Raw genomic sequence first — 239,804 nt, 5'->3', positions numbered from 1 at the left:
AAGCCAAGTGTTTGAATAGTTTCTGGTGTGGTAGGAAATGATTTGTGTTTAGTGAAAAATTGTGGACTGTCAACACTAAGAGTTGATGGTGTAACTCATGATGGCGTTTTTAACTCACACCAGCTTCCAGCATCACTCCGGCAGCCTGATACACTCTGTCTTTAGTGTTTCCACAGTGCTGTGCCTGTGTAGTTCCTTAAACATAAAATAATTATCATACAGACTTCCTAATGTACACATAATGTACACAAACTGGCAGGACTCAATTCCGATCCTAAAAAAAGTAAAAGGGGTCATATCATAGATGTTTTTATTTATTTTTTAATACAGTCATAATTTATGTTAGATTGCTTGCTGTAAAAATTCAGCTTGACATCAATGTTTTGGTCCCTCCCCTGCAGCATCACTCATCTACATTCAAGGTGAAGTGTCTGGTGTCTCAAAAGAGAAAGGAGGTCTAAGATATGTGGGGCTGCAAACCCCTTAAGTAAAGAAAACCCTTAGTTATAAATGTATGGGAATTATCACTGAGGGCTTTCTTTACTCAAAGGGATAGTTCACCCCATAAATAAAATAATGACAACATTTACTAACCCTTTAGTTGTTCCAAACCAGCATGACTTACCTGTGTTCAATGGAACACAAAAGGAGATAAAAGAAGTATGTTAGTCTCAGTTACCACTCATTTTCACTTTCATCTATTCATCATCCATTCTGAGATATTTAGACTACTTGTTCCCTATCTGTCACTCACTCGACGTTGTGTCGATGTAGTGACACTAGGGGTCACTCTTGGGAGCCCGAGACACCTCTGGTCTTTGATAAAAGGTCAATGAAAATTGGCAAGTGGTATTTGCATGCCACTCCCCCAGACATACGGGTATAAAAGGAGCTGGTATGCAACCACTCATTCAGATTTTCTCTTCGGAGCCAAACGGTCATGCTCACTGAGCTGTATTCCCATGACTGTTCATTCACCTCTGCTGGATCTAACGACACATTTCAGCGGCTTCTCCCTCCTCTGCACTGGTGCACTGCAGAGAATGCCACTGGGCGCTTCAGCAGAAATAAGAGTATATTTCTCTAAAAGAGTATATTTCTCTAAAAGAGCGGCACACGGAACGTCTTTTTAAAGACGCGTTTTTTTAAAGATGCCTTTCCGATTGTGTGTTATTCCTGGTTGTGCTCGTTATCTCTTGCCTTCTGACGGTCATGATCACTGTCTTTCGTGTCTGGGCACTGCTCACGCGGAGACAGCGTTCGTGGATGGTCATGTACTCATTGCGAGGACATGTCCATGGCAACGATGCGGTCGCAGCTCGCCTTCGTAAGAAAGCAAGCCACCCCAGAGGCTCCCCGCCTCGGTCCTTTTACCCACGGGTATGAGGCCAGTGCGGCTAGCACTGGGGGTGATTTGGGGACCCCAATGGGACCGCCTCCGCCGGGTATCCCTCCGTGGACCTCCCATTTCCCAGCATGCTCGTCTACCCCAATTGGGCTTCCGGATGAGTCTGCTGGCTCATCTCACGGCGAGTTCGACCTCTTATTCGGAGCCCGCGAAAGTGATGAGCTCTCGAGCGCAGCATTGGAGAGCGGGCTCGTCCAGTCGGACGCGGAAGCCTCAGCTGGGCTCCTCCCTTCGGGGACGATTGCCCAGTCACAGGCTGACGCAGAGATGACGACATGCTTTCCCGGGCAGCCGCGCGCGTCGGCTAGAATGGAACCCTCCACTCTTCCCTGAACCCTCGTGGCTCAATGATTGGTTCCTGGGCTCGTGGCGCCGCTCAAAGCCACGCCACGTCCCCGTTCCTTTCTTCCTGGAAGTGCATGAAGAGCTGACAAGGTCGTGGGAGGCACTTTTTTACTGCCCGGTCCCAATCTTTTTCGCTTCCCTGCCCTCACTACCCTCGATGGTGGGGCGGCCAAGGGCTATTCGGCAATCCCCCAGTGGATAAAGGCGCTCGCAGTGCACCTATGCCCGCAGAGCGCCACCACCTGGCGCGGGTGCCCAAAGCCCCCATCCAAGGCCTGTAGGTTTACGTTGTCTCTGACGGCCAAGGCCTACGGTGCCTCTGGACAAGCCGCCTCCATGGCTCTCCTGCAAGTCCGCCAAGGCGCAAAAGGAACTGTACGAGGGTAGTTCCGCCCCGGGATTGATGCAGGAACTGCGCTCGGTGACCAACCTTGCTCTCCGAGGTCACGGCGCAGTCTCTCGGGCGGACGATGTCCACATTAGTGGTCCAGGAGCGCCACCTATGGCTCAACCTGGTCGAGATGGGTGAGGCCGACAGGACATGGTTCCTTGCTGCCCCCATCTCCCAGGCCGGCCTATTCGGCGACACCGTCAAGGACTTTGCCCAGCAGTTCTCGATGGTGGAGCAGTAGACGGAGGTTAGCCGCCAGATCCTGCCCCGGTGCAGCTCAAGATCCTGCACCCCGTCTGCTCATCGCCAAGGGCGTCCCCCTGCGGTGACTGCACCGGCTCCTCCGCAGCCCGACCCTTCGGCCCGGCCCCGGCGTGGAGCCCACCACAGGAAGCAGACGCCACCCGTCTCGTGGCCAACAAGAACCCATGAAAGGCTTCTAAGCACCCTTGAGACGGGCGACCCAGGGACGACGAAACCCGCTGCTCTGGAGCTGGTAAGCAGACCTCTCCATCTTTTTGTTACCTTTGCATTTAATTGCGCTGCATGCCCAAGTGGCTGCAGTACTCAAGAGTTCAGCAAGAGGGGTTTCCTTGTTCACTGGGTCACATATCCGGTGTGCATGGCCGTCATCACGACCACCGTCCACCACTCTATTTGGCAGGTTTGGCGCTCCAGCAGCAGTCTCCCGCCCCTGAGTGCCCAGCTGTGGCACAAATGCGCCCCCGATGTGACAGTCTCCATGGGTCACGAGGACAGGCCTCTTCCTCCCCCATCCCAGGTTGTTCCGGGGGTGTTCACAAGGAGCCAGGTAAGTGCTTCAGTGTCCCTAGACTCAGCACGGACACGACATGGTGTGGCACATCGAGCACCACCCTGCAGCGAGGCCCCACCTGCCAGTACGTCCGACGACATTGTCCCTTTGGTCTCCCTTGCGCAGAACTTGGACGCGTAGCTTGCACTTTCCAATCTGTCACGATGGCTGGTCCGGACCGTCCGACTTGGCTACGCGATTCAGTTTGCCAGGTGTCCGCCCAGGTGCAGCGGTATCAACTTCACCTTGGCGAAGGACGAAAACGCTGCTACCTTACGTGCAGACATCACTACCCTCCTACGGAAGGGCATGATAGAACCTGTCTCTCCGGCCGAGATGAAGAAGGGGTTTTACAGCCCCTACTTCATCGTACCAAAAAAAGGTGGTGGGTTGCGGCCAATCTTGGACCTGCGAGTACTGAACCGGGCTTTACACAGACTCCCGTTCAAGATGTGGATGCAAAAACGCATTCTGGCGAGTGTCCGGCATTAAGATTGGTTCAGGGCGGTAGACCTGAAGGACGCGTCCTTCCACGTCTCGATCCTTCCTCGACACAGACCCTTCCTGCGGTTTGCATTTGAGGATCAGGCATATCAGTACAATGTCCTCCCTTTCGGCCTGTCCCTGTCTCCTCACATCTTCACGAAGGTCACAGAGGCAGCCCTTGCCCTGCTAAGGGAGGTGGGCATTTGCATTCTCAACTATCTCGATGACTGGCTAATCTTAGCTCAATTTCGGGACATGTTGTGCGCACACAGGGACTTGGTGCTCTCACACCTCAGCCGACTAGGGCTCCGGGTCAACTGGGAAAATTGCAAGCTCCTCCCGGTTCAGAGCATCCCTTTTCTCGGTTTGGTGTTGGACTCAGTGTTTTTGACAGCGCGCCTCACGAACGAGCGCGCCCAGTCGGTGTTGGCCTGTTTGAAGGCGTTCAAACAGAAAACAGCGGTTCCACTGAAAATTTTTCAGAGGCTCCTGGGGCATATGGCATCCTCAGTGGTGGCCACCCCACTTGGGTTGATGCATATGAGACTGCTTCAGCACTGGCTTCAGACTCGAGTCCCGAGATGGGTATGGCGCTGTGGGACACATCGTGTGGTCATCACGCCGGTCTGTCAACATCTTTTCAGCCCTTGGACCGACCTCTCGTTTCTATGGGCAGGAGTTCCCCTAGAACTGGTCTCCAGGTGCGTCGTGGTCACGACGGACGCCTCCAAAATCGGCTGGGGTGCTGTTTGCAACGGGCACGCAGCCATCGGCTTGTGGACGGGCCCGCGACTGCATTGGCACATCAACTGCCTCGAGTTCTTGGCAATTCTGCTCACCCTGCGGAGGTTTTGGCCGTTGATCCAGGGCAAGCACGTGTTAGTTCAGGCAGACAACATGGCAACGGTAGCATATGTCAACCGCCGAGGTGGTCTGCGCTCTCGTTGTATGTCACAACTCGCCCGCCGTCTCCTCCTCTGGAGTCAGCAGCACTTCATGTCGCTGCGAGCCACTCACATCCCGGGCAACCTCAACACTACAATGGACACGCTGTCACGACAGGTTACCCTCAGGGGAGAGTGGAGACTCCATCCTCAGGTGGTCCAGCTGATTTGGAGTCAATTCGGACAGGCACAGGTGCACCTGTTCACCTCCCAAGAATCCTCCCCACTGCCCGCTCTGGTACGCCCCGACTGAGGCCCCCCTCGGCATAAATGCGCTGGCACACAGCTGACCCCCTGGCATGCACAAATATGCATTTCCCCCAGTGAGCCTACTTGCACAGTATGAGGGAGGATGAGGAGCAGGTCATCCTGGTAGCACCCTACTGGCCCACCCAGACGTGGTTCTCGGACCTCATGCTCCTCATGACAGCCCCCCCCGGCCTGCGGTGGTAGACACGATCACTCAGGCTAGGGCCCCCTCTACAAGGCACCTGTATGCCTTTTAAGTGGCGTTGGGTGTATCGCTTGCACCTAGCACTTTCTACCTCCTTTTGAGCTGAAGACGTGCGCCATTAATTCCCAGTAGTGTTCACAAACTTTGTTCCCTGGTTGACTTCCTCCGAACCCTGTGGCAGTCGAGTCTTCGGAGAGCCTCGCTGCCGGCCCAGTACGCATGCTAACTAAGAGTCCTGTTCTGGGGTAGGTGCCCGCATGTGGCAGTTCCCTGTAAGGCTAACCCCATATGATATATATCTTCCGCTAATTCATTTCCCTGTTGGCAAACTGCGTCTTCCTTGGGCAGAGCCCCTCTGCCCCAGTCTCCATGTTTGTAGTAACTTCTCCCCCGTTGGGTAGGATCTACCTTGAAGACTCTCCACATGGTTGGAAAGACCATGTGATGTATTTTTCCACTTAAATATCCCCCCCTCTCTTTGGGCGAGGTTTGGTCTCCACGGTGTCTTCCCCTTGGGAGGGACACCCCCCGACTAGACCTGGCGGCCCAGTCGGATAATCTCCCTTCTTTTTTAGGGAGTGGAAAAAAAGAAGGGGAAAAGAGGCCATGACTGGGTTAGCCTGTCTCTATCTTTTGGGTAGTTGACTTGTCCCTAAAGGGCCATTCGACACATAACTATGTTGGGGGAGGTTATGTGTCAACCTGGTGTGCTGGCTATGAGGCACACAGTAGTCTGCCCACCACACACCGCCAGTTCACGTAACACAGTTCAGCCAGTTGTGGCGTTTCATATAGGGACCCCCTAGTGTCACTACATCGACACAACGTCGAGTGAGTGACAGACAGGTAACGTCATAGTTACTTGTGTAACCTCCATTCCCTGATGGAGGGAACGAGACGTTGTGTCCCTCCTGCCACAATGCTGAACTACCCGCTGAAATGGCCGGACCTTATATAAATATATATATATATATATTTATCCTCAGCATAAAACCTGAATGAGTGGTTGCGTACCAGCTCCTTTTATACCCGTATATCCGGGGGAGTGGCATGCAAATACCACTCGCCAATTTTCATTAGCCTTTCATCAAAGACCAGAGGTGTCTCGGGCTCCCAAGAGTGACCCCTAGTGTCACTACATCGACACAATGTCTCGTTCCCTCCATTAGGGAATGGAGGTTACATAAGTAATCATGACAATCTACATACATCCTTAAACTTAACTTTCAAACATTAAGCTTTTAAAAATATTAGCCAGGCTTTCTCAAGCCAACATAATGTTTGTCTTGACAAACTTTTTTATCTAGTTTTTTATTTTATTTTATTTTTTTTCTGTTTTTAATATTATTTTATTGTCCTCTCTAACATATTTTGTAACAATTTAGTAACTGTAGATTTTATCACAACAGGTGCAGGTCCAAGACTGTGTGTGAACTATTGATATCACTACTATAATATTTACAACATTAGCTTTCTGCTTGTTTTAGAAAATTCAGTCACAGACTCATCCATGTCCAATTTATGTGTTCATGTGTTATTGATTGATTTCATGAGCTAAAAGTACTATATTTTTTTCCTCTCATGAAGCAGTGTGCGGCAAAATGGTGTAAAAATTATTTTTAGTTATTTTTAGTGGAGAATGAGCTCTCACATGAAGCAGTAGAAACACCCATGACCAGGGCAGACACATACAGTTTATGAAGACCTGGAAATGCATCTTTGTATTGCTGCAAGAGTTTGCAAACAGCCGAACAGTCAGCATCATTTGGAAGCTTTTTGGTCAGCATTGGTCTGACAACAAGTATTTCACTATTCAGCTCACTTTTTGCAACCCCTGCAAGACTACAGAAAGGCTCAAGCAGCTGAATGTCAAGAAAAGTGTTGGATTTTGGCATCAAACATGAGAGGGTTTGCATCAGCTCTAAATTCTTTGTGGAAAACCTGTTTTCCATCTCTGATACAGCTGTATCAACAATGTTTAACATCTGTCACCTTAGAGCTTCAGAGGAGCATTCAGAGCCTGACTGCCCTTCTTGCCCTATAGGTGATAAAATGACAGAGTCAGCATAGAAGGAATTAATAGTCCTTAGAAGTTTTGGTGAGGGCTCATCAGTAGACATGCCATGCAGTACTGCTGTCATTTTCTCTGAGATTTCTCAGTGCACTAAGAGATACCTGCAGTACTTCAGCTGCACTGCACAAATCAACATGGAGAGACTGTAGCATTGGCTGGTTTCAAAATGGCAAGAAGATGAATCAGAAATTTGCCAACTTCAGCTGAGAGAGAAGTCCAGAAGCTTCTTTTGCAAGGTCAACCGAGGCATTGTCATCATCGGAAACCTTGGAAAGAATGTCAAGAATGACTTCCTCATTCTCCACAACACATTTGGTAACTTCAAAATGACTTGTCCAGCGGATTTCTAACAACCTCTTGAGATTTTGGCAACTGTACCTCTGACAGACAAAATGATGCCTGAAAAAAGTACAGGGAGTCTGACAAGTCAAAGAATCTTTTGGCACAAGGTTCACTTTGAATTGCATGTATGATGGAGAGGTGAAGCTGGTGGTTATAGCAGCGGATGTAGGGATATGCCTGCCCAACCTTTTTTGAAATAAAGCCTGAACACCGCCTCACACCCCACTCATCACTGATGCTCCATCAGAACACTGGTTCAGTATATTGTCAGAACTGATCCTGTATGACACAAATGTCTTAATATTTCGGTGGTGATGTAATCTGCATCAAGCTGCTGTAGTTCTAACAAGTCAAAGAGATGTTCCTCTGGCACACCATTGCACACAAAGTGGATTACTACAGACAAATGTTCAATGTTGCACCGATCCCTTGTGCCATCACTTTTTAAACAGAATGCAGCTGAATCAGCAGTGTCATATTTCAGTTTTATTTTTTTCAGAACCATGGATGCCAAAATTTCAATTACTTCATTCTGGATGGTTTTGGAAGGGTAGTTTGCATTTTCTGGGTTACTTGACGTAATCTCAGCAAGGTATTTATCTTTTTCCAACGTGTATTTAAACAGCTTTGCAAAAAGCCCCGCAGCTATGCAATCCTCCTCATTGTCAAAAGTTTCCCGATCTCCACGTAGTGGAAGCTCATTGACTGCTAAAAATTGCACAACACCTGCCATGCTTTTTATGTAATATCGATTCTTTTCTATCTGTTGGGGGCCGAGTAAACATGCTATGGTCTCCCCTGACACCTGTCAGCGAAGTTCTGCCCACGTGGTTGAGGCTTGTAAATGAGCCTGGCTACAAGCATGTTTTTAAAGACTGTGGTCACGTTCTAATGCTGCTTTCCAGTTTCTAAAAGCCGTCGAAATGAAAGTATCCTTCTTGGAGAAAGCAACAGTAAATACTCGACATGGAAAACAAAAGCATGCGTCACGCTCTACAGAATATTCAAGCCACGGCCGTGACTGATACCAAGCAGCCGAAAAACATCTCTCCCTCCCTCCAAGAAGAGTTCAGAGGTATGATTTCAGAACCTGCTGATGAGGATTTGCCTTGTTTAAATCATTTGGGACAGAATTGCTGCATTTTTGTGTAAGTGTAATTGTGTTTTTGACACCATCCAAAGATGCTGTTGAACTTGACCCAACTATTTCTCCAACCTCATTGCTGCAGATGGAAGAGATGGTAGTTGCGTCATGGTGAGCAAAAGTGCTTTTCTTTTGTCCTTTCGGAATAAGAAATCTGTGCATGTTGTGCTTTGTTTAATGTACAAGTGTTGAGTAATATGTTCACTGACTGTTAAAATGACAGTATCGTTATTAATATTGCTTCGTCATTCAGCACGTTTGTTAACAGCAAAGGTAGCGAGGTGAATGAAGCTAAGGCTATTGTTTCGACAGCCTACACTTAAAAAAAAAGGAAAAGAAAATCTGGAGCTGAATTGAACATTGCACCAATTATGTGATTGGTTGTTATGGGGGGTGGGGCCAAGGTGGGCCAAGCTCCTGATTAGGTGGGCCAGGCCCACCCTGTCCCCCCCATGGAGCCGGGCCTGATATGTACTCTGAGATAATGAAGTTTCCCTTACTACTCAGTCCACTTGACATTGCATGGTTATGCATATGGGGAATGCCTTCATACACAACCTATATGAAACCTCTCTACAATAACGCCAATATTCTAATATTGGCTATGGTGTTTGAGCCCCACCTGTTTTGGCACGAAACTGACCACTATAAAAACAGGTGCACAGACTCCATTTTTCTCCGAATTTCTTCCTTCAAGACAGCGATTCAACTCTCATCTGGAAGCCCCCTACCTTTCGCCGTCGATACTCATGAGTCAGCAGACGGAATCTTCAGAGCAGCGAGAAGACTCTCCGCTCCCCTGCAATGCTCCGGCGAACATTTCTCTGCCTCGCCGCTTGACGCTTCACTGGTGAACGGGTCTCAGCATCCTGATTCTCCGCAGTGCGTCGGCAGGTGTAGAGTATCCTTTTAAAGCAATTATAAATTGTGTGATATAAATATGAATTATATAAAATATAAATATATATTCACTTATATATATTTATATATATCTAAAAGAGTCACTTACGTGTTCGCGTCTTTTTCAAGATGTCGTTCCGTAAGTGTTCATTATGCGAGAGACACTTCCCGCCATCAGACAAGCACGAGAGCTGCATTTTCTGTCTGGGCCGCACCCACGCAGAATCAGCTCTCATGGAGATAGACTGTACTCACTGTGAGGACATGAGTCTCAAGACGCTTCGCTCACGAATTGCCCTCGTTCTGAGGAACGATTCAGCCTCTCATGCCCTCCCACCTGCCTCTTCTGTGATACCCGAGGATTCACACGAGGAGGCACAGCGGGGCCGCGAGGTCGAGCAGGATGAATTTGAGGTGGATACGCCCCACGAGCTCAGTCTCCACGAAGTGCAGGTTTCCCAATATGCTATATGTGAGACGTGCTCCGGCCCTCCGAATGAGCGTGTGACCTCATCTCGTTTGGCAGTTCTGACGCTGGGGATGATAATAATGATGTCATGTCTCTCGCTGCATCAGGCGAGTGGTCAGTGGATGATGCTACCGCCCCTCCCCCCAGCAAGGGCGAGGACCATGTATGCACAACTGACAGGAAGATGCTTCGCGTCCTTCGAGGGCGGTCGAAGAACTCAACCTCGAGTGGTCTCCCCCAGAAGAACCTGGGCAGTCTCACCTTGATGAGTGGTTCTTGCAGTCCGGACGTCGTCAAACAGCTGTGTCCCACAGATCTGCCCCAGATTTTTCCCCAAAGTTCACAGCGAACTATCTAAGTCCTGGCACGCACCCCTCTCAGCGCGCATGCGCAGTGACGCCGTTCTCACGAACGTGGACCACAGGGAAAAGAACGACTATGCCCAACTACCCCCTGTGGAGGAGGCGGTAGCGGTACATCTCTGTCCTATGAGTAACAGGGCGTGGAAATCTCACCCATACATCCTTCTAAGCCGTGTAGACAAACGTCCACATTGGCGGGAAAAGCCTATTCGGCGGCAGGACAAGCTGGATCAGCACTCCATGCAATGGCAGTGCTCCAGGTATTCCCTCAGACAAATGGACGAGCAAGGCTTTGATCCGGAGACCTTCAAAGAGCTACAGACCACTACAGACTTAGCGCTGCGCACAACGAAGTCACGGCGCAGGCCATCGGCAAGTCCATGAGCAATCTGGTCGTTCTGGACTGGCATATATGGCTGACCCTCACAGAGATGAGTGACAGGGAGAAAACATCTCTGTTGGATGCTCCAGTGTCCCCAGCCGACCTCTTTGGCGGCGCAGTGAGTAAGTTTGCTGAGCGTCACGACTCAGCAGCAATCACAAGCTATAAGACACTTTATGCCCAAATGGAGCATAGCGCAGACAGCTCGCACCCGCTCTGTCTCAAGCCAGTGCCCGGCTAAAAGACCCATGCTCGCTAACTCAGCGCCAGCTCCTCCCCCCGTCGAGCCACCAGTGAGGCCATGCAAGCCGTGGCCCAGACGGAAGCAGCCGTAATAGCGCCCACATTGCACCGATGGGAGGAACTCCCCCACGCAGCGGAAGTGCTCCTGATGGGCGCAATGCTTTGAAGCGGAAAACGGAGCCTGTGGTTCCCTCCGGTGCTCCAAAGAAGGCTCGTTTGGAGACACCTAACACTGTTCCCCATCTCCCCACTGCTGTTCGTCGGGAGAAGAATATTGTTATTCACAATGTTTTGCAAAATGTTGTTTCTGCGTCCGATGCAATAAAAAAATGCAAAAAAGAATACAGCACTTGTTGCAAATGCACAAGATGCTCATACATTCTCAATAAAGAGCCTTTTCCTCTTCAAAGCACACACATTATGCGCAACCGCTTCCCTATGGTGAGCGACACATTATATCATACGGTGAGCAAACCAAATTGCCCTCTGTCCCATTACGCGGACACGTGGCGAGCCCTAACGGGCATTTCAGAATGGGTGCAGAAAACGATCGAACATGGTTATACGATCCAATTTGCATGCCGGCCACCTCGTTTCAATGGTGTTCTGTCTTCCACAGTTTCGTCCGAAGATGTGCCCATGTTACAAGCCGAAATACACAGTCTCATCGTGAAAAACGTGATTGTACCAAATTGTTAAGCACAAAAGGGGTTTTACAGCTGTTATTTTCTTGTTCGAAAGAAAGACGGCGGACTTCGGCCCATCCTGGATCTGAGACATTTAAATTGCGCACTTATAAAGCGCCCATTCAAAATGATTACTCAGAAACGGATCTTATCACATGTATGCCCACATGATTGGTTTGCGTCGATAGATCTGAAGGATGCGTACTTTCATATCCAAATTGTACGACATCACAGGATGTTTTTGAGATTCGCGTTTGAGGGAACAGCGTATCAATTCAAAGTCCTGCCCTTCGGACTGTCTCTGGCTCCTCGCACATTCACGAAGTGCATTGATGTGGTTCTCGCCCCTCTGAGACTAAGCGGCGTATGAATCTTGAACTACCTCGACGATTGGTTGTTACTGGCGCAATCAGAGGCTCTGTTATGCCAGCACAGAGACTTACTGCTTCAGCATCTAAACAGCTTGGGCCTCAATGTAAACTGGGCGAAGAGCGCACTCTCCCTGCGTGCGTGTTCAGGCCATTCTACAGTGTCTGTCTCAGTTCAAACTGGGGAGAACACTTCCTCTGAAGCTGTTTCAGAAAGCATTAGGACTTCATCCGTCATCCCATTAGGTCTCTTACACATGAGATCTCTTCAGTGCTGGCTGAATTGCCGTGTACCACAACATGCTTGGCGCCAAGGGCGCATGCGCATCACTATATCCCGCCGCTGTATAGCTGCTTTAGTACCATGGACAGCTCCTGCGTTTTACAAGTGAGGTGTCACGCTGGGGCAAGTTGTCAGGCGGAAAGTGGTGACTACGGATGCTTCCAACACAGGTTGGGGGGCAGAGTGCGATGGACGCCTGACTTTCGGCACCTGGACAGATGCGAGGTGGGCATGGCATATCAACCGCCTAGAGCTGTCAGCTGTAATTCTAGCCTTAAAGGCTTTTCAGTCAGAAATAGCGAACTGTCATGTCCTGGTTCGCTCAGACAACATGACAGTTGTGGCGTATATAAACTGCCATGGTGGAATTCATTCACCGCCACTATTGAGACTGACGCATCACCTCCTCCTTTGGAGCGAGCATCATCTCCTCTCCCTGAGAGCGACATATATCCCAGGCCGCCTGAATTACGGTGCGGACCTACTGTCACGCCAAGGGGTGATACTGGGCGAATGGAGACTTCATTCTCAAACTGTGTTGAGGATTTGGGAAATATTCGGCAAAGCAGAAATCGATCTATTTGCCTCAGTGGAGAATACCCACTGTCCCCTCTGGTATTCGAAGTCCCAAGCCCCACTAGGAACGGATGCAATGGCACACAAATGGCCGGCGAAACGCAAATTTGCGTTTCCCCCGGTATGCTTTATTCACTCTGTCATATGCAAAGTCCGAGAGGATAAGGAAATGGTTCTATAAGTTACGCCGAAATGGCCCAACCAGCCATGGTTTCTGGAAATAATGGAGATGCTGTACAGCTCACCATGGGAAATACCACTGAGGAGGAATCTCCTCTCTCAGGCACAAGGCACAATCTGGCATCCCCAGCCCCAGTTATGGAACCTGCATGTGTGGCCCCTGAACGGGACGCACTACACATGCCAGAACTGACACGTTCAGTCATGAACACCATTTTACAGGCCAGAGCACCGTCCACGAGACGCCTCTACGCACTAAAATGGATGGTGTTCACTGATTGGTGTCTCTCACATAGCAAGGATCCAGTAAACTGCCCCATACATGAAATTCTAATATTTCTTCAAAAGCGATTAGATGCAGGGCTCACTCCGTCAATGCTCAAAGTGTATGTGGCAACTATATCTGCGTATCACGCACATGAAGCTGGTGCCTCTATAGGCAAACATGATTTAATCATAAAGTTCCTTAAAGGAGCAAGACGATTAAACCCACCTCGGCCGGTTACGTCCCAACTTGGGATTTAACTTTAGTCCTAAAAGCTCTCACAGGGCCCCCCTTCGAGCCTTTGGACTCTGTCGATTTGCGTATGCTCTCCGTTAAGACCGCACTACTGCTGGCTCTGGCTTCAGTAAAGCGGGTCAGTGACCTGCATGCACTATCAGTCGACAATTCATGTCTGGAGTTTGGCCCAGGTCTTTCAAGAGCCACTGTCAAACCCAGGAAAGGCTATATGCCCAAGGTCCTGACCACACCCTTCAAAGTGCAAGTGGTTCACATTCAGGCCTTCTTCCCTCCTCCATTTTATTCGGATGAGGAACAATCATTGCATTTTTTATGCCCTGTGCGGGCGCTACAAGAATATGTTGAGCGTACCCACCAGTTCAGACTGTCTGATCAGCTCTTTATATGCTATGGAGGACACACAAATGAATGTCCGTTTCCAAGCAAAGACTTTCTCACTGGATTGTCGATGCAATTACCCTGGCTTATGAGTCGCGGGGTCAGACCTGCCCAATTGGTGTTAAAGCACACTCAAAGAGAGGCATGGCCTTCTCATGGGCATGGACGAATGGTGTGTCCTTACAAGACCTATGTTTTGCAGCAGGATGGTCCTCTCAAAACACATTCACAAGGTTTTACAACCTAGACGTAACGTCTCTTTCTTCACAAGTCCTCTCTGTTTAGAGCACTTGCCATTCATATATACTTATGTCCTTCCCTTTAAGTACGGATTCCCATAATTTACACAATCGCCTGCATTCAGGCTGTTATAATTTACCATAAGTCACAAGCACTTTCATTATAAATAAACTCCCTTCCCGGCTGGGTTCATAAGGAGTTAATTCATACTATATGACTATAGTTCATATATTCGTTATGAATGCTCTCCTCCTGACCATCACGAGGATCACTCATTGCAGCATGCTCATGTCGGTCGCCGTCCCACAAGACTGCGCTGCCATGTTTCCTTTCTGGGAGGTTATGTCGTGTTGTGCAGCGTGATGGGATTCTGTTCCCCATATGCGTAACTACGCAATATGAAGTGGACTGAGTTGTAAGGGAACGTCTCGGTTACGTATGTAACCTTGGTTCCCTGAGACGAAGGGAACGAGACATTGCGAACGCTAGCCGCACTACCAAAACAGGCGGGGCTCAAACACCATAGCCAATATTAGAATATTGGCGTTATTGTAGAGAGGTTTCAAATAGGTCGTGTATGAAGGCATTCCCCATATGCATAACTACGCAATGTCTCGTTCCCTTCGTCTTAGGGAACTGAGGTTACGTACGTAACCGAGACGTTTTCTGATTTATATGTTGTTTCCTGGAGCTAACTAACCAAACATTGACCTCCTGCATAAAAATTCTCTTCTTATTAACTCACTGTAACTGAGCTGGGCAAGTTTTTTGAATACTGAATAGCTGTTATGGTCTTGTGGTGGTGTATTGTGAGGTGGACAGTCATATGTGCATGTGAACATATTTGTCATGGAACGAGATGTTTTTTTGCATCTTAGTGTCAATAAATTTTATTTTTTTCCACTGGGGAGATGTATGTTTTCATAACACGTTGAATTTGTTTTATTTTTTTTTTTTTATCTCAGAAGATTAACGTCACACAGCACAGAAAGTAAACCGAACACATCTGTGATGTCTTGTTCAACATTAGGCCTGCTTCATTTTGTTTGCTTTGTAAGTTACTTTAGTTTGACATGAATATTTTGTGCAATTAAAATAGCGGAAAGTCATGAATCACTGTTTGTTTTGTGATTATTATTATGTGACAACACTGAGGCTTCCCGTTATGGCTGACTTTCATGCCCTGCACTAAGTCACACACATACAAGGCTGTTGCATTGATTTGATTTTAAAGTAATCGCAAAAGTGAAAATGTGATCTTTGTGGTCCTGAGGTGCCAGTTTGATGTAAAGTTTATTAGAGCACAGTTAATGCAATTAGTTAATTAGAGGTAGAACATATCACTCATACTGTATGTGTTGTCTGGGTGCTAATCAGTAGCGGTTTTTTTAACCACCATGCAAACCACGCAACTGCGTGGGGCGCCGGACGTCAAGCGGGCCCCCACCCCGGTAGGAAAGCTCAGCAAAAACCGCTTGAAGTGACATGTTGTTCTGGGTACACGCTCGAACACGGCGTTGTCAGCGCTCTCAGAGCGGTTCACGTTAGAAGCTGCCAGGTTCAGGTCAGTAGGACTTTGGGTTTGTAATTTATGAAAAAATATATAGAACGAGACTCAAAGATTCAAGTCAGTAAAATGATCCGATCTTCCCATCACTACGAGACACCTGTGTTCTGTTTCATTCGTTGTGCTGCATCTAGACTGTTTTTAGTGCATGTGTCACAAAGATTTAATGTTCAGGTTGCAAAGAGGTGACTGTTACAATGTTTAACATTATTCCAGATTGTTCTGCACCACACAAAGTTTCAGCATTTGATAAACGGCAATGTTTTTCTCCCCCCTTCTCTAGTGTACTGAGGGGCCGCCATGCTTGTGTGTTTACTGTTACTGTTATGAATGTTGCCTACAATGCTAACACAAAATACAGCCTTTTGCATCATGGTGAACAATACACTGCAGCATCAGTATATAAGATCCAGGAGAAAGTAAAGTAAATAAGACAGGAATATAATACTAATGTATAAATCCTCAAAATAATAATAATAATACTGTATCATGTTATAATGACAAACTGGACAACAGTAAAGACTGTAATTGATGGGTTATAAAATTAATAAATACCAACTAAATTCCAAAATGTTACTGGGCGAAGTAGTAGGTTTTTGCACACCCTGTTCACAAAATATATGTAGGTAAATATTGCTTTTTTTTACCTGTGGAAAAACTGGAAAACATGCATTCGTTATAGTTAACTAGATTTTTATTTCATTAAACATTTTGAATGTACTTGGCTACAACAGCTGATAGGATGAATTAAAAATTATTATTTAAAATAAATTCGATGTAATTTTTTAAGCAAAAATTGTCAAAATGGGGCCACGGGTTAGTCAGTTGCTTGGGGACTCAGAAATCGTAAACCCACCCCTGGTGCTAATTAAAGTACTATTGCCATACCATTTTGCATCAATAGTCGAATAGTCGCTTCACAATGCTATTGTTCAAAACACTGAGTAATACCTCTCTCTTTTTCTTTTTCCCTCCATCGAAACCTACTATTCCATAGCTCCATTTGTCCTGGACTGCCGCCACTCTTGCACACACCTTGGGTAAACTCATCTGATATTCCTTCCTGTGTGCTTTTAGCTAAACCACTGCTTAAATAGAGATTTAGAGATTCAGCATTTAAAACTGTATGTGATTTGTGATGTGTGCCCTTGGACTAAACAGATAAAACAATGCCAGTACTTTGGCTGTTTAGAAACCATGTGACGCCATGCATTCTTCTCTTGCAGAATTAGATGGAAAGTCAAAATGTCAAAATGCATCAGTGAAAGGGACATGACTGCATAAAATGCACATACAAACATTGAAAACAAAGGTTTTCACAGTTAGTTAATTAGTTAGTTAATTTTGCTTTAACTTAACTAAGCAGTAATGTCTAGTAGCCTAGTCTGCCTGTTTTGTAACCTGTCCATGGATGAAAAATGGTATGGAATGGGTGCTGTCCCCTGATTGTGTGGGAACCAAGCAAACCTACTAAAGTGAAATCTAAAGAGCAACACACATACACACATTTGGTGGACCAGCTTAACCTAATGCACAGCATTGTCAGGATTTTTTTTTTGTTGTTGTCTGCTTGTGTTTGCTTTCACATTGCAAGACTTCACAGACACAAAGGTCATGGTATTTCAAATGTAATGCTCATTAAACGTTAAAAGGTTTGCTCCCATTTGTACATCAACAACAGGATACGTATTATAGTAATTTAGAGTAAAGGTAAATTATTGAAAGCTGAATGTAAGTTCAATTCAACAACAGTGCAAAATACTGGTGAATACTGTGTACTGTACTTTCTGGTGTATAATCTGTGGTAAACAAATCTGAGGTTACAAACAATGCATTTCACAGCAGCACCAGTGGTGCAGGACCATAACCACTAAAGACACATAGAGGGGGACATGCATTGACAGATTCTAAAACTTTTACATCTTGAAAATTTGGTTACATCCTTGACCAGGTATACTTTATAATATTTGTAGTCATAAAATGAGTTGGGGATTGCCAAATATGATTCATTATTATTATCAAAGTTATCATTTGGAGTCACCGGAGCCAGAACAGGAAACTGTTCAATATCAATAGCGCCCTCTCAAGATCAAACGCATTATGGCATACACACTGGACTGATCATAGGCGAGCAAATGTTTTCTTTTCTTTTTTGTACATAACATTTTGGTGGAATTATTACATTAGGTAGTATTAGATAAACTTTAAAAGAAAAACAATATGACAAAAACGGCTTGTTACATTTCTGCTAAACAAATAAAATGTAGCTATTTCGCTACTTAAACAAAAGGTGGCAGCAGTTTTCTGTGAATGTGTCCAAATCATCTTGGCCTGCAGTCAATACCTATCACAGTTACAGTTTTGGAGACCTGTGTAAGCTGGCCTACTCCCTATTTCAAAGCTAAACAAGTATAAATATGGGTGTAAGGGATGCTGATCTAAGAAAATTATGTTTCACACTCTGAATGTAAAGAATTTGTTACATCTAAAATGTTGTCTTTATTCTTAAAACACTTTGACACACTGTTGTCTTTTAAGCCAAAATTGTCATAATATTCTAGTATATGTGCATCCACATCTTCCATATTTCATGGAGACTATTTTGTAATGACAATCTTCCATTAGGCCAGTCAACTAACTCCCTGTCCTATAAGGCAGTTTGCTTCTCTGGAACACAATTATCACCATTTTGGTCATCTATATCTCTGTTTCATGTAATGAACATTTATACAGTAGTTAAGTTCAGTATAACATGTATGCAATAAATTAAGAAAAGGTAAAGAATGCTGTTAGCTGTTCTGAACATGTTCTATCAGGGTAATAGACTGGATTAAGTAAATGTTATTTTCACACTCTTATCAGACAAAATAAGAGTAAAAAACAACACGGAAGTCATTGCACCTGCATGTCAACATTTCGATTGATCAGATATTATAAAGTTTAACAATATAGTATGTAGTATTCAGACATGGCCTATTCTCTCACATACTGAGTTTAATTATCTGTAGCTGCAACAGCTCAGTCATCACAACTCTCCCTTACTCCAGGAAGAATTCAGCTGAACACAGTCCAAAGTGAAAAGTTACTTCAGATTTTATTATGCCTATGTGATTTTAGAGCCACTATCAGGTTATGTTGAGTTAATACTGTAAATAAATTACTGTTTATGGTTTCACATAATATTTTTGGTCATATTTTCATGACTATCATGATTAATGTCTTTGAAATGCATTTTTACATAAGAAGGGTGCTACAAAAAAAAAAAAAAAAAAAAAATGAGTTTATCTTTGTTGAATAATTCATAGCATGGCAAGTAATTCATGGAAAGTATTGAATGCTTCACACTAAAGCAGCAATGAAGATCAAAAGAACTGAAACACAAGTATATATTGAACAGTAACACACCATGATTTTGTCTTACACTGTTTATCTTATGAGGATCATAAAAAAAAGATTAATCTTGCATATAATGAGTCTATGAACATGTTTAAAGGTCACTCAATTCTATCAACATTTATGAGGAAGACCATGTATATATTGCTATGATACAGCACTTTCAAAGTTAAAGTTTAACTCAACACACTTGTCTCTATAAATGCTAAATCAGAGCGTATAGTGTCATAACACCAGGAATAAAAGACAAAGCTAGAAAACAGAACCAGAAGGTGAAATGTGCAAGAAATTAAGCTTTTTATTTTACAATGGAAAAGAACCTTAATCTGACAATCACATTAAAAGAGACAATGAATAATGAAAATAAAAAATTGGGTAATTTAGGAAACAGTACATATTGCAATATTGCTCAGATATATTCACATAACATTTATATAATAAACAGTACGGCTTCACAAATGTTATTAAATAATAAATGTAATCTGCTTATCAAAACAACCAAGACAAAACATATCAAAGCCACTTCCTCATTTAACGTCCCTGAGTAAAGCTGAGCAAAGTGCTGTGGCAGGGGTTAATGTTTTAAGGTAAATTTGGCAATAAATGCAACATTTGTGCTTTATTTCCTAATGATCACATATTTATTGAATTTTTATCAGCCTGGTGCAATTAAGAAACAATGCAGAAGTATAAGTCATATGATTTCTGAGAAATTGATGTGTGATGCAAATAAAAACAAAATCTTGCAAATAAAAAACTTCATTTTGGCACAATCATGGACTGCAAAGAATATTACAGACAATAAGTTACATGTTGCACTAGAATCTGTACATTTCTTTTTCACATTTTGTCCTGATTTGGGGGGAAATTCTGAGGAAATCCAGGAAATGGATTGGAAAACAACATGGTAAAATGTCTTGAATAGAGCTTAGAATGCAACACTCTTATTAGTTGCTGAAACCATAATAAAATTTCTGAAAGTATTAGTATAAACAAACACACAAGGGGCAGTGAATGTATAGAACAAGCATCCCAATGTGAAAGCAGACACAGTGGGTCTGTACATATTTACCAAACATTTTAATACCAATCATCTTTTCTTCTCTTTTCTGATATGAATCTTTGTACTATAATATACCTGTCTTCATGTTTAAGGCATGAACATTTCTGTCAGTCTACAAGTAACATTTAACTTCTTAAGATGGGCCAAAATATTGTTGACGATGGCTCTGATCCTCTCTCTTGAGTTGGTACAGAAAGGCGTATGTTATTTGTGACTGTGAAATGAGGGGAAAAACTGTGCTCTTCTAATTACATTATCCACAACATTATACAACAAGTATAGTTAAAAGTCATGGTGGTGCATATGAAAGATACAGTGGATATTAGGACATTGGATATACAATTAAAATATTTCTGTAATATGCATATACACATGTTGTTTCTTGAAATTTTAGAAAAACTTTCATCTTGTAGATCTTGTATTTAACCCAAAATCATTATAAAAGTTCAACACTGTTTTTCACAACAATAATACCATGGAAATAAAAACTCGATAGTGCAGAAATATTAAAAAATTTGAAAGTGTAATATGCATTCACGCTCAGTGTAATAAATGTGTTTCAGTTGGGTAATGCTGTGCCTTCACTTCCTCACCTGTGCATAGGTGGTTTCCTCTGGTCAAGAAGAGGGTTTTGGTACCTGAATGCAGATGTTACACAAGCATGTTATAAAAGAAACTAACAAAGATATTTCCTTATTTTTTTATTGCAATCATACAGGGCAGAGTAAACACTAGTTTGTGTGATGCAGTAAAATTGTATTGCAGCCAAAGCACACATATGGAACTGCTCACCTGACTTCCATAGGGAGGTGGGGGTGCCCTTGGCTTGTTTGAACCATGTTTTATTTCTGCATACTCCACACTAGATTCACTCATGTTACCCAGAATCACTCTCTCTCCATTCTCTCTCTTTTGGAAAATACTCATATCTGCATAGTTCATCTCCTAGGGGTGAAAAACAACAATTACCATTTAAATTTGCAACATCAAACACAACGATGCCAATTATGTTGAAAGAGTGATAGAATTGTTTTGCTGATGATATTCAGTGGTGGAACAATTAAATAGTGGTAATGGCCATTATAATTATTGGACATTTTTCAATATCAATAGCTATCCTAGCCATAGCATTTTAAACTGTAATATGTAAATGATTATAGTCCCATTGATCTTGCTGTAAAAATAGTCATCCCTCTTGCTCTCTTTTTAACACTTTTTATTACCTTTATAACATAAAAGGGCCAAGAGACAGAAGGCTCTGAATAGCACATTATTCTCAATTTACAAATACAAACATGTAAGACCCTTTCCTATATACTTTGGAATGTGGAATATGCCTTCAGATTTACAAATTCAGCTCTGGTATTCATAAGATAAAAGTTAAATATGGTTTGCAGGAGAAAACAAAAAATGGAAGTCACTCACAGGCTCCTGTCTGCTTTGTGATTCTGTTAGAAAATAAATAAATAATAATACGTTGAGTTTTTCTTTTATAACTATTATGCATGCAGCTTTTATGACCTCATATTAATTGAAAGACTATTTGGAATATTTGTATTATTTAATGTAATTGTTTTGTCACGCCACAGGACCATTAAAAAATTTACTAGTAAAGGCAAAAAAGGTAACATGTTGAAAAACTGAAACGAAGTGCTGACCAACCACTTTAAAGCAATGTATATACACTTTCCCTTATACAGTATATTCATATACATATTAAAACCTTAATGTTGAAAAAAAAAAAAAAAATCTATGGACATGGACATGTTATGCATCAAATACCCAAACCACAAACATACCTCCACTGGGTGGTCCACTTCGTCCTAGACTGAGTTTTGGGCTACAGTTTAAAAACAAACAATCTGTGTTACAAGTGGTCATTTATTTTTTTTAACCATTATTTTTTGTCAGATTATGGTCACTTAAATTTTGTGATATTGTATGGAATATTACCTAAATATTAACAGGTTTTCATGGAAAGTCATTGGACACAATTAGGTTCCAAGGTTGAAAGGTCATGTACAGTATATTTTGACAAAATTATTACAGACATTTTGGAACCTGATACTAGCTTTGACAAATACACTCACTGACAAATTAACTTTGTGATAAAATCTATGCTAAATCAAAACTTTGAAACACATGACACTTTCAAAGCACATGACACAGTGAAGTTTAAACTTGCTCACATTTTCTCAGTTTTTGTCAAATAGACAGTCAAACCACAAATACATGCAAATGCCACTAAAACTCCAATGACAATTCCAATTATCTCTCCTGTTGTCATCCCGCCTCCTCCACCACCAACTATAGAAAAAATACAGAAAACAACAGACCATGGTCATGTACAGTAACAATACTAATCGTAATGCACTTTTAAATTATATCTGAACTTTATGAAAATAAAATAAAATTTTTAAACCACACATTATGAAGGTCACATACACACTACAAAGTTTTGAGTGTGGCAACCTAAATCGCCTAAATTGTCGTTCCATGTGTGTATAGAATAGACTTTATTCACACTAGTGCCATCTTTGATTTTTAATGGGAATGACAATGAGGCTGTGAGAGACATAAGGCCTCGATATACTTCTGTAGAGGTTCTTATTCATTCTTCGTTAAAGGGTAAAAAGAAGTTCTAAACAGTTGAGCAACGGTATACTGTTTCTGAACATTCAGACACCTGCCACACTGCTATGGGATGGTGTTTAGAGGTACATTTAAATATGAGAACGCTCAGTAAAACCTAACTAATGTGACAATAAAATGTGTAATCAATGACTTTATGCCTCATTTTATGAATAGAATTCACATGAGGTCAGTAAAAGAAGTTGTCTTAACCACTCAATGATGATTTAAAGTAATATATAAATGCAGTAAAAAAAATTATTTGTCATGTTTAGACTCTGAATTCATGGAGCTATTGAGCTAACAACATGCTATACGGCCATAATATGCACTGATTACACTCTGTTATTGTAATTTATGATGATACTACTGCAAAGTGGGTGTATAGAAGAGTGTTAATGGGGAAAAACAGCTGAAAGAATGATGATAAGAGAGGCATATATTACTTTGGGCAGGTGTGTGAATAGCTTTCGCTGCAGATGGCACATGAGTGAATGGGCACTTGAGAGTAATTGAGTAGATTTTATTCCTTTTGTAGACTAAATAATAAAAAAACACATTGCATGACATGAAGGATCGTACAGATGTAGGTAAATTTGCGCCAGCTCGCTAATAACTCTACATGCCGATGTGTTCATGGTGACTGATTTTGACTGAATGAAGAACGTAAACAGAATTAGCTGTCGGCCTCAAGGTAAGTGGAGCTCTTGGTCACACCTAAAGATGACATGGACCAATGAGAGTAAGAAGGTGTTTAGCAGCCAGTCAGAAGTTTTCCTAAAAGTTCACCCCGGCAGCTGTTATGAACCACCAAAATGATTTTGTTCTAAATGACGGCACACCCATTCGTTCTTCGATTTCTTATGAAGTACATCGAGGCCTTTACAGTCTCTTCAATGGGCTGCACTGCAGTTTAAAGTGTTTTTGGATCGTTCTGCAGACAAAACATTGATAAAATATCTGTCCAAGAACAATCAGTATACAAAGAACTCCAGACAACATGGAAAATCAGATGTAATTTTATACAGCTTTATACCATTTAGCATTTATACTTCAGCCTCATTGTCAAAGATGGCGGTAGCGTGAATAAGGCCAAGTCTTTCTAGTAAGTCAGTCCACTGTCGGCCATCTTTGGAACGCTCACGGGAGACTATTTCCAGTCATGCCTGAGCAGCTCCTATAGCCAATTCCCTATCTGTCACTCACTCGACATTATGTTGATGTAGTGACACTAGGGGTCACTCTTGGGAGCCCGAGACACCTCTGGTCTTTGATAAAAGTGGTATATGCATGCCACTCCCCCGGACATACGGGTATAAAAGGAGCTGGTATGCAACCACTCATTCAGATTTTCTCTTTGAAGCCGAACGGTCATGCTCATTGAGCTGAATACTACTGTTCATTCACCAATGCTGGATCTGACGGCGCATTTCAGCGGCTTCTCCCTCCTCTGCACTGGTGCACTGCAGAGAATGCCCCTGGGCGCTTCGGCAGAAAAACAAGAGAGTATATTTTCTGAAAGAGCTTTTCCTCCTCTAAAAGAGTATATATTTCTCTAAAAGAGCGGCACACACGGAACGTCTTTTTAAAGACGCGTCTTTTTAAAGATGCCTTTCCGATTGTGTGTTATTCCTGGTTGCGGTCGTTATCTCTCAACTTCGGATGGTCATGATCGCTGTCTTTCGTGTCTGGGCGCGACCCTCACTGCGAGAACATGACCATGGCAACGTTGCGAAGATTTGGCACTGGGGGCGCACTGGGGCGATTTGGGGACCCCAATGGGATCGTCTCCGCCGGGTCTCCCCCCACGGACCTCCCATTCCCCAGCACGCTCGTCTGCCCCAATCGGGCTTCCGGATGAGTTCGCCGGCTTGTCTCACAGTGAGTCTGGCTTCTTGTTCGGAGCCCGCGAAGATGATGAGCTCTCGAGCGCAGCATCGGAGAGCGGGCTTGTCCAGTTGGACGCAGAAGCCTCAGCTGGGCTTCCCCCTTCGGGGACGATTGCCCAGTCACAGGCCGATGCTGAAATGACGGACATGCTTTCCTGGGCGGCCGCGAGCGTCGGGTTAGAGTGGAACCCTCCGCTCTCCCCTGAACCCTCGCAGCTTGATGATTGGTTCCTGGGCTCGAGGCGCCGCTTAAAGCAGCCACACTCCGCTCCAGTGCCATTCTTCCCGGAAGTGCATGAGGAGCTGATGAAGTCACGGGAGGCACCTTTTACTGCCCGGCCCAATTCCACAGTTCCCCCGCTCTCACTACCCTCGATGGCGGGGTGGCCAGGGGCTATACGGCGATTCCCCCGGTGGATAAGGCACTCGCGGTGCACCTATGCCCGCAGAGCACTGCCACCTGGCGCGGACGCCCTAAGCTTCCGTCCAAGTCCTGTAGGCTCATGTCGTCCCTGACGGCTAAAGCCTTCAGCGCTGCTGGACAAGCTGCCTCTGCCCTGCACGCCATGGCTCTCCTGTAGGTCCTCCAAGCCAAGGCGTTGAAAGAACTGCACGAGGGTAGTTCTGCCCCAGATTTGATGCAGGAACTGCGCTCGGCGACCGACCTCGCTGCGCTCTCCTTGTATGTCACAACTCGCCCGCCGTCTCCTCCTCTGGAGTCAGCAGCACTTCAAGTCGCTGCGAGCCACTCACATCCCAGGCAACCTCAACACTACAGCGGACGCGCTGTCGTGGCAGGTTGCCCTCAGGGGAGAGTGGAGACTCCACCCTCAGGTGGTCCAGCTGATTTGGAGTCGATTCGAACGGGCACAGGTGGACCTGTTCACCTCTCAAGAATCTTCAGGGTTTACAGAGAGCCCCCTTTGAGCCTTTGCAGTCAGCCGAGCTTAAGGCACTCTCCTTGAAGACTGCCCTCCTGACTGCGCTCACTTCCATCAAGAGGGTAGGCGACCTGCAATCATTCTCTGTCAGCGAAATGTGCCTGGAGTTCGGTCCGGGTTACTCTCACGTGATCCTGAGACCCCGACCGGGCTATGTGCCCAAGGTTCCCACCACCCCTTTTAGGGACCAGGTGGTGAACCTGCAAGCACTGCCCCAGGAGGAGGCAGACCCAGCCCTGTCGTCGCTGTGTCTGGTGCGTGCTTTACACATCTATTTGGATCGCACGCAGAGCTTTAGAATCTCTGAGCAGCTCTTTATCTGCTTTGGTGCACAGCGGAAAGGAAGCGCTGTCTCCAAGCAGAGGATCACCCACTGGCTCATTGACGCCATAACTATGGCATATGTCGCCCAGAACATGCTGCCCCCGGTAGGGCTACAAGCCCATTCTACCAGGGGTGTAGCGGCTTCCTGGGCCCTGGCCAGGGGTGCCTCTCTAACAGACATTTGCAGAGCAGCGAGCTGGGAAACACCCAACACCTTTGCAAGGTTCTACAACCTCCGGGTGGAACCGGTTTTGTCCCAGGTAGTGGCACGCAATACAAGCGGATAAGCCCAGGATAGCCAGCTGGGTGTATCGCTTGCACATAGCACCTTCCACCTCCTTTTGAGCTGAAGACGTGCACCATTAATTCCCAGTAGTGTTCACAAGTTTGTTCCCTGGTTGACTTCCTCCGAACCCTGTGGCAGTCGAGTTTTCGGAGAGATTTGCTGCCGGCCCAGTACACGCGCTAAGAGTCCTGTTCTGGGGTAGGTGCTCCGCATGTGGCGGTTTCCTGTAAGGCTAACCCCATGCGATATATATCTTCTGCTAATTCGTTTCCCTGTTGGCAAACTGCATCTTCCTTGGGCAGAGCCCCTCTGCCCCAGTCTCCATGTTTGTAGTAACTCCTCCCCCATTGTGCAGGATCTACCTTGAAGACTCTCCACATGGTTGGAAAGACCATGTGACATATCCTTCCACTTAAATATCCCCCCTCTCTTTGGGCGAGGTGTGGTCTCCGCTTAGTCTTCCCCTTGGGAGGGACACTCCCCGACTAGACCTGGCGGCCCAGTCGGATAAGCCCCCTTCATTTTTAGGGAGTGGAAAAAAGAGAAGGGGAAAAGAGGCCACGACTGGGTTAAGCCTGTCTCTGTCTTTTGGGTAGTAGACTTGTCTCCAAAACGGGCCGTTCAACACTCATAACTATATTGGGGGAGGTTACGTGTTGACCTGGTGTGCTGGCTATGAGGCACACAAAGTCTGTCCACCACACACCGCCAGTTCACGTAACACAGTTCAGCCAATTGTGGCGTTTCATATAGGGACACCTAGTGTCACTACATCGACACAACGTCGAGTGAGTGACAGATAGGGAATGTCATGGTTACTTGTGTAACCTCCGTTCCCTGATGGAGGGAACGAGATGTTGTGTCCCTCCTGCCACAATGCTGAACTACCCCCTGAAATGGCCGGACCTTATATCGGCTCCTCAGCATAAAACCTGAATGAGTGGTTGCATACCAGCTCCTTTTATACCAGTATGTCCGGGGGAGTGGCATGCAAATACCACTCGCCAATTTTCATTGGCCTTTTATCAAAGACCAGAGGTGTCTTGGACTCCCAAGAGTGATCCCTAATGTCACTACATCGACACAACGTCTCGTTCCCTCCGTCAGGGAACGGAGGTTACACAAGTAACCATGAGGTTTTGCAACTTCGTTACCATGATGATGTTATGTCAACAAACCCTAAAATGACTGTAAAAATTATGATTTAAACAACTTTACAGCTCTAATAACACAATGTTTTAACAGAAGAATTAATGCAAGTGCTTTTTTAAAATTATAAGCTTCAAATTTCTGTGTTTAAACCCTCCAAATATTGGCCACATTCACTGTCCACATTCACTTCCATTGTAAGTGCCTAACTGTAACCTATTTTTTTGTTGTTGTTGTTTTTTAAAGAAAAGGAGGAACCAGTCGAAATACATTTTTGTGGTAATCAACATTATGCCACAAATGCTGTTGATTGAGCTTAACTTGATGAACATTCCTTTAATGTACGTGTTACCCCGAGACCGCAGGGCTGATGAGAGAAACTACAGTAGAGAGGCAGACTGTAATATATGAATGAATGAAGACATACTGTATTTATGTAAGTGTGATTTACACCAGGAGAAGATGCTCACATCTCACACGCTCCATTAATCACGTTATTAACAACTAGTTGTTCAGTTCGGTTCCTTACAAACAGCATGGAATTTTTGAAAATGCGGTTGTCACTACCTGAATTTTTCAGAACTTATTTTGGTTGTAGAATGCGGTTGTCACTACTCTATTTTAATGAAACTGTGCGTGTACAAAACAGGATTAAGCACTAAAAGGTGAACTGACAACCACATTTATATGCAGTGTGTACGTGCCGAAGGCAAGTCACTCCAATTCAGATTCTTTTATACTGCGATACTCACCTCCACGGCTCTACCATAGGAGAGAGCGTAAATGGTCAACTAATATGTTATGGCAGTACATCACCGTTTGCGGCCTCGATACAAATGAGAGGGAAGAGCAGTAAACTAACACCCACCTGTTGCAAAATTGTCTGCGACTTCTGTTTTAAAACTTATAAAACTCCACACATAGTTTGCTCCAAAAGGATTGTTTAGTGCAAAACATGTTGAAGATTAACGGACAGGCAGTCAATCCATTAAGTGATGAGCTGTTTCCTCACAAAAGCAGCTTATTCGGCATACTGATGCATCTCCTCCATTAACATCCATTTAAAAAGAACAGCCTTTGGTCTCCTCGCCATAGTACAGCCGCATATGCTAACCGTGAAGGTTCAACATTGGCGCAGGGGTTTTGAGCGAACTGCGAGATTTCTTCGCATGAGCTTGAGGTCTCCCACGTTCGGTGGGTGAATGGGAGTGAATGGAGCGTGAAGTGTTGAGTGATTTCCCCGATAATGTTTCAACGTATGCATAATATCATCTTAAGTAACACTATTTGCTTTATTGCAATGGGGTAAAGCCTCTTTCCCAAGTTTGCATGTTCATCGCTGGTTATTAAAGGAATATTATAAAACTTTTGTATTATTTGAGCTGTAAAGTTGTTAAAATCGTTGTTTTTACAGTCATTATAGGGTTTACAGCATTACGTCGTCATGGCACCAAAGTTGTAAAATTGGATAGAACTTCACACAGAAAAGATTAGTAAGCGATTTTATCACACTAAACTCATGTTAACCCAAATTGTTTCTGTAGCATTTATTATGCAAATTGTAGCTTTAAAAATGCTAATGCAAATTTCAAGCTATACTTGAAAGGGTTAGTAGTATTTTAATGTTTACATGTTGGCCCCATTCACTTCCATTGTAAGTGCCTCACTGTAGTCCAGATTTTTTCTTTTTTTAAGAAAAGGAGGAACAAGATGAAATTAATATGAAATCAACATTATGCCACAAATGCTGTTGACTGATATTAACTTGTGTTGAACCCGAAATATTCTTTTAAGTACAACTTAAAGGTGCTGTAAGCAATTTTAACTGTTTTGGAACTTCCGCAATTTGAGGGGTTGCATTAGACAAACCCCCATTTCAGTGATATCTTTCAGCGAGAAGGAACATTTTCTGCATACCATTCCATGCTTACTGCACATTTAATTGCTTTGTTATGGGAGCTGTCCAGTCAAAGGTGCTGAACTACAGCCAAAACATTCGCCAGTATGTCCAGGAGTTTGTCTTCTCAATATGAAAATAGTATGAAAATACTGCCAAACGTGGAAATTGTATGTAATATTGCTGAGGTGCTGAAAGTTATTAAAGCAATATCACACGCGCAAGAGTGCTGTATGGCCCTATCAGCACAGCTGTGATTCGGCCGCAGGCATGAGGCTTCATGTCATGGCCACACTACCATCTCGGGGTGTGCATTATTTTTCAATAATTCAATTATTCCTTACATAACACTATGATTTATTTAATGTCCCTTTGTCTCTGATAAACTGTGAATAACATGAGAAAAATATGCTTTAGTTGCATGTAATGAATTTACGAGTGTCCCCATTCACTTCCATTGCTTTTTTTATTTTAAGAAAAGGAGGGACAGATTAAATCAATATTTGTGGTAATCAGCATTATGCCACAAATGCTGTTAATTGATCTTAACTTGTATTGGACCCGGAATATTCCTTTAAGTGTAACTTAAAGGTGCTGTAATTAACGTTCTGGGTTTCCTGAAGCACTAAGTAGAACGTTTGTAGCACTTACGTAGTACTTAATCTCTATCTTTACGACGTGTTTCCCAAAAGCATCGTTATTTGAATAGTACATAAAAATGTAAATTAAAGAGCACAGTTTATCAGAGACAAAGAGACATTTAATAAATTGTATTAATATATTTTTTGATAATTGGAAAGCCATAGTAGAGCCTAAACTATTGCAGAAGATAAAAAGTGTCGAAAAAAGATTTAAATCAAAAGGCAGTTTCTGCAGTTTGCATAGGCCTATATGCGACACAATATTATGTTCTTGTTAAACAGATTTCGTTAGACATATGTGAATAGAGTGACCCTGCAATTTAAAACTGAAATAAACATACATAAATAAATGATTTAAATATAGTTAACAAAGGAGATCAGAGTGAGTGTGTGTGAGATCAGAGTGTGCAAAAGGCGATAGAGAGAGTGTCAGAGCGCTGTCGTGCTAGCCAGTATGGGGACTTTTATCATGAAACGCGCTTATCGCGGATAGCCGGAAGAAACGCTGTTCATTACTCGGAGATCGGCAGACTGCCTCCGGCACTGCTCGCGATCGGGTTTTCTGCTTAAACTAGTGTTGGAGACGTGCATCGTCATTAATATCAGCCACAGTTTGGATGTAATTTGTGTTGTGTGCGTCCTATAAGAGTGAGTACATATAAACCTGCAATGTTAACTGATTGATGCTTGGCTTTATCAGTGATGACGCAGGTATTAGCAGTTCAATGTTGCGTGATAATTCTATTATCTACATGCTATTCTTGTAACACACCTGTTGATTTACAATGTTCTGAGTTATAATGTTTATAATGCTATAAGTCGTTTGGATAATTAATAATAGTGGATGCACTGGTATATTAAGTGTTTATACATCATTATGTTACTGTAAGAGGGGAGCAGCCTATAGTTGTGTATGCATAATAATACTTGTAATGGTGGTTTTATTAGAATATTGCTCTTTGTTTCTGGCAGGAGAAACCACACCGTCCACCACAATCATACATCTCATGCTTCTACTGATATGTACCCAGCCCTCTCAAGAAGACAAGATCTGTGAAAGACAGTACTTAAGTTCTCCCTCTAACTGGCTCACGCCTCCCATCATTCTCAGCAACCCGTGTATGCTTATTAGCAGTGGTCCCAGAGCCTATACTGAGCAGAGAGTATTCATTCCTCTGGATGTTTCCAAGGAGGCCTCCTTGTCTCTATCACATACACCACTTTGGGCCCACTGCAGTCCTCAAGTCTATCTGTCCACATCCTGTTAGTAGGAACTGACTGATGTGCATGTAAAGGCTGACTCCCCTCTCTGATTTGATTATACCGCATCTGTGAAAATAAACCTGTTCAAACTGCTACTTCCCTCTGTGGTGTTCTGACCGACACACCTGGTTCACTGTGATTCAAGCTAGCCCTAACAGTATAAGGTAGCCCTTCGATACACAGAGTGTGCAATGAGCAACACCCTCTCTTGCTCTTCATCCTCCTCCTCCTCTTCTTCCTTCTTCCAATAACCAAAGTAGCTTGTTTACATGGCAGTCACAAATTGCATGTTGCGTAATGGCAAGTACACAGTGCCTAGAACTCTAACCAGACTATTTTTTTAATATTTAGATAGGTCTATGAGTATTTCAGTACTGATGTCTGTAATTTTCATCCTTTTCTGTGTGCATCTTTTCAGCTTCCAGCCAAAGAAACAAAACTTTAGGCAATGTGAGAGTCCTTAATTATGATTCACATTGTGTGCATTTACATTACATGCATTTTTTGTCACTTTCATTAAAGCTGATATAACTTTTTTAGTGTTAAAATACTTCCTTATATCACAGCTTAATATGCAGAGAAAACTAAGTAAGCCATTCATAGGTTAATTTTCTCTAAAATTGTAAACACTGTCTTTGTGTTTGTTTTGAGTGACCCGTTAGACCACACCCAACAACGTTACTCAACCAATGGCATGAGTTGGGGCCTATCTGACTGTATGAACAACAGCAGAGGAGGGGTGTATTTGGAAAGCTGTTATGAAAACATTGTTTATTTTTGCAATTCTGTTCAGTGGCACAAGTGTCATAGAAATTCCATACTTCAGCTTTAATTAGTCTTACCAAAGCTATCATTATTTCTGTAAGTTAATTCATAGTTAAGTATTTATAATTAAATTTTTCAAGTTAACTTTTGGTGCATCGAAAAGGTTATATACAATTTCCATATTTGTAAGTGTTTCCGCATTTTCATGTTAAGAAGACAAACTCCTGGACATATTGGCTAAAGTTTCTGCAACTTTGGACCGGACAGCTCCCATAACGAAGCACTTAAGTTCTACTTTATAATGAGCGATCAACGTGCTGGTTTGGGAAACAGGTGTTACTCCATCGTAAAATAACGGGCAACATTAGTCAAGCTCAAGTTGCAACGTTATTGGGAAACCCAGCCTACTTAGTACTTGGGGTACTAAACTTTTTTTTTTTTTTACCAAAATTTTTACACCAGGCCCCAGTGCGGCTGCACACCCTGCACTGCTTGTAGTTACGCCACCGGACAGCATATTGGTTAGCTGTGCAGTTTTTTTGTTGCATATGGGAGTAGTATGTAGTGCCAGCCTGGGCTGCGTTCCCCAAAAGTATCGCAAGCTTAAACTGATTGTAGAAACCACTGGAACCAATGGCTTCTATGATCTACTTAGGCTTACAATGCTTTTGGGGAATGCATCCCTGATATCATGAACATTTGGTGACCATGGCAACATTTTTGTAAAACGAAATTATGTACCTTATTACACTTTTCGCTGCAGTTTCCCAGTGAAATTTTCAGCGGGGGCCACGAAAAGTGAAATGGTAATGTAATCAGACAAGGATTTTAAGGCAAATATTAGATGGAGGTTATAATGAGTATAACATCTCCAGCATGATTAATAATCTTTCTTAAATGTTATCACAGTAGACTTTTTTCTTTTTTTTAAATACAAAGTTGGCTTGATATAAGTGGGTGATGGTCAAAGCAGTTGATATGTAAAAAGATGAAAACACACTTAGGGTTAGTTTTCCATGAATGCAAGGTAATCCTTACCTTTAACTATTAAATGATGGATCTGTGAGACATGTCTATTTGTAACATAATTCCAGGCTGTGCATATGTACTCCCCACTGTGTGTGAAGTCAGTCTCATTAATATTATATTTGTCTGTTGTCACAGTGGTGTTTGTCCCATTAAACTTCCAGGTGAATGAGGCAGGAGGTGCAGAATTTCCAGAGCAAAACAGCGACATAGGATCCCCTAAACCCACCTCATTTTGACCATTAATATGAACATCATCTGGTCCATCTATGACACAGACATGACACATTTTAGAGGGAAAACAGAAATTTGAGGGACATAAACTTCATGCAGTTAAAGCATAAATCATCTTCATCTTTAAACACTCACAGTTGATGATAAGGCTGAGTTTTGCAGTCTCAGAGCTGGCGGGGTTTCTTAATGTACACTGATATTCTCCACTGTCTGATCTTCTCACTGGATTGATCAACATTGATCTGTTATCAGATGAGAAGTTGATGTTGTTGCTAGGAGACAGAGGATTGTTATCTTTCATCCACAGCACAGAGGTGATGGTACCAGTTCCCTCAGAGATCACATTAGCAGATGATTCACCCTCAATTAACAACTCTGTTGGACCAATAAGTCTAGCACCAGATACTCTTTCTGTATGAGCAAGAGAGAAACAATAAAGGCAGTGGATCTAAAAAAATGAGTCTTAATTTAATAGGCACTGAATGGAATAGTAATAAAGACTCTTGTTTTATCATGTTACAAACTCATGTTTGAAAACAACAAAAAAACTGTGCTGTTGCATGACCTTGTCAGTGATTTCTGATTCCAACAGGTATTTGTCATGAAATTTACATGAGCATTGCAACATTTTTGCAAAATTTAAATTACGTTCTTCATAACACGTTTGGCTGCAGATTTCAAGTGAAATGTCCAGCGAGGGGCACCAAAACTGAGCGAAATGAGGTTGTTGTCAGACGAGGTTTTTAAGGTGAATTTTAGATGGAGGTTTTAATGAGTAAAACGTTCCTCCCTAACCTAAAACTTTACCCTAAACCTAACCAATAGTGTCCTAAAAGATAAATGAGAGTTTAACTTTAACAGACATCCTTACCCTTAACCAACACCTAACCCTAACACTAATAGTGTTTTAAATGCCAATTCACAATGAAAAGCACATTTTCTGAAGCAACCATGTCATTTTGTGTCGCTACTGTGGCACTTTAACTTTAGTGTGTCTTCGGTTGGACTCGCACCATGGTCCAACCACGAGTCCAAAGTCCAACATTCTTATCAGGTGAGCTACCAAACAAAGTATTCATTCTGGAATAAGTGTGTAGCTATATGTAGGTAGGTCTGTAATACAAATGTTATCGTTCATTCTATGAGACCAGGTTAAAATTGACAGCTAAAATTTGCCTTGTGTGTCTGGCTACGAACATCAAGGAATATTCCAGATTAAAATCATTTATAATACATAAATAAAAACTTGGTGTAAAAATGCTATTCTAAAAACACATTAGAAAGAGGGAACCAATGGCGAATTAGCCTTCCAAGTCAGCATACAAATTGATGTCATGATGATTGAACATGCTATATATTGGCTATTTAAAGAAAAAAGGGATAATCCCTTTGATCACACTCACCAAACACATTTAGTGAAGTTTCTCCATTAGCATTCTCTGAATTTGTAAATACACTCAATTTGTATTGTCCAGAATCATTCAGTGTCAGGTTCCTGAGCTCCAGAGCCAAAGTGGTTTGATTCAGACTGACTCTGTCTTTATAACCTTCTCCTGGTTTAAGTTCACCATTAGGAAAACCAGTTATTATATTACCTACTGATTCAAATAACCACTGAATTGTCACAAATGGTGGAGAGGGTGGGTTGACAGGAGCGAGCAGTACTTTTCCACCAACTGCTCCAGCAGCCAGCCCAGGAAACTCCAGCTTTTGACATAAATACTGTCCTAAAAAATTTTAGGTATTAAACAGGTTAGAAGGGGAAATATTGAAAAATGATACTTGAGGTTAGTATTATTATTATTATTATTTAAATACAGAAAATCAACCTTCCTGAAACTCGCCCTAACAAAGTCAATTTCAGTTCTGTCGAAAAAGAAGAAAAAAAAAAGTTTCATAAAAATGTTTTGTTAATATATTTGTTGTAGGCCTATAGGTTATATGCTTATTATTGTCCTCAGTTTTAAACTCTAGATATGCTACTGCGGTAAAGATAATTTGCAGTTTGAAATTCAGACTTTGGCTATAAACCCACTATGAACTGTCGTAGACATGTAAATAATGTTGCATTTTATTCTTCATGATTTGTGAATTCAGATGACTTCATCCTCTGCTCTGCAATTTGTCATTTAAATTGTAATACTCTTGAACACCAAATGTTGAACACCTAGAAAACTAAAACCACTCTCACCTTGACCAGACTGATATGTGATTTTTTTTCACAGCAGTTTGTTTTCCCGTCAGCCTGTTTTAAGTCCATGAGTCAGGATGGTGACAAATAAGCGCTCTTCACTTTTCACTCTTCACTTCACATTTCTAGCAAACATGCAGTCTGGGTTCATGCAAATGTACTTGTTTTAGATATAGCATGATTTTTGAAAACTTTCACAATAACATTTGGTCGTTTTTTTTAAAAATTTGCTCTACTCCCATTGCCTTGAGTAGTAATAGGAAATCAACTTATAATTCTAAAAACTGACCATCTTCACAGGTCACAGTAGGCTCAAAAAGACCTTCATGATTTGTGAATTTTTTCACAGATCAGTTTTTGTCTCTTAACCATTTTTTGAGTTCTGGAGTCAACAGTTTTCCTGAAAAATCAGTGTTATAGGCTTAGTGTTATAATTGCTCCGTACTTAAGTCTTTCTCATTCATTTCCTATGGTGGGTCAAAAATGACCTGGAACACCACCAGTGTTACTTTTTTGTCATGTGGTCTAAGCTCACTGAATACATACCAATTTTTTTGTGTGTTCAGATGGCAAATGTAGGAAAAGCAACCAAGCCTTGGCCCACCGAGATGAAGGATATCATTTTTATTAAATAAACTAAATCAAAATGGGTCAAAAATGACCCGAACACCGCACAAGGGTTAAACAAAATGACTAGCTAGTTGACGTATCATCCATATCAACATTTATTTTTTTCAACAACAAACCAAAGCCATCAAACTGAGTAAAATCAATCTGTGAAAGTTTTCACAAATCCAGTTTTGTGTGAAACATCATAAATCATAATCATTTCCATCATAATTATCATTATCAAGAATGTGACCTCTCAAAGCCTATAACACTTATTTTTCAGGAAAGCTGTTGACCAAAGAACTAAAAAATGGGTTAAATGACAAAAACTGATCTGTGAAAAAATTCACATCATGAAGGTCAATTAAACTCTAGAGTGACATGTCTACATGCTCAGTTTTTAGAGTTTTAGGCCTTTTATTACTCAACATCCTTAATTTTTCACAATGCCAATATGCATGAAGCCATTAAATGGACTACAATCAATCTGTGAAAGTTTTCACAAATCTAGTTTTGTGTGAAACTATAATGTTTTTCCACCATAATTATCATATTTTAAGAATGAGACCTCTCAAATCCTATAACACAGATTTTTCTGGTAAATTGTTGACTCAAGCACTCAAACAAGGGCAAAGAGACGAAAACTTATCTGTGAAAAAAATTCACAAATCAAGATAGTCTATTTAAGCCTAGTGTGACCCGTCCAGATGGTCATTTTGTAGAATTCTAAGAAGTTGGTTTTATGGCTTATTTTATTCATATGCCATCAAAATGAGTAAAATAGATCTGTGAAAGATTTCACAAATCCAGTTTTGTCTGAAACAAGTGTTTTCCCCTGATTATAAGCAGTGTACTTTATAAAATGGCCTCCCAAGGCCTAAATAATAATTGTTCTGATGAATTGTTGATGCAGAAACTTAAACAATTAGTTAACTGATATTAACTGAACTGTGAAAAAAAAATCACATTATAAAGGTAATTTTGAGCCAACTATGACCCATCCAGATTTTCACTTTTTAAAATGATAAGCCTTTTATTACTTTTTTGGCTTACACCTTTAATTTTTCACAATGCCAATATGCATGAAGCCATTAAAATGACTAAAATCAATCTGTGAAAGTTTTCAGAAATCCAGTTCTGTATGAAACTACTGCTTTTCCACCATAATTATTATGTTTCAAGAATGAGACCTCTCAAATCCTATAACAGATATTTTAGGTAAACTGTTGACTCCAGAGAAAATGGTTGAGACAAAAACTGATCTGTGAAAAAATTCAGTCTTTTTGAGCCTACTGTGACCTGTGAATATGGTCAGTTTTTAGAATTATAAGCTGATTTCCTAATCAACTACCTTTACCGCGGTAGATATGCTTAGTACAAAAATAAATAAATAAATAAATAAATAAATAAAAAAGGGGAAGAAAGAAACACGATTGATTGCTGAACTGACAGGCTGACTGTAACAAAAATGGCAAGTTTGCGACGTTTGCCGTCTGTCGATTCTCAAAAAGATTCCTGACGGTTGGGACACGGTCACAATAAACAGCATAACATTGTTAAAAAGGCTTACCAATAGTAAATAAGAAGCACAGCGTCCAACACAAACCGTGAGAAGCCATCTGGAACAAGCAATCATTAGGCAAGAGTTGAACCTCAAATACTGTATAAACGTCCATAAAGAAATGGAGAGAGAGCTCACTGTGCCACCTAGTGCTGTCTGTTGTTGTATTTTCTTGTTTACTCCGGGAAACTTACAGACTCTCGCCATATAGCACATTCATATTGAAATGCCTATTGCATTGACAGATGCGTTTATCCAAAGCGGCGAACAGTGCACTGAGTTATAGCCTACATTTGAGAATAAAACCCATGGCGTTGATACTGCAACAACATCATATAGAGGGTATTTACACTTGGCCACTTCATGCCTTTTCACATGAAAAGACCAGGTGTAAATGCCCTCTGAAACGCATTCGAGACGGATTGCAATCCGATTCCTCAAACCACTTCAGAGACTGCGGTAAATTGTTTAACGTTTGACATTCGGGTTAATACACATTAAACTCCTAGACCGCTTGACCTAAAGATGTCAAACCAACTGGATATTACTCAGAATATTATTCTCTATAATGCACAAGGCTTATTTTTGGTATTTTTATTATAATTATTTTTTTGGTAGTTTTTAAATAGAATATTTAATCCCTGTTTTTATATAGAACATTTGGTCCCTTTAAATCCATTAAACTCCAAGACCATTTGACCTAAAGATGTCAAACCAACTGCAAATTACTCAGAATATTATTCCCTATATTGCACAAAGCTTATTTTTGGGAGTTTTTCTTTGGTAATTTTTATTTAGAATATTTGATCCCTTTAAATCCATTAAACTACAAGACCGCTTGACCTAAAGATGTCAAACCAACTGCAAATTACTCACAATATTCAGAATGAGCTTTATTGCCAAGTATGCTTACACATACAAGGAATTTGTCTTGGTGACAGGAGCTTCCAGTGCACAACAATACAAAACAGCAACAAGACTTTTAAAAAAATAATTAAAAATTGAATGAAAAATAAATAAATACTGAAAAAAAAGTATATATAGAATACACAATAGACTATATATATATATATACATACACACACACACACACACACACACACACATATATATATATATATATATATATATATATATATATATATATATATATACATACATACACACACACACACACACACATATATATATATATATATATATATATATTTTCCCTATATTGCACAAGGCTTATTTTTGGGCTTCACACACAGTGGGGAGTACATCTGCACAGCCTGGAATTATGTTACAAATGTCTCACAAATCCATAATTTAATGGTTGTAGGTAAGGGTTACCTTGCATTCATGGAAAACTAACCCTAAACAGTGGGCCCAAAAAGTATTTGGAAACTTACACCACACTTAATATACAGTACATTGTCTTTGCATAAGTTACACAATATTAAACCAAGTTGCAATTATTTTAAAGAAATGTATCACAAACATATCTTTCAAATAAAATATTTCACAAATGTATTTGTTTATTTGCACAAATGACAAACCAATCAGATTTCTGTTAAAAATGAAGACAAAAAGAATGAGACACTCTGCCATTGTCAAACGCTAGTGGAACATGTCCTTATTAATGTGATGAATTACACCTGTGGTTTCTCTGCTTCGACACCTGTGTGAACTTGAGAGGAATTTATTTCAGACATCCACTAAAAATCACCTTTAAGTTGAGACCAATTGCTTAAATGTCAATTCAAGACTTGTTCAGTTCTGCTAAAAACTCTAGTACTTGCTTTGATGTTCTGTTTTTATAATGCAATGATTTATTTGTGCAAAAGTGTCAAATAATTTTGGGGGCCAGTGTATCTTTGTATGTTGTCGAACTGTTGACATCAGAAGTTTAAGGTACTTGTTTTCTCTGATCTGTGACGGTCATACAATTACAATGTCTTCATTTTGCAAAACTGAGTCTAATTTCTTCATCTGTTCTGACTTCTCCATGGCCATCAGGAGGAGCAGGGCTGTCAGGAAGTGGAGGGCTGTCTTTTGGAGCCATGGCTGGGATTATCATTAGACTTCTAGTGGGGTTAGCAAGGAAACCTGGTTTGCCACAGACCCCAATGAAAACTGGAGAATTGTAACAACAGAAGACTCCGTTTGGTCCATCCAGAGCCTGTGGTAAGAACTATTTTTTTTATGCAACAGCAGATAAGCATGAACAGAAGAAATACAAGAAAAAAATTTCAGAATATTTCTCAAAAGTGAGAAAACAAGAGGGAAAAAACATTACATACAGCAAATTGTGTTCAAACTAAATTTGACTAGGTACACTCGCAAGCAACAATTTCACATAATTGTTTTAAGATCATTTGAATAAACTTATTTTGACTTGACATACTTCATCTAATTGTTTTTGTGACTGTTTATTGTGTTGATATTGTAAAGCATCCTTGAGCTCTGGAAAGGTGCTATATAAATTAAACATCATTATATTATTCATCACCTTAATTCCTTATGGGAATAATCATTGTTTAATGGCATATTCATGACATGTGCTTTTGGTACATTAATGAACTTGGATAATAAAGTTTCAACGTGTCAAAAGCTTTAAAAGTATACTGCTTATAAACAAATGTTTTAGTTTGAATAAATAAAATAAAGGAAGATCCAAAAAAATATTTGTCATCTTGAATACACTCCTTAGTTCAGTTCATAGCATCATCATTATTTAAATATGATTTAAGAATGGCAATGATATTAATCATATAATTAATATATTTTAAAATAATTCTGTCATGAGTGACATATGTTTCAAGACATGAGTTTTTAATTTTATTTGGATCACTGAATAAAACAATCTTTAATAAAATAACTAACTTTTTGGGCAAGAGCAATCTTTATACTTTGCAAAGGGAGCTTGCATGCAGTGACAAGTGAACTCGCAATAGAACCATTTGATGCAAGATAGACTGTCCATCACAGACATGGTTCTGAAAAAGTAACACAAGCAAATCTATGATTACAATAACATTAGCTTTCAGAAAGAATTTTTTTTTTTCTTTTTTCCCCCAATTTGGAATGCCCAATTCCCAACATGCTTTTAAGTCCTCATGGTCACAGTGATTTGCCTCAATCTGGGTGGTGGAGGATGAATCCCAGCTGCCTCTGTGTCTGAGACTGTCAACCTGCGCATCTTATCAGGTGGCTTGGTGAGCACATTGCCATGGAGACGTGTGTGTGGAGGCTTCATGCCATCCACTGTGGTATCCACGCTCAACTCACCACGTGCCCCACCAAGAACGAACCACATTATGGTGACCATGAGGAGGTTACCCCATGTGACTCTACCCTCCCTAGCAACCGGGCCAATTTGGTTGCTTAGGAGACCTGGCTAGAGTCACTCAGCATGCCCTGGGATTTGAACTAGCAAACTCCAGTGGTAGTAGCCAGTGTCTTTACCACTGAACTATCCAGGCCCCCCAAGTATTGCAAGTTTCCTTAATGTATGTTGGCCAATACCAGTCAGTATATTATTTAATAATCTAAAAGTGTGGGAAAATATATATATATTTTTTTGTATTTTAATTTATTTTTAAAATGTAATTCATGTTCATATTAATTAAAAAATTAGTTTGTTCAATGTGGGACTTTTATTTTGAAAAATGTTGACAACAGATGTCCAAAAGTGCTTGTCCAAAAAAACAAATGAAGGTCACAGGGTATGTTGAAAGAAACAAAGCCATATAGTTTCACTAACATTGTACATGGCACTAACTGCTGAACAACTTGCTTTCGTCGAGCCGTGCACTGCTCCTTTCGTGAGTCCCACCTTCTTTGATTTGATTGGTCATTTTAAACAACATTGACGAGCGGTTTTAAAATCACCAATCATGTTAAAAATTAGCTGAATTAAGATGCACGGAATGTTTAACCATTGTTATCCCTGCAACACACACACACACACACACATATATATATACACATACATACATCTACACTGGCAGCCAAAAGTTTGGAATAATGTACAGATTTTGCTGTTATAGAAAGAAATTGGTCCTTTTATTCACCGAAGTGGCATTCAACTGATCACAATGTATATTCAAGACATTACTAACGTGAAAAATTACTATTACAATTTGGAGAAAAAAAATTCAGAACTTCTAAAACTACAAAGAGTTCTCATCAAAAAATCCTCCATGTGCAGCAAGGAGCTTAGCAGATCCTTGGCATTCTAGCTGTCAGTTTGTTCAGATACTCAGATGACATTTCACCCCACACTACCTGTAGCACTTGCCATAGATGTGGCTGTCTTGTCAGGCACTTCTCACACACCTTACAGTCTAGCTGATCCCACAAAAGCTCAATGGGGTTAAGATCCATAACACTCTTTTCCAATTATCTGTTGTCCAATGTCTGTGTTTCTTTGCCCACTCTAACCTTTTCTTTTTGTTTTCTGTTTCAAAAGTGGCTTTTTCTTTGCAATTCTTCCCATAAGGCCTGCACCCCTGAGTCTTCTCTTTACTGTTGTACATGAAACTGGTGTTGAGCTGGTAGAATTCAATGAAGCTGTCAGCTGAGGACTTGTGAGGCATCTATTTCTCAAACTAGAGACTCTGATGTATGTATCCTCTTGTTTAGTTTTACATCTGGCCTTCCACATCTCAATCTGTCCTTGTTAGAGCCAGTTGTCCTTCATCTTTGAAGACTGAAGTGGACACCTTTGTATGAAATCTTCAGTTTTTTTTTGGCAATTTCATGCACTGCATAGCCTTCATTCCTCAAAACAATGATTGACTGACAAGTTTCTAGAGAAAGCTGTTTCTTTTTTGCCATTTTTTACCTAATACTAACCTTAAGACATGCCAGTCTATTGCATACTGTGACAACTCAAAAACACACAAAGACAATGTTAAGTTTCAATTAACGAACCAAATAGCTTTCAGCAGTGTTTGATATAATGACAAGTGATTTTCTAGTACCAAATTAGCAATTTAGCATGATTACTCAAGGATAAGGTGTTGGAGTGATGGCTGCTGGAAATGGGGCCTGTCTAGATTTGATCAAAAATGATTTTTTCAAATAGTGATGGTGCTGTTTTTTTTACATTAGTAATGTCCTTTGTGATCAGCTGAATGCCACTTTGGTGAATTAAAGTACCAATTTCCTTCCGAAACAGCAAAATCTGTACATTATTCCAAACTTTTGGCCGTCAGTATATATATTAAAGATAGATAATAGGATTATGTTTTAAAGATGTACATATATTATTAATATATTTATATTATGTAAATCAGTACATATGCCTACTTATATTATTCGAAAGGATGAAACAAACACCTCTATATGTCAGATGGAGCTCTACAGAGATGGAGATGAGAGATGTAACAAGTGTTTAAGGATGTAGTTGTCTGTTTTAAGCGTTTCTCTTCACCCAGCAGCTGAGTACTTCACAAAGCATTATTTTGTTGTTGATATTTCTGCCTCTAGTGAAAGGTCCTGTAATATGAGCCTCGCGATGTGATGAGGCAAAATCAGATCCCTCCAATATCACATGTAGCACTAGTGTGCTTCGTTGTTCAAAAACAGGAGCGAAAGCACAATCACGTCGCTTGTTTGCATAGATTGCTCTTTTTATATGGGGTATTGACATTATTACAAATTAACAGGTTGAAGTTCAGCAAAAATGCGGCAGCGTGCTGCTCACTGCGCGCTCACTCTTAAGGCCGAAACATACTTCACGCAAGTATACAACAGGAACGAAGTGTCGTAAATATGTTTGTATAACTAGTTCGGCAAGACTCTTCTCAAATTGCTGCTCCGCCATGACAGTTGTTGACTGCAAACAGAAAATCCGATCTAGCGCCCCTTGCGGCAACGCAGAGAATGCAGCGCGTACTTGCGTTGGGCAAGTGAGCGCTGGCGCCTTTCACTATGCAACGACGCGTGGACTCGAGCTTGCGTAGCAAGGTGCGTCTGTGTTCGCGTACTTGCGTGAAGTATGTTTGGGCCTTTAAACTCCACACTTGTCCATTGAGCCTTGGACTGCTGCGAGAGAAGCTGTAGCACTGATGACCTAAGGCTACCTGCACACTGCAGCTGAATATGGCCCAGATCTGATTTTTATATGTAGCCCATATCAGACACTGGTCTGAGCAGCCGACACTCTTAAACTGACCCATATGCGTTTAACACACCTTGAGCATGCGTAAGCTATAACAAACTCCGGCATGTTCATCATTATAGTATGAATAATTAAATTATGATTAAAAAAATTTCCGTTTTTAACGCGGATAGGACACATGCCTATTTGACAATATGTCCGCGAGTGACCGTTCATGGATAAAGTATTTTTATGTAGATAATTTGCCTTCGTATGGTGGAATTTAAATAATCATCAAAGTTCAAGTGTAATATTACATAAGAGCGAAACACCATAAAATGGAAAGACTGCAGGAAAAACGGCATTACATATATGTTAGGTAAGAAGACTTATCTTTATTTCATATTTCCATTGACTGGCTTGCATTCTTCTTTTGATACAGTTTGAGGAATACAGAAACTGAGCGACTGACAAGTAAATAGCGCCGTTATATAAATCTATATCTTTTCATACGCATATTTAACGTGCAAGCCAAACGAATCACTAAACCCAACTGTTGAAGCCTGTTGTCTCATTTTATTTCCTTAAAAAGAAACTGAATGCATTAACTAGACAGATATGACTCGCACTTAAAAGTTTATAAATATAACAGGCGTATATACGCTGGAAATCAAGTGTGCAAATGACGAATGTTGAATGTAAAAGTCACATTAAATATAACCTTGCTGTTCACACCGAAGACACATTGGAAAAAATCTGATACGTTTCCGATTGTGTGTCACATGCAAGTGAAAAATCTACAATCGCAAAATTAACATATTAAATTGTATTCGAAGAAGAAGAAGAAGCAACAACTATGAACTGACTTTGGTCATATGGATACAACCAGTTTTGAATAATGACGCAGAGAGCCCGACTCGAATCTTACGTTTGTTCATGGAGTGAACTCCGCAGCATAAATTGCGTCTTACATTTTCTGGCGTCTTGTTAACAACAGGCTTTTTACCAACGTGTAAATTCGCAGGCTATTAATATAACCAAAGCATATTATTACAGGGCGTTATAGTAGATAAAACACGCTGTATTTATTTTTTTTTAACCAGTGCAGGAACATGCACACCGTAAAAAGTCTAAATAAAATTAGTGACATGACAAGGAATTAAAATTGCTGAAGCTCTGGTAATTGACAAATAAGAACAACAAAACTATTCTTCCAAAGGATAAATTAAGAAAAACAAATTAACAATTTATTTATCTGATTCACTAGGAGTGGCTGAATGGCAGAATATATCTGTCTGTCTTTGAAGACATTTCTTGTCATGTGGCTTCCTCTGGTGGACAAACAGTAAAACCGCCTGTTTTATCTCCATATTTCTAATAGGAATTTATTTTTATTTTTATAAATAGCTATTATTTGTTATAGCTGTAGCCAAATTTATGTAATTTTGCAGGTGGCCTCAGAATGTTCCATTTCCCATGTTTTTTTTTTTTCGTTTTTTTTTTCTTCAGTTTTGCTAAGTTTTAAAATTGTGCTAATAAGATGCAGGCCAATTAGTTATTATTGCACACAGCCCAAAACATATTTGATTATATCTTCAGAACGATTTGAAATATCAAAATTCTTTTGATAACTTTTTTTCTGGAGGGTCTGTAGATGTATAAAAAAAAATTGTGCGAATTGAAAAAACGGCCTAGGACGAGTTCAAAAAGTAGGTTTTCAAAAAACATTTTGTGAAAGATTTCTTGCAGGAATGGAAATCCTTGTGGCCATATCATTGGGGGCACTGGTGGATTCAGAGAAGCTACAAATTTGTATTGTAGCCTATACGGTTCCGGAGTTATGAGCAAAAACGCGAATTAGCTAAATATGCCGCTACCATGTTGCCGATTGTCACAAAATTTTATATGCGGCTTCGAGTTGATAACCCTGCTTGTGTATAGTAATTTCAATAACCATAGGCCATTCCCAATATGAGTTATAAGGTGCTGAAATTTGATTGGCCTTTTGGCAGCCATTTTTGTTAATGTCGAATCGATTTTTTTTTTAAAGAAGATGTTAGCATTTGAACCAAAGAAGATGCATATTTAATTTGAACTTTGTCGCTAAAATGGCTGCGAAGTCATGACAGTTTTTTGTTGTAGCGCCCCCTAGGGGTGAAATTGTACGAAACTCTGCCGACGTCTTTTAAACGCCCTGTTGACTGTGTACTTTTTGTTTGGAGTATGGTTACTTTGAGTTTGCGTTGAGTAGATATTCATCAATTACTCAAATTGCATTAAACTGAAAGAATTGTATTGTTAATATCTTCTGAACACGTATCAAACTTCTTTTGATAACTTATTGTCAGGAGGGCCTGTAGATGATGTATACCAAATTGCATGCCGATCGGATTAACTGTCTAGGAGGAGTTTGAAAAAGTAGGTTTTTCAAAAAATTAAAAATGGTGGGAAGAAATTGTAGACGGAAATTAAATAGGAAATATACATTTTGTAGGGCTTACGGAAAAAATAATTTCGATTCTAGCCCTTACGGTTGCAGAGATCAAAGCCTAAACGTAAAAGTGTTTATTATAGCACCACCTAGGGTCAGATGGGTGTGCGTTTGTGCGCCTGGGTAGTGAGGGGGATTTGGGATCATCCTGCCACGTTTGGTGTCTCCACGACTTATGGTCTCTGACGCCCAGACACTTTTATGGCAGAAAAAAGAATAAAAAAGAAGAACCCTGAATTTTTAAACATTATATCTATATCAGTTGAGTGACACATTCATATATAACCTAAAATTTCTAAATATGCATTTAAAATTTTTTTTTTTTTTAAATACAGCTAAGTCATAGTTATTCAACCCCTATTGCATAGCTGTTTCTTAAATATGTAAGGCTACACAAGTAATTGTTTTAAAACAAAATCAAGCCATTACTCTACAATGGCAATTATTTAAGTTAAATTATTTAAGTTAAGAGTCTTAAAATTATTTAAGACTCGCTGGGGCGAGCCTTCGACCTCTGTTCCGATCACGCTCCTCTGCAGTGGCTCCACCGCATAAAGGATACTAACACACAGGTCATCTGTTGGTATCTGGCTCTCCAGCCCTTTAAATTCTAGGTGGTCCACAGATGGTTGTGGCTGACTTTCTCTCCAGAAATGGGGGGGGGTCTGGCAGGCCGGATGTTGCCCCGGCCTGAGTCAGCGGTGGGGGCATGTGTAGGTCTGCAGGAGAGAGAGAGCGGTAAGGCACGTCACCTGGTTCATAATTATCCCTAACACATGTCTCTCATTATAGTGATGGTGGAGGTTGACTTAAAAGGCATGCCAGAGCATCAGAGAGGAAGAGAGCAAACCGACACCAAGCATAGTGTCTTTCCCCATTACTTTGTGTTTGATTTATTTTGTATTGACGGTTACCGTCAGGTGTCTGAAAAATTATACATTTAAAGAGACTGACCTTGAATCTGCTTCTTTGTCTCCTGACTCCTCCATTGCCCGAACTAAGAGATCTGCTACAGTTGGGTTTTGTCTGACGAGGACCATGATATCATCATCCCCCATCTGTCTTGTGTTTCGTGTACATGCTTTGTATGGGCGCACGGGTCCGGTAGTTGGTTACTGCCATGCGCAAGTTACTGCCGTGCACCCTTTGGTGATGTCACGGTCTTGTCACCTTGCCAGGTTGAGTGTTTGTCTGACGAGGACCATGGCATCATCGTTCCCTGTCTGTTTTGGTCAAAGCGTGTTTACGTTTTGCCCTTATGTGTTTCAGGTGCCGCTGGCATGTGGAATCAGCGTTTCCATGGGAACCCTGATTGACAATCATGACAACCTTCAGCTGCGAGTGGCACCTGCCCCTTGTTTGTTTCCCACTTATTTAAATCCCCTCGTGTGTCATGTCCAATGTTGGATCATACTATGTAGTTGTTCTATGTGATAGTCAGTGTTTAATGTCTGTTTATCTTTCAGTTCACCTTACGCCTCTACCCGCGTGTCGGGAAATGCCAGCCCTCCATTGCCTGGTCTTTGTTCAGTTTAAAAGATTCATTTTCTGTTATTAATAAATACTTAAACTGTTTTCCTGAACATCTATTGGGTACTCTGTCTCATGTTTCTGACATGATTGAATGAATGAAATTAAAATGCTTTGTTGTGCACTGCTCAACTCCCCTTTACCTGTATTATGAGATCACATATACTGATGTCACAATCCTCAAACCAGGCAGCATCAATAAAACCTTGCTAAAGGCTGATGTTGAATATGCAGCAATTTTCTCTGGAGAAGCTGCATTATGTCATAATTCAACAATTAACTGCTTACCCTGACAGCATTATCATAGTTGCTGGGGACTTTAACCATGCAAACCTGAGGACAGTTTTGCCTAAATTCTATCATAAAGTGAATTTTGCTACAAGAAGGGAAAACATCTTGGATCAAGTATATACCAATATACCAAATGCTTACAAAGCTTTACCATCTCCACATCTTGGACTGTCAGACCATCTTTCACTATTCTTTTCTTATACCAGCCTACAAACCATTGATCATCAGAGCTAAGCTAGATATAAGGACAATACAAGTATGGAATGAGGGAAGCATTTCAGCTTTACAAAACTGCTTTGAAAACACAAACTGACATTTTTGCGCAGACAGTGTGGACCTGGAAGAATATGAATGCCTTGTCAGTTCTGGCATATATAAACTTTTTTTTTACCGATATAGTGACAAAAAAAAAGACAGTTAAAGTGTTCTCCAATCAGAAACCTTGGTTTAACAATGAGGTCAGAACCCTCCTCAAGGCTCAAGATTCAGCGATTTGTTTTTACAAACAATGACTCTCATTGTATCTCACACAGCTCTTACTCTTCTGGAACATCAAAACACATACGTAAGGATACTTACTCCACCTTCAACACCATTATACCCCATAAACTGGTTGGAAAGCTCAGCAATTTTGGTTTGGTCTCATCACTCTGTGCTTGGATAATGGACTTTTAAACAAATAGACCCCAGAATGTTAAGATTGGAGATCACATTTCCTCCACCTTAATTCTGAATACAGGAGTCCCACAGGGCTGCGTCCTAAGTCCAGCCCTTTACTCCCTCTTCACATATGATTGCACACCCATCCAATAATCAAATTTGCAGACGACACCACCCTGGTGGGGTTAATAACAGACAATGACGATGCAGCCTATAGGGAGGAGGTGTGCCGAGTGGTTGACCCTCAATATCTCAAAAACCAGAGAGATCATTGTGGACTTCAGGAAGACTAAGAAAGCAGAACACTCTGCCCTCTACATACGTGGTAAGGGCATAGAATATCAAGTTCCTGGGAGTTTATATTACATGCAATCTCACTTGGTCCATGCACATATCCCATTTGGTGAAGAAAGCACAACAGAGACTGTTCTGCTTACTACCTCAACAACTACTCATTCAACTTTTACCACTGTACTATGGAAAGTATACTCTCCTACTGTGCCACAGCATGGTGTGCCAGCTGCATGGCTGCTGACCGGAGAGATCTTCACTATGTGGTGAATGTGGCACAGCAGGTGATCGGATCAGAGCTCCCTAACCTGGGTGAGGTCTATGTTAACAGGCTTCAGAACAAAGCCAGAAACATTGCCAGGGACCAGTGGTGAAAAGAGTACTGATTTTTTTTACTTTTACTTTCAGTACTGCTACTGAATAAATACAAGTAGAAGTAAAAGTACTAAGAAATATTATGACTCAAGTAAGAGTAAATAAGTAGTTTGCCAAAAAAGTAACTGTAACAAGTTTCTATATGAAAATTATATAGTATGTTCGCTTCCATTTTTAGAACACAAAGACAGTTTTGTTCTTGAAAAACTTATGCTTCCTTTCAAAAAATACTGTCAAAATCATTACTTGCCAATATTATTATGGTTTGAAATAATTGTTTTACATTTATATTAATTCAAATTTACCCATGATGGCAAACATTTACTGTGTCACCTATTCCTTACAAAATCATTCTAAAGTGCTAATTTGGTACTCAAGAAAATGTTCTTATTATTAGAACAATTGAAAATGGTTGCTCTACCATGTGGAAATCACAATACAGTGGGTTTGTTCCCCATTTTTTTGAGGTATTGCTTTACACTTGCAAGTCAAATTTTTGTTTTAAAAATAGGCAAAATGAAATACATTTCTCCTGATATTCTATTTTCTCCTAAAGTCTATTGTTTTAGAGAGATGAAGGCTATTCCATGCATTACTGTTTAAAAAAAAAAACTCTAACCAGGATAGAGAGGGAAGTGGGTGGCCAGATGCACAACAAAAAGACAAGTAAATCACAGTCTCTAGTTTGAGAAACAGACTCCTCACAGGTCCTAAACTAGCAGCTTCTAAATGCCAACAACCTGCATTGCTGCAAGAGGATTCTTGGACAAACAGAAAATTAAGAATACAACAATTATTTAAATAGAAATAGCCATTTATAACATTTAAATGTCTCTAAATCATCTCTTAACTACATAATGTGCATTGTGACTGAAACAAATTCCTATTTCAGGTTTATTCTCGTTCACGTTTGTCCAAGTATTTTGGCTAGTAAGTTAACATACTGTACAAAACTAATATATTGCAATATCATAGAGGAGGAAATTTATCCTCTATGATATTGCAGCAATTATCCAGATATGGAATGAGATTATTAAGAAAACAGTTATCACAGTGGCAAATTCTCAGAGCCAGCAAAGCCTTCTCTGCTGGCCTAACATGCCAAATAAATAAATATCTTTCATCCTTTTATTCTCAATCACCTTTTTGCCTATGTATTTTTAATCGCTTTCAACTCTTAATTAATCTACAAACAAATAGAGAAAAATGAAAAGTTTATCCAATCAGAATTTATTCCTTGATGCTTACAAGCGAAGAGTGACAACTGTTTCACAAATCACATGCCCAAAGTCGAGCTCGTTAGCTGAAGCAGCACGTGAGTCTGAGCTCCACCCCCTCAAGCCTTCAGAATTTCCACAGAATCCCTCAACAGTGCAAATGAATGTGCATCTAATGTCAGATTGTCAGATTCTTCAGCCAATCAGATTGATTTATTTGTTCTTGGTGGGTGTGATCTTTAGGATATGTCCCGGTTGAAGCCTTCTAGCTGGCTTTGAGTGACGCAATCACGCTTTAAGTGATGTAATTTGAAAGTGAAGAGCGCGAGATCGTCATCACTGTCGCTATCGCCATTGAGAAAGAGATCCTTATGGATTTAAAAACACGAGATGTTCTGCATGACTGTGTGATTGCTTAATTTATTAAACAGGAAAGGAGGGCTGGTTTTCACTTCAAGTAAATTGGTAAGTGCTTTTTGCATTGTTATAGCAACATCAGAAGTTTTCTAAGTGTAAATTAGGCTGCTGGAGCATTCAGTTTCGGATCAAGTTTTGAAAAGTAGTGCTGCTTTCCATTCAACTCGGAAAGTCGGATTTTACAACTTCTTTCTAGTAAATGTGCAATGGAATGCATCTTGAAGTCAGAATTACAACTTATAGACTTGTGCAGAAATTCTCAACTCCGATTTCACCGAGATGCTGGTGCATGATGTCACACAAACATGTCGACACTCAGGGAGATATACAAAGTAAGTGATAAACATCTACTTTATTAAGTAATATCGATAAATGAGTTTGTTTCCACATTACATGATATTAAAGCTTGTTTAACAAATGCCTGCAGAAACAGGTGTATTAAACATTATAATCTCTTTTGATAATCATACACCTGTAGCACAAATGCTAGCACTGCAGCTCTAATGAGAGTCAATTTCACAAAACAGTCATGCTGCAGTTAAAATTAGGCTTGTTTGAGCATTAAGTGTCGTTTCAAGTTCTGGCTTTCGTTCGTGGATGTGTTTTTAAAATGTCAATTGGTATTATTAGTTGACTGCCACGTAATGTATGATAGGTATAGCGTCTTATTCATTGTGAAACTGTTTTCTTGTCAATATCGGTGGCATTTTTGCCCCGAGTCCCCGTTAATTTCCGACACTATTGGCATTGTATCTTTCTAAGGTATATAACAAGTTTGTTTTAGACATATAGTAGCAAGTAAACAAGATATCCCTACATATATGTCAGATGTACATTATGTTAATGTTTGACACAATTAAAACTTTGCCTACCTTAAAAACAAGTGTAGATTGATCAGTGGTTAAACGTGTTCAGACAGCTCCTTTCCAGAATAAAATGAAATATGCAGAAATTCACAGTATAACAGTTCTTGTATACTGACAGGGCAGAAAGTCTTGGAGAAGCTAGAGAAGAGAGGACACCAGCAGCAGTTTATGAGAGCTGCTGTGCCCTGCAGGCTTCCGTCGTGCTGCGCACGGTACATTTTAGTTTATAAACAGATTTAGGGCTTAATATTTCTGACTTTTTGGAAGAAGAAAGCTATAAGTATTTCTTTGTACTTTGTAATTGTGGTGAAAAATAATTGTAGTGAAGTTGAATACTTCATATTTAATCAACTCAAGTAAAAGTACTATTATTTATTTATACTTACAAAAGTTGAAAAAGTTGGAAAAATGTACTCAAGTACTGTAATGAGTAGTTGTAATTCATTACTTTCCACCTCTGCCAGGGACCCAACCCACCCTGTCTGGAACATGTTATAGGACACTACACGCACGAACAAACAGATTGAGGAATATTTTTTTTTTTTTTTTTTTTTCCAAGAACTATAGCCTCCCTCAACTCAATTACATAAAGAAAATGTACATGTATACATGAGTGAAAATATGTATGTGGGTGAATGTATGTATGTGAGGGTATGTCTATATAATGGATGTATGTGTGTATATACAGTAGGCTATACACAGGGTTGGGGAGTAACGGAATACATGTAACGGGATTATGTATTTAAAATACAAAATATAAGTAACTGTATTACACTACAGTTACAATTTAAATCATTGGTAATTAAAATACAGTTACATTCAAAAAGTATTTTGATTACTGATGAGATTACTTTGCATTTTATTGTCATTTGTTTCATTTAATATTTAGTCCTTTCAGATGGAAAACATATATACATATAAATGATGCGATTCAAAGTGCATCTGAACAGTGGAGAAACACTTTCTTATGATGTGTTACATTCATATGAGCAGACAGAGAAGTAAGTTTGAAGTAAGTTTGGAGCAGAAGAAATAGAAATAAACCTTGTGTAAATTGTCAGCTTTACGCTAAGCTAAAATGCTATTTCTAGCCATTTTACATGCACGTTACCAGGCACGATCATATTTTTTTATCAAGAAAATTCACATTGGATAATAATTTCTTTTTTCTAGTAAGACCTTTGATATTAGGGCAAAAATCATAATCTTGATAATAATTTCTGTATTGTTTTCCTGTAAAAATATCTAAAAATCCTTAAGATAAATTTAATTGATCTTGTTTTAGAAACAACACTGCATAAGATATTTAGGTTTTTCGGAGAATGTATTTTTAACATGTGTATTTTGTCTTACTGTACTGGCAGAGTTTTTATAGTCAAAACAAGTGGAAAAAATCTACCAGTGCTGAAGAAGTAATCCAAAGTATTTAGAATACGTTACTGACCTTGAGTAATCTAACGGAATATGTTGCAAATTACATTTTACAGCATGTATTCTGTAATCTGTAGTGGTATACATTTCAAAAGTAACCCTCCCAACCATGGCTATACTGTATGTGTATAAGTGCTGTATGTGTATATGTATGTACTTGAATATACTGTATATGTATACATAGGTGCATCTGTATATTTATTGTGTATTTATTTTACTTAAATGTATTTATAGTGCTTGAATGGCACATTTTCTATGTATATTTTGTTCTTAAACTACTGTTTGGATTGAGCCACACAAAATTTCATTGTACATGTTACAATGACAATAAAGGAATCGAATCAAATTTTCTTCAGTGATCATTTAGGATCATCATCTCTGTGAGGCTCAGCTAATCTACATGGTGCCCACACAGCAGAACAGGAGTCTGTGTATGCACAGGTGAAAAAAGACACATATATTTGTATAGAAATAAAAGAAGTTATGGTGACTTCTGAAACATCTGCAACTCTGTATTGAGTGTGAGTGTATAAATAAATTCTGTATTCTGAACCATGACAGCAGATGTCTTAATTTCTAGTTCTAAAAACACTGATCTCTGGAGGATGTACCTAGATATGAAGAAATACAGTATATCTATGTGTGGGGGGGTTTATGTATAGTGTACAGCGCTGATTAAAGACAGTTCTATGAAATGGCAGTTTGATTTAGACAGATCAAAGTCCAAGTTTTATTGAATACACAGCTCCTCCTTACCAATAACATACAATTCAGTCAGAGTTCATCTCCCCAGTATCAATAAAGTAGCTCTATTTTTAATTTCCAAATCAGTCAACACAACCCCGGAATTAAATTACACAGACAGTGAGTTTAAAAATAAGTATAGTACAGAAAAGTAAGAATATCTGTTTAGAATATCTTTTTAATTAACAAGTATATTTCACATTGCTTCGTTGTCCTCCATTACAGTGTGTGCTCTCGTTCTGTTGCAGTCTGGCTCTGATATTTCTGGTATCATTAAGAGAATTACATCCAAAAGAGAGCATCTCTGTGCTACTTCCTGTGTGTATGTGACCATAGAGAGAGTACAGTCTGAGAGGGGAAAATCTGCGCCACATTTTGACTCTGATCAGAGACAGAATGCAGCCAATGCAAGAGAGAGAGCCTCTGTGCTGCCTTTAGACCAGAATCAGGAGGAAGTTAAATATCCCTGTGCGATCTGTTGAGATTCACAGTGGTAGAACTTCTAAATCTTTAGTTGTGGGCTGGCAAAGGCAGATATTTTTTCTTAGACCTACTATCGCATTTTTCAAGGTTATTTTTACAGGAGTGTTATAATGCCATGCAAAGGCAAAATGCAGTAACTACACATTTTTATCAAAACTGAGTTATGAATGAAATCAGGTCTCTTAAACTATGATCTATCATGTTACAGATGGGTTTGGCTCAACTATGATTCAGAGAAAACTGGATTTTTGCATTTGAAGTCATTTTCTGCTTCAGTGTTGGTGTAGCTACTGCACTTTACCTTTGTAGTATAGTATAGCACATAGTTTAATAGTACCAAAAGAAATCTTCTGAAATGTGATTCATAAATATGATGCATGGTTACCCAAAAGAAAAGGAGGATTCTCTTGCACCAAGGAAAAGATTGAAATCCATGATTAAGGGCAAACATTGCAAAAAAATGTCACATTCTCTCTCCCCTTTGCACTCCATCCTTCATCACTCTCTCTCTCTCTCTCTCTTTCAATCTCTCTTCTCCTTTTACTCTCAAAGACTCATTTCTGCTCTCCCAGTAGCTCTGTGTGGATGCTAGACTGAAGTGGGGCTAAAGTGCAGCCTTTTGCTGGTGGGGAGTGGCCTATCCGGCACGGGCTGTGCCCCCCGCCCCCTTCGCTGTCTGTGTTGGAGGATGAGTGTGAAGGGGGCGGGGCCAGGCGCGGCAGAGGGGCTGAGGAGGGAGGGATGCGTGTGCAGGAAGTTGTGCGGAGACTCTGGATACGCCGGCACTCCTGGCAGATGCGCACGTGAGTGCAGCCCCGTGGCAGAGGCACTGTCACTGCGGGTGGACCCAGGGCCACTGCAGGGGTGCTGTTGGCACCTAAAGGGTCCTCCAGGAGTCGTTGAGGCCCGGGGCCCATGTCAGGGGGGGCTCCTCCAGCCTCTGAACCTCCGGTTAGGGGTCCAGTACCACTATAGAGCTTTCCATTGCTAAGCCGCATCTCTCTGACAAGGCGCAGTGGCCGCGGGGCCCCTAGGGTGATACGGGTGGGGTGATGAAGGGCCAAAGAGCTGGAAAGGGGTCGACGGCGGCGCAGACGAGAACTCTTCCTGCAAGAGACAGCGTTCCGGAACTCTGTCAACATCTCTTGACACACCGACACCTAAATAGAAAAAATAACTAAATGAAAGGTGTCAACAAATTCAAGAATGAGGTGAAGACATGTATACAAGTAGACATGCACACTGTAGGACAATCATTTCAACTTCACTACGACACATAGTCGGCGGGTTGCTTTGGTAACCTACTGTATTGTGACTGTGATATTGGTGGTCACAGGAGAGAGGCCGTACCTCGTCTGTTTCAGCTGATCGACGTGTGGACCACACAAACTCCATCACAGCCACAAACACGGCTATAATCAGCCCACAGATTAACACCACAAATATACCACCAATATTCTCCATCCCAAGACCTGCAACAGTTCATTAAACATGCACATTAACACAGTCTCTACATATGGAATCACATCTGCTTTGCTAAATGGGAGCGTGCATTTGGACTTGTTGAAACACATACACAAACTTGTTTTTCTATTATGATGGGGGGACATTTCATTGATGTTGTTTTTATACTGAGCTAATTATATTTTCTATGCTTTGGCCCTACACCTACTTCCCTAAACCTCACATAAACCTTTCTGCATTTTTACATTTTCATTAAGGCATTATTAGTATGTTTATTAATCCTTATAATCTTAATTTAGTTTTCCTTGTGGGGAAATTGGCTGGTTCCCACAATGTAGGTGATATAAGATTTTACTATCCTTTGGCTTTGACATTTGGTCCCAACAAATTACAAATATGCCCTTATATCTTCACCCACGATAGACTTTCCTTACACATATAGATGATATCAAATATACATTTTCTAAAACACACACACACAACTGCACACATGTTTGCACTGGCTCTCATTACAGAAGAAGTGTGTGAAATGTGTCTGGGAGTTTGGTGCAGATGGAATTCATTTCATACCTTTGGCACGGTGGTCCTCCTCTTTGGGACACTGCCCACCCTCCCACCACCTTCTCTTCAGGATCTCCAACCTGTTATTCTCCTGCAGCTGCAACACTGCCAGACTAATCTCATCTCTGAATGGGGAACCTGGGGGAAGAGAGAGAGTGATGTACTTGTACTGTATGCATTTTGTGATTTAGCATGAGGAAGTGTCAGTGATTTGTGCACATCATGAGACATCTACTACTGTAATACCCTTCTGTTAAAACCGATAATTGAACAAAATGCTGTAAATCATTCCCACTAGTTCCTCAGTTTGTGTAAAAGAATGGTAAACATGTTTGTAGTAATCCAATAAAAGATTTAACATTAGAAAATCTTTTAAAATCTTCAGTAAAAACAAGTTTGTTTTTTGAGCTATAATGTTGGGACTACATTTTAGGTGGATGAACATCTGGTTATGTGTTAAATAGTGCTTTACAGTTCCACCACGTCCCTTCCAAGTCCTTTCGGGTATCCTCACACAAATATGTAGCAAATTTGGTTTATTGCTTATCAGAGTTGAAAGACTGGACATAAATTTGAACATTTAAAATAAAAATAGGTGTTATAAAACTTTATAAATAGGTTTTACTTTCAAAAACCTATTTATTAATTTTACTTTCAAAACTGTGTAATTTGCAGCACTGCCTTTACTGTATAATGTGTTACTGTATTCACGTTTTTAAGTAATTATTACAAACCAAGGGATGAGTCTACTTTTTTTTTTTTTTTTACTTTACCTTGGGAGATTCCTTTAATGTCCTTAGATTTCTTAAGAGTAGAATAAAAAGAGTTTTAACACTGGTTCAACCAATGGAGTGTTTTAAATTTGTTTGAAAACAATCATTATTTTTGCTATTCTGTTTGGTGCTGATAGTTTTCTGCTTCTTCTTTTGCATTTTTCCTTGTCTTTGCAAGATTAGAATATTATATGCACATTCTTTTATCATGGGTAAAGCACCCTAAATATTAATCTCTTATTCTATTAAGTCCCATATATTCTCCTCTTTGTCTCATTCTGTCTCCTATTCCCTCTCTCTCACCCAGTGGCATGCCGATGCCATAACCCTTGGTGTCCAGCAAGCCTCCGATCTGGGTTAGATTGCAGTTGAGACTGCGGTGGTACTCGTTCATGGTGCTCTCCAGGAGAAAAGCATACTTAGAGTTTAAGACTCTTGCGATGCCTTCCTCTGTGCTCTTCACAAATACACTGGGCTGCTTAGAGTACATGTAGTTCCACATCCTCTGATACGTTTGATAACGAGAGTTCTGAGGAGGGAAGAATTAAAAAAACAACAGAAAATATAAAAAGTAATGCACACAAATGGTATGAGACACCTACATGAGCAAAATAGAAACCTGTTAGCAAACTAAGGCTACTCTATACGGAAAAAAACAAAAAATAAATATAACACACCATACAGTACATGCAAACCAATAAAAATATGGCGAGTCTTTCAAATGCTGGGGGATGGATAAAAAATGTAGTCGTAAATTTTAGCAGCAACCCTGGGTTGTAGGGAGAGTTTGTTGGATTCTTACTCGCCTATCTCAGAGCAGGATCTATATAAAATTGTACATCAGTTGAAACCATCTAGTTGCCATACAGATGTTGTTCCTTTAAGACTTTTCAAGGAAGTTATTGGGACTACTATGTTGTCTATAGTAAATAGCTTGCTTGTGTCCTAGAGGAGTTAAAGACTGCGATAGTTCAACCACTTCTGAAGAAGTCCTTGTTAGATCCTTCGGTTGCAAATAACTATAGACCAATCTCAAAATGACCTTTCATGTCTAAAATAATAGAGAAAGTGGCAGCTAAACAACTGTTTGAGAGTAAAGGATAACAATATTTTTGAGAAATTTCAGTCAGATTCTTAAGAAAACTACGGTACAGAAATTACCCTTCTTAGGGTGACAAATTATTTATTGATGGTGGAGGATGCTGGAGAGTGCTCCATTTTAGTGTTGCTTGATTTAACTGCAGTGTTTGATACAGTTGATCATTCAGTTTTAATTGATACATTGAAGAGATGGGTGGGAATATCTGGGGTGGCTTTAGACTGGTTTGTTTCCTATTTGTCAAATGGAAATTTGTAGTGTCTGTTGGAGTTGAGCTGTCCTCCTCTTCAACAATAAATTGTGGTGTTCCGCAAGGATCCCTATTAGGGCCAATTTTGTTTTCTTTATATATGTTATCGCTTGGTTCTGTGATTCGAAAATACAACATAAATTATCATTGCTATGCAGTTGGACTGCAGTTGTATTTGTCGTTATATCACAATGATCTGACTAATTTAAATATTCTTCAAGGGTGTATAGCAGATATAAATATCTGGACGGCATTTAATTTTCTACAATTAAATATTAATACAATAGAGGTAGTTATAATTAGTCATGGTTTTAAAAAAAGTCAAATTGAGTCAGCACTTGGTCAAGTGGTCCCTCATGTTCAGCAGGTGGTGAGAAATCTGGGTGTCTATTTTGATACCAAGTTAAAAATTTAATAGTACGTCAAGGGGTTAGTTCAATCTTGTTTTTATCAGTTAAGGAACTTTTCCAAAGTGAGACATGTTTTGAGTTTTAGGTATACAGAGAAGATTATTCATGCTTTTATTTCATCTCACCTTGATTATTGTAATGCCCTGTTTTCAACTTTAAATCAACACACTACAATCAGCATGACTACAATTAGTATGACTACAATCAGTGCAAAATGTTGCAGCTAGACCTTTGACACGAACTAGGTCTTTTAATCATATTACTCGAGTTTTAGCTTCTTTGCATTTGTTACCAATTAATTAGTTTTAGGGTTGATTTTAATATTTTATTAATGATCAATGGTTTGGCTTCAGATTATTTATCGGAAATGTTAGGACCTTAGGAAACAGTCAGATCTCTTAGATCTTCTTGTCATGAACTGTTGGCTGTTCCAAGATCCAGATGCAAAACTAAAGGTGATAGAGCATTTGTAGTGAGGTCCCAACGATTATGGAACAGCCTGCCCTGGGATAACAGATCAGCTGAATATGTGTCTGTTTTTAAGTTTAGTTTAAAAACTCATTTGTAAAGACTTGCCTTTATTACTTTGTGAATTTTTGTTTTTACCTTGTGTTTTACTGAGAGTGTTTTGATTTAATGTTTTGAGAAGGACTTTTTGCAAAATTGCTAAAAGGTGCTATAAAGTTATTATTAGTATTAGTATTATAATAACCCTGCATGTTTTCTTGTGTGCACGTCTATGTATAAACTTTGTATTAACTGAATATTACATGAATTGTACCATAAAAAAGGTCATGGTGCTTCCTCCATGAATGGTGCCATACTGGATGTTGGTTTGATCAGCAAGGTCATCAGGTGATTCGATTGGTGCTTCCATTCTCTGCACTGTCAGAAATGCAGCTAGATTGGCAGTGTATGAGGAGATTATTATAAGAGTGAATGCCCACCTACAAGAGAGAAACAGAGAGAGTGAGACAAACAGGACACAAATGATGGAAAGCAGAGAGCAAAAAGCCTATAGCTATTCAAAGTATATTGACTCCACTGGAATGAACATCAACACATATGGACCCCAGCACACGCTCATACTCACCAGACCCCACTAACGCAGCGTGTGGAGAGAGCTCGGGGCATGATCTCAGATCCCTGCTGCATGAAGCCACCTACAGGAAACCACAGGCTGTTTCCTAGAGTATACTGGTTCACCAGCAGGTCTCTGCGCTCTCGCAGACACGGGTGAGGGTTATACCATTCATACGGACTTAACCTGAAACAAGTACAAAGAGAGAGAGAGATTTAGAATAATAATCGTAGTGCATGTGACTTTTTATTTTTGTACATGTATGAGTGTGTGTTGTTGATGTGTGTTTGTGTATACCTAGCAGAAAGGAAAAGCACACAGCTGACAGCAAGGTAAGCCAGCAGCATGAAGAGCCAAACAGCCGGTGAGAAGGGATCCAGGAAGGAGAAATAGCCTGGCTTCCTGCCCTGAGAGACAGCAAGAAAAAAGAGGTAATTGATGAAACTGATGGAAGGGAGGTGGTATACTGTGAATATTCAGTAGCATGTAGTAATACATGTAAATTTAGTATTGTAAAATAAAGTCTTATAAACTTTTAATATATATTTCTGAATTATGCATATATTTAGGCATTATCATATATTGTCTTTAATACAATATTTCAGGCCTTTGAATCTGATTAGGTAAGCGATGTTCCAAGAGCGCTGATATTTGTTTTTCGGCAACATGCAAAGGTTGATTTTCATTCGCAGAGCAAAAATAAATAAAATATTGTATCTACAATGTAAGTAACTTTATATTTATATTAACTTAATTTTTAAAGAACTGTTGTATAAAAGCAATAAGGCTTGTATTATATTGCATAATTTTACATATAAAATTTTATATAATGTGTATCTGTTTATTGTTAATATTACTTTATTATTATGATCTTCACTACCTGTTATCATGCAGGAGAGGACAAAGAGAGAATACCATACCAATATCTTGGCATTTGCACCCAACTTATATATAATATTCTCTCTGTTCATTCAAATCTGTTTCAGTCCTGCACGCTTTACTCACACCACAAGAGGGAGCAATTGACCAAAGTGCAACACACCACTCAGTCACCAAATATGGATTATTAAAGCTGTGTATTTTTAATGTTAAAATACTTTCTCCTACTCATTAATTTTTTTCATCATCAAAAAATTAATTGCAATTTTGAAACATGTTTAAAATCATGACATGAGCACTCGCATGGAATGAAGACTCCAGTTTTATCAGTAACTTTATAAAGCTGTTTTATTCTAAATGAAGAGGGTCCCCTCATGGGGGCTGGCATGTTGTGATCACATGACCAGCTGTATACTACTCCCTTAATCTCAGTATCCACCCTTTTATCATGGCTGACTGTGAATAATCTACAATGACATTGTTAACTGAAATCTATTGCATTTGAATGATGCTACATCTAGGTGTCAGTGTAAATCCAAGATGACATAAGCCAAAAACGTAAATATGTAAAGATAACTAAAAACAAATCATTAGTGGGCTGATTTCCCTGAAAAGTGTAAATACTATGCCTCTATAGTGCTTTCCAAAAAAAATGTTTTACAATTTTTTTTGAGCGGGTGTCCAGTCTGACACAGCAACATTGCCATAACCAGTTGTGTAAGTTTGGGGCGGGACTATCTGTTTTTTGCCCAATGGCAAACGGAGGGTGTATTAAGAAATATGTTTGAAAACAATGTTTACTTTTGCTATTTTCTTTTTGGTAATGCTACTGTTGCTGAAATTACACACTTCAACTTTAATACAGTTCCAACAGAAGCAGAATTCGCTGTTAGTGTTTACTGAGCAAAGGTACAACAACCTATATTACACTTACCAGTTTTCAGTTTAAGTGTGTGTACAGTATGTGAGTGTGACTTACTATATGGACCCTGTAGAGAATACTGATGCCCAAGGTCATAAAGGGCTTTGAGAAGTCAATGACTTTCTCTCTCTCCGACGTAATGGTAAAAGCAGCTACCGCCAAATCAGCTTTCTGCTCCAGTGTATGAAGAAAGAGGAAATGAGAGTGAGACAAACATCAAAAAGTAGAACAGAAACACCCACAACTTGGAAAGACATATTTAGACACAATAATGAAATTGAATAGAATTGAGCTGAATGCAACTGAATGATTTCCATAATTCATTCAGAAGGGAAAGAGGTGATGAGGACTAGTGCATACTCTGTTGATCAGCTCTCCCACCATGCCCGTCCATGAGCCGTTGGGTTCAGGAGCTCCGTACAGTCCATCATCCACCAGTTTGATGCGGTAGTTGAACTTGAGAATATCAGCCAGTTCTCTCAACATGTCTACACAAAATCCCTCATACTGCTCGTTCCCCTCAAACTCCTGGTAATTCACTTTTCTCATCACATACGGGTTCTCCTGTACATTAACACACACATCATGCAGATGATTAACGTGTGTAAACAGAAGTTGGCGACATAGGCAGGAAGTTTCTGAGGTGCAGTTGCTCCTCACCAGTATGGTGGTGATGATGAGGCTCTTGTTGGCCAGAGTTTCAGAGAAGTTGATGTCCAGACTGGTGGAGTTCATCAGCAGAGTGTTATTGGAGTACCAAATCCCAATCTAACACAGAGATGGATGAGAATTAAAGGGATCAAAATAAAAAACTTCTTGAATATATTCAAACATAGTGTGTGTGTGGGTCAGGTTTTGCCTACAGTGATAGCAAAACCTGAAATCACCTCCAGGGGAGACATCAATTGTACCCAGAGAAAATTAATTAATTTAAAGTTGAAGAATGTAACTCTTTCTGTTTTAAAATATTTCTCCTATCCAAGCTTAAGATGCAGAGACAACTATAAGTAAGCCATTCATAGGTTAATTTTCTCTGTCTTTCTGTGGCTCTTTGAAAATTGCTCTGTTTATTTGAGCAACCCGCAGTGTGTATGTGTGTGTGTGTGTGTGTGTTTATGTATATAACCTCTTTGTGGCCTCCCCTGTGCTTCTCCAGGATGTGGAGGGTGTAATTGGTCCTCTGGCCTTTGCTGTTGAACTCAACTCGACCTGTCAGTCCATCATACTCCACCTGATCAAAATCATGAGAACAGAGACAGAAAGGCAGACAGAGAAGAATCGAAAAGAAAACAATTGTTACTTCATAACAAAAAGGAATATCAAAGTTAACGTGTTAACGTAGGCAAGTTAACATATTAAACATATTAACAAACATTATAACTGTTTATTTCTGTTCTGTGTGATTTCTGAAAACTGATCAAAAAGAAACAGATTGGAACTAATTGGAGCACACACAGTCATTTGCAGACTTTGTATGCTAGAATTTAATCATCATTGAAGCACAACAAGTAAAATGTCACCAACGAGTTAAACACTTTCATCTTTGTTACCTAATTATTACACATAGGCCTTGGAACTGAACGTGTTCATGTATTAACTATGAATAAATTACAATCTTAATCAGCATTAGATTTTTAAAAATAAAGTAATATTTCAACCAAAAGTTGTAATTCTGTTCCCTGTCTGTCACTCACTCAACATTGTGTCAATGTAGTGACACTAGGGATTCGCTCTTGAGAGCCCCAATCACCTTTGCTTTATTCAGAAAAGGCAAATGAAAATTGGTGAGTGGAATTTGCATGCCAATCTCCGCCCCGGACATAAGGGTATAAAAGGAGATGGCGTGTACCACTCATTCAGATTTGTTCTTCGGAGCCGAGCGCATTCGTCCCGTCACTTTATTCCTTGCTGCTGGAATTTACGGCGCATATCAGTGGTCGCCCTCGCACGGTCGAGTGTTGTGTTTCCCCTGGGAAATAGAGTATATCCCAAAAGAGTATATTTTCTCTAAAAGAGCTCGCACAAACGATTGCCATCATTTTAAAGATGTCCTTTCGCCTTTGTGCTACTGGGTGCGGATGTTATCTCTCCCCACCGGATGGCCATGAGATCTGTCTCGAGTGCTGGGGTTGCCAGCATGCCGAGGAAGCTTTCATGGAGGGGTCATGTTCTCACTGCGAGAACTTGCCCATGAGAACATGCAGTCGCGGCTCTCTTCCTTCTTTGTGAAGCAGAGGCTGAGACGGACGACCCAGGGATGAGGCAGCGCTCATTGACTACTCTGACCCAGGTGTGCGCACAGGCCCCACTCCCGCCCCTGGGTCAGCATGAGGTGGGTATGCCTTCTTGGCTCCAGCACCCAAATTGTCAATAAAAGAGCAGTTTCCTCATTCCCTGGGTCATTCTCCAATGCTCAGCCCCTCCAGCCCTCGCACACGTGACAGCCAGGCGCTGAAAGTCTTTCCGGTCAGAGAGCGGGATGCGAATATCTTGCGTTCCCTTGTTTTCCGTCGAAAGAAAGCCGGCAAACAGGTAAGTACGATGGTTCTTGGGGCTGCTCGCCCACCCCAGCCACCGGTCACTGTTGCGGGCTCGCAGAGCAGCACGCCTCCCCTGGATGATCCTCCCAGTGGGGCATCTGCCCTGCCCTGCCGCGAACCACCCACCCCGGGCGTGATAAATCCAATATGTCCCCCTGGTGCCTGGTTAGCGCTTTCCAGCCCATCGCAATGGCCCATCAGGACGATCCGGCTCGGCTACATGATCCAGTTCGCCAGACGGCCGCCCAGGTTCAGTGGAGTCCTCTCCACCGCTGTGCGAGGCGAGGATGCCTCGATCCTTCAGGCGGAGGTCGCCACCCTTCTGGCGAAGGGAGCGATAGAACCTGTCCCCTTAGCCGAGTCGCACAAGGGCTTTTACAGCCCTTATTTTATCGTGCCCAAGAGAGGGGGGGTTGCGCCAAATCCTGGATCTGCGTGCCTTGAACAGAGCCTTACACAGGCTTCCGTTCAAGATGCTGATGTCTGTACGACATCAGGATTGGTTCGTGGCCATCGTCCTGAAGGACGTGTACTTTCACTTATCGATCCTCGACACAGTCCCTTTCTTCGGTTTTCCTTCGAGGGACGAGCATACCAGTACAAGGTCCTCCCTTTCGGTCTGTCCCTGTCTCCTCGCATCTTTACCAAGGTTGCAGAGGCTGCCCTGGCCCCGCTGAGGGAGAAGGGCATTTGCATTCTCAATTATCTTGACGACTTATCCTAGCTCACTCGCGAGATATATTGTGTGTGCACAGAGACCTTGTGCTTCGGCACCTCGACCGACTGGGGCTTCAGGTCGACTGGGAAAAGAGCAAGCTCTGCCCGGCACAGAGCATCTCTTTTCTCGGTATGGAGTTGGACTCGGTCACCCTGATGGCACGCCTTACGAATGAGTGTGCACAGTCAGTGCTGCCTGAAAACCTTCACAAAGAAGGTAGCGGTCGCGGTGAAACAATTTCAGAGGCTCCTGGGGCATATGGCATCCTTGGCAGCGGAACTCCCCCTCGGGTTGATGCATATGAGACCACTCCAGAACTGGCTACAGACTCGAGTCCCGAGGTGGGCATGGCGCCACGGCACACAGCACATGACTATCACGCCTCGGTGCTGTCAATCTTTCAGTCCTTGGTCAGACCTGCCATTTCTACAGGCAGGGGGCAGGTCTCGAGGTGCGTCATGGTCATGACAGATGCCTCGAATTGCTGGCCCTGCGGAGGCTTCGGCCATTGATTCAGGGCAAGCATGTGTGAGGACAACACAGCGACTGTGGCGTACATAATCCGCCAGGGCGGGGTACGCTTACATCGCATGTCGCAACTCACCCGCCGCCTCCTCCTTTGGAGTCAGCAGATGTTGAAGTCTCTGTGAGCCACTCACCTCACGGCAGGTAACGCTCTGCAGAGAGTGGAGACTCCACCCCCACGCAGTCCAGCTGATTGGTACCCCCTTTTGGTACTTCCTGTCCGAGGCTCCCCTCGGCACGGATGCCTTGGTGCACAGCTGGCCTTGGGGGCTGCGCAATTACATGTTTCTCCCAGTGAGCCTGATTGCACAGATGTTGTGCAAAGTCAGGGAGGACGCTGATGTTTGCGCCATATTGGCTCGACTTTGACACGAATTGGTGTTCTTCCCATGGGGAAGATCCACGGAGATGCGCAGTCAGGTCTGTGTTGTCCTTTCTACAAGAGGGACTGGAGAGATGGCTGTCTCCCTCTACCCTGAAGGTGTATGTGGCTGCTATTGCAGCATATCACGATACACTGGATGGGAGACCCTCTCGACAGCACGACCTGATCACCAGGTTCCTCAAAGGTGCAAGGAGATTGAATACCCCTAGACCGTGCCTGATTTCCTCTTGGGATCTCTCTGTGGTCCTACCTGCCTTACAGAGAGCCCCCTTTGAGCCCCTGGAGCAGGCCGAGCTCAGCACTTTGTCCTTGAAGACAGCCTCCTTGTGGTGTTCACTTCTATCAAGAAGGTGGGGGACCTGCAGGTGCTCTCTGTCACCAGCAAATGCCTGGAGTTCGGGCCGGCACACTCTCATGTGATCTTGAGACCCCGGCCCGGTTACATGCCCACAGTTCCCACCAGTCCCTTCTGGGATCAGGTGGTAAACCTGCAAGCGCTCCCTTCAGAGGAGGAAGACCCAGCACGCAGAGCTTTAGATGCTCGGAGCAGCTCTTTGTCTGCTTTGGAGGGCAGCAGAAGAGGAAAGCTGTCTCCAAACAGAGGTTATTCCATTGGATTGTGGATGACATTTCTCTGGCTTACCAATCACAAGAACTGCCGTGCCCTTTGGGAGTCCAGGCGCACTCCACCAGAGGTATTGCATCCTCCTGGGCACTGGCAAGGGGTGCCTCTCTAGCAGACATATGCAGAGCAGCGGGTTGGGCTAAACCCAATACCTTTGCGAGGTTCTACAACCTGCACATAGAACAGGTTTCAACGCGAGTGTTACAGGGTAACAACAGGTAGGCCAGGCGGCCAGTTGGGTGTATCGCTTGCATTGCGCCTTTCCCCTCTTGAGGTGATAATGTGCGCTATCTTGTCCACAACAGATCCCCATAACTGGTGAACACTGGATGCCTCTAATTCCTTAAGCACTATTCGGTGGCGAACTTGGCAGAGGTGTGACGCCACCAGGCCCGGTACTCGTGGTATGCCCCTTTTCAGGTGAGCCCGTGAGCCTTGGGCTCAGTGCTCCATACGTGGTGATTCCCCCCTCGGTAATCCCGTATGATGCGTTTCCACTGTTCGGTTTCCCCTCAGGTGAACCCTGTGTCTCCCCTCATCAGAGCTCTGCTCTGCCTCAGCCACTGTTGCTGTGTACCCTCTCTGTAGATGGGGTCCTCTCCAGTGGCATCATTCCATATGTGAACTTCCCCGTAGGTAAGTCCATGTGAGGTATTCTCCACATGTTAACCTCCCTCCAGTGGGATATGGTCTCCGTAGTACTCTCCCTCTTGGAAAGGGAAGAGCACTTCCCCAGCGCTATTCTAGCAGGTGCTTGGTGGAAAAATTACTAATACAAAAATCAGGCAAGGCCACCGCCTGTAGCTTCCTCGGGTAAGTGCCTTCTCCCACCCTTGTTGGGACCCAGGAGACACCTTACCTAACACAATGTGGTCGAGCGCTCACTGCGAGGCACGCAGCAGCCTGCCTGCGTCCGCTCCTCTATACCTTGCGACATGGTTCAGCGCCTGCGGCATTTCGTATAGGAACCCCTAGTGACACTACATTGATACAATGTCGAGTGAGTGACAGACAGGGAATGTCTTGGTTACTGGTGTAACCTCTGTTCCCTGATGGAGAACGAGACATTGTGTCCCTCCTGCCGCTGCGCTGAACTGACCGCTGACATGGCCGGGACTCTCTCTCTGCTCCTCAGCACTACTCTGAATGAGTGGTGCACGCCCATCTCCTTTTATACCTGTATGTCCGGGGCGGAGAGTGGCATGCAAATTCCACTTGCCAATTTTCATTGTCCTTTTCTGAATAAAGCAAAGGTGATTGGGGCTCTCAAGAGCAAACCCCTAGTGTCACTACATCGACACAACATCTCATTCCCTCCATCAGGGAACAGAGGTTACAACAGTAACCAAGATGTTATTCTAATAATTTACTTAATGTCATAATGTTCCAACCCTGTATGACTTTATTTCTTATGTGGAACAAAAGGAGATGTTTTAATAAAGATAGACCGCCAGTGGACAGCACCTCACTTTATTGAATAAAAAAGGACCTTAATGTATCATAAACATAGTCCATTTAACTCATACATCATATTCCAAGGCTTCTGAAGACATATGATAGGTTTTGGCATCCTTGCCAACACTCCTGATTTTACCGTGTTTCTCCCAATTTTCCACCCCTCCTCTCGCTGTATTCCCGATGTACAGTTTCTCCTGATAAACTCACAATTTTCTGCATCCACACTTCACTCACACAGGATCATCCCTTATTTAAATATGAAGTTATGCATCCCATATCGAATCAATACAGGATGCGATTTGTCCATTAAGCTGATCAGATGGCGTCATGGCGAAATCGTTCCAGACTGTTAATTTAACATGGATATAAATTGGACATTTTTTATACGGTGGGTAAGGGGTCATCTGAAAAGTCCACACATTGTGCTGAAACATGCTAATACTGTGGAGGCCGTAGTAAGAGACCATCTGAAAAGTCCACATATTGTGCTAAAACTGTGGATGTTTTTATTGAAAAACAGAAGGTTCAATAAAAATGTTCAATAAGATGTACAAAATTACACAGATCCAGCAATGTATGAATACAATCACTGAGTCATAAAGATGAGAAGTACAGTTGAAGGACAAAAAAATAAAGTAAATAAATAAAAATAAAAAAACAACTAAAACATTACATATAAACCAAAGCAGATGTATACATAAATATTATAAAGAAGATAAATAATCAAAGAAAATATTTTTTAGAAGTCATGGGTCAGAAAAGTTCTCAGCATCTAGGCAGACACCAAAAACTCCACTCCAACAGCTACCGTTCCTAGCACCATGATCCCCATATGCGCCGGCCCGTCCTGCTGGATTTTTTCCGCATAACAGCGGAAACAATTAAAATACTCCATCATTTTTGGGCATACAGATAAGTGTAAGACATCATTGGAAACTATAAAGTGTCTACTTTTATTTGTGTACACTCACAATAATAACAAAACCTTGTGCTTTTGTAAAATAAAGAAAATAAACAGGGTGCGCTTTCAGCCATCTCTGTCTCTGTCTGCGAGCATCTTTCTGAAACACGTCATAAAAATGAAATGAAACTCCGCGAATACTGATCACACAAACATGAAACATATGTCTAAAGAAAGCTTAAAATGTCTACTTTTAAATAAAACAATTCAAATTTAAAACAAATATTCTCCTTCAATGTAATATGTATGAAACAAAGCGATGTACAGTTTCTCCTGGCTCAGCTCATTATCGCTAATGAGATCACACCCACCAGAAGAGCGTGCTATTCATATGGTAATGTGCTGAGGCGATCAATGCAAATGGTAAACGCCCCCAACAGTGCCTTAAAAAACATCAAGTTCATCATCCGATTCATTCACTTTCCTGCGCGTTTGGAAGATGGCACGCTACACAGGTGAGGAAGCTCTACAGATGGTCCTGGATAGTGAGGAAGAGTTCACATTTTCCTCCGAAGAAGAGCGGGACTCCAACGATGAACGTTTACATTTTGAAGAGCGACTTGATCTAGCCGAGGATACAATTTCGGATGAGTAAGTCATTTAGTTTTACTTACATTAGTTGACATGCTATTTTATATAAACATGGACATATTTTACTAGTTGGACTATTTCCAGACTTGCCAGCCAGTATTCAGAGTATTGAAATTTGAAATATGTCCTAATAGGCAAGTTTTAGTTACATTTAAATGTTGTTTTGGCTAAAGCAGGTATTTAAATTGTATGATATCAATATGATATGTAATATGATATAAAAATAATATGAATGTTTAGATTATATTTTAACTAGTGTTTATGCTGCTTCATTATCATCAATGAAGCTTGTGCTTGCAAATATCTGTTCGGGTGTAAATGTGTAAAATGTGTTGCAAATATGCCCAAATTAGAAAATCAGCATATTAGAATGATTTCTGAAGCATCATGTGACACTGAAGACTACAGTAATGATGCTGAATTTTCAGCTTTGATCACAGGAATAAATTACATTTGACAATATATTCAAATAGAAAACAGTTATTTTAAATTGTTAAATTGTTTCCCTATCTGTCACTCACTCGACGTTGTGTCGATGTAGTGACACTAGGGGTCACTCTTGGGAGCCCGAGACACCTCTGGTCTTTGATAAAAGGCCAATGAAAATTGGTGAGTGGTATTTACATGCCACTCCCCCGGACATACGGGTATAAAAGGAGCTGGTATGCATCCACTCATTCAGATTTTCTCTTCGGAGCTGAACGTTCATGCTCATTGAGCTGAATTCCCACGACTGTTCATTCACCTCTGCTGTATCTGACGGCGCATTTCAGCGGCTTCTCCCCCCTCTGCACTGGTGCACTGTAGAGAATGCCCCTGGGCGCTTCGGCAGAAATAAAAGAGTATATTTCTCTAAAAGAGTATATTTCTCTAAAAGAGTGGCATACGGAACGTCTTTTTAAAGACGCATCTTTTTAAAGATGACTTTCCGATTGTGTGTTATTTCTGGTTGCGCTCGTTATCTCTCGCTTTCTGATGGTCACGATTACTGTCTTTCGTGTCTGGGCACTGCTTACGCGGAGACAGTGTTCGTGGATGGTCATGTTCTCATTTTGAGGACATGTCCATGGCAACGATGCGGTCGTGGCTCGCCTTCGTAAGAAAGCAAGCCACCCCAGAGGCTCCCCGCCTCGGTCCTTTTACCCACAAGTATGAGGCCAGCTCGGCTAGCACTGGGGGCGATTTGGGGACCCCAATGGGACTGCCTCTGCCGGGTATCCCCCCGCGACCTCCCATTCCCCAGCACACATCTGCACCGATCGGGCTTCCGGATGAGTCCGCCGGCTTGTCTCACGGCAAGTTCGACCTCTTATTCGGAGCCCGCGAAAGTGATGAGCTCTCGAGCGCAGCATCGGAGAGCAGGCTCGTCCAGTCAGACGCGGAAGCCTCAGCTGGGCTCCTCCCTTCGGGGACAATTGCCCAGTCACAGGCTGACGCGGAGATGACGACATGCTTTCCCGGGCAGCCGCGCGCGTCGGCTAGAGTGGAACCCTCCGCTCTTCCCTGAAACCTTGCGGCTCGATGATTGGTTCCTGGGCTCGCGGCGCCGCTCAAAGCCACGCCCCACCCCCGTTCCTTTCTTTCCGGAAGTGCATGAAGAGCTGACAAGGTTGTGTGAGGCACTTATTTACTGCCCGGTCCCGATCTTTTCAGCTTCCCCGCCCTCACTACCCTCGATGGTGGGGCGGCCAAGGGCTATTCGGCAATCCCTCGGTGGATAAATGCGCTCACGGTGCACCTATGCCCGCAGAGAGCTGCCACCTGGCACAGGTGCCCAAAGCCCCTGTCCAAGGCCTGTAGATTTACATTGTCTCTGACAGCCAAGGCCTACGGTGCTGCTGGACAAGCCACCTCCGCCCTGCATGTCATGGCTCTCCTGCAAGCCCGCCAAGGCGCTAAAGGAACTGCACGAGGGTAGTTCTGCCCCGGGATTGATGCAGGAGCTGCGCTCTCTGAGCGACGGAGGTCACGGCGCGGTCTCTCGGGCGGACAATGTCCACATTAGTGGTCCAGGAGCGCCACCTTTGGCTCAACCTTGTCGAGATGGGTGAGGCCGACAAGACATGATTCCTTGCTGTCCCCATCTCCCAGGCTGGCCTATTCAGTGACACCATCTAGGACTTTGCCCAGCGGTTCTCGACGGTGGAACAGTAGACGGAGGCTATCCGGCATATCCTGCCCCAGTGCGGCTCAAGATCCCGCACCCCGTCTGCTCGTCACCAAGGGCATCCCCCTGCGGTGACTGCACTGGTTCTGCCGCAGCCCGCCCCTTCGGCCTGGCCCCGGCGTGGAGCCCACCACAGGAAGCAGACGTCTCATGGCTGCCCAGAACCCATGAAAGGATTCAAAGCGCCCTTGAGACGGGCGACCCAGGGACGACAAAACTCGTTGCTCTGGAGCTGGTAAGCAGACCTCTCAATCTTTTTGTAACCTTTGCATTTAATTGCGCTGCATGCCCAAGTGGCTGCAGTACAGCAAGAGTTCAGCAAGAGCGGTTTCCCTGTTCCCTGGGTCACGTATCCGGTGCGCACGGCTGTCATCACGACCACCGTCCCCCACTCTATTTGGCAGGTTTGGTGCTCCAGCGGCGGTCTCCGCCTCTGAGTGCCCAGCTGTGGCACAATTCCGCCCCCGATGTGACAGTCTCCACGGGTCACAAGGACAGGCCTCTTCCTTCCCCGTCCCAGGCTGTTCAAAAGGAGCCAGGTAAGTGCTTCGATGTCCCTAGACTCAGCACGGACACGACATGGTGTGGCACCTCAAGCTCCGCGCTGCCGCAAGGCCCCACCTGCCGATTTGTCCAACGATGTTGTCCCTTTGGTCCCCCGTGCGCAGAACTTGGACGCGTGGCTTGTGCTTCCCAATCCGTCGCGTTGGCTGGTCCGGACCGTCCGACTCAGCTACACGACTCAGTTCGCCAGGTGTCCGCCCAGGTTCAGCAGCATTAACTTCACCTTGGTGAAGGACGAAAATGCTGCTACCTTCGCGGAGATCGCTACCCTCCTACGGAAGGGCGTGACAGAACCTGTCCCTCTGGCCGAGATGAAGAAGGGGTTTTACAGCCCCTACTTCATCGTACCGAAAAAAGGTGGTGAGCTGCGGCCAATCTTGGACCTGCGAGTACTGAACCAGGCTTTACACAGACTCCCGTTCAAGATGCGGACGCAAAAACGCATTCTGGTGAGTGTCCAGCATCAAGATTGGTTTGCGGCGGTAGACCTGAAGGACACGTACTTCCACATCTCGATCCTTCCTCGACACAGACCCTTCCTGCTGTTTGCATTCGAGGGTCAGGCATATCAGTACAAGGTCCTCCCTTTCAGCCGGTCCCTGTCTCCTCGCATCTTTACGAAGGTCGCAGAGGCATTCTCAACTATCTCGACGACTGGCTAATCTTAGCTCACTCTTGGGACATGTTGTGTGCACACAGGGACTTGGTGCTCTCACACCTCAGCCGACTAGGGCTTTGGGTCAACAGGGAAAAGAGCAAGCTCCTCCGGTTCAGAGCATCTCTTTTCTCGGTTTGGAGTTGGACTCAGTCTCATTGACAGCGCGCCTCACGAACAAGCACGCCCAGTCAGTGTTGGTCTGTTCGAAAAAGGCATTCAAACAGAAAACAGCGGTTCCACTGAAACTTTTTCAGAGGCTCCTGGGGCATATGGCACCTGTTGGGCCTCATGTAGTCAGATAGAAGACAAAGGCAGGCCTAACACAGTCATAAAACCTAACTCAGGCCCCCACATAACAAGTCGTAAATCTTACTGATACAAATCACGCCAAAATCAAACAAAGGGAGTCCAAAACAGACTACAAATCCCATGTAGCCTTGCTCACAAAAGGATCGAACTCTCAACTCCTATTGGATGAGGCACACAACAGAACATCCCTCAACCATGACACGATCAGGAGTAGAAATACCTCTGAAATGCTTACGGGATTTGCTTCCAGCAACTTTGCTCGCCGTGTGTAGACTCAGCTGCTCTCAGGTGCAGCCTCGTGGCACAAGGAAGTAACGTCCGACTTGAAACTGTGGCCATACAATCTCCATCTCGCTGGACGAGTTGAGATTACTCTGTATTTCACCAAACACTCTAACGGATCCGAAGGAGACCACCGAGCAATCCGCATCTTCATCCGTTTGCCTGCAGAAGTGAAGAGATAAAAGATTTCTCTTCTATCTTCAATCAAGTCGATGTTGCTGATTTCTCCGCCAGCCCGCCGAGAATCAGCAGCCGTACCGCCCACCGACAGAGCGAGGAAACAGCCTCCCGTCATCACCCGAGCCTCGAGGAACCTAGTCTGAGTTAAAGGATGGATGAACACACATTCTGCATCCTCATGCGATTCAAGTAAGAGGTTTACGTCTGGGCAGAGATAGAATATTATAGTGTGTTATTCTTGTGTATCAAGGTTTTTGCTTGTACAGTTTACGGACCGCCATGTCCGGTCATTATTAATACTCAGGGTAATATTTATCATGAATTTGACTTGCTGTATTGTGGTCCAACCACATTGGACTGTTGTGCATTTCCGCCATCGCGGGTGAGACCGGCAAACTGAGTTTATCCATTAAAGAATCAAAGACCGGAACGGTTTACGAGCCGTCCACCGCGTTTCTGAGTGATAAACTAACAGCTGCTTTTCTCCCACGATCGCGAAACCGGCTTTGGGGCCGTCACTTTATTCTCTCTCTCTCTCGTACTAACCACACACACACGCGACCCCTCACAAACATTCTGGCACATATTTTTGGCTAGTAGATAGCTTTGTGATAAAGCTCAGCTTTGTCCCTAAGCTACCATTGACTGGTTTCTCTCCGCCCACATTCGCGGCCATATTCCCTGGCCGGAAGTCTCACGTGACATACTCTCCACGAGAGTCACGTCCGCCATTTTGTGCACGTCCCTCCTTACACACACACACACACACACACACACACACACACACACACACACACACACACACACACCCTCATGTGTTATAGGATTATTTTGATTTCCATATCTAATCATATCACTGTTTAGTTTGTAGTTGTAAGTCGGAAGTTTATTGACTGCATTGTATTAATTATTAATTGATATTACTGCATAAATAAACTTTGTTATATTACAAAGAGAAGTGTTTTGGTTTGTTTTGCATACACCTGTGTCATGCTGACAGGATGTCAATGCTCGGATTCAAGCCTTCATTCATTGTTTTTTTCCCGAACAACGATATTCTTTGGATGTCGATTTTCCTAAGAAAACAATCTAACATTGAGACTGTTATACTATCTGGTTATTAGTCCCTGATTCCAGGGTGGTGCCCCGTCAATGTTAATCCTTATTAATATTCTATTGATTTTTGATAATTGATAATTATCTTTGATGATTGTTGAATTTGAATGATCAATAAGCTAGTGTTAATTTTAATTAATGTTTCATCAATGTTAATGATTAGTGATTATCTTTGATAATTGTTGATTTAAAGGATTAAAAAAATCTAACATTGATTCTCATCAATGTTCTATTGATTTTAATAATTAATAATTATCTTTGATAATTATTAATTATTGCTAATAACCAAACCCGCTCCTAAACGTAGCGCACTACATTTACTGGAGCCCCATATGAGATTTTAATGAGTTAGATTCAATTAATTAATTTAAATTAAAATTACATCACTCAGCGGTGGCCACCCCGCTCGGGTTGATGCATATGAGACCGCTTCAGCACTGGCTTCAGACTCGAGTCCTGAGATGGGCATGGCGCCGTGGGACACATCGCGTGGTCATCACGCCGGTCTATCACCGTCTTTTCAGCCCTTGGACCGACCTCTCGTTTCTATGGGCAGGTGTTCCCCTAGAACTGGTCTCCAGGCATGTCGTGGTCACGACGGACGCCTCCAAAACGGGCTGGGGCACTGTTTGCAACAGGCACGCAGCCGCCGGCTTGTGAACAGGCCCGCGACTTTATTGGCACATCAACTGCCTCGAGTTGTTGACAATTTTGCTCACCCTGAGGAGGTTTCGGCCGTTGATCCAGGGCAAGCACGTGTTAGTTCAGACAGACAACACGGCAACGGTAGCATATGTCAACCGCCAAGGCGGTCTGCGCTCTCGTTGTATGTCACAACTCGCCCGCCGTCTCCTCCTCTGGAGTCAGCAGCACTTCAAGTCGCTGCGAGCCACTCACATCCTGGGCAACCTCAACACTACAGCGGACACGCTGTCACGACAGGTTACCCTCAGGGGAGAGTGCAGGCTCCACCCTCAGGTGGTCCAGCTGATTTGGAGTCGATTCGGAGAGGCACAGGTGCACCTGTTCGCCTCCCAAGAATCCTCCCCACTGCCCGCTCTGGTATGCCCTCACCGAGGCCCCCCTCGGCATAAACGCGCTGGCGCACAGCTGGCCCCCTGGTATGCGCAAATATGCATTTCCCCCAGTAAGCCTACTTGCACAGACCCTGTGCAAGGTCTGGGAGGACGAGGAGCAGGTCGTCCTGGTAGCACCCTACTGGCCCACCCAGACGTGGTTCTCGGACCTCACGCTCCTCGTGACAGCCCCCCCTGGCGAATTCCCCTGAGGAAGGACCTTCTTTCTCAGGGATGGGTCACCATCTGGCACCCGCAACCAGACCTCTGGAATCTCCATGTCTGGCTCCTGGACAGGACGTGGAAGACCTAAGCGGTCTACCACCTGTGGTGGTAGACACAATCACTCAGGCTCGGGCCCCCTCAGAGATGCACAGTCGGATCAGTGCTTTCCTTCCTGCAGGAGAGGTTGGAAGGGAGACTGTCCCCTTCCACCTTGAAGGTGTACGTTGCCGCCATAGCAGCACACCACAACGCAGTCAATGGTAAGTCCTTAGGGAAGCACGACCTGATCATCAGGTTCCTATGAGGTGCCAGGAGGCTGAATCCTTCCAGACTGCACCTCGTTCCCTCATGGGACCTCTCTGTAGTTCTTCAGGGTCTACAGAGAGACCCCTTTGATCCTTTTCAGTCAGCCGAGCTTAAGGCACTCTCCTTGAAGACTGCCCTCCTCACTGTGCTCACTTCCATCAAGAGGGTAGGTGACCTGCAAGCATTCTCTGTCAGCAAAACGTGCCTGGAGTTTGGTCCGAGTTTTGGTGCACAGCAGAAAGGAAGCGCTGTCTCCAAGCAGAGGATCGCCCACTGGCTCATTGATGCCATAACTATGGCATATCTCGCCCAGGACATGCTGCCCCCGGTAGGGCTATGAGCCCATTCTACCAGGGTTGAAGCGGCTTCCTGGGCCCTGGCCAGAGGTGCCTCTCTAACAGACATTTGCAGAGCAGCGGGCTGGGCAACACCCAACACCTTTGCAAGGTTCTACAACCTCCGGGTGGAACCAGTTTCGTCCCAAGTAGTGGCATGCAACACAAGCGGATGAGCCCGGGATAGCCCGCCGGGTGTATTGCTTGCACATAGCGCCTTCCACCTCCTTTTGAGCTGAAGACGTGTGCCATTAATTCCCAGTAGTGTTCAAAAGTTTGTTCCCTGGTTGACTTCCTCCGAGCCCTGTGGCAGTCGAGTTTTTGGAGAGATTCGCCCTGTTCTGGGGTAGGTGCTCCACATGTGGCGGTTCCCTGTAAGGCTAACCCCATGCAATTATATATCTTCCGCTAATTAATTTCTCTGTTGGCAAACTGCGTCTTCCAGTCTCCATGTTTGTAGTAACTCCTCCCCCATTGGGTAGGATCTACCTTGAAGACTCTCCACATGGTCGGAAAGACCATGTGACGTATTCTTCCACTTAAATATCCCCCCCTCTCTTTGGGCGAGGTGTGGTCTCCGCGGTGTCTTCCCCTTGGGAGGAACACCCCCAACTAGACCTGGTGGCCCAGTTGGATAATCCCCCTTCTTTTTAAGGAGTGGAAAAAGAGAAGGGGAAAAGAAGCCACGACTGTCTCTATTTCTTGAGTAGTCAACTTGTCCCCAAAAGGCCGTTTGATATTCATAACTATGTTGGGGGAGATTATGTGAGATTATGATTAACGCTGAACTACCCGCTGAAATGGCCGGACCTTATATCGGCTCCTCAGCATAAAACCTGAATGAGTGGTTGCATACCAACTCCTTTTATACCCGTATGTCCGGGGGAGTGGCATGCAAATACCACTCGCCAATTTTCATTGGCCTTTTATCCAAGACCAGAGGTGTCTCGGGCTCCCAAGAGTGACCCCTAGTGTCACTACATCGACACAACGTCTCGTTCCCTCCATCAGGGAACGGAGGTTACACAAGTAACCATGACGTTTTGCTATATTTTGGATCAAATAAATGCAGCCTTGGTGAGCAGAAGAGACTTCTTTTAAAAACATAAAAAAATCTTACAGATCTATAAACTTTTAAACGTTAGTGTAGGTCTAAAATTTTAAAGTAAAGTCTTTATGTAAAGAAAATGTATAGTCAGATAATTCATTCAATCATTAAGTCTCCTCACATTCATTCTCTCTTGGGGGAGGGGTCTTTGTCTCCTCAGGTGTGAATCACATCAATATTCATGATCATCCACGCCTCCTCGCATATGGCCTTTCTAACACTAAAAGTGTCTTACAAAAGTTAAATGACTATATTGTTTTGTATGAATGAGTGATCAGGATTACATCATTTTTGTAGCAAAATCTCTAGGCTACAAGATCCAGTTCTCAAAAGTCTTTTGAACAAATATTTAGTATGTGTTATATGGCCTTATTTCAGTGACTTACAATTTTTGTTTTTTCAAAAACCATGCATAAACATTATTTTCTCAAAAATACAAACATGTACATACATGTTGTTAACATATTATTGTAGCCCAGTTTGAGCTGAATACAGTGTTATCAGACTTTAGCCATTAATATGTTTTTAAGCAACTGAAAAAAGCACAAATGTCAAGACATGTCAAAGCTTCTCCAGGGCCCAAAACACCCTCAGACCCCAGAGGGTTAAGTGCTATGAGGGAAACTTTCATGCAAGAACTTGTGTTGTTTAGTGCTAAAAAAAATGACAAATCACATAGACTGCTTTCATGATACTTTTGGCTCCTTTTTAAAGGTTTAAAGTGAGGCACTATCCACTGCCATTGGATTGGAAAAGACAGCGGGCTATCTTCATAAAAATATATTCTCTTGTGTTCCACATAAGAGAGAAAGTCAAATAGGTTTGGAACAACATGAGGATGATTAAATTATGACAGAATTGTCATTCTGAGGTGAACTATCCTTTTAAAATACACACACTGACCATTCGCAGATAGTTCATGAGGCTGGTTCCGTGTTGCCAGATCTGAGGAGACGTGCAGCTGAGAGGTTTGACACCAATCTCCTGACTGCGGTTCAGTTCCTGCACTGCACTCACCACCACATGAACCGCATCAAACAGTAGTGCTGACGACAGCTATTATCACACACATACAGTTTTGAATGTGAGCAGTGTGTGTGTAAGAAACATTCATAGGCTTTTCTGCCCTTTCTTGTGTTTGTGGTTGTCTCACCGCTGGTCCGGGGTACGGGTTAATGTCACAGCCCTCTCTCCAGGACAGGTTAAGGCTCCTGATAAACTCCAGGTAAAATGGGTGGGAGGTGTTGAACATTGAAAAGCCCACAATATTGGACTGATCATCCACTATATCTTCTAACCACAGCAAAGGGAAGTCCTACACCCATCCACACAAACACATACACCCACAAACGAATGACATCAAACAGCAGCAAAGACACACATATTGTTGTTGTGATTATAAAAGGGGGGAAATTGAACATTACTGTGTTTATATATTATATAATACCAGATATGTTTGTATGGAACAAGTAGGGTTGGTGTGTAAACTATGAATAGTGTGTGTGTTTTTAGTACGTGCATAAGTATAAGTTTCAGTATAATGTGTTAAAGGGACAGTTCACCCAAAAATAACATTTCTCTCGTTATTAACTCCCCTTCAAGATATCCCAGGTGTGTATGTCTTTCTTTCTTCACCAGAACTCATTTGAAGAAAAATATCTTAGCTCAGTAGGTCCTTAAAATGCAAGTAAATGGAGATTTCTTTTGAAGCTCCAAAAATCACAGACAGTCAGCATAAACGTCATCAATACGACTCCAGCGGTTAAATTAATGTCTTTCAAAGGGATACGATCACTTTTGGTGTGAAAAATGTCAGTATTTAAGTACTTTTTAACTATAATCCAACGTGAGGGTAAGCTTCATGAGAGGGTGGAGACGAAACGGTCTCTCGTGTGACGTATTCGCGTTGCCATGATAAAGACGAAATCTCACATTCTCCGCTCGGTTGAGACATCCAGGATAAGCACACAAACACACCACTGTGGGTAAAGAAACAGATAAAAATAGATCTAAACCAAAACCAACGAAGCTACTGTACAGCATTCCTCCTCCTCACTTGTAAACAGAGCTGCTCTTCTGGCTGTGACGCACATGCGTCAGTTCTCGCGTGTTTCAAATGCCAATGCGATTATGTAACGTGTGTACCGCTGCAGAACAGAAGTATGATTTAAGAGTTAAAAAGTACTTAAATATTGACCAAAAGTGATCTTATTGCTTTGGAAGACATTAATTTAACTGCTGGTGTCGTATCGATGACGTTTATGCTGACTGTCTTTGATTTTTGGAGCTTCAAAGGAAATCTCCATTCACTTGCATTTAAAGGACCTGCTGAGCAAAGATATTTTTCTGTTTTTCTTCAAATGTGTTCTGGTGAAGAAAGAAAGTCATGCACACCTGGGATATCATGAGAGTGAGTAAATAATGAGAGAATTTTCATTTTTGGGTGAACTATCCCTTTAAGTAAAGTAGCGACTAGATTCAGTAGAGCATGTAAAGTGTGATTAACACATTAGGCTAGTGACAAAAGGTCTCTTTAGAGTGCATACAGTTTATGTTAGGTTAGGCTAGTGACTAAAGGTTTCAACAGTGTGCATGATGCTTCAGTAAAGTGTCAGTTTAGACAAGTGACAAGAGATTTTAGTAGTGTACATAAGATTTGTTTAACATGCTAGGTTAGACTAGTTACTAAAGGTTTCTATAGAGTGCATACAGTTAATGTAACATGTTAGGTTAGACTAGAGACTAAAGGTTTCAGTACTGTGTGTTGGGTTTGAGTAAATTGATGGGTTAGAATAATGACTAGTGTGTGTACGGTGTGTGTACTCTTTTGTAGGTTATGGTAATGTGTAGATTTTGAGCTGTGAGGAGGGGGGGAAGGGGGTGTTGAGTTGAGAAGTCTGAGCGGGGTTTGCATAGTAAAGATAAATTGTTAATACAGTAGTTGGGGTTCCAGGCATGAATATATATTGGCAGGAAAATAGGCCAAGAGCTCATCCGCTCCCTTACCATAGTGGTGAGAATGTACTTGTAAAATGCTGACGTCATTCCCAACTCTGATGCCTAAAAAGAAAAGCAAGAAGAGAGCATGAAAATATGTGTTTGTGTAAATGAGAGAGAGATGTGTTTGTTAATAATGTTTTAGTGTTCATTGTGGAGTCCTTGAACAGTAATTTGATATTTATGGTCACTATGAATTATATTGAACAAAGCTGAATTACTCTTGTATAATAAGTCAAATTGAGGTATGAGAAAGGAAGCGAGAGAGAGAGAGAGAGAGAGAGAGAGGAAAAGCGAGACTGAGTTGGGGGAGGAAGAGAGAAAGGTGAAAGAGAAAACCTGACATGAACAGGAATCAGAAATAAGTCTATAAGCTTGACTGAAAATCTTATTGCACTTTCTATGAATATAAGTAAAACAAAAAATAAAATAAAAAATTAAATCGACAAATGTTCAGTGAAAACAGGTGTATATAAATAGTAAAATGGCGGTCAAAATAAATAGGCTACTATATTAACTTAATACAGTATTATTTTCATTTTATTTTATATGAAGTTCTGAATTTTTGCAACTCTGTTACACCAGTCAACATGATCACATAGGAAATCAGCATGTTAGTTCTGAATGATTTTCCACAAGTTGGACCCAATGTGCTGAATTCCAGACTGTTACTTTAGGGTTAAAAGTATTTTAATGTAATTGCTACTTAAATGTTTTTGAAAATCAGACACACCGAGTCTTTCATGTCTCATTGATTCAATGTACTATAAGTGAAATAATGCTGTTTTAGTCTCAGTAATGTTAGAGATAGGTTTAGGGTGTATTTTAATGTAATTACTGCTCAAATGCTTACAAAAATCAGACATGCTGTGCCTTACACTTTTGCTGTGGGGCACTTCAGAAATCAGACTGATTTTAGCTAAAAAAACATTTGACCACGAAGCTCCAATTTTCCTATAAGATCAGTCTGACAAGTTTTGTGTGATTTGTTTATTTTCCAGCAATAAATGTTAAACATTGAAATTAAGTAGACAAACTGTATGGAACTTTAAAAAAACAAAAAACCTTTAAAAAGCGGTGCCAGAGCGGGCAATAGGGTTGCAAGTAAGGGTTAGCGTTAACCCTAACACTTACCCTACAAACCCTAACCCTACCTAACCCTACCAGGTTTGCAAATTTATCCTAAATTAAGCTACCACTATAGTTGATACTTATATTTCTCATAAATTAATGAAAAATATTTAATTGAACATTTTTCTTACAATAACTTGGGTAACAGGTTTTATATAACAAAATATTATATAATTTGTACTGGGGTAAAATCATGCATTAACAGGGTTGCGCAATCTAAGGCACTGCTTTATTTTATAACATTTGGTAATTAAAATAGTTTTAAAAAAATATTTACTTCGATTAATTGAATATCAAATTAACACATTACATCAAAATTATGATATAATATGATGATACTTTTCATGCTAAGTTAATTTTATATTAGATAATAGTTTGTGTAACATAACTAATACTTTTCATTGCAAAAACATAGAGTTTGTGCCTCTAATTTTAACAAAGTAAAGGGGACACCTTGATGAACTCTATTAGTGGAAATTGCCATTAGGTTTTACTATATATATATATATTTTTTTATTTTTTTACACCAACATCAAATTCAAACCACAGAACAATTATTGAATGTGAAACAAGCCAGTCAAACATCATTCAGAAAATACGACTGTGTGTTGTGGATACCTTTTTCAGTATAAGGTAAGATATTGATGCGTTAGCATCAATAATAATTGTAGCTATTTTGTCGTCACGAATCTCCTTCAGTAAAGGCGTGGGGTCAAGGTTATCATCCAGCATCCTGATGGACAGCGTCTCACGAGAGATCAGAAAACGCCTTATCAGCTCCTCTAGTCTCAGCAGACCTGTGGACAACAACAGGAGGAGCTGAAGATGTAAGGTACTGTACACTCTGCCATAATGGAAAAGAGACTTATAATAAATCAAATCAAATCAAATCAAATCACTTTATTGTCACACAGCCATATACACAAGTGCAATGGTGTGTGAAATTCTTGGGTGCAGTTCCGATCAACATAGCAGTCGTGACAGTGATGAGACAGTACCAATTTACAATAACATCAAATTAACATAACACAATTTAAACATCTGTTATACACATAATTACACTCAACAGTATACAAATAATAACATACACTGTACAGTATACAATACGCACTATATAGATACACATTACTCAATAAAAATAAAAAATAAAAATATATAAAAAAGTATATATAGTATATATAGAATGTACAGTATTGTACTGTATTGACATTCAGGCTGTCGGTTGATAGTCAGTTGTTAAGAGAGAATATATATAATAATAATATAATTTATGACAGTCCGGTGTGAGATATAAGAGTAAGAGTAATAAAGTGCAGTGCTGATGTATTTTGATCGTGAGAGATCAAGAGTTCAGAAGTCTGATTGCTTGGGGGAAGAAGCTATCATGGAGTCGGCTGGTGCGGGTCCTGATGCTGCGATACCGCCTACCTGATGGTAGCAGTGAGAACAGCCCATGGCTCGGGTGGCTGGAGTCTCTGATGATCCTCCGAGCTTTTTTCACACACCGCCTTGTATATATTTCCTGGAGGGAGGGAAGCTCACCTCCGATGATGTGTCTGGCAGTTCGCACCACCCTTTGCAGTGCTTTGCGGTTGTGGCCGGTGCTATTGCCGTAACAGGCGGAGATGCAGCCAGTCAGGATGCTCTCTACAGTGCAGGTGTAGAACCGTGTGAGGATGTGGCGGTTTATTCCAAACTTCCCCAGCCATCTCAGGAAGAAGAGGCGCTGATGAGCCTTCTTCACAACGACTTCAGTGTGGATGGACCATGTGAGTTCCTCAGTGATGTGGACACCCAGGAACTTGAAGCTGCTGACTCTCTCCACCGGTGCTCCATTGATGGTGATGGGACTGTGTTCTCTGTCTTTTCTTCTGAAGTCCACCACAAGCTCCTTTGTCTTACTGACGTTGAGGGAGAGGTTGTGCTCCTGACACCAGTGTGTCAGGGTGTGCACCTCCTCTCTGTAGGCTGTTTCATCATTGTCAGTGATCAGACCTACCACCGTCGTGTCATCAGCAAACTTAATGATGGCATTGGAGCTATGTGTTGCCACACAGTCATGTGTGTACAAGGAATACAGTAGTGGGCTGAGAACACAGCCCTGCGGGGCTCCAGTGTTGAGGGTCAGTGATGAGGAGATGTTGCTGCCTATTCTAACCACCTGGCGTCTGCTTGACAGGAATTCCAGGATCCAGCTGCACGGCGAGCTGTTTAAGCCCAGAGCCCGGAGTTTCTCATCTAGCTTGGAGGGCACTATGGTGTTGAATGCTGAGCTGTAGTCTACAAACAGCATTCTCACATAAGTGTTCTTTTTTTCCAGGTGGGAGAGAGCAGTGTGTATTGTAGATGCAATGGCATCATCAGTGGAGCGGTTGTTGCGGTAAGCAAACTGCAGCGGGTCAAGAGAGAGAGGCAGCACAGAGCAGATGTAATCTCTGATTAGTCTCTCAAAGCATTTGCTGATGATGGGGGTCAGAGCAACAGGACGGCATTCATTTAAGAAAGTTATTTTTGTTTGTTTTGGAACAGGCACAGTGGTGGATGTTTTAAAGCATGTGGGGACTACAGACAAAGAGAGGGAAAGGTTGAAAATGTCTGTAAAAACACCAGCCAGCTGGTTCGCGCACGCTCTGATGACACGGCCCGGAATGCCGTCTGGGCCCACGGCTTTGCGGATATTCACCCGTCGGAAGGATCGGGTTACATCCGCTACAGAGACGGAGAGTGAACTAACCTCTGTAGCTTCAGCCACGAGAGCTCTCTCCGCAAGGGCGGTGTTATTTCCCTCGAAACGAGCATAAAAAGTATTTAGCTCATCCGGGAGAGAGGCAGTGGTGTTCATGGCAGAGTTTTTATTCTCTTTAAAGTCCGTGATGATGTTAGTTCCCTGCCACATGCTTCTAGAGTTGGTGGTGTTAAACTGTCCTTCAATCTTGCTCCTGTACTGGGGTTTTGCTGTTCTTTTCAGAGGGCATAACTGGCTTGTTTATGCTCCTCCACGTTCCCGGAATTAAAAGCGGAGGTCCGCACATTAAGTGCCGCGCGAACATCGTTATTTATCCATTGTTTCTGATTCGGATAGATCCGTATTGTTCTGGTCGGAACCATGTCCTCTACGCACGTTCTGATGAAACACATTACGCTATCAGCGTCAAGCTCAATGTCATCATCAGAGGCGGACCGGAACATCTCCCAGTCCGTGTGATCAAAACAGTCTTGTAATGTAGAATCTGATTGGTCCGACCAGCACTGGATCGTTCTGAGGGTGGGTGCTTCCTGTTTCAGTTTCTGCCTGTAAGCGGGCAGAAGCAGAATGGAAGAGTGGTCCGATTTGCCAAATGGTGGGCGGGGGAGGGATTTGTAGCCATCCCGGAAGGTAGAGTAGCAATGGTCCAAAACTCGGTCCCCTCGTGTGTTGAAACTAATGTGCTGGTGGTATTTTGGTGCGACTGATTTTAAACTGGCTTTATTAAAGTCCCCGGTCACAATGAACGCGGCCTCAGGGTGCACGGTTTCCTGCTCACTTATACTCCCATAAAGTTCCTTGAGTGCCCGGTCTGTGTCGGCTTGTGGCGGGATGTACACAGCAGTGATAATGACCGCTGTGAATTCCCTCGGTAGCTAGAATGGTCGACACAGAAGCATAAGAAATTCCAGATCAGGAGAGCATAAAGACTTGATAGAATGTACATTCCTCTGATCACACCAGGATTTGTTGATCATAAAACATACACCACCTCCTCTGCTTTTACCTGAGTGGTCTTTCGCTCTGTCCGCTCGGTGCACGGAGAACCCCACGGGTTCAATGGCTGAGTCTGGAATCTCCGCAGACATCCAAGTTTCCGTAAGGCAGATAATGCAGCAGTCCCTTGTATCTCGTTGGAAAGAGATCCGCGCTTTCAGCTCGCAGAGCTTGTTATCCAGAGACTGAACATTTGCCAGTAGAATAGTGGGTAGCGGAGGTCAATTTGCGCAGCGTCTTACTCTGATGAGAACGCCGGCTCTGTTTCCCCTTTTCCTTTTGCGTTTCCGCGGCCGTGCTGCCCAGACAAAGGGCTCCGCTGGTGTGTTTGTAAACACCAGGTCGGCATTGAGAAATCTGAAGTCCGGTTTACGGTGTGAAATTGCTGAACCAATGTCCAAAAGTGTTTGTCTGTCGTAGACAATAAGGCAGACAGCATCCAAGACAAAAAACATAAGAATTGTTAACAAAACAAACAAAACACTGTAAACAAACTATGTTGTGTCGGAGCTCGCAACGCAGCAGCCATACTCGGCGCCATCTTGAGTTCCGGAGACGGTCTCTGTTTGTATGTTTTTTAAAAGGCATGTGTCAATCCGTACAATGCTGCTTTGAAGACAGTGTGAGTCTATAGCAATACAAAAGCCCAGTAAAATGTAAATAACTAGCTGTGTTCTCAAGGGAGCCTGCATGCACAGAAAGAGGCAGTAAAGCCAGTGCCAAACTTTAATTAGCTCGAGGGAGGAGAGAAATCAATGCTCTCCACACACTCATTCTCTCTTGCTCTCACTACCTCCTCTTCTGCTCTTTCTTTCACCAGTTTCACTTTTTCATTCTGATTTTCACTTTCCTTTCACTTCATTCCTCACAGCTTGCTAAATTGGTCTCTTTCTCAGTATCTCACGCCCTTCTTCCCATAATAAAATTAGTGCATTATGAAGTGAATTTAGCTGTTAAACACACTGAAATAAACATGATCAAACCCAGACCAGCCTTACGGTTAATGACTCATGTGTGACAGTGACTATTGCTCTTTTCCAAAACCAAGTGAGCTGCCTACAGAGGCAGTATTTTAAGGCACCATAGGAATAGTCTTAATGCACCCGGATGAGGCAAGAAATGTTGCTTATAAATATATATAGATTTGTCTAAATACTGAAAAGCATAGCTAAAAAAAGTTCAGTGTAATATAATGTAGCCAAGAGGAGAAATTTCAAGAAATTCAACTTTAGACATAAATTGGACGTGGACCCTTTAAGAACCGGTGTTTTGCGACACCTCTTTTCCAGCACTCTCTGGTGTTGCGCATGTATGCTGGTAAACGTGAGAACATGTATTGTACAAGAGAGCTCCCAGTTTTGTTCATCAGTTGAGAATTCTTGGGATGCATATGGATTGCATGTGTGGAGTCTGACTACGTTTTGTTCACATGCGAGGACTGGCCTCTACCGCATTTCATTTTTAGAATTTCATTTCTGTTTTTCATTTGACTGTTTTTCGTTCTACTGTGTTTCATTGTGCTGAAATTCATCATCATTCTTTTTTTTATTTTTATTTATGTATATGGCCCCATCGACCGTTTTTTTGTGTGTCTCTGTGTGTGTGTGTGTGTGTGTGTGTGTTTTGTTTTTTAAACAGCCGTCAGATAAAACCCCTCAAAAATAGTTTTGTATCCTGTGTTGATTATTTACAACCCACCGGCTACATTTTTAACCCACTGGCTATAATAAAATAGATTATTTTATCCAATATGTGTGTGTGTTATATATTTTTTATGCTTATTAGATTATTGCCATTAGCTTAGCAGCATGCTAATTTTGGGCCTCATGTGCTCAGATAGGAGACGAAGGCAGGCCTACACACAGTCAAAGCCTGATAACACATAAACAGCACCAAAATGAAACAAAGGGAGTCCAAACAGACTACAGATCCCATCAAGCCTTGCTCACTTTACACCTAGGTGTGAAATTCTGAAGGATCGGATTCTCAACTCCTATTGGATTAAACGCACAACAGAACGCGTCCCTCAACCATGATGTCATTGAGAGTATAAAACCCCGGAGAGTCCTCCTAAGCTTGCATCCAACAACAGTATGCGCCACATCTAGTTGCAGCCTCATTGCCCAAGGAAGTATGGTACGCACCTGAACTTTGGCCATACATTCTCCATCTCACTGGACGAGCCGAGATCCGAAGGAGACCGCCGAGCAATCCGCATCTCACCCTTTTGCCTGCAGAAGTGAAGAAAGAAGATTTCTCTTCCTTCTTCAGCCGAGTCAAATTCGCTGATATCTCCACCAACCTGCGGAGAATCAGCCATTGTACCGCCCACCGACAGAGCGAGGAAATGGCCTCCCGTCATCACCCGAGCTTCGAGGAACCGAGTCGGAGTCAAATGACGGACGAACACACATTCTATCTGCGTCCTGACGCGACTTTTGTCAGAGGTTTACATCTGGGCAGAGATAGATTATTATAGTGCGTTATTCTTGTGAATCAAGGTTATTGATTGTACAGTTTATGGACCGCTGAGTCCGCTCATTTCTGCTAATAATACTCAAAGTATTATTGTAAATTACTGTCACCACAAATGAGATTAGCTGTGTTGTTGTTCAACCACGTCCGGCTGTTTGTGCATTTCCGCCATCATGGGTGAGTCCGGCACACTGAGTTTATCCATTAAAGAACCAATGACCACGGCGGACGGATTACATACTGTTCATCGCGTCTCTGAGTGATAAAACTAACGGTTGCCATCACTCCCACAATCGCTAAACCAGCTTCAGTGCCGTTACCCTGTTCTCTCTCTCTCCTACAAACCGCACATGCACACGACCCATCACAAACATGCCCGCAGACACATTTGGCGAACAGATAACATGGCGATAGAGCCCAGCTTTGTCCCTAAGTTATTATACCATTGGAGACATGTGTTAATTGGGCAGACGTCATTAACCAGTCTCTCCGCCCACATTCGTGGCCAAATTTTCTGGCCGGAAACCTCCACGAGAGCCACGCCCGCCATTTTGTGCACTCCTCCTCTCCTTACACAGATGCACACACACACACACACACCTACCCTCCTCTCGTGTAGTACAGGCTTATCTGTTACCATATCTAATCATGTTACTGTTTAGTTTGTAGTTGGAAGTCGGAAGTTTATCGACTGCATTGTATTGATTATTAATTGATATTACTGCATCAATAAACTTTGTTATACTTTAAAGAGAAGTGTTTTGGTATTGTTCTGCATACACCTGTGCCAAGGGCTGGCAGGGGATAAATCAAGCCTTCATTGTTTTCCTTTTGAATGAATTCTCAGGACATCAACTTTCCTAAGAGAACAGTCCTATATTGAGACTAGTGGTTACTAGTCCCTGATTCCAGGGTGGTGCCCCAGCGATATTAATCCTTATTAATATTCTATTGATTTTGATAATTGATAGTTATCTTTGATGATTGCTGATTCGAAGGATTAATACGCTAATGTTGATTCTAATCAATGTTCTATTGATTTTAATAATTCATAATTATTCATTATTGCTAATAACCAAACCCGCTCCTGAACAAAGCCCCAACATTAACGTCAACTGCCATTCAAAACATTCTTCCTTGCTGAGCGCTATTACATGATTGCACACTATGCAGAGCTTTCCAAATGCACTTATGAGGTTTCATGATGGTTGTGATGCTGCTTTAGATGGCAGCTGCCTATGTAGGCAGAATAGACAGTGTGGCAGCTCACTAGGTTTTGAGCAGAGCTTATGTTTGCAGGAGACAAAAAAATTTTGTCAAAGGCTTCTAATGTGTTTAAGCAATTGTGAAGTCCTTCTTTCGATGTTTGTTTACTTTGACAGACAAGGACTAATAGACAAGAGGTCACCAGTGAAGAGGACAACCAGCTGAAGCTAACAGGAATTGTGTGGCATCAGTGTTTCATAAATTAATGGCAATAAGAACTGCTGGAATATGAACACACAGAGACTAGAAGCCGACCAATTTTTCACTTTTGCTAAACATTTAAAAACAACCACTGACTCCTCAAAGGGATTTGCATGCTTTGCACAGAGCTGATTGTGATAAAATGTATGCTGATTATTAACATATATAACATTTCTGATTAACGTTTATACATTTGGTAAATTGTGTCTTTAAATGTATACTTAGATTATGAAAAAGTAGAGAAATATACAGTATTGGCATATCAATAGATTCACATTTATCTGGCATTTTTATAGATGTTAGTTCAGTAGGCTAAAACACCACAGCATTTAGTCTTGCTGGGTGGGTTGCATCTTTCTGATTTGTGGGGATATTAAGGTATAGTATAGGATATAACATTTTAACATTTTTATTATGCTGTAGTTACAATGCACTTTTTGTTTCCTGCAAGTTCAAGTGAATGCAAACATAAAATAAATTGATCATTATTCCATATTTATACAGTATGTCACCTGTCATCATTGTTCCATATTTTTTCCTGAATTTAATGCATATTTTTTTATTTTGATTAGATAATCATCAAGTGCTCTAAAGTAAAGTGAGAGCATGCCAATAAAAATGTGAGAATATAAAACACACACATCACATGTGAAACAGTCAGGTCATAACAGGCATGCAGAATTGCTTTCAATATGTTTAACGAGAAGCTTTGGCGCAGCAGCAAGCCCTCCTCTATCCATATCTTGCTACCATTTTAAATGAGCATGATGAGTGGCAAGTTGCACCTACTCTGCTGCCATAGCAACCATAGTGCAGCCAACTGGGTCAGAGCTGAGCAGTATGTAGCGATGCCCTCTCTAACACACATAAACATCCAAGCGAACACACACAATCTGCATACGTGGCAGAGTCTCACATATTAACACGCGCTGTAGGGTGGAGATTTAGTCTCACGTGAGGTGAACGTTATGTCGTCCAGTTACATGCAGTGTAATTGCCTAGTAGTACGTGTTATTGGCACAGCTACCTATTACACTATAGAGCAAAGTAATTGTTTGTGCTTGCAGTAAGGAAGCACTGCAGTGTCATTATCAGAGCATGTATTCGAGAACTTTTTGTAATTACATCTTTCTCATCAGCCTTTAATGCATATTCCAACAGTCTGACACTGATTCAGCATTGATCTCACATTGAAGGTGCTTTTAAGAAATTTTTTTATGGAACAGCTAGCAGACATTTCCCTATTACCTGACAGATATCATTGAATTAGGTGTCCTTACTTGTCTCTATGATAGCGCTAGACTCTGTAAACGGCACAAAAATGTGACAGGATGTGGTCAGATTGTTTGTCAATCAGAAGGCATTGAGGCGCTTTCTGCCTGTCAATCATTTTGTGCATTTAAAGAGCAGCCCATATATGAGAAGCAGGGAGCTGAGAGTGCCATAGCAGAAGCAGATAAATGCCATTTTCAGCTTCATAAGCAGTTGTTAGTTGTCAGTTTGCTATAGAACACTGAAGGGATGAATATTCAATTCCCTTTTACTCTTACAAGTTATCTCATCTTTTATCATCCTCATTTATTCTTATTATATTAATCAATGTCCTATTTTCCTTTTACAATAAGGTGCAAGTAACATGTATGTAATCTGAGGGGTGACTGAGGGTCTGACTCTTGATGCCAGGAATGCAATAACAGTGATTATTAATTTAGCCCAGCTCCCGGAAAATAAGAATTTATATTGTACTGCATTTATTCACAAAAATATATATCTGTTATAATTACTACATAAACAATCATTAGTAATTGAATGAGAGAGAGATTTTAGTTATGATCTTATTATTATCCATGTTTTTATATGGTTTGTAAAAGCAACCACTGCATACAACATATCTACCTCATGTAATCATTGAACTGAAACATCGAATTTCTTTATGATTTTAATGTCATATTAGGTGACTATGTGACTTATTAGGCCTTGACTATGTGTGTGTTCTCTTTCTCTATGCTCTGTCCTAATTTCCCGCAGATGGTGAGGAGGCTGCATTCCACCCAGATTAGGGAGAAGGCCTCCCGTCCTAGAGGAGGTAGCGTCTACCCATTGTAATGTAATACTCATTCAGTGTTTGGATTGCTTATGGTGCCCTATAATGTGACTTTGCCATAGTCAAAAACCTCAAGGATTTTAATTGCTCTCCTTGGTACCTTCATGATGGAGAAGAGTAGTCATAACTGATAACTAACCCATGACATCTGCACATAAGTTCTGTAAAACCAATGATGGGAACTTGATTAATGTTATGGCTAACTAATTATTGTTGTACGAAGGTGGAAACAGACCATACTTGTACTGTGACAACTATAATTAAATTTGCATATGACTGTAATTTCTTGAATGTTTTTGAATGGGTACTTTTTTCTTTCTCTTTTTGCTTCTTCTCCTTCTGTCTTTCTGAATTACTGGATCTCATTGACTTGATGCTTATTGGAACTGCAGAGAACAATAAGTAAACTCTCTCTCAATTGAATGCAAACCTGACAGAGTTTTTATTCCTCAAAATTCATATTGGGGACCCAGCTGTTACCCCCAACAGCACTCTTTTGCTGCTGTTGCTTTTGACAACACTGCCAACACTGAGATGATGTGCTGCTGCTCTTCTGCTCCCATGTTGGTTTATAGTAGTCTCAATGGTACAACAGTATTTTTTTAGGGTTATTCAGTGGCTAGGTCTGGCTTTCAGCACCTTTAAATGTCTGCAGAGAGAAGAAGCTTGAATGGGAAATTGGTGTTGAGGAAACATTGATTTAAGTATTTATATATATATATATATATATATATATATATATATATATATATATATATATATATATATATATATATATATATATATATATATATATATACATATATTTTTAATTTTTTTTTTGGATGCACTTGTAAAATGTTTTAAATGATCTGTTTCCTGTTTAAATAGGGTGACCATATGTCCTCTTTTTCCCGCACATGTCCTCTTTTTCGGACCTTAAAAAAGCATCCGTCCAGGATTTCTAAATTTGCGAAAATGTCCGGGATTTGGCTTTAGTTGCATTATGCATCAAATTGCAAGTTACATTAAATATTTTATTTTAGTACATGGACATTCAAAAGAATGTTGGAAATTTGTATTTATTTATATATATTTGTTATGCTAATAGAGTGTCTTTTTCACTGTATTAAAATGTGCATTCATAGTAGCACTGTTTTGAAACCTATTATTCCACCCACCCCACACCCCCCCCCCACCCCCCGCACAAAAAAAAAGGTGTCCTCTTTTTGGAAAACCAGAATATGGTCACCCTAGTTTAAAGTAACACTTTCTCTGAAGACTCCACTACTATAATTCTAAGTAATCTATGCAAAAAAATCATGTGCTCTTCATGTGAAATAAATTTACATATTCAAGCTTGAGGGAAGACCAGACCAACTGATGGTTAGGGCAGAGATCTTGGACTCACATTCAGCCTTAGCGCAGACCAGACTAGCTGATGGGTAGCTGAAAGAGCGTAGGATGGCTCCAATGGCCAGGCTTAGGTCTTCGTTGCTAGGATACAGAGTTACAGATGCAAAGCGCAGGTAAGGAAGTCGTGGAGTCTCCTCTGGACCAATTTTAATATGTGGGATCTGAGAAAGAGCAAATTGTAGAGATGAAAGAGTAAAAGGATGATCAAAGAAGTGAGAGAGAGAAACATTTAGTAATACTGGTGTATTAACACAAAACCAAACATCAATAGAATATGCAAATGAAGCTCACCTCCTTTTCCCCACATATGTGACTGACTATGGAACCAGAGGCAGGGCTGGATGCGGGGCCAATTACAGAGACAACACCCTTTGGCAAAATTTGGCACACTATGGCAAGAAATAATAGAGCATTTCAGTCCTCTTTATCAAATTTCCTCTGTATTTCTGAGTCACAGTACACATACTGCATCTCCTTAAAATCTCTTAACCCTTTCTGTTCAGTGTGCAGCAATGTGGTTGTGTGTGTGTGCATTTTAAAGTTTGACTCACTGGTATCTGTAGTCTCATACTGCGAGTCTTTCTGGAGTTCAAAGATGTCGACCTCCACACGAGCACGAGCTGGGCCCTCCATTACACTGTTAATGCTTTCACGTGCTAACGCTAAAGCTAAACGCTCCCCACGGCCACAGACAGAACTGTCATCCAGAATTGCAGCTAACGAGAGAAAGAAAATAAAGACAGAGAGAGAGAGAAAGACAGATAGAGAGGCAGACCAATAAAGAAATCATCACAAGCATAGGTAAAAGTGTGGGGCAGTGGTAGCTCAGTGGTTAAGGCTCTGGGTTACTGATCAGAAGGTTGGTGGTTCAAGCCCCAGCACTGCCAAGATGCCACTGTTGGGCCCTTGAGCAAGGCCCTTGACCCTATCTGCTCCAGGGGTGCCATATCATGGCTGACCCTGCACTCTGACCCCAGCCTAGCTGGGATATGTGAAAAAAAAGAATTTCACTGTATATGTGCAAATGCATAATGTGTGATAAATAAAATTATAAAAAAATTATTATTAATTATAAATTATAAGAAATCATCACAAGCATAGGTAAAAGTGTTATAAAGGAACTGACCTTTAAACACTTATACATGAGGTATCCAATAAAATTTATAATTTAAAAGAACTCTCTCCCATGTCCAATAATAAATCAGTTTGTGTACAATGATCCTGAATACCCGTACATAGCATTTCTAATATGATCGACTGAACTTGATTAAACTTTAGAGCTTATTACATTTTTAAAAAATACTACAAAATTGTTTTATTTTATTTTGTTAAAGATTACTCAATTCATTTGAATTTTAAATTGAAATGCGTAAATCATAAACTCATTTTTGAGTGTATTTATGAAAATAAAAAGTGCTTTAACTATAATACTATAAACGGGGCTTAAGACATTTTGATATAACAATGTAATAAAACAGTAATAATAATGTAATAAGCAAGACTAGGGAGAGCATTTAAAGACTGATAGAAGGTCTGTCCACCATATATTGCAATTAAGGCAATTATGGCTGATTTAATGTGTTAATCCAGAGTTATTAATTATATAAAAAAATAACACGTTACAAAAATAACACAATCACGCCACGTTAATATGGAATTTTCCTACCAACGGATTAATTAAAGCTTGAAATGCCACATCCATGTTTTTGTGAGTCTCAATCAGCAGGGGGCAGTCTGTGCAACTTGAGCTGTACAGGCAATGTGCAGCTATTGTCAACAAACAAATAGCTCATCCAAGACAGCTTTTTAAGTTTCAAATTACCTTTAACTTGATACAGCATCCTTAATATGCTGCAATTATGACTAGAGACACTGAAAACTAGTGAAACATGACTCAACTACAGTGAGATGCTTCAGAAGTGTCCGTCTGATACATGTGTGAATTTTTTGAATAAAAAATATCAACTATTTTTTATTTGTTTATTTCTGTCTTGCAAATTGCACTGTGGACTGTACCATTGGCCTGGGGTTGTGAGTTGGGGAAAGGACTGCTTACTACATGGACGTTAAGGAGAGGTTGAAGAGGCTAACCCAGCCCCCACCACTGGCACGCGGAGGACTAATTATTGGCAAACGGGCAATAGCAAGAGGGAGTGGGCAAACCATTTGCACGATCCACAGAGCACCAAGCACATCTAATTTTCGTTGGTGACACAAGTATAAAAAATTCCGCTTCGCATCATTCACGGCGTGCAGTTGAGTAGATGATAAGGGCCCAACCTCTTGCTGGCTTGCAGAAGCCACATCGGACATATCACATGTGTCAGTCCCAGTGGCGTTGCCACAGGTGTGCATATGCCAACGAAAACGTTTGCCTACATATGTGCTTTCACAAGGTATGCTTCTCCAAAGCATACTCATAATAAGTGATGGTGATCTCTCCTGAACTGCTATTCATTTTCCTTTTACACTGTTTAAACCTTCATGACGAAACTAAAAAAATTTAAGTTTCAAACTGTTTTTCTATTTTTGCATTTGGATTGGTACGTTCTGAAATCTAAAATGCGAAGTGTTACACGGACCATTGTTTCTTTGAATTATCTAATATATAATATAATTATTAAATTATTATAAATGAATATTATCTTTTGTATTTATTATATTCATTTAAAAAATATTAAATTAAACAATTATTTTGATAATTATATATTGAATTATATTTATTTGGGTGCCTTTTTCAATTAATATTGATATATGTATTTCATTGTGGTTAATTTGATTAATTAATCATCATGCAATTAATTGGATTACATTTTTTTAATTAATTGACAGCCCTAATTACAATATGAGGGTAATGTCCATATGTGTGTAACTTACCCATCCGAACGGATGACAGAACAGGGGTCTGGCTCAGGGAAGAAGGCGGCATTGTAACCACAGTAACTAACAGGAAGCGGAAGTAAATCGACAGCAGGAGCGCTGGCAGTTCCGGCATCTTCTACTGCTCCTCATGGAGATGCCTTCTGTTGCCTGTAGCACCCCCTAGATGAACAGAACAGAGAATTCAGTAGTTTATTATACAACAGTTAGTTCCGGGTCATATAACTGATTGGTCAAGCAGCGTTCCAAGAGTGTATAACTGCACTGGGATGCATCAATGTTTGGCTTTGATTGAAACTATTTTTGTTAACGCAGCAAAAACAGTCAAAATAACTGGTCATGTTGTGCCTGAAATGTAATGTGAAAGTTATTCAGTATTAACTTCTTGTTTATAGAACTGTTGCATAAAAGCAATATCAAACTCGCAATTGCACTGTTGTACTGAATATCAGCTCAGTTTTGATTACCTGTGAAACAACAACACTCTTGCTCATGTGACATTGCTTAATTATACATGAACACATACAGATATACCCACACCTCTCTCAAAGATTAAAAAAAGTTGAACAAATACAGATACTTCCATGCACATGTTGGTGTTATAATGGACTAAACAGTAACATCATCATGAATTATAGATGACAGTTTGCTGATGCAGGTCATGATTGTTTCACGTTCGTTTAACAGAAGCACAGGGAAATCACATTAACATACAAACATCTGATGTCTCTGATGCATTCTCACTCTTTCTAATACATACAACACAATACAATCTATGTGAACTCTGACCTTTAAAGATCTAACAAGATTTATTGGACCCCAGGGAGGAAAGGATGGATATACTTCTTCCATTTTCTTTGTTCATCTCTCCTCCCCCTCTTGCTTTCTCTCAGTCACTTTGAATGTGTCATCATGGATAATTGAGAGAGGAAATTAGAGGAAATTGTGTTTTTGTCCATATGTGTGTAGCATTAGGGATGCCATTATTGTCCTGCCATAATTATTACAAACCATTATTCAGCCATTCTCAAATACTAATGACCAGTGTTGCAATTATAAATCTTACTGAATAAAGTTCACGCCCACTGTTTTGCATATGTGAATGTGTGAATAAAAGGATACTTGGCAGTTTGCAAGCAAACTGTAAAATCTTAATTAATTAGGGTAGAGTGGGAGCAAAAAGAGTGAGAGGGAGAGCGCAAGAGAAAGAGACGGATAGAAATGTGAGAGACAGAAATAAAAATTAGGATAATGAGAGGAGAACAGAAAATGAGAGAAAGAAAGACTGAAGGAATAAGAAAAATGAGAAAGAGTGAGATACGGAGAGAGAATATGCTTGAAGTGGGGACCCTCAGGGAAAGGGAGGAGCAGATAGCAGGCGCTTCATTTGTTTCTCTTTGTCTTTGTAAGTAAGAAGTGAATCTGACAGTTATAATAATAGCATAGTGATTCATTATCCTTAATTGATTTGGCTTGTGAAATGAGAATGTTGGATGCCAGCATTGCCAGTACCAGCTGATACACACATATTAAGATGACACCAAGCTTCTCTGAAGCACTAAGGAAGCCTTTTCCCTTCTTTTCTTTTCCTTTTCCACTTTCATGCATGTAACCAGTATGGAAAGATTCCAGAGTGGAGGCAGGAAAAGGCACCCATCATGTGTTCCTCCTGGCATTCCACAGGCTGAAACCACAAGAGCTTAAAGGGAAAGTTCACCCAAAAAATAAAATTCTGTGATCATTTAGGGACAATGTTGGGTGTAATCTGATTACATATTTAATTGGTGACTGTGATAGTACTTTTTATTCAAAAAGTAGTGTAACAAATTACTTTTTATATTCATGTAATCAGATTACAGTTACTAACTTTCAAGAAAGATAATTCCTTTTAAATACATTACTTGGGTTACACATATTTCTAAAATAATTAGGGCTGTCAATTGATTAATTTTTTTAATTGAATTAATAGCAAATATTTGCTGAGAAAGACTCTCAAATAAAATTAATTAAATATATAATGATTAAATAATTATAAAAAATTGTTTAAATAATTATAAATTTTATATATTTATTCTCTCTCTCTCTCTCTCTCTCTCTCTCTCTATATATATATATATATATATACACACACACACTGTATATACACAATATATTTACTATATATATATATATATAGAGAGAGAGAGAGAGAGATAATAATTCAGATAATTAAAATGCATTATAGTATTGTGACAGATAAGTAAAGCATTGATAAGACAAATCAAAAATTGGCTTTAGAATCCATTATATTGATTATTTCCATATTATTGAACATAAGCCAATCATCGGCCTAAGCTATGTTGAATGCAAGAACGTGTTCTCATCTTGTGCAGTCTGCTGTCGGTAAGTGTGGTTTGTTCTATGTACAGTAAACTATGCGTTGCCTATACAGCTGGAGTTTTGCTTACTGCTCCCTACAGAAAACAGGTGGTAGGCTACTTGCTCTGACGGTAGCAATATTCCTTATTAAGGTCCGGGACATGATTATTTGCGGTAATATTTTAATGCCTTATTTTTAACATAATTAATTGCACTGAATTAACGTGTTAAACAGACAGCCCTAAAAATAATATTATTGATGTAGAATACATACTGAATGTACAGTATGTCTGTTTGTTTTTCTGTGACAGCTGAATGGTGTGCACCCCTAATGAGCCCCTAAACGTGTGGAGCTGAGTATATCACGTGCATGTGACAACGAACAGAGGAAATATAGACATAATTTTGAATTTGTTGAGCAGGAAAAAAAATTTCAGTGAAAAGTGTTTTAGAAAGTAACTTAAAATTAAAGTAATTAAAGATACGATTACTTCTTTAATAAAGTAATTAGTAAAGTAATTTGAGAACAATTTTAGAGAAGTAATTTGCAGTGGATTTTTATTTTTATAATTTACCCAAAACTGTTTATTCTCAACAATGTTGTTCCAAACCAGTATGATTTCTAGTTTCAGTTTTATTTCTAATGTGGAACACAAAAGGAGATGTTAGGTGGAATGTTGAGAACTGACAACCTCAGTTGTTACCATTCACTTTCATTGTATGGAAAAAAGAAGCATTCAAATGGTGTCTGAGGTTGTCAGTTTTTTTCTGCCTAATATCGTGTTCCACGGAACATAAAAGGTCATCGTGACTGAGCCTTAAGACTTACATTTTCATTTTGTGTGAACTATCCTTTAAATAAACCCATCAAAATCTCTCTCCATCAAAGGTCTTAACTCAACAGCAAACACACACACACACACACACACACAAATTGGATTGCTGAGTCTTCTCACTACACGCAAACCAGTCAGAAACACCATGTCTCTCCCTAATTCTCTCCATGTCTTCTTCTGTCAGTTGAGTATGTCTGCTTTAGCTCTACTCAGTGCCACTGTCCTTTGAGCCTCCTACTCTGTCCTTATCCCACCCTGCAACATACACACAAATGCGCCTGTTCACTCTTACAAAGAGAAAATCTACCTGCTTGACAGCATATCCTTCTTTTTTCTTGCTCCTTCTTATCCTACATGTCTCTTTGCATGTCCACCAAACGCTTTCACTCTGTAACGCACACACACATTTCAAAGCTGCATGAAAGGGGCCATTTCCACTAGCTGTCCTTTTTGAAATCATGGGTCATTGATGCATTTCACACATATAACCCTCATACACACACGCCAGACCGTGTGTGTTTTGACAGATCTGCTCTCAGACATTGACAAGGCCTGCCCTGTGGTGCAACACAAACATCAGTGTCAAATCTAGATTTGTCACACACGCATGGATGATGCATGGATGAACGGATGGACGAATGATAAGTACAGGCCTTGATCTGTGTTCACAGGATGCTGACTTACCTCACAGCAGAATGCAATTCATTATCTGCCCACTCACACATAAACATCATGCAATTAAGACTCCAGAGATGCCGTCATCCAACAGTCATGATTGTGCCAATAACAGACCAAGACATTTTGGCAGGATTTAAAAGACAAATGCAGGAGTGGTCAATTGTTGCTGAATATTTGATGGCGTTTTAACACTTTTGGGCTGGTACATTGTAAATATATGATAAGATATGAAGATGAAAGGCTTATACCAGTGTGAAATCTTGTTCTTTGTATCAGATGAATGATTTAACTTATCCTGCTGTGCCAACAGATTTAAAGGAGAGCATTTCAGCTGTATGGCTTTTTCAGCATTCCCTTTAGAAGAGTAAACAAACATGATTCCTCATGCATGACTCCTGTGGAGGCTCTCTAGAGCCATGCTTCTTTGAAATTTGTGAGTGAAAACAGCAAGGTGCAAACAGATGTAAACACATGTAAAGAACATCACAAATATATAAATGTAACGGTAGCCAGCTGGTACGTGATAGCTGTGCATTGTGTAAACCTCACTCTCCTGGCCTTAATAGACGCACTAGTGACCGAGGCTAGAGGCCATGGCTTCATAGCCTCCTTGTTAGTGCATTCAATTTCCATGTCAGGGATCGCCAGCTTGGAGTGGGTCGAGTAGAACTGGTGACATAAACACAAACATAAACACCTCTAAGACTGCTGATCTGCACACTGCAAAATGCAGTTAGACAATCTGCTGAAGAATATGCACACATGCTGAAGAAACTTCCAAAACAGTACATATCCAGTATGTAAGAAAACAGTAACTGTCACTGTGTTTCAATGGATTACACTCAACCTTTACTAACACTAGCAATAAAGTAATACAAATTAAGTAATTTCACACTAGCAAGAGTCTTGTTTTAGGCTACTAAAAGCCAAAATATACTCTACACAAGTACATCTATGCAGACGCTTCTAGCTTCGCAAGCTTGATTTTGTGCATTGTTGTGTTGAAGTCAATATATTTATAGCAACTTATCTGAATAATAGCACAACCAGTTTAATGACATAAACTTTTAAAGGTAACTCTGTCACCCCCTTGAGTACTGGAGTTCGTTTCTGCCACAGTAACGCAAGAATGTGTGTTAAGAATGTTCAACTGGACCACACGTTGGCAATGCTTTGGCCAAGCACTCGCTCCATATCTCCATATGCATACATGCATAAAGTACTGGCTTAAATATGGGCACACTGTTGTTGAATCAGTTTAGAGGGCTGATACTAACTGATGCTGAATGCTTCTTTTCTAAATAAAAATATACTGTGGAAACATCAGTAGACAAGTAAACAAGATCAGTAACTGTCACTGTGTTGCAATGGATTACACTCAACCTTTACTAACACTAGCAATATTCATTGCTATTAACCTTTTTTTTTAGCATTAGTCCTCACAGAAAAGGCCATTTATTGCTTGCTCAAGATGAAGTTAAGTCATAGATCAACCAATGGTTTTTGATACTTTGTGACATAAATTATTTCTCTTCTGCTCTCTCTATCATTCATGCACTCACACATATTTTGACACAAATATTAAATGATTCAGATGACATTTGCTCTATCCATCCCTTTCTCTTATAGCCAGATTATGCTGCCGTGGCAACAGGGTAAGATGGGAAGGGAGAGAGAAACAGGGAGACAGAATGCATCTGATATTGGAGCAAGTAAATGTAGGTTTTTCATTTTCTCTCTGTCTGCTGTTACCTTTAAAGTTCATCAGTATGGAAATAGCACACAGTTAATTTAGATTTTTTTTTTCTTGGCATAAAACTGAATATAATTATAGGGTTCTTCACCATAGGGATAATTGTTTGTGTTGTTACTACTTCTTATTCTATGCAACTCGACTGAAAGGCCCCTCAACAGACAACAGAGAGTATTAAAATATTAATCAACACAATCATCTTATAATCTCTACTAAATAGAGTACAATCAGGGATGAAAAAAACCCACGCTTTTTGCTACACCTGCCAATGGTGAGTAAACAGCGCAACAGTGCTTTTTTTTCAGCAGTCCTGTTTCTGGAAAAGTTTTTCCCATTCATTTCTTAAACAGGGTTTTCATCAAATTCTTCATAAAAGATTTCTAAGTTATTACCCAAACCAACCAGCTTCGAGGTGAATCAAAACACTGCAAACTTTGATTTGAAGGACAAAAAGACAGGTACAAAAAGGTACAAAACTGTGTACTTACCATCTTGAATTGACTACATCTTGAAATAACTTGAATTAACTTAACTATAGCATTAACCACAATTTCACGAAGCATCGCGAATGACGTAATCGAATAAAAATTATGTAAATATATAAAATTATTGATTTAGTTTGTTAATTATAAGTATAGAAACAATAAATTGTAATTTTATTGCAAAATATTCATATATACAGTACTGTGCAAAAGTCTTAGGCACATAAGATATTTCACAAAAGCATTTGTCTTAAGATGGTTATTTATATCTTCAACTTTAGTGTGTCAATAGGAAATATAAATGTTAGACTCACAAACATTACTTTCTGCAAATAGAAAAGTTTAGAATAGAAGAACAGGGAGCCCTGTAACAGATGTCATGGCCCCCACATAGCCCCCCACTGAACATTGTGTCTGTCTGAAATTACATGAAGAGACAGAAGCAATTGAGACAGCCTAAATAGATAGAAGAACTGTGGCAAATTCTCCAAGAAGCTTGGAACATCCTATCTGCCAACAACCAAGAAAAACTGTGTCCAGGTGTACCTAGGAGAATTGGTGCTGTTTTAAAGGCAAAGGTGGCCACACCGAATATTGATTTCGCTTTTTTATGTTTACTAGACTTTGTATGACATTAAGTGATAAATGAAAACTATTTATGTCATTATATTTGAAGACATCCTCACCACGCAACATTTTTCACAAGTGCCTAAAACTTTTGTGCAGTACTGTATATAGAAATCTATCAGTAGTCTTTGAGTAGTTTGAGAGCAGATTGTAGCCAGACTTGATTACGTCATTCACAATATGTCATTGGACTGGGATCTTTCGCTGCGACTCTAATTGGTGGATCATTCTCTTCAGGATTCTCGAGCAGTTGTTCACCAGGAATTCCACTATTAAACATTATATATATATATATATATATATATATATAATTCTTTTTTTATGAAGTTGAAATAACGTCATGGTTACTTGTGTAACCTCCATTCCCTGATGGAGGGAACGAGACGTTGTGTCGATGTAGTGACACTAGGGGTCACTCTTGGGAGACTGACACACCTCTGGTCTTTGATAAAAGGCCAATGAAAATTGGCGAGTGGTATTTGCATGCCACTCCCCCAGACATACAGGTATAAAAGGAGCTGGTATGCATTCACTCATTCTGGTTTTATGCTGAGGAGCCTATATAAGGTCTGGCCATTTCAGCGGGTAGTTCAGCGTTGTGGCAGGAGGGACACAACATCTTGTTCCCTCCATCAGGGAACGGAGGTTACGCAAGTAACCATGACAATCCCTATCTGTCACTCACTCGAAGTTGTGTCGATGTAGTGACACTTGGGGTCCCTATACGAAACGCCACAATTGGCTGAAATGTGTTACGTTAACTGGTGGTGTGTGGTGGGCAGACTACTGTGTGCCTCATAGCCAGCACACCGGGTTGACATGTAACCTCCCCCAACATAGTTATGAGTGTCGAACTGCCCTTTGCGGACAAGTCGACTACTCAAGAGACAGAGACAGGCTTAATCCGGTCGTTGCCGCCATAGCAGCACACCACGATGGTAATGAACAGCTTTATAGAAAACCGTGCCATATCATCTTGCTATGAGGCAAAATTTTCTACACTGTAAAAAATGTCTGTAATTTTAACGGTAAAAGACTGTACAAATGCTACCGGAAAAAAAAAAAAACTTTTATTTACTAACGAGTATTAACTGTAAAATATATAGTAAAAATTGTTAATATATTTTAGAAGAAAATACAGTTGTTTTTACAATAAAATGTTGTAAAAATAAAAAATTTTAGATGTAAAAAGTATTATTTTCCTGTATAATTAATGGTAAAAATTTACATTATGTTTAACAAGAGAGTACATGTACTTTTTACAGTAAATTATTGTTAAAATTATAGTAAAAAACAATAATCGGTCATTCCCACAATTCCCTGTATGACTCATCATATTTCATTTTATTTTATGGGAATAGTAATGTTTCTTCTTATTTTTAATATCAGTTATGTACTTTGGGGTGTAAACTGATATAGTTTAGTTAATGTTCATTACATTATTTTAATTTCACATGTTTTACCCTGATGGTGATTAGTGTTTGTGTGAGTGACACTGAGCATTGTCTCTACATGTTTATTGGTCATTGCTCCTGGAAGAGCCACTATTGGTGAAGTTCATGTCATCATGTGCTCTTCTGTCATTTGTACGGTGATTAACAATACCTTATAAAGTAAAAAGCAGATTTTTTACAGTTTCAGAAGGTTAATATCAAATGTATGATTTTTTTTTTTTTACTGTAAACGTAACAGATTATTATTCTTTTTTTTATAGTGCCAGTGTGGTCATGTAAATTACTACCATTTTAAACTGTAAAATTTACAGGTTGTTCTGTAAAGTTGTTTACATTTTTACTGTATTTTTTACATAATTATTCTGGCAACCACAGCTGGCAGTTTTTTGTTTTCTTTTCGTTTTGTTTGGTTTAATGAGAGAAATATTCCACACATATGGAATATCACCACATGAAGTTCTGGGGGGGGGGGGCCTTACGCATTTACAGTGGTGGGCCGTGCATTTAAAGTCTAGGCCTTCAGTGATTCATGCCATTAAGAAAACACTTTTTCTTTTGGGTATCACACATTATGTCGCAGCTAACTAGTAATACCAATTGACATTTTAAAAACGCGTCCATGCACGAAAGTCAGAACTTGAAATGACATTTAATAATTTTAACTGCAGTATGACTGTTTTGTGAAATGAACGTCTCCTGAACAGACATTCAAAAATCATAATTTTTCATATGAATCTACCAAGGAGGTCTAGAATACCGGGAAAAGTCTATCTAATAATATTTGTGATTTAAATGTTGCTTGCAATAAATTTCGTTTCGTCAGGGTACACGGTTAATCTGCGTTCCATTCAAGTTAGATGAGGGATATTCCTACTTGATATCTCCGACCATAAATGCATTCCATTCCCCGATATTCGAAACCGCAATGCTCCCGTTAGCTTAGCAGGGGTTTGACTCTCATTAGAGATGTCTCCTAGCAACCCAACTGATAAACAATGCTGCAGCGCTAGCATTTGTGCTTCAGGTGTACGATTATCAAAAGATATGATAATTTACCATGTTTTATACACCATGTTTCTACAGCCGTATGTTAAACAAGCTTTAATATCATGTAATGTGGAAACTTGAACTCATTAATTGATATTACTTAATAAAGTGAATGTTTATCGCTTACTTTGTATATCTCCCTGAGTGTCGATATGTTTGTGTGACATCATGCCCCTGCATCTCGGCAAAATCAGAGTTGAGAATTTCTGCACAAGTCTATAAGTTGTAATTCTGACTTCAAGATGCATTCCATTGCACTTTTCCTAGTAGGAAGTTGTAAAATCCGACTTTATGAGTTGAATGGAACGCAGCACTACTTTTCAAAACTTGATCTGACACCGAATGCTCAAGCAGCCTAATTTACACTTAGAAAACTCTTGATGTTGCTATAACAATGCAAAAAGCACTTACCAATTTACTTGAAGTGAAAATCAGTCCTCCTTTCCAGTGTAATAAATTAAGCAATCACACGTCATGCAGAACATCTCGTGTTTTTAAATCCATAAGGATCTCTTTCTCAACGGCAATACCAGCAGTGATGACAGCCGACTCGTCAGCAAGATTTGGTGCTTTTCGCTCTTGAAATACGTACATCACTTAAATTTTATTGCATCACTCAAGGCCAGCTAGAAGGCCTCGACTGGGACATATCCTAAAGATCACACCCACCAAGAACAAATAAATCAATCTGATTGGCAGATGAATCTGACAATCTGACTTTAGTTGCTCATTCATTTGCACTGTTGAAGGATTCTGTGGAAATTCTGAAGGCCTGAGGGAGTGGAGCTCAGACTCACGCACTGCTTCGGCTAACGAGCTCGACTTTGGGCATGCGATTTGTGAAACAGTTGTCACACTTTGCTTGTAAGCATCAAGGAATAAATTCTGACTTGATAAACATTTAGTTTTTCTCTATTTGTTTGTAGATTAATTAAGAGTGGAAAGCGATTAAAAATACATAGGCAAAAAGGTGACTGAGAATGAAAGGATGAAAAATATTTATTTATTTGGCATGTTAGGCCAGCAGAGAAGGCTTTGCTGGCCCTTAGAAATCGCCACTGCGCATTTAAGATAAAACTCTGAAGGGAAATTTTCCACTGAGGTAGGCCTAAAAGTTGTGTGTGAGTTGCGTTAAATGTTCTCTTTCAAACATTCATTCAGTATCTCACTATGGGTAAATGCCTTGTGAGTGAAACCATGGAAGCAATTTTTTAATACCACATCTGTCCAATGACAGACAAGAATATCGATTACAATAATGTAAAAAAAAAACGTTAATTGATTAATGAGTATTAACTGTAAAATATACAGTAACATTTTTTTATATATTTTAAAAGACAATACAGTAGTTTTTACAATAAAATGTTGTAAAAATAAAAACATTTAGATGTAAAAAGTACGATTTTCCTGTATAATTAACGGTAAAAATGTAAATTTTATTGTAAATTATTGTTAAAATTACAGTAAAAAACAATAATCGGGCATTCCCACAATTCCCTGTATGACCCATCATATTTCATTATATTTGATGGGAATAGTTATGCTTCTTATTATTTTTAATATCAGTTACGTACAGACAAGTCACAGCAGTGACCAGGAAGCCCCGTCTTCCTGATATAAGCTGCCCCGTCTTCCTGATATAAGCCGCTGTCACCTGCCTTTACATCATTCTTGCTTTCTTCCTTGTGAAGATTTGTGGAAGCAGTCCTCAGCAGCTCTTGGAATTTTATTTTCGCTTAACTGTTTTATAGGCGAGCCGTAAAGGTAAGTCACAAACTGCAACTATAAGATCCAGGAGTTATTCTTTTGAGTTTGAGTGGTAAAAGCAGCGTGTTATGGTGGGTATTTTCACCCAGTTTTATCACTCGGCCGCCATAGTCAGTGATACTCATGGAGTATAATTTTTTTTTTTGTAATTAGCTTTACAATAAAAGAGGCATACCAAATAATGGCTACTGCAAAACCAGACAGCGGCGAAGGGGAAAGAAAACCCTCGCCCGTGTGCCTGTGGAGCTATGATTGCGGCAAAGGACTCGCACTCCATGTGCATCGCTTGCCTCGGGGTAAAGCACATGCAGACAGCCCTCCCTAACCCCAAGTGCTGCCCACACTGCATCTCTCTTCCACCAAGGGCATTGGAAATGTGAGTCTGAGTCGGTGGCCTCCAACAAAGGGGACCCACTACTCTCTCCGCTGCCCATGGAGAGGGAATCCTCCATGCGTCCACAGGAGTCCCGTGCCTGGGGGGGCCTTGTCCGAGCTTCCCCCTCTCTTTGACGTTCCTGTAGTGGGGATGGGAGAGGAGGAAAACGAGGATGATGAGATGAGCGATTGTCTCTTGGAGGATGATCAAGAGGTTGACGAGGAGGACGGCATTCGCCCACCTCAGCAGTCAAGACCCGATAGTGCACAGAGTGGGTGGACCACTTCCCCAACACCTGTGGAATTAGCTCTGTTGGAGATGTGCAGAAGGGCAGCGGCCAAACTGTCCATCGAGTGGCCGTCTCAGCAGATGGGGCAGGGGGCTGAGAGAGATCTTTATGGTGGTAAGAGTCTGCTGTCGCATCTCCCCTCTGTCAAACAACTCTTCCCGGCGGTCCCGGCGTGTGTAGCAGAGATGAGGATGTTCTGGAACAAACCTTTCTCGCACAGAGTGACCATCAGGGGTTTTTCATGCCTGGACATGCATAACATGGAGGAGTTAGATATGTCGGATCCTCTGCCGGTGGAATCATCAGTGGCGAACAACCTTCATCCTAACCACAGAGCAGCTTTCTCCTCCTCGGGGGCTTCTCTGCCAGGTAAAACAGACCACTTTGCAGCGTCCGTGTTTCAAAAAATATAAAAATCATCTGCTCTCACAGTGAGAGTGTTGAATGGCACTTCTCTCCTCACCACCGACCAGGCTGAGTTTCTGGAGGAGATGGGCAATCAGATCGATGCTAGAACCCCAAATCCAGCTCTTACTTCCAGAGGAGCGGTTCAGAGCTGCGGCCACAGCATGAGACTCTTGATGGTGGGAGAAAGGGCACTGTGGCTTGGATTATCTGACCTCTCAGATAAAGAGAAGGTAGGTTTATTGGATGCCCCGGTGGAGACGAAAGCTCTGTTCGGGGCCATGGTCACAACAATGAGGCAACAATGTGACCTTCGAAAGAAGGAAGGGGAAGCTTTTGAAACCTGTCTTCCCCGCAAGACTGCCACACGCCACTTTCATCCAGCTCACGTAGGATTAATGCCCTCTCAACCCGAGACCTCTTCCTCCCTAGCAGTCAATGATGGGAGAGGCACAGTCTAGACCAAACCAGAGCAAAAAGTGTGTTGGGGGTTGGGGGGCAGTTGAGACAGGCAACCTAGTAGCAGGGACTTTCATGGACAAAAAGGGACAACAATCAGCACTCGGGGGTCTCTGTTCGCATCTCTTCCTTACGAGGTGAGCTATCTCATCTCTCCCCACAAAAAGAGGAAATGGGAGAGGCAGCAGTCGCTCAGGGTGATGTTAAAAGACGTTTCAGTGGCCGGTTCATTTCTTCCACTAACCAGTTCAAATGGGAAAGTTGCACGAGTTCTGAAGGTGCCCTCTGTGTTAAGCCTCTCCCCTCCACCCACAGGGTCAAAGCTGAGAGAAGTTGCAAAAGCATACACTGGTGGCCAAAAGTTTGGAATAATGTACAGATTTTGCTGTTTCGGAAGGAAATTGGTACTTTAATTCACCAAAGTGGCATTCAACTGATCACAAAGTATAGTCAGGACATTACTGATATAAAAAACAGCACCATCACTATTTGAAAAAAGTCATTTTTGATCAAATCTAGACAGGCCCCATTTCCAGCAGCCATCACTCCAACACCTTATCCTTAAATAATCATACTAAATTGCTAATTTGGTACTAGAAAATCACTTGCCATTGTATCAAACAGTTGAAAGCTATTTGGTTCATTAAATTAAGCTTAACATTGTCTTTGTGATTGTTTTTGAGTTGCCACAGTATGCAATAGACTGGCATGTCTTAAGGTAAATATTAGGTCAAAAATGGCAAAAAAGAAACAGCTTTCTCTAGAAACTCATCAGTTAATCATTGTTTTAAGGAATGAAGGCTATACAATGCTTGAAACTGCCCAAAAAAATGAAGATTTCATTCAAAGGTGTACACAACAGTCTTCAAAGAGAAAGGACAACTGGCTCTAAAAAGGACAGAAAGAGATGTGGAAGGTCAGATGTACAACTAAACAAGAGGATAAGTACATCAGAGTCTCTAGTTTGAGAAATAGATGCCTCACATGTTCTCAGCTGACAGCTTCATTGAATTCTACCAGCTCAACACCAGTTTCATGTACAACAGTAAAGAGAAGACTCAGGGGTGCAGGCCTTATGGGAAGAATTGCAAAGAAAAAGCCACATTTGAAACAGAAAAACAAAAAGAAATGGTTAGAGTGGGCAAAGAAACACAGACATTGGACAACAGATATTTGGAAAAGAGTGTTATGGATCTTAAATCTATTAAGCGTTTGTGGGATCAGCTAGACTGTAAGGTGCATGAAAAGTGCCCACATCTATGGCAAGTGCTACAGGAAGCGTAGGGTGAAATGTCACCTGAGTATCTGGACAAACTGACAGCTAGAATGCCAAGGATCTGCAAAGCTGTCATTGCTGCATGTGGAGGATTTTTTGATGAAAACTCTTTGAAGTAGTTTAAGAAGTTCTGAAATTTTTTTTCAAATTGCAACAGTAATTTTTCACATTATTAATGTCCTGACTATACATTGTGATCAGTTGAATGCCACTTTGGTGAATAAAAGTACCAATTTCTTTCCATAAGAGCAAAATCTGTACATTATTCCAAACTTTTGGCTGCCAGTGTATGTTTTCAAAATAAATAAATTCTTCTGTGTATCCAGGCTGCAAGCTGAGGGCACAGAAAAACCCGAAAACAAACTCAAATCAAAGCTGCAAACCCCAGCTCCGCTACTTGCTGTCAAAGCGCAGAGCTGCCGCGCATGTGCAGTTCACCCCTGGGTATTAACTACAATAATAAGGGGTTATCGACTGCAATTTGCTCATTTCAACAGTGTGTTAATGTCAACATCGGAGGGGGAATCAGCTCAGATTTTAGAGGACGTAATAGCCACTTTATTGAGCAATAATATGGATGGTACCGGCGGAGGACAGCTGTCAGGGGTTTTACTCCCAGTATTTTGTCAATCCAAAAAAATGGGGAGGTCTCTGCCCACTTTTGGATTTGCGGAACCTCAACAAATACCTCAGAAAGTACAGATTCAAAATGCTCACACTCAGACTGCTGACTCACTCTATTTGTCCCGGAGATTGGTTCACATCAGTGGATCTCAAGGATGCATATTTCCATGTAGAAATGTATCCAGCTCAAAGGAAATTCCTGAGGTTCGCCTATCAGGGCATAGCCTCCGAATTTTTGAAGGTGCCTTTCGGACATTCATTAGCTCAGAGAGTCTTTAGCAAATGTGTGGAGGTGGCTCTGACTCCTTTGAGGAAAGTGGGTCTCAGAGTGTCCGCATATTTAGATGATCTGCTCCTCTGTGCACCATCATGGCAACAGGCAGAGACAGACACAAACATGTTGGCGTCTCATATGGAAAACTTGGGTTGTGAGATAAACCACACAAAGAGCTGTCTGGTGCCATCTCAGGAAATAAATTATCTGGGTCTCAGACTGAACTCCGATCTGTATCGAGCGTTTCTTTCAGAGGAATGCATCAGATCATTTTGCAGTTTTCTAACCCTTTTTTTAGAGGGGGAGAACAGTCCCTTTCAGGACATGTCTGCATCTGTTGGGTTTAATGGCCTCGACAGTTTCAGTCATTCTCTTGGGACGATTGGGAATGAGGGAGATTCAGCATAGTATAACGACACAGCGTTTGTTTCCCCAACGACACACTACAAGATGTGCACATAAACTTTCTGGAGTTACTGACAGTGTTTCTAGCATTGAAGCACTTTGTACAGTTCCTTCAAGGCCACCATGTCCTAGTCAGATCGGACAACATGACAGCAGTGGTATTATATAAACAGACAAGGGGGCTCGCGCTCACAGCGACTTCACAGCCTGGCACAAAAACTGATGTGTGGAGCAGTGTGCACTTCCTCTCATTACGGGCAACTCACGTCCTGGGCGTAATGAATATGGGGGTGGATTTGTTGTCCAGAGCAAATCCCCTGTATGGGGAGTGGAGGCTCCACCCACAGGTGATGAGCCAGCTGTGGGAGAGATTCAGGCAGGCTGCCATAGATCTCTTCGCATTGCATGAAAACACTCATTGTCCTCTGTTCTTCTCTCTGGTGAGCAAAGATGCACCTATGTATGTGGATGCGCTGGTACACCCATGGCCAAACAATCTGTTATACGCGTTCCCCCCTCTGGGCCTGATCGGCCCAACTTTGAAAGAGTAAGGGAACACGGTCACACAGTAATAATAATTGCCGCATACTGGCCGGGAAGCTTTGGGTGGTGGAGATAATTCAGCTCCTTTCCGACCAGCCTTGGCCTCTTCCGCTGCACAGGGATCTCCTATCTCAAGCGCACAGGGAGATTTTTCACCCGCACCCAGACCGAGTAGCTCTTTGGGCCTGGAAAGGATGAATTTAAATGCCACTGGGTTGCCTCCGAGGGTAACTGAAACAATTCAAGAGGCATGGCCACCTCTTGGGTGCTGTTTAAGGACATTTCAGTCCAGGACATTTGTGCCATGGTGAGCTTGGCGTCACCTCACACATTTGTGAGATTTTACAGACTGGATGTTACAGAGCCTTCACTGGCTCACACAGTCCTTAGCATGAATAGGTCTGATACTGATGTATAAGCACACTCATATAGGCTCAGTTTTAATACGTTAAATGATTTCATTCCATAACTATTCCTTTATGGCAATATAGTTTGGAGATGTTTCATATAATATTTGAGTCAGCCTGCTTCAGACAGCATATCTGCAATCTGGGAGTTGTGAGATATACATATGAGAGGATGTAAGGTTATGTATGTGTAACACTTCTCAGTGGAAAGAGGAGGCGAGAAGCAGATTTCCTGGTTCAGGTAAGTGTTTTTTTATTTTCCTCAGTGCAGCACAAACACACTCTCAGGGCTTTACGTTGTTGGCAAACACAGTCTAAAAACATCCACAAACTAGCTTACAAAATAAACGTTCAAATTTGTAATCATAAAAACTTCTGGCTTCATAGTCCGTGCCCAAGCTCTCTCTCCCCTCTAACTGCTGTGTGGCTCTATTTATGCCGCTCTCCCCATGCTCACTGAAATTAGAGACAGGTGTTAGACATAATTTAACTCAGGTGTAAGCACCCTTACCGCTTTCTCTCTCTCCGGAGAGATGCTTGACCACACCCCCGCTGCCACAGTATGTAACCCCTGTTCTCTGATAACAGGAGTGACGTATCTCACCGCACTCCCTTCCTTGCAGCATCATGGGAAAGAGATAGGCGTTTACCCATAGTGAGATACCTCACTCCTGTTATCAGAGAACCGGGGTTACATACGTAACCTTACGTTTTCTTTAGTAAACAGTTTGTACAGTATTTCATTGATTTGAATCGCTCATCTCACTTACATCAGTCAGAGTCAGAGTATCCTTCTTACAATACAATTTAAAGGTGCACTCAGTAACTTTTTGATTGTGTCATCTTGGACTTACAGTGACACCTAGTGGTGTGGATGCAGCATCATTCAAAATCAAAAGTTTTCAGTTACAGATGCCATTGTAGAAATTCACTTATCACAATCAGCCATGATTAATTTAATCCAAGAGTGAAAGTGTCCAATAACAAGACGGTTACAGAGATTAAGCAAGTAGAATTAGGCTGGTCGTGTGATTCTAAAATGGCAGCCCCATAAGGACACCCCTGCCCCATGCAGAATAAAACAGCTTTTATAAGGTTACTGATATGACTAAAGTCTTGATTTTATACATATGTTTCAAAATTACAATTAATTTCTTTAGGAGTAAAACTTTTTTATGGGGAAAAAATGACTGAGTGTACCTTTAATCAATGTATGCTCTAAAATTACTGTCTACTGGCGAGTAACTTATTTACTTGTCAAAGCCAATTTACACATGCATTTGGGGCTTGGCGAATGATAATTTTGGATATTAGTGATATTAGTCTTTCACGGATATGTCGGTATCGGCGTATATGTTTTCCGATATGCGCCAATATGAAAACTTTTTTTTCAGAACATATAATGCAGAAAACAATGCTTGGGGTGATTTAGAATTGGTGTCATAGCGTAGTTTGTCCAGCAGAGTGCGCTCCGACTCCATTGTTTACAGAGCTGAGCTGATGGTGGTTTTGCAGACAGTGCGGAGTTAAGCGGTGTTGTCATGGTAAGTTGTTAACTAGTTTGTAAAATACATACTGGAAAGTTAATAAACAATGACCCCATCATTTTCCCTTTTCAATATAACCAATATAATGTTAACCCTGTCCCTGACAACCATTTCACTCATGTTTATCACATCTGTTTGCTATGTTAGCCAGCTATAGTTTGTCAGTGTGGTCAGTAACGTAGCAGATTGAAAGGTAAGCATCAGAGCATCTTTTTGCAGCTCAGCAGACAACGGCGCGATGGTGGATTGTGTCTGTTGAGTGTTGATTTCACGCTACGTTGTTACCTAGCTGGAAAGTAAATAAACAACATCCATCTTTTACTCTCCATGACAATGAGCTTATAGCTAACTAGCTAACCACGTAGCTACTTTCATACCTTGTCAGCTGAGTGGAAGCTAATGTATTCACAAAACTGTTTTATTCAGGATTCACAGTTTGGTACCCTCTTCAACTGAACAATTCCAGTCATTGCATTTACAAAATGTAATATTTAAATGTCTGGTTTTCCACCATTGAAAGTTTCCCCTGAACTTGTATAGCAGAATATAGTGTAACACTGTTGCCACTGTTTATCTCTTGACTCGGCAGCAGCAAACCATGAGTTATTGTTTGTGACTGTTTTGTTATACATTAACAGCTAAATATTGCTGATGATGTTTTGATAAGCAAGAAAACTGTACTTTAGGACAATTTGGAGGTACTTGTACTTTACTTGAGTATTACCATGGCATTTTCTATTACTTTATACTTCCACTCCACTACATTTCAGAGGGAAATATTGTACTTTTTCCACTTATTGTTTTAACAGCTATAGTTACTAGTTAATTTTCAGATCAATATTTTAATACGTAAAATATATGATCAGTTAAATTTAACTTATCTCTACATTTAAAAAATACCCATCTTAAAAATGCTCTGCTTAAATAAAATGTTCTTTCCTCTATCACCTACAGATGGCTGAAAAGCGACAGTGAATGGGCAGTAAGGTGTGGGACTACTTCTCCAAAGATGGTGACGTAGTTGTCTGCAATACCTGCAAAGCAAAGATAAGCCAGGGATCTAGCAAATCCAGTCAAAAGAATACCACCAATTTGTGGTCTCACCTGAAATTGAGACCAGCTCAAAAATCAACTATATCGGCCACCATATCAGTAATCAGTAAAGTAATCAGTGAATTTTCCCCCTCTAAAATCGGTATCGGTCTCAAAAATCCCATATCAGTCGGGCTCTAGTCAACACCAAACCCATCACCTTGTGAGCTCAAACATTTAAAGCAACTGTTTAAGAAGCTGTTTTAGACACAAATCGGTCTGCAGGGTTACTGCTAACTTCCAATGAGTATTCCTGGAGGTTCACAGGCCAAACGCAAGAGACACCTGTTAGCAAGCACAATAGAATCCCATTAAAGCCTGCTGAAATCCAGTTATTTAGCTCACTGAGGTCTAATTAAGCTCAGCTAAACCAACAGAATCCCACATAGAATTTGAGATAGCTTATTAAAGCCTGGATAAAGTTCCATGGATTTGGCTCTTGTGATTTTTACAGCTAAAATGTTTATCAGGCCACCAGCGATGTTTCATTATGGTAATGGGCCATATGCTAAAAGGAAAAACCAAATAAGCGAAAAGACTTTGTATTTATGGAAGCACAAACATTTAATATGAGATTAGCATGGCCTCGTTTCATGGCTCAGTGAGTCGGGACTTAGGATATGAAGACATGCATAATGCGTGTGTCTGTGTATGTGTGGGTGTGTTTCTTCCAAAAAAAAAACTTTCCACCATTCATAACATATCAGAGGATGATTGCAAACTTCACAGTTAGACAGCAATAACATTCTAGTTAAAGGAATAGTTCACACACAAGTGAAAACTCTGTTATCATATACTCACCCTCATGTTGTTCCAAATGCATTTACATTTATCCATTTGGCAGACGCTTTTATCCAAAGCGACTTACAGTGCAATTATTACAGGGACAATTCCCCTGTTGCAACATGGAGTTAAGTGCCTTGCTCAAAGACACAATGGTGGTGGCTGTGGGGATCGAACCAGCAACCTGTTATGTGCTTTAGCCCACTGAGCCACCACCACTCTGTTCATATAAATGCATATATCTTTCACAAAAGGAGAAATCTGAAAGAATATGCTGGTCGTGTTTTCCATGCAATTACAAATAACAGGGACTGGAGCTTTCAAGCTTAAAAAATTAGGCCAAAGTACCATAAAAGTATAATTGAAATAGTACATAGTGTTTGACTTGTGCATTATATAAATAAATCTGCTGAAGCCACACGTACTGTATGTGTGAGAAACAGACTGATATGTCCATTAAGATTCACTGAAAAAAATTTATATCCGCCCCGGCTCTCCATAAAGTATTCACGAGAGAAATAATGATGTCCGATTTGAATCACTGTTTTGAGTTGGATCTTTTCAATGAATCAGTTGATCCAATTCACAAAATCAGTTTGAATGCTTCTTTCATGAATCTGACTGATCTGGTTCTTTAGTTCAAATCCAATAGACTCAATTATTCCGTAGCGTGGTTAACAGCCTGACCACTTGAGTTAGATTATCATTGAATAACAACAACAATTTCAGCCTCTTCTTCATAAAAAGCTATTTTATGACTTTAGAGGACTTGGAATAAAGGGAATTAGGTCAAACTGGCCATTTATGGCTTTTGCATACTTTTACGAAGTTTGAAAGCCTCAGACCCCATTCATTGTAACTGCATGGAAAACAAAAACTGAAATGTATCCTTTTATATTCCATGTAAAAAGAGAGTCATACAGGTTTGACCACGAGGTTGAGTAAATAACGACTGAATTTAAGGGTTAGGGTTAGACACGCCTCTGTAGTCTTTTTCCCCCTTTAAATGTTTGAGTCTGATAACTTTTTCAGACTCAAAACAACAGCCCATAACATTTTCAAAAAACCTGGATACAAAGCTATGAAGACAGGAACAGATTCAAAACCATTTTAATCAAGCACACACACACACACACACACACACACACAACAGACACACATGGTGGCATACAGGTGATTTATCTTGCACCCCTCTCCACCCATTCATTGCGTTTAATCACATGGCCTTACAGCCAAGTATACAATCAATACTCGTCACCTGACAGCGTATACGCACACAATGCAGGGACGAAGGATTACGTACAGAAGGAGAAAATAAGAGCTTGCAAAGATTCAGGAGAGAAGGAAAAGTACAGCAGGTGGACAAAATGGGTGCTGTGCCTCTGGTTAACAAAGTAATTAAGTGACAAGCTGCAATAAGCGAGTGTAAGTCATGTCCAGGGTTGGGGAGCAACGGAATACGTGTAACGGGATTACGTATTAAAAATACAAAATATAAGTAACTGTATTCCACTACAGTTACAATTTAAATCTTTGGTAATTAGAATACAGTTACATTCAAAAAGTATTTTGATTACTGAAGAGATTACTTTGCATTTTATTGTCATTTGTTTCATTTAATATTTAGTCCTTTCAGATGGAAAACATTTATACATATAAATGATGCGATCCAAAGTGCATTTGAACAGCGGTGAAACACTTTCATACGAGCAGACAGAGAAGTAAGTTTGGAGCAGAAGAAATAGAAATAAACCTTGTGTAAATTGTCAGCTTTACGCTAAGCTAAAATGCTATTTCTAGCCATTTTACATGCACATGTTACCAGGCTCGATCAAATTTTTTTATCAAGAAAATTCACGTTGGATCATAATTTCTTTTTTTCTAGTAAGACCTTTGATATTAGGGCAAAAATCATATTCTTGATAATATTTTTTTTATTGTTTTCCTGTAAAAATATCTGAAAATCCTTAAAACAAGATCAATTTGATTGATCTTGTTTTAGAAACAACACTGCATAAGATATTTAGGTTTTTCAGAGAATGTATTTTTAACATGTGTATTTTGTCTTACTGTACTGGCAGAGTTTTTATAGTCAGAACAAGTGAAAAAATCTACCAGTGCTGAAGAAGTAATCCAAAGTATTTAGAATACGTTACTGACCTTGAGTAATCTAACGGAATATGTTACAAATGACATTTTACAGCATGTATTCTGTAATCTGTAGTGGAATACATTTCAAAAGTAACCCTCCCAACCCTGGTCATGTCCAACCGAGAGAATGCGAATCAAAGAGGATAGAGATGAACATGTGATAGAAAGAGTGAAGAGGGAGTTAGTGTGGAGAGATAGAAAGAGCAGGAGGGTGGAAGAGTGGGTGGAGATGGAGGATACTATATATAACTGCAGGGTTATGGAATAAAAGTGAGAGATCACACTGCTGTTTGATTACTTAACTCATAGAGCCATGGTAACCAACTAAACAGCACATCAAAAGCACATTTAAATGCGTACACGCATACGCACAATGTTCGCTGAAGTGGTAAAGCTGAAGTGTCATATTTTTGTTAAATTAACTTCTCCTATCCCAGTTTGATATGCAGAGACAACTATAATACAAAACACATAAACTATGCCAACAATGACACTGAGAAACATGGCTTCAAAGTTTTTTTGTTTTTGTTTTTTTTTTTTTATCAAATTGCTTTTTCTTGGTTTTCAAAAACTCTAATCTCATTCCATAGGAATTTATTGTATAAATAAATTGACAATATATTATGCCATTCCACAGAAAAGTGTAAAAACTTTGGCTTTGAGGAACTATGAAAACAGTGGTACGAGTTTGGGGTGGGATCTGTTTTATCCGACCAGTGGAAGACAGGGCTGTGTTTTAACAAAACCCTTTTGAAAACAATAATTATTTTTGCAATTACGTTTAGCGCAGAAATTACACACTTCAGCTTTAACCAGTTCAAGAAAGTTCTTCTGCAGCTTGTGCCAAAATTACTCTATAGAAAGGATCAAAAGCACCATTGTGCAAGTATCTATTTGTTTGCCACGCGTCCGAACATGCAACAAAAATAACACAGACCTCATAGTGCAGAAAAATCTATCAGCCTTTACCCATCAAAAAAGCAGCGAAAGAACCTTCCCCCACCAGACTGCTACCACGCTCACTCTCTTCCATCACCAGGGAATATTTATACAAATTTACACAGCAGATTCAACTTGTAGGAAATGTATGTGTGTGGCATCCTCTAGATGTGTTAAAATGTGTGATTGTGTGTTTACTCATCCAGTGAAAATCAGCTGGAAGCAAATAAAAGCAGAATAGTGATGCTCTGTGGGAACAGCAGGGAAGGGTCACAGAGAGAATCTGATGCTTCTTTGTTTGTAAGTCTCTGGTAAGTCTCTGGTGTGAGACACTAAACAATAAACAAACTATGTCTGAGCAAACTCCATGCTTCAGCCACCATCTGATGACCGTTATCCCTGAACAGCCTGCAGATGCAGGTAGCAAATAAGCAAAGAATAAAACACACCCAAAGGCAGGCGGTGAATGATTCCAAGAAATTATCTGAGACATAGCACTCAAATGAAATCTGTGGAAATGTTGGGTTTGCTCTGTATTTATCATATACGGTACATCACTGGTGAAATTCAAAGGGTATTCAAACCCACACACTCAAGAATGCCAATACAACATTCAACCACATTCCAACATAATTCCTGAATACTGTGTGTACTGTACTATAATGTGGCTCAGGTGGTAGAGAGGGTTGGCCACTAATCGCAGGGTTAGCGGTTAGATTCCCGGCCCACATGACTCCACATGCTGAAGTGTCCTTGGGCAAGTCACTGAACCCCAAGTTGCTCCCAATGGCAGGCTAGTGCCTTGCATGGCAGCTCTGCTGTCATTAGTGTGTGTGTGTGTGTGTGAATGGGTGAATGAGTCACAGTGTAAAACGCTTTGGAACCGCTAAGGTTAAAAAAGGTGCTATATAAGTGCAGACCATTTAAATCAAAGGGCAGTAATGCTGTCATACATTGAGGTAAGGGTGTTCTTAATAAGTCCCTAACAGGGAATGATTAAGTGCTCATCTCTCTCTCCAGCAGTACAATTCCTGTCCTTGGTCTACATCACTTTCATTTAAAGAAAAAACTATACCTCTAAATTGCACCATTTATCTCTGACCAAATTAATTCACTCATGATGTTACAACCTCACATGACCAAGAGTAATGAAGCCTGCAGGTGAAGTGGCCATTTTAATCTCTGCAAAAGGGAGAGAGAGAGGAAGCAATGATGTGCTAGATTAGCCTCATTATGAAGGGGAGCTGTGATGGTGGGCCATAAAAATGGAGGATGAAAAGATGGGCAATGTAAGCCACAGGAAAAAAGAGAAAGATTGAAAAAAGCTGACTGAGGTGACCTGGCTGAAAATTTTAGACCAGCCCAAGGTGGTTTGCTGGTTTTAGCTGATTAAAGCTGGTCATTAGCTGGTCTCCCAACCTGCCAATCTGGTGTTAAGCTGGTTTAGCTCATCAGGTGTTTAGCTGGACAGGCTGACTAGTCTCCAAAACCATCAAAACAGACCCACCTAATCAGCTTGGCCAGGCTGAAAGACCAGATAACCACCTTGGGCCTTTTTTTTTTTTTTTTTCAGCAAAAAAATTTAAAAAGGGTTGTGTACTCCACATTTTGTTTTTCATGAGCTTATTGGGCTGTTGTGGATCAAGTTAGCAAATCAGTCCAATTTTAGTCAGTTAAAGATGACATGCACCTCGTTTACACAACATAAATATAGCATGATAGGGATGGACAAGGGAAGCAATGAGTAAATTAAGATAATGAGAGCCAAAGGGACATATGGACTCTTTAGAGTTAAGGCCTTCAGTTTGTGTTTTTAGGCAAAAGGCTGCAGGGATTCTAACGGTTGATCAGATCCAAATATGGCACATGGAAAAAAAACTGTCCTACTTTTAGCTAATGGATAAAAGATAAAGAAAAAGGGAGAGATGACCTGACTCATGCCATATATTGTAAAGGACTCTCTGTACTGATGTCCAGCAAAAAGTTTCCCTTAGAAAAAAGCCTCTCTCAACACTGCCCAGCTAAAAGCTCTTAAAAAAATCAACCCTACTTACAGATACTGAGGAGTTATTACAAGAGTGTGTTGGTGTTTAAAGAAAAAGTTAACCGAAAAAAATCTGTCATAATTTACTCCACATGAGTAAATTATGTATAAATATTCTGTGGAACACAAAAGGCAAATTTTTGAAGGAAATCTTGGTCGCTCTTTTTCATTTAATCAAAGTGAACGAGGACCATAAAAGTGCCATAAAAGTGGTCCATACGACCCATGCGCTATATTCCAAGTCGTCTGAGGTCATATGATAGCTACTGTATCTACAGAATATCCAGTATAAGTGTGTATATATCTCAATATGTTTATATACTGTTTATGCCAAATCTTCATGATTCATCAGCACAGTACTGGCACAAAACTTTACCGCCTCACAGCTTGAGTATCTGTTGTTCTGAGGATGGTTCATTAATCATGAGAAATACAAAGTCTGTAATACTATGCCCTCAGAAGTTGTCAAAAGTAAGAGTGTGTTCCTTGATGGTGATCCACTTGGTTTGAAATTTTGTGTAATTTCTAGCATTAACAGAAAAAATGTGACATGACAGAGAAAGAAAGAAGCAAACAGGGATAATACAGAAAAAATTATTTCAGAGGGTTCTAGAAGTGATTACATGGAAAAAGGTACACTTCAGATTCTTCATGTGGAAAGAAAGAAAGCTGGACTGGGGAGAGAAGGATAGAAATACAGAGAGATATCAGAGTCAAGGGGGTCAAAACCACAAGAGCAGAAATAAATCTCCAGTGGGTGTGATTGAGCCTGAGGTGGGGCAACGAACGAGAGAGAAAGAAAACCACATTAAAGCATAGTGACGCTTCTTTGTATGAGAAATGTATGCTGACAGAAGGAGAGTGAGAGAGAGAGAGCCACATGAAAGGGTAGAGTCACATCTCTGTTTGAGTAAGGTATGCTGACACTCCATCAAACCCTCAGACAGAAGTGACAGCAGAGTGTACAGAAGCAACAGAATAAAGTACAGCATGTGTGGATGTGTCTCAGTGCCTGTGTGTTTCTTTGATGAAGTTACAAGTAAGTTTTCACCTTTCTTTCCTGTTGTGTTCCATCTTACTACCAACCCTCACTTTTCACACCTCTTTTTAACATCTTAGCTGTAGTGGAGCCGACTATACCATATTTCTCATTTTCATAATAACAACTGTCAGATTTATGTTTGTTTGTTTGTTTGTTTGTGTGTAGTTTTCTCCTCCTCTGAAGCTTTGAAATAGGACAAAAATGGTACATAAAAATGGTACATCTGATGGTGCCAAATTTGATTTGAGAGCCTGTGGGTAAGATTTTCAATGAATGTCTTAAATATGTTCCAACATAAGAATAACGCCTCTTTTACACTGAATCAGTGTAAGCGGCGCCTAATTTTTTCCATCGCACATGTTAACAGGTTAGAGCATTCACATAGGAAGCGTCAGCAGCACGTTGGTGCAGTGCGCAAACGTTAGCGCAGCGGAAGTTTCAGCGTCGTCGAGTCTATTTTTGCTGCACTACTCATGGTGAATTAAAGTGACGGTTCACTGTTGATGGACATCATGAAGATGAGCTGACACGAAAAAACAGTTATTGCACAGAATAAGCCTGTATTTGTATGTTTTTGTATTAATTACAGCAAATAGGAAAAAAAAAAATTATAAAAAATTAACTGACACAAAACATTTTTTTCATTATTTAGCTTAAGCAGACATAGGGTTTTATCATAAAAACCACAGTGTAAAACAAGTCGTAGCCTCAAACAAACAAAATAAAACCACCCTATTGTATACTATTAAAAAGAGAGCAGGTATAAAGGGTTAACAGCAATAAGACCTGTTCACACCAAATCCGTAACAATTTTGCAAGACAAACCTCTGGCAGAAGGTTTAAGCGGCGGTAACACTACAATTCGTGCTCCATTCACTCCCATTCAAACACATCTGAATGCAGCAGAGCAGAAACATAAGCTCATGCAAAAAAAATTCATACATCGCTGCGTACTAAAGTTCAGGCTTGGTGAACTCTGAACCGTGAAATCGTACAAGAGGATGCGTGACCAATAGGAGACTGACAAGTCACACGCTGACATCTTGGCTCAATTCAAATGATACTTATTTCAAAGCTGCAAAATTTTTTTGCAGGAAAGTGAGTAGACAAAATATTTTAACATTTTTAATATAATATTATTTGTTTTTTGTGATCTATTACTTACACCAGAAGTACTCCTGCGTGACATCATATCCTGGTCTGCGTACGAAAAAATTTGCATGCTCAATGCCTAGTGTGGCCGCCCCCTTATTCACATGGAGTCCATAAAAAATTAAACAAAAATCTATTTCACTCCTGTACAGTAGGCAGCGCTGTTGTTGTTATACACTGTTACATTTATTTTTAAATGCATATATTTACTTAATTTGGCATAACTGTTTTGTTCTTTCCATGGTGTTGATGCATTTTGAAGATTATATAATCTGTGTTTTTTTATGTGAGTGAGATGAGTAAAGGTTGCTGTTGGATATTTATTTGCACATGTATTTTGCTACAAGTATATTCCAAATGGACTCACGAACCATAATGTATTCTCTTTTTATAATGCCTGGATAATATTACACAAGGTACAGTGATATAAATACACATGGAAAAATGTGCATTAAGGATAACAGGTATATTATAAAACATGTTGCATAATATTAAAAGAATATAAAAGAATACCCTGGCTCTCTGTCTTTATTACAATTATTGCAATACTTTTACTATGAGCTCAGTGCAAAGAATTGCTGAACCTCACTGCTATTTTTAATGCCATGAGAATATAACAGGCACAGTGAATATACATGTTAAACAATGTAGGCCTATATTAAGACAAAACACCATAAGCAGACTTTCAAAAACATAACGGGTTTATGTTTGCAGTAGGCCTACAAAGCGTTCATGAACTGCAACTATTTATTTGTAATTATTTTATTATAATTTTCATGGGTGTGCATTAACTGCACATATGCCAGTGTTTGCCAGTTGATGAGTGCCACCAACATGCTGGATTGAGAAGCTGCAGACTGACAAAAACTCTAATCTCATGGGTCAGTCAGTTTTATCGCAGTCCGAAGAAGAAGACAAAAAAAAAAAAAACACTCTACGTAAAAAAAAACCTTCGGATTGTTGGCGGACGATTTGTCATACCCGATGTGCATAGCACCATAGGAATGCATTGTTACCATGCAAAAGCTCGTTCGGAACGAACATTCGTACCGAAAAAACGGGTTTGGTGTGAACAGGCCTATACTCATACACAGCTGAGGTAAACAAATGCACGCAACAGCCCGTGTGGTCGGTAAATTCAAAACTATTATCTCAGTCTTGTATTGAAAGACACTTGTATTGAAGTGCTCTATTACTCTCAACTTTTTACAGTATAACAATTAATTAACAAATGAAAAAACATGGGATGCTGTACCTGGCTGCTGGTGAAGACAGCGAGTTAAAATACTGGAAGTGTGTCCTTTTTGTGAGGAAAGTATTCATAACTTAAAACTTTTGGCTGTTGTTTGAACAAAGAGATTATTCAATGGCTGTGCATAATTACTAATTTCTGACTAAATAATTAAGATATATTATTAAGTGTGACCAAACCGTCTTGTGTTGTGCAAAACAACATTCAGGCTCATCATCCTCCCCCTTCCACTAAATAATGATGTTTAAAAATGAGCAGATCTCATTGTGTTGGCTGTCACTACATTTAATAATTCTACAAGACTGCATTAGATTACACCAGCATCATGTACAGTAGAAGTTGTCATGGTTACTGGTGTAACCTCCGTTCCCTGATGGAGGGAACGAGACGTTGGTGTCGATGTAGTGACACTAGGGGTCACTCTTGGGAGCCCGAGACACCTCTGGTCTTTGATAAAAGGCCAATGAAAATTGGCGAGTGGTATTTGCATGCCACTCCCCCGAACATACGGGTATAAAAGGAGCTGGTATGCAACCACTCATTCAGGTTTTACGCTGAGGAGCCGATATAAGGTCCGGCCATTTCAGCGGGTAGTTCAGCGTTGTGGCAGGAGGGACCAACGTCTCGTTCCCTCCATCAGGGAACGGAGGTTACACCAGTAACCATGACGTTCCCTATCTGTCACTCACTCGACATTGGTGTCGATGTAGTGACACTAGGGGTCCCTATACAAAACGCCACAAGGCTGAACTGTGTTACGTGAACTGACGGTGTGTGGTGGGCAGACTTGCTGTGTGCCTCATAGCCAGCACACCAGGTCGACACGTAACCTCCCCCAACACAGTTATGAGTGTCGAACGGCCCTTTTTGGGGACAAGTCGACTACCCAGAGATAGAGACAGGCTTAACCCAGTCATGGCCTCTTTCCCCTTCTCTTTTTCCACTCCCTAAAAAAGAAGGGGGATTATCCGACTGGGCCGCCAGGTCTAGTCGGGGGGTGTCCCTCCCAAGGGGAGGACACCGCGGAGACCACACCTCGCCCCAAGAGAGGGGGGGATATTTAAGTGGAAGAATACATCACATGGTCTTTCCCACCATGTGGAGAGCCTTCAAGGTAGATCCTACCCAATGGGGGAGGAGTTACTACAACATGGAGACTGAGGGGCTCTGCCCAAGGAAGACGCAGTTTGCCAGTAGGGAAACGAACTAGCGGAAGATATAGATCGCATGGGGTTAGCCTTACAGGGAACCGCCACATGCGGAGCACCTACCCCAGAACCGGGCTCTTAGTTAGCGCGTGTACTGGGCCGGCAGTGAGTCTCTCCGAAAACTCGACTGCCACAGGGCTCGGAGGAAGTCAACTAGGGAACAACCTTTGTGAACACTACTGGGAATTAACAGCGCACGTCTTCAGCTCAAAAGGAGGTGGAAGGCGCTATGTGCAAGCGATACACCCGGCCGGCTATCCCGGGCTTATCCGCTTGTGTTGCGTGCCACTACCTGGGACGAAACCGGTTCCACCCGGAGGTTGTAGAACCTTGCAAAGGTGTTGGGTGTTGCCCAGCCCGCTGCTCTGCAATGTCTGTTAGAGAGGCACCTCTGGCCAGGGCCCAAGAAGCCGCTACACCACGAGTAGAATGGGCTCGTAGCCCTACCGGGGCGGCATGTTTTGGGCGAGACATGCCATAGTTATGGCGTCAATGAGCCAGTGGGCGATCCTCTGCTTGGAGACAGCGCTTCCTTTCCGCTGTGCACCGAAGCAGACAAAGAGCTGCTCAGAGAGTCTAAAGCTCTGCGTGCGATCCAAATAGATGCGCAAAGCGCGCACCGGACACAGCAATGCCAGGGCTGGGTCTGCCTCCTCCTGGGGCAGCGCTTGCAGGTTCACCACCTGGTCTCTAAAAGGAGTGGTGGGAACCTTGGGCACATAGCCCGGTCGGGGGTCTCAGGATCACGTGAGAATAGCCCGGACCGAACTCCAGGCACGTTTCGCTGACAGAGAACGCTTGCAGGTCACCTACCCTCTTGATGGAAGTGAGCGCAGTCAGGAGGGCAGTCTTCAAGGAGAGTGCCTTAAGCCCGGCTGACTGCAAAACTCAAAGGGGGCTCTCTGTAGACCCTGAAAAACTACAGAGGTCCGATGAGGGAACAAGGCGTGGCCTGGAGGGATTCAGCCTCCTGGCGCCTCTTAGGAACCTGATGATCAGATCATGCTTCCCTAAGGACTCACCGTCGACTGCGTCATGGTGTGCTGCTATGGCAGCAACGTACACCTTCAAGGTGGAAGGGGACAGCCTCCCTTCCAACCTCTCTTGCAGGAAGGAAAGCACTGATCTGACTGCGCACCTCTGGGGGTCTTCCTGATGGGAAGAACACCACTTAGCGAACAGACACCACTTAAAGGCATACAGGCGCCTCGTAGAGGGAGCCCTAGCCTGAGTGAATGTGTCTACCACCGCAGGTGGGATACAGCTTAGGTCTTCCGCGTCCCATCCAGGGGCCAGACATGGAGATTCCAGAGGTCTGGGCACGGGTGCTGGATGGTGCCCCTTCCCTGAGAAAGAAGGGCCTTTCTCAGGGGAATTTGCCCGGGGGGAGCTGTCACGAGGAGCGTGAGGTCCGAGCACCACGTCTGGGTGGGCCAGTAGGGTGCTTACTAGGACGACCTTCTCCTCGTCCTCCCTGACCTTGCACAGGGTCTGTGTGAGCAGGCTCACTGGGGAAAACGCATATTTGCGAATGCCAGGGGACCAGCTGTGCCAGCGCGTCTATGCCGAGGAAGGCCTCGGTGAGGGCGTACCAGAGCGGGCAGTGGGAGGATTCTTGGGAGGCGAACAGGTGCACCTGTGCCTGACTGAATCGACTCCAAATCAGCTGGACCACCTGAAGGTGGAGTCTCCACTCTCCCTTGAGGGTAACCTGTTGTTACGGCACGTCCGCCGAAGTGTTGAGGTTGCCCGGGATGTGAGTGGCTTGCAGCGACTTGGTGCTGCTAACTCCATTGGAGGAGACGGCGGGCGAGTTATGACATACAGCGGGAGCGCAGACCGCCTTGGCGGTTGACATATGCTACCGCTGCCGTGCTGTCTGTCCGAACTAGCACATGCTTGCCCTGGATCAACGGCCGGAACCTCCGCAGGGCGAGCAGAATTGCCAGTAACTCGAGGCAGTTGATGTGCCAACGCAGCTGCGGACCCGTCTAGAGGCCGGCAGCTGCGTGCCCGTTGCCAACAGCACCCCAGCCCATTTTGGAGGCATCTGTCATGACCACGACGCGCCTGGAGACCAGTTCTAGCGGAACACCTGCTCGTGGAAACGAGAGGTCAGTCCAAGGGCTGAAAAGACGGTGACAGACCGACGTAATGGCCACGCGGTGTGTCCCGTGGCGCCATGCCCATCTCGGGACTCGAGTCTGGAGCCAGTGCTGAAGCGGCCTCATATGCATCAACCCGAGCGGGGTGGCCACCGCCGAGGACGCCATATGCCCCAGGAGCCTCTGAAAATGTTTCAGTGGAACCGCTGTTTTCTGTTTGAACGCCTTCAAACAGGCCAGCACCGACTGGGCGCGCTCGTTCATAAGGTGCGCCGTCAAGGAGACTGAGTCCAACTCCAAACCGAGAAAAGAGATGCTCTGAACCGGGAGGAGCTTGCTCTTTTCCCAGCTGACCCGAAGCCCTAGTCGGCTGAGGTGTGAGAGCACCAGGTCCCTGTGTGCGCATAACCCGTCTCGAGAGTGAGCTAGGATTAGCCAGTCGTCGAGATAGTTGAGAATGCGAATGCCCACCTCCCTTAACGGGACAAGGGCAGCCTCTGCGATCTTCGTAAAGACGCGAGGAGACAGGGACAAGCCGAAAGGGAGGACTTGTACCGATACGCCTGACCCTCGAACGCAAACCGCAGGAAGGGTCTGTGTCGAGGAAGGATCGAGACGTGAGAGTACGCATCCTTCGGGTCTACCGCCGCGAACCAATCTTGATGCCGGACGCTCGCTAGAATGCGTCTTTGCGTCAGCATCTTGAACGGGAGTCTGTGTAAGGCCCGGTTCAGTACTCGCAGGTCCAAGATTGGCCGCAACCCACCGCCTTTTTTCGGTACAATGAAGTAGGGGCTGTAAAACCCCCTCTTCATCTCGGCTGGAGGGGCAGGTTCTATCGCGTCATTCCGTAGGAGGGTAGCGATCTCCGCGCAAGGTAGCAGCGTTTCCATCTTTCACCAAGGTGAAGTGGACACCGCTGGACCTGGGCGGATGCCCAGCGAAGTGAATCGTGCAGCCGAGTCGGACGGTCCGGACCAGCCCTCGCGACGGACTGGAAAGCGCAAGCCATGCACCCGAGTTCCGCGCAAGGGGGACCAAAGGGACAACGTCATCGGATGTACCGGCGGGTGGGGCCTCGCGGCGGGGCGGAGCTTGAGGTGCCACACCACATCGTGGCCGTGCTGAGTCCGAGGACATCGAAGCACTTACCTGGCTCCTTGTGACCACCCCCGGAACAGCCTGGGATGGGGGAGGAAGAGGCCTGTCCTCATGACCCGTGGAGACTGTCACATCGGGGGCGGATTTGTGCCACAGCTGGGCGCTCAGGGCGGGAGACCGCCGCTGGAGCGCCAACCTGCCAAATGGAGTGGTGGACGGTGGTCGTGATGCCAGCCGTACACACCGAATATGTGACCCAGGGAACAAGGAAACCACTCTTGCGGAGCTCTTGAGTACTGCAGCCACTTGGGCATGCAGCGCAATTAAATGCAAAAGGTAACAAAAAGAAGATCTGCTTACCAGCTCCAGAGCAGCGGGTTTCGTTGTCCCTGGGTCGCCCGTCTCAGGGGCGCTTCGAAGACCTCCGTGGGTTCTCCGGTGCCAGCTGTGAGACGGGTGGCGTCGGCTTCCTGCGGTGGGCTCCACGCCGGGGCCGGGCCGGAGGGGCGGGCTGCGGCGGAGCCGGTGCAGTCACCGCAGGGGGACGCCCTCGGCGATGAGTAGATGGGGGATCTTGAGCCACGCCGGGGCAGGACAAGCCGGCTAGCATCCATCTACTGCTCTACCATCAAGAACTGCTGGGCAAAGTCCTCGACAGTGTCGCCGAATAGGCCCACCTGGAAAATGGGGGCAGCAAGGAATCGTGTCCTGTCGGCCTCACCCATCTTGACCAGGTTGAGCCAAAGGTGGCGCTCCTGGACCACTAGTGTGGCCATCGTCCGCCCGGGAGACCGCGCCGTGACCTCCGTCGCTCGGAGAGCGAGGTCGGTCGCCGAGCGCAGTTCCTGCATCAATCCCGGGGCGGAACTACCCTCGTGCAGTTCCTTTAGCGCCTTGGCGGACTTGCAGGAGAGCCATGGCGTGCAAGGCGGAGGCGGCTTGTCCAGCAGCGCCGTAGGCTTTGACCGTCAGAGACGACGTAAACCTACAGGCCTTGGACGGGGGCTTTGGGCACCCACGCCAGGTGGCGGCGCTCTGCGGGCATAGGTGCACCGCAAGCGCCTTTATCCACCGGGGGATTGCCAAATAACCCTTGGCCGCCCCACCATCGAGGGTAGTGAGAGCGGGGAAGCTGAAAAGATCGGGACCGGGCAGTAAAAGGTGCCTCCCGCGATCTTGTCAGCTCTTCATGCACTTCCGGGAAGAAAGGAACGGGGCGGGGCGTGGCTTTGAGCGGCGCCGCGAGCCCAGGAACCAATCACAGAGCCGCGAGGGTTCAGGGAAGAGCGGTGAAATCCACTCTAACCGACGCGCGCGGCTGTCCGGGAAAGCATGTCGTCATCTCCGCGTCAGCCTGTGACTGGGCGATCGACCCCGAAGGGAGGAGCCCAGCCGAGGCTTCCGACTGGACGAGCCCGCTCTCCGATGCTGCGCTCGAGAGCTCATCACTTTCGCGGGCTCCGAATAAGAGGTCGAACTCGCCGTGAGACGAGCCGGCGGACTCACCCGGAAGCCCGATCGGGGCAGACGAGCGTGCTGGGGAATGGGAGTTCCGCGGGGGGATACCCGGCGGAGGCGGTCCCATTGGGGTCCCCAAATCACCCCCAGTGCTAGCCGCGCTGGCCTCAAACCCGTGGGTAAAAGGACCGAGGCGGGAGCCTCTGGGGTGGCTCGCTTCCTTACGAAGGCGAGCCGCGACCGCAACGTTGCCATGGACACATTCTCGCAATGAGAATGTGACCATCCACGAACGCTGTCTCCGCGTGAGCAGTGCCCAGACACGAAAGACAGTGATCGTGACCGTTAGAAGGCGAGAGATAACGAGCACAACCAGGAATAACACACAATCGGAAAAGCATCTTTAAAAAGACGCGTCTTTAAAAAGACGTTCCGTGTGTGCGCTCTTTTAGAGAAATATATACTCTTTTAGAGGGGAAAAATGCTCTTTCAGAAAATATACTCTCTAGTTTTTCTGCTGAAGCGCCCAGGGGCGTTCTCTGCAGTGCACCAGTGCAGAGGAGGGAGAAGCCGCTGAAATGCACCGTCAGATCCAGCAGGTGAATGAACAGTAGTATTCAGCTCAATGAGCATGACCGTTCGGCTCCGAAGAGAAAATCTGAATGAGTGGTTGCATACCAGCTCCTTTTATACCCGTATGTTCGGGGGAGTGGCATGCAAATACCACTCGCCAATTTTCATTGGCCTTTTATCAAAGACCAGAGGTGTCTCGGGCTCCCAAGAGTGACCCCTAGTGTCACTACATCGACACCAACGTCGAGTGAGTGACAGATAGGGAACAGAAGTTTACATACACCTTAGCAAAATACACTTAAACTCAGTTTTTCACAACTCTTGACATTTAATCATAGAAAACATTCCCTGTCTTAGGTCAGTTGGGATCACTACTTTATTTTAAGAATGTGAAATGTTGGGGCATGGGTAGCTCAGTGAATCAAGACACTGACTACCAACCCTGGAGTTCGCGAGTTCAAATCCAGGGCGTGCTGAGAGACTCCAGCCAGGTCTCCTAAGCAACCAAATTGGCCCGGTTGCTAAGGAGGGTAGAGTCACATGGGGTAACCTCCTTGTGGTCGCTAAAATGTGGTTCGCTCTCGGTGGGGCGTGTGGTGAGTTGTGCGTGGATTCCGCAGTGGATGGCATGAAGCCTATACACGCGCTATGTCTCCGCGGTAACGCGCTCAACAAGCCACGTGATAAGATGTGTGGGTTGACGGTCTCAGACACGGAGGCAACTGAGATTCATCCTCCGCCACCCGGATTGAGGTGAGTTAACACGCCACCACGAGGACTTAGAGCGCATTGGGAATTGGGCATTCCAAATTGGGGAGAAAAAAAAAAGGAATGTCAGAATAATAGAAGAGAGAATTATTTATTTCAGCTTTTATTTCTTTTATCACATTCCCAGTGGGTCAGAAGTTTACATACACTTTGTTAATATTTGGTAGCATTGCCTTTAAATTGTTTAACTTGGGTCAAACATTTTAGGTAGCCTTACACAAGCTTCTCACAATAAGTTGCTGGATTTGTGGCCCATTCCTCTAGACAGAACTGGTGTATCTGAGTCAGGTTTGTATGCCTCCTTGCTCGCACACGCTTTTTTATTTCTGCCCACAAATTTTCTATCGGACTGTGGTCAGGGCTTTGTGATGGCCACTCCAGTACCTTGACATTGTTGTCCTTTAGCCATTTTGCCACAACTTTGAAGTTATGCTTGGGGTCATTGTCCATTTGGAAGACCCATTTGCGACCGAGCTTTAACTTCCTGGCTGATGTCTCGTGATGTTGCTTCAATATATGCACATCATTTTCCTTCCTTATGATGCCAACTATTTTGTGAAGTGCACCAGTCCCTCCTGCAGCAAAGCACCCCCACAACATGGTGCTGCCACCCCCATGCTGCACGGTTGGGATGGTGTTCTTCGGCTTGCAAGCCTTTTTCCTCCAAACATATCAATGGTCGTTATGGCCAAACAGTTAAATTTTTGTTTTGTTAGACCAGAGGACATTTCTCCAAAAAGTAAGATCTTTGTCCCCATGTGCACTTGCAAACTGTAGTCTGGCTTTTTTATGGCAGTTTTGGAGCAGTGGATTCTTCCTTGCTGAGCAGCATTTCAGGTTATGTCAATATAGGACTCGTTTTAATGTGGATATAGATACTTGTCTACCAGTTTCCTCCAGCATCTTCACAAGGTCCTTTGCTGTTGTTCTGGGATTGATTTGCACTTTTCACACCAAACTACGTTCATCTCTAGGAGACAGAATGCATCTTCTTCCTGAGCGGTATGATGGCTGAGTGGTCCCATGGTGTTTATTCTTGCGTACTATTGTTTGTACAGATGAACGTGGTACCTTCAGGCATTTGGAAATTGCTCCCAAGGATGAACCAGACTTGTGGAGGTCCACAATTTTTTTTTCTGAGGTCTTGGCTGATTTCTTTTGATTTTCCCATGATGTCAAGCAAAGAGGCACTGAGTTTGAAGGTAGGCCTTAAAATACATCCACAGGTACACCTCCAATTCAGTACACCTCCTATCAGAAGCTAATTGGCTAACTGTCTAAAGGCTTGACATCATTGTCTGGAATTTTCCAAGCTGCTTAAAGGCACATTTAAATTAGTGTATGTAAACTTCTGACCCACTGGAATTGTGATATAGTCAATTAAAAGTGAAACAATCTGCCTGTAAACAATTGTTGGAAAAATTACTCATGTCATGCATAAAGTAGATGTCCAAAACGACTTGCCAAAACTATAATTTGCTAATATTAAATCTGTGGAGTGGTTAAAAAAAAAAAAATTTGTTTGAATGATTTCAGCCTAAGTGTATGTAAACTTCTGACTTCAACTGTAAATAAAATTTCATGACGATCATGTTTGTAACACTTAACAATAGCTCACTCCTGATATTTATAACTTTATTTTCTGTATAGAGCGCAGCAGTTTTTGCAACAGAAACACTGCTAGTGTAAAAGCACTTGGGTTGTTTGCAGCAAAATTGTCATGACGCACTGCTTCGGTTCGGTTCAAGTACTGCTTCGACTCGGCTCACGTACTGCTTCGGCGTACAGTGTAAAGCAGGCGTAAGTAAATAATTTTTGGGTGAATTATTCCTTTAAGTTCCACAAAGAACTTTTTGTTCTCAAGTTCTTTGAAAATGTCTCGGTTCCCTGAGACGAAGGGAATGAGACATTGTGTGCTAACCAGGGGTGGAAAGAGTACTGAAAAATAATACTCAAGTAAAAGTACTGTTACTTCTTAAAAGATTTAGTTTGAGTAGAGTAAAAGTACCTGTCCTAAAACTACTCAAGTAAAAGTAAAAGAGTAGCTCATTTAAAAGTACTCGTAGTGAGTATTGAGTACTGATATGTGAAAGCTATGCCTCTTTAAAATAAAATCTTGATGCTGCGATTTAAAAATGTAGCACACATACCGTAATTTACATTCACTTTTATGGCTCATTGCCAGAAAAAAATAAAAAATATAGGTATTTTATAGGTGTTTGTGTTTTTCAATTTTTAAAATACATCACTTTTCTATGATACTGTAAACACTACATGAATCTGATATTAAAAATTCAAATAAAAGGGCGACATGATTACAGAAATGAAAAGATGAAAAAGTTATTTTCACTAAAATGATCTCCATTTTATATCATAATGTATGAAACAATTACATTAAAATCAGTTTATGTGTAGGGTCTAAATTTCCCTTAATGCTGACAGAGAGAGTTATTGTTGTGCATAAAACATGTTCAAAACAATGCAAGGAATGCAAAAAAAAAGAAAAAAAAAAGCAGGATCACTTGGCACGTCATGTCCCGCACAATAGAGGTGGTAGAGCAGGGGTTGAACAAGTTGTTTGGTGCAGGGGCCACATCAGTCTTTAAAGGAAGTGAATGGGTTCCAAAACTTTGAAACTCCAAAAATCACATAAATCAGCATAAAAGTAGCCAAATCCATGTGACTCCAGTGGTTAAATCCATGTCTTCAGAAGAGATATGATAGGTTGAGTGAGAAACAGATCAATATTTAAGTCAATTTTTACTATAAATTCTCCTCCTTGCTAAGTCAGACTCCACTTTCACTTTCTTCTTTTGTTTTGATGATTCATATTCATCATGCATATTGCCCCCTACAGGGCATGGAGAAGAATTTCTAGCAAAAAGGAGACTTAAATATTGATCTGTTTCTCACCCAAACCTATAATATCACTTCTGAAGTCAGGATTTAACCACTGGAGTTATATCGATTACTTTTATGCTGCCTTTATGTGCTTTTTGGAGCGTCAAAATGTTGGCACCCATTCACTTGCATTGTATGGATCTACAGAGCTGAAATATTCTTCTAAAAATCTTAATTTGTGTTATGCTGAAGAAAGAAAGTCATACACATCTGGGATGGCATGAGGGTGAGTAAATGATAAGAGAATTTTCATTTTTGAGTGAACTGTTTCTTTAAGTAGCACATGGGGGGCCACATTGTACTCTTTTTGAGATACAATGTTCCACATTGATTTAGATGTTTCTTTTAAGCACAGAAATAGTTGTTCTCATTCTAATGCATGATGCACGATTTTCTGAAGTTTGTGACTGGTGGAAGTATTGTATAATATTCTGCCTGAAGTATTGCTCTACAAAGGTTAATAACTTTCTATCAGGCATTAGAAATTTTTTTATAAAGGCTAAGAAAATTATAAATTATTTTATCATCTCTACATTCCAGGTAATTTATTATACATATTAACACACTCTCTACATCAGGGGTCAGTATTATTAAAAAACTAACAATATTATTAAAAAATATTATTATTAAATATGTCTGTTTTATTCTGTTACATCAATACTTTTAAAGCTACTAAAGTTATTCAGCCAAAATTAGTGAGTGGTTTTCTCGTTTCCTTGTTATTGTTGTTTGATTAATAGCATTTTTATGACACTAAACAGTGCTCTATTCGGTTACATGTACACTTCAAGTCCGACATGTTGATGCAAATATGCTTTTTGTCCCACTGTTTATGTTCACTTTAGACCAAATGACTGTGTTTACATTAAAGAGCCCATATTATGCTAATTTACAGGTTCATAATTTTATTTTGGGGGTTTACTAAAATAGGTTTACATGCTTTAATGTTCAAAAACACATTATTTTTCTCATACTATACATTTCTGTTAAACCTATTTTCATCCTCTGGCTCAAACACTCTGAATTAGCTCCTGTCTCTTTAAAGCCCCACTTTTCGAAAAGCCCAGACTGCTCTGATTGGTTAGCTGGCCTAGTCTGTTGTGATTGGTCAGCCACGTAGTGCATGTGTCGGAAATGTAACCCCCCTTACCATAACTGAGTTTCAGCCTTCCTTAATAGCTGTAAACACTATTGTAACTATGGTAACAGTGGCATCAGTTTTTGCCGAATCAGCTCTCGCCCGAGTCCGATAATAAAAGTTTGGATGAACAAGCTGATCGACCCGAACCACCTTCACAAGCACGACTTGAGCAGGACATTTCACAGTGGTAAGTTTTAATTTTGTAGCTTTCTTACAAGTACATTGTTGATTATTGTGAACCTAACAAAGCTTCAAGTAAAAGACACGTAGTGCATCTAAGTTAGTTATCTTTTGCTGGAATGGGTGTAGCCGAACTTTTTTCGCCCGAGATATGAACAGAGAACAGAGGCTTACTCCCGGTTAGTGAGTAAGTTAGCCGTGGACTACCGTGGATAGCGGCCGTAACATTACAGCTTGTAATTATATAATTATATAAGACTCTTGAGATCCACCATTTTGTTACACAGTTTTAGGTAAAAGCTGGCCCACAGCTTAATAGTAAAACCTTACCAAAACAATAACATTACATAGCAAGTTAGCCAAGCACTACCGTGGATTGCAGATGTAAAATGACCATTTGTAAAAATAAATCCATCTCCACACTTGATCACTATTCATGATAGTAAGAACAACCATCTGCATAATTCTACACAATTGTAGGTAAAAGTGGGCCTGCAGCTGATTAGCAAAACTATTTAAACACAATAACATTAGCTAGCAGGTTAGCAGAGGCCTACAGCTGTGCACTGGGTGTACACCGTAGCTACAACACAAAACTCTGCATTTGAGCTCTCGGTAGCAGATAAATCCACAAATAATCAAACATTACAGGTTGTGATCCTGAAGTGCCAGATTGTCCCAACAAGGTGGGAACTGCACCATTTTTCAGGAGTAACTGTCTTGAAAATCCGGCATTGGTTGTGTTTGTACTGCTAAATAATCTAAATAAATTTTATCCACTGATTCTTCAATTCGTCTGCCTTTTGGAAATCCAAACAAAGAGGTTTTGCTTTCACAGTGAAGAAAACAGCGTCTTCTCGACATAACGACAACACTAACCCAACTCATCCTGGCCTCTACTATAACTACCTTTGTTTGAGGGTGGGCCAAATTAGACCTTAGGCGGGCATTATACAAATGTGTTACAGTAGCTGTGTCTTGTTTCGAAGGCTGCGTGCTAGGTAGGACCCGTCCTTTGAAGGCTGCAGTATACCGAGCGTCCTCCTTTAATTATTTTAATTATATATTAATATATTTATACATATTATATACTCTGCACCAATCTACTGAGCAAATTGGCGTAATTTTTTTTAAACATTTCCGTTGAAGCAAAGAATTGTGGGTTGTGAGTGCCCACAAAGGATACACCTCATGCATCCTCCGAATTCCCATGAAAGAAGGTCGCATTCGAAGGCTGCATTCGGAGTGTCCTACTTGCTTTTCTGAAATGAGAAGTATGCGGCCGACAAATGTGACCTTCAGAGGATGCAGCCTTCCAAATGAGACAGCCATAGTGATGTAGATACTTTACGGAAGAAAAAATTCTACATTTCTTGTAGTTCATGAGCAGTGTTGTGTTGGAGAGAATAACTCCCTTTTGCTTGGGCTTTGTGCTTTGTAACTTTGCAGACCTTTTACATGCACAAACAGCTATATTACACACTAAAGGAAAGGTAAAATCCCAAAAAGCAAACATTAGCCACTTGTCAATCAAACAACATGCAGCTACAGACACCAGGATTTATCTAGATCAACCAACCAGTGGTTGTCTTGCTATCACGATTGATGTAATGAACACCCATGGTCTAGATGTAGAACATAGGCTAAGCATAGAAAATTACTCAAAAGTTTATCATCGATATCGAGGACATCACTTTTTTTTTTCAATAAACATCGAGATCATTTTAGAAACCAGCCCTATTGATAACATTGCATTAATATCTCACATCAACCCAATAATCTCAGTGATAGATAGCTAAATTACAGGCTACATTATAGACACAGAATCTAGTAAGCTACTGCGGAGACATAGCATGTGTGGAGGCTTCACGCTATTCCCGATATGTTTCTTCAAATTAGAGGCAGGATTAATGCTGATATCTGGTTTGAGCAAGTTAAGCTCACATGACACAATCATGCAATTGGCCTTTTTCACTGCGAAAAGCCCTTTCAGGTGCGGCCGTGAGGTTCAGGTGTTGAACTGTTTGAGGCATCCTCCATATCCATAAAAGTTGACGTCTGATCTACAGCTGCCGTTCAAGTTTTTATGTGTGATTTGATTTGATGGGAGTCACAAGACTGTCCCGCCAATCATGTTGATAGATAAAAATAAAATCAGGACAGGGAAGTAGCAAACACAGATGGTGGGAAAATAGCGCATTACAAGTACAGTTACAGCACTTAAAATTTGCTCAAGTAAAAGTAAAAGTATACCATTTTTTTTCTCCCCTTTTTCTCCTCAATTTGGAATGCCCAATTCCCAATGCCCTTTAAGTCCTCGTGGTGGCATATTGACTCGCCTCATCCGGGTGGCGGAGCACGAATCTCAGTTGCCTCCACGTCTGAGATCGTCAATCCACACATCTTATCATGTGGCTTGTTGAGCGCGTTACCGCGGAGACATAGCGCGTGTGGAGGCTTTACGCTGTTCTCCGCGGCATTCACGCACAACTCACCACACGCCCCACCGAGAGCGAACCACATTATAGTGACCACGAAGAGGTTACCCCATGTGACTCTACCCTCCCTAGCAACCGCGCCAATTTGGTTGCATAGGAGACCTGGCTGGAGTCATTCAGCACGCCCTGAAGTCGAACTCACAACTCCAGGGGTGGTGTATTCAGCATATACCATTTATACCATTTTTAAACTATTAAAAAAAGTACAATTCCTGGGAAAAACTACTTAATTACAGTAATGTGAGTATTTGTAATTCATTACTTTACACCCCTGGTGCTAATGAAAATGGGGAGTGTCCTTCCACATGACCTAGTTGAAACCATGGGCGGCTCCAGGGCTGGGCTACCAGGGCTTAAGACACTAACGTTTTCCGCAAAGCTCTGAATGTTTTGATCATCTTTTTGTAGTGCCGTCATAAGTACCACTGCATATGTATCAAGTTGATATGAAAACATATTACATTTTATTATTTTAACATTACATTTTAAAGTTAGGGTAATATACTGTATATAAATGAATGATTCCTGTCTTTCTATGGTATTGACAACACCAAATACAGACTCAATTCAGTACCCACAAGCTGTCTTGTCAGCAGCTGCTTTCCAGCTCTCATGTAACCTTTGTGCAAGAAGAGAGCTTGCATGCAGTTGCAGCTGTGAATTGGAAACTGTGTTGAGTTTGTCCATCCAGATAAGTACCAAATATTTAGATTATGAACAACCCTGAAAACAAGGAGTAATATATTCAGATGTATTCGAGGAATTTGCTAACTTTAAAGTCACCAGCCAGGACATTTGCATGTTTAGCAAAACTCTATTAAGACCCGATACATTAAACATAGCAAACTTTAGGTGATCTTGCTATTATTTTTCATCTCTAGTAACTATTTAGCCTGTTTACAACCTGCTTTTTTGTAAATTAACTTAAGCACCCGACGAATCAGTGAAAACTGTTTACAGCCATACAGAATGTGTGTCAAACTACGGAAAGCCAAAAGGGGCAAAACAGTGTTTTTTTTTGTGTTTTTTTTTATTATTATTATTAGTATTGCGTTTTAAATTATAGATGTTAAAAGCATGCAATTTCTGATCTTCAAGTGTATCTGAGACAAAAGTTAGTAAGACTTTTTTAGTTTACTATATAAATGACAAATCAGATTTTTATTATAAAGTGTATTATATTCTGATATTTCATCAAAGTATAGCCCCATGTCCACAGAGGTCTAGGCTAAGCGCCGAATGTCCACTGACACTAGCACCGCCCCTGGTTGAAAGCTCTCTATAATAACGCCAATATTCTAATTTTGGCTATGGTGTTTTGGCCCCGCCTTTTTAGGCGTGAAGCTGTCTGCTATAAAAGCAGGTGCACAAACACCATTCCTCAGAATTTTCTGACTGAGGGACAAGGAGCGCATTGCTCGCACCTCAGAAGAACTCTGAGTCATGTAGTGCGGCCAGCATTCACAATGTCTCGTTCCCTTTGTCTCAGGGAACCGAGGTTATGGACGTAACCAAGACGTTCCCTTACAATTCAGTACACTTGACATTGCGTGCTAACGCATATGGGGAACAGAATCACATCATGCCGCACTACACGACATTAACTTCCAGAGAGGAAACATGACGCCGCGTTCCCGCGGGACAGCGACCAACATGAATATGCCGCAAATGAGTGACCCTCATGTTGGCCAGGAGGGGAGCACTCAGAATGAATATATTAATTATAGTCGTATAGTATGAATTAACCCCTTCACGAACTTAGTCGGGAAGGGAGTTTATTTATAATGAAAGTGCTTGTAACTTTATGGTAAATTACAATGCCCTGAATGCAGGCGGTTGTGTAAAATGATGGGGAGCCTGTACTTAAGGGGAGGGGCATATGTATATGTTTGGCAAACGAAATGGCAAGCGCTCTAAACAGAGTACTTTTGAAGAGAGAGCAATGTTACTTCTAGATTGTAAAACCTTGCGAATATGTTTTGAGAAGACCATCCTGCTGCAAAGCATATGTCTTGTAAGGACACACCATTTGTCCATGCCCATGAGGAGACCATGCCTCTAGTTGAGTGTGCTTTAACACTAATTGGGGAAATCTTACCCTGCGACTTGTAAGCCAGGGCAATCGCATCAATGATCCAATGAGAATGTCTTTGCTTGGAGATGGACATTCCTTTTGTGTGTCCTCCATTGCACAAAAAGAGCTGATCAGACAGTCTGAACTGGCACAGTGCATAACAACTGCAAGGATTGTTCCTCATCCGAATTAAATGGAGAAGGGAAGAAAGCTTGAAAGTGAACCACCTGCACTCTGAAGGGTGTGGTTAGAACCTTAGGCACATAGCCTTTTCTGGGTTTGACCGGGGCCAAACTCCAGACATGAATTGTCAATTGATTGTGCATGTAAGTCACTGACCCGTTTTACTGAGGCCAGAGCAAGCAGTAGTGCAGTCTTAATGGAGAGCATGCACAAATCAACAGAGTCCAAAGGCTCGAAGGGGGGGGGCCTGCGAGCGCTTTCAGGACCAAAGTTAGGTCCCAAGTCGGGACTGTAGCCGGCCGAGGTGGATTTAATCGCCTTGCTCCTCTACGGAACTTTATGATTAAATCATGTTTGCCTATAGTGGCGCTGGCTTCAGGTGCGTGATACGCAGATATATTCGCCACATTAACTTTGAGCATTGACGGAGTGAGTCCTGCATCTAATCGCTCTTAAAGAAATATGAGAATTTCATGTATGGGGAAGTTTACTGGGTCTTTGCCATGTGAAAGACACCAATCAGTGAACACATTCCATTTTAGCGTGTAGAGGCGTCTCGTGGACGGTGCTCTGGCCTGTAAAATGTTGTTCATGACTGAATGCGTCAGTTCTGGCGCATTTAGCACGCTCCGTTCAAAGGCCACACATGTAGGCTTCGCTGCTTTGGCTGGAGATGCCAAACTGTGCCTTGTGTTTGAGAGAGAAGATCTTTCTTCAGCAGTATTTCCCATGGAGGCCCATCCAGTATTTCTACCATCTCCAGAAACCAGGACTGATTGGGTCATTTTGACGCAATTAACAGAACTGTTTCCATGTCCACTCGGACCTTGCTGATGACAGAATGAAGGAGGTGCACCGGGGGCCAGCACGACATGGCGACGTATATACGCCACTACTGTTGTGTTGTCCGAACTAATCAGAATGTGGTGATTCACAATATCAGAATGAAAAGCTCTCAAAGCTAGAAAGACAGCCAGTAGCTCTAGGTGGTTGACATGTCACGGCCGTTTCGCACCCCTTTCCAGTTGTCAAAAGTCGGGCGTCCATTACACACCGCACCCCAACCTGTGTTGGATGTATTTGTGGTCAGCACTTTCTTTCTGAAACTTGACCCAGCATAACACCCTGTTGGTAGAAGGCTGGCACTGTCCATGGTGCTAGAGCAGCCAGACAGTGGCGAGTTACTGTGATGCACATGAAAATGAAATGACTTCAGTGGTAATGTTTTTTTCAGTTTAAACTGTAACAGACACAGAAGAATGGTCTGTACGCGCTCATTCATGTGGTGCGCACTCATGAACTCCTAAAGCAGAAGTTCATGTTTACTGGCTGGGGAAAAGTGTGCTTTTCCCCAGTTGACATTAGACCAGATTTTCCATATGGCAAGCAGCAAGTCTCCATGTTCGCTCAGTAGTGCCTCTGATTGGCTAGTTATAACCAATCGCTGAGGCAATTCAAAACACATACACACCGTTTGTTTTCAATGGGGCGAGTGCTGCATTGATATATTTCGTGAATGTGCGGGGAGCCAGAGACAGACTGAAATGAAGGACTTAAAATTGATACGCAGTTCCCTCAAATGCGAATCTAAAAAAGGTGTCCGGACTGCAGGAACCATTCATCAAGGTGAAACTGTGTAGGTTCCTCTGGAGGAGACCACTAGATATCGAGCTCTTCGGCTGCCCTTGAAAAGATGTGAAGCATCTCCTTGTCAGTGGTGCATACACGCTCCTCGTCCTCGCTGGGGGGAGGGGCGGTAGCGTCATCCACTGACCATTTGCCTGATGCAGCAAGAGACATGACATCATCATCATCCCCACCGTCAGAACTGTGCCGTGCCGTGCACTCTTGCGGAGAGCCGGAGCTCATCACACAAATAATGTATTGGCATAGACGCACTGCATGGAGATTGAGGGGCTCATGGAGCGTGTGCCGGCATGAGGTCCTCCTCAAATTCATCCTGCTCGACCTTGCAGCCCTGCCATGCCTCCTCATGTGACCCCTCAGGTATCACAGAAGAGGCGGGTGGGAGGGCACAGGAGGCTGAATCGTCCCTCAGAACGAGGGCGATTTGTGAGCACAGCGTCTTGAGACTCTATGAGAGCTGACTCTGCGTGGGTGCGGCCCAGACAGAGAATGCAGTTCTCATGCTGATCTGATGGCAGGATGTGCCACTCGCACAAGAAACACTTCGGAACGACATCTTTAAAAAGACACGTAAGCACGTAAACATGTAAGCGACTCTTTTAGATATATATTTATACACACAATATACAATTGTTTTATAAGGATACACAACTCCTGCCAAAGTGCTGCGGGGAATCAGGATGCAGAAGTGGCCCGTTCACCATTGAAGCGTCAAACAGCGAGGCGGAGTGATGTTCGCCGAAGCACTGCAGGGGAGCGGAGAGTATTCTCGTTGCCGTGAAGATTCCGCCCGCTGACTTGTGTAGTCGATGGCAAAGCAGTAGGGGGCTTCTAGACGAGTGATGAATCACTATCTTGAAGGAAGAAAATTCTGAGGAATGGTGTTTGTGCACCTGCTTTTATAGCAGACAGCTTCGTGCCTAAAAAGGCAGGACTCAAACACCATAGCCAATGTTAGAATATTGCCGTTAATGTAGAGAGGTTTCAACTATGTCGTGTGGAAGGATACTCCCCATATGCGTTATCAAATCAATCAAAATCAAATCAAATCAAATCACTTTATTGTCACACAGCCATATACACAAGTGCAATGGTGTGTGAAATTCTTGGATGCAGTTCCGATCAACATAGCAGTCGTGACAGTGATGAGACATATACCAATTTACAGTAACATCAAATTAACACAACACAATTTAAACATCTGTTATACACATAATTACACTCAACAATATACAAATAATAACATACACTGTACAGTATACAATACGCACTATATAGATACACATTACTCAATAAAAATAAAAAATAAAAATATATAAAGAAGTATATATATATATAGAATGTACAGTATTGTACTGTATTGACATTCAGGCTGTCGGTTGATAGTCAGTTGTTAAGAGAGAACATAATATAATAATAATAATATAATTTATGACAGTCCGGTGTGAGATATAAGAGTAAGGGTAATAAAGTGCAGTGCTGATGTATTTTGATCGTGGGAGATCAAGAGTTCAAAAGTCTGATTGCTTGTGGGAAGAAGCTATCATGGAGTCGGCTGGTGCGGGTCCTGATGCTGCGATACCGCCTACCTGATGGTAGCAGTGAGAACAGCCCATGGCTCGGGTGGCTGGAGTCTCTGATGATCCTCCGAGCTTTTTTCACATACTGCCTTGTATATATTTCCTGGAGGGAGGGAAGCTCACCTCCGATGATGTGTCTGGCAGTTCGCACCACCCTTTGCAGTGCTTTGCGGTTGTGGGTGGTGCTATTGCCATACCAGGCAGAGATACAGCCAGTCAGGATGCTCTCCACAGTGCAGGTGTAGAACCATGTGAGGATGTGGCGGTTCATTCCAAACTTCCTCAGCCGTCTCAGGAAGAAGAGGCGCTGATGAGCCTTCTTCACAACAACTTCAGTGTGGATGGACCATGTGAGTTCCTCAGTGATGTGGACACCCAGGAACTTGAAGCTGCTGACTCTCTCCACTGGTGCTCCATTGATGGTGATGGGACTGTGTTCTCTGTCTTTTCTTCTGAAGTCCACCACAAGCTCCTTTGTCTTACTGACGTTGAGGGAGAGGTTGTGCTCCTGACATCAGTGTGTCAGAGTGTGCACCTCCTCTCTGTAGGCTGTTTCATCATTGTCAGTGATCAGACCTACCACCGTCGTGTCATCAGCAAACTTAATGATGGCACTGGAGCTATGTGTTGCCACACAGTCATGTGTGTACAAGGAATACAGTAGTGGGCTGAGAACACAGCCCTGCGGGGCTCCAGTGTTGAGGGTCAGTGATGAGGAGATGTTGCTGCCTATTCTAACCACCTGGCGTCTGCTTGACAGGAAGTCCAGGATCCAGCTGCACAGCGAGCTGTTTAAGCCCAGAGCCCGGAGTTTCTCATCTAGCTTGGAGGGCACTATGGTGTTGAATGCTGAGCTGTAGTCTACAAACAGCATTCTCACATAAGTGTTCCTTTTTTCCAGGTGGGAGAGAGCAGTGTGTATTGTAGATGCAATGGCATCATCAGTGGAGCGGTTGTTGTGGTAAGCAAACTGCAGCGGGTCAAGAGAGAGTCTCTAATCTCTGATTAGTCTTTCAAAACATTTACTGATGATGGGGGTCAGAGCAACAGGACGCCAGTCATTTAAACAAGTTATTTTTGATTGTTTTGGAACAGGCACAATGGTGGATGTTTTAAAGCATGTGGGGACTACAGACAAAGAGAGGGAAAGGTTGAAAATGTCCGTAAAAACACCAGCCAGCTGGTTCGCACACGCTCTGATGATGCGGCCCGGAATGCCGTCTGGGCCAGCGGCTTTGCGGATATTCACCCGTCGGAAGGATCGGGTTACATCCGCTACAGAGACGGAGAGTGAACTAACCTCTGTAGCTTCAGCCGCGAGAGCTCTCTCCGCGAGGGCGGTGTTATTTCCCTCGAAACGAGCATAAAAAGTATTTAGCTCATCCGGTAGAGAGGCAGCGGTGTTCATGGCGGAGTTTTTATTCCCTTTAAAGTCTGTGATGATGTTAATTCCCTGCCACATTCTTCTAGAGTTGGTGTTGTTAAACTGTCCTTCAATCTTACTCCTGTACTGGCGTTTTGCGGTTCTGATAGTTTTCGGAGGGCATAACTGGCTTGTTTATGCTCCTCCACGTTCCCGGAATTAAAAGCGGAGGTCCGCACATTAAGTGCCGTGCGAACATCGCTATTGATCCAAGGTTTCTGATTCGGATAGATTCGTACAGTTCTGTTGGAACGACGTCCTCTATGCACGTTCTGATGAAACACATTACGCTATCAGCGTAAACAGAAGCATAAGAAATTCCAGATCAGGAGAGCAGAAAGACTTGATAGAATGTACATTCCTCTGATCACACCAGGATTTGTTGATCATAAAACATACACCACCTCCTCTGCTTTTACCTGAGAGGTCTTTCGCTCTGTCCGCTCAGTGCACGGAGAACCCCGCGGGTTCAATGGCTGAGTCTGGAATCTCCGCAGACATCCAAGTTTCTGTTAGGCAGATAATGCAGCAGTCCCTTGTATCTCGTTGGAAAGAGATCCGCGCTTTCAGCTCGCAGAGCTTGTTATCCAGAGACTGAACATTTGCCAGTAGAATAGTGGGTAGCGGGGGTCGATTTGCGCGGCGTCTTACTCTGATGAGAACGCCGGCTCTGTTTCCCCTTTTCCTCCTGCGTTTCCGCGGCCGTGCTGCCCAGACAAAGGGCTCCGCTGCCGTGTTTGTAAACAGCGGGTCAGCATTGAGGAATGTGAAGTCCGGTTTACGGTGTGAGATTGCTGAACCAATGTCCAAAAGTGTTTGTCTGTCGTAGACAATAAGGCAGACAACATACAAGACAAAAAAACATAAGAATTGTGAACAAAACAAACAAAACATTACTATGTTGTGTCGGAGCTCGCAACGCAGCAGCCATACTCGGTGCCATCTTGAGTCCAAATCCGTTAGCACGCAAAGTCAAGTGTACTGAGTTGTAAGGGAACTTGTGATATATTGGTGCAAACTCAGAAACCTATACAGTCTGATCTCATAAAAATTTGTTTTGGTGCAAACTTTGGTGAGACTTTTGCAAAATGATATTACATGGTTCCTTACACGTATCATAGCAGTTCTAAGTTACACATTTTTAAAAAAAAAAAAAAGACCACTATCAAATGTACCTTTTTACCTTAAACCTAACCGATAGTGTCATCAAAAGCAAATGTGAAATGAAATACATAATTGCTGAAGCAACAACATCATTTTGTGTTGCTTCTATGACACTTTTAGCTCACATGATGACCAGCGTGGTCTGTGGGAGGTTGGTTATGTAATGCAAACATTAAAATGTGTTGTGCTAGTAAAATTGTTTACATGTCATAAGATAGCATTGTGTGAGGAACAGAGCAAAAAAAAAAAATATCATCAGTTATAACTCATCTGCTCTTTACTCGTAATTGGTCTGAGGGCCAATAACAAGTAAATAATAGTCATTGTTGTTGTAACGCCTCTACTAGTAATAATTTCACCAGTACAATGACACGGTAAGTAGCCTACAATGAGCATGTAAAAATAAGTTTGTACATGTAGTAACATGATGCTATGAGACCAGGTTGAACCAATATGCTGAAGAAATATCTAAATAACCTATAAAATGTAACATTAAGAACTTTTTACATTTCCAAAGTACAACTAAGTCAACAAAAGTACCAACAGCATGCTTTGTACAGTAATGGTGGAATCCTACATTAAAAATCATGTAGAAATCTGGCAGCTACCAATTTAACCTTAACACTGTGTTTGTATAACTATATGTGTGCCAGAGGATTTGCTTAAGTACTGTGTAACTAAATGTTCCAATAGTGTAAGTATTTCAATATGTATAATCTGTGCGTCCTCTGAGATTTTAAAAACTCTCATTCTTAAACTGCTCAAATATTTTTGGCTGATGTAAGCAAAAGTATGAAAAATATCCCAAAAGGTTTTAGGATAACACTGTGTGAGTCTGAGGCTAGCATGTTCTCAAGCAGATAGCTTTGGTGCTTTAAAAGATGTATTCGCATCACTGTTGCTCACAACTTTAAAGCATCCTTCTACTCTACAAAAGCATCTCACTGCTGCTGCTGCTCCTGCAATATTAACATGATGCTTTCATTTATCAAGTACGTTACTTTGTAATGGGCTGTAACATCAGTGGAAAGTACATACTGTATGCTCTCTGAAATACAGAAATCAGGGTCATGTTTTTAAATTCATGATTAAATGAAGTAATTGAGCTCTGTTTGGGTGGGTGAGAGATATCAGGGACCATGTGACTATGTGAAAAAGAGAGAAATTCATTAAGTGTGTTTGAGAAATAGGACATTTGTATACATCATCATCAAGAATGAGTATTTGTTACTGTGGCAGCGGGGGCATGGTCGAGCGTCCGTCCGGAGAGAGAGAAAGCGGTAAGGGCACAAGGCACGCCCCCCGGGGGGATGTACGTCATGCCGGGGGCTCCCCGGACTCATGCAACGCAGGGAGGAGTGTGGCCGGGCCGGAATGACGCACGCCCGGACCCCAATCAGCCTGATGATGCGAGCGAGGGATAAAGGCGACCGGGGATGGCCGTTAGAGAGAGAGAACTATGGGAAGCTGCCTTGGCATAGCCTTTGGTATGATCTTCGGTGGGCTAATTATACAGCAATATATTAAATATTTAATGCCCATCAGTCTTTAATTAAAGACAATAACACGTGCAATCAGTGCAAAATAACAGTGTTGACTCAGATTCAAGCTGGCACCTGCCATGCAACGTGTCACCCAGAGAGACCCTCAACCACAGTACAAAGAGAAAGAGAGATCCTCAACTACAGCATGCATTTATGAATTATGCACCCCTTAATCATATATATTCAATAACAATGTCTTAAATTCTGGACACATATTATATCAAGTTCACCTAATACACTCCAAAATGAAGCCCTTAAAACCAAAGAGTTGAGCCCTAAAACCAGTCCCCTCTGCCAGCTGTTTCTGAAACCTACAAATCCACTAATATCTAACAACAAACATTTATTACATATTTAGACCATTGGAAAAACAAAGGTAAAACCTGAAGTAAACTGGAATGTTTTCGGGCCCTAAACATCAAGAATGATCTGGCAGAATATCTCAGAGATACAAAGCAGAGACGAATCCATAGCAAATACAGGCTTAGAGATCACAGTCTGTCCAGAGAAAAAGACAAATATGGCTTCCAAAGGAAGAAAAAGTCTGTGCTCACTGTGACACGGTTGAGGTTGAGACGGAGGCACATTTTCCCATTCAATGCCATACATTTAGAAAAACTCTCTAACCTCATTCCACATTTTCCAATACTGTCTGAATGAGATCAAATGCAGTTGTTACTAAGGGAAGGCAGTCATGTATCATTCACAGTCAAATTTATATTTAACCTGAACACACTCAGAAACAGCCACTGCTCTGATCTCCATATTCACAAGTTCATTCATTGCATGTACAACACAATGATGCAAATGTGCACTGAGAGGCACTTAAAGTGAGTCAAATTTTCTCCCAAACAGACGAGGTTTTGAAGGTTAATGCAAGTTAAAATAATAAAAACATACCTCCCTATCCTAAACCTATAACTAATAGTGTCATAAGCAAATGTGAGATAAAAAACGCAATTGCTGAAGAAACCATGTCTTCAGTGCAGCGATAGAGTATTTACACCCTTAATTAAAGACTAACATGCAGTATAGGGGCATCTTTGCAGCATGTTTATTGTGTTTACTTAGAGTCCCTTTTTACTTTATTTAGAATTCTGTGGTGTTTCTATGACACTTTCGGCTCACGTTTTGACTCACATGCTCTGTAGGACTCGTACCCCAATCTTTTATATCACATGTGCAATGCTCTATCAGTTGAGCTACTGCACAATTTGACTTCAATGTACTTGAATGGTTAATTAATTTGACACTTAGTGTATACAGTAGTGCTTTTCTGACACTACACTCAAAGTGTTTTACATTGAGGACAGGGGACTCACCTCAAATTGCGGTAAAATATCAAGTTCCCCAGACTGTGTGTTCCTGGTTGTGGAAAAACTGCATCTCTGCATAGCCTTCTGTAGGCTCCCAACATTAGGAATGAGAACTGAACTTTGTGCGGCACATTTCTCCAAGGATTCTAATGAGCACCATTATAATTTAGGCAGTAATGCTGGTGTGTAACACATTTACTACTGTTTTATTCACTGCTACTATTATTTTTTTTTAACTGTCTGCATTTGTCTGATATGTAAGAAATTGTACAATCAGCCATTTTTGTCGCAAAAAAAAACATGATTAGGACTTCAATGAGGAGCGGATCGTGCTTACACGGTTACTTGCCAAAGAAATACATACTGTAATTGCTCATGAAATAGGGGATGATGCGCCTATTTGGTGATGAGCCTGGGGTGGTGCGCATGTGTGTTCCATCCGTGTGTCTTTCTTTCCAGTGCATTTCGTTAGGATTAGGGTTAGCGCCATGGCGATACAATTTGATCCATTGCTTCAGTTGCGCTAAGGGGGCATATAGATAATTTGGTGGGTGGCTAAACCCACCCTAGCACCCCCTAGATCCGTCCCTGTTTTACAGTATAGCATTTTTGCATTCCCAAATCTTGTATTCCTAATAATACAATTATTCCGGAGCAACAGAATGCAGACTTTGTTCCGTTTCCGATTGATATTTCAGTCAGTACAACTGTAGCAGATTGACTGTGTGCTTCACATAAATTAGGACATACAGTAGAGTAGCCGCTAGCGTAGGCAGATGCTTTTGGGTGGGTGGGCCAAGAGAGATCGTTGATTGCATGAGATATGTAAACTAATTATTTATTTATTTGTTGTTTTCCTAGGCGTACTTAGGAAATTCTACTTAAGGTTGTCTACTTCTTTAAGAATATTAAAAATCATTCATCAATAGTCATGTTTGAGTATACTCAGACATTTTAATTTTTTATTTTACATGCATAACATATGGAACCTTACTTGTGGCTGAGAACAGATATTAATTATTATGAGGGGAATCAAGGGATTTGGACCAATTTTAGTAATTTTTTACCAAACGGATGAAAATTTCAGATAAAAATGATGGAAATAGGTATTATCGCTATGTCTCCGTTATGGGTCACTATGGGAAAAAAACAATTCTATGATCGTGTCACTGTGTCACAACTCTACTCTTATTAAAGTGGGGAAGAGATGACGCTGCTGCGATAGCAAGGTAAGAGAGAAAAAACATTACGGAATCAGGTTCCGGGGTAGTGAAAAAATATTAGGAGCTATATATGTCTGACTGTTTATGTCATAGCCAGGGTTGGGAGGGTTACTTTTGAAATGTATTCCACTAGAAGATTACAGAATACATGCTGTAAAATGTAATTTGTAATGTATTTCGTTAGATTACTCAAGGTCAGTAATGTATTCTAAATACTTTGGATTACTTCTTCAGCACTGGTAGGTTTTTTCACTTGTTTTGACTATAAAAACTCTGCCAGTACAGTAAGACAAAATACACGTTAAAAATACATTCTCTGAAAAACCTAAATATCTTATGCAGTGTTGTTTCTAAAACAAGATTAATCTAATTGATCTTGTTTTAAGGATTTTTAGATATTTTTACAGGAAAACAATACAAAAATTATTATCAAGAATATGATTTTTGCCCTAATATCAAAGGTCTTACTAGAAAAAAAGAAATTATGATCTAACATGAATTTTATATATTAAAAAATATATGATCATGCCTGGTAACATGTGCATGTAAAATGGCTAGAAATAGCATTTTAGCTTAGTGTAAAGCTGACAATTTACACAAGGTTTATTTCTATTTCTTTCTAACTTCTCTGTCTGCTCGTATGAATGTAACACATCATAAGACAGTGTTTCTCCACTGTTCAAATGCACTTTGGATCTCATCATTTATATGTATAAATGTTTTCCATCTGAAAGGACTAAATATTAAATGAAACAAATGACAATAAAATGCAAAGTAATCTCTTCAGTAATCAAAATACTTTTTGAATGTAACTGTATTCTAATTACCAATGATTTAAATTGTAACTGCAGTGGAATACAGTTACTTATATTTTGTATTTTAAATACGTAATCCCGTTACATGTATTCCGTTACTCCCCAACCCTGCTCATAGCAATAAATTCACGGATATGATATTTGGAAATAACATTATTTTATTTTATTAGAACGGGGAAAACAAAGCTGGAGTTTAAAAGTCTTAGGTGTTTTGAGAGCATATTTTTTTCATCCAAAATAATATATTTCAGAGTAGCTAAATTATGCCATCACGAGCTGCTTCTGATGCAATGAATAGAAGTTATAACAAATACAATTCAGAATCAATTCATGCATATTATATTTGTAATTAACATTATTTTGTATTAAATAAAGTTTTGAGAGCATTAGTTATATAAAGTTATTTAATTCAGCATCTTATGTCAACTCAATCTGGTTTTGACGAACAGGTTTGAAGTTATTTAAAAATACAGCCTAATTAAAAAATTCATAGCAATCACACATGTGACATTTATTACAAATATTTTATTAGACGGGGAAAGTAAAGTGGTTGGAGCCACTGCACAATACGGGATGCCCGTCAACTGAACGTGAGTCTCATCGCCGCATAAGTTGTTTACAGTGAATAAATAGCTTTGTTGTAATGAGAGTAATCCAGTTTTATTTTTTGAGCTGTTGTTGTTTTGAAAGCTTTGATGCTGACATTATCCAGCCTAACAGACTTGAGGCCAACAAGCTTTTGGCTGTTGGTTGTAAAGGGGCATAAGACAATGATTGGGTGGGCCTGAATGCCAAGGGCTGGCACCGGCACACCCAGGCCCACCTGTGGCTACGTTAGAGAGAGTAGCTATTAATGATTGTGGGGATTTCAGGGGACTTTGTAAATTGCTTGCACATTTTCATTCTTTTATTCTTGGAAAAACTAGTTCCACGAGTGTTTGAGGGGGTGTTTGCACTTCAAAGATGTTAGCCAATCATAAATGTATAGTGTACATATAAATCTTAAAAGGGACAGCACAGAAAACAGAGCATTTCAGACGGAGTGCCAGAAACAAAGTGCAAAAACCTTTACTATCACTATACTGTAAGAGAACCTTAAGGAAAATTCTAAAGAAAAAAAGCATGATATGACTCTAAAATGTAATGCCCTATAAAGCCCCGTCCCAGGGTTGCCAGGTCCATAAAACATTTCCAGGCAAAAGTCTGATTAATACCCACCCAAAAGATGCTAAAAATAGCACAAAATCACTGTGGAAAACTACCATCCGGGACCTTAAAGTGCTTGTTTAGTATCCCTCTTAATACGTTTTTTTTGGACTGTTCGCAATGGCATACTACTATATGCTGTTTAGCAGTATGTATAGCCTACTATTGAACAAATGTTTGGAATCACTAAGACATTTTTGTTTTTGAAAGAAATTGATGCTTCTGTTAACCAAGAATGCATTATATTGATCAAGAATAATGGCAAAAACATTAGTAATATGTAATATAATTGTAATCTAAATAACTGTTTAATGTTTTTATTTATTTTAAAATTCAACTACCTGTGATGAAAAATCCAGTAATCATTTCAGTAGTCATTTCTAGTGGAGGATTCTTGGATAAACAGAAAGTTTGAGGAATACAGAAAGTTTATAAACAGAAATAGTGATTTGTAACATTATAAATGTTTTATGAGAGAGAGAGAGAGAGAGAGAGAGAGAGAGAGAGAGAGAGAGAGAGAGAGAGAGAGAGAATTCTTGGTGAATAAAAGTATCATTTTCTTTCAAAAACAAATTCAAAGTGATTCTAAACTTGAACAATAATGTACTACAGTAGCTACATTTGCCAAAATGTGCAAAGTACAACCAGAGCACATGAAGTACTACAGTATATCCCATGATGACCTGAGGTCAGCTTCTTTTTTTATTTTTTTGTGTTCACTGACTGAACCAGAAGCAGTTTCAAGCATTATTTTTAACCTTTCAATAAACTTCTTAACTTTGCTTTTTACTTGTTTTTAATTTACTCTTTGTTTATGTCAGTTTTTCTCATTTCTTTTCTCACAGTGCTTATCTCAAGCCGTCTTCACGCAAGTTCAGCACAAACGCCGTAATTGCAGCCGCAAATACCATAAAACAGAACTAATTTAACAGTATACACTAGATGTGGCATACATTTATTCACACAAGAATTAAAATCGCAGGAAACAATGTGTCATTTGCCCGAATGTTAAAGGTGTCATGCATTGAGAAATAAAATTTTCCTTGATCTTTTGACATATAAGAGGTCATAGTACTATTAAAAACATACTGAAAGTTTCAGAACTCAAAACTTATTTGTTAGTCCAAAAAAGGCTTTATTGAAACCAATGTTCCTAAACGACTCGTTTTCTACTTCCTCGTCTCTATTACGTAATAGAGATGAATAAATCAGTCTGTCTCTGAAACAGGTCAACGCCTACTTTATCATCACCTCTGAGCGGTGATAAGAGTCGGCATGGCAGGGAGAAACACAGGGATTATTGGAGCAACAAGAGGTTCGAGATGCCTGCAAAGTTTACAAAACGTTGTGCAGTGCCAGGTTGTGGAAAAGCAGACTCTTTGCATTTGATTCACCTCTCTGTCTCAGTCTCTCATGAAAATAATGGCAGAGTCAGAGAAGGACACAAGAAACAATGCTGCAACAAACAAACATTTACTTAACAAATATTGAAACTGTACCATTGATATTGCTTTCGTTTAAAGCCAATTATTATTATCATAAATTAAAACTTAACACACACCCTAACCATACATTTTTATTTTCTGCATTTAAAAAAATTATAATAAATAAATAATAAAAAAAAAAAATTGAGGACATTCTTGAATGGGGGTGGAGGGTTGTGGGTGGTTGGATATGAGATGGCTGGTGTGTTTCAAGCAAGATGCCGCCCCGTGCGGCTGCCCAAGTCACCCATGCCTAAATCTGCCCCTGCACACACACTCAAAAATGCTATGCTATCTACCTTTCTCTATGGCCCTCTATCCCTTTTTCTCTCATTCATACCCAGGTTTCATCACGCTGTTCACTCAGTGCTCTGTACAGTCTCTCTTCATCACAACTCCTTCAATTCCTTTTGTTTAATATTTTACCCCCAACCGCCCCACACTGCTCTACACATTTCCACCCTCATCATCTCCCCCTTCCATTGCTGCAACAAGGTGAAGGACAGACAAATAGGAGAGGAGGGCACACTGAATATGGGGTTGCTGTTTTTCCTTTCAGCTTGATTTACTGCATCTCTCTGTGTTACACCACAGTTTGGAGCCATGGGGCAACAGCAGTCTACTCAATCTCAATAAATAGGGTCAGTAGAAGAGAGAAATGGGCCCAGAGAGAGAGAGAAAGAAATTCACAAGAAATGTTTTGCCACACAAAAATTATTTATTAACCTTGAAAATATCAGGGGACAAAATATTATGTTACAAGGATAGAGGAGGAGTGGAGCCGGAAATAAAATCTTGATGAGTAAACTAACAGTAAAAATGACTCGGTATGGCTCAGTGTGACCTCATGGCTGCCTGTTACATGTGTGCTGGTGAGGCGTGATGAGGTAATTTACAGGGTTACACTTCAATAAACCCTCTCACAGAATATGCAAATGGCAAGTTGCAAAAAACAAGGAGAAAAGCAAGGAAGGAAGGCAGGTGGGAAACAGAAGGAAATACTAGGAATGACAATGAAAAAACGGAGGTTTGTTTTTTCCAAAGTACAAAGAATGTAAAGAGAAATGTGTGTAAGTTTCTATGTATCTTTATCCTCAATTACAGTGTGAAGGCGAGCAAACAGCTTTTCTAGTCAGAGTAAAATAGAAATAATAGCTCTGTTCCAAAAACTAGTGAGCTGCCTAAGGAGGCATCATTTAAGGCATCATAGGCATGCTCCAAATGTGAAGCCTGTTCCAAAAGGTAAACAATTACATACGCTCAATAAGCAATTAATAAACTTACTGGCCCAAATTCCAGTGATAAGGAAGTTACTTTGAAACTGTAACTTCCATAGCAACAAGTTACTAATAACTCAAGCTACTCTTTGTTTTTTAAAGTAGTCAGTTACACAAAAAGCTACTGACAAAAAAGTATCTAACTGCACTGAACCTACACTATATGGCCAAAAGTTTGTGGACATCCCCTTCTAATTAATAAATTTGGTTACTCCATTAAATCCAGTAAAGAAAAATCTTAATGTTTCTTTATGTAATGGCTTGGGCTTTGTGTGCTTCCAAATTTGTGGCAACTGTTTGGGGATAGTCCTTTTCTGTTCCAGCAGGACAATGCACCTGTGAACAAAGTGAGGTCCATAAAGAAATGGTTTACTGTGTCTGGCGTGGAAGAAATTGACTGGCCTGCACAAAGCCCAGACCTGAACCCCACTGATCAGTTTTGGGGTGAACTGGAACAGCAACTGTAAGTCAGGCCCCATCGACCAACATCAGTTCCTGACCTCACTGATAGCCTTGTGTCTGAATAAGAGCAAATCTCTGCAGCCATGTTACTACATACAGTATAGTGGAAAGCCTTCCCAAAAGAGTGGAAGCTGTTATTACAGCAAAGGGGGAAATTGATGTCTAAGGTTTTGAAATCAAATATTCATCAAGCACATATGGTGTCCACAAACTTTTGGCCATATAGTGTATTTAAAGAAAAAAATATCTTAGATATTATACAGTTCTAATCTCATGATATTATTTAATTCAAAATGCAAAAGATATCACCTGATAGTTATGTACTGTATTTAATTAGAGTGACACCCTTACTAAAATTGACCATGGTTTTATTACAGTAACCATAGTTTAACTAGGGATATGCAGGGTAGTCGATATTCGGTTAACCGTTCGAAGCACTATTCAAATACCAAAATCAATCTTCGGTTATTCTAGACGTGCAACAAACCGTCTGGTTTTCCGGCCGTGTTTGGGTCAGTTTAGGGACTGTTCAAACATGCTTTTGTGTGTGTCTGTGCTGTTTTTATATATACTGTTAACACACAGTGGAAGGACAACTTTTACTGTTGTGCTGAGTCTCACTGTTATTTCTTTCAGTGTGTCGTGCAGGACCGCAAAGTTAAAAATAATTTTTAGAAACTCATCTCGCCGTTGTGTTTCATTCATTGTGCTGCATTGTGCTGTGTTCTGAAGAAGTTCAGGTTGCAAAGAGGTGACTGATAACTCCTTTTTCAAGATAAATCTTGACAGCAGTCTCCTTGGCAATCATGATTTCAAGCTTGATTACACTTAATAATGCCATCTAGCGCTCTGTGCATGCATCAAGAGCCTAGAGACTAGAATGGCAAGATATATAGTGAAAAAGGAGTTATATTTTGATCTGTTCTCACCAAAAATCGATTAGATTGCTTCTGAAGACGTGGATTACTTATACTTTTATACTGCCTTTGTGTGCTTTTTGAAGCTTCAAAGTTCTTGTCCCCATTCACTTGCAATATGTGGACCTACAGAGCTGAGATATTCTTCTAAAATTCTTTTAGTCCTTTAGAAGTCATACACATCTAAGACAGTGGGGAAAACTTAGGCTAGGCTAAGTTTTCTAATAAGAGCCACCTACGACACTCTTCCAAGCCCTGGAAATTTGTCTCTGTGGTATGGTAAAGAGGAGAGTTGTCCCCTCTGCGAGGCCCTAAGATCAAATCTGCAGCACATGTTGGCTTGGTGCAAGACCGCCTTGGCACAAGGATGGTACAGGTGGCGGGATGATCAGATTCTGCGAAAGCTGGCAGAGATCCTTGTGGTATGTAAAATAAAGGCCAACAAAGGCCATCATGCTCCTCAGAAGAAGTACGTTGAGTTTGTAAAAAAAGGAGATGCCGCACAAGGCATTGCACAGAGGGAGCAAAGGTCAGTCCTGGCACATGGAATTGATTGGTCAATGGTGGTCGACTTTGGCCAGCAGCTAAAATTTCCTTCTGAGATCGCCATCACCTCCTTGAGGCCGGACATGGTCTGCATCAGCTAGGAAAGTCATAATGATTGAACATACTATTCAATGGGAAGAGGGACTGGAGGCAGCCTAGAGGAAAAAGCTAAAATATGCTGATCTGGCCAAGTGGAGGTCTGCCACGTACCCTGTGGAGGTCAGGTGTCGAGGGTTTATTGGAACATCAGTGCAGCACCTGTTGAAAACCATTGGTATTTTTGAATCAGTGTTGAAGTTTTTAGAGGAAATGGCAGAGGAAGCAGAAAAAGGGAGCTTCTGTTTATGGTTAAAGTGAAAAGGTAGGAATATGGAACAATTGCGATATTTGGTTAGGTAGCGTATAGAAGAGGAAAGGGGTGGGAAGGAATAATTTCTGCTGACCTACTCAGTACTTATCCGGGGGTTTCTGGAGAGGGCTTGATTGGGGGAGCGAAACCAGGCCAAGCTACGCATTGGAGGAGCAGCTGACGCAGTCTCGCGGCTTGCGAGGGTGGCAGGGAGATGTCCCTGACCACTGCCCCACCACCAGGAGATGTTCCGGGATTGATAGGGCAAAAAATCCATAATAGGTGTCTCCCGGCTGATGACCCCATAGCTGGACAACTGAAGACACCGGCGGAGGTGTGTCAGGCAGTAATGCCCAGTGGGTTTAGACATTTACCTGTGTTACTACAATATTACTATAGTAAAATCATGGTTAATTTTCAAATAGGGTGACAACTTTAAATAGAACAAAAATGTATACTTAATATACACTACAATAATAGAAAACACCCTATTTTATATAACTGAATTGAAATATAGTGATAAACAGCAGCAATTATCCAAATACTTTGCTTAACCTTTGAAGGACCTTCTGGGTGAATTTGAGCCGTTTTAGATTTTAACACCTATATATATCAACTGAACTTTATGACATCCTCCACAGAGGTGATCTGAACCCGATGATGAAGAAAATTACAAATTTTATGTTTTTTAAAAGGCAGTTATAAAAAAAAAAGTCCTTCGTAGACCCTCCGGGTCAGTTTGACCCGGTTAATATAAAGACTTGCAAGAAAACGGTAGTACAGTTCCAAAAAGTACACTCATATGCATAATTGCATGCACACAACCTCTCCCCACACACACAAACACACTCACACACACACACACACACACACACATTCATACATTCTACTGATTACCTCCCTCTCTCCCCCTCACACGCTCTTCATACACATATGCACTCACTCACACCCACGCACATACACAAAACTTTCACACACCAAAATGTGTGTTTGGAGATAAATAAAATGATATTGATGACAAATTTTTTTGGAGGAAAAAAAGTAGAAAAAATGCAAATTAAAGTTTCTTATGAGAGAAAAAATATGAGTCGTTGCTTTTAATTGCATAAAAATATTTGACTTACTATAAAATGACTTAAATATGCACTAGGAAATTTGTAATAAGCAGGTAAATTAGTTATGATCCATTGTTGGTGGAAAATTGGTAAATTTGGATATTGAGTTGTAATTAATAATGGCAGGTCAGTTTGACCCGGTGAGGTATATGGTGGAACCTGATTGTCAGCACCAAGGAAGGGTTAAAAAGTCCCTTTAAGGCTGCGTAGGGCTCAAGTGAATTAGTGAATCATTAATGTGAACTGGTTCATTTACATGAACCGTACAAAATCTGACTCTAATATGAATCAGAGTTCCAAACTCTAAATATAAAAGAATTGTTTATTTTATACTATTCGTAAAGAAATTATTCATTTAAATGATTTGGTTTTTCCAGCACTACATGAGAGATATTTATGTCATTTAATACAGAAAAGTATAGGATTATTTTACCCAATGTTTGTGTGCAATGCAATTTTATGCTTATTAGAGCATTGCATAATTATCTTAGCAATGTCAAACTATATAGAAAACAATTGTGAGTCGACTCTCCTGTGTGGAGCGCTATTTGTGAGTTGCAGCCTATGTTGACTATTCCAAATCTGTCATTTATGAGGTTCCATGATGGATAGAAATAAAATGTTGCCTTAGATGTAGGTAGTAGGCAGCTCACTGTGTTTTGTAACAGAGCTATAAAGTGTGAGTGGTGTAGGGATGTTTAGAAGGTAAAGGGAAGGAAGAAAGATAAAGATAAACAATGGTAGCTGAGGCATATAATGAAGGAAGATGAGTGAGAGCAGAGAGAAAGAGTGCTGGAGAGGAGAAAACAATAGAGCTTGAGATTTAAATTAAAACATGAAGAGAGGTAATGTGGGAAGAGTTCACTATCAGTGCTCATATTACAGATAGATATGAAGTATTAATGCAGAACTGTAACTTCATAAAGACACTGGAAACCCCTGAAAGATCTAAAATAAAGATCTGGCTGTAAGTCTTTTCCCGATTTCGGCAGCTTTATACAGACTCAAAGTTTAGCCTATCAAATCGATCCTTACTACAGTCTGTCAAAATGCCACAATCTCTTTATGCAATTCAGGGCAGACATATCCAGACTCACATGGACTCAACTTACACATCTGTAACGGAACTTTGATGTGCGTAAAGAGGAAGATGAAGAGATAGGAAAGAAGTGAAGGAAGTTAGCTGGAGCTGATGTCCGCGCCATGCCTCCAGATGCGACTGCTGCCCTCTCCATGTCATTCAAATGAATCCGCTCTGTGCGTTAATTCCTCACAAGCATAAATAATTCAGCGCGAACACACGCTCACAGGGCGGGCTAATTAAAGAGCAGCCTGGTGATGAGACGTCGCCACCTTACACATATGCACCACTTCACTCAGATTGTTGAACCCTGTGGTCATGTCCATAATGAGGCATGACAGCTGTCACGGCCTCACAGCGTGGCAAATGTCAATCGATGACGGAGGACACCATGCGATCACAAAGCGCCCAGATGTTTGCAATCAAACAGCAGCATACCGTGAAAGCCACAACCTGCTTAATAACCTGAGGTGGAAACCATCAGTACATGGTGTTCAGGAAGGCTCGACGCAAGTGTTTTTGACAGACGCCCAGACCGTTTAACTGCTTGAGTAATTTGATGGACAGCTAGACACACACACACACACACAAACGCACACACGTTATTTTTTAAAGCTTTTAAGAATTTTGCTGTGAGATCAGAGCTAAAGGATTTTTAGTGGAGCATTGGCTTTACTTTAATATAAGACAGAGATGATGAAACAAGCATGTGAAATGGATTAACAGCACTGTAAAAACATTGTGGTCAACCGCCAGCAAGAACAAAACACAAGCTTATTTGTTTTTCAAGGAGACTTAATGATATGAAGACAGTCTTCCTTGACCTTGCAGGCTGGCTGGAGTCTCTGTGAAAGCTGTGAGAATGTGGTTCAACTCGCTGACATTTACTCGAGACAAACCAAAGCAGTGCCACGTATGATTCTCCACTCTTTGGGGGGGAATGACATTAATAGAGACTCACTGTGACCTGTGGACATAATATCAAATGCAACATGTTCCAGAAAGCACAGGGACAGCAACAAACACATCTGAGCATGTACCCATTTCTCTCACTGCTTTATTTGAAAGCAAACACAGCTCATGTTTATTTCTACGAAGCCAATGCAAGGCATTTTAAATGGACTGTCCATTCAATAGCTCCCAGAGGCTTTGCTTGCAGAACCTGTCGAGAAAGTTACATCAGTCCTCTCTTTGTTTAGTGTAGTGTATTTTGAACAAGCACATGGTGGAAATTGTCACATACGCATTGTCACAGACTATCTCAAGTTTAGATTAAACTCAAGTTGATGACTAAAGGACTAGTCTACGTCAGTCTGTCACCTGAAATTGTGAAAGTGCTCAATTTCCTGTAAGAAAAAGTACAGTGGAGCTTGGGGGTGTCCGGGGATGTTGGGGGCATCTCTGAGAGTGTGTTCCATCTGTGAGGCCTTAGACATTTCTCTTGATGGCTAATCAATGAAACAGATTGCTTTGGGTCAACCATGGAGCTAGGTGAGCCACCATTGGACTCTGTCTGACTAAGTGTAGTGACACTAGGGGTCCCTATACTCTGTCAGCTTTTGTAATTTAGCCATTAGTCTTTAACTCCACTGCTGAACTCTGTTTCAAAACCTAGTGAGCTGCCTCCTGAGGCAGCATTTTATGGCATCATAAGCTGGGTTTCCATACACATATTGTTTCAAGATGCAAATTAAATCTCCAAAAAGTCATGTGACTTTGTCACAACAATCTATATGAATACATAATTCACTTAGAGAATATCATCAACATTATCATATGGCATCTTAAATATTGTTCTGGTTATTCTGGATGCCGGACATAAAGTTTGTCATGAAAATGATTGGCGACTATTACATGCAGAACTGTCTGACATGCTTTGGCTCCCAAACATCAGGCATCTGCCGCTGAATGCTAGCAAACATGAGGTTTGTGAGAGTGTTTTTGTCTGCATGCTCGGAACCTATTTCACACGCTAAAGTAATTAATTACATTTAATATAAGAGCCACAGTGGCTTCGGTTTGGCACCACTGTGACAAGTCACTTGTTTGGGTAGGAAAGAGGAAGCGGGAGCTGGATAAACAATCCACGTAAAGTTTTATTGACACTACTTTTCAGCGAACACACACAAATAATGCTTTTAAGCAAAACATTCCACACACACACACAATACGGCTTTGTGCATCGCTCTCCCCCCTCTGGCAGTCTGGACTGCCCTTATATCCCTCTCCAGTTCACTGCAACACAAAACAGCTGTTACAGATCATTTCCCAAAGGTGTCAATCCTTACCGAACTTCCTCTCCCGGCCTCACTCTCCACAGAACGTCGCTCGAACACGGCCCCATCTCCACAACTTATAATTAATTCAAAACTAAAAAGTATTCATTAAAAAAGTTAAAAATAATAGAAAACTATTTTACCAAAATAATGTGTGTTCTATGTACTGTATATCTACAGTATGTACATTAGAGTATTGCAATGTTCCTCTAACGTTACTTGAAATCAATTGTGAGACGACTCTCTGGTGCACTTCACGTGAGGAGCGCTATTTGTTTGGCTCACAGTATTGCGTTCCAAACACAGTTATGAAAGTTAGAATGCTGCCTGTGTAGGAAGGAGACAACAAGGTAGCTCACCAGGTTTTAGAACAGACCCATAGTCTCTCGAAATCCTACAAGAGCTCTACTGTACTGTCCATCTCTCTGCATTTAATTTACTTCTCAAACTATTTCCAGCACCTTATTTGGCCTCCCTTTGTGTCGATCATCTTACAAACTAATCTCATGACTGAATTCATACCTGATGTATGTAGGGTGAGTTAAGTAAGGCCTAAATCTGCAGAGGTGTGAGAACCTACACTGGCGGCCAAAAGTTTGGAATAATGTAAAGATTTTGCTCTTATGGAAAGAAATTGGTACTTTTATTCACCAAAGTGGCATTCAACCGATCACAATATATAGTCAGGACATTAATAACGTGAAAAATTACTATTAGAATTTGAAAATAAAATGTTCAGAACTATTTCAAAGAGTTCTCATAAAATCCTCCACGTGCAGCATTGACAGCTTTGCAGATCCTTGGCATTCTAGCTGTCAGTTTGTCCAGATACTCAGGTGACATTTCACCCCATCTGGCCTTCCACATCTCTTTCTGTCCTTGTTAGAGCCAGTTGTCCTTTGCCTTTGAAGACTGTAGTGTACACCTTTGTATAAAATCTTCAGTTTTTTGGCAATTTCAAGCATTGTATACTGATCTTTTTTGCCATTTTTGACCAAATATTGACCTTAAGACATGCCAGTCTATTGCATACTGTGGCAACTCAAAATCATTTAACTTCATTTAGCATTCATTTAACGAACTAAATAGCTTTCAGCAGTGTTTGATATAATGGCAAGTGATTTTCTAGTACCAAATTAACAATTTAGCATGATTACTCAAGGATAATGTTTTGGAGTGATGGCTGCTGGAAATGGGGCCTGTCTAGATTTGATCAAAAATGACTTTTTTCAAATAGAGATGGTGCTGTTTTTTCAGTAATGTCCTGACTATACTTTGTGATCAGTTGAATGCCACTTTGGTGAATTAAAGTACCAATTTCCTTCCGAAACAGCAACATCTGTACACTATTCCAAACTTTTGGCCACCAGTGTAAGTTCGCCCATGCTCTGTTCTCTTATGAAAGAGGGCTTCCATTGATCTTGCAGTGTGGAGGACTAATAAAGATGGATCTTTTCAGAGCAGACTTGAAATGAGGGCCCACAGGTAAGAGGCTCAGACAGAGACAGCCACTTGTCCTTAATGGAAGATTGATTTTAATTGTGGCACCACCTGATTGGCCCAGTTCTAAACGAATGAACTCGAAAAAGCAGCGGAAATGAATAGCAGAGTGTGACCAATGTATTTTCTCAAAAAGCAAAAGCACCTCAAAAGCATTACCGTGACTCACAAATACTTATTTTTCTCGTCGACATTAGGTTTTTACTTGAGGGGGTAAAAGGGTATCATTACTGTCAAGAAGAAAGCTTAGAAATGGTCTGAAATAACATTTTCTTTTACATTTTCTTCCACAGTTATTTTCTGGGAAAGGTTGCAGTTGCAGTCCAATTTTTGGACCCATTATTATTTAAAAGAAATCAGCCATTTATTTTAATTCTCCTGAAGGCCGTACATGGTACTAAGAATGTTTCTTTTTCACTTATATTTAGTGCACCCTTGACTTGACTGGCTGAGGCACACTCAGACTTAAATATTAGCGGCTAAATGGTTAAATGATCCTGAGTGTTTGGGGAAATTGGTTGTAAATAAATCTCTCATGTAAACGGCTTAACAGAGCTTAAGTTTTTATTGACCTTTCTGAATCAGATCAAACCGCTGTCAGAAACTCAGATCACTTGTTGTGCCCCTGACTCACTAAGTATCTATCAATGCCTCAACAAAGCAAAGGAGCAGTGAAAAATACTGTGTATTCTGTTATTCATACAAGCACACATAAATTCTTGTTAGAAAATTTAACTTATGAATCAGAGATCTACAATTTCCTGAGACAACCGAAAATGTCATTTAAACTGTCTGATACATTACAATGGACATATTACAATATAATAATGCAATGTTTTTGACATTGTGGTACTATTTTATGAATAACACTATAATGGATTTATGTGGCTCAGACAATCCTTTTTGATTTTGAGATTATTGTTGGTTTGAAACCATGTAATTTATAGGCCTACACTCACATGCTTTTCTGTGTTTTATTATATGCATTATCTGACTGCATTTTTTTCTTCCACATTTATGGTATTCCCTTTAGTGAAACCATGAATTTATTTTGTGCTTCACTTAGCAAAGGGTACAGCACAACAATGCACTAGAAACTAGTAAATATGCCATTGGCAAGCCACACCATTCATCACATTTTGCATACTAACATGAAGCATACACTGGATTATCAACCCAGGAACACATTGGGATATTATACGTAGGGCATTAAAATGCATTCCTCCTGTGTCTTCAAAAAATACTGAGCCAGTGTTTTTTTTTTAATCTCTTTCACACAGACCAAATGATGCACAGTGCACGCGCACACATGCACATACACCTGACAAGCTTTCATTTCAGATCAATAGATTCGATCCCGCTGCCAGTGGACCTATGAACTGGAACTGATGTCATATTTGTGATGTTGGCTTTTTGGTGAGGTCATTTCATTCTTGCTATCCAGTGCACAATATTGTGCTCAGCCACTGTCGATTCTGTGATCCTGTGAATTGTGCGCAATTCTGCACAATGCACAACTCTGGACACATTATACACTGTACATACTGACAGCAACCCGAAGTCATTAATTTTAATAAAGATAATAAAGATTAATAAAGAGTTGGCAATTTCCGGAGACATGCACAGTGACCTTTGGTGATGCAATGTGGGCGTGTCCAGCAACTCGACAATGTTGAAAAAATTAACCTTTATGTACAAATGAGCAGTGATGCGAAGCGTAACTACTGATGGGAGTGAAGGCAGTGGAGACTGCATGATCCATTATCAGATACTATAGCCTAGTGAAGGCAAGATGGAGAAGTTCATGTTATTGAGAGCAATTTCAATGTTATATATGATTTGTTTCTGCCCACATAAAGGGACATCGAAAATAAAATAAAATAAAAAGATGCATGGAAAACCTTTGTTACCATTCTGAGTGAGTTTGATTCATGCATTGATAATCAATCACCTTGTGATAAGATGTAGGGTAAGATGGGGTCAGACGCCCCCCTTAAGAACAATGTTCATTTACTTTTAAATATATATAGATACACTTTTAGCATGTACAGGATGATTCTTCATCATCCAACATATTATCAAGGGAAATAAAAACATAGCACAAAATTAAATATTATGAAAAGGTTCCATCTTACCCCACTACTGGGGCAAGATGATCCCCCACCTGGGGTAAACTTGTCCCAGATGTCATCCGATTTTTACAGAATGTATAAAATATATCTAATATCATTGTTAGTATTGTATTTTTGAAATTTAAAGTAAAATATAAAATCAAATATTTTATGTAATTGTTTATTTTCACAATTGAATTGAATAAATGAATAACTAAACAATGACAGGCAAATCAAATAACAGAATCCCAGTCAAAGAGATTAATCTGAAAGGTGCATCTTACACCAAGGTTCTAACTTTACCTTGTTACTTCAAAATAAAACATCATGATTGGCCTGATGGAGGGAACGAGACGTTGTGTCGATGTAGTGACACTAGGGGTCAGTCTTGGGAGCCCGAGACACCTCTGGTCTTTGATAAAAGGCCAATGAAAATTGGCGAGTGGTATTTGCATGCCACTCCGCCGGACAGATGGGTATAAAAGGAGCTGGTATGCAACCACTCATTCAGGTTTTATGCTGAGGAGCCAAGACAAGGTCCGGCCATTTCAGCGGGTAGTTCAGCGTTGTGACAGGAGGGACACAACGTCTCATTCCCTCCATCAGGGAACGGAGGTTACACAAGTAACCATGACGTTCCCTATCTGTCACTCACTCGACGTTGTGTCAATGTAGTGACACTAGGGGTCCCTATACGAAACGCCACAACTGGCTGAACTGTGTTACGTGAACTGGCGGTGTGTGGCGGGCAAGTACACCAGGTCGACACGTATCCTCCCCCAACATAGTTATGAGTGTTGATAGGCCCTTTGGGGACAAGTCGACTAACCAAAAGATAGAGACAGGCTAACCCAGTCGTGGCCTCTTTTCCCCTTCTTTTTTTCCACTCCCTAAAAAAGAAGGGGGATTATCCAACTGGGCCGTCAGGTCTAGTCGGGGGGTGTCCCTCCCAAGGGGAAGACACTGCGGAGGCCACACCTCGTTCAAAGAAAGGGGGGGATATTTAAGTGGAAAAATATGTCACATGGTCTTTCCGACCATGTGGAGAGTCTTCAAGGTAGATCCTACCCAACGGGGGAGGAGTTACTATAAACATGGAGACTGGGGCAGAGGTGCTCTGCCCAAGGAAGACGCAGTTTGCCAACAGGGAAACAAATTAGCGGAAGATGTACATCGCATGGGGTTAGCCTTACAGGGAACCACCACATGCGGAGCACCTACCCCAGAACAGGACTCTTAGTTAGCACGTGTACCGGGCCAGCAGCGAGTCTCTCAGAAAACTCGACTGCCACATGGCTCGGAGGAAGTCAACCAGGGAACAAAGTTTGTGAACACTACTGGGAATTAATGGTGCACGTCTTCAGCTCAAAAGGAGGTGGATGGCGCTATGTGCAAGCAATACACCCAGCCGGTTATCCTGGGCTTATCCGCTTGTATTGCGTGCCACTACCTGGGATGAATCCAGTTCCACCCGGAGGTTGTAAAACCTTACAAAGGTGTTGGGTGTTGCCCAGCCTGCTGCTCTGCAAATGTCTGTTAGAGAGGCACCCCTGGCCAGGTCCCAGGAGGCCGCTACACCCCTGGTAGAATGGGCTCGTAGCCCTACCGGGGGCAGCATGTCCTGGGCATGATATGCCATAGTTATTGCGTCAATAAGCCAGTGGGCGATCCTCTGCTTGGAGAAAGCGCTTCCTTTCTGCTGTGCACCAAAGCAGACAAAGAGCTGCTCAGAGATCCTAAAGCTCTGCGTGCGATCCAAATAGATGCGTAAAGCACGCACCGGACACAGCAATGACAGGGTTGGGTCTGCCTCCTCCTGGGACAGTGCTTGCAGGTTCACCACCTGGTCCCTAAAAGGGGTCGTGGGAACCTTGGGCACATAGCCCAGTCAGGGTCTCAGGTTCACGTGAGAGTAGCCCGGACCGAACTCCGGGCACTTTTCGCTGACAGAGAACGCTTACAGGTCTCCTACCCTCTTGATGGAAGTGAGCGCAGTCAGTAGGGCAGTCTTCAGGGAGAGTGCCTTAAGCTCAGCTGACTGCAAAGGCTCAAAGGGGGCTCTCTGTAGACCCTGAAGAACTACAGAGAGGTCCCATGAGGGAACGAGGTGCGGTCTGGAGGGATTCAGCCTCCTGACGCCTCTTAGGAACCTGATGATCAGGTCGTGCATCCCTAAGGACGTACTGTCGACTGCGTCATGGTGTACTGCTATGGCGGCAATGTACACCTTCGAGGTGGAAGGGGACAGCCTCCCTTCCAACCTCTCCTGCAGGAAGGAAAGCACTGATCCAACTGTGCATCTCTGGGGGTCTTCCCGTGGAGAAGAACACCACTTAGCGAACAGACGCCACTTAAAGGCATACAGGTGCCTCGTAGAGGGGGCCCTAGCCTGAGTGATCGTGTCTACCACTGCAGGAAGGATCGAGACGTGGAAGTACGCGTCCTTCAGGTCTACCGCCGCGAACCAATTTTGATGCCGGACGCTCGCCAGAATGCGTTTTTGCATCAGCATCTTGAACAGGAGACTGTGTAAGGCCCGGTTCAGTACTCGCAGGTCCAAGATTTGCCGTAACCCACCGCTTTTTTCGGTAGGATGAAGTAGGGGCTGTAAAACCCCTTCTTCATCTCGGCCAGAGGGACAGGTTCTATCGCGCCCTTCCGTAGGAGGGTAGTGATCTCCGCACGCAAGGTAGCAGCGTTTTCGTCCTTGACCAAGGTGAAGTGTATACCGCTGAACCTGGGCAGGCACTTGATGAACTGAATCGCGTAGCCGAGTCTGGTGGTCCGGATCAGCCATCGCGATGGATTGGAATGCACAAGCCACGCATCCAAGTTCCACGCAAGGGGGACCAAGGGGACAACATCGTTGGATGTACCGGCAGGTGGGGCCTCGCGGCGGGGTGGAGCTCAAGGTGCCACACCATGTCGTGGCCGTGCTGAGTCTAGGGACATCGAAGCACTTACCTGGCTCTTTGTGACCACCCCCGGAACAGCCTGGGATGGGGGAGGAAGAGGCCTGTCCTCGTAACCCGTGGAGACTGCCACATCGGGGGCGGTTGTGTGCCACAGCTGGGCGCTCAGGGGCGGGAGTGCCAATCCTGCAAGGAAAAACCCGTGGACGGTAATCGTGATGATGACCGTGCACATCGGGTATGTGACCCAGGGAGGAAGGAAACCGCTCTTTTGCTGAATTGTTGGGTACCGCAGCCACTTGGGCATGTGGCGAAATCAAACAAAAAGGCAACAAAAGATTTTCCACCCGGCCCTCCACCGGGGGATGGAGTGGTTTTCTTACCAGCTCCAGGTGAGTGGGTTTCGTTGTCCCTAGGTTGCCCATCTCAGGGGCGCTTTGATGACCTCTGTGGGTTCTTAGCGGCCGACTGTGAGACGGGTGGCGTCTGCTTCCTGCGGTTGGCTCCATGCCGGGGCCAGGCTGCGGCAGAGCCGGTGCAGTCACCACAGGGGGACGCCTTTGGTGACGAGCAGATGGGTGCGGGATCTTGAGCCACGCCGGGGCAGGATGTGCCAGATAGCCTCCGTCTGCTGCTTCACCACCGAGAACTGCTGGGCAAAGTCCTCGACGGTGTCACCGAATAGGCCAGTCTGGGAAATGGGGGCAGCAAGAAACCGTGTCTTGTCGGCCTCACCCATCTCGACCAGGTTGAGACAAAGGTGGTGCTCCTGGACCACTAATGTGGCCATCGTCCACCCGAGAGACCGCGCCGTGACCTTCGTCGCTCGGAGAGCGAGGTCGGTCGCCGAGCGCAGTTCCTGCATCAAATCTGGGGCGGAACTACCCTCGTGCAGTTCTTTCAACGCCTTAGCTTGGTGGACCTGCAGGAGAGCCATGGCGTGCAGGGCAGAGGCGGCTTGTCCAGCAGCAGTGTAGGCTTTAGCCGTCAGGGACGACGTGAACCTACAGGGCTTGGACGGGAGCTTAGGATGTCCGTAACAGGTGGCGGCGCTCTGCGGGCATAGGTGCACCGGGAGAATCGCCGTATAGCCCCTGACCGCCCCGCCATCGAGGGTAGTGAGGGTGGGGGAACTGCGGAATCGGGGCTGGGCAGTAAAAGGTGCCTCCCACAATTTCGTCAGTTCCTCGTGCAGTTCCGGGAAGAAAGGCACTGGAGCGGGGCGTGGCTGCTTTGAGCAGCGCCGCGAGCCCAGGAACCAATCATCAAGCCGCGAGTTCAGGGGAGAGCGGAGGGTTCCACACTAACCCGACGCTTGCGGCCGCCCGGGAAAGCATGTCCATCATTTCTGCATCAGCCTGTGACTGGGCAATCGTCGCCAAGGGGGGGAGCCCAGCTGAGGCTTCTGCGTATGACTGGACAAGCCCGCTCTCTGATGCTGCGCTCGAGAGCTCATCATCTTCGCGGGCTCCGAACAAGAGGCCAGACTCGCCGTGAGATGAGCCAGTGGACTCATCCGGAAGCCCGACTGGGGCAGACGAGCGTGCTGGGGAACGGAAGGTCTGCGGGGGGATACCCGGTGGAGGCGATCCCATTGTGGTCCCCAAATTGCCCCCAGTGCTAGCCACGCTGGCCTCATACCCGTAGGTAGAAGGACCGAGGCGGGGAGCCGCTGGGGTGGCTTGCTTTCTTACAACAGCAAGCCATGACCGCAACATTGCCATGGTCATGTTCTCGCAGTAAGAACATGAACCATCCACAAATGCTGCCTCCGTGTGGGTCGCGCCCAGACACGAAAGACAGTGATCATGACCATCCGAAGTTGAGAGATAACGACCGCAACCAGGAATAACACACAAACGGAAAGGCATCTTCAAAAAGACGCATCTTTAAAAAGACGTTCCGTGCGTGCCGCTCTTTTAGAGAAATATACTCTTTTAGAGGAAAAGTTCTTTCAGAAAATGTACTCTCTTTTTTCTGCCGAAGCGCGCAAGGGCGTTCTCTGCAGTGCACCAGTGCAGAGGAGGGAGAAGCCGCTGAAATGCGCCGAGGTGAATGAACAGTAGAAATTCAGCTCAATGAGCATGACCGTTTGGCTCCGAAGAGAAAATCTGAATGAGTGGTTGCATACCAGCTCCTTTTATACCCATATGTCCGGGGGAGTGGCATGCAAATACCACTCGCCAATTTTCATTGGCCTTTTATCAAAGACCAGAGGTGTCCCGGGCTCCCAAGAGTGACCCCTAGTGTCACTACATCGACACAACGTCAAGTGAGTGACAGATAGGGAAACAATATTAGACCATTTAACCTCAAAACTGTTTGGATGGAATATGTCTCACAAATGTTGACATTCAGATGAAATATCAAGATTAAAAGGAGCACAGACATTCTAATAAATGTGTTGAGATGAGTTTTAGTGCCATTTATCTGGTCAAGAGAAAAAGTTAAGGTGGGGGGGGCGTCTTCCCCCATATAACCATATTATGCACTTCTGCAATATTCATACAACCATGTTTTCCTCCAGAATTGAAATTTTTAGCATAATTTTGTTTTTTCAAAATATGACATTATATTGAAGAGAAGAGACGAGATGAGAAGAATCATGTTTAGCTCAAAGAACAAATTACTCTAAGTGCTGTACAGTGAAGATCCAGTGATCTTCTCTTTATTGCAGCCAAAACCATCTCTGCCAGGGATTTGTGTGACATTCCAATAAAGCTGTTTTTCATCCCGCTGTTGAACCTTACTCATGTGTGAACGTGTGAGGTAATGTGACCTAACAAATAAAAATTGACAGTGTATTATGGAGCTGCTTCCTATTCTTAACAAATCTGTGAAGGCTTATTGTTGAAAAGTCCAGCTTAAACTCTCGTAATGCTTTTGGACACCAGTGCATCTCCCAATATTCACAGCCCAGACAGTAACAAAAGTCCATTGCCATGGCAACAGTGGAGGCTGATGCCACAGAAGTGTGGAAATCCAGCAGCAGCTGCCTTGTATACTCTGGCCCCAAACAGGTGACAGCAATGTCAATTAATCATCCAAAAAGCCAGAATACATGTGCATATGTGCAACTGAAGGTGGAGATAAAAAAAAATAAAAAAATAAAAATGAATGGCATTTTGCCAAAATACTAATCCTATGTGCGAATGTTTTTCTGCATAAATCATGATTCATCAATAAGATTGCATGTAAATTTATTCTAAATCACAGACTCCCTGTGGCCTTAGCAACATGAATATATTGAGCCAAAATGTTTTTTTATATATTTTATTATTAGAAATTGAGGTAACATTTTACAATAAGGTTGTATTAATTAACATTAGTTAACTACATTATTTAACATGAACTACCAATGAACAATAATTTACAGCAAGTATTAATCTTGGTTAATGTTCATTTCAACATGTAGGCTACTAATGCATTTGTTCAATTAAAATGTTCTGTATGTTAGGTGCATTGTGAACTAACATTTACTAACAGTAAATGGTTGTATTTTGTATAAATTAGCATTAACCAAGATTAATTAATGTTATCCAACAGTTAGTTACGGTCCTCAAATCTGACTGGATGAGAAGAATTCCATGAGTACTGATGTCCTAGAACATCAGCATTTGGTCGTTCAACATTTGTATCACTCTGCTTGTGTTTGTGGCATTCAAAACTAGGATGTAAGAGAGCAGCGCAGATAAGAGCAGCTAGATTAATGTCTTTTCATTTTTCCTTGTTACATTAAAGATTTTAGCCAGCAGGTGGCAACAAAAGACCCTTTTTATGTGTTATGAGCCAGTTAAGTTTGATGTTCATTGAGACAGCACACATCAGTCAGCTTACCATACAGAAATATAGGAATGTATGTGCCCAACCTGTGTATTCCTTGGGATATCTCTTTAAGTTAATGTTTAACACTTACTTTGTATATCTCCCTGAGTGCCGACATGTTTGTGTGACGTCGCGCACCTGCATCTCAGCGAAATCGGGAGTTGAACATTTCCGCACGAGTTTCCCAGTTGGAATTCCAACTTCAAGTGGCGTTCCATTGCACTTTTCCCTTGTAGGAAGTTGAGTTGAATGGAATGCAGCATTAGTCAGAGAGACACAACTGACTGAGTAATTGCACACAGGGTTGGGGTGTAACAGAATACATGTAACGGGATTACGTATTTATAATTCAAAATATAAGTAACTGTATTCCACTACAGTTACAATTTAAATAATTGGTAATTAGAATACAGTTGCATTCAAAAAGTATTTTGATTACTGAAGAGATTACTTTGCATTTTATTGTCATTTGTTTCATTTAATATTTAGTCCTTTCAGATGGAAAACATTTATACATATAAATGATGCAATCCAAAGTGCATTTGAACAGCGGTGAAACACTTTCTTATGATGTGTTACATTCATATGAGCAGACAGAGAAGTTAGAAAGAAATAGAAATAAATCTTGTGTAAATTGTCAGCTTTACGTTAAGCTAAAATGCTATTTATAGCCATTTTACATGCACATGTTACCAGGCACGATCAAATTTTTTTATCAAGAAAATTCACGTTGGATCATAATTTCTTTTTTTCTAGTAAGACCTTTAATATTAGGACAAAAATCATATTCTTGATAATAATTTTTGTATTTTTTCCTGTAAAAATATCTAAAAATCCTTAAAACAAGATCAGTTTGATTGATCTTGTTTTAGAAACAACACTGCATAAGATATTTAGGTTTTTCGGAGAATGTATTTTTAACGTGTATTTTGTCTTACTGTACTGGCAGAGTTTTTATAGTCAAAACAAGTGAAAAAATCTACCAGTGCTGAAGAATTAATCCAAAATATTTAGAATACGTTACTGACCTTGAGTAATCTAACGGAATATGTTACAAATTACATTTTATAGCATGTATTCTGTAATCTGTAGTAGAATACATTTCAAAAGTAACCCTCCCAACCCTGATTGCATATACACTTACCTGATACTACTGGATACCGGAGCGTCCGCGTTGGGAAATGCAAACATTCAACATGGTGTTGGAGAGTACGCACCGGCTACTACAAAATACTCAGGGGGCCCACCACTTGGACGGCTATTTTTACACAGAGAAAATAGGATGTATTTGACAAAAATTGTATTATCTTTAGTGAACTAAAACTACACTACAGCTGTGGGATAAAGTTAAACAGCTATAGCTTTACTGTTCATCGCTGCTTGGGAGTCACAACAGACAAAGGTAATCTCCCTCTCTCTCTCTACATACTGTGTATAAAGATACTGTACCTTCATGTGGACATTTCTGCTAAAGGTACACACATTACATCAGAGAGGATTTGCTAAACCTGTTGAGTGTGGTCACACACAGAGGGGATTACACAATGCCTTCTGTTTTTTCAATTTCAAATAATGCAGATTTTGCTTCACTTCTGGTCATTTCTCACAATTCTCACATTACATGCCTGCCTACAGAAACACATAAATGCACTTCATATACTCAGAAGATATTCAGACCTGCAGAGCTCTGTGGGAAGTGTGTAAGGTAGGAGTGTGTGGTGATGTTATTCATAGTTCACTGGGCTATATAAGGGCACATCCCAATTCGGTTTCCTGTGATGGAGGGAGTTGGATTGTCCCAATCCTCAGACTGAATGTTGCACAAGAGAATAGAAAACAAAATGTGTAGAACTTTATCTAATGGCCAGTGACAGAATAAGGGGGCTTTGCAAAAATAGCTCATATTGTCAGCAAAGCAAAAACACAAGTACAGATCAAGCAGAGATCACTACAAACATCCCAGTTTGCATGACCAGGGCTCAACAGATGGGATTTTTTGGCCCTACCAATATTATTTTTGTTGTTTTTTTTTTTTTTTTTTTTTTTTGCAGTGTCAGAAATATATATTTATGGGTAGTTGTCATAAAATACTTTTAGAAAGTTTGCATGCTCTGCTGTGTGACATGCTATACCCCATCAAAAACTATTTTAAACAGCATTTTGCCAATTCCTTTATAAATATTATGCATGCAGCTTTACGACCTGCATATTACTTAAGAGACTACATGATATTTTTGTAGTTTTAGAAATACATTTGTCACGCCGCAGGATAATTTAAAATGAAACAGTAAAGAAAGAAAGAAAATTAAAAATTAGGAAAAAACATGAAAGAAAGGGTGCCCAGGACCTAAGACATACACTTTTCCTTATACATTCATATACATTACAACCTTAAATCTGATTTGTTTATAATTTTCAACTCATTCTGACTGATGCTTCTGAGACTATCATGAGCCATGACAAACCTCAGCAGCTACCTAGATAACTTTAACTTGGCACATGGTTGTGAATGGCAAAGCTTATTAATATTAATTAGGTTATACACAGATGATTTCAAATAATCTTTTATTGTTTTAATTTATAGTAATTCTTGATGACTAATTCAGGCACTCAAATAAATATTTCACAATAATTTGATAACTTCATCCCCTCATCTACCACTGTTAGTCCTGGGATCTCGTTGGTCAGTGAATCAGTACATGGTTCAGCAAGTCATTTCAATGCACGACTGGATGATCTTGTAGTAGAATTTTTGCTTCTAGTATAAGGGGTTCCAGGGTTCTAATCTGCCCTAATATGACTTTTTTTTAATAAACTAAGATTGCATCTGTACATCATTGGATGTATATCACAAGCAAGGAAACATTTGTTTGCATTTTGCTTTGCGATTTCACTGGAAAGTTGAGCGAGCCGCTGAAAAGCAGAGCGAGTAAAGTTCAAGTCTGTGCTCACAAAAGAACATTGCCACTGTCACTCACTCATAACCGCCGCAACAAGCACTCATCAAATTTCAGCACTGGATCTCCACTCATTGTAACATACACAAACAAAATGGAAACTCCTGATCAAGCACTGGAGATGTCTCCTCTAATTTAGACTTGTGATGAAAGCTATTTAAAAATTGGTGGGGACAAAATTGACAAAGGCAAAAAAGTGTTGGGGACATGTCCCACCCTTCCCAGCCATCAATGACGCCTATACCTTAGCAACATATTTAAATCAACAGAATTCAAAACAACAATGTTCAATACATCACAGAAAACCACATATTTGTGCTTGCAAGGCATAAAACAGATGTGCATAATCAATGCATGTAAGATGTTGGAACGTAATGAACACACGTTCTGTTAACTGGCCCAAACTCTCTCACACTTGCCCCGGGCCATCGGGTCATCTTTATTGTTGAGCCCTGTACAATCAACTGAACAAACAACAAGCTGTAAGCCTTTTAAGCCTAAACAACTGTTACAGACTCATTCCAAATGCTCACTCATGCACACATACGCAGACACACAAACAAACAGAAAACAAAATCACACTCACACAGAGTGGAATATAAATACTCACAGAATGAAGCGGACCTTGTCAGGAAGAGGGTGCCATGGATTGTCGTCGTAACAAGTGAATGCAGTCCTACAGGGAATTGCAGACGTCTTCAAGAATGACAAGTTGAAAGTCACAGAAATGGAGTTGTGTGGAGTGTCTCAGAGGAGAAGGTATTCCAGATAGAATTGGTCCATCTGAGGGCCCTTTACAAGCTGCGATTCTTATAATAATCCATTTCGATGGGACAAAAGTCGTTTTTTTTATATAAGCTCAAATATTCAGAGAGGGGGGAAAAAACACCACCAATGACCACCAAAACTATCACCAAAGCCAAGTATCACTTCTTTTTCTGTGGTAATACTGACCCTGGTGGCTCCGTAAACAAAAAAATTAGGGAACAGCAATAATGGCCAATTCTCAGAATTCTGCTCTCCAAGAGACAATCACACATAAACACACTATCTCAAACAAATTCACACACAAACACACTCCCCCGCACACACATTGCAGCCTCAGTTGTCCACTAATGTCTAGCTGTCTCTTCTTCTCAGCCCTTGGCACAAACTCTCCGACCCATTGCTGCACAGGCCTTCTCTGCCTTTCATGCGCACACATGAACACTCCAACTCAGTAGTTTCTTTCTGCTTTCCTTTGCCACCTCACTCTACCTTAAGTGTTATTGCTCTTGGATTCCTCAATGAATCCTTCCTCAGGCCCAAAGCACCTGTCACATTTGATGCAGGGAGCTTTGGTTTGAAAAAGAAACAAATGAAAAATATATTGTGAAAGATTTTAAATTCTTTTGACTGAGACAAAAAAAAAATCCTCTAGAATAGGATGAGTTCAAGAGTCTGAGAGAACGAACTAATTAAGGAGCACAGTTTCTAGGTGGAGATGAGAAGAGCAGCTCACACTTCATTCTCCAGCACCCTCATTAATCCAGCCTTCCCTCCAATTCCCACGGCTCCTCCTTTCAGGAGTTCAGGAATGGGCTTCAGCACAGCCGGCACCTCCCTCTCTCCTCCAAATGGCAGCTCTAGGACGGAGGCGTGACAAGTTATGACTGCTCTGAAGTCCGTGGAAGCAAGCAAAGCTGCAGCTGACACCAATAAAGGAGGAGCCACACATCTGTCAATGCATAGAGAATTTCCTCATCAGCTGAGCCACATGTCCTTGTGTTGCTTAAGACCTGAGACAAAAACACAGAGACTGAGCTAGAGAAATATTCATTATTGATGACATTAAAGGGATAGTTCATTCAAAAATGAAAATCTTTAATCGTTTACTCACCCTCATGCCATCCCTGATGTGTTTGATTTTTTTCCTCTGCAGAATAAAAATGAAGATTTTTAGAAGAGTGTTTCAGCTCTGTTGGTCCTTACAATGCAAATGAATGGTGGCCAGAACTCTGAAGGTCTAAATATCACCTAAAGGCATCATAAAAGTAATCCATATGACTCCAGTGGTTTAATAAATGTCTTCTGAAGCGATCCAATCGGTTTTGGGTGAGAACAGACCAAAATATAACTCCCTTTTCACTGTGCATCTTGCCATTGCAGTCTCTAGGCCATCTAGCACTCTGCACATGTGTCAAGCACTAGTAAGAAGTGTAATCGAGCTTGAAATCACAATCACCAAGGAGACTGCTTTTAAGATTTAGAGTAAAAAAGGAATTACATTTTGGTCTGTTCTCACCCAAAACTGTCAAAAGACATGGATTAAACCACTGGAGTCTGATGGATTACTTTTATGCTGCCTTGGACCTTCAGAGTTCTGGACACCATTCATTTGCATTGTTTGGACCTACAGAGCTGAGATATTCTTCTAAAAATCTTAATTTGTGTTCTGCAGAGGAAAGAAAGTCATACACATCTGGGATGGTATGAGGGTGAGTAAATGATGAGAATTTTCATTTTTGGGTGAACTATCCCTTTAAAATGTATTCAAAAGTATGAGGACACCCCAAACACCACACCCACATGTGCTTGTTGAACATTTAATTCAAAACCTTGTGCATTAATCCCTCACTTCGCTACTATTACAGCTTCAAGTCTTCTAGGAAGGCTTTTGATTAGATGTTGGAATGTGGCTGTGGGGATTTGTTTTCATTCAAACACACAACTGGCGTTCCAATTCATCCAAAAGGAATTTAACAGGGTTCAGGTCATGTCATGCTGGAGGAGAAAAAGGTCCTTCCCAAATTGTTGTCACAAATTTGGAACCACTCAATTTTCTAGAATGTCACTGTATGCCTTAACATTCAAGATTTGTCTTCACTGGAATAGCTGAACCCTTAATTAGAATGGGGTGTCCACATACTTTTAGGGATGGATTTTTTTTTTTTTTTTAGGATAAAAACGCAATTTCATCATAATACTTCCCTTTTGATTTTAATGTTATCATGGGGCTCTTGTAATCACATTATAGTCAAAAAACTAATCCAGTTACACCATGTATTTATTTTACAATCATGTCACCATCACATAACAGTACCGTACAGGGCTTTATTCTAACAATGCAATAAATGTAATGCTATTAAATGAATGTCCTCAAATGTGCACCATGACAAGGCTATTACATCACAATCAATATCCAATCAAAACTCAGCCTTATTATCATGCAATAAAAGCAGCACTGTATCATAACTATGAACTGACATTTAATTGAGTACCAAAATAGCTTTACTATTGGATTACTATTGCAACAGACCCCAAATACATACACTGACTAATTGTAGGTGGTCATGTCACATATGAACCTCATCAGGCTGCCAGTTCTCTGGAGAGACAGACTGTAATATAAATATGGAAAATAAATAATAAAAGGTGGATCTCAGAAGTGGAGCTGTTCTATCAAGATTCTTATTTCCATACAATTCTCTGTGTCATGCTTTGATTTTGCGGGTGCCTGTCTCATCAGCTGGACTGAGATAAAGAGAAGGGAGAGGGGTTAGGGGAGAAAAAAAGAGTGTTAAGACATGGGAGAGGAAGCGACGTGGACCGGGGCAGAGTGAGAATGAAATGTTCAAAAAGGACTGTATTAAAAAGATATGCCCAGTTTGACCAAAAAATGGGACAGGAGAGGTTGGAGAGAGGTGTAGAGACAGAGGAAGAGAGAGAGAGAGGGATAGAAAAGGGGGAAGAGACAGAAGGACTACTGGGGGAGGACAGTTATGCACACACACGGAAACCACACCCTCAGCCGCGCAGATCATCATAAACAGCTGCGAGAAGCACGGGCTGGGTCACGAATTCAGCATTGATTATTTGTTTAAAATCTCTATGAAAGCCCATAATGTGTCGATGATTAAACTAGTTAAAAATTGTATTAAACGGCCCCAACATTCTAAACAGCATTGAAAAGGAATAAAGGAGAAATCTGCACAATGAACAGACAGAAATTGTAAGGTTTCAATCCACACATCACCAATATTTAAAAAAATATTTACCATGAACTTATATCAATATAGTAGGTAAAGAATACAATTAAATTTCTGGATGTGTTTTTCGTACGAAAAATGTCATAATTTGTTTTATGGTTATTGCTTATCATGGTTTTACTTATACTTTTGGTTACTATGATCATATTGCAAATGCCACAGTTAAAACTATGGATACAATGGAACTTTCCTTCTGTGTAAAATCTTTTCTAGTGCCCTCTGATTGTAGAAAAAGGCTTTGTTTGTCTTCAGATGACTGTATTTTAATCATCAAGATCCTGATAAAAAGAAAGAAACCGTGAAAGAAAACGAATTTTCTTTCAGTTGGACTGGTGCGACCAACACAAGTGCTGGTGCGACCATTTGTAGAATTTAATACCGTTGCTACCACACTTAAATGTTAGTCTGGAGCCATGTAAATAAATAAAAAAATTATTTGCTGTGGCATTGCAAGAATTAATTTTCAAGAACAAATCTAAAAATAAGAAAAGATGCAAATTTGTTGCTTAATTCATTACCCAATTAGCACTCTTGCCACCTGTGATCTCATTATACACCGTACCAACGTGACTTGCGTTTTTTTGCATAGCCGAATTTCAAACATTACGAGTAAACACGCAACTAAAGTGGACAGAAAACATGGAAGTTCTTGAAAAGGAAAACTATCAACGATGGTTATGTGGGACAGTGGGATAGAGGTGTGCCATGGGATTTGTTTAATTGTAAAAAGTGTGCCGTGGTAGAAAAAAGGTTGGGAAACACTGCAATAGAGTATTCTTAATGTTCATTAATGTCTTGTTGAATGTTTGTGTATTATTATTTGAATGTCTAATTATAATCCATTTTAGATTATTTTATTTTATTGCATATTGTAAATTGTTTTTCTTAATAGAGGTGCTTGCTAAGACAAGCTTTTGCTCATACTTAGTTCCAAACCCCAACCCTAAATATTATAATTTCGTGTGTATATTATCCCACACCATTTGTGCTACAGACATGAATGATACCTTAAATTGTGCAGCTTGATGAGGAGAGGTCTGCTGGTTACATTTCTAAGGGATAAAACTAAAAGATTTTCACCTGGTGGAATCTATGGTACTAGAATATCAAGCGGCACTTTTCAACCAATAGGCCAAGTGGTTCTGAGGACAGTGATGGTTTTTAGTAGCATTTCAACTTGAGCATAGTTTGGTATGGTATAATTACAAACTGTTCCCTGCACAGTTAGCTAAGTGTACTCAGGACAGAGAACTTTTCTGTTAGAACATCTGTAGTGACATGGCGACTCACGATCGGTCAGTTGCTTAGTCAGTCCATTCTAATACTGATTTTGCAGAACCGAAGTGGAAAAATATGCCCTAGCCGTGTCAACAAGACCAGATTGATATGGAACAGCATGGTTCCGTAACGAGAACAATTCAGCCTGATGGTGGAAAAGAGGCTATAGAGACTTGGGGGCTGCTTTGGCTTTGGCAATTTCAAGGTTAGCAAAAAAGCATAACATGTTACACATGCAAAGAGACCAGAGGCAATTCTTTCTGAATGGATGTTAATGGAGGAAATTATTCAGTAGGCTAAATAAACTGCTTTTGTGAGGAAACAACTCATTACTTAAGGAATTGACCCCCTGTCTGCTAATCTTCAACATGTTTTACACTAAACAATCCTTTTAGAGCGAACTACAGTATATGTGGAGTTCACTACAATAAAACTGCTGTTTTATAAGAGAAGTCAATTTTGCAACAGGTAGGTTTCAGTTTAACGTCTTTACCCACTCATTTGTATAGTATACTGGTATAATCGGTGATATACTGTCGTAACACTCTGAAGGAAGTTTATTGACATCAGGTCAAATTATATGATTGGCTTAGAAGACTCATGTGATCCAAGTTGACCACTATGCTCTTTCCAATGGTAGAGTGGCGGAGGTTGTTATTTCTTCACACATTGAAGAATCTCTGTTTGGTCCAGTAATCAACCACCTAGCAACCATCCAGAACAACCTAACAACCTCCTAGTGATGCCCTAGCATCCACTCAAAAAATTTTAGTAACCACATAGCAACACCCTGACAACCATCTGGTAAACACCCTTGGATTTTTTGCAGGGACCCCTCATATTTCCTTTAAAAAATATCAAAAACTAATTCTTAGTCTGATAACTGCCAACTTATTTGCCTGTCGCTGTGTTCTGTTTTTGTTATTTACATCGATGGTTTGGAAATATTGTGTATACAACAATAATGCCATTTAAGCACTTTTAAATTGAACGATGATATGAAAAACATATAGGGGCAGAGAGAGATTAAGGGGAAGAAATAGGGGATGAAAGTGAGAGGTTACAAGTCTGACATTGGCGTCACTCTTGGTTATGACATATGTCATTCTAAAGAGTGACTTACTCAACTCTGCCTCTTATCTTCTGCATTTCCATTTCCTCTTTTCATTCCTCTGACCAGCCATCCCCTCATCCCGCCTGCTCTCTCTCCTCCTCCAAACCAGACTGGTCATTATTCATACTCACACAAACAAACATACACACACTGGGCAAAAGACTCACTGACTCACAAACCATAAAAACATTCATAAGGGCAGAAGAGGTGTATCACAGGAGAAAATGGACACTAAAATATGACCTAAACTATGACCTTTCTAAGCTCCCTAAAACACATCTGATCAATACTCAATCATCCACACACACATAATCCCATGGGAGCATTTAGCAAACTGTCACTTGTGTGAGAGTGAGCAGGTGAGATCTGGTGTGAGGCTGAGAGTGTGTTTGACTCAGGTGGAAAGACAGTGAGACAACAGGGTAGAAATCTGGATCAATGTAATGTGAGAAATTCACATCTGAGGCACCAGAGCTGCCATGTTCTCTTCACACACACACACACACACACACACACACACACACTTATCCTACATTATCACATTATCCTACTTCCCACTTCAGAAGTTGTAATTACAAGTATTTACTTGTCATAACTAGACTGGACTACTGTAACGCTCTCATTGCAGGCCTCCCTGCATGTGCAATTAGACCCCTGCAAATGATCCAGAATGCAGCAGCACGTCTGGTCTTTAATGAACCAAAGAGAGCACGTTACACCACTCCTTGTCGCTCTCCACCGGCTGCCGGTTGATGCACATATCAAATTCAAGGCTCTGATGCTGGCATACAAAACAGTCACTGGGTCTGCTCCAGCATACCTAAAATCATTTATGCAGAGCTACACGCCCACTAGAAGCCTGCGGTCGGCTAAGGAACGTCGCCTTGTTGTACCAACACAAAGAGGCACCAAAACACTTTCCCGAACTTTCAGCTTCATCATACCACGTTGGTGGAATGACCTTCCCAGCTCCATCCGTGAAGCTGACTCACTCTCTGTCTTCAAAAAACAACTAAAAACACATCTTTTCCATGAGCACTTAACCAGTCATTAAAAAAACAAAAAACAATTCCTGTTGCACTTTATTCTGTTTTGAATACTATTATGATGCTAATGAAACTTTGTAATATGGCACTTTTCGTACCACTGTCTCCTTAAGATGATTCGCTTATGTTTTCCTCTTTTGTAAGTCGCTTTGGATAAAAGCGTCTGCCAAATGAATAAATGTAAATGTAAATGTAAGTATGTCATGTTCAGGTGTTTTGTTGTCAGACAGAATAGGAAATATGGAGGAAGCCAAGTTTATTCTTGCACTGGGGAACTCTTATTCTGACATCGTTATACGTGTTGGTCAGCTTTATGATGATAATGGAATTTTGGTCAAATGCATGCTATCTTCTCTGTGTATGTACAATATGCAACATATGATTACTGATATACGTAAATGTATATAACTGAAAAGACACATGATAACAAGGTAGCTGTATTTACAAACATGAATCAAACATATGCACCGATCAGCCACAACATTAAAACCACCTGCCTAATATCGTGTAGGTCCCCCTCGTGCCGCCAGAACAGCTCTGAACCGTCAAAGCATGGACTCCACAAGACCTCTAAAGGTGTCCTGTGGTATCTGGCACCAAGACATTAGCAGCAGATCCTGTAAGTCCTGTAAGTTGCGAGGTGGGGCCTCCATGGATCGGACTTGTTGGTCAAGCACATCCCATAGATGCTCAATCGGATTGAGATATGGGGAATTTGGAGGCCAAGTCAACACCTTGAGCTCTTTGTCATGTAGTGTTGGGTTCAAGTCCACCTTAGTCGAGTCTGAGTCAAGTCTGAGTCTTTAAACAATCGAGTCCGAGTTGAGTCCGAGTCGGACTCAGGACCGAGTCCATAACAGGCCGAGTCCGAGTCGAGTCGAGTCCGAGTCTGAATGAATCTGTTCATGAATCTGAATTAAAATTGTAACCGTAAACTCAACATCAATATTTTAAGCTTATTTTAAACTTCACAACTAAGAAAAACAGTTTGTCAATATAAATGCAACAAAAACACCTTTCATATATATAGTTTATGATTAGTATCCTGCTGAACAATCTTCAAACTTTTTTCTCTATCTGCCTACTGATTTGGGAAAATACAGTACATACAAATGAGTCAACACAATAGTAATTAGCACTCGCTGAGAAGTTATGTCTCACGATTTGACTGCAAATGCTACATCTGAAAACACTGGAAAAGCCCACTGATAATATTAGGGCCATGTCATCACGGACATTATTTTCTAGTTAATTTGCTGAAAACCGCACAATGCAGGGCAGTTCTGTGTGCTACTCGTGTACCTAAATCCCTGATGCGTCCATGTGTGCGTCTCGCAGCAGCTGCCACAGAAGATAAAAAAAAATTTGAATTGATATTTGCTTGAGCGGCAGCCGTGTTGGTCTGCAATCAGTCTGAAATCTTTAAAAACCAACCAAAGAAAATTTTACTGAGCTCTTCTTCTACCGCAAAAACATGGAGAATAATAATTTTGAGTCATAAATTTAACAGAATTGTCCTTCAAAAGTGTCAGAGATGTAGGCTAAAAAAAACATGCAAAAAAAAAGACGTTAATTTTGTAACATGAAGTTTAGCTTTATACACAAACTCTGTCATCATATAATACATTTATTTTATAGTATATAATTAAATTATAAACAAAAATTTCACTGCCCAAAATATCCTAATATTTTATTGTGCATGGTTGAAAGTTGTGAATGGTGAACAAATGCTGTAAAAGAATGTATTTTAAGCAGCTCGTCAATGCTTTGAAAATAGTCAATCAATAATAAATAAGTGCTGTTTATCTGTTTAGAGTTGCGGCCTGCTTTAGCAAATTTAGCAACCCTGACTATTTAAAAAGATACACAGTTAATTCATAAAGCTATTATGGACCAGTTCATGCTGACAACACTGTGTGGACCACAAGAGACTACAGAAGTCTACATGTGTAGATACATTACGTCTAAAAAGACTTAATATTCAATATTAATATTATTTTTATGTATTTTTATTTCAGTATGCTGTTTTTAGTCAACTGTGGGAGACATGATGTGGGTGACTTGACTCAATTAAGTTCTTGATTTTAAGTTTCTAACCATGATGAAATTGCAATGCGAGCACAGTCTTGGCTGCACAAACGCCACATGCAATTTTACCAGTTGTCAGGTCCTGTAACATGTGATCTGCCTTGTTTAGTTTCTATTACATTGGATACATACCTGTCTTTATGTTTTCATCATGCCAGCCACCTCAGTAGTCGATGTTATATAGTAGTCTCTGTAGTAACATTTAAGCATATTGGTTGACTGATGAGTGTGCCTGTGCACGTGCGTATGTGTGTGAATGTGCTTACTTAAATAGTGAAACAATTCTGGCTACGTCTATGACTTCAGGGGCTAATACAGATGCATGCAGGCAGAGATGTGTTCATTAATTTCTGTTTTGTTATTTATTTATTTATTTATTTCATTGCATCACAAATGGCATAGACTCAGCTGGACTTGGAAAAAAGTCCCAAAGTGTCCCAAAGGCTCGAGTCCGACTCAAGTCAGAGTAAAAATGCATCCGAGTCCGTGACAAGTCCAAATCTATTAAAACTCGTGACTCGGACTCAAGTCCGAGTCCAAACTCAAGTACCCCAACTCTACTGTCATGTTCCTCAAACCATTCCTGAACAATTTTTGCAGTGTGGCAGGGCGCATCCTCCTGCTGAAAGAGGCCATTGCCATCAGGGATTACCGTTGCCATGAACTGGTGTACGTGGTCTGCAACAATCTTTAGGTAGGTGGTACATGTCAAAGTAACATCCACATGAATGCCAGGATCCAAGGTTTCCCAGCAGAACATAGCCCAGAGCATCACACTGCCTCCGCCGGCCTGCCTTCTTCCCATGGTGCATCCTGCTGCCATCCCTTCCCCAGGTAAACGACGTATATGCACCCGGCCATCCACATGATCTAAAAGAAAACGTGATTCATCAGACCAGGCCACCTTCTTCCATTGCTCCATGGTCCAGTTCTGATGCTCATGTGCCCATTGTAGGTGCTTTCGAAGGTGTACAGGTGTCAGCATGGGCACTCTGACCTGTCTGCGGCTACACAGCCCCATATGCAGCAAGCTGCGATGCACTGTGTGTTCTGACACCTTTCCATCATGGCCAGCATTACGTTTTTCAGCAATTATTTCTACAGTAGCTCTTCTGTGGGATTGGACCAAACGGGCTAACCTTCACTCCCCACGCGCATCAATGAGCCGTGGGCACCCATGACCCTGTTGCCGGTTCACCGGTTGTCCTTCCTTGGACCACTTATGGTAGGTAGCAACTAAGGATGCATCAATCCGATACCTGGATCGGTATCGGCTCTGATACTGACGCTTTTAGACGGATCGGGTATCGGTCCGACGAGCCCGATCCAAATCCAATACTATGTGTTAGTCATGTTCATTACTGTCAAGCTCCAAAAAATGACATAAAAGAACCATAAAAACACCATTAAAGCAGTTCATATGACTCGTGCATTTTATTCAAAACCACTTGAAGACGTGAGATAGCTCTGTGAATCACAAAAGGCTACTTTAATAAGTAAATATATAGTATGTGCAGCGCCAGTGCGTTAGTGAATGGTGCTGCTCTGTTGACACAAACTCACGCACAGGCTGGTGATGCACTCGCAGCTATTTTTCGCCTTCACAGCGGTGCGCAATATTTGAGTGCTACTCAAGAACAGCATCTCAGATGTAGATGCTCAATAGTTCGGTTCACTTATAATATGCATTTAGAACGACACCAGAGGTGCATTTTACCAGAATCTGAATAAGAAGCAAATTAAACTACTGTGAACTTGCCTACAAACAGACACATACACACAGGACTTCCTGGAGAGTTCAGAATGTCAAAATAAAAGCATGAGGGTTTAAAAAGTGCATGATTTAAATATATTACTGTTGTATTTAAAATTAAAATTAAAAGTCAATAATAATAATAACAATATTATTATTATTATTATTATTATTATTATTATCGTCATCATTAGTATTTGTTTACAATTTATAACAATATTTCAGTTGAATGGGTTCCAAAAAATAACTGTGTGAATGAAAAGTGAACTGATGTCTTACAACTAAACTGAACAATAAAGAGATCTGAATCTTTTAAAGTCCAGATGCAAGTTGAAACATTTTTTAAAACAAAAAAAAAAGAAAATAAAAAGGCAAAAATAAAACACTGGTTTCTTTTCTACTGAAGACTGGAATTACTGATAATTTTGCTGCTACATTATCCAGTATACTAGTTAATAATAAAGTGTTTCTTAATAAGCTATATATTTATATTGAAATAATGTGTAGTTAGAGGTTTGTTTTTCTTTACATATTAAAGAGTAAACCCAATTAGTTCCACACAATAATGTAAAGATATTCTAAACTGATTATGTAAAAAACAACAACACTGGTATCGGATTGGGATCGATATCGGCCGATACTGAGATTTCCGACATCGGAATCGGAAGAAAAAAGTGGTATCGGTGCATCCCTAGTACTAACCACTGCATACTGGGAACACTTCACAAGACCTGCTGTTTTGGAGATGCTCTGACCCAGTCGTCTAGCCATCACAATTTGGCCCTTGTTCCTGCTTCCAACACATGAAATTCAAGAACTGACTGTTCACTTGCTGCCTAATATATCCCACCCCTTGACAGATGCTATTGTAATGAGATAATAAATGTTATTCACTCCACCTGTCAATGTTTTTAATGTTGTGGCTGATCTGTGTATATCGCTACAGAAACCATACTCTCATCCTTCATGTTGAAAGTTTACCTCTCCTCCAAACTTGGAAACTCGGATATCAAAATGATCCCAACCGTAATTCCGACTTAGGAACAATAAAAAAGAGAAAAGAAAAAGGTTTTGAGATTTACACTTCTACATTTTATAAAACATTTCCATCAGATTGAACTGAGTAATCTTTAACAAAAAAAAAAAAAAAAAAAAAAAAAAAAAATACATTTTATTCTTAAACTTTTGTTAAAGATTATACAAATCAATTTGAAGTAAATTTGTTATGAATTTAAAATGCATTAATCTTAAAAATATGATAAAATATTTTTGGGTGAAACATATATTTATATTTCTTCCAAAAACATGTACACACAGCATAAGTCATATAGTGGAAGTGTAAATCTTTAGATTTCAAAACATTTTACATTTTAATTAATTAAGTGAAGAGCCTTGGAAAAGTGTATATTGTCAATAAAAATATTGCAAATAAATCTATTTTAGCAATATTATTTTAGTAAGACAGGCTGTTTACCATCAGATGTTATTGATAAATTATCTATTGTTAAAAACAGAAATTAATTGATTAAAAAAACTGTCCTGTAAATCAGTTATTTAAACATAAAAATCAATATCAGTCAATTTCTTCATCATGTATATTTAGATTTTGATTAGGAAAGTATTTAGGATGTTTATTGAGACATTTTCCTCAAATGGACCATTGGCTGATCCCTGTAACAAATGTGTTTTAAGGATTTACTATCCTTATGTTGGTAAAACCTGACCCACACATATACAAACAGCACCACTACCAACATGTGTGCAACAGGAAAGATTCCTGTCTTCACCCTGCAAATAAACTAAGAAAGAATGAGGAGAGGAGAGGAGAGGCAAATTAAACTAATACTGGCAAATTTTTTAAAATCTGTTAGCAGAAGACAGGCAGCACTCTCTGACTCAGACTCGAGGATGGAGGTAGAATAACAAATAGGGAAATCAGGAAAAAAGAGGGGAGAGGAGCAAATCTGAATGGTGCACTGAGGTTTAACGATATGGCAAATGAGAAATTCATCAAGGGTGATGCCAGAGGACATCTATGATAGGAGATAAGGCAAAAAGGGGAATAATTAGAAAGAGGGCTAGAGGCTGTTAAAAACTCACCCATGTATTAGAGTGGTCTTCCTCAGGTTAACACAATTCCTGCTCTGTGGAGCCATTCTGAACAGAGCCTGTTTGGAGCAATGCACATCGTCTTTAGAATACCAATCACATGCTGGCAACACACACACAGTCAGAGGCATGACACACTCTTTCACAGTGTTTCAAAGACAAGACATCGCAACTGAGCCACAACACCACAGTTTTGACTCTCAATTTGAGCTGTGAATGATCTAGTCATAATGGAATATGTTGTGAAACCAGAAGCACACACAGGCACGCACATACCATGAGACGCAGTTCCAATAATGACCCCAGTGATAGGGGATCACAGGCCAATCGGCTCAGGAACTGAAGATGAGAGGATGGAGTGAACCTCCGGTGCGCCTCCTCTCTCTTCACACACTCTCTTCACCGCCGAGTACCAAGAGGCTCTTGAATCGTTCTCTTCTACTGTCTGTCCTTTTCTCCTTTGCTTTTCTTTCTTTTTCAAGTCCCTGACAATGTTCATAGCTGTAATTTTGCAGTGCAAGCTGCATTCACTCTGACTCCAAACCTTCCTCATATGCTCTCTCTCTCTCTCTCAGCTCATTGTATCCCCATACCTCCTCTGCTCTCCCTCCAATCCAATCAGCTCTCCCTCCTTCTCTTGATGCTCCTTCCTACACCCCCTTTCCTCCTCTCCTACTCTTTTTTTAATTTTTCAAAGGCAAATATCAGCCATCATTAGTGCGATCACTATCTTCTCCTATGAGAATAATTCAAATAAGTGAAGAAGAACGTCACAACCATGAGAAAACCCTTGACATGCCTTGACACAGGTAGAGGACATCACAATGCCAGCACATGGTAGTACTACAATATGTACTGCTAGTATTAGTCTCCACACATGCTGATGTGTTAATTGATGTCACCTAAAATCACAACAGGTTGTAAGTTTTCTAATCACTCCTTTAAAACAGTTATTAAAGAAAACCTGACATAATTACATTTATATTACCTTACTTCAATAATATGAAATATTTTAAAGCATATATTTTATTTATTTTATTAAAGCAATATGACATGAGTAAAGGTCCTTTCACACCGAACACGATACAAAAAAAAAAGCGAGATGAATAGCCTACAAATAGCCCCTTTGCACCAAAAGCAACGTAAATACTTGCTGTTAGCACATGCACTATTACAATAGGTAGAGAACCCATTTTATTAAAAAAAAATTCTCTGTTTTGGGACATTTAACGCAGATAAAACACACATCCTCACTGCCGGTCCAGGACTACTTCCTTAAGTTACTTCGGCATTTAATGTCAAGCGTGCAAAACAGTTTTCTGTGCTTTAGTGCCACCAATTGCGTTGTTTCAGTTACTGCAGCAGCTCCTGCCACGTGATATAAAGTTCAAATGTATTTATTGGTTGGATTTATTGGTTCTTTTGGTTCTCACTGAAGAAAAAAACCTTGCATTGTTGATGTGCAAATGATAATCGCTCCCAGTTTGAAAGGCTCCTTAGGAATTCATTGTTTCTATTCAAAATCATGGCAAAAATTTGTGTTTGGTGTTAAAAGAACCTTAAAGTGTGCTGTTGTTTTGAATATCAGCACAGCTATTATTCAGGTCATAATAGCACAATTATGAATGTGATGTAGCTTTCATAAAACAGTTCTATAAACAAGAAGATAATATCAAGTAATGTACATTTTAAACGTATTATGGCCAGTAATTTTGTCTACTTTTGCACCATGAACAAAGACAAGTGGAGTGATAAAAATAGTGAAACATCCCAGATTAAGGGAACTTACTTGTCTTATTGTATTTAATTTTAGAAATGTTAATTCTTCATTTCTTTTTTAGTATTTTTTCGTTATTCTTTAAATTAAACAATATTAAAATTATCCTTCAACAATATTACAATTATCTTTTAAATGAAATAAAATTATTAAACAAATATTCTGGGTTTAATACAAGTTAAGCTCAATGGACAGCATTTGTGGCATGATGATGTTTACCATGAAAAAAATCTGTCTACCTTGTTTATAAAAAAATAAAATAAAAAAAAATGCAGTTACAGTTATGGACTTGGAATGGAAGGGAACACAATGTGTATATGTGTAACATTTTACCGTAAAACTACATGTATTGTCTTTTAAAATATTTTAAAAATGTTTTCTTTTATTTTACAGTTAATACTCATTAACCAATTTACATTTTTTTTACTGTAGCATTTTTACAGTCTTTTACTGTTAAAATTATGGACATTTTTTACAGTGTAACCTTATTCATATCCAATACTGGGATTACAGGGTTTCATTGTAATGACAATAAAGTTGCAATATTGTATATGACTTTACACAGACAACGTTAGTAAGCAATTATATCACTAAAATCATGTTAACATGTATATCGTTAACATCTTGTGGCTATATTTTTTTTAATTATATGTATTTTAGCATTAATGGACTGGCACTATTCATATTTTAGGTTAATTACTCTTACCACGATTCGTACTTTTTTTTTTTTAAATAAAATTGTTTATTTATTTTCTGTGGAATTCAACAGTTTGCCACAACTACTATTTAATGAGTTTAACTTGAATTGAACCCAGAATATTCCTTTAACAAAAAAATTGAAAATTGAAACTAATTTGCTTACAGTCTCTGATCATCTCACAAGCACTTGAATGAACATTAACCCAAATTATTCAATAACTAGCTAAACATCTGTCACAAAAGTATCACCTTCTCTTTGTGTGTGTGTTTCTTTAAGGGTTGTCATGTGCACCTGTTGTTAAGCAGGAGTCCCCCTCACTGCAGCCTTGTTTGTCTACACACAGAGGATTCATCTCTCTCTCTCTCTCTCTCTCTCTCTCTCCCCATTTCCCTGAAATGGCTAAATATGCATTCAACAGCTGTCTCTCCTCTGCTCTGCTCCGCAGCCTCATCAACGCAGAATCTTCTTTTGATGTAACCAAACACTGAATCGCCAGTGAGACATAAGGCACAAATCTTGCACTGGGGTGATGGTATTTCGAAGCCCTATGTTATATACCTGTTACCTATCACAAGTTCTTAATATAACCCTCATTTCCATAAGACTTCTTTTTATACAGAGACAACCAGAAACCCCAACGGTACAAGGCTGAGCAGAGAGAGAGAGAGAGAGAGAGAGAGAGAGAGAGAGAGAGAGAGAGAGAGAGAGAGAGAGAGGAGGTACTGAATGGGAGAGGAAAGAGGAACAGAGAAGGAAAGGGAAAAGGAATGATGGAGTGAATGGAAGAGGTATGAGGGGAATGTGGAGGGATACAGAGAGGGACGGAATGGGAAAAGAGACAGAATTGACATTCAGCCTGTGTACTGTGCTTCACTGGTGGAATAATGATTAGCTACTCAGTATTCTAGTCACACAGCCTCTACAATAAATGGGGGGGGGGGGGGCAGAAGGGGAAAGAGAGGCAGAGAGAGAGAGAGATGGTGTAGCAGGGAGAGAGACCAGCAGGCAGAGCGTGTGTATGAGAGAGAGACAGAGACAATGGGAGAGAGGGAAAGAAATAGACCCGACTAGACCAGATAAGCGTGACAAACCTTTCAACAGGAGACTGTGCACACATGTAGCCATTACGAAAACACACATGAGCATAATATGGCATTTTCCAGCAGTGCTGAAGGAGATACATGATAACTCTATCAGCATACCTCCCCCACCCCATTCATCATTTGAAGCTCCTCTCTCTTTCTCAAACACACACACACAAAGACAATGGGTCAAAATCATCCATGAGGGCCAAAACATCATACAGTATTCACACACAAAGTCCCAGACAGACTCTGTAGATGTTTTTCTGCATTATCTGCACTGATTTTGAGTGGTGACATCAAAAGTTGTATTTGTGCCTGGGCAATTACACCAATAAATTAAAACAATTAAAAATTAAAATTAAAATTGAGAAAACTGCATTTACATGAGCCCTCATGAGGTTATTTCTGCACTTTAATTAAAAACGTAAACAGGCATGTGCACAACTCTTGCGCACATCGTACAAGACGGTAAAAACGCTGGTAAAGGTGTTTACATGCAATGCGAAATCTGCATGATGGGCAAAAATCTGTGTGTGCCCATTTATTCTCAAGCCGTTTATGACTTTACCCCTATAAAGGAAAACCGTTTAAGGCATTTACATGACCTCACATGTTATCGGCTTATTATCGGTGTTAGATCGTGCATGTAAACTTGCCATTGTAAAATATGTGAAACAAAACTAGGAGTACTGTTCACTGAGCACGTTTAAATGCACAATCTTACACCAATAATGCTTAATAAGCAGCCAACATGTAAGGTCATGTTGCCTTTAACGGTTTTCCATTAAAGGGGTAACGTCAAAAGTGGTTTAAACAAAAACCAAACGGTACACATAGAGCCTGTTTACATGCACACCAATATGCTGATTACTCCTAAAAGTCATAAAGTAAATAAATAAATAAATAAATAAAAATCTTTACATGGCATTTGAAATAATCGTTTAATTCTCTTCTTTCGGTTAAGGTGTTCACATGCAACACAAAATCGGCATAATGGGCAAAAATCTGCTTGTGTTAATCGGTATGTTCTTACGCTGTTTATGACCTTACAGCGATAAAGGAAAGCCATTTAATGCGATTACATGTTCACACATGTTGTTGCTTATTAAGCATAATCGGTGTAAGAACGTGCATGTAAACACCTCTACCAATGATTTTACTGATGTTTTATCCAATGTACATAAGTGTGCATGCTTTTTTATGTTTTGACTTCAAAAGCAGAAAATACAACACTTTCAAGTCTCATGTAAACGTTGTCTTGTGTTGTCAGATCTTTTGAAAAACTTATTTTTGTTATTTATCAGTATATTAGTGTGGATATAAACATTCTCACTTATTAGCAGGGACTAAAAACGAAATGTTTTTCATTTTGGTTCATTCTGAGCAAAAACTGTATTTTTTCGGTTCAGAAGTTCCGCAGCCTCCTTTCCAAAAGGTTACTGGTTAGAACAAAATAAAAGAACGGTTAATAACGTTCTTTTTAAAATGACAGTACTCGGTGCTAAGGGGTGGGTGAAATACCAATTGCAGTGTTGCCAGATCTCGCAAGAGAAACAAAGAACCTGGTCTGGAAAAACAAGTCCAAAATAAGCCACTTGCCTCACCAAAATAAGAGGAATTAAGCAATTAATTTTGTTCCTGTGTGGTGAATTTATCGGCATAGAAATCAAAACAAGCAGTTAATTAACAATTAAGTATAATTTTATTAACAGATCTGCTTCACAGTCAAAACACGGTAGAATCAAATCTGTATAAATGCATCATATCTAACAATAATTCAGTGAAGATTGTACTTTTTACCTCTAATAATGTTTTCCTTGTATATGGATTAACCTTGCATGTATATTTAGTAATTATACATAGTTGTTAAAAAGTTCTTCTTTCACAGATTGCTTCATCCACAATGGGCAATTAGGCAAAGAAATGTGTGATGCAGCAGTTTCCTTCAGGATCAAAGTGCATGTTTAATTTTTTTCAGGCAACATGAATTGGTGAAGTTCCAAAAACGTACTGCAATAAACCCTTTGGTCTTTAGCTTCATGAAACATTTATCAGAACAAAATTAACTGGTTATAACTGGTTACCAGCATTTAAAAATAACGTTTTCACGAACGTGTTTGGTTATGTTCTGCTAAAGATTCTGTTTGTTTTCGGTTTTCCGTTCCTTGAACCGTTTTTAGTCCCTGCTTATTAGTAGTTGAGAGCATTTTAAAATTAACAAAAATATTTCATAAACAAAATGTAAGGGGTGGGGGATGTGCAGAGTATTGTGAATGGCGGTCTTCCTATACAATGGAAATGTATGGAACTGTTTGCAAAGTTCTGTACACACAGATTTCATGTGGGCCTACTCATTGGTAATGGGTCTCGTTTGTAAATTAATATACAGTATACAGCAGCATCTCTCTCTTTAACACACACTGCAGTACGGATATAGCACACACACACAAAGGGGCAACACGCAAGGGGAACACTCTGTCAAAGTCACAGTAGGTACAGCTACCTCAGCAAAGAGAGTCCGACGCAGAGAGAGAGAAAAAAAAAAAGCATATTCATTAGGATTTGCAACAGAAACACAAAAAACATCAACTTAAAATTTTATTTTCAAACAAATACTTCAAACAAGCACAGTAATTCACCAAATAAAATGTACTATTTTTAAATGGTTTAACATTTTTATAACAAATGTTTTTTTTTTATTATTATTGCTTCTGGAACTCTAGTGAAACAGCAGTAATGGAATGGGGGTCAGAAATCTAAATATGACACTCAGACAGTCTTTGATCGCTGGTGTATTGTAAGGTCAGCAGGTTTCAGCTCAACACTGAATATGCAGCCTCACGGCTTCCACTCATGAAGAGATATTTATAGAATTTACAAGATTACAAAAACCTTGGGGGAAGTATAAAGGTGACCCAATGTACTGTTGTACTTATTCCAGAAGGCATGATTTGTCGCGCCAAATTACAAGACTTGTTTTTATTGTGGATAATATTTTATCTTCTCTGCATGATACATCTAATTTAATTTGATATCAGGCTTAATATCATTCTTTATGGCCTTTATCAAAACCAATGTGTAATAATCGATTACCTCATTTATTTGTCCAACAAAGCAAGTAAATGGCAAAAAACACCCCTGATGCATCTTAAATGGCCAAATTGCCCATTTACATGAAGGTCACACTGTAATTGCAAGTCAAAGTCTGTAAATTAATGACCTGGGGAAGATCTCTTTCAAATAGTTTTTAGGGAATTCAGTGCAGGGAATGGCATTTTGATATCAATGTCAGTAATTAATGGGACTAATCATAATGATGCAGCAGCTGTATGAAGGAGGAGGAGTTCAACAGGACATATGTAAATTGGAGGAGCAAGAAGCGAGTGCAGGAAGACGATATGAGCTCCAGTAATGACCCAGTTCACCCTCAATCTCTCAATGAGCTGAGGTAATGGAGCTCATCTCAAACCCCTGTCAACTGGTGAAAATTCATGATGAGATTTGTAGTTAAAAAGCCTAAAGCTCTGGTTCCACTGCAGTCATCACTTACACCTACAAATGCAAGATCATTTGTTATGTTTGTACTGGTGGTGTTATTCATTGAAATGGCGTTTATGGCAGATCAAAGGATTAATCTAGTTTGGTTATGTAGACGTATTCTAACTTTCAGAACTCAAAATTAATTCTGAAAAAAGACCTTTTACTGAAACTGTAAACATTTTTAGAAAACCTTGTTATGAAATCGTTGTGGTTGTAACTTCAACCTTGAAAATATTCACACATTATCATCGACTATTTGGTCTTCGACAATTTGGCATGCATAGTCATGGTAAAAAAAGGAGGAAGCAGGACAAAACACTAGATGGGTTAAGTCAAGACAAACTTTTATGTTGGCTTTAAAAAGCCTATAGGGCTGAGGTTTAAGCAAGTTTTAGAATCTAATTTTATGTTTAAAGGTTTTACAGGCCCAAAGGAAGGAAAGAAGGAACATTTCATCACTGTTATGGTGTGTTCATATCATGTCGGAATTACTGAAGTTATGACATGGTAACTCCAAGATTCCACTCGGAATTCACGTCCTCAGACCTCCTAAGTTATTTTTTTTCTATGGCAACACTTAAAACGCCAAAATGGCTTTTTTGTTGATAACAGCAAAATGTTTATCACAACATTAATTCACCTCTATATGTTCTTGCAAAATGTTTAAAATAAAAAATACTCCAGTCATCAATGGCAGAATAAAATGGTATATAACACTGTTGAGGCCACTGCCATATTTGTTCTTTTTACATGAGGTCACAACTGTCAAGTTGGAGTTTTCATAGAATTCAGAGTATACAACTTGTAATTACGAGTTCTACAAAGACACGAATGCTTTTTACAAGTCGGAATCTGGTAATTGCGGTAATATCAACTTTAAGTGAATGCACCCCAAGTCTATGGGACTTTTTATATTTGATCACACGTTACGGGAAAATTGTTTGTCGGATCAGTTAGAAAACTTAGGGCAACCCGAGTCAGAACAGTCTCAAGGGCTGTGCCAAATTTGGTGGATGTAGCTTACAAGCTTTAGGAGGAGTTACAATTGGAAATGTTGGTCTTGGTTTAGGGAAAGACCAAACTTGCAACCTGTAAGAAATCGTTGTTATAATTATAATTTATAATAATAATTAATAATAATTAATTATAATTTTATAATAATTATATTTATTTATCACACATTTGCACATATACAGTGAAATTCTTTTTTTCACATATCCCAGCTAAGCTGGGGTCAGAGTGCAGGGTCAGCCATGATACAGCGCCCCTGGAGCAGATAGGGTCAAGGGCCTTGCTCAAGGGCCCAACAGTGGCATCTTGGCGGTGCTGGGGCTTGAACCCCCGACCTTCTGATCAGTAACCCAGAGCCTTAACCACTGAGCCACCACTGTTATTCATTTCACAGCCAGTTATAACAGTGGAAGTTGTTTACATATAAGTCTTAAAGCCACAATGGTAAATAAAGGCCTGTTTAATTCTATGGGTCAAAGAGAGGGTGGAAAACACTAAAATTATGTTTTTGGTGCAAAAAAAAAAAAAAAAAAAAAAAAAAAAGAATAACCCCTTCTCATTTGACATGATCAGCAAAATTTACTTTTCCCTTACTGTCCAAAGCTTCATCTTCAGAAAGCAACTGCAGTCATCAGTCTATCGACAAGAACACATTCAGCCACTTTATTCTAGTTCTCTAAAGTCAAAGTCTCTTTAAATGAACCAGTAACCCCACAAGCTCAAGCTTTTTATTAAAACACCACAAAAACCATGGGCCATGTTATGTATTAAAGGCATATAAAACACTCAAAAATGCAAAGATAAAATAAGAATAATGTGTGGCAAATTTGAATGTAAAAAAATTAATAAAATAAAAAACTCGTGTTTTTGTTTTTTCCTGACTAAAGATGCTGAGTCGTGGTTTTTCTACACTTCAAAAGCAAAAATATATCCTTCTCATAGGTCACACAAGCTCACAGACACACATACACACATGCATACAAATACTCTTTTATAAAGTTCTGACCTGCTATCTTTTACATATTGCTGAATCTGCCTTCTCAAAAGGTGTATCAATTAACAGAATCAATTGATGTCATGTTCATAACCCCCCTCACCTACCCGTTCCATTCATCTGATTATACTTCTCTCTGTCTTTTTACACCGTCTCTTCTAAGATAACCTCAATAGTGTGAGGCACATCTTGGCCTGCCACTACAGAGATGTTTGAAACAGTCACAGAGGGCACTGAGATGGTCGGCACAGTGATAGTGGGCATGCTTAGGTTGTGGTGCAGGAAGACCACAGATGTGCCATTTTCCTCCGCCACCAGCTTGCCCTCCTGGACAACAGGCATGGCGGATGAGGAAAAGGATGGTGAGGATAAGGCAGACTCCTGTACTAAGAGGATGGTCTGTACAGCCGCATCATCATCCAGCATGCTCTGTGCAGCAAGGTCTATGGGGTCATTGGCATGGAGACGCATGTGTTTGTCAAGGTTGGATCGGGAACGGAAGGCGGTTGGACAACGAGTGCAGACGTACGGCCGTTCGCCACTGTGTACATGGGCATGTTCCGTTAGTCTCGCTGCTACGCTGAAGCTTTTCCCGCACACCCAGCACGTGAACGGCCGCTCACCGCTATGAATGCGCTCGTGATCCTGCAGGTGTGGAAGCTGCCGAAAACGCTTCCCACACTGAGAGCACTGAAACAGAAAGAGAAAGAATTTCTCAAACCTGGAGTTTCCTGCTTTATGAACCAGCACATACAGTATATCAGCGTTTCCACAGCTTCTGACCAATGGCATACCATAAATTTTCCAGTACTTGTGGTTACAGGACACGGATTTTTAAATTTATTTTTTTGAGGATTTAGTTCCCAAACCAGAAAATCACTCTAGAGTTTTCCATGACATTTGCATGCCTTTTAAAACTGTATAAATTTCCATGACTTTTGCAGAACATGAAATCACAATTTTGAAGGTGCACTCAATGACTTTTTTGCTAAATTGCTAAACTAGTAAACAGATAGAAATTAATAGTATTTTCACTCACAAAAGATGAAGACCCTACTTAAACATCAGTCCTATTGAAAAAGCCACTTTATTCTTCATATGGTGTTGGGAGCACATTCTTGAGCACCACCAAGTTGTGATCACATGACAATTACTTGGTTTTTCTCAATAATGCTTTCACTCACAGAATAAATTAATCATGGCTGCTGTGAATAGCACATTTTTTCAATGCAATCTTTAAAAGGAAAGATTACCCAAAAATGAAAATTCTCTCATCATTTACTCACCCTCATGCCATCACAGATGTGTATGACTTTCTTTCTTCTGCAGAACACAAATGAGGATTTTTAGAAGAATATTTCAGCTCTGTAGGTCCATACAACGCAAATGAATGGGTGCAAAAATTTTGAAGCTCCAAAATCCACACAAAGGGAGCATAAAAGTAATCCATATGTTTCCAAAATCCAGTGGTTAAATCCATGTGATCAGACATGATGTGATAGGTGTGGGTGAGAAACAGATCAATATTTAAGTCATTATTTTGTCATAAATTCTCCTCCCTGTCCAGTAGGGTATAATATGAATGTGAATCACCAAAAACAGAAGAAGGAGAAAGTGAAAGTGAAGGAAAAAGGACTTAAAAATGTATCTGTTTCTCACCCACACCTATTATATCACTTCAGGAGATATGGATTTAACCACCAGTCATCTGGAGTACTTTTATGTTGCCCTTATATGGATTTTGGAGCTTCAAAATTTTGGCACCCATTCACTTGCATTGTTTGGACCTACAGAGCTGAATTATTCTTCCAAAAATCTTCGTTTGTGTTCTGCTGAAGAAAGAAAGTCATACACATCTGGGATGGCATGAGGGTGAGTAAATGATGAGAGAATTTTAATTTTTGGGTGAACTATCCCTTTAAATTTCACTTTCACTTTCAGATGTGAAAGTAAAACTAAACAGACACCACATATGACTTTCAGACGTAAAAGTTAAAGTGAGAGTGGAGATTTAGAGTAAAAAATGGCTTAAATTTTGATCTGTTTCTCACCTATGCCTATCATATTGCTTCTGAAGACATGGATTTAACTACTGGAGTCTTATGGATTACTTCTATGTTTCCTTTATGTGATTTTTGGAGCTACAAAAGTCTGATCACCATTCACTTGCACTGTAAGGACCTACAGAGCTGAAATATTCTTCTAAAAATCTTTGTTTGTGTTCAACAGAATAAAGAAAGTCATACAGATCTGGGATGGCATGAGGGTGAGTAAATGATGAGAATTAAAATTTTTGGGTGAACTATTCCTTTAACTGAGAATTGTATGATGCTGCATACACTATATATTACTGTGTGCATCTTTACAATTCCCTGATATTTCCAGGATTTCATTAACTGTGGGAACCCTGACACATTCTCTTTGCTGAAAGACTGTTGTACCTCGAAGGGTCGATCATTGGTGTGCGTTCTCATGTGAACGGTGAAGGTGGACGGGTAGGCGAACTCCTTCCCACAGAACTCGCATGAGAAGCGCCGTGGGGTGTTTTTTTTGCCCAGCGCTCCACGGCAGTGTGCCGCAAGATGCTCCCCTAATGCAGAACTGGAAGCGAAGCGCCGTCTGCAAGGGGCAAGCGGGCACCGCAGGGGCGTCTGACCCATGTGGGAAAGACGGTGCAGGTCGAGACCATCCTGAGTGACACAGCGGTGACCACACATATCACACTCCAGCTGACCTCCCACCTTTCCTCGTCCCTGACCTTTATATCTGCAGTGCACCGGCACCTCGCCAGTGCAGTGCTGCAGGTGTGTATCCAAGACTGCCTGATTCAGGAACTGAGAGCTGCAGTTAGGACATGTCTTTGGTTCTTTATCTGCAGACAAAGACAAAGGGATCGCAAAGGATAGAGAGTGGGATGCATTTCAAACACTTTTGTGGATATATATAATGCATGGCATAGTCCTACAAGAAGAGAAAGGGAGAAGTATATAGAAGTTAACCCTACAGATAGACCAATAGATTTTTTTAATGATTGATACAAACTATTTTTAAGCGTCCAATAACCAATCCTCAGAACCTACTTTGAAACATTGCTGTATTTTTGCTTTTTTGACTTAATAATTAATAAATCCTTAAAGGAATGTTCCGGGTTAAATACAAGTTAAGCTCAATCAACATTAATGGCATCATGTTGATTACCACAAAAACTAATTTTGACTCACCCCACGTTCATAATAAAAACGTGGTTACATTAAGACACTTACAATGGGAGTGAATGGGGAGAAATCATAAACGCTAAAATACACAATTTCAGAAGCATAGTCACAAGACGTAAACATTATACTGTATATGTTAACATAATTTTAGTGTGATAAAACTGCTTACTAATCTTTTCTGTGTACAGTTATATCCAATACTGGGATAACAGTGTTTCACTGTCATGACAACGCAGTTGTAACACTGGATACAACTTTGCACTGATAAGATTTGTATGTGATTTTATCACGGTATAATCATGTTAACGTATATAATGTTTATATTCTATGGCAATACTTCTGAAACTATGTATAACCATTTTAGTGGTTATGGACTGGCCTCTTACCATAACAGCAATTTTTGCTTTTTGTTAATAAAGAAGGGACAAGTCAAAAATATTTTTGTGGAGATCAACATTATGCTACAACACTGTTAATTCAGCTTAACTTGCATTGAACCCGGAATAATCCTTTGAGCATAAGCAAGAGCATGAAAGGCAGTTAAAAGTTTAATAATGTATGAAAACAATACATTAAAATATTACACAATAAACACATACCCACCCGTTAGCTATAAAAACATGATATTAAAAGAACTGATAACCAGTTAAGTAGAAAAGTGGGAATATTGGTGTAAAAAAAAAATAATTCAGTCAAATATCAGAGCTGTGGCGCAGAAGGTAGCACCTTTGCTCCTCATATGTAAGAGCTGGGTCCCCTCATGTCCCCATCCTGTTCCTCCCTCAATCTCTCTCCCCCAATTTCCTCTCAGCCTCTACAGCCCTATTAATAAAGGCCAAAAAGCCCCCCCTAAAATAAGACAAAAAATAATATTGGTCAAACCGATTATAGGTCTAATTCTAGTTAACAAACACATACTCACTCCTTGACTTCTGATTTAAAAGAAATGCACACATTTACTCTCTCTTACACATGCACATATACGCACACAAAACACATCTTTGGCTTCTTATCAAATGAGAAAAACAAACACATTGTATTTTCCCTATTTGAAGGAGAGATGAGGATGGAGAGGTGCAACACAAACATGAACACTCAAAAGCCAGATCCCTCTTATTTAAACAGGACCAATTAGAGGGAGGAGCACTGAGAAGCCCACATTTCACAGAATGCACAGCGAATACATAGAAATAACACAGCACTTTATAGGGGTCATGGGTGACGTGACTGTGCGGCTGATGTTTAGATACACAGAGTTGTTTTTTTTATTATTATTAAGCTTTCACACTGCCAGACTGTGACTCAGTCTCTTTTACCTTTACAGGCTTTTAAAAGCTTCTACTAACCAACCCTGCACTCCCTTATTTACACCTATAAATATATGTGCTGCCTCTTTCTCTCCCTTTCTGTTTTGCTAAAGAGAGGAACAGCTATGGCAGTGGACTTATCCGTGTTAGAGGCACAGATCAGAGGTGATAGTGATCAGCGGCTGATCTTATCAGTACACACACAACCCATCCTAATCAATGTGACCTCTGAACTCATCCATTTACCTCCAACCGATCAATAAAAACTCATTCTTCTGACAATTCTGTCAGAAGCTTTCAGTGTGTGTGTGTGGCCAGAAACACAAACATTAACACAGATTACAGACTACAGACTGAATGGGACACTTAATAAGAATAATTTGTTTTTTGTACATATGCTTGAGTGACAAATAAAATGTATCTTTTCCCTTAGTCTTCACTTCTATTACCTATATTGCCTACTATTTCTAAAGAATGGTCACTAAATGAACCTTATGAATAGAACTTCTTTTTGTTTAGATTTAGATTAGTTTAGTTTATAATTAAGGGCAAGTGTTTTGAATTATCCATTAATGTTCTTAAATTTTAGAATATGACCAAATATTTTTGGATTAACATGAAAGGAGGTTAACAACTGAGGAGGGATGCTTGGTTCCTCCTCAGGTTTTTGTCTTATCTATTTAACAACCAAGGTTGGAGTTTTTACTTGCAACTGTTGCCTTTGGCTTGCTCACTTGGGCAAGGCATTATTTTTTATTTTTTTCTATTTTTTGTAAAGCTGATTTAGAAGAATATTTTTTTGTAAAAGCAGTATACAAATAATATTGAATTGAGTTTGTGTAAAGATAAATAAATATATAATAATAATAATAATAATAATAATAATAATAAAAGAGTGTCAGCGAGAGCCCATAAGGACAAAGGCTGAGTGTGGGATCATGTCCTCAGGCTGACCTTGATGGATGAGATAGTGCAGGTCCAGGTCCTTGCGACGTATAAATGCCTCCCCGCACACATTGCATGGGAAGGGATGGCTGGTGTGTAGGAGTCTAGGGCAGCGAAAAACAGAGAAAGAGTGAATAAGAAAGGCTGCATCATGCAATCCCTGGAGCCAATCCAATTTACAAACCCATCTGATAAAAGACACATTCAAATTCACTCACATTTCATACAGAGCACAGACTTGCACTCATACAGAAGCACAATTAACCCTCTGATACATGAATTATTAAATCATGAATAAAAATATCTTAATGTTTCTTATTACTTCATAACAAGAATATAATAATTCCCAGTTTTTGTTTCTGATTAAAATGGTAAGAAATCTGTCGAATAAAATTTAAGATAATGGTAAACATAACAAATTTACAAGGTACATGATGAATTTATGAAGTCATATGTTAGAAACATAATGACATATGGTCAGAGATAATCATTCATGGCGGTTTAGATAATTACACCCTGAATGGTTAAAAAAAAGGCTTTTAAAGATTTGTCCACTGTAGTTCACACCATGCACCAGAGTTTGCACAACACTGAAAAATAATATAGCATCAACTCTAAGCTGGGCTAAAGAAAGTTCATTAAACTGAGCTGTGCAGAAGAGTGGCAGCCTCTTTAGAATGTCTTAAGCCCAATACACATGGGATTAAAATCACCAGGGCCCTCAGTAATTATTGCTGACATCAATAATTACTGCTCATATTTAGTTTTCAGTCCCGTGAGTATACGTCATCTTTCAACAAGTCCTCTGTCCTCTGTAAAATGACTTACAGAAAAAACAAAGTCACTGACATTATATTTAAGAATGTAATTCCAGCTAATTATATGACATATGCTAATTAGTTGTAAACAACCACACAGTTTATCTGCTTTCTACTCTTATTAGCTGTATCAGTGCACCAGAAAGTGAAAAAAGCTGATGCTATAGAGATAATAGGCCTGTACAAATGCAACATTAATGAGCTTTACTGCTATAATATTGAACACTGTGCGAAATCCAGTAATGAATGCCCCTGTGAATAGAGTTTCAAATAACTACATAAGAATTATAATCTTGGATAATGCATTGTACAAAATCTTCAATATTAAATTCTGGTAATAGTATGGCTACAGAATTAAAGTTATATCAGTGGACGCAACAGCACATTCAATTGTGTAGACAGTATGCTGGTGACATCTAGCATAAAAATAACCAAATAAGGAAAAGTGTTTTATTAGGCTTATCATATTAGGCTATGCCATCACTGAAGTACTTCAGCAGAAAGAGGCATTCTCCCTGTTGAATTATATCAACTGCTGTTCTCTTTCACTATTACTGTTATGCTACGCTGTCAATTTATGTCTAAATGTTCAGAAAACTAAGAAACAGAACATTGTTTCAGAAAAGAACACAACTCAAATCTGAAAATTGTACATGAAAAAGCTATTATTAGTGTCAAAATTGTAAATGTAACATCCTCACATATAACTTATCATGTTTTCAAACCTTATGTTGTGTTGTCTTTACTAGAAAATATTTATTCTCGCTCTTGGCCAAACTCTTTTCATCTTTGGGAAGTCTCTTCCTTTCCTTTAAGATTTAAAAAAAAAAAAAGCTTTGATTAAAGGGATATTCTGGCTTAAAAATAACTTAAACTTTATTAAGAGCATCTGTTGCAACTATCACAGAAAATAATTTTTAGTGTTGAAGAGAGAAGCACAAAACTAAACACTCCAACCAGGGACTAAAAACGGTTCAAGGAACAAAAACGAACAAAAAAATAACCGAAAAAAAAACAAAAACCAACCGAAAACAGGGACGAAATCCCTTTAAATTTTTTTGGAGTGAAAACATAATTTTTGAATGCTGGTAACCGGTTAATAACCGGTTATTTTTGGTCTGATAAATCTTTTATGAAACCAAAGACCAAAGGGTTTATCACCGTTAATTTTCAGAATAACCCCATTTCCAGCTTCCCAAGAGAATGAGGGTTCTCTCTTTTTAGTAGAACATAAACATGCGCAGTCTCTACTGTGGGCTGAGGCACCTGCAGTGGGGGAAGAGCCTGACCCGTTCCAAATGTGTCATTAGTGTCAAATGAAGCTGAGATCTAGAGACAGAGAGATCAATAATGATCAATTCTGAAGGAAACCGCTATTTTCAAAACCAATGTTAAAAAAATAACAAGAATTTGGCTGGCAAAATGTGCCATTTAGTCCAAAGTGTGTGCGTGCATGCAGGAGAGAGGTTTAGGCTATTAATTGATTTTAGGTGGCCAAATGAATATTTGAAACCTTTTTGGGGACATATTTCATATTAAGAATACATTTATTGAAAAGACATTACTTTATATAAGCTACAGTATACTAGGGATGCACTCGAGTACTCGGGTACTCAGATGTGGCAGCAATGATCCGATCATGAAAACGATGATCGATGGTGATCATGCATAAAGTGACTTTTCACTTAAACTTGTGACAATTACCTGACAACTAAACAAAAATGTGTCAAAGAGAGAGCTTATTTTTAATTTTGAGATTGATTACATTGTGATTTTGAGGGGTACATTGATTGTCAGAGATGACTTATAGCACCAAACTGATATACAATGCTGCAATGCTATCGTTACGGTAAAAAAAAGAGAGTGTAATTCACCGTGTTTTGAACACCTGTCGCTGAAAAACGTTTGCTAAACACGTTTTATTATAATTTAATGTAAGAACTTTGACTTGTTAATGGATATTATTTAATAAAAGTGAATGTTTGTCACTGACTGTAAACCTCCCTGCCCTGGGTGCAGAAATGTTTGCGTGACGTAACACACCTGCATCTCGACGAAATGGGAGTTGAAGATTTCTGCACAAGTTTTCAAGTTAGAAGATCTGACATAATAATGTGTCATTCCGTTGCACTTTCCCCAGTTGAAAGGTGGAAAGTCCGACACTCCGAGTTGAATGGAACGCTTCATAAATCATCACAGCAACAACAATATGTAGCATCATGGCTTTCCCCACAGGAGCGAACACTTGGGGACACCTCCCTGTCCCTCCCACGCGCGCCAGGTGTGTGGCAGTGGACAACGCGCTGCAAGTGTTTCAATACAAAGCGCAGCTAAATGGAACAGAATGCAGCATTTTCAAAACTGAACTTCAACTTAACACGCATATTAAAGGAATAGTTCACCCAAAAATGAAAATTTGCTGATAAATTTACTCAGCCTCAGGCCATCCAAGATGCATCTGAGTTTCTTTCTTCATCAAAACAGAATTTAAGACTTTTAGGATTTCATTTCAGGCTTCCCCCTCTAAACAATGCAAGTGAATGTACTCCATTTTTTGATGGTCCAAAATGCATATTTAGGGTGCATCAAAATAATCCACACGACTCCAGCCGACAAATAAAATTCTTCTGAACCCAAACTACTGATTATTTTGAGAAACAAAACAATACTTATATACTTTTTAACTACAAATGCTCGCTTCCTTACATCTCTGTGACGCTCGCTCATGAGAGGGATGACGTAAACTCATTGGTAAGGTCACACGTCACGTAGAGGAGGAGGCAGGAAGCACATCACTGTTTAAAAATCAAAAATCAAATCACTTTTATTGTCACACAACCATATACACAAGTGCAATATTGGGTGAAAGTCTTGGGTGCAGTTCCGAGCAACACAGCAGTCATGACAATGATGAGACATAAACCAATTTACAATAAACATCAGATATACACAACACAATTTACATATCTAATATACACATAATTACACACAACACAATATACAAATAATAACATACAATGTACAGTATGCAATACACACAATATAGAATACACATTATACAATAAAAATAGTATATATAGTATATATAAAATATACAGTAGGTTGTATTGTACTGTATTGACATTCAGGCTGTCGGTTGATAGTCAGTTGCCAGTGTGTTGTTAAGAGAGAATATAATTTATGACAGTCCAGTGTGAGATTAATAAAGTGCAGTGCTGATGTATTTTGATTGTGAGAGATCAAGAGTTCAAAAGTCTGATTGCTTGGGGAAAGAAGCTGTCATGGAGTTGGCTGGTGCGGGTCCTGATGCTGCGATACCGACTGCCTGATGGTAGCAGTGAGAGCAGCCCATGGCTCGGTTGGCTGGAGTCTCTGATGATCCTCCAATCTTTTTTCACACACCGCCTGGTATATATGTCCTGGAGGGAGGGAAGCTCACCTCCAATGATGTGTCTGGCCTTTGCAGGGCTTTGCGGTTGTGGGCGGTGCTATTGCCGTACCAGGCAGTGATGCAGCCAGTCAGGATGCTCTCTACAGTGCTGGTGTAGAACCGTGTGAGGATGTGGTGGTTCATTCCAAACTTCCTCAAGCATCTCAGGAAGAAGAGGTGCTAATGAATCTTCTACACAATGGCCACAGTGTGGACAGACCATGTGAGTTCCTCAGTGATGTGGACACCGAGAAACTTGAAGCTGCTGAGTCTCTCCACTGGTGCTCCATTGATGGTGATGGGACTGTGTTATCTGTCTTTTCTCCTGAAGTCCACCACAAGCTCATTTGTCTTGCTGACGCTGAGGGAGAGGTTGTGCTCCTGACACCAGTGTGTCAGGGTGTGCACCTCCTCTCTGTAGGCTGTTTCATCATTGTCAGTGATCAGACCACCATCGTCGTATCATCAGCAAACTTAATGATGGCATTGGAGCTATGTGTTGCCACACGGTCATGTGTGTACAGGGGATACAGTAGTGGGCTGAGAACACAGCCCTGCGGGGCTCCAGTGTTGAGGGTCAGTGATGAGGAGATGTTGCTGCCCATTCTAACCACCTGGTGTATGCTTGACAGGAAGTCCAGGATCCAGCTGCACAGCGAGCTGTTTAAGCCCAGAGCCCGGAGTTTCACATCAAGCTTGGAGGGCACTATGGTGTTGAATGCTGAGCTGTAGTTTACAAACAGCATTCTCACATAAGTGTTCCTTTTTTCCAGGTGGGAGAGAGCAGTGTGTAGTGTAGATGCAATAGCATCATCAGTGGAGTGGTTGTTGCGGTAAGCAAACTGCAATGGGTCCAGTGAGGGAGGCAGCACAGAGCAGATGTAATCTCTGATTAGTCTCTCAAAGCATTTGCTGATGATGGGGGTCAGAGCAACCGGATGCCAGTCATTTAAGCAAGTGATTTTGGATTGCTTTGGTACAGGTACAATGGTGGACGTTTTAAAGCATGTGGGGACCACAGACAAGGAGAGGGAAAGGTTGAAAATGTCTGTAAAAACACCAGCCAGTTGGCTCGCGCAAGCTCTGATGACGCGACCCGGAATGCCGTCTGGACCCGCGGCTTTACGGATATTCACCCATCGGAAGGATCGTGTTACATCCGCTACAGAGACGGAGAGTGAACTAACCTCTGCAGCTTCGGCCGCAAGAGCTCTCTCCGCGAGGGCGGTGTTATTTCCCTCGAAACGAGCATAAAAAGTATTTAGCTCATCCGGGAGAGAGGCAGCGGTGTTCACGGTGGAGTTTTTATTCCCTTTAAAGTCAGTGATGATATTAATTCCCTGCCATATGCTTCTAGAGTTGGTGGTGTTAAACTGTCCTTCAATCTTGTCCCTGTACTGGCGTTTGGCCGCTCTGATAGTTTTGTGGAGGGATTAACTGGCTTGTTTATGCTCCTCCGTGTCCCAGAATTAAAAGCGGAGGTCCGCACATCAAGTGCCGCGCGAACATCGCTATTTATCCATGGCTTCTGGTTGGGGTAGATCTGTTTACATTGTTTTATTATTATTATTATTTGGAAATTATTTTTTTTAATTAAATTTTATATTGTTTTGAAATTGTTTTGGACTGTTTTTGTTTGTGAACGGTGCTTGGTCTGTGCTCTTTGCAAGTTTCTATTGTAAACAATGACGCACTTCCTGCCTCCTCCTCCACGTGACGCATGACCTTACCAACGAGCTTACATCATCCCTCTCATGAATGCACGTCACAGAGACGTACAGAAGTGAACATTTGTAGTTAGAAAGTATATAAGTATTGTTTTGTTTAAAAAAATAATCAATCGTTTGGGTTCAGAAGAACTTTATTTGTCGACTGGAGTCGTGTGGATTATTTTGATGCACCCTAAATATGCATTTTGGTCCATCAAAAAATGGAGTACATTCACTTGCATTGTTTGGAGGAGGAGGCCTGAAATGAAATCCTAGAAGTTTTAAATTCTGTTTTGATGAAGAAAGAAACTCAGATACATCTTGGATGGCCTGAGGGTGAGTAAATTATCAGCAAATTTTCATTTTTGGGTGAACTATTCCTTTAAAAACACGATGGTTATGGCGTCTCCTGTTAAGCCAACTGCGATTTGAAAATAGACGGTTCAGACAGTTACTAAAAAAACTGGTGCGTGCTTACTTAGATTACTACGGAAACCAGAGTCAGACAGAGACGCACGTTGTGCACATTCTTTCATTGAGTTGGGCAGCGAATCTTCACATAACGACAAAATATGATGCATTATATTTTGATTATGCAATCTTTTGTAAATTTTTGCAACAGATTATTTCATAACAGCCTATAATAATGAATATTTTGGTGAGGCAAGTCCCTAATTTTGAGCTTGTTTTTCCAAAACAGGTGCCCTGTTTCTCAGCTAAGATCTGGAAACACTGCGACTGGTATATCACTGAAGGGCTTTACTGGTTGTTTAGATCAGTGTTACTATCAGAAATAATTAATAATTATTTCTTTAGTTATTAATTAATATTTAAATTAATTAATTGAATTGAACTCATTAAAACCTCATATGGGGCTCAGTAAATGTAGTGTGCTACGTTTAGGAGCAAGTTTGGTTATTAGCAATAATTAATCATTATCAAAGACAATTATTAATTATTAAAATCAATAGAACATTGATGAGAATCAATGTTAGCTTTTTTTTAATCCTTTAAATCAACAATTATCAAAGATAATCGTTAATTGTTAACATCGATGAAACATTAATTAAAATTAACACTAGCTTATTGATCATTCAAATTCAACAACCATCAAAGATAATTATCAATTATCAAAAATCAACAGAATATTAATAAGGATTAACATTGACGGGGCACCACCCTGGAATCAGGGACTAATAACCAGATAGTAAAACAGTCTCAATATTAGATTGTTTTCTTAGGAAAATCGACATCCAAAGAATATCGATTTTTGGGAAAAAAACAATGAATGAAGGCTTGAATCCGAGCACTGACATCCCATCAGCATGACACAGGCATATGCAAAACAAACCAAAACACTTCTCTTTGTAATATAAACAAAGTTTATTTATGCAGTCATATCAATTAATAATTAATACAATGCAGTCAATAAACTTCCGACTTACAACTACAAACTAAACAGTGATATGATTAGATATGGAAACTAAAATAATCCTATAACAGATAAGGTGTGTGTGTGACAGTGTGTGTGTGTGTAAGGAGGGACACGCACAAAATGGCGGATGTGACTCTTGTGGAGAGTATGTCACGCGAGACTTCCGGCCAGGGAATATGACCGCGAATGGGGGCGGAGAGAAACCAGTCAATGGCATCTACCAGTTACCACGTGTATCCGCTTGTACGATAGCTAAGGGACAAAGCTGGACTTTAGCATTAAACTATCTAACAGCCAAAAATGTGTGCCAGAATGTTTGTGAGGGGTCGCGTGCGTGTGTGTGGTTAGTACGAGAGAGAGAGAGAGAGAGAATAAAGTGACGGCCCTAAAGCCGATTTCGCGATCGTGGGAGAGAAAGCAGCTGTTAGTTTATCGCTCAGAGACGAGGTGGACGGCTCGTAAAAGTCCTGCGTTCTTTGACTCTTTAATGGATAACTCAGTTTGCCGGTTTCACCCGTGATGGCAAAAATGCACAACAGTCCAATTTGGTTGGACCACAATACAGCAAAACAAATTCATGATAATTAATACCCCGAGTATTAATAATGAGCGGACATGGCGGTCCGTAAACTGTACAAGCAAAAACCTTGAAACACAAGAATAACACACTATAATATTCTGTCTCTGCCCAGACGTAAACCTCTTACTTGAATCGCATGAGGATGCAAAATGTGTGTTCATCCGTCCTTTAAATCCGACCCGGTTCCTCGTGTGATAACGGGAGGCCGTTTCCTCACTCTGTTGGCGGGCATGGCTGTTGATTCTCGGCGGGCTGGCGGAGAACTCAGAAATGTCGACTTGATTGAAGATGGAAGAGAAATCTTTAATCTCTTCACTTCTGTAGGCAAACGGATGAAGATGCGGATTGCTCAGCGGTCTCCTTCGGATCCGTTAGAGTGTTCGGTTGAACAGAGTAATCTCAACTCGTCCAGCGAGATGGAGATTGTATGGCCACAGTTTCAAGTCAGACGTTACTTCCTTGTGCCATGAGGTTGCACCTGAGAGCAGCGATGAGCTACGTCTATACCCGGTGAACAAAGTTGCTGGAAGCAAATCCCGGAAGCATTTCAGAGTTATTTCTACTCCTGATGATGTCATGGTTGAGGGACATTCTGTTGTGTGCCTCATCCAATAGGAGTTGAGAGTTCGATCCTTTAGTGAGCAAGGCTTCATGGGATTTGTAGTCTGTTTTGGACTCCCTTTGTTTGATTTTGGCGCAATTTTAATCAGTAAGATTTACGACTTTGTGTGTGGGGGCTGAGTTAGGTTTTACAACTGTGTAAGGCCTGCCTTTGTCTTCTATCTGAATACATGAGGCCCATCACCCACCCTTAGCGCGAAGTAATGTCATTTTAAAAAGAACATTATTAACTGTTCTTTTATTTTGTTCTTGACAATTGGAAAGAAGGCAGCAGAATGCTGGAACCGGAATGAAAAAATACTGTTTCTGCTAAGAACAAACTGAATAGAAAAACATTTAGTTTTTTTTAAGTCCCAGACTTTAACATGTACAAACACACACAAACCTGTGACTCTCCAGCTGGTACTCAAAGTTGAAGCTGGCTGGGCACTCAGGGCAGATGTGCGCACGTCCATCATTTGGGGATGGTGTCCTCCCTTTTCCTCTGCCTCTGCCCCAGCGTTCCTGAGTTTCCCCTGTCTGGTGAATCAGCATATGGCGTTTGAGTGAGGTAGCCTGGAAGAAGCACTTTTCACAGATGGGGCAGCTGAACAAGCGGGATCCTCCATGGGTAAGTTGGTGACGCAGCAGACTGGCTGGAGAGGGGAAGCCCTTCTTGCAAACTTTGCAGTTAAATAGTTTCTCACCCGTGTGATTGAACACATGCTCTCGCAATAGGCTGCGCCGTGTAAAGCCCTTCCCACAATGCGGGCACTCGTGAGGCAGGGCGGTGCGCGACCAGTCCCGGCTCAGCTTGGCAGGGGCCTCGAGAGTGGCATCTGCTGTTGCTGCTGGTGATTAAAGAAACATTTTGTTATAGTAGTTAAATATTTATATTTTTTTAACCAAAAGCGATCAAGTTGCTTTAGAAGACATTAATTTAACAGCTGGTGTCGTATGGATTATGTTTATGCTGACTGTCTGTGATTTTTGGAGCTTCAAAAGAGAAATCTCCATTCACTTGCATTTTAAAGGACCTATTGAGCTAAGATATTTTTGTATTTTTCTTCAACTATGTTCTGGTGAAGAAAGAAAGTCATACACACCTGGGATATCATGAGGGTGAATAAATAATGAGAATTCCTTCAATTCATTTTTAGGTGAACTATCCCTTTAATTTTTCTTAATTATTATTCACTATTGGATACTTACTGCAACACTGTCTGTTAGCAGAACAGAACCTTGACCATAAAGTTATATTATTGTTTAGAAAAACTGCCCAATTTAGTAGCATCGTTAAAATCTGTGAGAGTGAAAGAAGCATGTAAGGATATCCTTCTTAGTTAGATCTCTTTGGAGTTAAATCATTGTTGTGTGCACTCATTCTGACCTGGTTTTCTGAGGGGCATGTCGTCTCTGCATTTTACAGTGGAGGTGAGAGCTGAAGCAGGAAAGAGCCTGCATTTCTCCTCAGCAGAAGGTGTTTGTCCTGCAGGTCCATTCAGACGATGCTCACGGCGATGGTAAAGGAAGTGTGTGGTACTCATGAACTCAGCCCCACACTCTGTGCAGGTGTGCATCGGTGCCTCCAGGCCATGCTTGGTACTGCGGTGCTTGGTCAACTCCTGCTCATTAGGGAAAGAGGATCCACACTGTTGGCAGAGAAAATTCTGTCCTTCAGTGCCTGAGGAGGACGCTGTAACAGGTTCCTCTGCAGATTTACTTTCCACCTCTTCTTGATTCTCTGAAATGACAGCTTTCTCTGTCTGCATGTCTTCACTTTGCTCTCCTTCTATATTACCAGGGACCATCTCCATTCTTTCCTCCTCATATATTTCAGTCCTTTCTTCCACCATCTCCACAATGTTGTCCACCAGGACCTCACTATTCTCCATGCTCACAGCGCCCTCTTCTGCATGTACCTGGTCATTCTGCATAGCCTCCTCACCTGTCATACCATTACTGTCCAGCTCCACCTCCATCTGTGCTACAGGGGTCTGAGTTATTGTCTGTTCCATAGTGGTCACCTCCATTAGACTCTGGCCTTCTCCTGCCGTGGCTAAAAGCAAGAGACCCTCACCCGGGGCATCCAGCACAGCTGTGGAAAACTGTTGGATTACAAGTGGGGCCAGCTTGGCTTTGCCCTCCACCTCTCTGCGGTGCTGCCTGCGGTGATAGAGGAAGAGTGTGGTGTTGAGGAAGCCCTCTCCGCATACTGTGCAGCGGTGTATGGCATCCTTCAAGCCATGCTGAATCTTGCGGTGAGTCACGAGCTCTGGAACGGCACTGAAACTCTGTCCGCACTCCACACAGAGCAGGCTGGAAGGCGGCTTAACCTTCTTTTGTCCCCTACGCCTTGTAGCAGGGCTGTTCTCTACAGTAGAGGGCTCCACAGACGTAGCTACCTGAGTGCCTGGAGCCTTTGGAGGTTCAAGGGGGGCTTTGTCACACTGTAAGTCCTGCTGAGAGCTCTCAGGTGACACTATTTTTTCAGAAACCTCATCTCTTGCCAGATATTCTTGAGAAGTGTTCTCCATCTTTACTTGAGGCTGTCCTCTCTCTTCATTCACCTCCATCTGTCTGTGTGCATCTTGTTCCCACTCAGGTTGACTAGAATGTGCTTGAGCTTCTTTAACATCTGTTTCAAGTTCTCCCTGGTCTCCTCCAGGTCCTGGCCCTGTCTCAAGGCAGCAGCCCATCTTGCGGTGCTGCAGCCATAGCGACAGAGCATCAAAGAGAACCTCACAGACAGCGCACTGGTACAGAACACGTGGAGCATCAGCTTTCTTCTGTCCTAGCAGAGAAGACAAATCCACAGCTGTCTGAGTCTGAGACTGCATTGCCACCTAGTGAGAGGAGAGGAAACATACAAAAATAACATACACAAATTCTTCTCCTGGGAGGTCTAGAACATGTTTGCTCCTGCACCAGCACAACATGGTTCCATGAATTACTATGACTTCTCCAGTCAATCGTGGTTACTGGATTAGGATTTCTAAAAATCATTTTATAGAGATGGTACGCACAAAAGAGCAATTTCTATTCAATAACATATTTTAGAGCTGAGCATTACAAGAGAAAGTTACATTACTTTTTCAGGCCTGGAAATCTAAAATCTCTTAAATCTCTGATATTTCCAGGTGTTCATTGACAGAGGAAACCCTGCACACCATAAAAGGTCTTTAAATTTTTCTGTACACTAAAAAGAACTTCTTCCAAGATTTTGAAAGGAGAGCACCCACATGACAATAGGTCTCACTGAGTGTAAAAACCACTCAAGGCATTAGCTCATGTCACACTCAATCAAGCTATCATTTGCCTTTACCAAGGGCATGGTGTGGGGATCCATGTTACCATCATTTGACGCAAGAGGCTGCGACATCTTATTTAACTGACATGGCAAAACTGTTTGTGTTTACCATGTGATCATTTTAAAATAGTTTAAGTATCCACTTATGAGAGGGTATTAGGAGAGGAGAGGATGACTCAGAGAGACAGGGAGGTTTGGCTGAGGACAGCCATAAACTGGATGGACAGATGCACTTATGTACTGCATCTATTTTCAGCGTGGATGTTTCAGATGGAGATCTAAAAATGAAGTCAAAGAGACAATAACACTGTGAGCAGACATAACAGGGCAATCCCGTCATTTGAATGGTCAAATGCACTTTTTGGGCAAAATTATTTTTATTAATATATTTAAGCAATTAAAAATTTTTATTGATTCCCATATACTGTAAATACAAAATAAAGCACAACATAAATGAACATAATCAACAACTATCCCTTTTTAACCCCCATTAATTCCTCATCCCCCTCCCTATCCCCAAAAATCATCACCATGGTCAAACCGGAGTTACACACGTACAGTATACAAAAAAAAAAAAAATAAAAAATAAAAACCAAACAAAAAAATGTTGAGAAAATACAAATATAACAATAACCAAATAAAGAGAGAATAGGTGAAAAGAAAAATTACACAACAGATAAAATTTACAATCTCAACCATAATCATGTTTCTTTCCACATGGTCCTCACTGAGAGCCTTCCAGAAAGGTCAAGTATTTGTCTCATTTCTTACCATAGACGTCTAGTCTGCCAAGCTGTTTATATGACATCTTTTCAAATACCGCCACCCTGCCCAATTCGATGAACCATTCTTGAAATGAGGGAGCACCTTTTAACTTCCATCCTCTAAGAATTATCTGTCTGCCAATCATTACACTAGTTTGGACCCAGCTTTTTGTATATTTGTCACCTACTTTAATAACCCGGAGGACATTTGGGGCTTCAGCTCTGTTTCATTACTTTTAATACTCTTTTTTTTCTTCTTTTATGAATTCCTGTGCTTTGAGCTTTTTAATGAGTGAGGCATATTGTATGATCCACCCCTTAAGGACTTAAACGCCTCCCATGCCACGCCTAGGAGGACACTGAGGACCAATTGGTTTCTACATAAACATTGACTTCTGTCTTTAACATTTGTTGAAATTCAGGGACTTGTAGAAATCATGGATGTTAAATATTAATTGAAAATCGATTTATTGTCGTTAATAATGTGATCGATTAAGCTTATCGATTGTCGATTAATTAATTTCAGGACAAATGTGCAGTAATCAAGACAGTCTATACAGTCACCCGCCGCTAGAGGGCGCTTGCGTTCTGCATGTCATTATCCGGTTCACAGAAGAAGATGCACAGACGCCATGAAGTGGGCTCAATGTAAACAGTGTAGGAGCGTCTCTCTATGAATGAACATTAATGTTTTCTGCACACGCCGTGATGGTGTGTTAAAGTACAACATGACAACAAGCACTGCTGATCTTTTTTTTTTTTTTTTTTTTTTTTAAATGCTCAAAACTTTACCTGCCTAATTCCCCTTGAAATTTCAAAACGGTGGGTTGCACCATGTTTTAGGACAACAGAACTACTGCCATTCGTGTATAAAGTTTTTATGGCACTACAAAAGAAATCTCCAAATCCAAACTTTTCAAGACACTGAAAAATAAATATATGCTCCAAAGTGTCGAACGCTTTATAAAAATCCAAAAAAAGAAGAAAACTATCATCAGAAACTAGGCTAGAATAATCTAAAACATCTAAAACTAAACTAATATTATTTGAAATATGTCTATTATTAATGAATCCAGATTGAGCCTCATCTATTATAGAATCGAGCACATTTTTAATTATTTTGTAAAGTATGTGAGCCAAAATCTTATAATCATTATTTAATAAACTTATTGGGCGCCAATTGTCAATAAAAAGCAAATCTTTGTTCTGTTAAGGAATGAGGGAAATTATTCCTTGAGTCATACTGGGAGGAAGTTTGTGTTTTTTATTCAATGTTTGTGTTTGTGTAATTCAATAAATACTTTCAAAAGAAAAGGGGCAAGTATATTGAGAATTGTTTATAGAATTCTGTTGTAATGCCATCATTGCCAGGTGACTTGTTACATTTGAGATGTTTTATAGCATCAGCTACCTCTTCTAAGGGTATATCCTGATCACAAAAATATTTTTCTATAGCACTAATTGAATTTACACTTTCTAAGGAATCTAAAAAGGAAGTGGCAGTATCAGCACACTAGTAGCACTGTTGATCTCCTTGTTTCATCCCAACCTACAATTACATCAGCGATCGCCGGGAAAGCACAAAGGTACACTCAGCTGACATCACACTATCACCACAGAAGTGGTAGCCTATGTTATGTACTGTTTTTACACAGCATGTTATGCTTTGACTTTATTTCTAATAAAAAAAAAATACAATAATAAAAAAGTCCAAAGATCCAAAATATCACATGATCCATAATGTGAAGTTTTAATAAACTCAAAAATTATATATCTTAAGATAGAAGTTACTACTAAGAGTATTTCATTAACAGCAATTAAACAATTCCCAAATTCGAACTAAACATTGCCTAAATGTATTTAAATACACTGAACTAATTTTAAGAGGAAAATGGCAATACTTGCATTTCTTAAGTGTATTAATTTAAATTATATTTAAACAATAGGCTACATGCACATATTATTTGGAGTCCTCCACGTACGTTTTGCGATATCAATGTTTTGTTTTTTTTTTATTATTAAAAGTTTTTATTGATTCAATAAAAAATAAAAAATAAAAAAAAAATATATATATATATATATATATATATATATATATATACACATATTTGGAATCACATTATATTATTTACAACCCATCCTCCCGAACATTAACCACCCCACCCCACCCCACCACCCAACACAAACAGATACCCCAGTGGTCAAATACAATTGACAAAGACACATAAATATACAATAAAACAGAAGAAAATATTTAGAAATACATTTAAAAAAAAGTATATGTTCAAAAACAAAAAGGCTACAACACACATTTAAAACAAAATGTCTCCCTCCACTGCCCCTCCCTGAGAGCCCTCCAAAAAGGACAAATAGCTTCCCCACCTCCTGATGAACATATCCATGTTGCCTAGCCTTCTATATGACAACTCTTCCCAAGCTGCCACCCTGCCCATCTCCTCGCACCACTCACGAAACGAGGGGGCTCCAGCTGACTTCCATCCTCTAAGGATAACCTGTCTGCCCACCATAACACCAGCCAGGATCCAATTCTTCATATACTTATCTCCTACATCAATGACTGCCCCGTCACCCAAAATACAGAACCTGGAGCAAAAGAAGATCCGAGTACCCAATACGTCGGCCATATAATTCTGGACCCTCAACCAGAACTCCTGTATCTTACGACACCCCCAAAAAACATGGGTGGTGTCTCCATCTTCTATATGGCATAGCCAGCAGGTGGGTGTGTCCTTAAGACCAAGCCTATACAATTTAGAAGGGGTCCAATAAAATCTATGTAGAATCTTAAATTGCATAAGGCGCACCCTTGCATCTCTAGATGCAGACATTTTTAAGAATCCTAGACCACACTCCCTCCTCCAAAAACAAATTTAAATCTTCCTCCCATAATCTTTTGAGGGAATTTAAAGCTCTGTCCCCCAGACTCTGAATTAGCAGGGAGTAATACACTGATGCCTCATGACCTTTTCCAAAAGCAGTAATCACCACTCCCAGAGTATCTGCCACACTAGGGGTGTGCGTGCCACTCCCAAAAACAGTGCAGAGTAGTAGGTGGCGCAGCTGTAAATACTTATAAAATTGAGATCTGGCAATCCCAAAATTTTGAACCAAATTTTCAAAAGGTCTCAATACTCCACTCTCATATAGGTCACCGAGTGTATTAACCCCCCTTCTGCCATATGCTCGAGGCTATGTTTAAATAAATATCCGAATTAAACACTCTGGACACTTTTGTCCATATCGAGTGTAAATGCAAAATAACGGGGTGTGACTTAACTTCTCAGATTAATTGGATCGAAAGGCTATGCAGAGGCAAGATAGGGGCAAGAGCTTCCTTTTTAATACAAAACCAGGGAGGGGCTCTCTCAGGTGGAAGCGACCAATGATCCAAATATCTGAGACCGAATGCATACTAATAAAACAAAATCTTGGGTAGGCCTAACCCACCTTTGTCAATCGACCTATGTAACTTATTGAAATTTAACATGGCATGCTTACCATTCCAAATGAAGGACTTCGCTATGCTATCAAACTGCTTGAAATAAGAGAGGGGGACATCTATAGGGAGAGATTGTAACAGGTAGTTGAATTTTGGAATACAATTCATTTTAATTACATTAACCTTCCCAATCATCGATAAGTGTAATGAAGCCCACCTGTCCACATCATTCGAAAACCTTTCTATTAAGGGATGAAAATTAACTCTGACTAAATCAGACAAATTTGCTGGGAATAAAATTCCCAAATACTTAATGCCCTGTTTGGGCCACTGGAAGGTGCCCGGCTGGAAGGTTGTTACTGGATAGTACGCTGTCAAAGCCAAAGCTTCGGATTTAGACCAATTGACTGTATCCTGAGAACTTGGAAAATAATTAATAATTCTGTGGAGGCAAGGCATAGATCTAGTGGGATCGGAGACAAATAATAAAATATCATCTGAGTAAAGCAGAAGCTTATGCACCATACCTCCCGCAATCACCCCTGGAAAATCATCCTCTTTTCTTATCGCAGCTGCTAATGGTTCCAGGGCAAGACAGAACAATAATGGGGAAAGAGGGCAACCCTGCCGAGTGCCCCTATTCAGAGTAAAATAATCTGAAATTAATCCATTTGTTTGTATCGCTGCTACAGGGTGTTTATAAAGTAACTTAATCCAACCAATAAATGTACTCCCGAACCCATACATTTCCAAAATCTTAAAAAGATAATCCCATTCTACCATATCAAACGCCTTTTCGGCGTCAAGTGAGATGGCAGCAACCGTAGACTGATCATTCGCTACTGACCACATGATACTGATGAGATGCCTGATGTTATCAGAAGAACTGCGGCCCACCTGATCTATATGTATAAGAGATGTTATAACCTTACTTAATCGGTTAGCCAAAATTTTTGACAACATTTTTACATCTAGTTGGATCAGGGAGATTGGACAGTAACTTTTACACTCGCTTGGATCTTTGTCCTTTTTAAGAATCAGACTGATCCGGGCTTGTGTCATGGTTGGAGGAAGCTTTCCATTCTTTAATGATTCAGTATAAACTTTTAACAAAAATGGAGCCAGTTCTGTAGCATAGGATCTAAAAAATTCTGCAGCAAAACCATCTGGCTCCAGAGCCTTGCCAGTAGGTAGGGACTTAATTACCTCGTCAAGCTCCTCCAAGGTTATGTCAGAATCAAGAGCATTTTTTTGCTCAGTCTTCAGTTTAGGAAGATCTAATGGTTCCACAAATTTTCTAATATCTACATCAGTAGAGGAAGACGTGGAACTATAAAGATCAAGATAGAATTCTTTAAAGGCATTATTAATATCAATGGTTGAGGTAAAAATTTCACCACCAGCAGATTTCACTGAGGGAATGGTAGAAAAAGACTCTCTCTGCTTTATATAGCTAGCCAAAAGCTTCCCTGCTTTGTCCCCCGACTCAAAGTATGACTGTCTTGCCCTGAATAACCAAAACTCCACTTTCCACGACAAAATAGTATTATATCTATATTTCAGTCGGGCCAATTCTCTGAGGCTATCAGATGACATATGGCGCTTCAGCTCTGCCTCTGCACTTTTAATATTTCCTTCCAGCTCCATGAGTTCTCGTGCTTTGGATTTTTTGATGAATGAGGCATACTGTATGATCCGACCCCTAAGAACCACCTTAAGTGCCTCCCAAGCCACGCCCACAGAGGATACCGAGGACCAGTTGGTCTCCATATAAACACTGATTTCAGTCTTTAACATTTGTTGGAAATCAGGATTTTGCAAAACGGACACATTAAGGCGCCAACTATATGAGGCAACACCTCTAAACTCACCAGGGCGTGATCCGAGACTAAGATATTTCCAACTGAGCAATCAACAACAGATGAAATGAGGGATTTGGATGTAAAAAAAAAAATAATATTAATTTATTCTAGAATAAATCTTATGGACTAATGAAAAAAAATTTATAGTCTCTACCAGATGAGTTCAAAAGTCTCCAAATATCTGTAAGACCAAGATTTTTACACGTTCCAAATCAACTTTGGTCTCGGGCGGATTAGCGTCTAATTCCCTCTCTGATGACTCCAAATAATCGATTCATTTTTCAACATCTGTCACTCTTGTGACTAGCTCAGAGAATTTTTTTCCATAGCCGTAATCGATCGACGTATTACACCGAGTTCCTCCAAGTCAGCAAGTACCTTCGTCAACATCACCGACATTTTGGACATTTGATGCTGGATTCCTTCTCCCACCACGCCATCCAAATCGAATCCCCAGTCCACAGGCCTGTCTGGGCTTTCAGCTTGAACCCGTAAGTGTCTTTTAATGTCTCCAGAGCCCGAGGGTTTTGACTTCTTTGCCATGTTTACCTCAAACAGTAAATGTGTAACTGGGTGTATCGAATTTCACTGGATTATATAATGAAAATAATTGTAAAAATTAGCAAAGTGCGCAGAGCTGTCTCTCACACATCTGCCCTTCGCATGCCGTCACCGTACTCCGGACGGGCATCGCGATATTAATGTTAACGATTAATTCATTAATTGATCGTTAATTTCCACGACGATCGATTATGAAAATGTCTGAAAACTGACATCCCTATTAGAAGGGATGTGTTAAAGCGCCATCTATATGATTTTTTTTACTCTATATGTGGCAACATATCTAAACACACCAAAGCATGATATGAAACTAAAATGTTACCAGTTAAGCAATCAGTGGCAAAAGGATTGAGCGACTTAGTTATAAAAAATATATATTCTAGACTAAATCTTATGAACGGATGAAAAAAAATGGTATAATCCCTCCCAGATGGATTCAGAAGTCCCCAAAAAGATTTTTACACATCCTCTGTAGTGTCAACATTGCTACACACTTTTGCATCACTATGATCAAGGACCGGATCCATTAACAGATTGAAGTCTCCATGCAAAACCATATCATGAAAGATCCCAACTGCTTGTAACTTTACCTCAAGATCTATAAAGAAGTTCTGATCATCAGCGTTGGGTGCAAAATATTAGCCAATATAAGCTTTTGCCCCTGTATTTCAGCCAAAACAATAATGACTCTTCCTAAATTATCTTTGATCTGTTTGAGACATTTAAATTATAAATGCTTACTATCAATGTGATGACTCCCCTGCTCTTACTTGAACCAGCACTAGAGGTCTGCACTGCCTTAAAATGAAACCCGAACCCGACCCGTACCCCAGACCGTGTGGCCTGACACTACCCGATCCGAACAATACAGTCAGATTATAAACCCAAACCCGACATCGCTCACTATCTTTATAATTTCGTCTCCTAGCAAGCATTGTTGTAATAGGCTGTATTTTATATAGGCAACATTCGTAACAGTACTGAAACAGTAAACATACACAATTTTAACAAGGCACAGCAACCATCAGTACACTAGAGCAGAAGGAAAACTTCACTTGGTGCAGAACAATCTGGAATAAAATGAAATACTGCAACAGTCCACTCTATGCAGCCTGAACTTGTTCAGATTGTTGAATCTTTGTGACAACTGTGCTAAAAAACAATCTAGGCGCAGCGCAAAGAATGAAACAGAGCGCAGGTGTATCAACATGCGTTTTTGACAATTTGAAGTTCTTTTTAACTTGACACGGTGTTTAAAATGTGCCAGTCCAGCACGAGACGCTGAATAAAAAGCGAGACGTGGTGCAACAGTCAAAGCCATTCGTCCAGCATATGTTTACATAGGAAAACAATGGGAAAACAGAACAGACGTGCACAAAAACACATTTGGTGTGAACGGCCCCTAACTCGTCCATTCGCGCATGTCTGTGTGTGAGAGCACGTGCGTGAAACAAGTTCGGTAAGCCTGTTTATTTTTTCATTAATTACAAACCCGAAGTCCTACTTGAAAAACTGACCCGAACCCAGCCCGAAACCCTGTCGGGTTATCGGATCCCTTCGGGCCCGGGTCAGGTTGCAGACCTCTAACCAGCACTGCAAAACGCATACCCAACCCATGCCTTACCAAGCTTTTCAGCTTCCTGTGAAGAAAGGTGCATTTTTGAAGGAACACTAGGGCTGTCACGATTACTCTATTTAATTTGATTAATCAATTACAAAAATTCCTCGATTACAAAATTGCAGAATCGACAAATCGAAAATAAGGCGGAAGTGATGCAGTCCACAAACGAGGGTGTGACCACATAATGACAAGAGTTGTCAGCTGTGTGACAGCGCTTAACTTTAGATTTGAAAAACAATGCAGAACCTAAAAAACATCACTTCAGCAATGCAACAGCACTTGAAAAGATGACATCCTGTTTTCACAAACCTGCAGGACACACACACCCTGTAAGCTCATCTGCATGCGACTGCAGGGCTGCATGTCCAGATGCACGAGATAAGTTGAGACCTTCATCGCCATGCAGGACAGCTTGAACTCAGCAAAATACATGTTTGAATGCAGTCTAAACTTATTTATCTACACAGTCATTTTGCAATATATGCTTTTATGAAGCAACATAAAATAATGTCACAAAAAAGATGTCCACAAGTGAGTGACCTTCATGTTGGGCCAGGAGGGGAGCACTCAGAATTAATATATGAACTATAATCATATACTATGAATTAACCACTTCACGAACCCAGTCGGGAAGGGAGTTTATTTATAATGAAAGTGCTTGTGACTTTATGGTAAATTACAATGGCCTGATGCAGGCGGCTGTGTAAAATGATGGGGAGCCCGTACTTAAGGGGAGGGGCATAGTATATGTTTGGTAAATGAAATAGCAAGCACTCTAAAAAGAGAGGACTTGTGAAGAGAGAGACGTTGAGTTTACATTGAAAAACCTTGCGAATGTGTTTTGAGAAGACCATGTCTTGTAAAGACACACTGTTCGTCCATGCCCATGAGGAGGCCATGCCTCTAGTTGAGTGTTCTTTAACACCATAATCCAGGGCATTCGCATCAATGATAGCACACAAAGAGCTGATCAGACATTCTGAACTGGAGGGTGCATTCAACGTATGCGTGTAGCACCCGCACAGAGCATAACAAATGCAAGGATTGTTCCTCATCCGAAATAAATGGATGAGGTGCTTGATAAAAGCTTGAAGGTGAACCACCTGCGCTCTGAAGGGTGTGGTTAGAACCTTAGGCACATAGCCTTTTCTGGGTTTGATAATGGCTTCTGAAAGTCAGGGGCCAAACTCCAGAAATTAATTGTCAATTGATAGTGCATATAAGTCACTGACCCGTTTTACTGAGGCCAGAGCAAGCAGTAGTGCAGTCTTAATGGAGAGCATGCAAAATCAACAGAGTTCAAAGGCCTGAAGGGGGGCCCTGCAAGCGCTTTCAGGTCCCAAGTCGAGGCTGTAGCCGGCCGAGGTGGAGTTAATCATCTTGCTCCCCTCAGAAACTTTATGATTAAATCATGCTTGCCTATAGTGGCGCTGGCTTTAGGTGTGATACGCAGATATAGTCACCACATAAACTTTGAGCATTGACGGAGTGGGTCCTGTGCATAATCACTCTTGAAGAAATATGAGAATTTCATGTATAGGGCAGTTTACTGGGTCTTTGCCATGTGAAAGACACCAATCAGTGAACACATTTCATTTTATTGCATAGAGGCATCTCGTGGACGGCGCTCTGGCTTGTAAAATGGTGTTCATGACTGAATGCGTCAGTTCTGACACGTTTAGCACGCTCCATTAAGGGGCCACATATGCAGGTTCCACAGATTGGGCTGGGGATGCCAGATTGTGCCTTGCGCCTGAGAGAGGAGATGCGGGGAGCCAGAGACAGACTGAAATGAAGGACTTTAAATTGATATGCAGTTTCCTCGAACGCAAATCTAAAAAGCCGCCTGTAACGTGGTGCAATTGGTACATGAAGTACGTGTACTTCAGATCTATTGATGCAAATCAGTCCCGAAGATGGATGTGCGATAAGATCTGTTTCTGAGTTAACATTTTGAATGGGCGCGTCACGATCGTGCGATTCAAGCGTCTCAAAATTAGAATGGGCTGAAGCCCGCCATCCTCCTCCAGAACGAGGAATTAACGGCTGTAAATCCTGCTGTGTGTGTCGCAGTCTGTGCATGCAACACCGTCATATCATGTGGTCAGACCACAGATTGTGCTCGATCGTTGTAAATACCAGCTCTGACATGTCCATAAGGACTTGTCACGCATTCGCGCAGCGGGACAGCAGGCTTGTTAATTCATATGAAACAACCTCTATCGTGTTCTTTGCGAGAAAATTGTGTATTTCAGCTCGTAACACTGCCGCATCTTTGGACGGAACTGTGGAAGACAGAACACCGTTGAAACGGGGTGGCCGAACTACAAACTGGATCGTATAACCATGTTCAATCGTTTTTTAGCACCCAGTTGGAATGCCAGTAAGAGCTCGCCATGCATCCACATAACGGGACAGGGGGCAAGTTGGTATATTCATAACATGATAAAATGCGAATACTGTGAATGCATAATGTGAAGCTTTGAAGTGGGAAAGCCCTTTATTGAAAAGTGTGAGCATCTCGTTCATGTGCAACAAGTGCTGCAATCTTTGCATGTTTATACATGATATAATGCGCCGCTCGCCATTGGGAAGCGGTTGTGCATAATGTGTGGGCTTTGGAGTTGGAAAGCTCTTATTGAAAAATTGTGAGCGTCTCATGCAAGCTCTGTACTCTTTTTGCAATCTTTGTATGTTCATACATGATATAATGCGCTGCTCATCACTGGCATGCGGTTGTGCGTAATGTGCAAACTTTATTGCATGCGATTAATGTGAGACACAGAAAACAACATATTGAACAACATTTTGAACAAAAATATTCCTTTCCCGACAAACAGCAGTGGGGAAGAGGGTAATAGTACTGTGTGTCAGGAGCGCTTTGCTGCGCGCTGGAGACACCGGAGCATCAAATAGCGCGGCCTTTCCATCACACATTTCCATTAGCGTCAGCCAGATGTGATGATCCAAAAACACCAGGTTGTTCATTGACTTGCCAATGGCCTGTGCAGTGACTTTCGCGGCTCACAACGCTAAGTCTGTAGCAGTGCGGGGCTTTTTGAACACCCCTGGATCGTAGCTTTGCTCGTCCATTTGTTTGAGGAGCTTAGCTTGGAAAACTTGGAGCACCGTCATCGCGTTGAGTGCTGAACCAGTTTGGCCCACCGCTGAGTATGCTCTTCCAGCCAGTGCTGACGTTAGTCGACATGGCTTAGAAAGACGAACGGGGGTGAGTTCCACTCCTCGTGTGATCCCTCAGGTATCACAGAAGAGGCGGGTGGGAGGGTGCGTGAGGCTGAATTGTCCTCCAGAACGAGGGTGATTCGTGAGCGCAGCGTCTCTGACTCTGACTCTGCAGGGGCGCGGCCCTGACAGAGAATGCAGCTCTCATGCTGATCTGACGGCAGAATGCGCCTCTCGCACAAGGAACACTCACGGAAGACAACTGTGTGGCAGCAGTGCATAAAATCATACAGATATGGGTCAGGAGCTTCAGTTAATGTTCACATCAACCATCAGAATGGGGAAAAAATGCGATCTCAGTGATTTGGACCGTGGCATGATTGTTGGTGCCAGATGGGCTGGTTTGAGTATTTCTGTAACTGTTGATATCCTGGGATTTTCACGCACAACAGTCTCTAGAATTTACTCAGAATGGTACCATAAACAAAAAAAAAACCATCCAGTAAGCATTGTTGCCCATGTCTTGTTGATAAGAGGGGTCAACCGAGAATGGCCAGACAGGTTTGAACTCACAAAGTATTCCTGGGTCTAAGCCTATGGTAACTCAGATAACCGCTCTGTACAATTGTGGTGAGAAGAACAGCATCTCAGAATGCTATTCTGAGATGCGGGTTGGTGCTGTTTTGGTGGCACGAGGGGGACCTACACAATATTAGGCAGGTGGTTTTAATGTTGTGGCTGATTGGTGTATATATACATATATATTTATACACACAATATACAATTGTTTTATAAGGATACACAAGACCTGCTGAAGCGGCCCGTTCACCAGGAGAGCGGAGAGTCTTCTCGTTGCCGTGAAGATTCCGGCCGCTGACTCGCATAGTCGATGGCGAAGCAGTAGAGGGCTTCTAGATGAGAGATGAATCGCTGTCTTGAAGAAAATTCTGAGGAAGTGTTTTTGCACCTGCTTTTATAACGGACAGCTTCGCGCCTAAAATGGCGGGGCTCAAACACCATAGCTAATATTAGAATATTGCCGTTATTGTAGAGAGGTTTCAACTAGGTCATGTGGAAGGACAACTCCCCATATGCGTTAGCACGCAATGTCAAGTGTACTGAGTCATATGGGAACTTTATTTACTGAATAAAACCGCAGGTCTGTCTGTATGCTGTCAGTCATAGCTCAACGTGAGTCTGCTGTTAAAGCCACAGCTGCGCATTTCGCGGAGAAGGGTATAGCTGCAGGCATTGCTCCAAAAAGGGGCGGTCATTCCAAACCGCCATTGAAGATATAGGGAGCCCCTTACCTAACCCTTTCCCTAACCTTAACCATGAGTGGAAGTGACGCCCCCCCTTTTGAATTTGGCTCAACCCCATTTTGGAGATTCCACCCCCATTTGGAGGTCTCTGGCCTGCAGCTATACCTACTTGGTCTCATGCCCCACAGATGCAATAAAACTCTTGGCTTACCTGAGGAAGAAATGACAATCTTCGCATGTGAAATTATTACATTTTTACTCAGAAAGGAACTGAATGTCCAGATGCTTAAGGGCATTTTACACGGTACGTGGCAAGTGACAAGCTTTTGCGATCTGCATGTAGCGCACACACAACAATGCCAGCAACTGCTGCAGCTCAACGCAAGAGTGAAAAAATGTATCTTGCGTGAATACTGTGAATATTGTAATCCGTTGCATGCAAGCAATAGTTAAAAATAAACAACAAACAAATAAAATGGCTTTTATATCTCTATAAAATAGTTTAACCACATGACTTATCCTGCATAAAAAAGATTGGTGGGCAGACATTGTTTCTGAAAAGATAAAATATTTTTTATTTCCATGGCCTGTTTTCCCATATTTGAGTTCTAAACTAAAATGGGTAGATCATGTTGAACTAGTTAAATAAAAAATAGATCTTGCATTTAAAATGTTGGGCACACCTGGAGAAGCCAATCTCTGTCAACTTGAATATACATCTTTTTATATTATATATATGCTTTGGGTGTCTGTTGGCTTTAGATATTTTTTTTATTTTTATTATTCAATTGTAAAATACATCAAAACTTAAGCTAATTAATGCATTTTAGCCATTCACCTTTCACTTCACCTCGACAACTTTTTTCTGATTACTCGATTAATCATCAGAAAAATTGTTAGATTACTCAGTTACAAAAATATTCGATAGTGAAGGCCCTAGGGAACGTATCATATTTTTTATGCTTAAGGAAAGATACAAACTTCCTTCTTTTCATAGTGTGCCCCAGCCCATTGACATTCCACGTGTAGAGAAAATTTTTACCTATATTAAAATGAGACATATTGACATGCAAAGATAAATTGTGTATCCAAGGCAAAATTATACAGACCACTTTCCAACATTGATGTAACCATAAAAACCTGAACAACATACAGAAAAAAAAAATGCGCTTCATCCCCACACACAACAGTCCCAACTTGCATTCATTCCCCGGAAATCTGACGGTCCATGCACACTCACGAGATTTTTCACGACACTTTTGCTACCAGATTGCTCGAGTCCAGTGTTTTTTTTTTTCTTAACGTAAACAGTGCCATTAAATTGTATATTAATATTTTCAATAAAATAGGCCCCAGTAAATAATAACATCGAACCCACAAATTGAACAAATTAACTCAACATAAGTCAATAAAGGTAGAAAGAAAAAAAAAACTGAATAACAGACCCTCTTAGACTGCATCAGCTAAATGTACGATGTGTAGTCTACATTATTGATTAAGTGCAGGCAAAGTTACCCACTAACACCATTGATTTAATGAAGTCTTCCTTTGCATCAATTATCAGCATAGCAGGGTAAAGCAATGCGAAGCTCACCTTTTGCTCATGCAGAAAGGTCTTACACTCTTTGAATCTGTCCCGTTTCGCTTGTGTAGCACTGGCGAAGTCTGGAAACACCATACTGTTGCAGCCCTCCCAGCACAACTTGCCTTTATTCCTCACCCCTCGTAGAACATAGTCTCTGTCTGCCGATCGCAAGAATCTTGCCAGGATGGATCGGGCTCTGTCACCTGTTTTGGGAAGCTGACCGAGTGCTCTGTGCACGTGCTCTATTTCGAGCCAGCGGCCCGCTGAGCCGATCAAATTCTGACTGAGCCCCTCCAAAAACTTGATCATATCTTGATCTTCCTTTCCCTCGAGGATTCCAACGAAAAGAACATTATTACGTCTGCTCTGATATTCCATATCCTCTATTTTTTCCCACATCTGGTCCATATCAGCCTTGGTCGCAGGCCTGTAGCTCTTTCCCGGCTGACTCCAGAAATTCGACTTGCTTTTCAACATCATCTATTCTTGTAATCAGGGTGGAAAGTTTCACCTCCACGGATGAGTCCCTCCATGCCGGTCGAGATTTTCGTTAGTGCTGCATAAATGTTTGCAATATCTTGACCTATGTCATGAGGATCGCTGACATTATCAACTGGACCCTCGCCATCGTGATCCTGCAAGGCGTCAGAAGCGTACGAACACAAGTGCTTTTTAATGTCCCCACAGGCTGACATTTCACATTTTTCAACATCTTACACTCAGAGCACAGTTTAACAATTGAAACTATTTCAGTTCTCACCAGTTAATATTGATTAAAAGGATAATTTCAGCAAAGTGAAGCTGAGCTCGCCAACAAGCAGCTTACACTTGCATAGCGTCACGTGACTCCCCTTAAGTTCATGGAGATATTAACACAAACACAGTTGGTTATGTCTTAAGTGCATGTAATAGACTTGCCAATGTCTATAATGTTGTTATAATGATTCATTATATGGAAAAGAGGGTATGATATTCTTCAAAACTTCACATAAAAATGCACTCTACAGTATATTTAATATTTTAAATAAAGCAGTGTGTTCAATTGCATAACTGGTCTTGATAATTGTGCAATTTAACTGGCATTGGTTTAAGTACTGAAACTTTGGTATTGCGACCAACTCTAAGATAACTTACATACTTTATATGGCATGTTATTTGATCTGTAGTTCTGCACATGATGGCATGTTCTCATTTGATTCACTTGTTTTTTCGAGTGGTGATTTACTGCTTGTTTAAAATGGCGACAGACGGAAAATTTCTTTTTCAGCTGTGACTAATAACTAGCTTGAAGAGAGCTACTCCAATCATTATAAAAACTGTCAAGCATTAATTCAAACATGACTGTTTTCATAAAAACTGGAGTAGAAAGTGCATCAACATCAGAGCACAAAAGACAGAATCTCAAGTGCCTAATTTCCCCCCTGCGGTGAAAAGGCAATTTAGTAGCTACACAAAACAGATATTCTCTTACAAAATTATCCTTTTACATTTCGGTTCACCATTCAGGATTACTGAAAGCTGCTCTTTAAATTTCCTTGGATAATTATAGGAACAAGTTCAAGGGGTAGAGGAATAAAACAGATTACATTTTTACAGGCTTTTTAGGAGCTGCATATGTTATTGAACCCAATTTAAAGATAACACTGAGTAACGGCACAAGGAAAATAATTTGAGTAAAGACTAATGAAAAAAAGGATTTAACGAGTCTATCAATCATCTGATCTGACTCCTAGGAAAGACATGGCTTCCTTTGTGGGGTGATATGTTTCAGGACTATCAGAAAGATAAGGGTGAGCTTTGTATGACAATGGATGTAGAAGTGTGCCTATACCTGTGGTAAACCAGCAGCTGCAGCCACCGCCTCAATGGGTGTCTCATTTGTCACGAGATGGGGATTCTCTGCAGTGCAGGTCATCTGATGTGCAAGCACTTCCTCAAGCGTGGGAAACTCCTGATAACAGGGGAAACACATGTACACTGAAGTAGACTCCATGGCTGCAAAAACACAAAAATATGTTTTAATACAAACAAATAATACAGTGAATAATACAATCGCAATGAAAACAGAAAACACTTGAGCAAAGGTTAAAATTGATCTTTTAGGGTTGATAATTCATGACTCCAGTAAAAATGCGCTCTTTTGATTAAAAGGAAAATGTGCAATTAAAAAAAGAGAGATTACAGCACTCTTCCACCATTCCAAATAAAGAGATGTATCATTTAACATTCATCTTACAACAAGGGAAGAAGGTTACTCTTATTTAGATCCATAGGTCAAATCTTTTTGCTTTAAATTCAGCCTTTCCTGCTTCTACAAGTCTCCTTAATAGGACTTTCAAAACCTTAAAACTGAAATAAAGACTATACCAAACTCTGTATAAAGAACACAAATTATTTAGAATACAATGTCTTTAATGTGGTCTGTAAAAGTGAAAAAACAAAACAAAACAAAAAACGAAGCATTGAGTCATTTAATTTTTGAAAAATTTTGGGCTGATTCACACTGATTCAATGTATGCCATGCCTCTACAAGGTGACAGACAGATACAGGATGGACTGAAATTCTTTAAAGTGTTAGGTCTCCCAAATATGAAAAGTCTCTCATCATTTCACACACATTTACTCGCCCTCGTGCCATCCCAGATGTGTATGAATTTCTTTCTTCTGCTGAACACAAACAAAGATATTTAGAAGTACTTCTCAGCTTTGTTGGTCTATTATTCAACGCAAGCAGTGTTTCCCATTAATTGACTAGATTCTGGCAGCCCGCCACGGTCTCATAATGAACCGAAAAATTTTTTACACTTCTCATCTAAAATATATTTGCACTTCTCAGTCTCATAATAACATAAAATAAAAAGGTTGTGTTTTGCGCTCTCTCTCGCGCGCCAGTCAGTTCAGTCAGCTCCTCACCCCCTGCTGTAAACTCACGCGCTCACACACACACTCGCAGATAGATGCACTGGAGTATTCCTGGGTCTAACGTTATTTGGTTGAGGAGGACGACAAATCTTTGAGGCAAGTAATGTTAACTAACATTAAATGTATCCACTGCATTTATACACTACTCCACACACAATCTATCATCATCAGTGTACAAGAGCAAACAGATAATATTAATGCCTAAGTTAGAATCATGATTAGGGTCATACGTCCTCTTTTTTGGACCTTAAAATAGCGTCTGGCCGGGATTTCTAAATTTGCGAAAATGTCCGGGATTCGGCTTTAGTTGCATTATGATGTGCATCCGGTCTAATACTTCATTGTGTGTGTGCGCATATTTGCATTGCTTTAACCCCTCTTTGTAAGTCCCGCCTTCTCGCATACCAATTGGTCAATTATAAGAGGCTTGCAGCAACTATTGGCCAAATTCCTGCCTGTCAATCTCTCCGTGAACGCCAAAGCGCTGTTGTGTTCGGCATCAAACAGTTGCTTGACAGTAGCAGCAAATGCCAGCTGAGTGGAAACAATGCCCAAACGAAAGTGCAAATTTACAGAAGATTTGCGCAAAATTCCCATGCTTTCGTCCAGGTCGAGATCCGTGGGAAGCAGAATGTATGACATGTAAAGCTGGCACTTATGTGACAGTTGCTAATAAAGGTGCAAGTGATTTAGAAGCACACATTAAAAGGTGAAAGTTCATCAGGTAAATTAACGGACTACTTTTTGCGACCAGGTAAAATTGTTATCACATTGCTTCATTTTCCATGGCCATTCAAAATAATAGTAATAGTAAACGAAGGTACATTCATGGCATCAAATATTTTATTTTAGTACATGGACATTCAAAAGAATGTTGGAAATTTGTATTTATTTATATATATTTATGTTATGCTAATAGAGTCTTTTTCACTGTATTAAAGTTTGCATTCATAGTAACACTGTTTTGAACCCTATTATTCCCCCCACCCCAATCGCTTTTGGCGAGGCAGGCCTTTGCTCTGTTTGTGAACAGCTGTCAATTAAACCCTGGCTTGGGGTGAAGAGCATCATGTATATGGGGAAGAATTGGGGGCGCTGTTTCTCACAATTCGATTTATTTCAAAGTTGCCAACTGCAGCTTTAAGAGCACAAAATTGTTTACAAGAGCACAAAACTAGCCTCTTAATTTTGCTCTCAAAGTGCACCAGATGGAAGTATTTAACTTTAAAATGTACAAAATTTTCTTACGGGGGAGCATGCCCCCGGACCCCCCTAGAGGGTCGGAGGTCCACCCTCCATAGTCTCACAAAATCCAGTGGGAAACACTGATGCAAGTGAATGGTGGCCAGACCTTTAAAGCTCAAAAAGCACATGAAGGCAGCATAAAAGTAATCCATATGACTACAGTGGTTTAAACAATATCTTCAGAAGCAATATGATAGGTGTGGGTGAGAAAAAGATCAATATTTAAATCCTTATTTGCTATAAATTCTCCTCCCAGCCCATCAGATGGTGATATTCACGAAGAATGCAAATTGCCAAAAACAAAAGAAGAATGTAAAAGTGAAGACTGATATTGAAAAAGGACTTAAATATTGAGCTGTTTCTCACCCATACCTATCATATCGCTTCTGTTCTGAAGACATGGATTTAACCACTGGAGTCGTTAGTCGTTAGTGGTTACTTTTATGCTGCCTTTATATCTTTTTTGGACATTTAAAGTTCTAGTCACCATTCACTTGCATTGTATGGACCTACAGAGCTAAAATATTCTTCTAAAATCTTCATTTGTGTTCTGCTGAGGAATGAAAGTAGTATACATCTGGAATGGCTTGAGAGTGAGAAAATGATGAAAGAATTTTAATTTTTGGGTGAACTATCCCTTTGTGGTAAAGTGGAGGTGAATGTGAAATAACAGAAATTCAATGGCAGATGGCAAGTGTCCTTACAGCACATTATCAGTGTTAACATGAGGGGGCTAAGCACTACAGGATTTGTAATCTGTGGCAAAACAACGCTACACTCATTAGTTTGGCTGCATTACAATTATCAAGTCAACACAGAGAAACAAATAAGACAAGAATAACAGTTGAATGGTCACAAAATATGCACATGTGAGTGCAAGTGTCCGTCAAGTACATTCTGACCCATAATAAACACTATTAAGCTATATTAAATATAAACAAAGCTGCACTTAAATGCATGCAAGTACAACTTGGCATTTTGTTGGAAATTAAATGATTCAACAAAATTACTTTTCACCCAAAAATGAACGTTTTGTCTTCATTCACTCCCTCTCATGTCGTTTCAAAAACATTATTTTTATTTATTTTTTCATATAAACAGAAGATGTTAGGCTGAATTTTAGAGACTGACAGCCTCAATCACCATTCATTTTCATAACATCTTTTTTCCCATCCAATGAAAGTGAACGGTGACTGTAGCCATCAGTACCTAACATTCTGCTTAACATCTACTATGTCACATAAAAATATGTCATAAGGGCTTGGAACAACATAAGGTTGAGTTAATAAATATTGAAATGATCGTTTTCATCTCTAGGTGAACTGACCCTTTAACAGCCAGTATAATATATGCCTATGTGAGTATACATGTAGACTATAAATTCGCTCTGGTGGCCAATTTACTCATTAATAATGATCATACTGTTACAATCACACCTAAAATTGTGTTGCAGTTGGAGAGGCTGGAGAGACAGCAATCATTCTGATCACAGCGCCCCTCGTCAGCTGAAGTTCAGCGCACAGCACAGGCTAACAGCCTCAGCTAACGGCGTGTGCCGGCCTACTAGCTTTTAGGAAGTCTAAACTCTATTATACTAAACAACAGCATGCATGATGTGAGATATATATTCACAGAGCTGCACTCGTTGCTTTAATTGACAGTTATGGGTTCAAAGTACTGCCGCTGTGTGCGCTCGGTCGCGCTAAAACACTCAACACAGCGCAAGCGAGCGAGAAGCGCCGAAGAAGGACAGCATGCGCTTCTTCGGTGGTAGTCTGACAGATTCTGCACGTTAGTGAACAGCGAATGTCTCCCCCAGTCGAGACTCCGAGACGTCAGATATTATGAAATGACCGAAACTGTAGATAAACTGACATTAATCGCAAAAACATTGCAGCCGTATGATGAAATAAACAACTCACCGATTATGGCCTTCTCCTGTCGTATCTGTTACAAATCGTTTTTGGAACGTCGCAACAATCTGCGACGTCATTGGTGCAAAGCACCTTTCTAACCCACCAATTGGATTCCTCTAAAGTCAAGCACGCTTGCAAGAATGCCACTGATGTTCTGCAGGTCAACACCAATAATTTCAAATACTCGGGAATTCTGTGGATTGGAGAATGAAACAATTGTTTATTTGCTTTGCTCATGGCTTTTTTTTCTAGAAGAACTTGGAAAATTATATAGAGAGAATTAGTGTATTTTTATGTGATAATTTATTTTAATTGACATTTTGCAAGCCTAGTTTCTCACATTCTGTAAACGAAAACGTATCATATGTTAGCTTTTTTAAAAAAATATGAATTTGCAATTTATGTAGAAAGATTTTCCTCTGGCAATATAGTGATATTATGTATGTAACTGTACGCATACAACTTTTCTGTGTTCTGTGGCATTAAGTAAAATAAAAAAAAAGGTCAACACCGAATCCTAATTACTCACCTTTCATCTAAAGTCACCTTTTCTGAAACTAATTTGTCCTAATTGTATGGTAAAATGTCTCGCACTGTCCATATTAAAATCACTTGAAAGGGTTATTTTAAGCTTAAACCCTTAAAAAAAAAAAAAAAAAAAAATTTCGATACAACAAAAAGCTTTAAATACAAACTAATCAACTGAAAATATACATCTGGAATACCTGCTGTAACTTTGTTATTCACATCTCATGAGTTTGCATCCCTGAAATAATGACATTACTCACTATTGGATGGATATTAAAATTTAGTAATTAATTTTAAGCCTTCCAAATCAACAAGATTTAAAGCTAAAGTCCATATGTTGCCAATTCTAGAGGCCTTTGGCTTAACAGAAACTAAAGTCCAACATTAAATTAGGCACCAAATGTTCACAAGTTGTTGTTTATTGGTTAGAGGAGAATCAATTATGTACAGTGCATCTGGAAAGTATTCACAGCGCTTCACTTTTTCTACATTTTGTTATGTTACAGCCTTATTCCAAAATGGATTAAATTCATTATTTTCCTCAGTTCTACAAACAATACCCCATAATGACAACATGAAAGAAGTTTGTTTGAAATCTATGCAAATGTATTTATATTAAAAAATAAAAAATAAATAAAAAACCCACACATGTACATAAGTATTCACAGCCTTTGCTCAATACTTTGTTGAAGCACCTTTGGCATCAATTACAGCCTCAAGTCTTTCTGAGTATGATGCTACAAGCTTGGCACACCTATTTTTGGGCAGTTTCTCCCATTCTTCTTGCAGGACCTCTCAAGCTCCATCAGGTTGGATGGGGAGTGTCGGTGCACAGCCATTTTCAGATCTCTCCAGAGATATTCAATCGGGTTCAAGTCTGGGCTCTGGTTGGGCCACTCAAGGACATTCACAGAGTTGTCCCAGAGCCACTCCTTTGTTATCTTGGCTGTGTGCTTAGGGTCATTGTCCTGTTGGAAGATGAACCTTCGCCCCAGTCTGAGGTCCAGAGCGCTCTGGAGCAGGTTTTCATCAAGGATGTCTCTGTACATTGCTGCATTCATCTTTCCCTCGATCCCGACTAGTCTCCCAGTTCCTGCTGCTGAAAAACATCCCCAAAGCATGATGCTGCCACCACCATGCTTCACTGTAGGGATGGTATTGGCCAGGTAATGAGCGGTGCCTGGTTTCCTCCAGACATGATGCTTGCCATTCAGGCCAAAGTGTTCAATCTTTGTTTCTCATGGTCTGAGAGTCCTTCAGGTGCTTTTTGGCAAACTCCAGGCGGGCTGTCATGTGCCTTTTACTGAGAAGTGGCTTCCGTCTGGCCACTCTACCATACAGGCCCGATTGGTGGAGTGCTGCAGATATGGTTGTTCTTCTGGAAGGTTCTCCTCTCTCCACAGAGAAATGCTGGAGCTCTGTCAGAGTGACCATCGGGTTCTTGGTCACCTCCCTGACAAAGGCCCTTCTCCCCCGATCGCTCAGTTTGGCCGGGCAGCCAGCTCTAGGAAGAGTCCTGGTGGTTCCAAACTTCTTCCATTTACAGATAATGGAGGCCAATGTGCGCACTGGGACCTTCAATGCTGCAGACATTTTTCTGTACCCTTCCCCAGATCTGTGCCTCGATACAATCCTGTCTCGGAGGTCTACAGACAATTCCTTGGACTTCATGGCTTGGTTTGTGCTCTGACATGCACTGTTAACTGTGGGACCTTATCAAGGTTTAAACAATATCCAAACTCCAATCAAGTTGTAGAAACATCTCAAGGATGATCAGTGGAAACAGGATGCACCTGAGCTCAATTTTGAGTGTCATGGCAAAGGCTGTGAACACTTATGTACATGTGATTTTTTTCATTTTTTATTTTTAATAAATTTGCAAAGATTTCAAACAAACTTCTTTTACGTTGTCATTATGGGTATTGTTTGTAGAATTTTGAGGAAAATAATGAATTTAATCCATTTTGGAATAAGGCTGTAACATAAAAATGTGGAAAAAGTGAAGCACTGTGAATACTTTCCGGATGCACTGTATATCAGAGTCTGTCCTTTAAGTCATTCTGTCCATTTACTGTCAAATAACAATCAAGCCTTCGTTTCATCCTGCACACATTTCTACTACACTACAAGTGTACAGAATTCATGGAGATTAGGGTAGCATATTATTATTATTATTATTTTATTATTATTATGATTTTTTTTTTGTGATTTTTTTTGTGATTAACATTTTTTATTGATTCATCTATTAAACAATGTAAAGCAAAACATATTATACATACACAATATTTAACCCTCACAATTGCCCCCCACCCCCAATCCCCAACCCCCAACCCCCAACCCCAGCCTGACCCCCAGCAACAAAATCTTGGGTAGGCCTAGCCCACCTTTGTAAATCGGCCTATGTAATTTGTTAAAATGTAGTCTGGGACCTTTACCATTCCAAATGAAGGACTTCGCTATGCTATCAAATTGTTTGAAATAAGAGAGGGGGACATCTACCGGGAGAGACTGTTGCAGGTAGTTGAATTTTGGAATACAGTTCATTTTAATAACATTAACCTTCCCAATCATCGATAAATGTAATGAAGCCCACCTGTCCACATTGCTCGAAAACCGTATTATTAAAGGGTCAAAATTAACTCTGGCTAAATCAGACAAATTTGTTGGGAATAAAATTCCCAAATACTTAATGCCCTGTTTGGGCCACTGGAAGGCACCTGGCTGGAAGGCCATTACTGGACAGTATGCTGTCAAAGCCAAAGCTTTGGATTTAGACCAATTGACTCTGTATCCTGAGAACTTAGAAAAGGAATGAATAATTCTGTGGAGGCAAGGCATAGATCTAGTGGGGTCGGAGACGAATAATAAAATATCATCTGCGTAAAGCAGAAGCTTATGTGCCAGACTTCCCGCCATCACCCCTGGAAAATCATCCTCCTTCCTTATTGCGGCTGCTAATGGTTTCAGGGCAAGACAGGACAATAATGGGGAAAGAGGGCAATTAATTACCTCATCAAGCTCTTCCAAGGTTATTTCGGAATCAAGAGATTTATTTTGCTCATTCATCAATTTAGGGAGATCTAATGGTTCCACAAACTTTCTAATATCTTCATCAGTAGACGAAGACGTAGAACTATAAAGATCAAGATAGAATTCTTTAAAAGCATTATTAATATCAATGGCCGAGGTAAAAATTTCACCACCAGCAGATTTCACTGAGGGAATGGTATAAAAAGACTCTCTCTGCTTTATATATCTAGCCAAAAGCTTCCCTGCTTTGTCCCCCAACTCAAAGTATGACTGTCTTGCCCTGAATAACCAAAACTCCACTTTCCGTGACAAAATAGTATTATATCTGTATTTCAATCGGGTCGATTCTCGGAGGCCATCAGATGTCATTTGGTGCTTCAGCTCTGCCTCTGCACTTTTAATATTCCCTTCCAACTCTACGAGTTCACGTGCTTTGGATTTTTTGATGAATGAGGCATACTGTATGATCCAACCCCTAAGAACCGCCTTAAGTGCCTCCCAAGCCACGCCCACAGAAGATACTGAGGACCAGTTGGTCTCCACATAAACATTGATTTCAGTCTTTAACATTTGTTGGAAATCAGGATTTTGCAAAAGGGATACATTAAAGCACCAACTACATGATTTCTTTTTCTTCGTATGTGGCAACATCTCTAAATTCACCAGAGCGTGATCTGAGACTAAGATGTTTCCAATTGAGCAATCCACAACAGATGAAATGAGGGACTTAGATATAAAAAAAATAATAATCTATTCTAGAATAAATCTTATGGACTGATGAAAAAAATTTATAGTCCCTACCAGATGGGTTCAAAAGTCACCAAATATCTGCAAGACCAAGATTTTTACACATCCTGTGAAGCTTCAGTGTTGCTCTGGGGGGCTTACACACTTTTGCTTCACTATGATCAAGGACTGAGTCCATCAAAAGATTGAAGTCCCC

General features: G+C 41.0%; 3 protein-coding genes and 1 pseudogene across 7 annotated transcripts; 1 reads left to right on the top strand and 3 right to left on the bottom strand.

Moving 5' to 3' along the window:
* Positions 1-19,331: 19,331 nt before the first annotated feature.
* LOC127452757 (carcinoembryonic antigen-related cell adhesion molecule 5) lies at positions 19,332-37,516 on the bottom strand. 2 transcript variants are annotated; one of them, XM_051718446.1, is made up of 9 exons: positions 37,432-37,501; positions 34,465-34,788; positions 33,197-33,472; positions 32,840-33,094; positions 22,205-22,322; positions 21,815-21,855; positions 21,441-21,463; positions 20,808-20,960; positions 19,332-20,653 (listed from the first exon to the last, which is right to left on the bottom strand). In XM_051718446.1, the coding sequence occupies exons 1-9, from the start codon at positions 37,478-37,480 to the stop codon at positions 20,633-20,635; spliced, it is 1,260 nt and encodes a 419-aa protein (XP_051574406.1). In that variant the 5' UTR covers positions 37,481-37,501; the 3' UTR covers positions 19,332-20,632. The 2 variants fall into 2 exon arrangements, with proteins under 2 accessions (XP_051574406.1, XP_051574407.1); XM_051718447.1 differs by lacking the exon at positions 34,465-34,788 and having other exon boundaries at positions 37,432-37,516.
* A 16,268-nt stretch (positions 37,517-53,784) lies between these two features.
* On the bottom strand, positions 53,785-189,011 carry grik5 (glutamate receptor, ionotropic, kainate 5). Of its 3 annotated transcripts, none has more exons than XM_051718435.1 (21): positions 188,743-189,011; positions 188,458-188,525; positions 96,066-96,230; positions 93,740-93,904; positions 93,480-93,577; positions 93,184-93,349; positions 82,624-82,802; positions 80,884-80,937; positions 79,031-79,192; positions 78,781-78,933; positions 62,875-62,979; positions 62,409-62,516; positions 62,109-62,312; positions 61,806-61,919; positions 60,245-60,354; positions 59,960-60,133; positions 59,648-59,813; positions 57,411-57,636; positions 56,344-56,472; positions 55,615-55,781; positions 53,785-55,469 (listed from the first exon to the last, which is right to left on the bottom strand). In XM_051718435.1, the coding sequence occupies exons 3-21, from the start codon at positions 96,181-96,183 to the stop codon at positions 54,864-54,866; spliced, it is 3,204 nt and encodes a 1,067-aa protein (XP_051574395.1). In that variant the 5' UTR covers positions 96,184-96,230; positions 188,458-188,525; positions 188,743-189,011; the 3' UTR covers positions 53,785-54,863. The 3 variants fall into 3 exon arrangements, with proteins under 3 accessions (XP_051574395.1, XP_051574397.1, XP_051574396.1); XM_051718437.1 differs by having other exon boundaries at positions 55,660-55,781; XM_051718436.1 differs by lacking the exons at positions 188,458-188,525; positions 188,743-189,011 and adding an exon at positions 175,661-176,691.
* Positions 107,597-111,919, top strand: LOC127452669 (uncharacterized; annotated as a pseudogene).
* A 5,651-nt stretch (positions 189,012-194,662) lies between the features above and the next one.
* LOC127452752 (zinc finger protein 574-like) lies at positions 194,663-235,378 on the bottom strand. Of its 2 annotated transcripts, none has more exons than XM_051718438.1 (7): positions 235,310-235,378; positions 231,052-231,215; positions 213,003-214,458; positions 212,019-212,463; positions 203,050-203,144; positions 200,015-200,445; positions 194,663-198,263 (listed from the first exon to the last, which is right to left on the bottom strand). In XM_051718438.1, the coding sequence occupies exons 2-7, from the start codon at positions 231,211-231,213 to the stop codon at positions 197,718-197,720; spliced, it is 3,135 nt and encodes a 1,044-aa protein (XP_051574398.1). In that variant the 5' UTR covers positions 231,214-231,215; positions 235,310-235,378; the 3' UTR covers positions 194,663-197,717. The 2 variants fall into 2 exon arrangements, with proteins under 2 accessions (XP_051574398.1, XP_051574399.1); XM_051718439.1 differs by having other exon boundaries at positions 212,019-212,460.
* Between the last annotated feature and the right edge of the window lie 4,426 nt (positions 235,379-239,804).

The sequence above is a fragment of the Myxocyprinus asiaticus genome, chromosome 15 (assembly GCF_019703515.2).
Source record: "Myxocyprinus asiaticus isolate MX2 ecotype Aquarium Trade chromosome 15, UBuf_Myxa_2, whole genome shotgun sequence".
NCBI lineage: Eukaryota > Metazoa > Chordata > Actinopteri > Cypriniformes > Catostomidae > Myxocyprinus > Myxocyprinus asiaticus.
The sequence above is the reverse complement of the archived record's forward strand: the minus strand, read 5'-3'. Positions and strand labels throughout refer to the sequence as shown.

What these genes read in the sequence shown, in the direction of transcription:
- grik5 (XM_051718435.1), bottom strand. Translation starts at nt 96,183, where the DNA reads ATGCCGGAACTGCCAGCGCTCCTGCTGTCGATTTACTTCCGCTTCCTG. An exon ending in GGTCTGCGCTAAGGCTGAAT is followed by an intron (nt 82,803 to 93,183) that starts GTGAGTCCAAGA and finishes TGTTGTCCACAG; the next exon opens with GTCTGCTGAGACTAGAGGAG. An exon ending in CGCTGCGTTAGTGGGGTCTG is followed by an intron (nt 59,814 to 59,959) that starts GTGAGTATGAGC and finishes TCTCTCTTGTAG; the next exon opens with GTGGGCATTCACTCTTATAA.
- LOC127452752 (XM_051718438.1), bottom strand. Translation starts at nt 231,213, where the DNA reads ATGGAGTCTACTTCAGTGTACATGTGTTTCCCCTGTTATCAGGAGTTT. An exon ending in CAGCTGCTGGTTTACCACAG is followed by an intron (nt 214,459 to 231,051) that starts GTATAGGCACAC and finishes TCCTCTCACTAG; the next exon opens with GTGGCAATGCAGTCTCAGAC. An exon ending in CCAATGATCGACCCTTCGAG is followed by an intron (nt 198,264 to 200,014) that starts GTACAACAGTCT and finishes TTTCTGTTTCAG; the next exon opens with TGCTCTCAGTGTGGGAAGCG.
- LOC127452757 (XM_051718446.1), bottom strand. Translation starts at nt 37,480, where the DNA reads ATGGCTTCTCACGGTTTGTGTTGGACGCTGTGCTTCTTATTTACTATT. An exon ending in AAGTGGACCACCCAGTGGAG is followed by an intron (nt 21,464 to 21,814) that starts GTATGTTTGTGG and finishes ATTTTCTAACAG; the next exon opens with AATCACAAAGCAGACAGGAG. An exon ending in CACCTCCCTATGGAAGTCAG is followed by an intron (nt 20,654 to 20,807) that starts GTGAGCAGTTCC and finishes ATCTGCATTCAG; the next exon opens with GTACCAAAACCCTCTTCTTG.